General features: G+C 36.8%; 2 protein-coding genes and 1 long non-coding RNA gene across 6 annotated transcripts; 2 read left to right on the top strand and 1 right to left on the bottom strand.

The window, feature by feature from the left end:
- Positions 1–32,697: 32,697 nt before the first annotated feature.
- Positions 32,698–132,876, top strand: LOC149793136 (dymeclin-like). Of its 2 annotated transcripts, XR_016422718.1 has the most exons (18): positions 32,698–32,822; positions 41,471–41,551; positions 48,280–48,429; positions 50,795–50,941; positions 63,674–63,801; positions 67,302–67,386; positions 70,412–70,537; positions 76,496–76,629; positions 79,544–79,735; positions 88,022–88,203; positions 97,476–97,601; positions 98,402–98,515; positions 104,261–104,355; positions 111,758–111,878; positions 119,586–119,768; positions 123,041–123,154; positions 126,424–126,901; positions 126,951–132,876. XR_016422718.1 is itself a non-coding variant. In XM_089967057.1 (17 exons), exons 3-17 carry the CDS (start codon positions 48,290–48,292, stop codon positions 126,583–126,585), a joined length of 2,049 nt encoding a protein of 682 aa, XP_089823183.1. In that variant the 5' UTR covers positions 32,698–32,822; positions 41,471–41,551; positions 48,280–48,289; the 3' UTR covers positions 126,586–132,876. The 2 variants fall into 2 exon arrangements, 1 of the variants encoding a protein (XP_089823183.1); XM_089967057.1 differs by having other exon boundaries at positions 126,424–132,876.
- Positions 132,877–136,762: 3,886 nt separating this feature from the next.
- LOC149793137 (uncharacterized) lies at positions 136,763–219,018 on the bottom strand. 3 transcript variants are annotated; one of them, XM_089967058.1, is made up of 12 exons: positions 218,758–219,018; positions 189,696–189,821; positions 181,486–181,652; positions 176,923–177,025; positions 174,234–174,390; positions 171,267–171,459; positions 169,838–170,096; positions 161,749–161,896; positions 159,735–159,752; positions 153,813–153,883; positions 141,716–141,797; positions 136,763–139,826 (listed from the first exon to the last, which is right to left on the bottom strand). In XM_089967058.1, exons 2-12 carry the CDS (start codon positions 189,699–189,701, stop codon positions 139,675–139,677), a joined length of 1,356 nt encoding a protein of 451 aa, XP_089823184.1. In that variant the 5' UTR covers positions 189,702–189,821; positions 218,758–219,018; the 3' UTR covers positions 136,763–139,674. The 3 variants fall into 3 exon arrangements, with proteins under 3 accessions (XP_089823184.1, XP_089823186.1, XP_089823185.1); XM_089967060.1 differs by lacking the exon at positions 159,735–159,752; XM_089967059.1 differs by lacking the exons at positions 189,696–189,821; positions 218,758–219,018 and adding an exon at positions 186,020–186,085.
- A 3,687-nt stretch (positions 219,019–222,705) lies between these two features.
- LOC149793138 (uncharacterized) lies at positions 222,706–231,377 on the top strand. The gene is made up of 3 exons (XR_016422719.1): positions 222,706–222,846; positions 226,010–226,154; positions 231,188–231,377. It is a non-coding gene; the product is annotated as an uncharacterized LOC149793138 (long non-coding RNA).
- Positions 231,378–288,358: the final 56,981 nt, after the last annotated feature.

Below are 288,358 nucleotides of genomic sequence, written 5' to 3' on the forward strand. Positions count from 1 at the left end.
TTTCGATTTCGAATGCATGCAAGAGACTGGCATTCACATTCCTAATTTCTGCGTGGCTCATCGAGCGTGCGAGAAGTGCATTCAAGAACCTATCTTCAGTCATTGCCCTCACTGCAGCAAGATTCCCGGAGGGCGTGAAAAAATCTTTCGGGGACCAAACACGTTAGCCAATGGGTCTTAGACCCCATCGACAAGACGTGGAACCAAGAGGACATCGAACGTTACGGAGATTGTCATCGTCATGCCACGGTGATGGCTCACAATTTCTCCGGATACGATGGACAGTTTCTTTTGAGGTACTATACGGAACATGGCACCGAACGTCCTAAAGTGATTTTGAACGGAGCCAAAATCATTTTCATGCAAGTGGGACAAGTGCAGTTTAAAGATTCGATGAGTTACTTGGCCATGCCTTTGAGTCGAATGCCTAAAACGTTTGGAATGACAGAAATGGCTAAAGGGTACTTTCCACACTTTTTCAATACGGAAGCCAATCAACACGCCGTTCTACCTCATTTGCCTGAGGCTCACTATTACGACCCCGACACATGCGTACCGAACAACGAGAAGCTTTCTACGCTTGGTACCAGGCTCACGCCTCGGACCCTTTCGACTTTCAGGAAGAAATGCTAAAGTATTGTCGTTCTGACGTGGACATTTTACGGCGTTGCTGTGGAAAATTTCGAGAACTGTTCATGGAACACGGAGGGGTCGATCCTTTGAAAGAAGCTTGCACCATTGCCAAAGCGTGTTCCTTAGTGTATCGACAACGATTCATGCCTGAAAACACCGTGGCTGTCATCAGTCCTCAAACGACCCACTTTGTCAAACGTCAATACTCGGTCAAAGCCCTACGCTGGTTACATTACTTGTGCGACAAGGAAGACAAATGGATTCAGCATGCCCGCAACGGAGGAGGCGAAAAGACCATCGGAACGTATTCGGTCGATGGCTGGGACTTAGAAAACCCCAAGATCGTGTACGAGTTTAACGGTTGCTTATTTCACGGATGTCCCGTCTGTTACCCTGACCGTGACACTAAAAATCAGTTTTTACAACGGACCATGGAAGACTTGTACCAGGACACTTGTCAGCGGCGCCTAAAGTTAGAACAGCAAGGATACCAAGTGGTGGAAATGTGGGAACACGAGTACGATCACCGTATGAAAACCGATCCCGAGTTTAAACGCCTCGTGGAAAGTTACCAGTTCATGGACCCGTTGAACCCGAGGTATAGTTTGTACGGAGGAAGGACCAATGCCACCTGTTTGCTGTACCAAGCCGACGAAGAGAAAGGAGAAGAAATCAAATACTTGGACGTGTGTTCGCTGTATCCCTACGTGTGCAAATATTGTCGCTTTCCCGTAGGGCACCCGCAATTGCTGACGGAACACATCGACCTGAAAAACATTCGACAATACGAAGGCTTGATCAAGTGCAAAGTTTTGCCTCCCACGAACCTATACCATCCCGTCTTACCTCACCATTGTCAAGGCAAACTGATGTTTCCCTTGTGCCGTACTTGTGCCGAAACGTGCAACCAGGACCAACCTTGCCATCACAGCCAGGAAGAACGTGCCTTGACGGGAACCTGGGTCAGCGTGGAATTGTTCAAAGCTCTGGACATGGGATACCAACTGTTAGAAGTGTACGAAATTTGCCACTTTCCCAAGACACAACAGTACCACAAGGGTGACCCTACTCAGAAAGGCATTTTCGCCGACTACGTGGATGCCTTTTTGAAACTGAAACAAGAAGCCAGCGGCTATCCTTCCTGGTGTCACACTCCCGAAGGCCAAATACAATTCAAAGAGAAATACTACGAACAAGAAGGCATCTCTTTAGACCACATCGAAAAAACCGAAGGCAGGCGATCGTTTGCCAAAGTGATGTTAAATTGCTTGTGGGGTAAAATGGCACAACGACCGTGTTTACCCAAGACGGAATATTTGACAGAACCTTCCCGCTACGTCCAGATGATTCACGACAAAACCAAATACATGAAACACGTGGACGTCGTTCGAGAGGATTTGATCTTGGTCAATTACGAAGAAGATCTGGACTTTGTACAAGACGACCCTTTTGGAAATGTCATCATTGCGGCTTACGTGACAGCTCATGCTCGCTTAAAATTGTACGAAGCTTTAGAACTGTTAGAAGAACGCGTCCTGTACTTTGACACGGACAGTTGCATTTACATCCATCACCCGATTCAACATCACCCTGACATCGAAGGAGACCGTTTAGGTGCCTGGACAGACGAGCATCCCGACGACAAGATTCTAAGTTTCGTCAGTGGCGGCCCCAAAAATTACGGCTACGAATACCGGGACAAACAAGGAGAAGTGCACACGACGTGCAAAGTGAAAGGACTGACTCTGAATCATCGTACCAGTCGAGTGGTCAACTTTGGGGTATTGAAAGAAGCCTTGCAATCGGGAGAGGATGGAAACTTTAAAGTGACCACCTATCAACCGAACAAGATTGTACGTTTACCCACTCACCACATCGTCAGTCGACCCTTGGAAAAAGTCTATCAAATTGTATACCAGAAGCGAGTGCGACTTCCCAATCACTTTACGTTGCCGTACGGTCACGTCGGTATTGGTCTGTATATAAAAAGGAACCCTAAGCAAGATCGATAGTTCATTGTTCATTGAAGTAACTTACCATGTCGTTGACGAAGAAGAAACCAGATTGGTTTGGCTTGGACCCAAGAGGTGGCCCAGTATGCACGAGAGTTATTCAAGGAAAAAAGTTACTTTTCAACCCGTGTTAGTGACGGTGCCAGAAGAACCCGTCACCCAGGACGGGACTGTCGTGGACAGGCCTGAAAGACCCTTTCGGGAGGATACTTGTGTGACCTTACCCCCTACTATAGAACTGGTTAGAACTTTACCCAAAACATGTTGTACAGACACTTGTGTTTATTCCACGTTCATGGTTATCATGTGCCTTTTATTCTTCTACTTAAGCCTTTGGCTTTTATGTATTTTTGTCTTTCGTATTCATGTTTGAAAAAAAAAACATTCAATAAACGTGTTCTGAAAAAAAGTATATAAACTCTTGTCTTGTTTGTTTTCGTGTCACAAGTGACATTTCTCACACTATGGCTACCTCTGCTGTCTCTGCTCCCTCTTCCTCTACTGTCAAAGTCATCGACGAACACTTAGATCGTGCCAGTTCGGAGGCTTTGTATCTTCGCCATCCCTTTAACATGCTCATTGCTGGACCTAGCGGTTCAGGCAAAACCGAATTCGTCAAACGTTTGATCGAACATAAACATCATTTGATCGATCGACCCCCTCAACGAATCGTGTGGTGTTACAAAGAGTGGCAATCGGCGTACAGCCTCTTGCGAGAAAGTCAAGGCGATTCCATCGTGTTTGTGGAAGGCATTCCTAAAGAAGACGACGGTATTGTCTCTGACTCCCGTCAAACCCATTTGGTCATTTTCGACGACATGTTAGGAGAAGACGAAGAAGAAATTAAACTGTGGTTCACGCGCAAAGGGCATCACCGTAATGCCAGTGTCGTTTACATCACCCAAAATTTGTTTCAACAAAGTAAAGCCCATCGCACCATCAGTCTCAATGTGCATTACGTGGTTTTGTTTAAAAGCCCTCGAGATAAATCGCAAGTGCAAGTCTTAGCCAAACAGTTAGGAACGCCTTGGCTGACTCAGGCGTACGACGATGCCACTCAAACGCCACACGCCTATTTACTCGTCGATTTGAAACCTACGACTCCCGAGGATTTGCGATTTCGTATCCACTTGTTTCACCACTGGTGCCAAGACGGAGGGCCTGTCCTGTACACGTCTCCGTCCTCGACTTCATTTCACTCCACATAAAAAAAATCTATAAAAACCTCAGACCCTTTTTCGTCTGTCTCACTCTCAGTGCGAACATGACGTCCCTTCAGTCGCATCTTCCCGTCAAATTGATTCGTGCCTTGTATGGCATCAGTCGAGAAAAAGATCCACAAACACGAGCTCGTGTCTTAGAAGCTAGTCTCAAAGAAGTCTTACGATGGTTCACGGTGACGGCACGTCAAATACTCCAAGGAATCATTCAGATTCCTCATCAAACCAAACGCTTTTTCGATCGAAAGAAAGTCGCTTTGGTCGAACTGGCCGATCTCCGCATCGACACTCAAACCAAAAAACAAATCATTTTGAAACCTGGAGGGAGCGGTACTCTAGGAGGGGTCATCATTCGCTCACTCTTAAGATGGGATCCTAATGCCCCCAAAGTTATACCCAAGACAAAAGTCCAACGAAGCCCCAAGAAGAAAAAGACCAGGTCCCCAAGGAGAACTTCTCCAGTGGCAGGACCCTCCTCTGACCAGACACCACCACCCCGGAAAAAGAAAAGAAGCCCCCAGAAAAAGAAACAGAGAAAAAGTCCCCAGAAAAAGAAAAGTCCACAGAAAACTAGTCGCAAGAGAGGCACTTCGGCCAGGACGCAACCTTACACTCGCAAACCACGACCTGCCACGGCGGTGACTGCGTCTCCGGCAGCCTCACGTTTGTCCACTTCTCCGTTAATGACACCCAGAACTGAAGAGTACTTGGAGACGTTGATCACACCAAGAACTTCTCCGTTGATGACCCCCAAAAAAACTTCCCCAGTGGCAGGACCTTCCAATTTAGTGGCAGTGGCTGCTGCTCACAAAGTACCTTCTCCCAAAATCAAAGTTCAAGAAAGATCGGGCATGTTACAAAGTTTACTGGATTTGTCCAAGCAAGAACTGGCTCGATTTAGTCCGTTACGTACCCCTGCACGACGTGTCATGCCTGTCCTCAAACTAATACGACGTCAAGACAATCAGTGGCGACGCGTTCCAGTATAAAAAAGGCCTGTGACCAAGTCGGGTATCAGTGTTTTTTGGTGCTCCTGAAGACTCAAAGATGTCACCCTCCAGAAAACCCCAAGGAAAGAAAAGGAAAGGACTGCCACCACGTTTAGCCAAACATGGGGACATGTTATCTGTCCTGTCCAAAGCTTCTCCACCCCTACGAAAAAAACTCATTCAAACAGCCTCCAAAGAGGTCATCGATACCGTGTGCGAATGTTGTTTGAACGTTTTGAAAGGCACGATCCCTTTGTCCAAACGCCAGAAACAATGCTTAGGCAAACATCGTCACGTTCTTCGCCAAATGGTTCAAAAGAAAATTCCCATTCGTCAAAAAAAGAAGATGTTAGTGCAACGTGGAGGTATTTTACCTCTCTTGTTAGGCCCCATACTGAAAGGAGTCTTGGGAACCATGTTGGGAGGACTGGTGGGAGCAAGATAAAAAGGCCTCGGAAGTTCCAAGATCTCAGAATCGACCCCTGACAACCCCATGGAAGGACGAAAACTAGCTTTAGTGCCTTACAAACGATGGATGGAATACCATCGGTGGCAAGAACAACACACCCCGCATTTACCTCCCAATCCCCATTTGAGCGAGATGTCCCAGTTACAACACGAATTGCAGTCCTTGATGGATCGCCAAGATTTGTCCGAAACAGAACAATCGCAAAAGTACGGTCAACTCTTGCAACGACTGAAACTCTTTCACCAGAAAGCTTTAGACGAAACAGCTCTACCCACTCTGAAAGATTTTAAGACCTTGATGAAAAGTCCAGCACCATCACCAGTACCAGTACCAGTACCACCAGTACCAGTGACCAAGACAGGAAAAGGAAAAGAAGAAGAAGAAGAAGGGTTTTAAACTCCACCAGAAAAAGTACGCAAGTTAACAACACCACCTACCTCCAGAATTGGATGGATTAAAAAGATGATGGCCACCCCTTCTTCATCACAAGAGAAAAAGAAAGTGAAGACAGAAGTGAAGACAGAAGTGAAGCAAGAACCGATATCCCCCGCTCAGACATCCTCCTCCTCTTCAACACCTATTGCCGGTCGCACACGCAAAGCATTGCAATCCAAGAAAATACCCCAAGAGAAAAAGAGTAGCATCCTCCAAGAGTGGGTGCCTTATTAACACACCAACCAACAGAAAAAAATGGAAAAAGTCTTAGCCAGCATTTACTACGATCCCTCCCATCCTGCAGGTTACGCAGGAGTTCAAAAATTGTATCGTGCTGCCAAAACGCAACTGAAAAGTCTCCGTTTACCTCAAGTGCAACGATGGTTACAAGAACAAGATACCTACACTTTACACAAACCCATTCGACGCAAGTTTGCCAGAAGTCGCACCCGAGTGGAAGGCATCGATCATCAATGGCAAGCCGATTTAGCCGATGTCTCTCATTTGGCCAGCTACAATCGTGGCTACAAATATTTGTTTTGTGTCATCGACGTCTTTTCCAAATTTGCTTGGGTCGTACCCTTGACTTCCAAATCGAGCAGCGAGTTAGTGCGAGCCCTGCAACGAGTGTTGAAACAAAGCGGTCGTCACTCTCTTCGATGGCAAACGGACAAAGGTACCGAATTTCTGAACCAAGCTTTCCAAAAAGAATTAAAGAAACGTGACATTCATTTTTTTACCACCGAGAATCCCGAAACCAAAGCCAGCATCGTGGAACGTTTTCAACGCACTTTGAAAGAACGCATGTGGAAATATTTTACGCATCACCACACTCTGAAGTACATCGACATCTTACCGCACCTGGTGCAAGCGTACAACCAATCTTACCATCGAAGCATCGGACGTGCCCCGCAAGACGTGACTCCCGACAACGAAGTACTGGTGTTCGAGCGTCTGTTTGGTACGTCCCCGACGAGGGCTGTCCCCAAGAAAAGTGGAGAGTTGGCCGTAGGAGATTGGGTGCGCATTGGCAAAACCAAACGCACTTTTGACAAAGGTTACTTACCTAACTGGACGACCGAACTGTTTCGCGTCACTGGACGAGTGCATGGCCGTCATCCTGCCGTCTATAAATTGGAAGACATGAACGGAGAAGTGCTCAAAGGAACGTTTTATTTGCCCGAGTTACAACGTGTCACCAAAAAAGAAGACGACGTGTACGATATCGAAAGCATTCTCGAACGCAGAACCCGTAAAGTGGGCAAACGACGTGTCAAAGAAGTCAAAGTACGTTGGAAAGGATATCCGCCCAGTTTTGATTCTTGGATCGACGCTTCGCAAGTCATCGACTATAAAAAGAAGTGACCATCATGCCTTTTCACACAGACGCAGCTACGTCGACCACTCCTCCTTCACCCAGTTCTTCTGTGCAAGATTTACAAAAACAACCCTTGTGGGTGTGGTGTGGAGAACGTGTGCCTAAAACGCAAATCGTCTTTTTCTGCCAAATCTTCGTGGTGTATTGTGTCATCGGGGCAGCCATCGCCAATTTGAGTTTGCAACAAGGAGACAAACAATTGTGGACCATTTTATTGAGCAGTTGCATTGGTTACCTGCTTCCTAATCCCTCCCTGAAATTCACCTCGAACGGGAACCACGGGAACCTTGTGTCCAGTGCCAGTGCCAGTCACCACTCCAACCACAACCAGAACCCCATTTTGGGCGGAGACACGCCTCTGACGTCCACTAACCCCTCGGACAGCCACAGAACTCTGGAATTATGAGTCACCAAAACCAATTTTACTTAACTTTACCCAGTGACAGTTCCATGGAGGTATTTCCCAAGAACACGTTGTGCTGTTACACGGCCAAATTACCTCAAGCCATCCAGTTAGATCACGAAGCCCATTGGGAAGTGGCTTTAGTAGAAATGATTCACCCGACCCAAGTCCTCAATGTCCTTCCCAATCAAAATTTTTTTGATGTGGAAGTTCATGACGAGCAAATGCAACAGTGGATGGATAGCAACGTCAAATATGACAAGAAAACCCGTACACAAAAGTACACCACCTATCACTTGTTCATTCCCCCAGGCTATTATTTTAGTGGTCAACATTTGGTCAGCACCATAACCTCCAGGTTTAATGTCGTGTTTCTGAAAGCTTTGGAGCATGTCAACAAAAGTGTCACCATGGAGTACCACAAAACAGCTCGTCGCTTCTTGATGAAATTTGAACGCAGTAAAATCATGTCCATTTTATTTTGTCCTGAATTGTTTGACATGTTGGGCGGAGACATGGACATGAGAAAGACCATGCTCAAGAAAAACGAATTACCCATCGTTTACGACAACGAGTCTTTTAGCAAGTTATTTCGTGGCCCGGTAGAACTGAACCAAGGACTGAATTTGATGTTTGTGTACTCCGATGTGGTGGAGTATAACGTGGTGGGACACACCTCCGTACCGTTACTGCGTGTCATTCCTTTCAAAGTAGATTCTGCCACGGACGCTGACGAGGAAGGTGGAAACACTTACCACGTCCACCGCGAATTTGTACATCCTCACTATTTGCCTGTCAGTAAGTCGTATTTGGACACGGTCAACATTGCTATAAAAGGAGATCTGGGACAAAATATTCCATTCACCAAAGGAAAAGTCACGGTGAAACTCCATTTTCGAAAACGGTTCTCTCACGACTCGTAAGTAAGTCATGTATCCAGTGTACCGAGGGGTTGCTCGACAGCGAGGACACGGTTTAGGAGACATGTTAAAATCGGCCTTTCGTTCGGTGGCCCCGGTGTTGAAACCGATGGTGACACGCGGATTGCACGCCTTGAAAGATGCGGCACTGACGCAAGGCAAAGAATTTCTCCAAAATGTCATCATCGACAAACAAAACCCTAAAGAAGCCTTCATGAGGGCAGGCAAAAATGTCTTGCTGCAAACGGGTAAAAACATTTTAGGCCAACGAGAAACACCTATAAATGCCCTGCACGCTACCGAGTCAGGCATTCAGCAAGGACAAGGCAGAAAGAGACGACGAAGAGAACACCCTTTCACCAGACTTCAAGCGAGAAAGGCCAAGAAAAGAAGAACCGTTCGAGACTTAGACGTTTTCGATTATTGAGAAAAGAGACAAAAAAATGATGCACCGAGAATCTTGCGCTTGTTCCAAGACGGAACTGGATCTGTTTGCCATGCCCCCCACGATGATGACGATGCAAGAATCCCAGTGGGTGGAATTTCACCCCGTCTCCTCACTGACCGATTCCGCTCCCATCGAGTTTGAAATCAAAGGACAGCCCGAAGATTACATCGATCTGAATAGCAGTTACTTGTACCTGAAAGTCAAAATTCTAGATAAGACTGGAGGTGCTATAGACGATGAAGCAGTAGCTCCCGTCAACAATTTCATGCATTCCTTGTTCAGTGGAGTGGACTTGTACTTGAATAACAAACTGGTCAGTAGCAGCATGGATACTTACCCTTATCGTGCCTACCTGAAAAATCTCTTGACGTACGGAATAGATGCCAAGAACACTCATCTCAATGCCTGTGTGGTATGGGAAGCTGACAAACCTACCAAGTTTGAAATATTGGAAACTGATGAAAAGAAAGACAACAATGATGGATTTCTAGAACGAAGAAAGAGAATCACGGGAGCCGACACAAGTTTAGAACTGATGGATCGTTTGCATTTGGACATGTGGTTGCAAGAAAAGTATTTGCTGAACGGGGTGGATGTCCGCCTGAGACTGAATCGTAGCAGTGCCGCTTTCCATTTGATGGCTGATAGTGACGGTTACAAAACCAAAATCCTAGAAGCCAGACTCTACGTACGCCGTGTGGAAGTGTTACCTAAAGTGGGAAACGACATCAGTCAGACGTTGAGCAGAACGACTGCCAAGTATCCCATACGACGCGTGGAAGTGAAAACCTTCACCATTCCCAAGGGACAGCGATCCATGATCGAAGATCATCTGTTCCAAGGACAGTTACCCAAACGTTTGATCGTTGGTATCGTCGAGAATACAGCCTTCAACGGAGCTGCCGAAAAAAATCCTTTCTACTTTCAACACTTTGGCGTGTCCAAAATCGAAGTCAGTCGCGATGGCAAGACCTTGTGTACCCGACCTTTCGAACCTGACTTTACCAAGAAGAATTACTTGAGATCGTACTTGTCCCTGTACGAAGCCACCGGACAGTTAGGAACCAATACCAGTCACGGTATTACGTACGAGGATTATGCAGGAGGCTACGCTTTGTGGGCTTTCGATTTCACTCCAGACCAAGGCAGCGACGAGGGACATTTCCACCCTATAAAATCCGGCCAGATTCGTGTGGAAATTCAGTTTAAAGACCGAGACCCTGATGAAACGGTGAACGTCATCCTGTATGCAGAATTCGATAATACCATAGAAATCAACAGTTTGAGAGAAGTCATCCTAGATTACTAGAAACCATGGAAGACTGTTATCCCTCTTTACCTAGTGGAGAAACTTTTAGTGTTGGATTATTGTTAAAAAATGTTAGAGTTGTTGTTGTTTAGTGTTAAGTGATTTTTGAATAAAAAATGTTGTGTTTTGAAAAAATTGTTTGATGTTATATTGTTGGATTATTGTTAAAAATGTTAGAGTTGTTGTTTAGTGTTAAGTGATTTTTGAATAAAAAATGTTGTGTTTTAAAAAAATGCCTTTGTCTTTTGTTTAGCTATAAGAATGTTTGATTGATGCTCTTTCATTTCTTACTATCCCTCTCATGACACTCACTAAACGTTGCGACTCAAAAACCGTATGGGGGATGTTTTCCTTCACGTCCGCGCTTTGACTTTAAGAACCGGGTTGTTTCCAGTCTAACCATCCATTGTCGACTCATCCTCCTACGAAGATGTGCTCCAAACTAGCTAAGCTCAACGAAGCCTACGTGAATTTGCATAGGGTCAGACACAGTCTGATACCGAAGCCAGAAGAAATAGAGAATGTGAGAATGTTAAAAATCACTGAAGACCTGATAGAAGAGCTCTTCAGAGAAGAAATGAACAGGGAAAAAGAAGAATGGACAGAGAAGTACAGACTTCAGAGACAGCAGCAACAGCAGCAACAACAACAACAGCAGCAGCAACCTGAAGCTGACAGAGGCTTTGTCGATTGTCGTATCGACACCAAAGAGTTCTTCTTCTCTTTTCGAGGAAGCAGACCTATCGCCAGAAAGTCTATCCTCAGAGGACATCGCATTCTTAGAAACTAAAAAAGAATGCCATAGCAAACAAAAAACAGCCCTTTTCAGGGCTACCCAATACTCTAGAAAAGAAATAACAATCCATTTGCCAATGTGTGTAGGTAGAGTAGTGTGAAAATAAACACTAACTCTTTTTTAAAAAAATGTGAGGGTATGTGTTTGTGTGTTTGTGTTTGTAAGTGGTTAAGTAAGTTGGTATGGATAGTAGATTAAAATGATGTCTTTTTTTTTTGGTGTTTGAGGTGTAAATTTGGGGTTAGATTGGATTGCTTTGCGTATGTGGATAGTCTATTGAAGTGATTTATAAAAAATTTTAAAATAGTGATGGGTAGCATAAAAAAGTGAGTGAGTGTTTCTTTTAGGTCCGCGCGTTGTTTCGTTTGGTCATGATCTAGGTAAGATCACTTTTATGTTTCTTAGAGGATGTTTTCCTTCACGTCCGCGCTTTCACTATAAATTGAAACTCGCTGGGCAGTCTAGCTACCCTTGTTGATTGATCAACACCAAAAATGAACACGAGACTATCTAAACTGTTGGAACTTCATGTGCATCTGGAATATGCCAGGCGCCTGTTGAATGAACTGGCCGCGGAAGCCATTGTGGAAGACGGAAGGATGAGAGAGGAGGAGGAAAGAAGAAATAAAGAAGAGGAGAGAAGATATAAAGAAGAAGAGGAAAGAAGATACAAAGAGGAGGAGAGAAGATACAAAGAAGAGGAGGAGGAAAAGGAGAGAAGAAGAAAAAATTTCAGAATCCCAGAAACCGAAAATTGGGATTCTGAAGCCACATATCCTGCCTCTGCTCTCTCCCCCAAAAAGGTAAAAAGTAACTGGGGGACAAGATGTGTATGTGGCGCCAGGCCTGGAAGGTGCCACCATTAACCAGGTGTCCATGAAGTTCAAAAAAAACCAGCCCTTTTCAGGGCTACCCAATACTCTAGAAAAGAAATAACGATCGATTTGCCAATGTGTGTAGGTAGAGTAGTGTGATTATAAACACTAACTCTTTTTGAAAAAATGTGAGGGTATGTGTTTGGGTGATGGTGTTTGTAAGAACTAAGGAATGGTTGTGTGATTATGGGTTTCTTTATTGTTTATTTTGTGTGTTTGTGTTTGTGTTTGAGTTTGTAACTGCTCACGTAAGTTTGTGTAAATAGTAGATTATGGGTTTGTTTATTGTTTCTTAGCGTATGTGGAGAGTATAGTTTTGGTTTTATTATATGAAATGAGAAAGTAGGGGGATGTTTTCCTTCACGTCCGCGCGTTGTTTGGTCATGATCTAGGTAAGATCAATTTTATGTTTTTTAGGGGATGTTTTCCATCACGTCCGCGCTTTCACTATAAGAACCCACAAAGTTTGATGTTGGAACCATTCTAAGGAATAACTGAGACAAAAATGACTCAAGTATCAGTTCTATTTAATTTATTGAGAGACATCTATTTCTGGATAATGGATGTAGAATATGTTTTAGGAAGAATAGAAGAGGAATGGAGGCATGGAGATATGAAAGACTTTGTAACGAGTCAAGTTCAAGGCCTAAAGACAGCAAGAGATATCATAGCAGGGATGATTGAAGAAGAAGTCAGTAAGTCAAGAGGCTTCATTAACCCACCTTACTTCAGAGTGGGAAGTTTGAAGGAAGCACTGGATCATGTCATCCAAGTCCGGTGCTTCCTAGAAAAAATATTGTACTGGACAGAGTGGAAAAATGTAAAATGGGGATTGGAAAGGGTGAAGAAAGGGGAAGATCTGATGAGAAAAGTAATGGAGGAAGAAGTAGAGAAGATTAAAGTGAAATGGAGGGAAGAAAGAAAAGATGTGGAAAGCAAAAAGAAACAGACAGAGTTTGAGAGGATGAATGAGAATTGGATCAAAGTCCAGGAAAAGTTTAGAGCCTTGGGCCATCCAGACTGGATGCCAGAGGAGAAAAAGAAGAAGAAAGGAATAATGGAAAAAGTGAGGACTTGGTGGAAGAAGTTAAGGAGTTAGAAGAAGAAGAAGAAGAAGAAACCCAAAGGCCCTTATCAGGGCCAGCCATATTTCTCGAAAAGAGATAGCCTTTCCATTGCCTACCCCTTTTTTAAATTTAAATTTAAATTTAAAAAAATTTTTAAAAAAAATCCCATGTTCAATTCCCCTTGAGGCTAGAGTAGCCCAAGACTACTTCCCATGTTAAATTCCCCTTGAGGCTATATTTGCCCACGATTTTTCTCCATGTTAAATTTCCATTGAGGCTATATTTGCCCAGGGGTCTCTGTAACGCTAATTCCCATTGAGGCTCTAGTGCCCCACTTAACTACTCACATCATTTTATCAAGCTGATGTTATTTCTGTTCAACCAGAAATAGTAGCCCATGATAGTCTCCATCTAGGACACACGGGGTACTAACTGTATCGAAAAATGAAAACCAGTCTGGAAATAGGTGAACCTAAACTAGAGCACCTATGGGTTTTGGCTGGCCAGGATTGGTTGATAATGAAAGTTATTTTTAGGGAATAAGAAGCGTTTCATAGCTTATCCTAGTTGTAACTGACCAAAAAATAGAGACATTGTTTTATTTATGGAATTTCAGTCCTTTAAGTTTTGAACACTCAAATATAGCACCGAACTCTTTGGTGCGGAATTGAAAGCACAAGTTTCAAACACAGGAAGGATCAGAAAATGACTCGGCTCACATCCTTTTCTCAACACAGATGATGACATTCAGGTTTCATCTATGCTGATAAATATAGGTTTGATCATGAGCACTCAGAAATTTAAAGTTATTGAATTTTTATTATTATGGTATTTGCATAGGTTACTATGGGAACTGAATTTGTATCATGAGTCCTCCACTTACAATATTTGCTTGCTGTGTGGTGCTTGTTTCTAACTCCTCGACAGTGTTAAGTTGTCTGACCAAATCAGTTTTAATCTCGCTTAATGCATGAATTCCAAGAATACATCATTTCCAGTATGTAGTAGCAGTGTAGAGTATGCTGGAGGGATATTTTGGTATCTTTTTGCTTATTTATCTAACTATGAGCTATTTATATATCGAAAAGAGATTGTTGGGATAACATATGTTGATCATTCTGTTGACGCTGAACTCTACAAAATCTCTGCAATTTTAGAGTGGAATGTTGCATTATGATACTAATGTCCTTGAAATGATTTTCATTGCAAAAATAGAATTATCCTTTAGCCCACTAGTACTCGTTCTCCTTTAGAGATTGTGTGCTATTTTGGGTGTAACAGTTATTTGATGGTAACCGACGAGGGGTGGGGTAGTCAGATGTGAACTGTCTACAAGAAACATGTATAATTAGTTTCACAACTTAGTCAATATCCATTCTTGACGGTGGGCTAATTGTAAATATCAGTAGCTTTTCAGAAAATATGCACGGAGAAAGAGCAGAGATTTATATTGTATGATAAACTGGGAGGATAATTTGTTGCTTTTGTTTTAGTCGAAAATTTTAAAAGCTATACTATTCAATTATCCCAACAAGTAACACTACTTAGTAATGTAAGTTTCACTGTGCACGTGACACGCGTTGTCTTAGCATGCTTTTGGTTTTACTTCTACATTGTTAAACATTTTATCAGGTGAAAACAGTGCCGGATTACCCATTACGCATACTAAGCACGTGCTTAGGGCATCATCCCAACAGGGGCACCAGAAAAAATTAATTGTTGATAATATGAAATTGAATGAATTATATATGACCATATCAATCTGCATGCATGAGTGTTTTGATTTGAAATGACGGCAACACTGGTATTTTCCCTACCTTTTTGCTTTTAATAGTGTTTTTTGTTTGTTTCACACTTGTAACAAGGGGCGGAGGCACCATAATATTTTCAATGATTTTTGTTGTGTATATTTGATTTAATTTATATTTGATTAATTTAATTGTCTGTTTTTAAGTTTTAATTTTTATCTATTTCATTACATATTAAAGTAATGTAATTTTGTTTAATGGAATTTGATACTTTCCAGAAATTAGTCTGACCTGACCTAGTTCCTGACATTGATTCAAAATCGGTAACAGTTCGAGTAAACAAATTCTTCTTTTAAATTATTCTTAATGTGCAATTTATACGGTGGAATCGAGGATGACTGGGGCTACGTAACTTTAGACGTAAATAGCTTCTACGGTGTTCTAGAAATTCTGGTCTTACCGGAGGGTTGACCCTCATACGGGGATATATTTTGCGTCTCAAGTTAATGTATAACCTTTGTCTATAGAGAATTTAGTCAGTCGGGCTTCTGAACACCTGATATCAAGATCTTCGTTTTGTTGTGACCAGTTTGATTTGAAATTCTGTTTTATGGAATTGTTAGTCCTTTTTCCCCTAGGAAGATTTAAGTGCTTATACAGAATTCTTGGGCAAAGACATTTATTGAAATTTTATTCGGAATTCAAACACCGGAATATTATTATTAGTGGATCAACAAAGAACTGTTGAAACATCAGTACGACACTGGCTATAGCATACGTCATCACCTTCCATTTTGGGGCTTCGTCGGGACTCGAACTCAAATTAATTATAACATTTTATTACTATGACTAATAATTTATAATTCTTGAATTATTCTTGAATTATTTTTGGATTTGATTCTTAATATAGTAACTTTTTTACCTTGTTTTGTTTTCTAGGGAAATAAATTATTTGTTAAATTTTACAAAGTTTGTTGTCTTCACATTTTCTTTGTTACTGTTTATTAGAGCATAAACACGTAACAAACAAGTTGGGGGTTCGTCCGGGATATTTGAATTTTTTCTAAAAACATCTTTAAATTCTAGGGGAATTCAGATTTCAAAACACAACGTTTTTTGAAATTTGAATCTCCTTATTCTTTTTTTTAAAACTTTTAAAAATCAGACGAATTCTATTGCAAATTTGAAATCTTTAGTGAAATCAGCAAACTTTTTCTACAATGTCAAAAGTGTAAATCTTTCTTTCTAGTCCTATCCAGAAACAATTAGATCATTTTAAAAAAAAGATGAATTGATTCAACCTGCCAGAAAATATGATCTTTCTGGGGTAAAAGCTTCCTTAACGAAGCAAGAAATAAAAATATTTTGGTCCAATATTTGGTAGAAAATAATGTTTTTGGATAAAAGTGCTTTGGTTTCGATCACTAAGTCTGCATCAGACTCTGACATAAAAGTAAAGGAATTAGAATTAAAATACAAGATGGAGTTGGAGTTGAGGAAGCTGGAACTTTAGAAAAATAAAGAAGAAAAACAAATACAGTTGTAACTGGAGAAAGAGAAAGAACAAATGCAATTGGAAGAAAAAGAGAAAGAAAAACAAATGCAGTTACAAGAAAAACAGATGCAGTTACAATTTGAGAAAGAGGAGAGAGAGAGAGAGAGAGAGAGAGAGAGAGAGAGAGAGAGAGAGAGAGAGAGGAGAGAGAGAGGAAAGAAAGAAAAACAAATGCATTTACAAGCGGAAGAAAGAGAGAAAGAAGGACAAATGGTGTTATAAGAAAAACAAATACAATTCGATAAAGAAGAGAGAAAGAGAGGGAATATCAATGTAGAATAAAATAAATGGAGCTGGCAAGTGAAAAGCACATTCACGCTTCAAATACAAATTTAAGTTTTGATGTTGCAAAGAATATTAGGTTAGTGCCTCTTTTCAGAGAAAGCGAAGTAGACAAATATTTACTCGTTTTCAAAAAGTTGCTGAAAATTTGAAATGGCCAAGGGAGCATTGGACTCAATTATTACAATGTGTACTTATTGGTAAAGCTAGTGATATTTACTATTCACTGTCAGTTCACCAAAGTGGTGACTATGATGTTGTTAAGTGGGTTATGAGTTAGTCCCTGAAGCTTATCGGCAAAAATTCAGAATCTATACAAAAATGAAGCTGGACAAACTCGTGTAGAATTTGCTAGAGAACAAGAGCAGTTATTTGATCGGTGGTGCTTAGCCAAGAAAGTTGAACAAGATTATAAAAGTCTTAAACAACTTGCATTACTTGAAGAGTTCAAGAACTGCTGCTCGTGCAGCTGAGGAGTGTTCACATTTCCATGAAGTTCCTTTTGTATATAAGACTTCCACTCAACAGTCTTCTGGCAGAAAAGTATTTCAGCCTAATACAATCCGTTCTAAATCTCAAACTGGTACAACTTCTAAAAATCAAGCTTCAGATAACATTAATCAAAGATCCTCTTCTCTTCCTGTGTGTGCCTATTGGAAGAAGAATGGACACGTTATTTCGGATTGCTGCAAATTGAAAAATAGGCATCAGAATCAAGACAGACCTATTCCAAATGCTCTTATTTCTAAGAGGTCAGAGTCACGGTCATGTATTGAAAGCAATACATTTGATGGGTCTAATAAACCCCAGTCTGGTTTGATTATGGAGAATTATGAACCATTCATATTGAATGGTTCTTTATCACTCTGGGGTGATTAGTCCAATCCTATCCCTATTAAAATTTAAGGGACACAGGAGCTTGAGAGAGTCTTTGATTGTCGGGTATTTTGCCTTTTTCTGAGAAGTCTTCTTCTAATGAGAGTGTTCTTATTCAGGGAGTATAGTGCGAATTTGTTAATGTTCTTCTCCACTGTGTAAATTTGTTATCAGATGTAGTCTCAGGACCCCTGACAGTCGGCACAGTGTCTGTTGTACCCGTTGAGGGCATTCATGTATTAATAGGCAACGGCCTAGCTGGAGACAAGGTAGTGGTTAATCCACTTGTAACTGGCAAGCCTTGTTTGGATCAGAAAGTCGATCCCATTGAAATAGAATGCCCTGATTTATTCCCAGCTTGTGCAGTTACCAGAGCTATGGCAAAGAAAGCTTTTGAGAATGATGTTGGTAAGGAAAGTATTCCTTTAGCTGACACATGCATTGGCCAGGCTTTTGAGGAGGTCACTTTCACTCCTTGTTTGGATATGTCAGAAGGTATTGATCACAGTGATCATCTTTTAACTACTCATTCTCTTTATTCTAACCAGGGTGATAAACAACAATCACTTGTCGTCGAACAGGAAAAAGATCCATTAATGAAACTGAAGCCACTGAAGTTCCTGTCTGTTAATTAATTAAAAAGTGGAATTCTTATGAGAAAATGGAGACGTCCTGAGGTACCTGCTGGTGATGAGTGGTCAGTGAACTATCAAATTGAAGTTCCAAAATCTTACAGAGAAGAAATACTTAGACTTGCCCATGAAACTCCTTTGGCTCGTTTATTTAGGGATTAATAAGACTGATCACAAGATCTTGACTCACTTTTATTGGTCAAAAATCAAACGCGATGTCTGTAAATACTGTAGATCTTGTCATACTTGCAAAATGGTAGGAAAACCCAATGAGAAGATACTTAAGGCTCACCTGCAACCTATTCCTGCCTTTGACGAACCATTTAGTAGAATTATGGTAAATTATGTTGGTCCCTTACCTAAGACCAAGGTTTCCAGGGGCAATTCCTTTGAGGAATATTAAAAGTAAAACAATAGTAAAAGCTTTTATAAAGTTTATATTACTCAATTTGGCCTTCCCAAATCTGTCCAATCTGATTATAGCTCAAATTTCAGGTCTGTAATTTTCCAGGAAGTTATGTAAGAACTGGGCATCCAACAATTAAAATCTTCTGCCTATCATCCTGAGAGCCAAGGGGCGTTAGAAATATTTCATCAGACCTTTGAAAAATATGATTCGATCATATTGTTTTGATACGGGTAAAGATTGGGATGAAGGCATTCATTTACTATTGTTTGCTGTTAGGGAATCAGTTCAAAAATCTCTAGGTTTCAGTCCCTTTGAGCTGGTTTTTGGACACATTGTGCGTGGACCATTGAAGTTCATGAAAGTGAAACTTCTTTTTAATGAAGATACTGAAATTAACCTTCTCGATTATGTTTCCAATTTTTAGTATAAGTTGTCAAAGCCTTGTGAGGTTGCAAGAGCAAATCTGCACTCTACTCAATCAGACACGAAGTCAAGATATGATAAAAACTCAAAGGAAATGAGTTTTCAGCCTTGTAATAGAGTTCTAGCTCTCTTGCCCATACCACAAAACCATCTTCAGGCCAAGTAATATGGCCCCTACACAGTTGACAGGACAGTAAATGATTTAAATTACATCATAAATACTCATGGGAGGCGAAAACAAAAGAAACTTTGCCACATGCCCATGTTAAAGGAATATATTGAAAGAGATAGCCAGGTTAAACATGCAATTAATTTAGTTGTACCTGTCCCACTCAATAAAGATTTAAGTGAAGGAATATCATCGGATTCTGCTGATATTGGAGTGACAAATCTTGGGAATTCAGAATTTATGAAAGATCTGGACCAGAAACTTTCACATTTGCAAGAGCAAGAAAGAAATGAAATTAAACAGTTAGTAGTTGAATATGAGCACTTATTTCCAGATGTTTCTACAAGAACAAACACAATTTTCCATGACGTTGAAATTGTAAATTTTAAACCTGTGAAACAACACCCGTACAGGATGAACCCTCTCAAACAGGAATACTTGTTAAAAGAAATTCAGTATTTGCTGGAGATTGATTTTATTGAGCCTAGTAAAAGTGACTGGAGTTCACCATGTATACTTGTTCCAAAACCACATAAAACTTTTTGTATGTGCACTGATTATAGAAAGGTGAATAGTGTGACAAAAACAGATTCATTTCCATTACCAGGAATCGATGACTGTATTGATAAGATCGGAAATGTCGAGTATGTCACCAAATTTGAACTTCTGAAAGGATTTTGGCAAATTCCACTATTCTTGACTCCATATGGACTTTATCAATACAAAGTGATGCCATTTGGGATGAAAGGGTTACCAAGTACTTTTCAACTTCTCATGAGTATGACCACCTCTGGTCTAGACAATTGTGATGCTTAAATTGATGATGTCATCATCTACAACGATATAACGAAAAGACCATTTAGCAAAAATTCGGAAATTCTTTGACAGACTCAGAGATGCAAGTTTGACAAATAATTTTTTCCAAAAGTGAGTTCTGCCGTGCTAGTGTAACTATTCTAGGATATATCGTGGGACATGGAAAAGTTAAACCTATAGATGCTAAGGTCAAGGCTATATCTGAATTCCCTGTGCCTGTTAGTAAAAACCAACTGATGCAGTGTTTAGGTATGGCTGGGTGCTATCGGAGTTTTTTTTTCCAATTTTCTATAATTGATGAACTCCTGACAAATTTATTGAGTAAGAAAAACAAGTACCTTTGGACTGAAATGTCAGGAGGCTTTTGATATTTTAAAAGCCAGACTTAAAAGCTCCAAATTTCAGACAATCATTTAAGCTGTCTATTGATGCAAGTGATATTGGTGTTGGAGTAGTTTTGATTCAAGAACACGAAAATGGTGATGATCAACCAGTGTTCTATTTTTTCTAAGAAATGTAATAAGCACCAAGGAAATTACTTACCAATCAAGAAGATATTTTTGACTTTGATATTGGCATTACAATATTTTGACGTTTCTATTAGTTCAGTTCCATCTTTGATTATTGTGACCGCTCCGGTGGCCTTGTGGTTAGAGCGTCCGCCAAGGATGCGGGAGGTCGTGGGTTTGATCCCCGGCCGAGTCATACCAAAGACTTACAAAAATGGTACTAGGAGCTGCCTCGCGGGGCGTTCAGCATTAAGAGGTTAGTGTTAGGACCGGTCGGTCTGGTGTCAGGATAATGTGACTGGATGGGACATCGTGCTACATGTCTGCGGTATGATGCCCCAGTGCTAGACATCACTATAAACTGCCACATTGCAGACATCTTAGCGATATGACTGAAAAGTTGTTAAAGCTACGTTAAAAATCCAAATCACATCAATCACATCTTCGATTATTGTTTTTAGTGACCACATCCCCCTTACTTTCATCGGGAAGACGAAAAAGAAAGAATGAAAGACTACTAATGTGGAGTTTGTTGTTAAAGGAATATGATATTGACATCAGGCACATTAAGGGAAAGGATAATTTAGCAGCAGATAGATGCACATTCCCGTGTATAGAAATGCATTATTTTATGTACACTTTGAATAACTTATACGAGTTATTTTTAACCTCATGTATAATTAATTTATGGCAGAAAGAAATCTTTATCATGTAAAACGTTATTTTTCTGTATGGGGGAAGTGTTATATATATTTGATTAATTTATATTTGATTTAATTTAATTGTCTGTTTGTAAGTTTTTATTTTTATTTCATTAGATTTTAAAATAATTAAATTTTGTTTATTGGAATTTGATATTTTCCAGAAATTAGTTTGACCTGGCCATTTAGTCGCAAACACATAATGCTGACCTAGTTCCTGACCCTGATTGAAACGTAGTAACAGTTCCAGTAAACAACTTCTTTTTTATTATTCTTAATGTGTGATTTATTGGGTCGAATCGAGGCTGATTGGGACTACATGACTCTGGACGTAAATAGCTTCAACGGTGATCTAGAAATTCTGGTTTTACCGGAGGGTTGACCCTCATCCGGGAATATGTGTTGCGTCTCAAGTTAATGTATAACCTTTTCTATGGAGAATTTAGTCAGTCGGGCTTGTAAACACTTGATGTCAAGGTGTTCGGTTTGTTGTGACCAGTTTGATTTGAAATTCTATTTTATGGAATTATTCATTCTTTATCCCAAGGATGATTTAAGTGCTCATTCAGAAATCTTGGGCAAAGACATTTATTGAAATTTTATTCGGAATTCAAACACCGGAATATTATTGTTCGTGAATCAACAAAGAACCGTTGATACGTCAATGATACACTGGCTATAACATACGTCATCGCCTTCCATTTTGGATTTTCGTCGGAACCCGAACTAAAATCTATTAGAACATTATAATACTTTTAATACTAGGATTAATAATTTATAATTCTTGGATTATTCTTGAATTAGTTTTGGATTTGATTCTTAGAACCGTATTTTTTGTCATTTTTACCTTGTTTTTCATGAGAAATAAATTATTTGTTCAATTTTACAAAACTCGTTGTCTTCACTTTTTCTTTGTTGCTGTTTATTAGAGCTTAAACACGTAACAGTATGGCCCCTGAAGGCCTTCACTCGGCACTGGGTAAAAGTCTATGTTATCCATATCCGATTGTGAACTAAATGAAAATGGAATAATTAATTTTGCAATTTCTTCAGTATCCATACTTGATGCCATATTGATATTTTAAAAATCTTTTTTTTTTTTAAAGGATAATGTTGGAATATGTGGAAGAGATTTCAGTATTGTATGGTAAACAGAGATAATAACATTTTTTGCTTATCTCGACATTTGGATGTCGGAAAAGCTATGATATTTATTACCTACAGAGTTTAATCACTTCAGAGATTGGTTAATATGTAGACAAAGTTTTGCCATGTTGTTCTTAAGCGGTGTTGATTTTCTTCATTGCAATACTATGTTCTTGACAGGCTGTGTCATTTCATTAGCTTGTAAATAGAAGCACGTTTATGTCTTGACCGACAGAAGAGGATATCTAAAACTACTATACCACAATATACCCACCCCAAAGGAAAAACAGATTGTGCTGTTTGAATTTCTATAATTTATTACAGGAACTATGACTGCAACATATCATGATGCCGTGCATCGCATAGTCATTTTGTAGACAGTCGGCTTTGGATATTTTTGAAATTCCTGTAAACAATTAAAGTTGTTTGCCAAATTAAGTTCTGCGTGAATATCTTGGTTTTTGTAATTTGTGTCTTGTTCTCTTTTTATTTAATTGCAAGGAAAGGTTAGACCAATATAATTGCAACACTAATTCAACCTGTATAGTCATAATACATACGAGTCTTATCAGAAAGCTGCATATTTTACAGAAGCAATCTTCAGCTGCAGAGGTGTTTGAAAGACAATACTTTGTTATTTATTGTTACCTATTGTTGTGAGAGAATTGTTTATTATATTGAATGTTTCGGAATTGATTCTAAATGTGTACTAAGTCAGACCAATGTCACATAACTCAAGGCTATTGGATAAAAGATAATCTATTCCAGGTTAAACATTGTATAAGATAAAAACAATAATTCAATTATATGCTGTACGCATTAAATGACAAGGAATCTTAGAGTTTTATAAATAATCCATGACCATTATTCTTGTTAGAGACAGATTCGTGAACGAACGTGGTTGTTTGAATAATATTCTTGTACAATCTTTCTAATACGAGAATGTTGTATTTCGACAAACGTTCGTGCGCACTCATGCATACTATATTTCAGTGTATTCGCACTCAAGCGTATTTCATGTAATACACAGCTCAGTTTTTGTATTTTAGCTGCTTTTGGAAGTCGTCGAAATCTGGGGGACTGTGTAAGCCAAATACTGCTGGACGTATCGGGTGGGTGGTTCGAGGGATGATACTGGGTAAGTCATTGTGAGAGGCAAAATGATCTGGACCAACGGGTCAGCCGGATAGAAATGTTCTTGATGGAACCTTGGTAGGCATGGAGTAGAGGGAAAGACAAGGTCGTTCTACATCGATACGCTAGATAATTTCATTCACCAATCAATCTACTGATAAATACATACCTGAATCACAGCTGTTGATAAAATCCATCCATTGATCAAGTCCGTTGACAAACTGTATCAACTGTGATTGTTTGTTTCAAATTAATACTGATCATATCCACTGAGTAGCGATATCATTTGTTATATCCGTTGTTGAACTTTGTGCCCATGAGTAGCGTAGTGTTTTCCCTTCTTATAGTTTAATTTATGAGAGGTATACTTAGGCATGTGAGCTATTGTCTCAGAGATTCGTTCATTATTGTTTTGCACTTAACATCTCGTTAAGTATTAATTGCTTAGTGTCTTCGGTTTTATTCTGTCACAGTAGCCTGCCCAAAACCTAGGTATAGAATTTTATTTTTGCCCTTAATCGATCACGTTTTTTCCCCTTGATGTTTCTCCAATCATGACGTTGTGGAATGTTTACATTGCTGCATATCAAATTAAATTTTTTAATATCATTTCCACTGAGTCATCATTGCAACATTTTAAGGCGTAGCTGTTAAAGTTGTTCCGTATTTTGTAATGGAAAAATTTACTATCTTATATACAATTTTATCTTGCTCTGTTAACTTGGTTAAAATGAGATAACAAAGGTATTACGTTGAATTAAATCGCAGGACAATGATAAGGTGCTACACTAGTCCATGATTTAAATTCTGAATGTTTTAATATGAGATAGTCTTTTCTGGTGCAATCCATTGAACGTCTAATTATTGTTTGTGTTTTTTCTTCTTCACATTCACAAGAATCTCTTTGTCCATTTAAAAAATCTGCTTATTTCCTCCACTATAATACAATTTTAATCTGGTTTACTTATTCTTTATATGTCCCGCATTTTGTATTTCTTTTTCCATTCGTATATTAATTTCTCTTTCTTGCATTGCAACATTTGCATCCGAATGTGTTTTGAATATTGATTGTACCATTGATTTCTGTAGTCTGATTTCAACTACTAAAGATGCCAAATGAAAGTTATGAAAACGTGGCATCTTCAAAATTCTATAAATATACATACTGTTAAAAGGTATACCGAATTTTTACTTTATCCATGTTGTATGAGCACTCTTCAATATCAGCTGAATTTTGGCTAAGTTTGTTGTAATTCTTTGTAATTTATGATTTTAAAGATGTGTTAAAAATCTACAATGTTAGCGTTTGTCCAGGAAAATATGAAATAGTTCATGGTATGGTCGTTTATCTATTTCTATGACCTTAGAAATAAATTTAAATGTCCGCATGATTTCATCTACATTTGTATGATTTTCAGGATCCCTTATGTTCAAAATTTCACAGATTGGCTTCCGTCGTTTACATAGTATCCATCTATGGTTAAAAAAAAGGTATGGATAAGCTTCATATTTTTGGATGTTAATCTTTTCATTTTTTTATGTGACATGTTATTTCACTCAAGGACATTTCCTACACAATAATCGCCATTACCACGTTTTTGTGTAAGTTTGTAATTTACTTGTGATGTATTTGCATTTACTTACTTTTTTTCTCTCCGGTATTTCTGATGCCAGGCATATTTAATTCCTACATTTTCTACTGCCTGCGATATCCTATGCAAGTTCATTATCCTTCAAAAACTCAGTTTTCATGTTCTTTCGTACTACATTTTACGCATTGTTCGTTTGCCATTTAGTTAATGGCACATTGTTTTCAGCTGGTTTCCAACTGTAATGATACATTATATTATTTATATTTCAGACATTCATACCTTTTTTATCGTTCATCTGTTTTGTTTTAAAATCCATTACCCTTTGACACCTTGTTTGTGATACAGAAATAACTTTTGCGTGTAAAATGAGTCCTCTGTAACTTCTTCCTTTAAGTATTCGGGTTTTTAAAGGACTGAATCACTTAAAATCACATGCTTGAGTTAAAATAGTTTAACAGTAATGTTTGAAAGGTATCTTCTTGAATCATTGTGCTTTATTGGATTTTTTTTATTGTTTACCTAATTTGAATTTAGGTGTTTATATAGACCAGTAATGAGTGTTACTAAATCCCTCATTTAGTTTTGTGAAAAGATAAATCCATTTTATAGTTTCATTTTGAGTGAGAAACTTCAATGTTCTAGCCTTACGGTTATGCTAAACCGTCTAACTGTACATTTTGGTGGGCCTCTTTGGTTGTGTAAGTTCATCGTGTTTAAGGTTTCATTTTTCGAACAAATTTTGAACTTTTTTTATTGCAGATTTATTTTACCTCATGTACTGCTTCTTTCTTATCTACTTATTTGCATGTGTGACTTTTAGGAATATGTAATTGTATCTTTTATTGTCTTTTTATGTTGGCATGTCAACAATATCTGCCTGCCACTAGTCAGCCACATGAATGACATTGACTCTTTTGTAAGACAATATTTTCTCGCTTGCTTGTGTAATGATTTGTTAGATAGTTCAGTTTCCAATTTTTCGGTTCAGTGTATATTAATTTCGTTTTGAACCGTTTAATATATTTTTTACGATTGACCGACGTTTGTGGGAGCAACTGGACTTTTGGGAAAAGCTTTCATAACTACAATTCTATGTCAGTAATTTAACACTGCATACATATAATTATATGTTATGCATGATCAACTGTATTTGGATATTATCATTAAGACAACAATTACATTTATCTTCAACAGCTTTCAACGTGTGTTCAATCCTTTCAAATCTATGAATGGCTTCGTATAATATCAAACGTTACCATGGTTATCTCTGCTACTGCTTCTTTATATATCGAGTTTAAGTTTGTTGTTTTAAACCGGACATTAAGTGTGTTGTTTTAAACCGGACATTAAGTGTGTTGTTTAAAACCGGACATTAAGTGTGTTGTTTTAAACCGGACATTAAGTGTGTTGTTTTAAACCGGACATTAAGTGTGTTGTTTTAAACCGGACATTAAGTGTGTTGTTTAAAACCGGACATTAAGTGTGTTGTTTTAAACCGGACATTAAGTGTGTTGTTTAAAACCGGACATTAAGTGTGTTGTTTTAAACCGGACATTAAGTGTGTTGTTTAAAACCGGACATTAAGTGTGTTGTTTTAAACCGGACATCAAGTGTGTTGTTTTAAACCGGACATTAAGTGTGTTGTTTTAAACCGGACATCAAGTGTGTTGTTTTAAACCGGACATTAAGTGTGTTGTTTTAAACCGGACATTAAGTGTGTTGTTTAAAACCGGACATTAAGTGTGTTGTTTTAAACCGGACATTAAGTGTGTTGTTTAAAACCGGACATTAAGTGTGTTGTTTTAAACCGGACATTAAGTGTGTTGTTTTAAACCGGACATTAACTTTCAAGATGTTTTTTCTAAATTAGTACAAATGTGTGTATATACTCGCATCAAATACGTATTTTTTCTTTTCTCCGACTGCACTGTCTTAACTATCATGCTGTCATTGTTGTTGATACTTATTTCAATGTCATGATCATTAAACGTTATCTGTAAAACAGGATGTATAGTGAAGTAGAACACGATAAACATTTTTATTGTTGAAATCAATAAATCAAACATTTTAATTCTATTATACATCTGTTTGTACCACAACTGGCTAACAAATACACGTTATTTCTTGACTATTTTTTGCATGTTAAGCACATCACATCTTTAGAAACTGCTGAATTTAATAAAATTTAGCTTTGTGTCATTATTGATGATGAGTTAGAAATTTAAAATAAGTGTTTGGTAAAAAGAGATATCAATGATCTAGTAATTATTTTTTAAAAATAATTTATAAAATTCTCGCATTCCCCAATGCACAAATACAAACATAATTGGTTCAGCTTCCTGCTATATATACTACTGCAACATTTTATGCACACCATAGGTTTTGCATATTTGATTTTAAATATGGAAAATGTGACCATCTGAAACCTAGCAACGCATGCGAAACAGAACTGTAAATAACAGTGGGTTCATTTCGTTATCCACTCCACCCCCAATCGAAACTCGCCTGAGTACATATTGTCTGCCGCTTGACCTCTAATTAGCCATTAGTATTGGGAATCGGGAGAAATTTATATCTCGAGTAAAGGTTCATCATAAGCAATCAACTATCATATTTATTTTGCTTGAGGTAATGTTATATTTATTTTGCTTGAGGTAATGTTATATTTATTTTGCTTGAGGTGTTTTATATATTTATTTGGCTTAAGGTAATTTTCTGTATTTTAATATGGAAAATGCAATTTTCACATACTAGGTAATGATAAACTTGATTGTATTACGTCGAACGTTTAGTGGCACAATTTGTCGTCTGCCATGTTGTTGGCGCCTGGGAAGCTCACATGTTTATTGAATCAATTACATGTATGTCATTTAAATGTCACAACATGATAAATGCATTGAAGAAGAAAATCTACTCGTCCCATCCTCACATATCTCACATATAATGCTCATCTCTCTCTCTCTCTCTCTTTCTTATAAAAACAAAACTATTTCATTAATAACTACTTTGACATTGATGTAGAGGTAGATGCAGAGACTGACGAAACACAATGTCGTACGTTATCAATAAAATGCTACACTTAAAACTACGTGCATAAAGACAAATTTACATACTTCGGTTTCTTTTTTGTGTCAGCGTGTTAATAAGACAATATTGATGCGCCATTTTGTCGTCGAGTCTTTCTAAACATGTTAAGAAATTGCAGTAGGTAACTCGTGTTGTTAACGTGCAAGGAGTCATCTTGCTCACATATGCGATGTAAATCTCTCTTCATGTCAAAGACAGCATAATGCTTGATTTACGACCGAATTTCTTGCTGTCTTAAATAACGGTAAGCTGCCAAAATACGTTAAAAATGGTTAAACTCTACTGCGGTTTCTGGAAAATATCAGTTTTTGAGTGTAAAGGTGTGTAACGTAAACTACTTGTTTATAATGGAATTTCAGGTTAGGAAATTTAAACGTGACTATGTGGATTTTGTAAATTTAATACTGTGGGAATCAAAATATATTAATTCTGTACATATGTCCTTCAGATATCACTGTTCTTTACATGATTTTCAGACTTCTCTGTTCTGTATATTGCCTTGAGACTTTTGTTTTTTATCTGACCCTGAAACTTTTCTGTTCTGTATATAGCCTTGAGACTTCACCATGTGAATTGAACGAATATGGTCCGAGCACGATTTTGAGTTGGGGTGGGGTGAACAGAAGGGGGCTTGTGAACTTCTTTCCAACCAGGTTAAAAAATTTTTTTATCTCAACAAATATTATGTACAGAATTATTTTGTTCTACAATCAGAGCATGTGTATTTTTGTCAAGTTATTAACAACACACCCACCCACCCACCTCGCCACATATTAAATGGCTAGTTCTTACAGTCAAAAAGCTGTTTATGTATCTGTATGTTGTTTTTATTGGAAGAATGGATCTCTCTCTCTCTCTCTCTCTCTCTCTCTCTCTCTCTTATGAAATTTGACCTGTAGAGTCAACACTAAAAGGTGAAGAATAACTGCGATCCAAGGCCGCGGTTAATAGGTCAATCAAAATACCATAGGACTTCACGTTTTTGAAATAGGAGGTATATGCGATCGAACACGAGTGCTCATTTCAAATGCTATTTATAAAACCAGTTGAATATTAATCTTATTTTAACCATGTCGAGCACAATATTTTTTATTATTGGAGGTGTTTCATAAATTTCATTTCAAATGAACGCAATTGTAACACTATATTTATCACATGGTTTTTTGGAGGAACTCACAGAATAGCGAAGTGAATCGACATTTTAAATCGGATTCCTTTGGTATTGTGCCATTGCCTTGCGTGGAAAGTCTGCGGTGTCACGAGTTGTTATCAGAGATGTTATGTAGGAAAATATGATATAACTATATTAACCTAAGTAACATAGTAGTCGTGTAGTGTAATGCATTTTAAAATCTTCAGCGCAAATGATCAAGAAATCTTATCAAAGGATACAGAAAGTTAATAGATCACAAACGGTGCATACATGCTATTATAATGCGCGGTGCTCTAATCATATACTTTATTGACATCAAATTTTCCAGTCAACACATTTGTTGCTGGAGGGTGCCATTTTCAGCCTGGAAGAATATCAGAAATTAATTGTCTGGTAGTTTAAATTATCATTAAGATATATGATAATTTGTATGATATATCATATCGCAATCAGTTTATTTGTTCTTGTTTTGCGAAAATGTCAGATTATTAATTCCCAGCACAGGAATATTGCTTTGACTGATGTTCTTCCATATTTGGAGAAAACTGAGTACGTATGTACGACAAAAACAAAAAAATCTAGAAACAAAATGCTTTCATTTGGGTACTTTTTTAAATTTAATTATATCAGTTTTTGTTACTATCAAGAAAATGTTTATTACAGTAGTACGTTTTCCCTTTGGATACAAGTAAACTATTCTTTTCATCTGCATTATTTCGCCTTTATCGATGCCTCACTTTTTATAAACGGCGACAATAAACACAGGTCGTTGTCCAGCTAGTAAAACCGTTTGATTTATCACGGATTAAGAAAACAACAACAACATATCTTTTGTTATGTTGTTCCTTATTCAATCTTACAGCAATCGTAGACAGTACATGTATATCCCCAGTATACGTCTGTATGTATTATAGGTTTTCTTGTTAAAGGAGAACAAACTGTTTATGTACAAAAGATTTTCTTTGATGGTGTCTAAGATATATACTCAATATTAGATTAATCTATATGTATTTCGATAACACTGGTCAACAGTGAAATCATTACTGACTTGAAAAGGCCCTAATCTGTAGTATTTTGGTGTGCCGAACACGAATATAACCGTGAAAAATTTGTATTGGCTCTCGTTTTGAAGATATTCATATACCTCATTTTCTATGTTTCACTGTGTAAATTTCTCCAGTAGGACTGCAGAAACATCCGGAATAATGATGTAACATTGCATAATACCATCATGCTCACATCATCCACAGTTGATTGCATCATTTTCTGATGCAATGCAATACTAATGCCATGCGGCTGCTGAAGTAAGTTGACGTCAGCAGTGTACTATACATGTGTAGGCCTATTATACTAATGCCAGGCGGCTGCTGAAGCTGACGTAAGCAGTGTACTATATAAAGCCCAATCAGATAGGTTCGGCATTTAAAATATTTTAGACGTTGTGCGAGACAGTTCAAGCTACTGTTACATAAAACTTATTATTTTATCCATTTACGTACAATAAAGAACAGTAATGCCTCGAAAGTGTGTTAATACCGCGGACAATTTTTGCTATATTTGTGGGGAAGTGACATTTGCCAACCAGAAGAAAAGTATCAATTCTCAAGTGAAGAAGGCATATCATCTTTACTTCGGATGCAAGGTTGGTGACCAAGACAAGCCTTGGGCTCCGCATATATGCTGTGCTACATGTACAACACAGCTTTCACAGTGGTTGAATTGCAAAAGGTCATCAATGCCGTTTGCAGTCCCAATGGTGTGGAGAGAGCCAAGCAACCACCTAAATGACTGTTACTTCTGCTTGGTTCCTCCTCTTTCCGGCGGAATAACGAAGCGAAAGAAGTCGAGAATAGTCTACCCAAACATTCCGTCTGCATTGAGACCAGTTCCACATGGTGAGGGACTTCCTATTCCAGAACCTCCAGCAGAATATTCTCTTGATTCATCTGACGAAGACAAAGGTGAGTCGACCTGTTCTTCTCCTGGTCCATCAGCATGCAGTGATCCAGATTTTCACTGTGGTGCATCATCAACCCCACACAGAATAACACAGGAAGAACTAAATGACCTGATTCGTGATTTGGACTTATCAAAGAACAAGGCAGAATTGCTAGGATCAAGACTCCAACAATGGAATCTTCTAGAAGAAGATGTCACAATTACTGCATATCGAAAGCGCCACCAGCAATTGGAGCCTTTCTTCAGAAAGGAAAGTAATCTGATATTCTGTTCCGATATTGAGGGCCTCATGAATGCTTTAAAAATCACTCATGACCCACAAGAATGGAGACTATTTGTGGACTCTTCGAAACTGAGTCTCAAGGCTGTGCTTTTGCACAATGGAAACATTCTTCCATCTATTCCAGTAGCGTATGCTGTCCACATGAAAGAGACATACGATAACTTAAGGCAGCTACTGAATTCCATTGAGTATAACAAGTACAGCTGGCACCTCTGTGGTGATTTGAAGGTAGTTGCCCTTTTAATGGGACTGCAGCAAGGATATACAAAATACATGTGTTTCTTATGCGAGTGGGATAGCCGAACAAGGGAAATGCACTACATGAGGAAGGAATGGACTCACAGGCAGAATGTAGCCATTGGAGAGAAGAATATCCAACACCCAGCTCTGGTTGAGGCTCAGAAAATCTTGCTACCACCCCTTCACATCAAACTAGGTTTGATGAAGAACTTCGTGAAAGCCATTGACCGGACTTTGCCAGCATTCCGATACCTGCATGAAAAATTCCCTCGACTCAGCGAAGCAAAGATTAAAGAGGGAGTTTTTGTGGGTCCTCAGATTCGAGAGCTTTTCAAAGATGACCGGTTCAACAACTTGCTGGAAGGTGACGCGAAACAAGCATGGAATGCTTTTCGCCTAGTTTCTACAAACTTCCTCGGAAATGTTAGGGCAGAAAACTATAAGGAACTAGTAGAAGACATGTTGATGAAGTATAAGAAACTTGGCTGCAATATGTCTCTAAAGATTCACTTCCTTCATTCCCATTTGGATTTCTTTCCTAGCAACTGTGGTATTGTTAGTGATGAACACGGCGAACGTTTTCATCAAGATATCGCAACAATGGAACAAAGATACCAGGGAAAATGGTCCACTACAATGCTGGCTGACTACTGCTGGACACTCCTCAGAGATGCTCCCGAACAGCTGTACAAGAGACAGGCGAAGAAATCTAAGATGTAGTCAATGACTTGATTTTTTATAGGTAGGCTATTACAGTTGACCTTTTACTATTGGAATGCATTTCGTTATGTAAACATTAATTTCTTGCAGATTACAAAAAAACTAGAGCCAATTTTGCAATTTGACTGTCATATTCGTGTTCAGCACATAAAAATTGATAAGAATTGACTAATTTTATTTCAGTAACATGACTTTTGTAAAAATTTGTTGTCCAGTGTAATCAGTGGTGAACAAGCGGCTGAGCATGGTCTAAGGGAGGTAATATGAACCTGACGCGTCTAAGGGAGACAAGTATAATATTGAGTTAGACGCGAGTAACTGCGACGTGTTCAACTTGTCAAACGAAAACGTATTCGTATTTTATCCCGTTTCTTCGTAACTACACACTATAAGGATCAAAAGGAGAAGATTTTATACAATTTTCATGCGAAGAGGTAAAAATTGTGTAACGCTTTTGCATGAAAATGGAAAGAAAACGAATTTTACCTGGAAGTAATGTGGGTGGGGGTTTTTGTAAGGAGTTTGACTTCATTATCCGCCTACGAAAAAACGTTTTTTTTAATCTGAAAAAGTTCTCAGATGGAAACGGAAAAATAGGTTGACATATGCCAAAAAAAGGAAGACCAATGATGAATGTGTATTAAAGACAGAAGTGCAGCCAACGATGGTTGTAAATAATCCAACACCGGCGTGTTATTTATGACTTCGTTTTATTTAATAAATACTTTTCACAAATAAGCACAACATACCAAGCAACACCAGCTAGTATTTTTGGGAAATTAATGACTTGGATAAACTAAGCTCAGAGTTACTACGCCACCCTTGGTTTGAAGTGTACGATAAAAACTGATATATCTTATCTACGTTGGATTGGTAGTTCTAGTTGTGACAGACTGTCTTGTTCTTGAGCTCACATTTGATCGTTACAGCCCCAGCAACACTCAGAACTTTCCATCATTTCTGTGCCAGAATCCCTAAAAAGTGTGATTATGGATATAAGTTCTCGGAGAGGTCATTTTATTGGATAACAATCGGGCTAACATTATTTACCAAAAAAGTATTGCTTTTCAATAAAAATAGATAAAAGCGTGTATCAGCTTATCTTACATGAACTGTGCAAGGTTTCCATTTTCACACAAAACTATTCTATAACAGCACACAATTTAAGAATCTAATTCTAGAGTAGGGCAATATTTTGCACATAAATTTTAACATTAAAACAAAATGTATTCCAGAAGTCGAACAGTGGAATAATAAGTAAAATCTATATTTCTTCATTATATTTATAGTGGTGTATGACCATACCTGCTATTTCCCAGTATTGCAGGGGTTTCTGAGACTGAAAAAGTGTGTTTTGAGGACACAAGGGGTCAGTGCCTGTGATCCAAAAGAGGCTATGTGGTCCAATTGAGAATAGCCAATCTTTAAATATCAGCCTATTAAAAATGATTGGAAATTGAAAATCAAAATAAAAGAAAATAAATTGTCTGTTTTTTCTCTCCGAGCAATCCATACACTTACAAAGAAAGAAATAGTTGGTAGACTTAAATTGGATTCCAGGCACATTTCGCCAGTATAACTGCACTACATTTGTCACCTTGGCGACATAAATGGTATCTGCAGAGTCCCTTCTTATTGGTTCCATAGTGTAATTTACCGGTTGCCTGCCATAAATATTGCCATTGCAGTTACACCACCAATGTACACCACTAGATTTTATTAGGAACTTTATTATTCCATGGACGCTCATTTGGTTTGGACCTGAATCCACTACTAATGAACCATGACATCATGGAATCTCACTAACACTTTATTCCACAATATTTGCTCCTAGTAATTGGCTGATTATTTTGGGCAAAGGAATATCTATTGCACCGAATTCCAGTAATCAGACAAGTAATCACAAAAATCTAAGAATTCCTTAAAACAGGTCGCTATAACCAAATGTGCATACTCCAAATTTATTACAGTGCATATACTATCTTACTACCATATTATACATGTACCATCTTACTACCATATTATATATGTACCATCTTTCTACCGTATTATACATGTACTATCTTACTACCATATTATACATGTACCATCTTACTACCATATTATACATGTACCATCTTACTACCATATTATACATGTACCATCGTACCATATTATACATGTACCATCTTATTATCATATTTATGCCATCTTATTACCATATTATACATATACCATCGTATTACCATATTGTACATATACCATCTTATTACCATATTATACATATACCATCTTATTACCATATTGTACATATACCATCTTATTACCATATTATACATATACCATCTTATTACCATATTGTACATATACCATCTTATTACCATATTATTCATATACCATCTTATTACCATACTGTACATATACCATCTTATTACCATACTATACATATACCATCTTATTACTATGTTATACATATACCATCTTATTACCATATTATACATGTACTATCTTACTACCATATTATACATGTACCATCTTATTACCATATTATACATATACCATCTTATTACCATATTGTACATATACCATCTTATTACCATATTATACATATGCCATCTTATTACCATATTATAGATATACCATCTTATTACCATATTATACATATACCATCTTATTACCATATTATACATATACCATCTTATTACCATATTACACATGTACCATCTTATTACCATATTATACATATACCATCTTATTACCATATTATACATATACCATCTTATTACCATATTATATATGTACCATCTTATTACCATATTATACATATACCATCTTATTACCATATTATACATGTACCATCTTATTACCATATTGTACATGTACCATCTTATTACCATATTATACATGTACCATCTTATTACCATATTATACATGTACCATCTTATTACCATATTGTACATGTACCATCTTATTACTATATTATACATATACCATCTTGCTACCATATTATACATATACCATCTATGTACCATATTACAAATTTACTAGGAATGAAGAGACAAATTCAGTATCATCTGTTAGTACATGAATGTAGAATAGTCCTGATGTGTTTACTTGCATATCATATGAGGTAGGTAACTAATGGAGGCAGTGGTCTTTATGGTTAATGTGACCAGAAGGGTATTGGTTTGAATTGACCATCAAATCAGCATGGGATTGGTTACTGTGAAGTGTCCTTGGGCAAGATACTTTACTCCTGTTGCCTTGGCACTAAACCTACTTGTATTGCTGTACCATAAAATACCAAAGCAACCCTAACCAAATTGAGAACAACCTTCTCAGTCCTTTTTGAATTCAGTCTATGTTAAACTGTATATACTTGTGTGTTTTATGAATTCAATCTATGTTGTACTGTATATACTCATGTGTTTTATGAATTCAAGACATGTTATGCTGTATATACTATGTGTGTGTTTTATGAATTCAACACGTTATACTGTATATACTATATGTGTTTTATGAATTCAAGCCATGTTACACTGTATATACTATGTGTGTTTTATGAATTCAAGACGTTATACTCTATATACTTGTGTGTGTTTTATGTTGTTGTTGTTGTTGTTGTGGGGTTTAACGCCATTTTTCAGCACGATAGGCTGTACATGGCGGCCAGTAATAATGGTGGAGGAAGAACCCGGAAAACCCCGGAAAGAACCACCGACCCACGAGAAGCTACTGGCAGGCTTTCTCACATGCCCACATTGGCTGAATCTTAGACTCGAACCGCCGCAGACAGAGGTGAGATGGCAGTGATCCGTAACGAAGAGCGCTTTAGACCACTCGGCCACTCGGGGCCCCGTGTGTTTTATGAATTCAAGACATGTTATATTGTATATAGTATGTGTGTGTTTTAATGAATTCAAGACACGTTATGCTGTATATACTTTGTATGATTTATGAATTCAAGACATGTTATGCTGTATATACTATGTGTGTTTTATGAATTCAAGACATGTTATGCTGTATATACTATGTGTATTTTATGAATTCAAGACATGTTACACTGTATATACTATGTGTGAGTTTTATGAATTCAACAAATGTTATGCTGTATATGCTATGTGAGTTTTATGAATTCAAGACATGTTATATTGTATATAGTATGTGTGTGTTTTAATGAATTCAAGACACATTATGCTGTATATACTTTGTATGATTTATGAATTCAAGACATGTTATACTGTATATACTATGTGTGTTTTATGAATTCAACACGTTATGCTGTATATACTATATGTTTTATGAATTCAAGCCATGTTACACTGTATATACTATGTGTGTTTTATGAATTCAAGACGTTATACTCTATATACTTGTGTGTGTTTTATGAATTCAAGACATGTTGTATTGTATATAGTATGTGTGTGTTTTAATGAATTCAAGACACGTTATGCTGTATATACTTTGTATGATTTATGAATTCAAGACATGTTATACTGTATATACTATGTGTGTTTTATGAATTCAAGACATGTTATGCTGTATATACTATGTGTATTTTATGAATTCAAGACATGTTACACTGTATATACTATGTGTGAGTTTTATGAATTCAACAAATGTTATGCTGTATATGCTATGTGAGTTTTATGAATTCAAGACATGTTGTATTGTATATAGTATGTGTGTTTTAATGAATTCAAGACATGTTATACTGTATATAGTATGTGTGTGTTTTATGAATTCAAGACATGTTATACTGTATATAGTATGTGTGTGTTTTAATGAATTTAAGACATGTTACACTGTATATACTATGTGTGAGTTTTATGAATTCAACAAATGTTATGCTGTATATGCTATGTGAGTTTTATGAATTCAAGACATGTTGTATTGTATATAGTATGTGTGTGTTTTAATGAATTCAAGACATGTTATACTGTATATAGTATGTGTGTGTTTTATGAATTCAAGACACGTTATACTGTATATACTCATGTGCTTTATGAATTCAAGACATGTTATACTGTATATACTATGTGTGTGTTTTATGAATTCAAGCCATGTTATACTGTATATACTATGTGTGTGTTTTATGAATTCAAGCCATGTTATACTGTATATACTATGTGTGTGTTTTATGAATTCAAGACATGTTATACTGTATATACTCATGTGTTTTATGAATTCAAGACACGTTATGCTGTATATACTCATGTGTGTGTTTTATGAATTCAAGACATGGTATACTGTATATACTATGTGTTTTTTATGAATTCAAGACACGTTATACTGTATATACTATGTGTTTTTTATGAATTCAAGACACATTATGCTGTATATACTCATGTGTGTGTTTTATGAATTCAAGACATGTTATACTGTATATGCTATGTGTTTTTTATGAATTCAAGACACGTTATGCTGTATATACTATGTGTGTGTTTTATGAATTCAAGACATGTTATACTGTAAATACTATGTGTGTTTTATGAATTCAAGCTCTGTTATGCTGTATATACTATGTGTGTTTTATGAATTTAAGATGTGTTATGCTTTATATACTGTGTGTGTTTTATGAATTCAAGACATGTTATGCTGTATATACTATGTGGGTTTTATGAATTCAAGCCATGTTATGCTGTATATAACACTTGTGTTTTATGAATTCAAGACATGTTACGTTGTATATACTATGTGTGTTTATAAATTCAAAACATGTTATGCTACATACTATGTGTGTTTTATGAATTCAAGACATGTTATGCTGTATATATTTATGTGTTTGTCTTATGAATTCAAGCCATGTTACACTGTATATGCTCGTGTGTGTTTTATGAATTCAAGACATGTTACACTGTATATACTCTTGTGTGTTTTATGAATTCAAGCTTGATTTCAAGCCATGTTATACTGTATATACTATGTGTGTTTTATGAATTAAAGACATGCTATACTGTATATAGCAGTGGCAGATGCTTTATTTGCTCGGGAAATAGATGCACCCACCCATCTACGAGTTTCCTGCTGCCTTGCAGGTCAGCTTTGGTTAGCCAAAGGCTAAGGGAGTAAACCCTATAAAAAAATCCGGAGTGGAGACCCTAAGGCAGCTGGACAATGTGCTACATCCCCTTCTAGCAACTCCTTGGTCTGGAGAGGGATGGGCTCCACCAGACGACTTTTGACCAAGACACACTGATAATGCTGGACAAATCTGAACTTACCATACTGGATCGGTCATCGCCCAGGTAAACAAGGACTGCACCTCCCATTGTCCACCAGGATGGAGGTGACAAGTGTGCGACTGGTACTTTGCATAAAATCAGAGCAAGAGACAGCATCGCCATCGCCACCTGGAACATTAGAACTCTGGCGCAAATTGGAAAGACTCCAAGAGTTGACACATGAGCTGGAACACTACACATGGCACATTCTGGGACTCTGTGAAGTCAGATGGAAAGCCCTAGGAGAACACCAAACTGAAGATGGGCATATATTCTACTATAGTGGAGAGTTTGACAAGTCCATAAATGTAGTAGGCTTCCTTGTAAACAAAACCATCAAGGGATCTGTGCTTGAATGCCGCCCCATATCTAGCAGAATCATTTCCATTTGTCTGAAAACATTCCCCTTTAACATCACAATTATCCAAGTCTATGCTCCAACTACTGATCATGATGATGAAGACATAGAGGAGTTTTACAACAAACTCCAGGGTATTCTAAACATGGTCAGTTAAAAAGACATCCTCCCCATCCAAGGAGACTGGAATGACAAAGTTGGCAAAGATGCTCTAAAAGACTGAGAAGATCATTGAGGGCCTTCTTGCAATGAGCTTACCAATGAAAGAGGGAGACGGCTGCTCAAGTTCGCAAGCTACAACAACTTGGTACTAGCCAACACCCTGGGCCAACATAAAGCTTCACGATGCTGGACATGGCATGCACCAAATGGAACCCATCACAACCAGATCGACTACATACGGGTTCAAAACCGTTACCGATCTGGCATCAATAGAGCAAAAACAAGGATATTCCCAGGTGCTGATGTTGGGAGTGATCACGATCTCGTGATTATGAACTTCTGAGTGAGGCTGAAGAAAATTAACAAGCCAAAGAACATCTGGCTCGAATTCAACCTTGAACAACTGAAGGACCCTAACATCTGCAAGCCTTTCCAAGCCACAACTGGAGGAAAATTTGCTCCACTCTTTGTGATGGATGGTGATGTAAAAGTGATGACAAACACTTGCAACACAGTCATGACAGCAGCTGCGAAGGACATCATTGGCCTTCTTTGCCTAAAGAAAAATCCCTGGGTTACAGAAGAGATTCTGAAGTTGTGTGATGCCTGAAGAGACCTCAGAAACACCAGACACAAAACAGGGCAATGAGTACTGACAAAAAACAAGAGTATCATAAAAAACTTGAAGAAAGCAAAAGAAGATTGGATTGGACAAAAGTGCACAGAAATAGAGCAGTCTGATAAAGAATAACAGCAAAAAGGCATTCCAAATTGTGAAAGACCTCACCAGACAGAAACAACCAAGAGTGAATACCTTTCAAGACGAAAATGGAAAATGCCTTACAGAAGTGAGTGACATTGCAGAAAGATGGACAGAGTATTGCAAAGAACTCTACAACCATTAGTCCACACAAGACCCAGAGGTGTTTGAAGTTCCAAACTCCTCAGATGATGATGATTTCCTCAGTCTCAAAGAAGAGGTGGAGTCGGCAATAAGAGCACTGAAGAATGGGAAGGCATCAGGAGTAGACAACATCCCAGCTGAACTTATCAAGAATGGGGGGTGGGGGAATCAGTGAAAGAGCTACTAACAAAAATCTGCAACAAGATTTGGCAGACAGGTGAATGGCCAACACAATGGACCCAGTCACTGATTATAACACTACCCAAAAAAGGCAATCTCCAGCTGTGCCAAAATTACAGTACTATCAGTTTGATCAGCCATGCTAGTAAGGTAATGCTGAAGATCATCTTGAACAGACTGAAACCACAAGCAGAATAAATAATCACTGAAGAACAGGCTGGGTTCCGAAGTGGAAGAAGCACAACAGAACAAATATTCAATCTCGGGGTTCTGTGTGAAAATTACTCGCAACACCAACAAGACATCTATCATGTGTTCATAGATTTCAAAAAGGCCTCTGACAGAGTGTGGCATGAAGCATTGTGGGCCACAATGAAGAAGTACAACATGGGTCAGAAGTTGACCAATACCATCAATCAGCTGTACGCCAAGGCTACCAGTGCAGTAATTGCCCAAGGTTCTGTGGGGGACTGGTTCCAGACAACAGTCGTGGCTGTCTCCTGTCACCCACGCTTTTCAACTTAGAGTGCATCATGAGCGAAACCCTGGGAAAAGTGGAATTATAACATCACAGAATGGACAAGGAAAAGTTTTGTGGAGAGACAGGCATTGGCACATGATCGAGACAAGTGGAGGGAATTGGTCAAATGTTCAGCAGCACAGTGCCTCGACGACCACACTAGGTCAAGAGACTGATGATGATGATGATGATAATGTATATACTTTGTGTGTTATATGAATTCAAGCTTGATTTCAAGCCATGTTATACTGTATATATTCATGTGTTTCATGAATTTAAGACATGTTATACTGTATATACTATGTGTGCTTTATGAATTCAAGACATGGTTTACTGTATATACTTGTGTGTTTTATGAATTCAAGACGTGGTATACTGTATATACTTATGTGTGTTTTATGAATTCAAGACATGTTATACTGTATATACTATGTGTTTTTTGAATTCAAGACATGGTATACTGTATATACTCATATGTATTGGTTCAGACTATAAGCAACATAGGCCCTGATCTGCCATAGCATAATGCAACAGCAGATCTGTGTACATGTTGTTGTACTGATTACAAACATATACCAAGCTGTGCATTATGCAATGGGATATCTGGGTCCATATTGATCCAAATGGTTTATAAGTTAGATCTTCAAATGTATAGGTCTTATACATTGGAGTGTATCTAATGTCTTTTTTGCAGCAGCTGTATTGTACAGTTGTAAATTTAAATTTTACACTTATGTCAATTTATTTTACTGTAGGTTTTGATTTGGGTCTTGATCTCAGTAGTACTTGAGAAGAAATGGGTCATCACACATCAGATGTTAAGTGAATGCTAATAGGTAAGTCACTTTAGTTCAATCAGTATGTCGTACTGTTTTGGAGCGTAGTTAAGTAATAACATCACAGTGTTTCTGAATGTTGATCAGATAATATTGGTTGTTGTTGTGGGGTTTAATGCCATTTTTCAGCACACGATAGGCCATACATGGCGGCCAGTATTATTGGTGTAGGAAGAACCCGGGAAGACCCGAAAAGAACCACCGACCCACGAGAAGCTACTGGCATGCTTTCTCACTTACCCACATTGGCTGAATCCGAGACTCGAACCAGCGCAGACAGAGGTGAGATGGCAGTGATCCATAATGGAGAGCGCTTTAGACCACTTGGCCACTCGGGGCCCCGATAATATTGGTGTTTCAAAGATAGAAATAATGTTGGTGCATCAAAGATACAAATTTATTGCGTTTTAGGTTAAATTGATACACAGAACTATTGTAACAAATCAAATTTTGAAGAAATTTTTTAAATTTGATCAGTGATTAAAAATGTACTTTCAGTAAACAAGAAGCCAAAAGCATTGGGCATTTATTTTATGAGTACAGTTACTGATGGTTTTTGGAAATTCTTCATTTTATGGATTAGGAATGATATACCATATATTATGATTTCCAAAAGTGATATCTTTGTTGGAAATGACAAGTTGGATGACATAATTAATATCTTCATTCTGATTTCAAAATATATAATTTATAGGTTACACTGTATTTCAGAAAAGTCACATTTTGCAATTTACAAAACACTGTTTTATACTACCAAAAGTAATGGAAGAATATTTAGCAGAGTTGTATAATTAAACCTTAATCGTTGAGAAAAAGTAGTCCTTTATTAAAACTTTATCAGCTTGTAGACTGTATCTATTACTGACTCTGTAGTTTTGTGTACCACTTCCCGATCCAGATAACATCCTTTTTTTCTAAATGCCAGTTAAGACTTGTGCATATTCTTCATTTTTTTTTTGTGTATCGGTGTGTGAGAGGGAGATTTCATATGAGATACTAATTTTCATTTATATATTTATATTTATTAATACAGACTTTGCAAACAGAGTTAGGATTGCTAGATAATTATGCATAAATCCATCATTACACTGTCAGGTGGTATTAAAGGCAGTTTGTAAAATCGCGGCAGTTAAGTATGAATTAAGAAAATAAAAAAGAAGTACATTAAAAAACTATAAGTCGAAATGATTGATTATATGTATGTACATTAAAAAACTAAGTTGAAATGATTGATTATATGTATTTGCTGTTTCAGCACCAGTACTTTCAATATCTTTAAGTTTTCTCTGAAATGAGAAAAACCCATGGTCATTCTTGGTTTCTATACACCCCAAAAATGTATAGCTTCATACATCATAATAATTTCACCATGCATCAGTAAGCATCAATTAATTAGTAATATCTGTAAAATTAGCTCTTGATCTAGGATCATAAATCAATTAACCATTAATAATAAAGTTTGCAATGATTATTCTGAGGATGATAGTACTATCTATTGTCATTAATTCTGCCAGAAATGTTTAACAAGCCCAGTTATTCTGTTCTCATGTGTGGAGGTGTTTGGTTACAATACTGAAGGAGAAAAGTGTTTAGATTAGCAGAACTGTGTAATCTACTTGACAAAATGATAGCAAATTGTTTTATCTACAAGATGATGATGTTAACAGAACCTGAAGCCTCTGCTCTGTTTGACTTGACTGAACATAAAACAAACAGTAAGAGGTGTTGACCTGTTGTTTTTTTTGTCCAGAATTTGTATTACCTTTTAAAAAGCATATGTGGTATTGTGATGATTATTTGGCATTTGTTGTCTATTAACAATTGTTTGTTGCTATGCCTCCTGAACTACTCAGATTAAAGTCATTTAATTTTGGATAGTTTTACTCTAAGGTCTAGTTGGTCCTTAGTCAAAATAGTGCCATTCAGCATCCGCGATGGCCAGTCTTGTCACTCTTCCTGAACATATGGATGTATTGACCCTGGAATCATCACCCAAAGACTTTTTGTCACAGGTAGATGGTTGTAAATGAAACTGGTACTTATTTGATGTCCATCATTGATGGTCATACTGTTGGAATGGATGGAAATATGGATGGAATGGATGGTCATATGGGTGGAATGGATGGTCATACTGATGGAATGGATGGTCATACTGATAGAATGGATGGTCATATGGATGGAATGGATGGTCATACTGATGGAATGGATGGTCATATGGATGGAATGGATGAATGGTCATACTGATGGAATGGATGGTCATACTGATTAAATGGATGGTCATATGGATGGAATGGATGAATGGTCATACTGATGGAATGGATGGTCATACTGATGGAATGGATGGTTATACGGATGGAATGGATGAATGGTCATACTGATGGAATGGATGGTTATACGGATGGAATGGATGAATGGTCATACTGATGGAATGGATGGTCATATGGATGGAATGGATGAATGGTCATACTGATGGAATGGATGGTCATACTGATGGAATGGATGGTTATACGGATGGAATGGATGGTCATACTGACATAAGATTTTCAATGAAAGACTTTTAGTGACGTGAATGAATGAAATGATGATCTAACATTCAGTGTGGTTGCCATGGTTGTCATTTTAATATTGTTGTCAATATTCCTCCTACACACTGAGTGTTTTTGACATGTATCATTCTTTCCAAGGACACTGGTTTTTCCTGTTTTTGTTAGACTTCATATTTGTTCCAGCTTTTCCAAATTGATAGTCAACGCTCTGAAAATGATTTTAAGGTGTAGGGTCTGGACTTGGGTCTTTTATCTTTGAGCTTGGTAGCACATAATATACCTGCCAAGTTATGTGTCACATAAAAAATATGAGTTTGAATTTCTGAATCTCCAGTATGAAAAAAGAAACAAATTCCTAACAATGCATCCATAACAAAAGCAGGGAGAGTATTTGCAAACACTTAAGGAATATCCTGAATTTAGAAAGTTTTAGAGATTCAATTTGCTAGCCAAGGATTATTGATTGATTTTGTTCCACATCGACCCTTGGAAAATAAGCTATAGCAGATAAAAGAGTTATTGCCCATAACAAGCAAAATTATTTGAATAACACATTAAATTCTTAACCTGTTATGTATATCACACAGTGTCTTCCATGATGTCCACATGACTTGAATTGAGAGAACTTGTGTTTGAACATTTTAAATTTGATAAATTGAAATGTGACATGCAGTATCAATGGAGGCAGTCAAGATTATAACCAATTATCTGTGTAGGTAATACAGTGAACAGTCTCATTGGATCAGTTTATTTCAGCTTCACCCAGTCGGGTAGTAGGTAATAAAATGAACAGTCTCATTGGATCGGTATATTTCAGCTTCACTCAATCAGGTAGTAGGACATTCGATACAGTTTTGGTATGCTACATATGCCAAGGGGCATTGTGGAATGAAGTCCGTTGATGACCTTTAACAAATTATTGAAATATAATATTCTGAAGTTATTTTTGTACTAGATTTTGTAAACTGTCTTTGAAGAAACACGAAAAATGAATTATCCAAGTAAAATACATATAAAAAGTACAATGACATTGATAGAGTAATAATTACACCAAGCTTAGCCAGATTCAATAAAACTTTTTCCCTGACATTTTTGCTTTTATTGTTTTATTTGGTATTTCAGTCAGTAATTAGAATATTTATGTATTTTGATCATTATTTACCCCTTAATCAGTAATTAGAATATTTATGCATTTTGATCATTATTTGCCCCCAATCAGTAATTAGAATATTTATGTATTTTGATCGTTATTTGCTCCTTAATCAGTAATTAGAATATTTATGTATTTTGATCGTTATTTGCCCCGTAATCAATAATTAGAATATTTATGTATTTTGATCGTTATTTGCCCCTTAATCAGTAATTAGAATATTTATGTATTTTGATCGTTATTTGTCCCTTAATCAGTAATTAGAATATTTATGTATTTTGATTGTTATTTGCCCCTTAATCAGTAATTAGAATATTTATGTATTTTGATCGCTATTTGCCCCTTAATCAGTAATTAGAATATTTATGTATTGTGATCGTTATTTACCTCTTAATCAGTAATTAGAATATTTATGTATTGTGATCATTATTTGCCCCTTAATCAGTAATTAGAATATTTATGTATTGTGATCAATATTTGCCCCTTAATCAGTAATTAGAATATTAATGTATTTTGATCGTTATTTGCCCCTTAAATTTAAAATTCCTGCAAAATATGGAGCTTATGGTTCCCAACCTGTTTTTTGTTGTTTCTGTGACTCTGAGTTGGCCACAAACAAGACCTCCCAACCATCCTGCTTTTGATGTTATTTCTTTCAATGACCCCCACATGAACCTACTGAGGACCCAGCCATCTCTTCTGGGTCATGACCTGAGGTTGGGTATCACTGATACAGTGGCTAGTTGATCCAGTTAACTATATATTAACAACCACATTGTATTCAGTGTAAATTTTGATTGACTTGGGCTGCATATAATAACACCCCTACTCCACCCACCCCAGTTAAACCCCAATTCTTCATTATGAAAGTGGAAAGCATGCTACACTTATCTAAAAGGTTGGCATGTATATTAATAGATTTTTATATGATCCTCTTTCCTGATATTTGAGGAATACCTTGAATGATGCCAGTTCAGCTACTTTTTTTCTTCAGAAATATTAATTTTAAATTAAAACAAACTTAGCATCAAGGAATATCTTTACAGTATCTGAGATGAATTCAGTCCCATTTTCTGTCTTTGACAGCAGTTTAATCAAGGTCAAAGGCCATGAATAAAAATGTTTGTAATAAACTTGTGAACATGATTTTTAAATTGAACATCTAAGAAGATATTTTTATTGTGGCATTTAGTTTGTTGGAGTTACTCAGAAATATCTTAGATGATTTTATGAGATACTTAGCAATTAAAAAATATAAAAGTCAGGACGAGATGGGCATGTCATGGATTTCTACAGTTTCTTTTAGGCCAGTAGAGCATCAGTCCATTCAAGGGACTCTTGTTTACTATAGAATAACGAACATAGATGCACATACGTAATTGCCAGTTGGCATTTAATGATATAGATGAGACCTTCCTCTGCTCTTTACATCTCTTGAGAGTTTAGATGAGACCTTCCTTTACTCTTTACATCTCTTGAGAGTTTAGATGAGACCTTCCTTTACTCTTTACATCTCTTGAGAGTTTAGATGAGACCTTCCTTTACTCTTTACATCTCTTGAGAGTTTAGATGAGACCTTCCTTTACTCTTTACATCTCTTGAGAGTTTAGATGAGACCTTCCTTTACTCTTTACATCTCTTGAGAGTTTAGATGAGACCTTCCTTTACTCTTTACATCTCTTGAGAGTTTAGATGAGACCTTCCTTTACTCTTTACATCTCTTGAGAGTATAATTGAGACCTTCCTTTACTCTTTACATCTCTTGAGAGTTTAGATGAGACCTTCCTTTACTCTTTACATCTCTTGAGAGTTTAGATGAGACCTTCCTTTACTCTTTACATCTCTTGAGAGTATAAATGAGACCTTCCTTTACTCTTTACATCTCTTGAGAGTTTAGATGAGATCTTCCTTTACTCTTTACATCTCTTGAGAGTATAAATGAGACCTTCCTTTACTCTTTACATCTCTTGAGAGTATAAATGAGACCTTCCTTTACTCTTTACATCTCTTGAGAGTTTAGATGAGACCTTCCTTTACTCTTTACATCTCTTGAGAGTATAAATGAGACCTTCCTTTACTCTTTACATCTCTTGAGAGTATAAATGAGACCTTCCTTTACTCTTTACATCTCTTGAGAGTTTAGATGAGACCTTCCTTTACTCTTTACATCTCTTGAGAGTATAAATGAGACCTTCCTTTACTCTTTACATCTCTTGAGAGTATAAATGAGACCTTCCTTTACTCTTTACATCTCTTGAGAGTATAAATGAGACCTTCCTTTACTCTTTACATCTCTTGAGAGTATAAATGAGACCTTCCTCTGCTCTTTACATCTCTTGAGAGTATAAATGGGACCTTCCTCTGCTCTTCACTTGTCTTGAGCATTTCAGCCTCAGTTCTTCATTTTCATCCCTGCTCACTCAAAATTTGCTCATTTTGTTTCTTGAACATTTTTTAAAACATTGAACATGAATTAAACTTTTGCAAAGTGCATAAAATACATAATTTTGTTACGATGTATTAATATGTCTTGCATGAAGTACATATTCTTTTTTGCATATTATAGTGATAAATACATGTTACTGGTATATTATAGATAGTTTAAGAAGAAAGAAAAGCAGCACAAGGGAAATTTATGTGGACCTTTTGTGGTTTTTAATGTATTAATAATGTACATTTTTGACTCATTTCTTTGTCAGCAATAGGTAAATTGTGCTATTTATGTATTCCCATGCTCTAGCATGGTGGATATTGTGATATCCACTGTCTGTCCATCTGTTATGACATCCTAAATTGCAGGGTGAAGATTTATGAAACTTTATTGTTATATTGCCCTTGTGGTAACCATGTACAAGAAAGGTGCCATCTTTGGTTTGTATCCCTTGAGATTACTGGTAGGGGGTTAAAGGTGCAGAAAGTTTGATTTCCAATGACATATTCAAATATTTCCTGGCTAAATTTTGTTTATATATGTATATGGTTACAGCAGAAAGAGATAATTATATTTGATGAATTTGACATTATATGACCAGGGTCCACACTATGGGGGCAAACAGTAGCAGCTTCAGTGAGCTGGCGGGTAATGACTATCTACGCCGATTCTCTGGGACTGAGGCAATTTCCCCAATAGATCCCTTCTGGAACCAGTTCCTGTCGTACACTTTCCTCATCCCCATCAACAGGTAAGCTGTTTTGATTAAGTCAATTAGTATATATTTATTACCTTTAAATTTGTTAGGTCACAGAGAAAAAAATGTGTATTGTTGAATGGGCTAAAAAGTAGATGTCCATTGTGCTAGCCAGGTGCTCAGTTACTTGTCATCATACATCCCATGCAGGTACCTGTAATACATTCTTTGCCATGGAAGACACGTCCTTGTGTCTCCATCAACTGCAGTGATCCTTATTCAACTCAGGATGAAAAGACTATATCACAACTGGGAGGTCTTCAAAGGCTGATCCCATTACTGCCACCAAATGTCACAGGAAAATGCAAACTGGGTTAGGATTTGAACCTGAATCTCCCAAGTGCTAGCTGGATGTTTTACCACCAAACTGTTCAGGATGATGCTAAATATACATGGCATAAATAAAATTCATGGGGTTGGGGTGATGGGTGGATAGTTTTGTCTTTCACATGCAAAATGTCAAGAGTCAGTGGTCTATTTCTTGTTTGTTTTGTGATTAATTCATGTCATTTTTTCACATAAGAATTCAATAATTTTTTAATGTTGTGTTTATTTATAATTATTATGTTGAAATTGTATTTTATCATTATGATTGTAACATAATGTCAGATTAATTTTCTGTACAGTTATGAAAGAGGGGATGGTTGTGTCCTAGAGTTATTCATGTGACTTATTGAACTCTTGGAAAACTGTATAAACTTATTGTACAGAAGATTATGAGCTGTGGTGGCTTAGTGGATGATATGCTGGACTTATGACGAGGAGGATGCTGGATTGAACCCTGCCATTAGATCAGGAGTGGTGGCTATCATGATGTGTCTTTGGGCAAGCCACTTTGCTTTTGTTGCCTTACAACCAAATAACCTACTTGTGTTTTTGTGCGGTAAATGACCAAATCATGCAGAAGAGTAAGAATGTTTATTTTAATGAAATGAGTAAATATTTTTACAAGCTAGCATATTTTATTGTTATCAGGCTTTATAACCTGCCTTGTGTCAAGAACACAGGCTGATTTTATTCATCAATGGTTATGTAGATGGTATGTTAAATACAGTTTTTTGACTACTGTAGATTTTACCATACAAGTCAACACATATACACTTGAACACTTATTTAATCCACCGCTCCTGTGACCTAGTGGTTAGAGCATTCGCCTTGGCTGCAGGAGGTCGTGGGTTTGATCCCTGGCCGATTCATACCAAAGACTTACAAAAATAGTACTAACAGCTGCCTCGCCTGGCGCTCAGCAGCAAGAGGTTAGTGTTAGGACTGGTCAGCCTGGTGTCGGGATAATGCGACTGGGTGGGACATCATGGTCATGTCTGCGGTATGATGCCCCAGTGCTAGACATTATTATAAACTGTCACACTGCAGACATCGTAGCGATATGACTGAAAAATTGTTAAAGCTACGTTAAAAATCCAAATCACACACACACACACACATTTTTAATCCTTATGGTAAAGGTCTAATAGAGAATTTTACATTGGTGCTCATTTTATATTAATCCCAAGCAGCTCAGAGATCTAGTATAGGCCCAGTGCTCTCTCCAGTATGGTATAAGAAGTGACTGGTGGAGGCAGGTACTGCATCATGTCAGTGGTTAGGGTGCTGGGTTGCAACCCAAAGAGTGTGGGTTTGAATCCTAGCATTGGATCGGCCTAAACTGGCTACTGTGGTGTATCTTTGAGCAAGGCACTTTACTCCATTTGCCTCGGCATTAGTTGCCCTACTTGTGTTGCTATGCCACAAGGAACCAAACACAATTGTATCAGATGAAATTCACAATACAAGTTAAAATAATTTGTATCTCTTAAAAACCTTGTGGCAAGAACACAAATTTAAATAGTTGAACAGTCTTCATAAAATTAAAATGATTTTCATAAATCAGCATATTTTTAAATGCATGTATAAGAATCTACTTTTTTTAAATAAAATATTTTAGTATATGTAATAAATTATAAAATATTGTCTATTTATACTTGCTTTTAAAATCAATCCAGCTGCAGACTACAAAAACCCAGATCTGTCAGTCATTATATGCCAGCAGAGCTGGATCTGTGCAGTTTGTTTGGAGTAATTAATAGAGCAAAGAACATAAGACCCTGATCAGCTGGCACATTATGTGATGGCAGATCAGGGTTTTTGTTGTTTGCAGTTGGATTTAACTTATAAGCCAGTACGTATGGTACATTGGAATGCCCTGGTCATATGCATGCGCCTTGTTTGACATCGTGTAAAACTTGTATGACATCATGACATCGTGTAAAACTTGTGTGTCATAAAAATATGATAATTAGTTTACTAAACATCATCTGGATGATATCATTTTTTAACATATGAAATACTTGCTTTTCAGTTCCGATTCCAAGCTCCTTGAGGAATCCACAGCGACCATCTGTAAGAATTTGGCCATCAATAATTGTAAAACTGGAAACTTCGCAGCCCTGATTAAGAATTTCTTGGTGCGCTGTACGGAGTTGAAAGCCTCAGCACAGTGCGAAGAGTGAGTGTATGGAATTGTGAGATTGTGACAATATTGTGACAGCATTGTTGCCTAGTGAATAAGTAATATTACACATTGCTTTTAAATCCCCCAGTAAAAGAAAAGTTACTCTAGTGATTTTTGTCCCATTCTTTAAATAAAAAACAACAAAAGGCCATGATTATATTGTTCTGCCCATTTAGCCATCCATTTAATATAGTCTTTCCTCCCTCATCTTTGAAGATACAGACTTGGAACTTTAAGATATTATTTGGGGTAGTCTTGAGATGAGTACAGTGGTTTTAAAAGCTTGATATGAGTCAGGATTGGGGTAGTCTTGAGATGTGTATAGAGGTTTTAAAAGCTTGATATAAGCCTGGATTGGGGTAGTCTTGAGATGTGTACAGTGGTTTTAAAAGCTTGATATGAGTCTGGATTGGGGTAGTCTTGAGATGTGTATAGTGGTTTTAAAAGCTTGATATGAGTCTGGATTGGGGTAGTCTTGAGATGTGTATAGTGGTTTTAAAAGCTTGATATGAGTCTGGATTGGGGTAGTCTTGAGATGTGTACAATGGTTTTAAAAGCTTGATATGAGTCTGGTTTGGGGTAGTCTTGAGATGTGTATAGTGGTTTTAAAAGCTTGATATGAGTCTGGATTGGGGTAGTCTTGAGATGTGTACAATGGTTTTAAAAGCTTGATATGAGTCTGGATTGGGGTAGTCTTGAGATGTGTACAGTGGTTTTAAAAACTTAATATGAGTCAGGATTGGGGAGGAAGAATTTCTTAAAATTAAGTTATTTCTTAAGCGTTGTCAATAAAACCTGAAAATTGGTGTCATTTGCCAAGGCTGTGGATAATCTGTACATACTAGAAAATTGTTACGATCACCAATCTATATCCTTTTTATTTATCAGCATAAAATGATAAATTCACATGTACATACAATACCAGCCCTGGATCATGTCCCTGTGGTAGGGACTTGCCCCTGGATCATAACTATTAAGAGTCCCACCTATAACCAAGTTTACTTTTAATGAGTATGAGAACAAGGTTTCACATGTGCATCCAGGTTCTCAGTCATGTCCCCAGTGGTAAGAGTCTTTCCTTTGGGTCATTGCTTTTAAGTTTCCCAATCAATAACCATGCTTACGTTTAATGGGCACAAGAAGAGGAATTTACATGTGGTTTTAATACAGGTTCTGAGTTATGCCTCTGGGATAGAGGATGTGTCACTGGATCACAATTTGGAAACTATCAAGTAACCCATACTATAACCACATCTAGATTACAGAACATGAAGAGACAAATGTACCTATGAAATGTTGCAAGAATTAGTCCCAGGGTTGAGTCATTCACCTTGTGGCATAGCTTGGTAACATTGGATATGAGATGGCATGCCACTGACCTAATTCTAATTCCTGATTTATGCTTCTTCTTCATCATCAAATTTCTTTTAACTCTTCAATCACAGTGCTTTCTGTCAATATTTGGAAATAATTTTGTTTGAAATTTTAGGCTTTTTATTTAGATCTGGAGTGTAGTTCTATGCTTCAAAAAAGAATATGAGCTTTTAAAAAAATAAATATGAGAGTATTGATTACATAATGTGGTTTTCCCACATTGGCAAGTCCAGCTCAGCAGGGCCTCCTTTCACTGTTGATTGTTTCAAGTCTATCATTATGGCTGTGTTTTGAATTTCACTGTTGATTGTTTCAAGTCTATCATTATGGCTGTAGTTTTGAATTTCACTGTTGATTGTTTCAAGTCTATCATTATGGCTGTAGTTTTGAATTTCACTGTTGATTGTTTCAAGTCTATCATTATGGCTGTAGTTTTGAATTTCACTGTTGATTGTTTCAAGTCTATCATTATGGCTGTAGTTTTGAATTTCACTGTTGATTGTTTCAAGTCTATCATTATGGCTGTAGTTTTGAATTTCACTGTTGATTGTTTCAAGTCTGTCATTATGGCTGTAGTTTTGAATTTCACTGTTGATTGTTTCAAGTCTATCATTATGGCTGTAGTTTTGAATTTCACTGTTGATTGTTTCAAGTCTATCATTATGGCTGTAGTTTTGAATTTCACTGTTGATTGTTTCAAGTCTATCATTATGGCTGTAGTTTTGAATTTCACTGTTGATTGTTTCAAGTCTGTCATTATGGCTGTAGTTTTGAATTTCACTGTTGATTGTTTCAAGTCTATCATTATGGCTGTAGTTTTGAATTTCACTGTTGATTGTTTCAAGTCTATCATTATGGCTGTAGTTTTGAATATGTTCTATGATCACATTAACATTAGGGATATAAGCATGCTACATCCTGAATCCAGCCCTGCTCTAAAGATGAAAATTCGTCATTTATGTCTACATCATATAGACAAAGGGCAAAAAGTCTTTTCCATTGTCTCCCAGTCAGTGAGTCATCCTCCATAGACATGAAAAGCAGAGGCCATGGAGGACCCTGTTCATAGCCTCAAGCACTACTTGAAGTTCACAGAGACAAGTTGTGGCACCCGCAAATGACTCTTTCTCCCAGTTAAGTTAGGGAAGCAGGATATCAACCCATAAACTCTGTCTTCAGTGGATTCTCTGTGTACTCTGAAGTTTTAAATGATCAGAGTCACCTCTTGAGGATTTGAGCTTATAAAATTTGAGTGATCTCTACAAGTATCACTTTTTAATGTAAAAATTAAATCTGAGACATAACTGAAGCTGTTGGCGGGCATGCAGTATTTTTTATCTCAGATATTTGCCGATGCAAACTCTGAATCTGGTGGGACCAATGGCAGTGGCTCAGATGACCACTATACATTGTTAAAGCCAACACAGCCTCTAAGCTTTGCTTGATTTGCAAAGAAATTTTGTTGGTAAGAAGAATTCAGTAATCATCTTAACTGCATATAGTGGTCACAGAATATGCAACCATAGGCAATTCATCTTTCAATTTTGGGAAGCAGATTGTCATTCACATTTGGGAATTCAGCCTCTTCATCCCTAGAAGGTTACCCAAGGTACAGGTAGGATGATGGGCATTCCCTCCTCCTGTTACCTATTCTCGTAACGTTAATGTGATTGAGGAATGTATTCAAAGGAGAAAGCAAATTTTGACAGTTAATTATGTTTCTCAGAAATAATTACCTGATCACATTACTTAAAAACATTCCCAGTCACCCTGCTTTGCAAGCCTCCAAACTGTCTTTTTCACTCAGCCTTAAAACTACTGACACTTGATGGCAGCAAGGGGATGTAATGTGCAAGAGTTATTGCCCTTGTATGATACAGACGCTAAAGAATAATTTTTGTCTTTTTCATAGGGCTGGATTTGGGAGGTAGCAGGCTTATATCTATAATGTTAATATGACCGGGGAAGTATTCTTGGAGAAACATATTTACTGTAAAAATTTACTTTTAAGAGATACTGTAGTCTCATTTATTTTCATGGGTCTCAATATTTGTGGTTTTGAAGAAAAAAAAACATTTTCATGGGTACTTAAATTAGTGGTTTTCCTTATCAAAGTTTGCATAATTGTAGTATTTAATTTGTGCAGTATGTTAGATGCACCAAAATAAAAGAAAACCAAAAGAACAAGACTTAGAGGACAATGAAGGATAGTCACTTCAATGGTTAGTACTGCCACCTGTACGAGTATAAATCAAACATATGTCAAGTTAAATCACCTACACTTAACATCAAAGGGAGCCGATTAATTGGCTATTAAAGTACAATTATATGTTCTCTTCCTTTAAACACTGTCCAGAAGCTGCACCATCAGTTACTTTTTTTATGATGACCATTGTGTTAACACCGTGGCTTAAGAGTGGTAAAACTCAATACATCCCAATTAGATTGGATAATTTCATCTTTCCACATGTAAATCAGGTCAGCTTATCCTTGCTCAGTTGAGTTGGTAAGAAGTCATTTTTTGTATTCAGAGCCCATCAAAGTTTGAGGTGCTAAATAAATTGAAAAAGAATGGAATCGCTCCTTTGTTTGAGCCTGCCTGCCTTGTATACTAATCAACTTCAACCATGACACTGTTTAAAATATTGTCAGTGAAGCTGTTTGATGCAGAATAGATAAATGTGGTACTCACACAATTGTTTGAAAGATTGGACTTCATTATCTGTGGCTCTGAGAATACTGGACTTGGTTAGTTAAACACTTTCATGATTATTTACCGATATACATTTGTATGTACCTACTGACTTGATTGATGATAATAATAATAATAATAATAATAATAATAATAAAGACTTATTTAGAGAAGGTAACTCAGTTAGTTACAGAACTAATCTACCTTCAGGCCTTCTATCAGATATGTACAATATATATAGTATATACAACATGATGTGAAGAATCTGGCTTGACACTAAATAATTAAGTGATTTTAAAAATCAAAGTATCAAGCCTGGAACACATGCACATGCATATGTGAACACATAAACATATATAAAACATAAAATATCATCCTGCATTGAAAACTTCAGCTATAAAAATGATGCAAGATTACAGAAAAGATGCAATGTTAATTCATTGGTTTTCTCCAAAAATAGGTGAAGTGTGTGGTTCAGTATTATGCAATAATTAGTGTATATATCTCATGTTTCATTAGCAATTGTGCCTCAGGCAATATTATTAGCATTTTACTGTCATGTTCTTCATTGGTATTAAGCATGCATGGATAAAATGAGACATGCTTTTATGAGGATTACAATTTCTGACAACAGTTGCACTTGATTGAAGACTAAATTTGAATATATATAAAATCTATTTTCTTTTAAAACTATGATTTCTTATTCTTTCTTTCATTTTTAGGAATAACAGTGTTTGAATACCATATACTTTTTTCATTTCTCTCCATCTTTACAAAGTAATGCAGTGAATGGAAATCATGGCTGCCGGATATGTGTGAATTGAAACAATATAAAAAACTTCATATTTTTTATTTTAAAAAGGTGAAAATAAAACAAAGAGATTGTAAAAGCTTATATTATTAAGCGGATTACAGAAATAATGTTGATTTATCAAATTGCTATGTAGATCTCTAGGAATGAAACACAGGGGTGGGGTCTTCATTATCTTATGTAGATTATTTTATGTGTTTAAATTCATGGTACAGGGCAGCAATGAAATACATGAAAGTTGGTACCCAGTGAAAATTAGTGATACTACAGTAGTTGACAGGGACAGTGGGAATCTTGTTAATTACCTTTCTGATTGAATACACCAAATGATGGCCCATGAACTGATTACGTGAAAGTTGGTACCCAGTGAAAATTAGTGATACTACAGTAATTGACAGGGACAGTGGGAATCTTGTTAATTACCTTTCTGACTGAATACACCAAATGATGGCCCATGAACTGATTATTGTAATTTATTTTATCAGCTTTGCAGAGACCAATACCTTTGAATCAGGGCAGGTGTAAGTAAATTTTCATTGATTGGAATAATCACATCAGGATGTTAGCTCAGTTGGTAGCATGTCCAAAGCTGAGGGTTCATTATCCACTCATGTTAACCTGGGTTGACTGCCTCTCTCGGGTCTTGGGAAAGGCACTTAGCTCCCATTTTTTATCTATATGATATAGCCAGATGAAGCACTGAAAGTGCCATTAAAAGCCAACTAGCCAATCAACAACCCAACCAACTGATCAACCCATGAACAGTTTAAAGCTATCATGAATGAATATGTGGCTTTTCTTGAACCAAAATCAATTATGATATTTTCATACCACTAGCTTTCCATGTGTCTACATTATAGCTTTAAATATTCAGGCAACACAGAAGTTGATTTGCTGTATATTACAAATCAAAAACTAGCTTATCTAAGAATTTCTGTGTGTTAAATAGTCTAGCTTGTAAAGAAAGTGGGAGAATGATTAATAGAATCCAACAAATGTACAGGTATATTTTGGGAAAATCCAACATGAGAAGCAGAATTTGTTGACAACGAGTGGGCTTTGTCAAGTCCCATCATAAATTTTTTATCCTGAGGGTGGGATTTTCCTAGTCTATCCTGAAGCATATGATGGATTATTTTTCTCTCATTTCTGTATGGAAACACTAGTTAAAAAGATGATGGTACCGTTGTAGCCATACAAATACAGTATATTTTTAGCAAAAAATTTACACATTTGGAAAGAGAATAAAATGTTTAGTTTACCCCATCATAGTCATTGTCACCTTTTGTATAATTGAGTGCATTCATGTGGGACAGTATTGTTTCCAGTATTTCTCACATGGGCAAACTGAATGAAACATATATAGGAATGAGAGAAAACTAAATACATTTATGTCTTGTTAATGCAACCACCACTTATGTTTTTAAGATTAAATTGGAGTGATTTGTGGTTTGTAGAAAATTATATCCAAATTAACCCAAGAATTGCTGGTTTGGAGCTCAAATTTCCAAGTTGTCTGCAGATTTTGCCTTGAAGAATACTGGTACATTGGATAATCAATTGTACCAAACAAAGGGCTGTACTGAGAATCTTGTCCATTCAAAGATCTGTCTTTTTGATCAATTTAAATCATTAGACAATAATTAGTAACATTTTTCACAATTATGATCTTTCTCTTAAATCTTTCTTTTGAAACAAATAATTTTATTATTTTTTGCAAAATTATCCATGTTTCTTGGTTATTTTATTAAGAAATCTAGTACCTTAAATCCTTTATTCAACCTCAGTATTACATTGCACCAGCAGATTTATGTGACTTCAGGGTGACAATCTGCAGAGAAAAGCACAAGCCCCAAAATTTTCAACCACCAAATATGTTTTTTTTTTATTTTATTGAAATGATGTACCATTTGTAAATTTTGATTGCTGTTGGTTATTTTAGCAATCACTGGCACCAAATTAGAATTATGTTAATCCAACAACATCAAATATGTGACTCCACCAACATAGAATTCTGTTAATCAATCAGTGCAAATGGGAGCATCAGACTGAGAAAACTGGACTGTATTTTGCATGACTTTTAAGTAGTTTCAGTATATTTTATTGTCACAGTATGATACAGTGGGATTGGGCACAAGTTGTAACAACTTAAATAATTCTCGCCCTACATGATAAAAATACTGCTGTATGACCACAGTGTAGTAAAAGCTAATAATGAAAAATGATTGCAGAAAGAGAGAGGGAGGCACAGTGGCAGCAATATGTTATTTGAAAATGTTACTGAAATAGTTTGGTAGTAGTTTAATACATTGTGAAAGTGAAAAGAAGTTAATGTTATTGGCTTAAGAGAATTTCAGTTAATCCATACCTAATGGCATAGTGTCCATTCTCTTTTACCAAATATAATTTGTGTTATTATTAATAGTAACCAGCTTTGTGATCTTACTAAAATTAGTAAGACAGCATAGATTCACTGGCCTTTCTTGCCAATTTTTTGTTGAGGCAAGCAGCTCAGATTTAGGTTGAGGATTAAATCTGATAGTTATTTCCTTTGGAAATTTTTCTGCTGGTAGTAATAATTAAAATAACAGTTGAAAATGCATTTAAGACAAAATCGAGGTAATTTCTTGAATCATTTTTAAATGTTAATATAAATTCTCTTGTGGCATGTACAAAAGAGAAAATTTACAGAAAATATTTTAAAGAAATTATGTAGAGCAAGCAGTGTGTTTACAATAGTGCAAAGGACAAAGTATCTGTGGAGTTGTTTTTCATCTGGTCTTACATTATTTAATATCAGTTTGATCTTCCAATCCATCAGTGTTCTCAGTACTCTGATATCAGATTATCATTTGATTGCAAGAGACCCTTTCTCAGTAGTATAAATGTAAAATCTGTATAGCTAATGTTACATTTATTTTTAAAATCAGTGTTATCTTCTTGGCTTATTCAACTGTATTTCAGTAGGCCCTAAGTGGCCGAGCGGTCTAAAGTGTTCACCGTTACGGATCACTGCCTTCTAACCTCTATCTGCATGGGTTAGTCTTGCCAGTAGCTTCTCGTGGGTCGCTGGTTCTTTCTGGGGTTTTCCTAGGTTCTTTCACCACCATTTATACTGGCTGTCATGTGTAGCCTATCTTGTGCTGAAAAATGTTGTTAAACCCTACAACAACAACAATCAACTATTCCCTTTACTGTCCCTTGAATAACCATTACAACAACAACAACAACAATCAACTATATTCCATTTACTGTCCCTTGAAAAACCATTACAACAACAACAACAATCAACTATATTCCATTTACTGCCCCTTGAATAACTATAGAACAACAACAACAACAATCAACTATATTCCATTTACTATCCCTTGAATAACCATTACAACAACAACAACAATCAACTATATTCCATTTACTGTCCCTTGAATAACCATAGAATTTAGTTGTCTCAGATTTTAAATGTCCAGGTAGCTAGGATCCAGCATGATTTTCATTGATCTTTTTTATTATTTATAATTTTTCCAGAATTTTTATAAGGTGTTGTTTAAATTGATGTTTTGTGCTACAATAGTTAACTAGCACTTTAGAGGTTAACTAGCACTTTACAGGTGGAACTCAGTAGATTTAATGGAGAACATGTAATGGATATTGGCTTATGAGGTTATCATATAACAGTATTACCCATTTATATTGACATCCTCCGGTCTGGGGTAATGCTGTCAACATAAGTGGCTGTTGAGATAAGTGTTATAGTGGGGGTGGGTGATGAAAAAAATATAAATTTAGCCTATACATCTGTACATGTACATGAATTTAGTCAGTATGGGTAACTCTTCATTGGTGCATAAGATCTACACTGTGTGAAAATAAACAATTGAAAATTTAATTAAATGAAGGCAAAAGACAAAACCAGTTTGTAAAACACTTGTATACTGACAACTTACATTTGTGTTGCCTTTGCGCTATACTGTACAATCCACTGTCAACCAACATGTCAGCAGCACATTGTTACTTTTTTCCAACAGTAAACAAAACTTGCAGGAAACAATTAATTTGTTTCAATCATCGATAACCTTCAAAAATGCAACAATCAATAAGATTTCACTGGCTTTATACAAATTTGGTATCAATTTAATGAATGGTGTGTTGTTTTTATAAAATATTTTAGCTTGCTTGTTTTGATGAAGGGTGCAGTGTGTTTATAAAAGATTGTAGCTGGCTTGTTTTTATGATTGGTGCATGTGTTAAGTCGCTGTGAAAACAAACTTTAGAAGACCAAACATATGCCCTCTGCGATGGCAGAATTAAAGCCTGGGGGCAACATCAAATAACTGCTGTCTTGTCGAGATAAATGATACGAAAACAAAGAATTTGTTCAAGTTGGGACACTGGGCTTCTGTCGACATGTACAGTTATTTTTTATCTCGATGTCGATATAAGCATAACATATTTGGTACTAATAACAGACCACGGGACTGAAACTTTGTATTTTTTTCAACATGAGTGAGGTCGACATAAGTGGGTAGTACTGTATGACCAGAATGGGATTGTAAAGTTGTCCCTAGCCATCGCACAGAATCACTGACACAAAGCACATGGTTGCTGTTAATACACTGGGTAATTCCTGTTATCAGCTGTTATTTCCATATCTACAACCAGTTTTATTAGATGTTTATATAATGATAATGAAGACATCATTTTTAAACATTGAGTCATTATTGTCCAGTCCACATGTACAAAATCATACTTATATTTTCAAGTCAAGTAAGCTTAATTTTTGTTTATCCTGTACTTTTTCACACACAGTCTGTTTTTTGGGCAGTCAAGTTGCATTAAACATACTGTCTAAATATGCATAAAGAGGGCATATGCATAATTAGTAAATCTCAAACTGGGACACAGTTACCCATTGGCCAAGGTTGGCATCTGTCAGTCAACTATTGCCTAGCAGATTTCAGTGGACAACTAACCAATTCAGCCACCAGCATTTAATAGAATGGTGTGCACAGTGTTTGACAGTGAATGTGTGTCTTGGATTTTTTTTAATGTAGCTTTTACAATTTTTAGTCATATCGCTACAATGTCTGGGGCATCATGCCACAGACATGTAGCATGATGTCCTACCCAGTCACATTATCCTGACACCAGGCCAACCAGTGCTAACACTAACCTCTTAATGCTGAGCGCCAAGCGAGGCAGCTGTTAGTACTATTTTTGTAAGTCTTTGGTTTGAATCATCCTGGGATCGAACCCATGACCAACCGCATCCGAGGTAGATGCTCTAACCACTAGGCCACCGGAGTGGTATGACAATGGATCCCATATGGAACTAATCAGATCATGGACCTTCATTGAATAATCCAAGAAGAATTGGTATATGGAACTTGTAAACATATGTGATTGGTATATGGGCCTATTGCCAGGTATGATTAATGTATAGAACTTTGAAACAAATATGATTGAAATATGGATATATCACCAGGGATGATCAGTGTATATAATTCTTACACAGATATGAACACTGTATGGTATAGAATTCATACAGATATGAACAGTGTATGGTATAGAATTCATTCACAGATATGAACAATGTATGGTATGGACTTCATACACAAATATGAACAATGTATGGTATAGAATTCATTCGCAGATATGAACAATGTATGGTACAGAATTCATACACAGATATGAACAATGTATGGTATAGAATTCATTTGCAGATATGAAGAATGTATGGTATAGCATTCATACACAGGTATGAACAATATGGTATAGAATTCATACACAGATATGAACAATGTATGGTATAGAATTCATTTACGGATATGAACAATGTATGGTATAGAATTCATACACAGATATGAACAATGTATGGTATAGAATTCATACAAAGATATGAACAATGTAGGGTATAGAATTCATTTGCAGATATGAAGAATGTATAGTATAGAATTCATACACAGGTATGAACAATGTATGGTACAGAATTCATTTGCAGATATGAAGAATGTATGGTATAGAATTCATACACAGATATGAACAATGTATGGTATAGAATTCATACACAGATATGAACAATGTATGGTATAGAATTCATACAAAGATATGAACAATGTAGGGTATAGAATTCATTTACAGATATGAAGAATGTATGGTATAGAATTCATACACAGATATGAACAATGTATGGTATAGAATTCATTTGCAGATATGAACAATGTATGGTATAGAATTCATACACAGGTATGAACAATGTATGGTTTGTCGAGAAGTATGATGTGTGTATGATTGATTTTCACCCATAGAGTGATATTGAATTACATATATAGAAATATATTGATCCTAAAATGGAACATAGGCAGATAGATAAATATATATAACTATACCTGTCACACTGACACAGAAGGTGACTGTCATTTCTGCTGCAATAATGTAACTTCTTTTTACACCATCCACCTTCCCTGTAAGGATAAAAAGTGCCTTACTTTCAAAGCCGATATGTTGACACCTTTGAATTTGACTGACATTGTGGCAGGAGTACTGTAAGTGCAATTCAGATATGAAACACTTAAACATCAATACACATAATATTCCTTTATCTAAACAATACCTTGCTCATCAAACAAATATAATGTTTAATTTGCATGCTTGTAGTGGTCACTGCTGATAGGTTTCAGTGATCAATTAAGACAGGGTGAAAACACTGTTTGGTTAGGAAACACCTGACTGCAAAAGGCAGGTGAAATTTAAATATAGGGCATTTTAACTGTATATGAAATTTGCTTGGGGGGAAATTAGACTGGCCATTATGACCAGATGACCAATCAACATAGGTGACCGCTGGGACAGGTGTGACTATAGTTATCTCTTTACAGCATGGACATTTTTCATCCAGTTTTGATATTTTCACAGTAAAGTTATGACTTTTGTTTCCATCAATTAGCAGTTGTTGGAAACAAAGAATGCTGATTTAAAGATAAAGATTTGCTAATGTTTTGCATGGTAGTCTCAACATTTTATAATGGTTAGTTACCTTGAAACTTACAGACTACTGAAACTTGATTATGAAACCAAGCATCCTGGATCAATTTGTGTACAGAATTATTATATCACCATTTATAATATATCTATGTAACATATGTAAATGGGCAGGAAACTTGTACATGTACAACTAATCAGTAACTTTGGGGAATTAGGGTATTACTAATTATATATTCAAGTACTAACTTTTACTTTTAAACCGCATGTATTTGGTAGTTTATTTTTTTATGTGCTTTCCATAGCATATTGTGTTATAATGTTATCCACCTGTTCGTCGATCAGTCCAACTGATCTATTTCATTTCTAATCATAGCTCAAGTTCCCCAACAATCTACAGATACAAAACTTTGTGGATGGCTTGCACTTTAGGGAAGAAAGAACCTTGTCTTTAATAGTGTCAAAAGGTCAGTCCTAAAGTCACTGTGATGGAAAGAAGGAAATTATTTTCAATATGGAAATTTCAGTTATCTACATAGAGGTTTGTTAACACAGGGTAGGGGTATATCATGCCAGTCATTATTATAAAACATAAGATGAACATCTCAGAATAGACCTTTTAACCAACTTTGTCACTACAGTCATACAGGATTATTACTTCTGTCAAATTGGTCAAACAATCAAAAGTCCCATTTCAGTAAAATTGTATCACATGCAAAATGGTAGAAACAACTTAATCCTCAATTATACATCACCATGATTTAGTATGATTGAAAAAATCAATGATACTTGCCAATTCCCCCCACCCCCACCCCCCACACATGCACACACACATCAATTTTGTGACAGCCATCTCCATTACATTTTTCAGTAATATTTTCACCTGGCAGACCTACAATGCTCTGTTTGTCATTAGAAGTGTGTGTAAGTACTTGGTGGAGCATCTTAGTGAAGAACTGGTCATCCAACAATTTGATGTCCAGCAAAGTCAAGCAGAAGGTCAGTATTGTTTTACTTGCAAGGTATAGACAAGAAAAACATGCCTTTTTTTCAGGTGTCAGTGTCATTTTTTATGGCATGATTGATTTCTTTTTAAAGTTTTTTGTTTCATAGATATTACTATTTATATAGTTGAAAGACTTCATTAGTTCATTTCATCTTAAATTGCCACTCCCTAACTGTGTAGGTAGGTTATATTCATCTGTTTTTTTAAACTTGCAGTACTGGTGCTATATTTTTGGTTCATACAATGAGACAAGATGTAGAATGCTGCCAAATTATGGTATGGTGGTCAAGCCTGTCTAATTTGGCATATGCAGATACGTGTCTAATTTGGCCTATGCAGATACGTGTCTAATTTGGCCTATGCAGATACGTGTCTAATTTGGCCTTTGCAGATACGTGTCTAATTTGGCCTTTGCAGATACGTGTCTAATTTGGCCTATGCAGATACGTGTCTAATTTGGCCTTTGCAAATACCTGTCTAATTCGGCCTTTGCAAATGCCTGTCTACTTTGGCTTTGCTGATACCTGTCTTATTTGACCTTTATGAATGAATCTGGTTTTTGCAGATACCTATCTAACTTGGCCTTTTGCAGACACCTGTCTAATTTGGCATTTGTGAATGCCTGTCTAATTTGGCTTTTTGCAGATACTTGTTTAATTTGGCCTTTGTGAATACCTGTCTAATTTGGCTCATGTGAATGTTTGTCTAATTTGGCCTTTGCAGACACCAGCCTAATTTGGCCTTTGCAGACACCAGTCTTATTTGGACTTTGTGAATACCTGTCTAATTTGGCCTTTGCAGACAACTAATGTGGACATTTGTAGAGGGACCCCAAAGGATTTGGAATGTACCATGTTTATATAATGATAACCCCATGCTTGATGATCATCCCACCCAACTCCTTTACACACACACACACACCATATTTATATAATGATAACCCCATGTTTGATGATCATCCCATCCAACTCCTTTACACACACACACACACACACACACACCATATTTATGTAATGATAAGCCCATGTTCAGCACAACCCAGTGAGCCTTAATCCGCCCCTGCATGCTTACCACATTTATCTAATGATAAGCCTATGCTTAATGATAAGCCCACCCTACCCTTGCACACACACACACACACACGCACACACACACAGACAGAGTGGTTATCCTGGTCTGATAACATATCTGCTTCCTTGGCAGATTTATTAGGATTGACCCTTGTCTTATCATGGAAGAAATACAGTGTGAGTAGGCTTGGATTTTACCAACAGAACTTCAGTCTAAACTTAAGTCTTGATTCAAATAATTTTATTGCTAGGAATCTAAGTCTGGCTTAAAAGTCACAAAATAAATGTCTTAGTACAGTCTTGTATTTAGTTCAGGGAAGCCGTTTTAGCCTATTTAGTAGATCAAAGATTCATAATCTAGGGGTCACAGGTTCAGTACCAGCCCACATAGACTGCCTTTGTGTGTTCTTGGGAAAGTCATTTAGCTCCCATTCCACACTATGATACAGCAAATAATGTGTTGCAAATACATTAGAAAATGCAGCTAACCAATCAAATACAGATTTTTTCAGTTTTATCTGTGGGATCCTAAGCATGAATAAAAGGTTCCATCTGTTTCTCTTTTCATTTCAATTCTAGCTAAATATTTTAATCACAGCTTAGTTTGAATTGTATTGCAGCTGATACATAGATTACTCTACTTTAATGGGGGCATATCTTTTTGCTGAATTTTAAAGTCATCTGGTACATTACATTGACACTGTTTTTGACAGTAACCTATTTATATTAATATCTGGCCCCATTGTTTTGAATATTGCATTGTCCTTCTGATATATCAAACCATATTCATTTCTCTGTCTGTTTTTTCTTCTAAAAGTAAATCATTTTTTAAATCGCATTGTATGTCTTAAAGAGGATTATTTATACCACATACATCCCAAAAACCTGGCTTTTTAAGTGTTGGTTTAAAGCAATTTGATATACCAGTACTATTGGTTTATCAAATTGTGATCTGCCCATAGTGCAATAGTACGCATATATAAACATTCTTGCGACCATCTGCAGCTGACTCTAGATCAGTGATGAATTCCCACACATTAATCATCGGTGAAGTATGAAAATAATGATATAAAGTATTAATAATCCCTGTTTTCTAAATGAATTCAATATAGTACACATTTTCTTCACAATCTTTTCTGCTTTCTTTCCCCCCTCCCCTTGCATGCATAATGGACAACTATGCAGAAATGTGGAGTGAGAGAGAAAAGGAATCTGGGCTTGATTAAAACCTTGAAATAGAAATTACACCAAGTAACCTACAAGAATATGGTTCGTGGTAGCGATATGTGTGCACTTTCCTTGGGATTTATCAACAGTGTTAATCAATGATACAAAGTTGCAAACCATGTCAACATTATATGGTAAATTTCTTGGTTACGTGGTACATATATATACTGTGATGTATGTAATGTTTTGTTATTGTTGTTGTTTCTTATACATAATGTTATAAAAATTGATTATTATTAATTAAATATGAAAATGTCCAAAGGCCTGCCCTGCCCCCCCCCCCCCCCCCCCCCCCGCCATTGTAGCAAGATATGGGCTAAAATCTATGAAATGATGAGCATAGAGGATTTTCATTTGTGTCATTCTTTGATGTCTCTGGATGATAAAAGTTAAGTCAAACCAACCAGAGGATGAGAAATGGAGAGAGAGAGTTTTAAAGTCAAACTGACCCAAGAGAGAGAGAGAGAGGGTTTTAAAGTCAATCCGACCAGAGAGAGAGAGTTTTAAAGTCAAACTAACCAGAGAGACAGGGAGAGAGTTTTATGGTCAATGGTACTGTTACTAAAGCAGAAAAATGACTTAGATCAACTGTAAATATATTAAAATATTTTAATTGCCACTTCTTGGTTCGTCATTTCGCTTAGTTTCTATTCCACATTAATTTCCATTCACTTGTACATGATGGCTAAGCGTTAACATGAATGGCATAGCTAACCAAGTGCTTGTAGTGCTCTACTTTCATCATTAAAACCATCTTTCATATTTAAATCATAAGTGTTTATTATATTGATTTAATCAATGTGAAGAAAAATAGAAACTAAAAAAAGAAAACAATCAACTTATCAATATGCAAAGTTGATTGTGAATAGCCACTAAAGGCAAAGAAACACAGTTTGTAGCAGACAGACTTGGGTGATGTTCAAAGGGCAAATATATTTGTTTGTATGTGATAGAAATAAAATATATGTGTAGTATGTGCGCTGTTTCAGTGATATACCACTCATATAAATTTTTCATTTAAAGGAAACTTGGCAAGCCTCATTTCCTTTTAATGAAATTTTTTTACATCTTGAGGTATATCATTGAAACAGCATACATACCATACATATATTCTATATTTATCTGTGCTGTTTATTTGTAGCCATTTGGCAGAGTAAATCCTTTAGAAATTTTGTTAATTTTGTTTTGTTGGTCAGGTTTTACTGCACTGGAAGACCAGGGGTCATTAGGAGAGCAGCTGATTACGTCCCTTGTTGAACTTCTAGTGGACGTTCCTGTACTGTGAGTAAACGATAACAGGATAATTCCTGTTAAGTCCAGTATAATAGAATATTTCAGATGAAATCTTTGAATAAAGTTGAATCATGGCTACTGCCTACAAAAGGAGAAATGAAGAAATTCAAACTATTTGCTGAGTAATACATTGGCTCTAACTATAAAATCCTTCAATGTACCACTGACTTCGTAATATAACACTGGGTAACATTTCAATTGTATGGTCATGGATCAGATGGTTTTATCATTTCGACTTTATTTATTCAGGCCCCACATCAAGCTGCTGGAGTCTACAGTAATCGCATGTTTCCATCCATCTATATATACATACATTCACACTTATAATCTTCAAAACTTTGCAACCCTTTCTCATAATTGGATCCTTTTTTTATTTTTTTTGAATTATTGATGACACATTGATGTGCCTTTAAAATAAAAAAATTCAGGTCCAAATTTGATAGAGTTACTGACTTTTATCAGTCGATTTTAAATCTCCACAACAGCAGATCTTCGTAAACATCGTAGCTCAAGAACTGTTTTGATACAGTTTGTTGTTAATGTTGTCTCATAGACCTTGATGTGCCTTTTATGGGTTTGATCTCATCATTTGCATTTTAAATAGAGTTATGGCCATTGACAATGAAAACCTTGATATCTTCACATGGGATTTTGCTTGTGACAGGCATAATTCACAAATCATATATATTTTAATGCAATTTTTAGTATGAACATTTTCATATAGACCTAGATTAGTCTTGTCTTTTATGGGTTCTGCTGTGTCATTTCCATTTTGGACAGGGTTATGGCCCTTGACAATTAACTTCATATATTCATGAGGGATGTTGCTCATTAAATGGCACAGCTCAAGAACCATTCCACATATTCATTTTTAAGCTTCCTCTTATCCCATCGCAGGGGGTCCCGAGTGGCCGAGTGGTCTAAAGCGTTCACCATTCCGGATCACTGCCATCTCACCTCTGTCTGCGTGGGTTCGAGTCCAAGGCTCAGCTAGCGTGGGTACATGGGAAAGCCTGCCAGTAGCTTCTCGTGGGTTGGTGGTTCTTCCCTGGGTTTTCCAGGGTTCTTTCTCCACCAAGTTATACTGGCCGCCATGTATAGCCTATCTAGTGCTGAAAAATGGCGTTAAACCCTAGAACAACAACAAAAAAAAATCCCATCGCAGATAGAATGGTTGTGGTAGACAAACTTGCAGAAAAATGTACTGTTTGACTTCACATTGGTCCTAGTGATGTAATATGTGATGTCATAATGTAATACTGCATTGGTAAATTCAGTTTAATTAAGTCCATGGAGCCATATAACAGTGGCAGAAACAATTATGCCAATCATGCAAACATAAATACATGCTAAAATGATTCTCACGTGAAATGTGGTGCTTAAATGCACATCTACAAAGCCCTGCAGAGGACATCAGGTGAAAAATATTTCATTCTGACAAATTAATATTTCATTTCCTCAAGTTATGATTTTGTTCCTTGGAATTATTTATTTGTTCCCTCAAGTTAATATTTTCTTCCCTAAAATAATTTGTTCCTTCAAATTAATAATTTGTTCCCTTACTGTTATTTTGTTCCTTCAGATTCATAATTTGTTCCCACATGTTAATGTTTCATTCCTTGAAAATAATATTTTAGTATAAGAAATTAATAATTTGTTTCCGCAAATTAATATTTCGTTCCCACAAGTTGTTAATTTGTTCCCTCAAATAAGTATTCATTAAATAGAAACAGTGAATTCATCTGCAGCTTAATATACCAGTAGACTATCACCTGAAAAATATACTGTGCATGTGAAGTCTTTTGCCCTCTGACTCAGTGCCTCAGCTTCAAGTTGTGATACATGTAGAAGACAAAAACTATAGATCTGTATGGATCTCCAGATATTGAACTTCATACCACATTAATTGTAATGTTTGAAACTAACTACAAATTCAAAAATTTGACCTGATGGAGTAGACTGTGTGCTGAAGAAAATCATATATGTGTGAATTATTTAGTCCTGTGATTTTACATGCCATAAATCTGAGTGTTTTTAAATCCAGTAGCTGTTTTGAGAGATCATGTCTATAGTTAGAACTTGTCATTCTGTGAAATGACTATGATGTATGCAGATTCATCATAGATTTAAAGAAAATGTTGGCTACTTCAGAGAGTTGCAGGAAATGGTGGTGGGATCAAGAGCATGTCAAACAATGTGTTGTGCAATTGAAATGCCCCTTGCAGTCCAACAAGGATGCAATCTGTCATGATTGTTTTTCTTATAGTCTACAGGAGGTCACTAGGAAGACATGATTTTCCAAGTCATTAGTTTGTTAATAGACTGCGTATTTGTTGTTATTCAAGTATGTTGTTTTTATTATACAAGTTTTCAGGCTTTATGTCTGTGAGGTGAGATATAAAGTATACTTAATGATTTTGTCATTCAATACATCTTTAGGAAGTATTTTTTTTTCTCAAACAAAATACATTGATAGACTAAAACAGTGATAGAAAGTGAGAAATTATTGATGAAGTCGAAACTGTTTTAGTACTTACAGAAATACCACAAAACCAGTTTATTGGCAATGTACTGCAGCCATGTACCACTGTGATCTTTACCACAATATACCAGCTAAACCACAAATTTCTAAGATGTCTTACAGTACTGATAGTGGTTATTTAAAACAGTTAAAGCATGCCAGTTTTGAAAGTTATGCAGAGGAACCAGTTTTAAGTGGCCAGCAGGATTGATTTCATTGGATATAAAAAGAATACGACATTCCTACATTGAAAGACCTCTAAATTTTAGTATGCATCTTAGATGATGTTCACTGGTGGTAATCCCATGCTAAACAGAAAGAATAGAGATAATGTCTTTATTAAATAGTCTGAGTTTGAATTGAATTTATTAAGTTCATTTATGGCACCAGCCTTCACCATTTTAAGGCAGTAATGAAATACATGAACTCAGATATGTCTACTGGTATGTTTGGGCTTCTCATGTTCTCATGGCATGTTTACTCCATTTTCAGTAATTTTACATATGCCCTCCACCTTGAGGCACTGAACACACTGTTAGTATTGACATCCATTCAGATGTTTCAACCCAGCCCAACCAGCAAGTTTGTTATCTTTAGGTACATCATGCAGGGAAAATGGTAAGTAATCCAGAATGTGGTAATAGTTGAAAATATGTATGGAAGAAAAACCTTTAGTCTTAAAAATTTATTATCTTTCTTGTAAGGTTGGGTTTTGCAATACTTTGATGCTGCAGTATTGCCTGACACAGGCCATTGTGTTTTTATATATATATATCACAATACTTTCTGATACAGGACTATATTGTTTTACATGTTGTAGTATGTTGTGATACAGGACCATGTATTGCAATATGTTGTGAAATAGAACAGTGTATTGTGATACATATTGGAATATATTGTGATTCTGGACAGAGCATTGTGTAATATGTTGCAATATATTGTGATACAGCACAGTATATTGTAATACATATTGCAATATGTTATGATACAGGACAGTGCATTGTGATACATATTGCAATATATTATTATACAGCACAGTGTATTTTGATAATATTTGCAGTATATTGTGATACAGAACAGTGCATTGTAATACATTATGCAATATATTGTGATTTAGGTCAGTGCATTTTGATACATATTGCAGTGTATTGTGATACAGCACAGAGTACTGTAATACATATTGCAGTATATTATGATACAAGACAGTGTATTGTGATAAATATTGCAATATATTGTTATAAAGCACATTGTATTGTAATACATATTGCAATATATTGTGATACAGGACAGTGCATTGTGACACATATTGCAATATATTGTTATACAGCACAGTGTATTGTGATACCTATTGCAATATTTATAGGTTACTACATTTGTATGGGCTACATTTGTATGGGAAAATATGAACGAGTTTTTCGGATGTAAATACTGCACAACCTTGGGAATGCAGTATATCTATCCAACAAAATGAGTTCCTATTTTCCCATACAAATGCAGTAACCTTTTTATTATATGCTCATTTTCTTATTGTACCTAATGCTTAATTATATTAATACACTACAAGAAACAAAGTAACTGAATGTTATGCCATAATCCAAACTAAATACACAAGCGCAGATTCCTCATTACACAACAACAACATTATTACTGTGCACATAACTCCGCCCAGATAAATTTGAACTTAGTCACATGCTTGACATAACTTTAGAAAGAAAATGGTGTGTCTAGTTAAAATTAAAATTTGGAGTCATATTGTGAATGAATGCGCATTGCAACAACTTTTCCATTTGATCTGGAATGAATAGATTTTGGTATTTTTTTTTTTTCTTTTGCGAAATTTTGTGATTATGGACTGGATTTATGTGTGGCAATTCCACATGAAATACATCAGATTGAAGAAGTGAGGGAGAAGTGTGTTGACATCTGCAGATGTGTTTCTGTTTCTGTCATTGAATGTTTGAAATCATAATGTGGGAAAAATATGAAGTCTTTCAATTGCAATTATCAAAAAGACGCTATGGAATTAAATGCTTATTTCATTTTGAGTGCAGTAAGGAGATTGTAATTGCATTTATATTCGAAATTACAGTATAATTTTGAAATGTGTAATCAAGATTGAGAACCTGTGACATGGCTCATGTGATTTGGATTTGCAGAACTAAGAAAGTACATTTTGAAGAAATTCAGGATGTAAAAACTGTAAGTATATTTTTTGCCATTCTTATAACAAGGTAAAGAAGACCCTTTCTTGCATCTACCTGATAGCTAGCGTACGTTTGAAACATTGTATCAAAAAATTTAAAGCAGAATGTGCCAAAGCAGCTAGTATGTGGCAGTCCACAAAACATCTGCTTTACTTCATTCAGAAACAAATTTAATCAACCAAAACATAAAGCACCTACTATGCCAGTGTACATGATTTGTTTACAAATCAAAAGTTCTGGCATCTGCATCCATTGTTTGTTTATAATAGTAAGTAGTTCCTTTATGCACGTGAATGCAATATGAAGGTGCGCAATATCATAAAATACCGAACAGTTCTGATAATGTAAAGTTAACGGAGAAAAAAATGAGCATATAATAAATTGTGAGACAGCACAGTGTATTGTAATACATATTGCAATATATTGTGTTACTGGACAGTGTATTATGATACATTTTGCAATATATTGTGATGTAGGATAGTATATTTTAATACATATTGCAATATATTGTGTTACTGGACAGTGCATTTTAATACATGTTGCAATATACCCCTCTTCCTCAATAATTTGTGCACAACGTGGTCCACAAGCATAGACCGCACTATAAGTGAGGGTGCAAGTTATCGAGGGAATTCTAACAATAGAAAAAATCTGCTTATACATCAAGCAAGCAGTGGGAGGGTAGAGAACTGGGCTGTTTAATGACTTGATCCTCCTTTTACAATCACTTTGATAATAATTGTTAATAATGCACTTTTTCTAATGAAGTTGTTTGTTATTCTGTATAAATAACATTTATTTTCAAAATTGCCAACATGTAAAAGATCATTCCAACTGGTTTCAACAACCATCATGTGTACACGAAAACGTATATTACTTCACTGCTTTTTGTTCTGTTGATTAGTCTGGTTCTCAGAGTGGTGTTAAATAATATACTAGCAAGTTGGGAGTCAAAGTAGTCAGAAACTAGACCATCTGTTGATATACCACCAAACAAGATTCCTTTATTAAAAAACTACTGACATTTATTTCGTGAGACACTTGTCTGTGCCGAAACTAAATTTTTTTATTGTTCAATTAGTACAATATTGGTGTCATGATTTCATTGAAAGTAATATTGAAACTTGTTATCATCCTTGAGGATATCTCTTAGTGCCAGTTCAGAAATTCTCAGAAAATCGCTTGCCCACAATGGTCCATATCTGTAAAACAAAGCTCTTTATTTTATGAAGTATTCGTTTTGCTTGGTTATCTTGCTATCTTTGATCACAGTTATGAAAGAGTTGTTTAATTTAAGATAGTTTGTTACATACACAAAAAATTTATAAAAGTGTTTGATTGATCAACTGAAGTGAGTTCACCTGACATACGTGCATGCCTTTTAACCCTTTTATATATTACACCTCCTTTATTTGATTCAAAAGACATAATTAATTTGATAGGTCCTAATACAAAGGAGGCCAGCTGTTAATTCACTGCTTTTTTTTGTTGTTATAGTGATTAACGCCATTTTTCAGCACAAGATAGGCTATACATGGCAGCCAGTATTAATGGTAGAAAGAAACACCGACCTACAAGAAGCTACCAGCAAGCTTTCTCACATTTACACATTGGCCGAGCCCGAGACTCGAACCCACGCAGACAGAGGTGAGATGGCAGTGATCCCTGATGGAGAGTAATTTAGACCACTCAGGCACTCTGGGCAACGTTAATTCATTTGCAGCAATACAACAAATACTTTCACAAGTCAGTTATCAAAACACACTTGGCACCTAATTAGGTTCTCAGAGAAATGCTTGCAGACATAGCTCTTACAATAGATTGAAACAGTTTATGTTTAAATAAACATTGTATCTTTTAATTTCACTTAAACGTAATCATCATAAATACAATGGTCCGAATCTGTGAAATCAAGCTCTTTAGTTTACGAAATATTCAGTTTGCTTGGCTGCCTTGTTATCTTTGATCACAGTTATGAAAGAGTCAGCTAATTTAAGGTAGTTTATGTTACATACACAATAACATTTATAACAGTGTTCGTTTGATCAATTGAAGTGAGTTCACCCAACATACCACGGGGGCCGCTAGATTTTATGTTTGTAGGATTTTCGTGCCTTTTAACTTTTCTTTTATTCCACTTCCTTTATTTGATTCAAAAGATATAATTAACATGATAAGACAATAGAGGCCAGCTTTTAATTCAGTACAACAATACAACAAATACTTCTGCAAGTCAGTCATCAAAACACGGTTGGCACTTAATTAGGTTCTCAGAGAAACGCTCACAGACATAGCTGTTACAGTAGATTAATGCATTTTACGTTTAATTACAAGAGGACACATTGCAGTTATGATGACTACACTTAAAAGGAACGAAAAGATAGAACTAGAACACAAACTTCAGTTGAATATTTTTAAAAAATTAATTTGTACTGCCGCCACTTGGCGTGACATTTTCATTGATCAAAATTTACTTACATATCTTTAATTGCGGTGTACTAGGAATGCCATTTGGAAAGAAAATTAAAAAAATTGTATGGCCTATTTTTAAATTTAATATTTCATAATGTTGATTAACGTTTCCAGGTCCTATCTACTGTTTTCAACAACAACACGAGTGATATATCAGAGTTTCCGTTACCAATTTTGATCACAATTGTCTTCCTATTCATCAGATAGGGATCGATTGTTGTGGTATTTTCTGGTGTAAAAAATGGGATCCACACCTGACCCCATGTTATAAGCGGGTTTGCAAGTTATCAGGGTGCAAGTTATCGAGGGAGTTTGGTAGTGAAAAAACAATTCTGAGAGATTTCAACACAACATGTGCTTGTGATGTCTCATTGTGTACTTGCAAAACAATGTGAATTATGTCACTGCATTTTGCACAACAAAACAAGATTGATTTTGTTAAAGAAGTAGAGACACTTGTTTCATGAAAATATTATTAATGTTGAAACTCAATTTTTAAATTGTTTTATTAGTGAAAATATAAATGCAGTGATATCATTGCAAGAAATAGTGAAACTTATGCTAACCCTTGAGCAAATCATTGAGTGCCAATTTGCAGGAATTTTAATTTCACTTCAAACTTAGGAATTCACTTCTCTGTAACGAACCATATCTGTCAAACACAGCTTTGAGTATATGGGTACTACTTTCACTCCGTTTTCTTGCTGTCTTTGAGCAGTTACTAGGGTAATTTAAGCAGTGTTTCCCTTTACCTTCATTTGTGCATCAGATACCATATAATTTGTAATTTGACCCCCATTTCTGGCACAAAGGTTTGTTTTGTTCTCAATCTGACCCCTTCTTTAAACAAGGGAATTTTGACTTGCCATCTTGTTCCGATAGAAAAAAGGCTGTTAAAAGTAGTTTCATTGTTACTGACACATTACTATTTATAACAGTCTTCAAGCAATATATTGGGGTTGAGTTTACCAATTTTTTCATGATTTTCTTCACATTTAACAAATAAAGGTAAATTCATTTGCATTTTATAGAAAAAATTGGGATCTATGCCTGCCCCATGTTTTAAGCATGTTCAAAATTTATCCAAGCATGAGTTAGTGAGGGAGTGCGTTATATATAAACAGTGAGACAGAATTATCACAATTTTGTGTATGATTATTCAATCAAAAGATCTGTCTTGGCATTGTGATAATTTTAGAGTGCAAGCTTTAATGTCCAGTGCATAGCATAGGCTGTCACTTTTCAAAATGTGTGCTTTTGTTTGGTTATTGTTTCCATGGGACATGGCATTAAGCTTTTGCTTGTAGCATATATACTCATATATAAGTCATGTCCAGCTGCAAACAACATAGACCCTGATCTGCCTATGAATAATATATCAGCAGATCAGGGTCTTTTTTTTTTTTGCTGCTGATTACTCCTAACAAACTCTGTAGGCCCAGATCTGCCAGTTCATGATGCAGTGGCAGATCTGGGTCTGTGCAGTTTGCAATTGGATTTGATTTATTGGCAAGCATAAGTAGCTATGTTTGCCTGTAATTGCTGCATGTAACTTTAGAGCAAGATGGATGTCAGAGAGTTTTGTTGAGATTAAAAATATAAAAGAAACCATAAAGGCAGAACCGGAAATACCTCAGTACTTACCTTTTATCAAGGGGCAGAGTTGCCAAGTGGTCTAAAGCACTCACCATTCCAGATCACTGCCATCTCACCTCTGTCTGTGTGGGTTCGAGTCTCAGTACTTACCTTTTATCAAGCCCCATAGTAATAACTAATTATTTAAAACTTACTCTCTTCAGGTCTGAATTTAATTTTAAATATTTGTTACAAGGTATATAGTTGATGGATGATGATAAAGACGGTGTCATTGATTGATTTTTATTTAAAAACTCTTTTTCAGTTCTATTCATGCCTGCCTATTAGTAAAGACATTACTACGTAACTTTATGAATCAAGAGAAATGTCCAGCAGAGCTATATAAGAATATAACAGACAGTGTGGGTGCTATTGCCAGTGTGACTGCCTCTCTAGCTTGTAAGTTGTGCTGTAAAATATGATGAAATATTCAAGTCTGTTATAACTTGAACCAGTTAAATATGTAAGGGATAGTCTCAAAACTAATGGCAAGTTGAAATGAATACATCAGACTATGGCAGATCTGTTGTTAATTGTTCTGGTAGTGTATGTTATGTTATATAATGCACATATTTCATGTATTGGTTATCAAAGTAATTTTTAAAAACTATGGTTTATTATGTTTACATTGTTTGCCCTCATTAATGTTTATGTTAGGATTTACATTGCATTGGTCAGTTGATACCTCACTACAAATTTTAATGAATAATTTTGGATCACCATGGGCCACTGTTTTATACTCTGCTATACCAGTGTACATAATTTATTGCTGGGTCCATGTTACTATGCAAGTGAGACATAGCAGTCACTTTTCCTGCTTTTGTCATGAAGAATTTGTTTTGGTATTTGGTTTCAGTATATTTCCCAAACCCCTCTGATGGACTCTCATCATATATGGAATGAAACATTCTGAGACAAACGATTCATTCAGCAACCTTTTTATTGTATACCTAAAGCAAGCATATTAATTATTATGTTTTTTTTTTTAGGAGTAACACAATTATTACATTTTATTGAACATTTTACATGTTGTTAATTTTATGAATGAAACCTGAACATGCATTAAAACATGTCACTCTACTGCTGTGGAAGTGTGCATGCATGGTGTGATTCTCATTCAGCTATAAACAAAACTAAGATGGATGGAATGTCATTTAGCCTCACAATGAAATCATTGGGAAATTTTGATAATTGAAGATGCATTATACATTAATTGCATCTAATGTTATCATTGGGATTGTCTCAATGCTGCTGTCATGTTGGCAAGTAAATTTGAAAGTGCAGAATGCATCATGATTGTTGCCAGCATATTGTGCTCCTTTGGCCTTGGATAGTGTTGGAGATGTGTTGGTAAATTACTAGTACAGGATAAAATAGTGCTGTTCAGACTGGATAAAAGTGAAAGAGAAGTTGCTGACTGATACATTGTATAAAAGGTCTGTTTGACTCTCTCTCCCTCTCTTGTACATACAGCAGCAAGTAATGATCACAAGCCTTCCATTTTTAATATTTTTATGAATCATATTTATTTCTTTTCGCAGCTTAAGTCTTTGGATGTATTCTGATTTTATTTATTTAATTTGGATGATATATTTCATTGGATGAGAGCTGTTATCTACTGTCTCAAGAACTGGTGTCAGGTTGAAAGGGTTACAATCTTTTTCAGCCTCCGGTGGCCATCAGGTTTGTCTGCTTTAGTCAAATTTTGTCCAGTCAGCATGCATTTACATTCCCTTTCCAATCACTGAGATCCTTTTGATTTCTTTAGAAACCAACAAATTTCTGCAAAATATGTGTGCTTGATGATCCCTACAAATTTCGTTTTATGTGTAATTTGTTATATCATTGTATCATTGGTGCAGGGAGTGCTCATTGAATAAACTCTACCTCATTTTGTCTTTTTGTCCCAACCTATTTGAAACAAGTTACACTTATGTTTTGCTGATTAATGCTGTTCATGTTTTCTACGAGTGCAGTTTTCTGTTTTACTGGTCATAATTGACCAAAAGAACTGATGGGATGTCCTGTTTATCACCCAGCTATCTCTCTGTTAGCAGCATGTTAGCGCTGCTTTTAAACAACTTAGAGGATTGAAATGAAACTTTACACACACAGTAATCCCAAAGTCTTTTGATCCTAAATGAAAATGGTGCCACGCAGACATCCAGTATAACTGGCACAGTAACCATCTTGACAATCTTGTTATCGTTATTCCTCCTGACAGATGATCATGTCAACATAGGATTGTTGATAAAAGACTTCTTATGATGTCTAGTTGATCCTGAATAAAAGCCATGGTGGTTATCTTGAAAAATCTCATTATTTCGGTTCATATCAACATGCAGTTTTCACTCTTAGACTTGTCTTGATGTCATTGGTTCTGAATGAAAATGGTACTAATATGACATTCAGTATGGCTACCACAGCAGCCATCTTGAAAATCGAGTTATGCTATTTTCCTAAATGAAAAGTCATACTGACCTGAGGTTTTCAAATGAAGACTGATTATTGTGTCTAGCTGGTCATAAATGAAAGTCAAACCAGTCTGAAATCCAATATGGCCACCATTGCAGCAAACTTGAAAATCTTTTCAAGATTACTCCTTCCAAATGGATGGTCATGTCAACAAGGGGTTTTCACCAAAAGACTGCTGATGGCATGTCATTGGTTAGAAGTGAAAATGATGTTGATCATACATCCAGTATGGAGTCTATCTTGAAAAACTCAATAACACTAAGGAATATCAAAGATGGTCTCAGTACTCATAGCTTAGAAGGAAGAAATGGTCTTATCTTGGATCCCTTGAATTCTTTTTAGACAATAGAGTGTTAAACCTTTAAGGGATTGTTCTATTCTGTGCAGTAAATTATTGGTCCAAAGTCTGTTTATTATTTATTATGACCACTCCGGTGGCCTAGTGGTTAGAGCATCCACCTCAGATACGGGTGGTTGTGGTTTCGATCCCCAGTCAAGTCATACCAAAGCCTTACAAAAATGGTACTAACAGCTGCCTCGCTTGGCACTCAGCATTAAGAGGTTAGTGTTAGGACTGGTCGGCCTGGTGTCAGGATAATGTGACTGGGTGGGACATCATGCTACATGTCTGTGGCATGATGCCCCAGTGCTAGACATCACTATAAACTGTCACACTGCAGACATCATAGTGATATGACTGAAAAATTGTTAAAGCTACATTAAAATCCAAATCACACACACACACACATTATTTATTACCATTTACTAGATTTCCTTGTAAGTGTAGTGAACATTTTTAGAAATATTGTCATTCTTTACTTTTTCCCTTATTTTACAGCTAGTCTGTGGTCTGTAGTGACACTTGGAATGTCAGGAAGCAAAGAAAAGAAAAAGGAGGAGGAATTTAATGAGACGTTATTAGCCAATCAGAGCTTGTTATTCCTGCTAGTGCTAGCCAATCACTGTACAACAGCTCGGGGACTTCAGAACCCTTACCGACAAGCTCTCATTTCCTTCACAAACTCACAAGGTATGGAGGCCTTGATAAAAACTTGCCTTTAATTTAGGGCCTCTCATGTTTCCAGCATTTGAGATATATGTATGTGAAAGCTGTTATGGTCTGCTGCATTTAAGATGTAGTATACTTAACCGTACTATGGAGACTAGCCATGGAATTATGCAAGGCTGTTGCCACAACAATATGCGTAAAGTCTGACAACTACAAACCTCATATTATTTATTATATGCTCACCATCAGATTGAGTGTATTACGTTACATTGCCAGTCTATCCATCCATACATCTGTCTGTTACCATCTAACTCAAATTATTGACTATCTAGGTGGTTGGCTTGCACTTGGGGTAAGGAAAAACAGTTTTGGGGTCCAAAGTTCAAGGTCACTGTGACTGAAAGAAGAAAAATGGTTTCTGCACATTAACTCCAGTTCTTCACTATTTACAGTTAGCAAATATTGTGAATGGATTGCACTCAGGGTAAAGAACATCTTTGTCAATGTTTGGGATCCATAGGCCAAAGGTCAAGTTCACTGAATGAAAGAAGAAAATGGTTTCTAGATAATAACTCCAGTTTTCTCCATTATTTATGGTACCAAACCTTGTAAATGGCTTACACTTGTGGCAAGGATGAATCCTATTGAACTTTGGTGTCAAAAGGTCAAAGGTCAAGGTTACTGACTGAAAGAGGAAAAATAGCTTTTGAACAATAACTTAAGTTCTATATCATCTTTGGTAATTGAACTTGCTGTTGGGATAAGGAAGAAGTCAAATAATTTTTGGGTCCAAAGGTATAATACCAATGTCACTGACCAAAAAAAGAAAAATGGCTTCTTCATAGTAACTTCAGTTCCATATTGTCTGCAATTATCAGACTTTATGGCTCACTTTTTGCACTTGAGGTAAGTAAGAAGCCTTTTGATTTTGGGGTTTAAAGCTCAAAGGTCAAGGTTACTGTGAGTGAAAGATTAAAAATAGTTTCTACATTATAAAATTAGTTCTATACAGCATGGATTTGGAATTTATAGGTGGCTTGTATTGGGGTAAAGAAGAAGTCTATTGCTTTTGGGGTCAGAAAGTTGAAGGACATTGTTACTGTAACTGATAGAAAATCAAAGGTTTCTGCAGAATGTTAGTTCTGTATCACAAACCTGGACCAATATCTGTGGATGGTACACACTTAGGTGAGGAAGAAGCTGATCAGTTTTGTGGGTAAAAAGGTCACAGGTTATGGGCTGATGACTTGCAAGATAAGAATTTGTTTCTTCACAGAAATTTCATATTTGATATAGTGAACTATTTAAATAATACACAATACATAGGTTCAACATAAACTTTATTGTAAATATAAATAATCTTTGGCATAATGGGGGTAAACCCTGTCACAGCACACTGCACCAGCTGAGCTCTAAATTGTTTCTATAGGAATACCTCAGGAAGAGAAACTTAGGGGAGTTTGTTGGGTTGTGAAGAGTGTCCGACACCTGTATGTTGAGCCACAAGGGGCTGATACGAGGTATATAGGGACACTGATAACCGAAACTCAACAAGTCTGATCCTGAGGATTGCTATGATAACAAACATCAGCCGATACTCCATACATGTACCATAGGAAGCGGGTATGAAGTATATGGGCATAATAGTTGAGTACATTTAAGTACTGACACAAATTGTGGGTCAAAAGCAAAGTTGTGAATGCATGAAAGTTGGCAATGGCCCAAATGAAATGAGGGAAGCTCTGTGACTGTGGAACAGTGCGAATGTAACAAAGGCCTCAATTTAAGGAAATATAAAGATAAAGATAATATTAAACACTGGGCAAGGCATATAATGTACTTTTCACTGTGCTCTTGTAGAATAATTAATCAGCAAGTTTACATGACAGAACTTTCACTATTATACTCTCAATATTTATAATATGATTTATTTTATAGCTTTAAAGAAATGTGTAAATTTTTACAGAAGTAAGATCAATAGAAGGAATTTTTGAACTTGTTTATTTACATAAGAAGAATGTTGCCCCTTCAGTTTTATTTCACTTTCATAAGGAATATCTATCTTTACAATTTTTCTAGTATTTGAATAATTTACATGCAGCAAAGCTCCAAATTTATTGTTTATAAAATATTTTGATTGGTAAAGGCTGGATTAAATTCTTTTTATCTGTTTATCAATTTGTGATCTTCTGCAAAATATCAGTTTGAATTTCTCCAGTTTTGTTAAGTACCAGACCTCCTTAAATTCTATAAATATTTTTTTTTACAGTTAAATGGGTTTTTTTTATAACTTTTTTCTCAACATTTTTATTCAGGTTTCTTAGTCTCATCAATTTTTATTCCTAACATATGTGCCTCTGTCGGTAGAAGAGTCATAGTGGCTTATTTGGTAGAACATTAGACTTGTAATTTAAGGGTCTTAAGTTTGATACCCACCCAATATGCGCAAAGTAGTTGTCACTATACATATCACTGTATCTCATCTTTGTAATATTCAACTTTTAGTCATGTTGAAAAGGAAAGCAGAGGATTCAGAATTTTCTCCAGCAAAGAGAGGAAAACAGACCTGGAAGGACAATTATGCTGTCTTGTTTAGATTTATGAAACCATGTAGTAAAGGAAAAAACTTTGCTTTTGCAAATTGTGTAATTGTGATTTTGTTATGGAGGTGTTCAGGACTTAAAACAGCATTTAAAAGCTAATAAACATCAGCTTGCTGCTTCATCATCAACAACACAGTCTGATCTGACGTTTATAAATAATAGAGAGAACCTTGATGTAATGGGATCACAGTTGGTTTTACTAAATTTACATTTTTTTCAGACAGTAAAATCGCAATGGATTACTTATGTGCTTGAATGAAAACAGTTCAGTAAAACAATCGCACAGAATTCAGATCATCAACAAAAGATGGTACATTGGAATCAGTAGTGATTGAAGAAAAAAAATGTAGAAAAAGCTCCTGTAAACAGCCTGTGTTTGAGTTTGAGTGGATTGCACTCTTGCACCTTCTGAATGGACACTCGGATGGAACAAGGTGCCTGTTAAGGTGCAAGAGTGCAATAAATGCATCTTTGACATTAAATAACTAAGAAAGTTACTGTCCTACTTTGCTGAGTGTGTTAGATGTTGTAAGTAGTTAAATATGTATTAAAGTTTTAAAAATCAGTATTTGTTCCTGAAAATCAGTATTTTTGGTCATAAGCAGTATGTATTTTTGTACTCTGGGGTTGACAGCTATGTCAGTGTCTTAAAAAATACTAGATTCATTTTTTGTTTAATAATCAGAGTTAGTTGTAGCTTAACAGCATTTTATAGCTGATGGGTTGACCGACTAGTTCTCCATCAAGCACTTCTTAATGGAAATATTTAACATAAAGGTTTCAGAGAGTTACAGTATATTGCAGCTTTCTTGAAAGAATGAATATAAACTGAATTCTCAAAGCTGGAATCCATCAGTATGGAATAGTAAAACTACTTTGTCATTTATAAGGAATTTTTTCAATGTAAAATTTAATGAGTCTTTAAACTTTCTCATTCATATGTATTCCTTGATCACATTAATATTAGAGGATTTAAACCTGCTACCTCCCCAGTCTGTCCCTACTAAAAAGATGAAAATTCCTCTTTTCTAGCTCATCTAGACAATGGCAATAACTTTTGCTAATTACCTTCCTTTTGCTACTACCAGTTGTTGCTTGTTTTCAAGTCAATACGATTTCTCCCTCCAGAGTGATCCTGGCCGACCAAGCCATCCCAGATTAGGGATCTTATTGATATATCCATCCAGTCAGCCCTAATTACGGTTCCATCTTCATATAACTACAGCGATCTTAGTGACAGATCCATCCGCCTCACCATGCCTTCAGTGACATACCCACATTTTGACAGGGATTTAGTGAAAAATTAGTTGCGGTGACAACTGGACCACCTTCAGCATGTCCAGCTGTGCTGATCATATTCCCATCTGTTCTGGCATGATACATTTGTCCTGACTTTACAGATATTCTTGACTTATCCACACAGACTTATAAAGAGATGATGGCATTGTGCCTACTAAGCCACTGGAGACTAGTTTTCTGGATAAGCAAGCCCAATAAGAACTGGACTTTACATACAAGGCTGCCATCAAAGAAATATACAGGGTGTTGTCAGCTTCAGAATGCCCTCCACCCTCATGACAACAAGGTCAAAGCATTGGTAGATCTTGATGAGGAAGATACTCTCTCCTTCTGGCTGCTTACCCATTGGGCGGTTATAAAGGACATTAATGACTGTCTCTTTGGAAGAATCTGTCATCTGGGGAACGCAAAGGTTTTCATTTCTGAAAACCATGTACCAGTGATGTTCCCATCTCTGACATTAGGAGGCAGCAGCTCAGGAACTGCCCCTCCAACTCAGTACCCTTCCAGCAGTCTTTTTGGACCAATCCACCTTTGCCACAGCAGAGGGACTTTAGGCAGGACAGGGACAAGATACCTTTTCCATCACACATTCAGTTCAGATCCTAGCCCAATGCCAGGAATCAACAGCCTAACAGGATTAGGAGGTAGTCTTATGGGTTGTGGGTAAAGAAACCAAGTTACTTTGCCTCCAAGCCTCCTGCCAACCCCACAGCCTACAGGCAGCCTATCAGTGTGCAACAGATTCCTGCAATTCCAAGACTTACTGGATCACCTTGTTCCCTTGTAATGAATTTGTGCATTAGGTAATTTCAGAGGGATTTCATTTATCCAACCCCACTTCTCTTTCCTCCTCTTCCCCTTTTCATGGATATACCATCATTTTGGAAGAAGGATGCTTTTCAAGAAATTTGTGGTGGAGATTGTGCAAAAACCACAATCTCATGAGTTGTATACCATGCTTTTTCTTTTCTGGAAAGCAAAAGTTGAGACTGGTCATCAACCAATACATTCTGCCACAGAAATTCAAGTTGGTGAAATCTCCATCAATCCTGATCTGACTGATTCCCTGTGTCACAGAAATTTCTCTGTTCTGCATTTTGCAACATGGTTTATTAGCTTCAGGTTCCAACCTTTACTTTATACATCAGTCCCTAGGTTTTTACCAAAATCATGGACTGTGTCATCATTCTTTTCCTTGACTTTATCTACACCGATGGTCATCCTTCAGAAACGTGCAAAAAGTTCTGTTCTTCTCATTGGCAGAAACCATCTTTTCTCACTTCTAGGTTTCCTTATGAAATAGGAAAAGTCTGATCTTCATTCATCCCAGTGTTTTGTATATCTGGATAAGAGTTTCTCAGTGGTCTAAATCTGGTATAGCTCACTCACATTCATGTGGTCTGGATTGTCAAACTTGTCAAGTCCATTTCCAACAGGACTTAGATTTTGCAAGAGCATTCTAGCAACCTATTAGATTATTTAATGCATATACTAGATCCAGCTGAGCTATATTTTACTCCCTTTACAGATGACACTGCTTGTCAAGTGGTGCCCATTTTCAAGTCCTCACAATCAAAAGGTCCTGATCACACATGAGGTATGATCATTCCTGTGTCAATGGCACAACTTAGCTTGGCTCATGACAGGGATTTGGCCTCTCCACATCAGCCTTGAAAAAAAGGCTGTCATAAATGCCTTTCAATTTTGGAAGGATTGACTCACAGGTGAAATGGCCTTTACTGTGTTTTACAAATCTGTAGTGGTGACCCACCACATTGTCTGATTTCTGAGTTCTGATTTGGCATTTTCTACAATGTGGTGCAACCAACTCGATAGCAAATACAACTCAGGCACATTCACATGTCCTGGCCTACATTATCTACTCTATTCAAAAAGGGTCAAGTCATTCATATGGAATGGTCTTGCTATCAGTTGGTCTTTCATTGGATTTGCGTTATTTTGGGGCAGCCAATGAACATTCTTTTTGTGACAAGGTGGAATCAAAATGTACCCACCTTTGTCTCTTCAGTTGCAGGCCCAGAAGCTTGGGCCATGGATGTACTGTCATTTGGTTGGGAAGGGTTGTCGGCCTTCGCCTACCCACCCACGGTCTTGTTACTGATAAAAACCTGGAAATTGAGGGGTCAGAACAACAAGATGATTATAATAGCTCCTCTCAGATGGGACAATTCCTGGGTCACAATCTACTCAATCTAGCAGAAGATGTGCCCAGTAAGATTCCAGCCAGTCCCAATCTTTTAAAACAACCACAGTCACAGGTGTTCCATCCCTACATGGACCATCTTCTTCATGCCTGGCTCTTGTCCGAACAACCTTGCAAGAAAAAGATTTTAAACCTTCAATCATGGAGAGAATGTCATGAGCAAGAAGGCACTTCATTCTGAAGGCTTATGATGGAAAGCAGTGTATTTTCATGGACTGATGCTGAGTTAATAACATCATCACTTTGAGTGTCTTAGTCCCTTATTTCTCTGACCCTTTGAGGAGACTCATTTGGGTCCAATTAACCATCATAGTCTATGCTCCATGACATCAGATAGATTCTGCCATAATGGCAGACATGATATCAGTCATGATAAAGCTCTATCAAACCTCTTAGCCTTTTATGATTTGAATGAACCAAAATCCCTCACCCTCTTTCCCAAATGGAACGTGTCCTGGGTTTTAAATGGCTCAATTAAGAAAAATTTGGGCCTTTAGCCTGCACTTCGCTGAAGTTGCTACAAAAGACATTTCTTGATAGCCTTGGCTTCAGCATGCAGGGTGAGTGAGTTACATGCCCATTCCTTTGACCTGAACTACAGTTCAAATTGGGTGGTTTAATGTTCCTCTCGACACAGCCAGGTTTTGTAGCCAAAAATAGGTTATCATAAGTCGGCAATCAGAGAATCTGAGTCATCATACACTCCCTCTTGTCCATGAAGAGGAGCAGCCAGGCATGACCCTGTTCACACCCACAAGCACTACTTGAAGTGCACAGGGGCAAGTTGTGGCACATGCAAACTCTTTCTCCAGGTGAAAGTTGGGAAGTAGCATATCACCTCTCAAACCCAATCTTCGTGGCTGCAGTGGGTTATATGCTTGGTGTATGCAAAAGGTCAGAGTCACCTCATGAAAATTTCCACTCATGAAATTCTAATTCTCTACAAGCTTCACGTCTGAGCATAACATTTAGATCTGAGACTAATACAAGTGGTTGGCAGGCATGCAGAGTCAACCTTCTCCAGTTTACATCTCAAATATTTAGCTTCTTAGAGACAAACCTAGAATCTGGTGAGATTTTGAGGTGGTGATCCAAATGACCACCAGACCCAGTTAAAAGTCAGTAAAGCCTATTGGATTCATCCGTGAAATTTTGTCAGTAAGAAGATTTCATAATCATCATCTTAACCAGCTTACAGATTGCATGACCCTAGGCTTACGAAATTAGAGAATGGGTTATTGTTCACATGTGGAAACCAGCCGTTATTCCCTAGAGGGACATCGGAAGTATAGGTTGGATGCTTAGCATTTCCTTCCTTATTAGCTGTTCTCCTAACATTAATGTGACCATTGTGTGTGTGTGTGTGTGTGTGTGTGTGTGTGTGTGTGTGTGTACCAGCTCTTAGTACCATTTTTATAAGTCTTTAGTATGACTTGGCCAGGGTTCGAACCCATGACCTCCACATCCATAGTGGATGCTCTAACCACTAGGCCACTGGAGCAGTCATCAGTATGATCAATGAATGTATTTAAAGGAGAAAATCAGGAAATTATATTTCACCCAAACTACTTACCTGATCACATTGCTTAAAAACCCTCCCAACCACTCTGCCATGTGAGCATCCTCACTCGCATATCACTCACTTAAAAATAAGTTACACCTGGTGTGACAAGGGGAGTTAATGGGCAAAAGTTATTTCACTTTATCATTGGTTTCCAGCCCCCAACCCCAGGTCACATGGTCATTCTGGGGGGTCACCAGGATTTTTTTTAGAGTGGTAAATCTTTTCAAAATTGTGGAAATGGGGGTCCTGCGGCTCAGAAAAAATGTTTTATGGTCATGGCTAAAAGAGGTCAGGAACCACTGGTCTACTTGATATAGACAGAAAAGATGAATATTTGTCTTTTTAATATGGCTTTATTTGGGAGGTAGCAGGCTTATATCCCTAATGTTAATGTGATGGAGTGGGGGTCTGATTTCCTTTTTTCATTTCACCCATTCAAGAGTCAGTGTTTTCCTTTTAGGTCTTATCTTTATTTTTAAATTCTCTAAGTTAATGATGTCTTATTAGCACTGTGTATAACATTTTATGGTATGAATAAATACAATTAATATAAAAATACCCATCAAGCGCTTTCAGTTAAAAAGATTTCAGAAATACTTATTTTTCCATCTTAGACCATTCCTCTGCAAGTCCTTCTAAAGTAACAGCTACCTTCAAAATAGACTACACACAGCTGTATAAAGCCCTATGTGAGACACTAAGAGATGACCAGACCACCCTGTTATTGTACCTACTTATCCACCAAAACAGCTTGATGAAGGCTTTCATACTGTCCAGAACAAACATAGATCAGTTGGTGAGTTACTTCTTTTATTTCTTAAATCTTCAGAATCATATCTGACACATGGATCCAATTCTTACATGCGTTCCTTCATTTATCATGAATTTAGTTTGCTTTCATATTTAAAAAAGTGTGCCGAAGTCTTTAAATGTAGTCTTTTTGTAAATTTATTTTCTTTTTTTTCTAAATTTCATTCTTTTTCTTTCTTTCTTCCACCCAGCAGGCACAGGTATGTTTAATCTGCTCAAAGCACCCATCATTGTATTGGAAAAGGCAACTAATGGAGGCAACCCTTTTGGCTGAGGAAAATGTTCTAGGATGAATTTCTAGTTTAGACAGTCTTAGACTTTTTAGAAGAGTGGTTTATAAAACATTTGGACTTTGTGTATTTTAAAGCATTTCTTCTTTATGGGCTTCATCTTTGTTTTGTGTTTCATTTTGGATACCTAATGTACTCTTCACTTTTTAGCCAGAATTGTGTTGAAAAGCCCATGAATCCTATACATGCATACATACATGCATGCATGCATGCTTGCATGCATGCATACATACACACACACACACACACACATACATACATACACACACACCCACACACACCTCTCCTTCAGATACATTCCCCAATAACATTATATTAGGAATATTGGCCTGCTACCTTTCAAATCGAACCCTACTCAAAGATGAAAAATGTCTAGCTTATATAGATAAAGGGCAATAACTCTTACCTCCCCTACCACCACTATGTGTCTTTAGTTTTTAGCTTTGCTGCATTACTGATGACATCATACAGGTTACTTACAACACACCAAGACATTTTCAGATTGGACCATCCAACTTTTGTTTTGGATTTATTGTGTGGGACAATAATTTTTCTGCAGGGTGTATATATTATTTTACATTTCTGCCAAAATTGAGTGACTTTGTCACCTTTTTGGACCATGTCTATATAAGACTATGTTACATCACACTATCATTGAAATCATGTTGTCATTCATGAGTTAGCCTGATACTATTTTTGCTTGCTCCGTTAGTAACAGAGTTGGTTTTAGTTAGTTATTAACATGGTGCATTGCTAATTTGTTTTCCCTTATGTCATTTCAGTAGTAATGTCCAAAAAATACATGAAATGCATAAATTCACAGCATAGTCTATAAAACATTGAATATGACACTATTTTCAAATATACATTAGCAAATTACTAACATGATGAATTACTAATTTATGTTCTTTGTTTTTTCTTCTTTTGTCATTTCTGCAGAAATGTCAGATAAATGCTATAATTGAATCTTCAGAGTAAGGAAGACTACCATGACTCATTTTGTATATACTAAGTGTATATCATCTATGACATGCAGCATGTGTAATATATGGTTAGAGAAGGCCTTGGCTACACTATTAGCTAGTTAGTAACATGCTGAATTGCTGATTCATGCCTTATTTTCTCTTCTTGGGTAATTTTAGGAGAAATGTCTACCAAATGCATGGAATGCAAATGTCATAGCAATAGTCCATAAAGGATAAGTCAAGGAAGATAACCCAGAGTTTGTTGCTGGTGATTCTGACTCATTGGGGGAGTGGCCCCCCCTTCCATTTTAGGCAGTCTAGTGGGCAGAAGTCCCCTCCGCATGTCCGAACATGGCCTTTGGGCCAGTTAAGTCAGGACACATGGAGCTTGTATTGGATCCAACTCATTATACCACACCACCTTTGCTAGCTGTCACTGGCCATCCAGCCTTCACCTGCTGTCCAGCATGGAGAACCTTTTGAGAAATGGTCCAGCCAACTAGTTCATCGCTTGCAATTCTGACTCACTGGCAGAGTATCCCCCCGCACCAATTTTAGGCAGCACAATGGGAGTAAGTACCCCCACGCCCTGTTGGCCCCGAGTGTCCGAGTGGTCTAAAGCGCTTTCCGTTGCGGATCACTGCCATCTCACTTCTGTCTGTGTGGGTTTGAGTCTCGGATTCGGCCAATGTGGGTCTGTGAGAAAGCTTGCCAGTAGCTTCTCGTGGGTCGGTGGTTCTTTCCGGGGTTTTTCCACGGTTCTTCCCCCACCATTAATACTGGCCGCCATGCATATCCTATCGTGTGCTGAAAAATGGCGTTAAACCCTACAACAACAACAACAACCCCCCCAGCATGTCTGAGCGTGGTCTTTGGCCTGTATGTCAGGATGCATGGTCAAAAAGCCAAGTCCCATCTGCCCATATAAAACTCTACCTCCTCAATGTTAGATTTGGCCTCATTAGCATTCTTCTGACTCTGAGAAATCCAACCATAGCCAGGCTTAGGAGGCAACAGCCAGGATTATTAACTGGGCAGTTCATCATACCATGGCCATTGCCTTGACAGCTTCAGCCAACTTTGACCAGATACATGTCTGCAGTCCATGTTGCTCAGTCCTCAGCATACGCTGCTTCACATATGACCCAATTTGGGTCACTATTTCCTTTTGAAGGAAGAATTGAAGAAGTTTGGAATTAGGCAGTTCAGGAACCGCCCCTCCAACTTGCCACCCAACCCACACAGTCAGTTGGAAACATTTAGTCCCCACCAGTGTCAAGGGATGTTAAATGGACATGGCCAAGAGATCTTTTCAGCCAAATGTACAGAGCATGTCGTGGAGATTGTGCAAAGGCCACAATTGCTAGGGTTTTATTCAAGGCTGTTTTTTATTCAGAAAGCAAACATCGATTTGAGTCCCTTTAACCAATTCATTGCCCCACCGAAATTCAGGATCGAGATGGTGAGATCAATCTGCCTCTCAGTCTGAAGGGACAAGTCTTGAACTGGCCAATGCATATTTTCATGTCCCTATCAACCCCACATCATGGAAATTTCTTTGTTTTGCTTACTGTGATATGATTTATCAGCTGAAAGTCCTACCCTTTGGCCTCAGCATCAGCCTTGGATATTTAACAAAGTTATGGATTGCATATTCACCCTGTTCTGGTCAGCATCATATACAATGATGGCAGAATATCTGGACGTCATCCTCCAGAAAGATATTGTAAGTTATGTTCTACTCCTAGGCAGAAATCTAGTGAACTGGGAAAAGTCTGAATTCCGCCCATCCCAGCTTTTGTCCGTCTGGGTATGGAGTTTATCACCAGTCTGAACTGAAATGACTTCCTCATGTTAGCTTAATCAGGATCGTCAAATTCATTGGGTCTGCTTCCAACAGGATTTGGATTTCATCAAGAGAGTTCTGGCAACTCTTCGGATTATTCATTGTGGCAGCAGACTTGATTCTGCTTGGCTGTCTTTTATGTGCCCCTTACAGGTCACATTGCTAGCACAGTAGCACCCATTTGCAAGTCCCCTCAATCAAACTTCATGATCATGCATGAGATGTGATCCTGTGTCAGTGGTGTAATTGAGGTTGCCTAACCATGGGGGTCCCACTGAAGAAGCATCAAGTGGAAATAATGGCTTGTACTGATGATCGTACATATGGTTGGGGTGCCCACCTGCTGTCAGAATTCCCAAATGCCAGTGGCACATGGGAGCCAGGAAAGTGGCCTCTACACATGAATCTTCTTGAGATGAAGGCTGCCATCACCTTTCACTTCTGGAAAGAGCGACTGTGAGGCAAAATAGTCTTCATTATGTCTGACAACTCTGAGGTGGTGACCTGTGTCTCAAACGGTGAACACCAAATCACCAGACCTGAGTGTTCTGATTTGGCAGTTTCTATGTTGGTGTTACAGTCTCCATATCAATGCAGACATGCCACCCCTCCCATTTTTTTGCAGGAGACTCCCTGAATTCAACCGCACCTACCACATTATTTTTTCTCTCGGAAAAAATTTGTTTTGTCAACAAAAAAAAATTGGGAAAAATTCATTTTGTTTAACAAAAAATGATTTGCAAATTCCCCAGTGTGTAAGACTGGATAAGGACAGAAGTTCTTTGAAAAGTGCGCAGTCTTGAATCCATATGTTTGGTGATCTCTTCTACAGTATCTAAAAGAAAGGGAGATTTGGATGAAGTTGGAAAGTCAAGAAAAAATAAAACTTCTTTCTAAGCTTTTTATAGCCTGGAATTTTCATGCCTGACTCATGGAAGTGATAAACATACAGTGTTTTACAAAACGTGCAATTCATGTTTCAGTATTGCCAGTGGCGGGTGCGATGATTGTCATCGACATCTCCAGTCACAAAAGTAAGTTTTTAATCTTACTGTTTATTTTTATGGCTTGAAATGTATGCTGCAAATTGTAATTTGAATTCTAGCATTAAAATTATGATTATCTTTAGCGAAATTAAGATAAACTGATAGATCGGTTAAATCAGGTACAGTTGAATAAACAATAATTGAATCAATACATCAGCAGATAATAAAAATACTAAGACTTTATTATTATTATTTAGCCATTAGCCAGAAAATGTACTTTAACAATTTAGATTTATCAGCTCTTTCCTAAGAACTACATCTACTTGCCTAAGATACATAGTAAGGTCAGGAAGAGAAACAAATACTTAATTGTGCCTCAAGTTTTAATAAAAAGTAAGAAACATTAAGTGTGATTCATTTTTGTGAATGAATGCAATTTATATTTAGTTATCTTTTGTTTCCGAGTCAGTATTTTCTATTTCATTTACTTTATTTCACAGGCACTTAACATCTGCACAAAGAGAAACACCCAGGATGTGTCACATGTTTTCAAACTTGTGGATTCATCCCTTGAAGAAGCTGTGACCAAAGCTGAAGCACTTTTTACTGGGTTTCTCGTTAAACATAATATCCCTCTATCTGCAGCCGATCTTGCAGGTGCCCTTTTCGAGGCTATGTTCCTTCATCCATCCCATTCAGCATACTATATCATTAAAAAATATCACTGTGGACAAGCAAAAACAATATTGTTAAGGAACTGGCAGCATCTTCCACAGAAACTTTAGTTCAGACAATGAAAAGTGGGCCATTTAGCATTGCTACAGATGGTAGCATTGACAGGTGAGACAAGTTATACCCATTTGTTGTTCACTATAGTGAAATTGGAAATACAAGAACGAAACTTCTAACATTATTGGAGTGCACAGAAAAGGGAACAGTGAAAACATCGCAAAAATAAATGACAACAAATTTGAGGAAAAAGGCATCACTTGGAGGAATTGCATTGCATTCACCACATACAATGCCAGTGTTATGATAGGAATGAAGAATGGTGCCTAATGATTTGTGCTGCAAAAGCAGCCAGAGTTATATGCAACTGGTTGCATTTGTTATCGACTCAGCATGGCTTGTGAATGTGCTTGCATGGAGCTTACTGTTAATGTAGAAACGTTCTTTCATGACATTTATTACTACATGGAAAAGAGCACCAATAGGATGCATGCATTCATACATTGCCAAGAAGAAGCACTTGTTCATATCTCTAAGGTGTGCAAGCATGGCAGTACTTGGTGGCTGTCTCTTGGAAAATGACAGAATGGGTGCTCAGTCAGTGAGATCCACTTACAGCCTTCTTTAAGGCAGAGTGCAAAGAGGAGAAGTCTGTCAGTAAAGATGTCAAAACAAGACAAAGTGTGGAAGCCAGCCACTCTAGGAAGCAGAGAGTTCTGGAAAATTTAAGGTACAGGACTTTTAAGTTGCACCTCCTCTTCTTGGACATTATCATTCCCTTTTTTGATAGGGCGAATCTTGAGCTGCAGTCAGAAGAACCAATGATCCACAAACAGGCTGCTCAGATAAAAGAACTTATCAAGCAAATTATGGCCATGTTTGTGAAACCTTCTGCCGTGATCTACAAGGACACAGAATCTGTTGACTTCCAGATTGGATACAACATCAGGAATGATGAAGAAATAATGATTGATCAAGCAGCTCAGAGCTTCATACAGGAATGTAAACTTCCTAAAGAAAAGGCTGACTCGTTCTTTACCTCTATAAGAGCCTTCTTTACAACAGCATGTAACTATCTACTTAAGCATGGAAATATTTCAGAACCTCAGCTTAAAAGTGCGGTTGTAGCAGATGTCACAGGCCCTTCATCTGTTTTGCAATGCTGGATTTCTTTGTGAAGTGGTTTCCAGCAATCATGCCAGCAGGAACTCTACTGGATCAGCTGCAGATGCAGTTTTCTCTATACAAGGTTGAAGAACTACCTCCTGGAATGCTGGAGGGTAATTCAGCAGCTGCCGTGGACCAAACTTGGATGAAGATTGGTTAGATCAGAGATAGCATGGGTCATGCAAAATTTGGACTTCTTGCCAAAGTGATGAGCCACATCATTGCCATCCCTCACAGCAATGCATCCTGTGAAAGAATATTTAGTTTTGTGAGGAAGAATGGGACTGACTTCAGGAGCAGTATGAAAACTGAGACACTGGAAAATCTTCTTATTAAACAAGAAGGTATTGTTTGCTCAGAGAGACAGTTTGACAAAGTTATGCTTAAAAGATGCAAAGCAACAACCATGTCTCTCCAGGAGTAGTGTTAATTGATGTTCTTCACTGTTAAGTTTTGTTCAAGCTGTTATTTATATATTGTTATTTATTATCTAAAAATAAACCATTTTAGAATTGAATTAGTTTATGTTTATTTGAAAACCATTCACTTTTTGTAAACGTGTTCAACATGTTTCTCTCTTAATGAAATCTCCCTGAAAAATGTTCAAAATCTCCCTCAAGGACTCTCATAGGGGTTGTCAGGTCTGTCAACATTCAAATCAGGCACATTCCCAGTGAGCTCAATGTCTTGACAGACACTTTATCCAGGAAAGGTCAGGTCAGTAATGGTCTCTCCATCATTCATTCTTCATTCAGATCTGCACACTTTGGAAGTGTCTGATGATCAACCTTTTTGTGACAAGGTGGATTCAGGAGTTACCCACCTTCGTCTAATTTGGGTATCCCGAGTGGCCAAGTGGTCTAAAGTGCTCTCCATTACAGATCACTGCCATCTCACCTCTTTCTGTTTGGGTTCGAGTCTAGGATTCAGCTAATGTGGGTATGTGAGAAAGCTTGCCAGTAGCTTCTCATGGCTTGCTGGTTCTTCCTGGGGTTTTCCTGGGTTCTTCCTCCACCGTTAATACTGGCCGCCATGCATAGCCTATCGTGTGCTGAAAAATGGCGTTAAACCCCACAACAACAACAACAACATCGTCTCTCTTGTCCCAGACCCTGAAGCTTGGGCCAAGGATGCACTGTCAGACAGTTGTGAGGGGTTGTGGGCATTTTCCTACCCTCCCACAGTCCTGATACTGAAAATAATCCAGAAGTTATGGGGTCAGGAATGCAAGATGATTCTCATAGCCCCTTTCACATGGGGCAAGTCCTGGGCCTCTGATCTACTTGATCTAATGATAGATCTACCCAGAAAGATTCCCTTCGACCAGAATCTTCTCAAGCAAGCACAGTCACAGGTGTTCCATCCCTGTCATTTTCTGTCTGGCTCTTATCATGGCAGCTTTGTGAGACACGATTTAAACCTTTGATTGTGGAAAGAATCTCAAGAGGATGAAGGCCTTCCACTCTGAAGGCTTATTAGGGAAAGTGAACATGTTTTCAGGGATTGGTGCCACACCAATCACATCATCCCTTTGAGTGCCTCAATCCCTCAACTGGCCAACTTTTTTCTCAGGCTCTTCAAGGAGAAACAGTTTGCCCCAATGACTATCAAAAGCTACTGCTCCATGATATCGGGCATATTCTGGTAGACGTGATATTGGACATGATAAAGAACTTTGTATCTTTTAGCCAATTTTGTTCTCAGTTGACCAAAATCCCTCACTCTGTTTCCAAACTGTAATCTGTCATTGGTTATAACATAGCTTAATTCAAATAAATTCAAGCCTCTAGTCCACATTTTGTTAAAGTAACTATGATGCATGATGTATTTCCTGATAGCTTTAGCTTCCACATGCAGGGTAAGCATTTCCTGTTGACCCGAACTGTCTTCAGTTCAGTGGTCCTCCTCACACAACCAAGCTTTATAGCCAAAAATAGGTTACTGTCTATCAATAATCAAAGGGTCATCATTCGCTCGCTGTCTTCCATGGACAGGTCAAGAGTAGTGGCCGTGCAAAATCCTGTTTGTGCACTCAAACACAACTTGAAATGCACATGACAAATATCTCTTTCTTCTCGTGAGGTCCCACAGGATATCACCCCTCAAGCCCTTGCTTTGTGGCTGAAATGGATTATACACTTGGCATACTCTGAAGTCCCACAGGATATCACCCCTCAGGCCCTTGCTTTGTGGCTGAAATGGATTATACACTTGGCGTACTCTGAGGTCCCACAAGATCAGAGTCGCCTTATGAAGATACTGCTCATAAGATTCAAACCATCTCTGCGTGCCTTGCATTTGAACGTAACATTTTGACCCGAGATATAATGGAAGCTGTTGACTGGGATGCAGAGTCAACCTTCTCAAGTTTTATCTTAGAGATTTAGCTTTGGAGAGGCAAACCTTGAATCTGGTAGGTCTGGTGGTGGCAGCACAGATGGCCACCAGACACAGTTAATACAATCAATGCAGCCTATCAACTTTGCTGGATTTGACAGTGAAATTTTGTAATTAAGAAGATTTCAGTTTTTATCTTCTTAACTGTATGTAAGAGTCATAGATCAAGTTACCCTAGACTGTTGCTATGCTTGCATGGGGAATGCAGCCATCATAAAGATACCAGAGATAGAGGTCGGATGCTCAGCGTTCCCTCCTATAACCTATTCTTCTAATGTAATGTGATTGGGGAACATATTTGAAGGAGAAAGCAAATATTTAAATGAATTATGTTTCTCTGAGAATACATACCCAATCACATTACTAAAAAAAACTCACAACCACACTTCCATTTGAGCGTCCTTATTAGTATATTGCTCAGATAAAAGCTAGTGACACCTGGTGGTGGTGGTGGCAGGGGTAGATATTGGGCAAGAGTTATTGCCCTTTGTCTGTATGAGCTAGAAAAAGTTTTTTGTTTTTTTTGTCTTAGTAGGTTTGGATTCATGAGATAGGAGACTACTATTCCTAATGTAATGTGAGTAGGTACATATTCTCAGAGAAACATACTTTAATTACAAATTTGCTTTTACTTTCTTCTTACTTTCTTTCATTGCACTTTTAAAGCTTGAAATCTTGAAAGTTAAGAAATATGTTTTGAGTATGATTTTAATAGTTTAAAGTACATTTCTAATAATTATTTAGTTGCATTATAGTTACTGCTTTTAGTAATTTGAGATTCAGGTCATTATTGACAGACTGTGATAAAATTGATCTTTAAGCTAGTCTGTGCTGACATTTCATACATCATATTAAATTGATCTTCCCCAAATGTGCAGGTGATGCCACTGCTGAAGATACTATACCATGCTCAGGAGCGTAACTCACACCACATCTACATGGCTCTTATCATATTGCTGATCCTCAGTGAAGATGATTTATTCAGCAAGGCTATACATGATATTGTGAGTAATGAGGTCATTTTTTCCATTCTGAGACTTTTCAGACATTTGTTGTTTGAAAATTTTCCTTATCATTAGGGAGAACATTTCATTCCCATTACATGACCAATTTAATTATTCAAGTTCTAATCTGGTTTATTCATCAATGCAAGTTAGTTTGTTATCATGTGTACTCAACTTTACAGATCAGTTACAACTGCAAAAAATATTGACTCTTATTTACTGTCGGATAATGTGCCAGCAGATCAGGGTCTATGTTGTTTGTTCTATTGATTACTCCTAATAGCTGCATAGACCCAGGTCTGCTGGCACTTTATTCAAATGCTGATCATTAGGGCTGATGCAAGGGTATTTAGTACCCTAGGCAAACCCTCCACCTTGTACCCTGCCCCTGGGGCATCTCTTATTATAAACTGTTCATTAATATTAATACAGCTTGATAATTTATTAATTTCATTATTCAGTCTTCATATTTCATGATAATAAATGAATAACTCAACAGTGTACTCCATTTTTGGCTCCCACCAAATCTTGTCAAAATAGGCGGCCACCTAGTTTGCCTGTTGAGTTAAACTGACTCTCTGCAGTTTGTAGTTGGACTCAGTTTATAAGTAAGTATTGACAATAATTACAGTATGGTGAAAGGCAAGATTAAAGTGACTAAAATGAGTTACTGCTCAAAATGTGTAATCTATTAACAGTTTCACCTTAATATAATATCAGTTAAAGATTTGCCATTTATTTGAGATGTTATGACTTTTTCAATACTTCTTGCAATGCATACCAATATATATGTTTTCCAGGCAGTAACGAATGTACCATGGTTCAAGGAGAGAACAGTTTCAGAAATTTCTCTGGGAGGCCTGCTAATTGTAGTGGTCATCAGAACCATCCAATACAATATGACAAGGATGAGGGTAAGACAAAATTTCATTTGTTTGTTGAGACAGTAGAACATAGTGTACACAGGTTTATAGTCCTTCATCAATGACATTGTTCTTTCTTCACACAAGATTATAAAGTTTGTTCTATTTAAACATTCCTGGCACCCATGGAAGGCAGTTTTGTTTCTAAATATATACCAGGATACTTTGATTAGTCAAAGGGTTAATATAAAAATGATATAAAATTCTAAGTTACATGTATGGGTAAAAATGCCTTCCATGGGCTCCAAGTATCTTTTTCTGGAATGACACCGCGGTATTCAGTTGTTTCCCAGCATGTATATGATACTGTTAAATTAACTTAAAGGTAAAGATATCATACTTTTCTTAATGGCTTTAAAATGATATTTGTTTCCCCTTCAGATAAGTTGATGACATTAACATTAGGAGTATAAGCCCCACTACCTCTGGAATCCAGCCGTCCCAAAATACAGAATTTTACAAAATCTGTATCATGTAGACAAAGTGCAAGAATATTCTCCCCTTGTCACAGACAGGTGGTTCTTTTGGCTTATTCTCCCCTTGCCACAGACAGGTGTGAGCTGATAATGTGTCATTCACATTGCCTCGCAAAATCCATTGAAAATTGGTGCTAATTTCTTCCATTCATTCATTGATTGAGGATTTTCTTATTTTTGGAAATATTAAGGATTATTCAACAGGTTCTATACATTGTGTTTGGAATTTTGACTATAATTATGCGAATCTTTTTTGCCTACATAAACTTAGTTTCTGTGACCTATAACTGCATGGTTCTACATCTCAAAATTATAATAGAACATGTTGTAGTTCTTGTTTGTGCACACAGTTTATTTTGTTACGCGATGTATAATGAATGTTTTTAGCATTGTTAACATAGCTAAATATCAGCTTATTCTTTCTTTTCTTTACTTTGTTGTTTGATAATAAGCAGTGATGATAAATTGTGTTAAATGCAAGAAATTCAAAGACAGCAAGGACTCTCAATGATTCGCGTCTCACCTGAACAAGGTGTGCATCGTCAGCTACTTGCAGCATGTGCTCCAGTTGGAGAATAAATGGTTTACAGTACCATGGAAAATTGAAAACAAAAGGGTTGATGTCAAAAGTCAAAGACAGAAAATAATGTTGTTTTGAGCATTCACTCTAACACTTGGTCTTTGGCCAGCCAGATGAGGGATGCCCATCTCGAAGACATGATACACTTTACCTTCAGCTTCATTTACATCTGGAGAAACTGTGACTTCTCCTCAACCATCCATGCCATCTCTGGCATTTCAGGTGTGTTGCTTAGTGCAGCATATGATGTCAGAGTTGGCTGGTGCAGGCCAATTTTAACCTGTCCTTTGATCTTCTGCTTTTTCAGTCAAGAATTTTTGATAACTTGGGGGGAAGTATCCACTCAGTTCTCAGCAGCCCAGTAAGTGTAAGTTGTCCCACATAATATCCGAGAATGGCCTTCGGGCCTGTTAATCCAGGTGCATGGGGTTTATACATGACCTGACTGATCTGTGTCATCTAGATGCACATCAGTTTGATGCCTTACCGACTACCAACTGTACTATCCAGCCATCCAGTTCTAGATCCATACATATTGGTGGTAGTGACTTGCCTCCTCAAACAGGGCAGTACCAAATCACCCTAACTCTGCATTCAGGTCCAAACATTCTGCTGTTGGTGCACACAGTGCAACATTGTCATTCATTCCACACATATTCATATTCCTAGTGGACTCTTTGTCTTGGATTGGTACTCTGTCATGATGTGATCAGATTCTCTATTGTGAATGATCCCACCATCCGTTGGTCTTTTATCATATTGGCTTGCTCTTGACAAATTGGAATCATAAGCTGCCTACTTTCATCTGTCCAGTACCAGATCCTGAGTCTTTGCCTGTTGATGTACTTTCTATTGGTTGAGAATGTCTTTGAACCTTTGCCTATCCACCAAACAGTCTTATGTACAAGAATTATACAGAAATTGAAGGGCCATTTCTGTAGGGACATGTTCTACATCAACAATCTTATTGATCAAGCAATCTACCCAGGAAGATCATGGACAGGCTGAATCTTCTCAAACAGCCACAGACCCAAGTGTTCCATCCTTGTCCATACTGTCTTCTCCTCACCTGTCTCATGTCTGGAGAGCCTTGCAGCATAGAAAGAATTGCATAACCAAGAAAGTCTTCAACTCTGAAGGTTATGAGGAAAGTGGCAAAGTCAATAACATCATCCTTTTGAGTGCCTCTATTCCACAAGTCGCTGACTTTTTGGGGGGCTGGATGAGGAGAAATTGTTGGCCCCAGTTACTATTAAGGGATACCACTCTTTGATATGGGACACTTTCCACCATCATGCCATTGCTGAATTTGGTCATAACAAAGACCTCTCAGGCTTGTTGGCCAACTTTGACTTGCATAGGCCTAAATCACTCAGACTTTCCCAAGTGGCATCTTTTCTGGGTTCTGACTGCTTAATTCAGACAAATTTGAGCCCTTAGCCAGGACCTCTCTGAAGTTCTTTAATGCAAAACTGGCTTCCTGATAGCATTAACTTTGGCATGCAGAACCATTGAATTACATCCGCACACTGGTGACCCAGCCTATCTTCATTTTTGATCAGATGGCTAATCAGTTCTTGTGACACAACCCAGTTTTGTTACCAAGAATAGGTTACTGTCAGTGGTTTATCAGAAAGTCATTATATGACCTCTCTCCTTTGTTTACACCTCTTAAGAGGCATTCAAACAGGATCTGGTGCATGCTTTCAGACTTTATCTGAAGTGAACTGAATCAATTTGTGGAACTCAAAGGTGTCTATTTCAGTTATAATTTGGAAAGAAGATGTAAGTCCTCAAGCCCTTACATAGTGGTTTGAAGTGTTTAATGTGCATATCATAATCTGACATCTCACAAGAACAGAGTTATCTTATGAAAATCTCTGCAATCTCTATGAGCCTTTTCTTTGACTGTAATATCTCAGAGATATAACTGAGGCTATCAGCTCACATTCATTGTCAACTTTCTCAAGTTTTATCTGTAAAACTTAGCTCCACGGGACACACTCAGGATCTGGAATGATTAATCACAGAGGTGACTACCTGACTCATTTGACATCAGCACAACCTTATGATGAGCACCCTTTACAGCCTCGGCTGGATTTGCCCTTAAATTATGACATCCGGTTTTGCTGCTCACAAGTTACAATAGAGGGTTATCCTTCGTATGTGGAATCCAACCTTCTTCTGAAGAATAGGTAGGATGCTCAACATTCCCTCCTCCAATTACCTATTTTCCTAATGTTAATGTGAATGCATTTGAAGGAAGAAGCAAATATTTTAGTAGAGGCAAGTGGGGGTAATGAACAAGAGTTATTGCCCTTTGTGTGTATATGTGTGTGTGTGTGTGAATGTGTATGTATGTATATATATATATATATATATATATATATATATATATATATATATATATATATAGACACACACACACCAGTCCTTTGATAACTCGCGCCCTGAAAACTCGCGAACCCGCTTATATTGCGGTGTCAGGCGTGGATCCCATGATTTAAACCCGAAAATACCCCAAAAATGTATCCCTATTTGTTGAACTTGAAGAAAATCGCAATCAAACTTGGTAACGGAAACTTTGATGTATCGCTCGTTTTATCTTTGAAAACGGTAGATAGGACCTGGAAATTTTAATCAACACTATGAAATATCAAACTTACAAATAACTCATACAATTTTTTACATTTTCTTTCCGAATGACATTCCTAGTACACCGCAATTAACGATATGTAAGGAAATTTTGATCAATGAAAATGTCACTTACGCTGAGTGGAGGCAGTACTTTAATAAATAAATACAACTTAAGTAAATTTTTTATCAATTGAAATTTGTGTTCTAGTTCCATCTTTTAGTGCCTTTTAAGAGTAGTTGTCATAAGTGCAATGTGTCCTCTTGTAATTAAACATAAAATGCGTCAGTCTACCATAACAGCTATGTCCGCGAGCGTTTCTCTGAGAACCTAATTAAATGCCAACCATGTTTTGATAACTGAATTGTGGAAGTATTTGTTGTATTGTTGCACTGAATTAAAAGCCGGCCTCCTTTATATTATCACGTTAATTATGTCTTTTGAATATATAAAAAAAAGAAGGTGGAATAAAAGAAAAGTTAAAAGGCACAAAAGTCGGACTAACTTAAGATCTAGCAGCCTCGGTTGTATGTCGGGCAAACTCACTTCATTTGATCAATCGAACACTGTAGTAAACGTTATTGTGTATGTAACAGAAACTACCTTAAATTAACCGACTCTTTCATAGCTGATCAAAGATAACATGGCAGCAAAGCGAAAAGAATACTTCGTAAAATAAAGAACTTAATATCACAGATACGGACCATTGTGGGCGTGCGAGTTTCAGAGAATTCTTGAACTGGCATTTAGAGATATCCTCAGGGATGATAAGAAATTTTATTATTACTTCCAATGAAATCATGACATTAAATTGTACTAATTGAAGAATAAAAAATTGAGTTTCATTGTGGACGTGTCATGAAATAAATGTGGCATGTTTTTGAAAAAAAAAGGAATCTTGTTTAGTGGTGTATCAACAGTTAGTCTAGTTCCCAAATTGTGGACTACCGATTTGGCAAGATACTATTAAATACCACTATGTGAACCAGACTCATCAAGAAAACAAAAAGCAGTGATGTAATACACAGACTTTTCGTGTAAACATGATGGTTGTTCAAACCAGTTGAAACGATCTTTCATATGTTGGATATTTTGAGAAGAAAAAAAATGTTATTTAAATAGAATAATGAACAACATCATTAGAAAAAGCGCATTATTAAAAATTATTATCGACATGATTGTAAAATGAGGATTCGGTCATTAAACAGCCCAGTTCCCTAACGCCGCCCCCCGCCATGGTTTTCTCGATATCAGAGTGATTTTTTTCAATTTTTGGAGGTCCCTCAGTAACTCGCACCTCGCTTATAGTGCGGTCTATGTTTGTGGACCCCGTTGTGCGCAAGTTATCGAGGGAGAGGTGTGTGTATATATATATATATATATGTGTGTGTGTGTGTGTGTGTGTGTGTATATATATATATGTGTGTGTATATTAAACAGAAACATCTTAGACTTTTGTGAGGGCTTAATTTGAGAGGTAGTGGGGTTACCCTCATGTTTAAACTTGACCTTTGCATTGTTTCAGCAGATAATCAAAATTCCCAAGTAATATTTATCAGTTAGCAAAATGATGATTTTCCAAAATGTCTAATTTTCTTTCATAAATTTAACAGGATCAGAAGAAGGTAAGGTTATTGGCTATTGTAGTTTAAACAGTTCAGACAAGGAAAATGTTTGTCATATTTCTTGAACTTGTGCATATTCTTGTAGTTACAGGAATGTATTTGGAGTGATATGGATGTTACTAATTCAAGGTACGTGATGTAGTTGTTGATCCCACCTTGCCAGAAGCTGAACTTGGTGATCACTTTGTCATCCATGTACATGTCTGTCATGTCCTATGTCCATGTATCCATTCACACTCTAGATTAATCTCAGTGTTAAATTTTTTGTAGTGTTATATATAAATGAAAAGCTGGCTCAGCAAAAAGGGGATCTTGTGTTTCAAACTGAGTTGATTACTTAGATAAAAAATGCATTATAAAAATAAATTTCTGTAAGTTTTATTATAGCAATTCACTGATTACATTGTAATTTGATTTCAGGACAAATATCTCCACACAAATTGTCTGGCAGCACTTGCAAACATGTCAGCCCAGTTCAATAATCTCCACCCTTATGTAGCCCAGAGGATAGTTAGGTAAGCTCTTCAGATGAGCCCTTGTTTCTTACTTGGGACTCTGGATCATGAATGGACAAATTATATCAAAGTTTAATATGTTGGATTAATCAAAAAAAGTTTTGACTTTAATTGTCTTCTGTATTAGGAGACAGCAAGATATAGATCTCACTTTTAGATGGTAATGGTGTCATTGTAATGAAGATTCAGTGTCAAGATTTTGTGCTAAAGTTATTTGAACTGAGATACGCTGTATAAGGATGATAGGCCAGTCTGCAGGCAAAATGATGCTCATCACAAATTTAGAGAGTCAAGGATATTTCCTATTTTAAGGCATTTTGGATAAATGGAAACCATTGAGTTGTCTACTTTTGCAGGCTTGTGACAGAGAAACATCAAATATTGAGAAGTATTACCATACAAACTTCACAGAGATGGCTTTAGTGTTATGTAGTACTTGTGTAGTGTTACATAGTATTTGTTAGTGTTTTATGGTACTTATATAGTGTTATATAATACCTATGCCTACCAATACAGAAACAACCTTTTATGCTTGCCATAAATTTGAGTGTACAGTAGTCCCCCTCTTATAAGGCCACTCTTAATGCAGCAGGGAAGTGGCCTTATGAGAGTGGCCTTTCTAGAGGGGGATGACAAATGCGAATAGTAAATACTTATGAAGAAAGTCACAAATACATTTAATTCTAAAACATTTAATATTTTCATGAAAATATCATATGCATGTTGTGAAATAAATGTAAAACAAACTGTCATCATTTTCAAAAGAATGCTATGAATAACCATTGATATAGTTTTAAAACTGTCTTTATATTTATGTTACAAATCACATCATCTGTCACTTTGTTGCTAACAGTCTAAAACACAAACCAGTCTCATCACAACTAAAAATATCCATGCTGTCACATTCCCAGCATATATCGTTTAGTCTTTTGTTCCAGTCTTCGACAACTTCATTATTAACATCAGCTGATTCTCCACTAAGGACAGAACACTTAATATTGTGTTGTACTTGAAATATGTGCAACCATCCGTTACTTGCGGTAAAGTCATCATATCCCAATTCAGCTGACAAAATTGTTGCTTTTTCTTGTATTCAGATCAGGATACAGATGTCTCCTGGCTCAAACAATCTTCCTTTCTCTGTCTATTTCACCTTCCCACTTCTGCGGAATTGTTTTATTATCTTTCACGATATTGTTCATCTGAGTCTTTCCGACATCAGTTTTGCGACCCCCCCCCATTCAGTCAGGTGAATTTATTTCACTTTCTCTTCTAAACTGAGAATTTTTCTTTTCCTCGATGACATGTTGATCTTTATGCAGTAAGTTATTCATGTTGCCAACTACAATACTGATAAAACAATTGTGTATGCATCTAAACAAATTGCCATGTGGTTTTAAAGGAAGTGATCTTGTCACATGATTCATTAGTTGCAGTCTGGTACCCTATTGTTTTTATACATTTCTTTACACTAAGTGAGAGAAGCCAAAACAGCTACGATATGTACCAATAGCATCATGCATATTTGACCTCGCGGCTGTTAGGATTCGTAATTTTGACAATTATTGTCAGTAGTAATAACCACTAATTATCAAAGTGAACAAGCTCAACATCTTACTAAGAGAAGCCATAAAGGCTGTCAAACCATTTTCCTGCTGACTTGGGCATTGTACATCGATACTGCCACTTCTCAGCTGTTAATACTGTTCAATAATTGTAATCTTAACAATTATCAGAGTGACTAAACCGGACATCTTATGATAACACAGCAGTAAGGCTAATTGGATTACATGTACTTACCCGTTTGTATGGATTAAAATTTGAGTCTTTCTGGTTTTTTATGGAATAAATTTGGCTTCTCGTGAGGCGTAAATGATATAATATTAACCTTAGTGGTACATGTATTTTACTCAACACTTCTTTCAGTAACGAAAACCTGACGTCGGGAAACAGAAATCAGATTACTTAACACACGTTATGAATAAAATACTGGTTCTGGATACATATTCAAATAAAATGTGGCGGCTTGTGAGGGGTAAATTTTATATTATTGTACTAATATGCTGGTCGCAACACAAACTCATTGGTGCCAACGAATTCTGGCCGTAAGGAGTGGGTGGCCGCTGGTCAGGGGGGCCGTTCAAGAAGGGGACCACTGTATAATGCTGTCATATTGTCTAAACATTCAACTGTACATCTGTTAATGGGGTCACCTCCACAAAGTTGAACTGAGATATTGTACTACCCCCACCCTCAGCACCAGCATTGGTGTCTGCACAGAAAAAAAGCATATACGCATGCACACCCGCACTGAATCTCAACCATTCTCGGTTGTAAGGAACAGGTTTGAGTGAGTTTCATGGCATCACATGAGGGATGAGGTGACTACCTTTTTATATGTATGTATATTAGTGGTGTATTCCATCTTGTGCTCTACATTTAGATCAGGTTTTTGCACATTATGTAAAAATAGTGTTATATTTGAAATCATGAACTTTGTGAGGGGATGAATCTTCATGAGCACTACAGCTTCCTCACAAAGTAGGTCACTGTAACATATATTCATGATTCAATGACTTGGGTTGATTTTGTATATTAGGTGCTTTTCATGCTACAATCCTCAAATTGGATAATTATATGCATCTCAGTATTACACCCTTACCCCTTACCACAAAAGGTGGTCCCTGTAACCTACATTTCACATTTTACTGGCTAGGTTAAGTTTGGCATTCAGCTTCTGACCAAATAGTTTCTTTTGCACCATGTATATATATATATATATATATATATATATATATATATATATATATATATATATATATATATATATATATATGGTTAAACAGATTTGATAGTACACAACTCTGATCACAAAAGTAGGTGACTGTGGCACATTATTCATGTTTTACTGTTTATATTTCTGTTCATGCTTGAATCATCATGCTAGATGACAGAGAACATTTCACATTTTACTGGTTTAGGTTAACTTTTTGTTTAGCCCATTCCCTCTTTTTTGGTTTTTAGCACCCTTTACATGACGTACTGTTGTAACAAGATTCATTAAACTTTTTGAGGAGATGCATTTTGATGAATACTACACTCATCGTAAAAATAGGTCAGTTTGACCCCATATTTAATGCTCCACTAACATGAATTCAATCCCAAGCACTGTTCCTGCTAAAATCATAAAAAACTTGAAGATTGTATGGATCTCAATTAGTGTCACAGCTATAAAACAGAAGGTCATTGTGAACAATATTTCATATTGTACTGGCTTGTGTCAGATTTTTGCACTGAGTTCATATTGTGACCTATATTTTGCATTTTACTGGCATATTCAGTTTATACATTTAGCTCTTGACTACATAGGTTTATGGCATGCTATGTACATACTATCCTTTCTAGAATCATCAAAGCTGGGGATACATCTTGTGAACACTACACTCTTATATGAGTAGTACATGTACTTCATTATGTCCCATATTGTTCATCCTTTGAGTTCACAGATGACCATGCCATCACTAATTGGTTTGGTTTCTGTAAGCATGTAAGTTGCTGATGAGGCAAATTTGTGCTCTGAACTGTCTGCGGCACACTGGACAGGAGATGCCACTTGGGTTTGCATGAGCCATAGAGGACATGGCAGTATACTGCTGAGATAGGCTAACTTGTCTACTGCCAGGAGGAGTTTGGCCATTCACTGTGAGCGTAGGCTGTGCATAAGGCTTTCTTGGTGCAGGTTGTTAGATCACTTCTGCGTTCTGAATACTGATTATGAGACAAAAAATGGCACAAGCCAAAAGGAAATTGTCCACACTGTGTTGCATTTCGGAATTAGATTTGGCCTTCAGGGAACAGTCATAAGCAAATAGGATATTGTGAAAAGTCTCTTCTTGTAATTTCATCTTCACTCATTATCTCCTCATTTTGGATTTCTTGCCATAGTTTTGGTATCTGATGTTGATCCCAGTTACAGAAGGCATCATCAAAAACATGGCAGAAAACATGATACTGAAGAAGGTTGGGGCTAAATTGCAGCTTTGTTTGACTTCACTGGAAACTGGAAATTGTTCTTATGACTCACCATTGTCCAAGATATGAGCTACCATGCCATCATGAAATTGTCAAGCCATTATAATTAATTTCTCTGGGCAGCCAAATTTTGATATTATCTTTCTGAGGCCCCCATAACCGACTGTCTCATATGTTTTTGTCAGGTTGACAGATGTCATGTTCTGTTCCTTGCATTTCTTCAGGAGCTCAGCTGCAAACATCATACTTCTAGTCCAACATTCTTTCCTAAACTCACTAACACTCAGGCAGAAGCCTTTGATTGATGTGATGCACAGAGCAATTAAGTATATTTGTTACTACAACACTCTTACTACAAAAAAGGCTCATCACAGCCCATCCATATTTCATCGTTTGCTAGCTTTGGTTAAGTTTTTGCATGAGCTTTTGGCATGCTGTATGAATATTAGCCTGCCTGGAATCGTAAAACTTTGCGAGTGAATGCATCTTGAAGTATTATCTCAGTGACTTAATTTTCATGCTTCAGTGTCTTTGTTTTTGTTGTTGTTGTTGTAGGGTTTAACGCCATTTTTCAGCACATGATAGGTGATACGTGGCGGCCAGTATTAATGGTGGAGGAAGAACCCAGGAAATTCCCGGAAAGAACCACTGACCCTTGAGAAGCTGCTGGCAAGCTTTCTCACATACCCACATTGGCCGAATCTGAGACTCGATCCCACACAGACAGAGGTGAGATGGCAGTGATCCGTAATGGAGAGCACTTTAGACCACTTGGCCACTCGGCGCCTCCAATGTCTTTGTCGAAGTTCTGTGTTAAAAGTTCTGTTATTGGGTACTGTTTATATTCCAAGCTTAAAAGCTTTCTAGGTGGATGTATCTGTTATTACCATCCCCTTAAAGCCAAAGAAGGTCACTGTGAGCTACATTATATGCTTTATTTATTTGGGTTTAGTTTTTTGTGTTTATCTTTACATAAATTCATCGATGGTGGATTCAGTACAGCCTTTTGCAGATATGAATGTTCAGATTAGAATACTTTTTGGCAAATATTCAGATTAGATATTTGAGAGTAAATCAGATGTTGAGATGTCCCAGGTAGATATTTGAGAGTAAATCAGATGTTGAGATGTCCCAGTTAGATATTTGAGAGTAAATCAGATGTTGAGATGTCCCAGTTAGATATTTGAGAGTAAATCAGATGTTGAGATGTCCCAGTTAGATATTTGAGAGTAAATCAGATGTTGAGATGTCCCAGTTAGATATTTGAGAGTAAATCAGATGTTGAGATATGTTGTCACTTAGTGTCCATAGCAATTTTTTAATGCTTTTTTTTAATATTTATTTTACCATGCTGAGGTCACCACCAGTAATGTCAGATTTAAAAAAATGCAGAAACAACTTTTACTCAGCCATATGGTGTATGTAAATAAAAACATATTCACAAACTGTAGTCATACAAAGCTCGTGACCAGACAGCATCCATTGTATCATGACACACAACCCTTTCAGTTGTTCCAGTAAAGAAAAATAGCACAATGCAAACTTTGTCAGTTTCAGTTTAGAATAACATAAAGTCACCTGAATTTCATACACCTTGCTATTTTATCGGATGTGTACGATACTATAATTTATGGATTAAGTAATCACCCAGCTCAAGAGTTGTTCATCACCTTTAGTTAACAAGAAATTTACCATTGCAGTTTTATTATTTTTCTATATTTTGTCATCATATGAAGATTACTGGAAATCCTGACTTTTGATAAGTGAATGATTATTGTTCTTTGTTATTCAAGTATATTTTAGAATTTCTTTGAACACTATAGTAATTTAAAGATATTTTTCAGAGATTTATGAGTATTTTTAGTATCAATGCCAGGTCTGCTAAATCAAGACAGTAATGGTTAGATTCACCTTCTGAATTTTAAGAACAGTTCAGACTTGAAAGTCTACCACATCAGGCCCAGCTTTGACAGAACTGCAAAGTCTTGATTATAAACTTCAACAGCTGTCATGTGGAAATTAACATTACTGCGAATATCCTGATGTTGGTGGTCATGCAGTTTTATGAAGGGTTCTTCCATGCATTCCACATTTCTTTGGCTGTCACAGATTAGGAGGATATAGTAATGGTAGCTTCCATGGTAATAAATGGATCCATATTTCAGAGAATTCTGATCAAGTGTTTTCTGAAACGTCTTCTGCTCTGTTTATATCATAGAAAGGCTATGTAGTTTTGTTGTTGTTGTTGTGGGTTTAATTCCATTTTTCAGCACATGATAGGCTATTCGTGGTGGCCAGTATATCTCGTAGAGTAAGAACCTGAGAAAAGCCTGGGAAGAAGCAATGACCCACAGGAAGCCACTGGCAAGTTTTCTCATATACCCACATTGGCTGACACCTACAGTCAGATTCAGCTAGATTCTTTTAATTTTGATCACCTGATCTGCAGGGTTAAGGGTCATTGTCAGTGAAGAAAACTGGTTTCTGCACAGCAAATTTATTCTAGACCACATACCATGACTGAACCTTGTGGATGGCTTGCACATATAGCACAGATAATATTTTTGAGTTTGTTGTACATTTGTTGGTTTAATGCAGTTTTCAGCAATTGAAAGGCTATACATAGGAGCCTGTATATTTGGTGGAGGAAAACCCCTGGAAAACCCACCATCTCATGGGAGCTACTAGAAAGCTTTCTCACATGCCTATGTTTACTATGCTGAGACTTGAAAAACATGCCAACAAAGATGAGATATCAGTGATGTGCAAAGGTGAGTGCATTAGACTAATAAGCCACCTGAGGCTTTGTTTAGATTTTTTTGGAATCAAAATGTGTCTGTCTTTATGATCTCTTTCACATAGATAAAGAAATTTAAAAAAACATTTAGTTGCACAAAACATACTTGGCACCAAACCTTGAAGAGAGATGGCTTATTTGGAAAGGAAATATAATGCTGATGTTGGGTCATATAATATAAAGGTCAAGGTCACTCTTTGCAGACAATGTTGTTGTTGTTCTAGGGTTTAATGCCATTTTTCAGCACAAGATAGGCTATACATGGTGGCCAGTATAACTGGTGGAGGAAGAACCCTGGAAAACCCAGGGAAGAACCACCAACCCATGAGAAGCTACTGGCAGGCCTTTGCAGACAAGACTAGTTTTATACAGTACTCTTGTTTCTTTGGTAGTGAATATATACACTGTAATATAATCCTCGTTGGGCGAATTAGGTAACTTGGGTCAGCTAGGTTCAAGATAATCTTTGCTTAGAAACAATTGCTTTGTGGATTCTATAGAAATTTAATTTTGCTTTTCATCAAGCTTTTTTTGTTTTCACTGAAAAACTCGTATACTAATCTTTTGTTGCAGCCTATTTGCATTGTTGTGCAAGAAACACAATCGAATGATAGATCAATTACGGGAGGCAGCAGTAACCAGTGGAAACAGGAAAACAGATGAGAATTCAGGGCAAAGCACTGAACAAGATTATGTAAGTTGTACAAGAGTTAAATTTTTTGTCTTGTCTGGATAATGGATGTGGATATCATTTATTTTGTGGCAATAGTATCGCCATAGTTGTTGTCATCAACATTGTAAAATATCCTGTTTGGAGATTTTTTTGTCATATAACTTATTTATTAGCAAAATCAAAAACTTGGGTACAAGGTTAATTTATGCTTAGCATTTGTACCATAATAGTCTGGGAATCCTGTTTTGCCTGCTTAAAGACTGCTTTGTTGGCTTAAATGGTGAGAGTGTCAGGCTTGGATGTGGGATGTTGCAGGTTCGAACCCTGGTTGAATCACACCAAAGACTTATAAAAATGATAATGGCAGCTGCCTCACTTGGCGTTCAGCATTAAGAGGTTAGTGTTAGGACAGGGAGGCCTGGTGTCAAGATAATGTGACCGGGTGGGACATGATTCTACATGTCTGTGGCATGATGCCCCAGTGCTAGACATCACTATAAACTGCCAAACTTATAATATTGTAGTGATATTGCTAAAATTGTAAAAGCCACATCAAAAATGTAACACACACATACACACTCATCAGTTTAACATCTGTAACCTGATAGTTTGGGAATCCTGTCTCACTTGCAGAATTTGCTAATCCTGTCTCACCTGTTTAGTTTGGGAATCCTGTTTCACCAGCTTAACATTAATACCCTAATATTCTAAGAATCTTATCTCACCTGCTTAACATTTGTAAACTGAAAGCTGTGATGAAAAATGTTCATCTTTGAGAAGAGAAGTGAGTTAAATCACTATTCAGGGATCATTCATTATTTAAAACTTGTCTGTAAAGGCAGGCAGATTTTAATTTCATGGGTCTTGTGACCTAGCCATGCACATCTTTGAGAAGAGAAGTGAGTTAAATCACTATTCAGGGGTCATTCAGTATTTAAAACTTGTCTGTAAAGGCAGCCATAGTTTCATTTCATGGGTCTTGTGACCTAGACATGTACATCTTTGAGAAGAGAAGTGAGTTAAATCACTATTCAGGGGTCATTCAGTATTTAAAACTTGTCTGTAAAGGCAGCCAAAGTTTCATTTCATGGGTCACAAAATATCCTTATACATCTTTTGAACAGCCATTTATCATTTGCCTTTCACATAAGCCTGTTGTCCTTCAATCTCAGTGGGTTGAGCAAATGACTAATCCATATACTGTATTTGTAGCATGAACAATTTCGAAGCCAAATTTATACAAGCTGGCCAACCAGAGCCTGTTTTACTTTCACTTATAAGCTGTCAGGTAATAGTGAAATAAGTGTATGTTATGGTGCATAACACAAACTAAGATCAGTGATTATTTTAAGTGATGATTTAATTTATAGACTGGATTAAAGTGAGCAGGATCCAGTAATCTTTTATGGAACATAAACTTCAGGGAAAATAATATACATGTGTGCTTTATGATTTTGTTGAATAGTGCATATAAAACCATCTTGATAATGTAATAATAATAATAATAATAATAATAATGATGATCTTCAGTCCATGGTATTTGCTCAAAAACCAGTTTTGAAAGGTGAACCTGTGTACAGTTACCTTTTCCCATGGATGGCTGTCCAGGCACATGGGGTTTTTAACAGACGATCGGATGTTACTGTATCACCATTTGTAGCCATCCACACTTGTGATGGCCGTCCAGCCAGTCCAGCCATCTCAATCAGTCAGGGGGTCTGTCTCACCAGGCCTATAACTTCATTTTCCTTCAATTATGGAGATCTTAATGAAGGATCTGTCATTTGTTCCATGCTACGGCTATCTACAATTACAATTACAGGGCTCTTGATGATAGATCGATCAGTCTTGCAGGTTGTATGGCTATGCTACCTTATTATGATGGGGATTTTAGAAATAGATTCATCCATCCATCTTTGCCCATGGTAAATCTGCTGTTGGCACTATGTAAGGCAAGTAACAATTCTGACTATACTCTGGTTGAACCAGACATCAGTATCTGTATGACAGAATCATCCATTGGAGCTAGCTTGTCCTATTGTCACTGCTTATTCATTGGGTACTGGCTGTGAATTATATTGAGATAATGGCTTTGCATTGTTGTTACTGCAGGGAATGGTTTATTCCTGAAATGGAGACTTTGCACAGTGAGTGTGAAGATACTCCTGGGCAACAGCACTACTCTGATCCGATTAGGCAGAGGATGGAATTTAGTTTTAAGGTTGAGATCAAGGAGATATACTGGGTGCTTTCGGCTTTGGAATGCCTTCCACTCACTCTGACCACTCACAATTATAAAGCCAAAGCATAGGATGACAATGAAGAAGCCTTTAGGCTGCTTACCCAGTCAACAAAAATCAAGGAGATTAATGATAGGCTTGTCTGGACATATTTGTGACCCAAGGAATGCTAAGATTTTCTTGTCTAAGAGCTATGTACCAATGATATTTTCATTGTGCTGTGTTACGTGTTTAGGCTGTCATAAACAGTAATAAGAAAAAGGTGAAGACAACGCGCTTTGTAAAATTTAACAATTAATTTATTTCCCTAGAAAAACAAGGTAAAAATGAGGAAAAGAACTTACGGTTTTAAGAATCAAATCCAAAAATAATACAAGAATAATACAAGAATTACAAATTAGAAGTCCTAGTAATAAATTGTTCTAATGAATTTGAGTTTGAGTCCCAATGAAAATCCAAAATGTAAGGCGATGACGTATACTGTAGCCAGTATAGTATTGACATGTCAACAGTTTTTTTTGTTGATCCACAAACAATAATGTTTCGGTGTTTGAATTCCAAATAAAATTTCAGTAAATGTCTTCGTCCAAGAATTCTGTATGAACACTTAAATACTTTCCAGGGAAAAGAATTAATCTCTTAGAATCCAAATAATTTGAAGAAAAATTAAAGTATTAAACTCCAACTGCTCAGAAAAAAAACACCACCTTGATTTCTCAATACATCACTATTATATCTGACTGCTGCACAATTCTGGTATGTACATCCAGTACAGTGTTGATTCCACCCTCTAAATCCACCCCAAAAAAATAAAAAAAAGTTGTCTACTTCACCTCTCACTAATTCTGTATCAAGGTCAGGAATTAGGTCAGCACTAAGATACAAAGTTCTAATATTAGGTGTTTACGAAAAAACAGGTCAGATTAATTTCTGGAAAATGTCAAATTCCATTAAACAAAATTACATTACTATAACATGTAATGGAATAAAAAAATTAAAATTAACAAACACACAAATCAAATATAAATTAAGTCAAATATACATAACAGCTGGTACAAGACATATTCCACCACCTACCATATTGATCTCCCAGTGTTAGATAAAATTTAATGGCAGTTTGTTTGCTTCACTTTTTTAAAAAGTGGAAAAAAATGTTTTCGCATCACATTGAAGTGGGTTCAGAACATAGTTGCAATGTCATCGACATTGGATTTTGACTAATTTGTCAATTTTCCATCATGGAAAAATCAGCCAAGCAGAATGCTTGGGATTCAATGGCCCAAATTGCTCACGTCATTAACAGAGCAGCTTACTAGTCTTGACCGAATATGCCATGACATGTTTTGCATGCCAAAGCCATATAATGCTCTGACTTTTATGATGACTTCATTTGGCTTACCATTGCTTTTTGGACGGACAATTGAAGGCATTAATCTCAAGAACTACCCCTCCAACTTTCTGCTCCAGGTGTGTTCTTGTTTTAGAAACCAGTCATCCTTGCTACAATGGAGGGATGATAGGCAAGCCAAGCAAAAGGGATCTTTTACATCTGAAGTGCTGTTCAGATCTCAGCATTATGCCTGCAGACTACAGCCAAACCAGTCTAGGTGGCACCCTTACATGGAAGGTAAGAAACCAAGTTTCTCCACCCCCAATGCTCCTGTCTCATGCTGCTGACTTGACACCTGTGCTGCCTTCAGACAGTGTTCCAGGGGAGCTAGACTCCTGCAGTTCTGATCATATTAGATCAACCTGCAGAACACATGGGTGAACATTTTGGATGGGCTTTAAATTTAATTTATCCAGCTCCCTCCTCTTTCTTCATTTCAGATCAGAAGGGTGATACTCTTCAGCAGGAGATATAGTCACTTATGAACAAACGCATTGTGGATATTGTATAAAATCCACGATCTCCAGAATTCTATTCATAGCAGTTCCATACCAAAGATGCTAAATGCAAGTTGAGGCTGATCATTGACTTGAGCCACCTAAAAACAAATTTTTCTGCTGAAATTCAAGGTAGAGATGGTGATATCTAAATGACTCTCTTTCCAAGGGCAAAGTATGCCGCCATCTTGATCTCACAGATGCCTGCTTTCATGTCCCTATTCACTCAGTGTCTTGAAAGTTACTTCTATTTGTTTGCCATGACAAAGTTTGCCATTTCAAGTCCTGGGTCTATACTGAATTATGAATTTTGTCGTCACCCTGTTCCTCTATGGCATTGGTGTCGTATGTGGACATACTCCACCAAGAGAAAGAAAACATGGTAAGTTCTTTTTCTTCTCAAGGACAGAAATAATCTCATATCCCTTTAGAATCATCACATGTTTCTCTTAAATTTGAAAAAATAAAAAATTCACCTATCACAGTGTTCTGTCCACCTGGGTATGGAGTTTATAACCAATCACAATCTTGTATTTTTCCTTCATGTCTCTATCATGTACAGATCATCAAACTCAGAGTCTGTTTTCAGCAGGGCAGGGACTTCAGTAAGATAGTTCTTGTAATTCCTCTGATTATTCAGTATGGCAGTGGATTTGATCCCACTGTCACCTCCTTTATGTGCCCAGTGGATTTGATCCCACTGTCACCTTCTTTATGTGCCCAGTGGATTTGATCCCACTGTCCCTCCTTTATGTGCCCAGTACAACAGACTTTGCTGGCTCTTTGGTGCCCTTTTTTCATTTCACTTAATCTAAAGATCAGTATTAAAAATGAGATATGATCATCCCTGTGTCAGTGGCACAACCACAGTTGACTCATAACAGAAATTCCTCTGAAAAGCTCTAGCTGGATGTGACAGTATTTACATATGGTTAGTTAGCTCACTTGTCGCCAGACTTTGATATGGTCAGCAGCAGATAGGAACCAGGGGAACTATGTCAGCCTTGAAATGAAGCTATATAACAAACGCCTTTTTGTTCTAGAAGGACCAAATCTGTGATAAGTAAGTTCTTGCTATGTTGGATGACAGTATTGGTGATTTATCTCCTTAAACAAGAGTTGCACTAAATCACCCAACCTTTGGTTGCTGGTTTGGCTGTTTCTTTGTTGGTGCTGGCAACTTCAGATTAGTTTACAAATCAGATGCATTACCAATAGACTTAGTTTTATAGCCAGTGTTTTCCCCACAAAGGGGAGAGTGTTAGAATTCCTCACCCTGTTTCCAAAATGGTACCTGTCCTGGATATTAGCATGGTTCAGTGCAGAAAAATTTGAGCCATTAGCCCAGAACTTGCAAAGATGTTATCATACAATACCTGTTTCCTGATAATTTTAGCTTTGGCATGCAGGTTGAGCGAGTTACATGCCCCTTCAGTTGACCTGAACTATCTTCAGTTCAGATTTGATGGTTCACATGATACACCCAGTCAACAGATAAGTCGAGAGCATCAGCCATGTAACATCCTGTCCATGTCTTCAAGCACTACTTGAAGCATACAGAGACAAATTGTGGCAGCTATAGATGACTCTTTCTCTCCGTGAATGCAGGAAAGCAGGATATTCTCTCTCAAGCCCAATCTTCATGGCTTAAGTGGAGTATTCTGACATATCAAAAGATCAGAGTTGCCTCATAAAATTAGAGCTATGACTGCAAGCATTGGGTTCAAATCCAATGTTTTGATCAGAGACATCACATAAACTGTTGGATGATATGCAGAGTCAACCTTCTCAAGTTTTTGTCTCAGGGATTTAGCTCCAAAGAGACAAAACTGAATATGGTGGGTCCTGTGGCTCTGTTTCAGGTGACCACCAGACCCACGTAAACCTACATGGCCTCTTAAGTTCTCTGGCTTTGCAAGTGAGTTTTGATGGTAAGTAGATTTTAATAATCATCTTCTTAACCTGATAGAACGTTGTTGTTTCACTTGACCAGAAACTGTGTTGGCTTTAAGTAGGAAAGTGGGTTATCATTCACAGAGGGAATCCAATCTTTCTTCTCTAAAATGATACCCAAGGTATAGGTAAAATGCTCAGCATTCCCTTCTCCTGTGACATATTCTTTTAATGTTAAAGTGATGGAGGAATATATTGAAAGTAAACTTTTCAAGTAAATTATATTTCTAAGAATACTTGCCCAATCTTATTACTTAAAGATCCTCCCATCCACCCCACTATGCTAGTATCCTCATTGGTAGTTTCCTGAACTTAAAACTGGTGACAACATGTGATGGCAAGGAGGGGAAGAGGAGTTACAGGGGAAGAGTTATTTCCCTTTTTCTATGTGATGTAGACAGAAAAAGTAAATTTTTGTGTATTAGAAGGGCTTGATTCAGAAGGTTGCAGGGTTATATCCCTACTGTTAATGTGATCAGATAAGTATTCTCAGAGAAACTTAATTTACTAGTAACATTTGCTGTCTAAACAATAACATCAGTTTTATGTCACAGACCTGGATCAAATAGCTTGCATTTTGGGTAAATGAAAGACCTGTTGATTTTGATTCGAAGGTCATGGTCACTGTGACTGAAACAAGAAAAATGGTTTCTACACAAATTTCATTTCTCAGCTGTGTACCTTTAATGTTTGTGGCTGGCAGACATATTGGATAAGATAGAAGTCTATTGATTTGGGGGTTAAAAGGTCAAAGGTCACAATGAAAGCAGTAATATTTCCTTTTGCTTACTTTAGTTCTTGACCATGTATCTTCACAAAGCTTTTGCCGGTGGCCTAGTGGTTAGAGCACCTGCCTCGGATGTGGGAGATCATGGGTTAGACATCACTATAAACTGTCACACTGCAGACATCATAGCAATATAACTCAAAAATTGTTAAAGCTGTGTTAAAAATCCAAATCACAAACACGCACACAAAGCTTTTGGATGACTTCCACTTAAGATACAGAAAATACCTTTTAACTATAGGTCAAATGTTGAGGACGGTGGGGCTGATATGGGATTTTGCAAAATGATTTGTATTCTTGAGCATGTTCCTTGAACATGCTTTGTAGTTGACTTACGGTAATGAAGAAACCTATAGATCCTGGGGTCTAAAGGCATTTGATCCCAGTCATGGTACCATATATGCTCGCTGACAAGATTAGTCCAATTGCAAACTGCATAGACCCAGATCTGCTGTTGCAAAATGCACCAGCAGATCTGGGTCTGTGCAGTTTGCTAGGAGGATCCAGTAGAACTAACACCATAGACCCTGGTGTGAAGGCACATTATGCTATGGCAGATCAGGATCATTGTTGTTTGTGGTAAGGCTCAATTTATAAGTGAGTATATACAATAAGTCTAATTAGAAAATAAAGTTTTTTGCGTAGAAAGGTTAGTTTAAGACTGCGTACCCTGACCAAAGGCTCAGGTTATTGTGACTCTTTTGGTCAATAATCTCCATAGTCAGCCATGACCCATGTGTGTTTGCATGGAAGACTATTAAACATGGGAGAGGCTTGTAAACATGTTCAATTCATGCTACTCTTGGCTTTTTTGAAGTCATTAAATATTTCTATACTGATTATTTTTTATGTTTTCTACAGATGCAGGACTTGGCAGTATTAGAAGAAGTGATAAGAATGGTTTTGGAAATCATCAACTCCTGTCTGACAAATTCCCTGCACCACAACCCCAACCTGGTATACAGCTTATTGTACCAAAAAGACCATTTCTATATCTTTAGAACACATCCCACCTTCCAGGACATTATACAGAACATAGACACCGTAAGTTTTGTGTGTGGGGAAAACTTTGAGTTTCACAACTCCTTTAAAGACATATAATTTGTCTGCATAAATGATTATCTGGTTTGTTTTTTTTTGTATTGTTTGGTTTGGTGTTTTATGGCACAGAAACATGGCATAGCAGATGAAGTTAAGTTCCTTAACTGTGGAAAAACCACAATTGAGAACCTGGACTGGTCCAATCATAGGATTTGAACCCACACCATTTGGTCACAAGACCAGCATTATAACCACTGAGTCTCTGTGTCTGAATAATAATAATATTAATTTTAAATACAAATTGAAGGAACATTAAGACTTCCATTGCAGCCAAAATGGAAAACTTGTTTTCAACTTCCTTTCCAGAATGGCCAAGTCAATTTTGATCAGACTTGATAGGACTTGTTCTGATAAATTTTATCCAAATTCATGTTGTAGCTTCCTAAACAGTCAGGTGTAAAACATGATTTTACCTTGTCTCGAATGGCTGAGCCAGTTTTCATCAAACTTGGAGTATTTCTCAGGACCTGTTCTTTTTGTGTCTGGAGTGGCTCCCCTTGCAAAAGCATGGCTTCTATATACCAACCCAATGGAAATGTTGTTTTCAAGTTCAGCAGAAGAATGGCTGAACCAGATCTGACCTGACATAGTAGGAATGTACCTTATGACTAGCTCCCTGGCAACAGCATGGTTTTGGAAGCAAATAAATGGAAATACTATTTTTGGCTTCTTTTATAGAATGACTGAGCCAGTTTTGATCAGTCTTGGTTGGAATGTTTTATAAGACATGCACTGTCAGAATTTTCTTTTGGGAGGGCTCCTATGCAGTGAAGCAGATGTAATAGCAACCTCATGAAAAACTATTTTTTATTTCCTCTCTAGAACAGCTGCACTAGTTTTGTCCAACATTTGTTAATTGATGTTTTATTACGGATTCAGATACCTGGCATCTCTTTTAAAAAAATATATTTTATGATATTGACAAGATGTAAGCACTGGCCAATATATATGCTTTCTGAGAAGTCTGTGTCACTTATGGAATTTAAAATTCGTTTCATCCTTTACACACTAACAGTTGAAGTTATTTTGAAATCATAATTAACGGAGAGACAGGATGACAATTTTTAATATATAACCTAGACTTTTGGAATTCAAGTTCATGCTATGGATTGACCACTGGTCAGTTTAGCTGCTGTATAGGTTGATTTTTCTTTTTTTATTGTGAGAAAAGGTTTTGTTAATAAAGAATATATATATGTATATAATTGCAAAGAACATTTTTCTCCAAAACTTCCTTTAAGTTATTAAATAAGACTAAATGTGATCAGTCATTGCATGAACACCATCAGGTTTCATACAGCAATCTAGATGAAGTTACTGAAACTAGAATACTGTTAAACACGTCAAATGCTACCACCTTCTACTACCAAATAGCTGGAAATTATCACGACATAGGTTTATTTTAACCCAAGGCACCTGCAATATTGCTACATGTGTCAGGGGCCCAAGTGGCTGAGTGTCTAAGGCACTTGCCATAACTGATCACTGCTATCCCACCTCTGTCTGGTTTCAAGTCTCAGACTTGGACAATGTGGTTATGTGAGAAAGCTTGGTATTTGGTGGTTCTTCCAGGAATCTTCACAGGTTCATCCTCAACCAAGTATACTGGCAGCCATGTATAGCCTATCTAATGCTGAAAAATGGCATTAAACCCCTATAACCAACCATTCAACTAACCAAATAACTAACTACATTTTGTGGGGCCTCAAGTGGTGTAAAGCACTCACCTTTATGGATCACTGCCATCTCACCTCTGTCTACTTGGGTTCGAGTCTCGGAACCGGCCAATGTGGGTATGTGAGAAAGCCAGTAGCTTCTCATGGTTCTTTCTTGGGTTTTCCTGGGTTCTTCCTAAACCATTTATGCTGGCAACCAATTATATCCTATCTTGTGCTGAAAAAATGGTGTTAAACCCTACAACAACAACTACATTTTGTAATTTAGACTAGTGTGTGCCATGTGAGCAATATCACCTAGCTGGCTTTCCTGCTCTTTTTTCAGTCATCTGTTATCATCTCCTATCTACTCTTAACTGTCCAACCCAAGGCAATATCACTGATTCATTGATTTAGGACACTGTGTATACAATAAAAAAAAATAGAAAATTGGTTAAAGATGGTTCAGTTAAAGGAGTGGACTAGCTGGAGTCAACAATTATCAGGACTTTGTGGCAGATACACATTGTCCAGTTCAGGTAAATAATTTTCTGGCTGAATGATAGTAATATTATGAACAGCTTGTATGTCAAAAGGACATTCTAGACAATTTATGTTATGTATGTACTGGTTGGATGCAAGCAAGAACATTTTCATTGGTGATGTCGTAATGTTTACCCTTGCATCATATGCTGCACTTTAAGTAGTTTTTTTTTTAATTCAAAGTTATTCTTTTATGAGAAGATTACTCCAGGGGGAGTAAATTTTGCTGGAATAAACTTATAAGGATTTCAAATACAAAAACTAATATGCTCAAATGGCCTTAATAGTATTGTTCCATCATCTAGAATGGGATATATGCAGTCAAGTGGACATTATCTTGTGACAAGTGTGTTTAATAGGTTGGTAGATAATTGATGTTCAGCTGTGTAATGCATTGGCAAGGGATAATTTATAACACAAACAGTTTATTTAATGGAGTGTGATAATTTGTAATAAAAACAATTTTTTAGTGGAGCAGGATAATTTATAAAACAAAGTATTAAATAGAGAGGGATAATTTATTACAAACAATTTATTAAATTAAGTGGGATACATTTTTAAAAAAAAATCAATACATAGAGAGGCATACTTTAAAACAGTTTATTAAATGGAAAGGGATAATTATAACCCAAACAATTGATTAAATGAAGGTGTCTTCATATGATTACAGTTACAGCAATCTTCAATACTAAATCTATATTTCTTAGCTTTATTTAGAACACTGACATGTCCTTTGATGTGCACACATAATTGTGTCTTGTGGTACAAGTTAATTTGAAGAAATAGGGATGGAAGATACCTCCATTTTCCTACATACAATTCCTATTTTTCAAATGCATATCTGTTACAAAAAGAGTTTAGAAATTTTAAAAGATGTCACAAAGACTGCTTCTCCATGATGCTGTTACCATAACAGAATTATAATTCTTAAGTATATTTTGTTCATTGGCCCCCATCAGGCCATACCAATAAAGTATGCAGGTTGTTTCAGTTTCTTTTGTCTTTTTATCTTTACAGGTATTATCATTTTTCTCAACAAGACTAGAACAGAATGGAACCAATCTGTCACCAACTGAAGTCCTAGAAATTATTAAGCAAGGTGCCCTAACATTCAGAAGGGATAAATTAAAGGTATATCCAAATACTGTTGGCTCTATTTTAGTCTTGCTAAAAGAGGCAACCAAGTCAGATTCTGTTCTAAAGTTATATATTTATCAGGGATATATCCCCTTTTAAACAAAAATGTAGGGTTTTTCCAAATATAGTAGGATTTATTGAAGTAAAGAAAGGTAGGGTTGCAAATATTTTGAGCAATTTTTTGCACATTCAGTGTGACTTTTTACAAGTTAGCATGAAACCTGCAATCCTAAGTCCTATAATGCACCTGTAATAATGAATCCTAGAATAGATCCTGCTCAGTCAAAATCCATTTAAACTATAAATCAGAGGAAATACTTTAAATTGCATGTTAAAAACAAAGTGAGAAAATGTGAAGAACAGGGGTTGTGGCAAGGCTTATTAAGTTGTGTTGATATATCTTTGTTCAAATTTTGGTTTACACTTAATGTCTTACATTTCTTCAATTCAGTCAGTTCTAATCACTGATTATATAAGTGTTTTACTGACAGGGAAGAACATACATTATTTAAAAGTAACTTTAGTCTCACAGAAGATAATTTTCAGGTTGATGCAAGTTTTAAGGTGGTGGGGAAAATTTAGTAACAGTTGAGTATCTAAAATTAAATTTGACCAGAGTTGAGTATCTAAAGTCAAATATGACCAGAGTTGAGTATCTAAAGTCAAATATGACCAGAGTTGAATATCTAAAGTCTGATATGACCAGAATTGAGTATCTAAGTCAAATATGACCAGAGTTGAACATTTAAGGTCAAATTTGACCAGAGTTGAGTATCTAAAGTCAAATATATGACCAGAGTTGAGTATATAAAGTCAAATATGACCAGAGTTGAATATCTGAAGTCAGATATGACCAGAGTTGAGTATCTAAGTCAAATATAACTAGAAATGACTAAGGTCAGATATGACCAGAGTTGAATATCTAAAGTCAGATACAGTGTGACCCCGCTATAGCATGTTCTGTTATAACACGAATTCAGATATAACACGTTTGTGGCGTGGTTCCAAAAATGTTATATACATGTATTTTTCTCGTACATGAAAAAAAACGTTTTTTTTTTTAAAGTACGAAAAGAACATAAAATGTTTATTATCATTTTGGGGAAGAGATCGCGCATGAATAATACAAGACAATTGTAGTTTTGTTCCAGAAATTTTATATGTATTTTTCTCATACATGAAAAAAAATTGTTTTTTCTCTCTTAAAAGTACAAAAAATAACGTGTACTAATTTTATTTTTATTTTTGGCAGCAAAATATACCTTCTGGCATTTATTTTTTTGGCAACATTGTTGGCTGTTTAAACTTGTATACACAACCATTGGTTTAGAGTGGACAAATTCACATGCCCCATGAAAGGAAGCCGCAAACGTGATATAAAATACACTGAAATTTATCTATTGGTACATAAATAATTTCTTTGGCCATATCGACAAACCATCTTAATATTGCATTGTTATATCATAATCCACTTATGTTGACATCAAGCACGAGTACTGTATGTTGTGAGATATCTGCTTCTTTTGTTGTTGACATTTCTGGTAGCGGAGATCAACTGAACAAGGCATTATCTCATAATCTATCTTTCGTCGGATTTATGACCACTTGCTAGTAATTAATATATTTACATAGACTGACATTTTTATGTTATCGGTAAGTAAAATTCCTCTTCTTTTCACTCAGAATTAAATCCCTCAGAACGCTCACATTATCTGTGCTAATCCTTGTCATCAGACCAGAACACCTGCATCTCTATCATCCGTTGACCCTTTGTTAAATTTCTGAAGCATGCGTGGAAGGCAGCATCACTCTGCTACCACAAATGTAAAAACAAAACAACAAAAAAATAACGGAACAGACAACATCTTACTTGTTTGTCAGTTCATTAGGCAGAGAGGAACATTAACTACAATTGACCAGATGATGGCCAATTCCTTTTTTTAAAAATGGACCCAGATAAAATAGTTTCCTAAAATTCCAAAGAAAACAGATTACCTTTGAAGCACCGATTGTTATGAAAACGTACTAAGCAAATGGAAAAAAGTCTCAATCATGCAATACAATTATTTGATGTTGCCGCCACAATAAGAAACGGACATTTGTTTGGTTCTCTAAAGCTGTCCTTTACCTTTAGCGGTGACTTCAATAACGCATGCACCCTTCATCAACGAAAGCCGACTACAGTCTACAATAAAAATAAATAACTTCTCTTCAAAGGAAGTCAGTACCAAACTTACATAAAAGCAATGGAATCTGATGGATTTTTTCATTTTCCAACATGACTAGAACACGTTTACTGTGCCGTGAAAGTTTCCTTTTTGCAGGGAAAAGTTAAAGCTTATGAATACTACCAACAGTGGCTTAAAACGTAAACTAACCTTACTGACTTAGGACATGCTGAAAAGTAACTGTGCTTCATCATTCGTTATGTGATTGTTCTATGTTTTTCCACTGAATTCATACCTATATGACCTGTGACAAAATTATTGAATATTTTAAATCTGTGTGTATGCATATTTTCGATGGAATTACTTGTATTGTGGATTCAGTGCATGTGATGAGATTCACGAGTGAGTACACGGTGTGATACTTTATTCATGCTATACATTAGACATGTATATATAAACAGTATACACATATATGTACCAATCCATGGTTCTCTAACAGGTGTATTTCCCATTTAATATGCATCGATTTAAGATGTTAACTGTGCCAATGAAGCACGTATTTACTGCCCACATTTAATACCTACCCACACCCACCCACACCCACAAATTTTTGGGGGTACATGCATCATTTTCTTCAGCTAACTGATCTAGCTGCTTATAACATGGTTCGGTCTATAACAGTTGGGTTCTCTGGCGTTATAACAGGGGTTACACTGTATGACCAGACCTCTCAGTAGTGGAAGTGTCCTGGAGTGTAACTTATGAAAATTCGGTCAACAGTTTTCTTTAGACAGAACTCCCAGATTTGGAATAAGTATGACCATGGACTTGTATTTTCAAATACCTTCAGAGTGCTTTTATGGGACCAAACACAGGCTTATGTTCAGTACATTAACATATAAATTAACATTGAAGTTTAAAAAGTACATGTCAGGATGCTATGATAAGCTCTGTTTCATATGAAGTGATACAAAATTCTAAATTGCATTTGTGAGTGACAACTTAATTTTGAAAGTCCCAATCATGTTTTACTGTAACAGCCCTAAGAAGAAAATGTATCCCATACAAATCATTTTTTGTCTTGTATTTTTACAGAAATTCCCAGATCTGAAGTTCAAGTATGTGGAAGAGGAATCACCTGAGGAGTTTTTTATTCCTTACATCTGGTCACTTGTGTATCACTCTTCCAACATGTACTTTAATGCATCTAAAATTATACTGTTTTCCCTTGCTTCTGGACCCGAGCAAACTTCATGACATATCTGCTGTAGTGACATGGAAGGAGAACAAAGATGGTGTTAAATTGGTTGAAAAGTTTTACATATACAGATTAATAATTAGCACATGTTGGGACTTATTTGGAGATCGATGTAGCAAAATTACTGTAAAATTATTAGTTGTCAGTCTAGATGATAATTCTGTAAAACATCTTGATTTGAACCACAGATCAGAGTGGTACAAATGGACCATTTTCAGAGGCGGTCTTTTTTCAGATGAAAATTGATCTTTGCAGTGAAAGTAGGAACATAATTGCTACAAGGGAAGTGTCACTTCAGGTTGGTTAGAAGGAGAGGTTCCAGTTTGCACCATCAGAAGTAATTACGCATTTAACAGAAGGAGAGGTTCCAGTTTGCACCATCAGAAGTAATTACGCATTTAACATATCACCATATGTCAAATTCTAACACATGCTGATACTGTTGAAAGGTCACTAATGTCACTGGCAAATGTGATAGGCATTACCTGATTCCCTTGTACACTGCAAGCTTTTTTAACATTCAGGTCTTGAAGTCCGTCACCTAGTTGACCACCTCTATATGTGTATACAAAATTCAGATAAACACATAACTTGGCATCTTGTCTTTCAAGTAATTTTGAGAACATTCGAAAAGAAGTGAACACTGATTTACCTACGATAAGTTTTGCACATGATATGAGTTTTATATGCTTTGTTAATAAGAAGGCTTGGTTTTTAGTGCTCAAGCAATGGTCTGTTAAAAGAGCCAACATTTGGGTTGTAAAATAAACTAATGGTTCAGTGGGAAAAAATATATATTTTTATGACTATTTGTAAAGCAGAAATGCTATTTCAGTCACAGTAAGCTTTTGCATTTATATTTTTAAGTTATACTTATTGTTGGACTGCATGGGTTGGAACTTGTGTGAAATGCAACATTTGTTCATTTTCATTTTAATGGAATGTTAGCGTAGACATTGATGCTTATTCTTCATCATTTTAGAATTGTATCATGTTATACTGTTACAAAGTTTGTTTAGTGATGATGCATCAGCAGAACTAGTAAATAAATTGTAAAGTCTTTATATCCACCAAAACAAAACTATTTTAACACTTTTTGAGAAAGTTGAAAATTACTTTGAATGTTGTCCCCCTGGCAAATCACAACAATCTCTTTAAAATTGAGATCGCCAAAGTTCAGAAGGTCTGACATTGATATAAGGTCATACCCTGTTGACCTTTTGATTCAGCAATCAGATTACAGATTTCATATTTATGAAAGTGACAAACTACATTCAGAACAAATTGTTCCTAATGATAACTTCACCTAATAACAAATGTAATACTTATTCTGATTGGTTACAAAAATAAGTAGGTCAGGAATTCTAAAGGTGGGCAGAATGTGTAGCTATGTCTGTGCCTTTCAGATCTACTTATTAAAAGATTATAATCAGATTGCATGTCATATGGGGTCACAGTGGTACCATTCATTTTAAAAACGTGGGTTTTACTGCTTGTTTTGTTGTTTGAACAATTAAAAAAGAAACTGTTTTCCTAGATGTGTTAGAACTGCAGTTATACATGTATGATGGAACATTTAACCATTCCACCACTCCAGTGGCCTAGTAGTTAGAGCATCCGCTTCAGATGCAGGAGGTTGTGGGTTCGATCCCTGGCTGAGACATACCAAAGACTTACAAAAATGGTACTAACAGCTGCCTCGCTTGGCGCTCAGCATTAAGAGGTTAGTGTTAGGACTGGTCGGCCTGGTGTCAGGATAATGTGACGGGTGGGACATCATGCTACATGTCTGTGGCATGATGCCCCAGTGCTAGACATCACTATAAACTGCCACATTGCAGACATCGTAGCAATATGACTGAAAAATTGTTAAAGCTACGTTAAAAATCCAAATCACATCACACACACACACACACGCCATTCCAAGTTATACACCTTCAGCAGCTTCTATTGGATAATATTCACTGAAACACTTTTCAAATCTGCAGATCTAAACAGATAACACAGATATTTCAGTTGGTGGGAGAGTCTGGTCATTTTGATCTAAACAGATAACACAGATATTTTAGTTGGTGGGAGAGTCTGGTCACAAGATTACTTTATTCAGCTCACTGTAATCAGCACTACCAATTAAATCCTGACTTATAATGATCACTGATCTTGGTTTATGCATCATGACAGAACACTAATTTTGCTACTTATTGACAGTTTACATATGACTGTAAAATCTAAGAGTCACTAATCACGAATAATATTTGAGTTAGCCAACAGTTTTAGAATCTTGATCTGTTGATGAAGCTGAGTTGGTGGGAGAGTCTGGACACTTTGATCTAAACAGATAACACAGATATTTCAGTTGGTGGGAGAGTCTGGTCATTTTGATCTAAACAGATAACACAGATATTTTAGTTGGTGGGAGAGTCTGGTCACTTTGATCTAAACAGATAACACAGATATTTTAGTTGGTGGGAGAGTCTGGTCACTTTGATCTAAACAGATAACACAGATATTTTAGTTGGTGGGAGAGTCTGGTCACTTTGATCTAAACAGATAACACAGATATTTTAGTTGGTGGGAGAGTCTGGTCACTTTGATCTAAACAGATAACACATATTTTAATTGGTGGAGGTGTCTGGCCACTTTGATCTAAGCAGATAACATAGATATTTTAGTTGGTGGTAGAGTCTGGTCACTTTGATCTAAACAGATAACACAGATATTTTAGTTGGTGGGAGAGTCTGGTCACTTTGATCTAAACAGATAACACATATTTTAATTGGTGGAGGTGTCTGGCCACTTTGATCTAAGCAGATAACATAGATATTTTAGTTGGTGGTAGAGTCTGGCCACTTTGATCTATTAAGCAGATAACAGGAATATTTTAGATGGTGGGAGAATCCGGCCATTTTGATGTAAGCAGATAACAGGGATATTTTAGTTGGTGGGAGAGTCTGGCCACTTTAATCTAAGCAGATAACAGGGATTTTTTTGTTGGTGGGAGGGACAGGGCACTTTTGGATGTAAGCAGATGGCGGGGAAAACTGAGTTGCTAAGAGGGGCCGAGCACTTTAGATGTAAGCAGATTTTGGGAATAACTGAGTTGTTTGGATGGGATGGGCACTTTTGGGTGTAAGCAGATTGTGGGACAAACTGAGCTGTGGGAGGGGACTGGGCACTTTTGGATGTAAGCAGATGGGGTGGACATAATGGGTTTGACCATTTGTATATTGCATACTTGGAATGGATAAAGTCCTTTTATAGATACTGGTAGAAAGACGTGTCCACCATTTTGTTAATTAACATATAGTAGAATTATTATTGAAAGAAATAGTTACTTTTGTTGTAGTTCCATAATTTAATTAATACAGTATAATAATAATAATAATAATAATAATAAAGAGGACTTTGTATTGTGCCTAATCTTTAGAAGCTCTAAACCCTTTACAACATTATACAACACCTATAACATAAGAAAAACATATAATGACATGATTACAAAAAACAAACCCCATGAAATTAGAAAACATAAAAACATGCTGAAAATATTTAAGGTAGGAAACATTTTTAGGTCTTTAAATTTGTTCCTGTAGTCGAAAAAGGTGAGTTTTAAGAGCACTCTTGAATGGGATCAGTGTGTCTTTGTGATACATACATACGTACATATACACATGCACACACACACATATGCTTAAGAAGACTTGAAGGTTTCTGTAAATTACTAAATACATAAGTTTCTGCCTTCTGTTTTACTTAAGAAGGACCCAGACAATGGCAAATAGTAATTTCAAGATAGGTAAACATTACGTGAAATAAATCTGTTGTGAACATTAAGCTACACTGTTGTTCCTCTATACTGAATGATGATGGAGTACTTGATTAAAAGTCAGGTCCAACTGTAAACTGCTCAGATTCAGATTCTTAGGAGTAGAGCAAACAACATAGACTCTGATATGTCATGGATGAACAGTTTATTCTTAGGAGTAGAGCAAACAACATAGACCCTGATATGTCATGGATGAACAGTTTATTCTTAGGAGTAGAGCAAACAACATAGTCCCTGATATGTCATGGATGAACAGTTTATTCTTAGGAGTAGAGCAAACAACATAGACCCTGGTATATCATGGATGAACAGTTTATTTACATTTCATACAGATTGTCAATCAGCATTGTATACATTACTTGGACAATTTAGTCAGGTGTGTATCATGTAAAAAATCACAGATAATTAATAATTAAGCGTATCAGAGTATATGCTTATAGTGGGAAAAACTATCAACTTCTGCATTTAAACATATTTTTATTGTAATTTTATACATTATTTTGTGGAATCACAATTTTGGATTATATGATATGTAATTTATATCAGCTGTACATAATGTGTAAACAGTGTTAATGTTTTGTTGTTATGTTTGTTGTTCCATTTTATGTGGACCTGTCCATGCATAAACAGAACTAAATTAATCAGATGTCTCTTCAACATAATCACATGTGATTTGCATAGCTTTCCAACAATCTTTATTCGAGTGTTTATGAGAATATTTATGTTTTTAGCACCAGCATGAATACGAGGATAGCATGTAGATCAATATGACAAAGACCGGTTTTGAGGGGTCATTTTTCATAAGGTCTCCACCCAGCACTGCCTGGTGTTCAACAGACAAAACAACAAACCAATATACTTCTTAAAAAAGATGGTTACACCCTCGTCTGGATAACAAGTTTGTATTTGAGGTTTTTAATACATCCATGGCAGTTCATTGTCATCAGTTGAGTGTCACCAGTAGCATATCAGTAGAGCTTGCTGAGCAGATATTTACAACAGAAAAAACAAACTACCATGAATAGCCGTACAAATCTTCAATTACAGGAGTGTTATCCACCATTCTGACACATTGTTTTGAAATTATTTTGGAATAATTATTTCAAGTACAAGTCTCACACAATTAATTATTGGTAATACAATACTCAGAAGAACAATATCACACTGAGTCTCATGACATAATGTTGTCAAAATTTCGAGATTTATGATCGATTTCACAACAGCAAATACATGTACCAATAACTTTAAGGTATCATAAGTTGTCTCCCTTTCTGCTAATTTGTTTGGGTTATGCCCCCTAGGAAATCACATGTATCTATCACAAGTAAAGGTGGCGCACTACAGTTTCGTATTTTGCATAGGTTAGAATTTTAAAGAAAAAGAATTTCCCTGGCTTTCCTCACTGGTTATACTGGCTATTTAAAAATAACCTTGTATATCTTAGGTATAATTGGAAGAACCTTTAATTCCCATTATTTTGGTGTATGATTGATGGGTGTAATATGGGTTATAGAGTATACAGCTTGGCATTACTCCAGATGTGCACCTTTCAAAAAAGTGCTAGCTCCACTTGGTCATTTTCACTTCCTGAACTTCAGAGGTAAATTGTATAAATAAGAGCCGATAACTTTTTTTACATTTTATATATTTGGTAATTCATTCATTGCACTTTCAGAAGCTGGTATTGTCTAGTCTGGCATAATTCATTTTCCCAATTTTAATAACTGCTATGGATAGTGTACTTTAGACTAATTCAGGCTGATTTTTTAGCACAAGGGAGCAGTCATTTTAGTTAGCAGTGTGCTTTGATCATGTACAATTTCCAAAAATACAATATCCAAAGAAATATCATCCACATTACATTAATGTAGCATAGAGGTATGCCACCACTGTCTCCATTGTGCATGTTTTAAATGCAAACAACTTCACCTTACATGTCACTCTCTCAAAAGTACATAATAACTGGTGAGCGCCCCCAAAATGATTGGCTTAAATTCCCCATATACCGATCAAAGAAATAATCTCAGAAATGAGACAAAATGTCTCATTTAAGTCATTTGAAAATTTACACAAAAAACCAATATCGATATAAAATGATGATTTGGCATATATAACCATTGTTATGATAAATAGAAAGATTGAAGTGTGTCCAGAAAATTTAATTTGGATGTCTTACAGCAATTTACAACTGTGAGAAATCATTTGTTTTTAATGGTCATGGCATTTGCAGGGGAACATGTCCTATGGACACATTTTAAATTTTTGCATGTGGACATCTTGGGCTTTTTGTGTGAATATTTGTCATAATGTAGTTTAAATACACAGACATAAAACATGCATGATTTCTCATAGATCATTTTGTTACTTATCTGGTTCACTTGTGTATGTTTGCATTGTTGAATTTTTCTAGCTTAAGTGATAAATGAATTAAATGTCATATTGGTGTAATAAAGATGTTGAAATTTCATTTTCAGTTTTACTTTTCATTTCCAAAGAGTTGCTAGGGAGTCACATTGCATTTTTTTGCTTTTTTGTTGTTGTAAAGCCTAGTCTTCAATATATTAAACATATTATCATGTTGCAGAGTTATATATATATATATATATATATATATATATATATTCCCACCAATGTTTCCAGTTAATTCAAAGATTAATTTCCAAATTCCAATAAATCATGACCGCTCTGGTGTCTTAGTGGTTACAGCGTCCGCCTCGGATGCAGGAGGTTGTGGGTTTGATCACCGGCTGTGTGATCCCAAAGACTTGTAAAAATGGTACTAACAGCTGCCTCGCTTGGCACTCAGCACTAAGAAGTTAGTGTTAGGACTGGTCAGCCTGGTGTCAGGATAATGTGACTGGGTGGGACATCATGCTACATGTCTGTGGCATGATGCCCCAGTGATAGACATCACTATAAACTGCCACATTGGAGACATCGTAGCGATATGAGTGAAAAATTGTTAAAGCTATGTTAAAAATCCAATCACATCACATCACATCACCAGTAAATCATACACTGTTGACAGTTTGCTTTTTCCCTTTATCTTGTTTATGGAAAGTTCAATCTTACATCAGCATGGTGCTGTGTTTGGGAAAGGCACTTGGTTTCCATTTCCCCAGCATGATATAATAAGTAAAAGCAAAACAATCAATTAAACCTAGTAGAAATGTTCTAAAAAATTGGCAGTATGCTAAGGTTTATGTTTATTCCTAAAAAGCTTCCAGTTGATGATACAATGGCCCCTCACTGTAATGAAGCAGTCAGTTACAAACTCTTTGATATAGCCTTTTTTTTAAAATGCACCTTGTGACAGCTGATGAGAGTTGAGGCTATTGGCTTGAATACAAAAAACTGAGAACAGGACTACATTGAGCAGCAAACATTACAGTCACTCTGGTAGGGTTTTGATTTTTCATTGGTTTAACTTTTAACACATTATTGGCTATATAATGTCAAGGAAGTGGGAGTTTGGTGCCTTTTCCAAGGTCACATTAAGGCAGGCACCTTCTAGTAGGGACTACATTTATAGTCCCCTTTGTTAGGACTACAGTTATGATCCCTCTAGTAAGGACTAACATTACAATTCCTTTAGGACTACAGGCAGGTATGTCATTTAAGGGGGGATGGCGGGGGGGTCATTTGGCCCCCCCACCTGAATTTGCATGTGCTGTCAAATTGCTGTAGCCTATGTACGAAAATTAACAAGCCCATCAAGTTTTGCCCCCCCCCCCCGGAAAAAATTGAAGTGATGTCCCTGCTATTACTGTCTCTCTAATCTCTTATTCAGCATGAGCCAGTGTGTTGGTATTTGCATGAATCAAGTTTTGCCCCCATCCCCAATCAAGTTTTCCCCACCCTAATTAAGTTTTGCCCCCTCCCCCCCACCGAAAAAAGGTGAAATGACTTCAGGATGGATTGAATGGATTACAGTTCCAGTCCCTATAGTAGGGACTGCTTTTGTAGTACCTCTTGTAGGGACTACTTTATTTCTTTAAAATATGTCTAGAAGGGACATTATCTAAATTTTGTCATATAAAGACATGTTACCTTTAAAAAAAGGTTAAATACAATGAAACTTGACTATATAGGACACTTAAATTACCAAAGAACTATCCTTTATGAAGATGCGAGGTTAAATAGGTTTAACATAGGTTGATTCAATTGGTCTTTCATCATCATTTGTCGTTATTGTCAAGCCCACCTTAGCAGTAGTTCACCATAATGATTACCTTGGCATCCATGTGCAGCCATACAGTCATCCATCACTTGGTGTTGAATTTTTCTATTTTATGGCTGAAAAAAGCAAAGTCATCCAAAAAGAGAGGTCTCTTTTTTTTCATCCTTTGTCAATTCTTGGTTCTTGTAAGCTTGTATTCTGCAATTGGGCTGTTATTACATGCATCTTTTTTACATTTCAATACATTAAAAGTGATTTGGGTCCAGTAGCCTATGTACATGTACTTGCTTAGAAGTTAAGTTCAACTGTATACTGCATAGACCAAGATCTGCTATCACATAATGCTGGCAGATCTGAATCTAGATAGTTTGTTAAGAGTGAGGAGTACAATAAACAACATTGATCGTAATCTGATGCTCCTTTTTATGGCAGATCAGGGTCCATGTTGTTTGCAGTTGGACTCGACTTATAAGTGAGCATATCTGGTAGCTACACCTAATATGCAGTGTTCTGAAGGGTTATTTTCATAGAAAAAAATTCTTACTAATATTTTTTTCTTGTTGTTTGTGTAGTTTCTGTCATCAGATTGTTGTTGTTGTGGGGCTTAATGCCATTTCTCAGCACACGATAAGCGATACATGGTGGCCAGTATAATGGTGGAGGAAGAACCCGGGAAAACCCCGTAAAGAACCACCGACCCACGAGAAGTTACTGGAAAGCTTTCTCACATACCCACATTGTCTGAATCTGAGACTTGAACCGGCGCAGACAGGGGTGAGATGGCAGTGATCAGTAACGGAGAGTGCTTTAGACCACTCGGCCACTCGGGGGCCCCCTCTGTCATCAGATGTGATCTCTTCTTTTTGGAAACCACATACAAATAAACACACACTTAAAAGAGCATTAGCTTTAAAAGAAAAAGATATGCATTTTAAAATACAATTGGGATGATGTACCATGATATGTATGAATACACTTTAGAAAGGAAAGTGGCATTTTTATGAATACAAAGATATTTTCACAAGTGCTCAAAAAAGTAATAATTAAACTTCATTTTATGTTGACTACATATCGTACATTACTGTGTATTAAGCCCTCTTTGTGGCTAACTCAGATGTTGGTGTAGTGCGGTCTATTTTGGTCCAGAAAACATGAAAACATGGCTCCATTTTATGGATAATGTAAAATATCAATTGAAGTGAAATTTTGAAAATATGATGAAACCTGATCCAGGAGAAAACACTAACCATGGGTTGTTGACCACTATACCCTCACACATGCTAGAGCTGGGGAAGTGTTAGTACTCCTAGAATCTGACAATTTAAAGAGTAGATGGTAAATAATAACTACAGGTTCATGTACATGTATTTTTTAGGTGGGGTGGTAGTTATAGATATTGGGATATTTATGGGGAGGGAACAAAATATTTCGTTTAGAAAAGCAAAGAGGTTGGGTTCCAGGAAAGTTCTAATTACTTAAATTATGTTAATAAATTATTTCCCCAACGTTGTATGCATGGTGAGACAAAGGTATCAGTTTTCCTCCAGCACAGATTGCATCATCATCACCATTAAAAGTTTGTGTTCGAGTTTTCACCAAAAGATTTAGCAGGCCAGATAATGAAGATTGCATTGATTCTGGTAAGACACCATATTTCATAGTTCATTTGATGCATGCAAAACACCAGATTTCATGGAACACTTTTAGCTGGCAAGACACCAGATTTCATGGAACATGATGCTGACAAGACACTAGATTTCATGGAACACTTGATACTGGCATGACACCAGATTTCATGGAACACTTGATGCTGGTAAGACACCATATTTCACAGAGCACTTAATGCTGGCATGACACCAGTTTTCATGGAACACTTTATGCTGGCAAGACACCAGATTTCATGGAACACTTTATGCTGGCAAGACACCAGATTTCATGGAACACTTGATGCTGGCAAGACACCAGATTTCATGGAACACTTAATGCTGGTAAGACACCAGATCTCACAGAGCACTTAATACTGTTATGACACCAGGTTTCATGGAACACTTGATGCTGGCATGACACCAGGTTTCATTGAACACCTGATGCTGGCATGACACCAGGTTTCATGACACCAGGTTTCATGGAACACTTAACTATTGTTCTTTGAAATATGAGCAACTCAGAAGCATTATCTTTTGGGTTTTATTTCCCATGTCTCCAAATGTTATGACCTAAATAGTAGTTATTTTTCTTTCCAAACAGAATTCTTCAGTGCTTTTAAGTTTACTTAATTCTTTGTAAAGATGTACAAAGAGTGCATAAAAAACATGTTTTCAGTAAATTCTAATATTAATACAAATAAATAGATTACATTAAAAACATACATGAAAAGGTGGAAAGAAATAATAATTGTGAGTGACATTTACAATTGTGGAAACATAAATCTGTATTTCAAAATGGATGGATATCATTTCAGATCAAATATGCACACCCACCCACCCACCATATATATATATATATATATATATATATATATATATATATATATATATATATATATATATATATATATATATATAAACGGGTCATAATTCATTACCCACATCAGTCCGTCATGTCAAAGCATGTCTATGGAGGAGACATAAAGTGTTACCCACATCAGTCCATCATGTCATGTCAAGGCTTATTCATGGAGGGGACATACAGTGTTACCTACATCTGTCCATCATGTCATGTCAAGGCTTATCCATGGAGTGGACATACAGTGTTACCTACATCTGTCCATCATGTCATGTCACGGCTTATCCATGGAGGGGATATACAGTGTTACCTACATCTGTCCACATAGTCTTGTGACACAATATTACTTGTAACAATTTTGAAGGACCTAATTAGGAGATAAATGGACAGGAGGTAAAGGATGGATAGACAAAATGAGGGTGTCAATATTCTTGGCTAAAGCAATGGATTAACTATGAGTTTTTGGATTACTGGTGCACTGAAGATACCAGGGTACAAGAAATTATATACAATACAATATTTGACTTACATATATTTTAATCCATTTAGATCCATAAAACATTTTATTCCATTTATAAGAATCAGAACAGTTCATTACAAAATTTAAAATTTCAAAAGGAAAGGAGAAATGTATAATATATACACATGGATTAAAATGACACAAACAGAAAAAAAGTCTGTAAAGGATTCTAATGGGACCATTAATAAACTCCTTTTTAGGCAGGCAAATCTTTATATATAGAATTAATGAACAGATTTCATTCAATTGGTCTTTTATCAAGATGAGCTCCTTGTTTTGAAGTGACTGCTTGGATAGGTTTCCTGGAAAATATAGTGCATTTCCAAATCAAATCAAATTTGTCATTGAAGGTTTTTACAGCATTTTCTGTGAATACTGTGTACAGCATTCTTACTGAGGTATATATATATATATATATATATATATATATATATATATATATATATATATATATATATATATAATATATATGCAAAAGAAATTAGTGATAAATAAATGTGTGGGCCAGTTCACTTAACCAAAAACCACTTACACTTTTCAAACATTTATTTGGACATCAGTGCTTACTTAGTACATGCTGGCATGAGATTTGTATGCATTGAAACAATACATAGTATAACACAATTTTTTTGTGTATTAGTAATAAAAAATTAATCTTTTTTTTTAACTGCAAGAGAAATAAATGTTTGCAGAAACAAGTATATACCTAAATACTGACTGTAGACAAATCCATTGCTGCTTGTAGTCTTTATCCCAAGGTCGTGTAATGTGTGGAGTTATGTATCCTATAACATTATCCCAAGGACATGTAATGTGTGGAGTTATGTATCCTATAATATTATCCCAAGGACATGTACTGTGTGGAGTTATGTATCCTATAATATTATCCCAAGGACATAGAATGTGTGGAGTTATGTATCCTATAATATTATCCCAAGGACATGTAATGTGTGGAGTTATGTATCCTATAATATTGTCCTAAGGACGTGTAATGTGTGGAGTTATGTATCCTATAATATTATCTCAAGGGCATATAATGTGTGGAGTTATGTATCCTATAATTTTATCCCAAGGACATGTAATGTGTGGAGTTATGTATCCTATAATATTATCTCAAGGGCATATAATGTGTGGAGTTATGTATCCTATAATATTATCCCAAGGACATGTAATGTGTGGAGTTATGTATCCTATAATATTATCTCAAGGGCATATAATGTGTGGAGTTATGTATCCTATAATATTATCCAAAGGACATGTAATGTGTGGAGTTATGTATCCTATAATATTATCTCAAGGGCATATAATGTGTGGAGTTATGTATCCTATAATATTATCCAAAGGACATGTAATGTGTGGAGTTATGTATCCTATAATATTATCTCAAGGGCATATAATGTGTGGAGTTATGTATCCTATAATATTATCCAAAGGACATGTAATGTTTTGAGTTATGTATCCTATAATATTATCCCAAGGGCATATAATGTGTGAAGATGATACATGCCATACTATTATCTTAAGGACATAATGTGTGGATTTGATGTATCCCACATTATTATTATTATTACAAGGGCATCTAATGTGTAGACTTGACATACTACGACTCCAAGGATATGTTATGTGTGAAGTTAATGTTTCCCATAATATTATCTCAAGGGCATAAAATGTGAGGAGTTAATATGTGTTATACTATTATTCCAAGGGCATATATGTGCAGAGTTGATCTATCCCATAATATTATTCCAAGGACATGTAATGGGTACAGATAATGTTTCTCCCAAGAGGATTTAATATGTGGATAAAATATAGTGTGATTTAAATCATCCCAGTACACATTTTATCAGAAATGTACTACAGTCAAATTAAAATTATAGTCAAAGCACTGTATTTACTGCTTAACTGTCAGTCGGATTCCAACTGCAAACAACCTAGATTCTTGTCTACCAATTCCTAATGGCCATTCCCCACCCCCAATTCTTTTAAAATTCATTGTGCAGTAAATGTAAAGCTACAAGCCTATTGTACCCCTTTTGTTGGCCAAAACTAGGCAAAATCAATTAATCTTTTATCATAGTCTTTTCACGCCGCCGTCGTCGTTGCTCCAGTTTTTCCTCTAATCCTTGTTCCTGACGTGCCTTGTTAATTTCCTGTGTGTGTAATAGTTCGGACATTGCCTTCTCATGTTCTTGTTTGGTCTTATCCATTTTGCCTTGGAGAGAAAAATGTGAATAAATATGAATAAACTTTATGTATACTCCTCAGTTAAGTCTTAAAACAATGGTCTGCAAAAACTGAAAATTACAACATCACTATTCTGTTCTAGTTATCCTTCGAGTACATAGGTCCTGAATTGAAAACAAAAAAAACCACCCACACTACCCCTTTTCAGGAATGGCCTGAGGGCAATGCAGTTGCCTTGGGCTCTGCTCTCCTGTTCACCAAAAAATTAGGCATACTACAGTAACTCCACCAGCCAAGCCCTGCTGCCAGCATGGTGCCTTGGGCCTCACAAACTATAAGGCGGGGCCTACCCCCTCCTTATAGTTGGTGGAAAAACATAATTCATTTGCATAATAAATGGAGTAAAAAACCATATACATTGTTTTAAAAGAAAACTTGATTTGCCATGAGATGGGGAATGGAGACTCATTAAAATGGTAGAATATGACAATAAACCACCAGCATTGATGATTTGGTCATCTACAATGGATGTGAAGAAGGCAATGCATCATTGGCACAATGATCATCCAACTGTCCTTCAGACCTCAATTTTGTTTTTAAAACTGAAGGGGAGGGGCAATATGTCCTGCTTTAATGGATGAAATATCTTTGGGCATTCTATACTATTTTACCAGTGAAGTGAAGATAATAAAGAGAAGATATTTGCTTGAAATGAGTAAATAACAGATTCATAGTAACATAGTTCCTCTTCCTAATTTAAGGCAAAACAGTACATATTATACTTTCATCCCCATTATTTTAATTTAACTGCGTACAGCAGTTGATATCTTGCATGTTGTTTATCATATAGATGTACCACTTCTTTTTTTACAGCACCTGCATCACAACTTGTGATGCACATCAGGCCGCTCCGTCTACTGAAAATAACATTTCTCTAACATTTATTTTATGTTTCCAGATTACAAAGCCTGTGTGGATGGAACAAGGTCTGGCTGAAAATTTATAAGGTTTAATGGGATTAAGTAATCCTCAACTAGATTGGAACTGTGCAAGGTAAATACTTTATAAAGACCAGAGGTGGGGTGTCTGTGTGTGTGATTAGGATTTTTAATGTATCTCTTACAATTTTTTAGTTGTATCACTACAATGTCTGCAGTGTGGCAGTTTATAGTGATGTCTAGCACTGGGGCATCATGATGTCCCATCCAGTCACATTATTCTGACACCAGGCTGACCACTCCTAACACTAACCTCTTAATGCTGAGTGCCTAGCAAGGCAGCTGTTAGTACAATTTTTGTAAGTCTTTGGTATGACTTGGCCGGGCTTCGAACCCACAACCTCCTGCTTACGAGGCGGATGCTCTAACCACTAGGACACCGGAGCAGTCCAGAGGTGGGGTATGATTCATAATGGACCAGATGGAGTCTACCATACAAGCATATAAAAATACATCAAATTACTTGGTCATAATGTTATTGATGTGGCAGAAGAAAGTATTTATCATATTTCACTCAAGTGGATTAACTTAATTATTTCTCTTGTAAAATCCAGTAGTTCATGGCCTAGCATTAAAAATAAATATTTGTTTGAAGAAAACATTTATATAAAAAGAGTTTCAAAGGGATTGTACACCTCCAATAACTTGGCTACACAATGGCTACAGAACTAAATATATATGAATCAGTAAATCAAACTGAAGACAGGTATCAGAGTAAGGAATTTTTAAAGCACAACCATATAGTAACGTGTTTGAGGCAGGCAAGATAATACATTTACAGATTTTTGTTGTGTTCTACATTTTTTTACAAAAATAAAGTTGAAGTACAACATTCATTAAGTAATGTGGATTCAAGTTTATGTAGTGCAGTATAATCTTCTTTCTAAACATTGTTATTGTGGTGGTTGTAGTGTTTTACCAAATATATCCTCCATGGAGGGGGGTGGGGCCAGCTGACCTTTCGGGATGGGAGTTGGGGGCGGCAGATCTTTCTGTTCATGCTGGAAGAGAATTATGATTGATGAATCATTTCACGTGTTGATATTGTGAGTTAATGATTGAATGATTGGCTGATTTATTTATAGTAAATAGAAGCAGAATTTAACTGGCTGAAAAACAAATACAAAAAAAAATGAACTCAGTCTCAATTTCAACATTGGAGATACATATTTAACTCAGTCCAATTTTCTCTGTGCCATATATGTAATATTTATGAGTACAACAAATTTAAATTAAATATCAGTCCACTAGCCTATGATACATGTAAAATAGTACAATATAATGTTGGCACAGAATACACAGACAAAACCATAACATGACTATGTATGTATCAGATCACAGTACACATAATAAACTCTCTTGTGAAGGAATAGGCACAGAAGAGAAAAGTAACTAGACAGGTCAAGGTACCAAAATTAACACCAGTCAAAGATTTACAGAATTTATTCATTATTTGTTATTAAGCCATGTATTAATTACCATTCTTTTAGATTTCCACACTCATTACATACTAAAAGAAAATATTGACTAATATTACCATATCCAGATCCCTATAAATAACATATTCAGTGGGCATATCAAACATATTGACTATATGGCAAGCCAAATTACTATTCATTCCAAAACCTAGATATATCATAAAATGTAGTAACTTTATTATATATCGCATATACTTTTTACAATATATTGTATACAATTAAGATGTCATATAAAGTTTATAAGGTATGTTATAAAGTTTTTGGTAGATCATTCATAATTTACAGCGTTTCATGTAATTTTTTGTACAGGAAAAAATAATTATTAATTTCAATGTACAAAAAATTATATGTAAAATAAATAATTATCATTTTGTGGTACTGTGTACAAAAGATAAAGGGATTATACCTGAACAAGTTCTACAGAACAAATGCTACTTGACAACCTAACAATACAAACATACAAAGTAAATGTATATTTTTGCTAAATCAACAATTCATTCTAGTTTTAATTATGAAACACATTGTCATAACAACCACATGGCTATGCAGTGTTATTTACATGGTAATTAAACATGCTTAGCACTTTGGTTATTCCAGTTTAAACCAGATTGAGGGCAAGAATCGACAGAAGAGATCAAATCAGTAATACTGACAGCAGGGAAATGAGGCTGTCTTTAGAGAAATAAAACTGTCAATGTGATACTGATGTGATGTGATTTTGATTTTTTAACGTAGCTTTAACAATTTTCAGTCATATCGCTATGATGTCTGCAATGTGGCAGTTTATAGTGATGTCTAGCACTGGGGCATCATGCCACAGACATGTAGCATGATGTCCCACCCAGTCACATTATCCTGACACCAGGCCGACCAGTCCATTGTTGTAAGTCTTTGGTATGACTTGGTCGGGGATCAAGCCCATGACCTCCCGCATTTGAGGCGGACGCTCTAACCAATAGGCCACCGGAGTGGTTCAATGTGATATTGAAGCCATTGTCCATAGAGTAGAGGTTGTAAAGACAAGCAGTCATATGCATTACTTGTTATTCGAACTTGGCAATAAAGATAACAATAGAGGGGTATATCATAGAATAGATTTGCATGTATGTGTGTGTGATTTAGGCTTTGTAATGTAGCTTTAACAATTGTTCAATCATATCACTACAATGTTTGCAGTGTGGCAATTTATGTGATGTTTAGCACTGGGGCATCATGCCACAGACATGTAGCATGATGTCCCACCCAGTCACATTATCCTGACACTCAGCTGACCACTCCAAACACTAACCTCTTAATGCTGAATGCCAAGCGAAGCAGCTGTTAGTATCATTTTTATAAGTCTTTGGTATGACTTGGCCGGGGATTGAACCCACTACCTCCCACATCCAAGGCAGATGCTCTTACCACTAGACCACCAGAGTGGTCTTTAGATTTGCAATAAAATATTAATTATATCCAAGTCAAGACAGAACAAGCACTTAAAAGATAGTATATGTATATATACAAATAGATTTAACAGAGTCTGTGAACATTTAAATTTTATTATAGAAAATGACATGGTTTTTATATTTTATGTTTGTATGACTATAATGAAACAATAAGACTGGTTGACCAATGGTCTGTGGTCTTCACTATTGCATGTACTGAGATATAATTTTTGTTGGATATGAAAACATCAAAGGGCTTCCGAACTCATTTTAAAATGCATGTGGTGTTTTGTTAGGTGACAGACTTAATAAGGAGAACTAATCAACGATAATATTTAAAGGTATGTTCTATAAAGTCCTTTGTCCATTTGTTAATAAGCACCAGTAGATATTGTAATGACAATAAGACAGCTTATGCATCAATCATTGTATAATCTCACCAACAATTAATTAGTAATTTTTGTAAAAACGAAATGGCAATACAGTATTTTTGATCTTTTTTGTAAAAGCAAATCTAATTAGTAGAAATTTTATGTCCAATAATTTAATTGATTTTTTAATACATCTTATAAACAATATAAGAAGTCTCATAAATTATTAAGATGTCTTGTAAATATACAAGATATATTCTATAGTTTATAAGAAATCTCATGAAGTTTACAAAATATATTCTACAGTTTATAAGAAATCTCATAAAGTTTACAAGATATATTCTATGGTTTATAAGAAATCTCAAAGTTTACAAGATATATTCTATTGTTTATAAGATATATTCTACAGTTTATAAGAAATCTCATAAAGTTTACAAGATATATTAAGTTTACAAGATATATTCTATTGTTTATAAGAAATCTCATAAAGTTTACAAGATATATTCTATGGTTTATAAGAAATCTCATAAAGTTTACAAGATATATTCTACAGTTTATAAGAAATCTCATAAAGTTTACAAGATATATTCTACAGTTTATATAAGAAATCTCATAAAGTTTACAAGATATATTCTATTATTTATAAGAAATCTCATAAAGTTTACAAAATATATTCTATGGTTTATAAGAAATCTCATAAAGTTTACAAGATATATTCTACAGTTTATAAGAAATCTCATAAAGTTTACAAGATATATTCTATTGTTTATAAGATATATTCTACAGTTTATAAGAAATCTCATAAAGTTTACAAGATATATTAAGTTTACAAGATATATTCTATTGTTTATAAGAAATCTCATAAAGTTTACAAGATATATTCTATGGTTTATAAGAAATCTCATAAAGTTTACAAGATATATTCTATAGTTTATAAGAAATCTCATAAAGTTTACAAGATATATTCTACAGTTTATATAAGAAATCTCATAAAATTTACAAGATGTATTCTATAGTTTATAAGAAATCTCATAAAGTTTACAAGATATATTCTATGGTTTATAAGAAATCTCATAAAGTTTACAAGATATATTCTACAGTTTATAAGAAATCTCATAAAGTTTACAAGATATATTAAGTTTACAAGATATATTCTATGGTTTATAAGAAATCTCATAAAGTTTACAAGATATATTCTATGGTTTATAAGAAATCTCATAAAGTTTACAAGATATATTCTACAGTTTATAAGAAATCTCATAAAGTTTACAAGATATACATGTATTAAGTTTACAAGATATATTCTATGGTTTATAAGAAATCTCATAAAGTTTACAAGATATATTCTATGGTTTATAAGAAATCTCATAAAGTTTACAAGATATATTCTACAGCTTATATAAGAAATCTCATAAAGTTTACAAGATATATTCTACAGTTTATAAGAAATCTCATAAAGTTTACAAGATATATTCTACAGTTTATATAAGAAATCTCATAAAGTTTACAATATATATTCTACAGGTTATAAGAAATCTCATAAAGTTTACAAGATATATTCTACAGTTTATATAAGAAATCTCATAAAGTTTACAAGATATATTCTACAGTTTATAAGAAATCTCATAAAGTTTACAAGACATATTCTATAGTTTATAAGAAATCTCATAAAGTTTACAAGATATATTCTACAGTTTATATAAGAAATCTCATAAAATTTACAAGATGTATTCTATAGTTTATAAGAAATCTCATAAAGTTTACAAGATATATTCTATGGTTTATAAGAAATCTCATAAAGTTTACAAGATATATTCTACAGTTTATAAGAAATCTCATAAAGTTTACAAGATATATTAAGTTTACAAGATATATTCTATGGTTTATAAGAAATCTCATAAAGTTTACAAGATATATTCTATGGTTTATAAGAAATCTCATAAAGTTTACAAGATATATTCTACAGTTTATAAGAAATCTCATAAAGTTTACAAGATATATTCTACAGTTTATAAGAAATCTCATAAAGTTTACAAGATATATTCTACAGTTTATAAGAAATCTCATAAAGTTTACAAGATATACATGTATTAAGTTTACAAGATATATTCTATGGTTTATAAGAAATCTCATAAAGTTTACAAGATATATTCTATGGTTTATAAGAAATCTCATAAAGTTTACAAGATATATTCTACAGCTTATATAAGAAATCTCATAAAGTTTACAAGATATATTCTACAGTTTATAAGAAATCTCATAAAGTTTACAAGATATATTAAGTTTACAAGATATATTCTATGGTTTATAAGAAATCTCATAAAGTTTACAAGATATATTCTATGGTTTATAAGAAATCTCATAAAGTTTACAAGATATATTCTACAGTTTATAAGAAATCTCATAAAGTTTACAAGATATATTAAGTTTACAAGATATATTCTATGGTTTATAAGAAATCTCATAAAGTTTACAAGATATATTCTATGGTTTATAAGAAATCTCATAAAGTTTACAAGATATATTCTACAGTTTATAAGAAATCTCATAAAGTTTACAAGATATATTCTACAGTTTATAAGAAATCTCATAAAGTTTACAAGATATATTCTACAGTTTATAAGAAATCTCATAAAGTTTACAAGATATACATGTATTAAGTTTACAAGATATATTCTATGGTTTATAAGAAATCTCATAAAGTTTACAAGATATATTCTATGGTTTATAAGAAATCTCATAAAGTTTACAAGATATATTCTACAGCTTATATAAGAAATCTCATAAAGTTTACAAGATATATTCTACAGTTTATAAGAAATCTCATAAAGTTTACAAGATATATTAAGTTTACAAGATATATTCTATGGTTTATAAGAAATCTCATAAAGTTTACAAGATATATTCTATGGTTTATAAGAAATCTCATAAAGTTTACAAGATATATTCTACAGTTTATAAGAAATCTCATAAAGTTTACAAGATATACATGTATTAAGTTTACAAGATATATTCTATGGTTTATAAGAAATCTCATAAAGTTTACAAGATATATTCTATGGTTTATAAGAAATCTCATAAAGTTTACAAGATATATTCTACAGCTTATATAAGAAATCTCATAAAGTTTACAAGATATATTCTACAGTTTATAAGAAATCTCATAAAGTTTACAAGATATATTCTACAGTTTATATAAGAAATCTCATAAAGTTTACAATATATATTCTACAGGTTATAAGAAATCTCATAAAGTTTACAAGATATATTCTACAGTTTATATAAGAAATCTCATAAAGTTTACAAGATATATTCTACAGTTTATAAGAAATCTCATAAAGTTTACAAGACATATTCTATAGTTTATAAGAAATCTCATAAAGTTTACAAGATATATTCTACAGTTTATATAAGAAATCTCATAAAATTTACAAGATGTATTCTATAGTTTATAAGAAATCTCATAAAGTTTACAAGATATATTCTATGGTTTATAAGAAATCTCATAAAGTTTACAAGATATATTCTACAGTTTATAAGAAATCTCATAAAGTTTACAAGATATATTAAGTTTACAAGATATATTCTATGGTTTATAAGAAATCTCATAAAGTTTACAAGATATATTCTATGGTTTATAAGAAATCTCATAAAGTTTACAAGATATATTCTACAGTTTATAAGAAATCTCATAAAGTTTACAAGATATATTCTACAGTTTATAAGAAATCTCATAAAGTTTACAAGATATATTCTACAGTTTATAAGAAATCTCATAAAGTTTACAAGATATACATGTATTAAGTTTACAAGATATATTCTATGGTTTATAAGAAATCTCATAAAGTTTACAAGATATATTCTATGGTTTATAAGAAATCTCATAAAGTTTACAAGATATATTCTACAGCTTATATAAGAAATCTCATAAAGTTTACAAGATATATTCTACAGTTTATAAGAAATCTCATAAAGTTTACAAGATATATTCTACAGTTTATATAAGAAATCTCATAAAGTTTACAATATATATTCTACAGGTTATAAGAAATCTCATAAAGTTTACAAGATATATTCTACAGTTTATATAAGAAATCTCATAAAGTTTACAAGATATATTCTACAGTTTATAAGAAATCTCATAAAGTTTACAAGACATATTCTATAGTTTATAAGAAATCTCATAAAGTTTACAAGATATATTCTACAGTTTATATAAGAAATCTCATAAAATTTACAAGATGTATTCTATAGTTTATAAGAAATCTCATAAAGTTTACAAGATATATTCTATGGTTTATAAGAAATCTCATAAAGTTTACAAGATATATTCTACAGTTTATAAGAAATCTCATAAAGTTTACAAGATATATTAAGTTTACAAGATATATTCTATGGTTTATAAGAAATCTCATAAAGTTTACAAGATATATTCTATGGTTTATAAGAAATCTCATAAAGTTTACAAGATATATTCTACAGTTTATAAGAAATCTCATAAAGTTTACAAGATATACATGTATTAAGTTTACAAGATATATTCTATGGTTTATAAGAAATCTCATAAAGTTTACAAGATATATTCTATGGTTTATAAGAAATCTCATAAAGTTTACAAGATATATTCTACAGCTTATATAAGAAATCTCATAAAGTTTACAAGATATATTCTACAGTTTATAAGAAATCTCATAAAGTTTACAAGATATATTCTACAGTTTATATAAGAAATCTCATAAAATTTACAAGATGTATTCTATAGTTTATAAGAAATCTCATAAAGTTTACAAGATATATTCTATGGTTTATAAGAAATCTCATAAAGTTTACAAGATATATTCTACAGTTTATAAGAAATCTCATAAAGTTTACAAGATATATTAAGTTTACAAGATATATTCTATGGTTTATAAGAAATCTCATAAAGTTTACAAGATATATTCTATGGTTTATAAGAAATCTCATAAAGTTTACAAGATATATTCTACAGTTTATAAGAAATCTCATAAAGTTTACAAGATATACATGTATTAAGTTTACAAGATATATTCTATGGTTTATAAGAAATCTCATAAAGTTTACAAGATATATTCTATGGTTTATAAGAAATCTCATAAAGTTTACAAGATATATTCTACAGCTTATATAAGAAATCTCATAAAGTTTACAAGATATATTCTACAGTTTATAAGAAATCTCATAAAGTTTACAAGATATATTCTACAGTTTATATAAGAAATCTCATAAAGTTTACAAGATATATTCTACAGTTTATAAGAAATCTCATAAAGTTTACAAGATATATTCTATAGTTTATAAGAAATCTCATAAAGTTTACAAGATATATTCTATAGTTTATAAGAAATCTCATAAAGTTTACAAGATATATTCTACAGTTTATATAAGAAATCTCATATAGTTTACAAGATATATTCTACAGCTTATATAAGAAATCTCATAAAGTTTACAAGATATATTCTACAGTTTATAAGAAATCTCATAAAGTTTACAAGATATATTCTATAGTTTATAAGAAATCTCATAAAGTTTACAAGATATATTCTATAGTTTATAAGAAATCTCATAAAGTTTACAAGATATATTCTACAGTTTATATAAGAAATCTCATAAAGTTTACAAGATATATTCTACAGCTTATATAAGAAATCTCATAAAGTTTACAAGATATATTCTATAGTTTATAAGAAATCTCATAAAGTTTACAAGATATATTCTACAGTTTATATAAGAAATCTCATAAAGTTTACAAGATATATTCTATAGTTTATAAGAAATCTCATAAAGTTTACAAGATATATTCTATAGTTTATAAGAAATCTCATAAAGTTTACAAGATATATTCTACAGTTTATATAAGAAATCTCATAAAGTTTACAAGATATATTCTACAGTTTATATAAGAAATCTCATAAAGTTTACAATATATATTCTACAGGTTATAAGAAATCTCATAAAGTTTACAAGATATATTCTACAGTTTATATAAGAAATCTCATAAAGTTTACAATATATATTCTACAGTTTATAAGAAATCTCATAAAGTTTACAATATATATTCTACAGTTTATAAGAAATCTCATAAAGTTTACAATATATATTCTATAGTTTATAAGAAATCTCATAAAGTTTACAAGATATATTCTATAGTTTATAAGAAATCTCATAAAGTTTACAAGATATATTCTACAGTTTATATAAGAAATCTCATAAAGTTTACAAGATATATTCTACAGTTTATAAGAAATCTCATAAAGTTTACAAGATATATTCTACAGTTTATATAAGAAATCTCATAAAGTTTACAATATATATTCTACAGGTTATAAGAAATCTCATAAAGTTTACAAGATATATTCTATAGTTTATAAGAAATCTCATAAAGTTTACAAGATATATTCTACAGTTTATATAAGAAATCTCATAAAATTTACAAGATGTATTCTATAGTTTATAAGAAATCTCATAAAGTTTACAAGATATATTCTATGGTTTATAAGAAATCTCATAAAGTTTACAAGATATATTCTATCGTTTATAAGAAATCTCATAAAGTTTACAAGATATATTCTATGGTTTATAAGAAATCTCATAAAGTTTACAAGATATATTCTACAGTTTATAAACAATCTCATAAAGTTTACAAGATATATTCTATTGTTTATAAGAAATCTCATAAAGTTTACAAGATATATTCTACAGTTTATATAAGAAATCTCATAAAGTTTACAAGATATATTCTATAGTTTATAAGAAATCTCATAAAGTTTACAAGATATATTCTATGGTTTATAAGAAATCTCATAAAGTTTACAAGATATATTCTATCGTTTATAAGAAATCTCATAAAGTTTACAAGATATATTCTATGGTTTATAAGAAATCTCATAAAGTTTACAAGATATATTCTACAGTTTATAAACAATCTCATAAAGTTTACAAGATATATTCTATTGTTTATAAGAAATCTCATAAAGTTTACAAGATATATTCTACAGTTTATAAGAAATCTCATAAAGTTTACAAGATATATTCTATAGTTTATAAGAAATCTCATAAAGTTTACAAGATATATTCTATAGTTTATAAGAAATCTCATAAAGTTTACAAGATATATTCTACAGTTTATAAGAAATCTCATAAAGTTTACAAGATATATTCTATAGTTTATAAGAAATCTCATAAAGTTTACAAGATATATTCTACAGTTTATAAGAAATCTCATAAAGTTTACAATATATATTCTACAGTTTATAAGAAATCTCATAAAGTTTACAAAATATATTCTACAGTTTATATAAGAAATCTCATAAAGTTTACAAGATATATTCTACAGTTTATATAAGAAATCTCATAAAGTTTACAAGATATATTCTACAGTTTATAAGAAATCTCATAAAGTTTACAAGATATATTCTATTATTTATAAGAAATCTCATAAAGTTTACAAAATATATTCTACAGTTTATATAAGAAATCTCATAAAGTTTACAAGATATATTCTACAGTTTATATAAGAAATCTCATAAAGTTTACAAGATATATTCTACAGTTTATAAGAAATCTCATAAAGTTTACAAGATATATTCTATTATTTATAAGAAATCTCATAAAGTTTACAAAATATATTCTACAGTTTATATAAGAAATCTCATAAAGTTTACAAGATATATTCTACAGTTTATATAAGAAATCTCATAAAGTTTACAAAATATATTCTATTGTTTATAAGAAATCTCAAAGTTTACAAGAAATCTCATAAATATCTTACAAAGTTAAACCAGAGAACTGTACAACAGATGTCTCATAAACATTATAAAATATATTATCAATGATTCATTATATCTTATATGATTATTTTTGTCTCTAATATATCTTATAAAACAAATCAAATATCATTTTTACCTATAGTATATTTTTAGGTTTCCAGGAAATCTTATAAAGTAATAAGACATATTTTAAAAGATAGATGATTGAGCTTATAAAATATATGATACCCTGTATCTTGAAAATGTTTATATCTTGTAAAAGTTATGAAATATCATGGAGTTTATAAATATTGTATGAAGTTTATGAGATACCGTGGAGAGTTTATAAAACACTGGTGAGCAAAAGCTGGACATTATTTAACCAGTTTCATAAATTTAATATTTAATCATTTGAGATTCTTTTTATCACATAGGTTTTATTTCAGTAGAAATTATTTAGACAGAAAGAAGAATGAACAATTTCATTCATTCTGACAGATGCTGTACTTTTCATTTGTTGTGCATAAAAGATAGTCCCAAAGTTAAAATAGACAAAGTAGATTATATGTTTTTGCTAACTATAAATCAAAGAATAAGCATCCATCCAAAAAAAACAGAACATTTTATAAAAGACAAAACATTTATCAACACAAAATGTCTAACACATGTGATGTCACATTGTTTGATACAGTACACAGTACTGGTTTGAGTTGGTATACACAACACAGTGCCAGTATTTACCTTGAAATTCCACATCACGACTAAACACACACAAACTCAAATTAGCACATGATGTCCATAAACATAATCGTGTCCTTTCCATCTTTTATTTACAATAATCTAAATATTCTTTTTTATTCTTCTGTGTTGATTATTACACTTTCTAGAGGCTTATTTTCCATTTCATCTTAAGTTTCATATTTTGCATAGGGTTAAAGAAAAAGAATTTCCATTGGGTTCCTCACTAGTTATACTGGCTATTTAAAAAAGACTTCGTATATCTTAGATATTGTTCAAAGAACCTTTCATTCCCTTTATTTTGGTGTATGATATAGGATGTAATATGGGTTATAGAGTATAGAACTTGGCCTTACTCCAGATGTACATCTTTCAAATGCAAACAACTTCACCTTACATACGTCACTCTCTCAAAAGTACATAATAACTGGCGAGCACCCCCTAAACATCCATTACTTTCGGGATGCCATTTTTAAAAAACTCTATAATGAACAGTTTGATCATGCAGATGCTTTGCATGAACAAATAGGTGCAGTTTAATGCATCTAGGGTGCTGCTGTAAAGTTAATCTGGTTCTCTAATTTCACTAATTCTAATATGAAACCTGGATCCAAAAAATAAAACACAGATGAATCAATTATCTGGATTTTTCGGCACTGATCATTTTTCCATAGTTTTTGCTTGTATGTCGTTAAGTCCAGATTTTAAGGGTAATTTTTGTAAGACTTGCGGCAAATTCATAAGAGTTGGCAGGTCCACATAATGAAGAGTTTTATAAGATATTATATTTAATTTATGTGATACAAAGTTTATGCAATATCTTGTGGAGTTCATGATATACCGCCATGTCGGCCTATTCTGTGTGTTGGGTATTTCTGCGCAACCAGACGTCATTTCTGTAAACATTTGATCACGTGCTATTTTGGGTCAAAAATCTGTTTTGTATCCAGAAAGAAGAATCATACATTAATTAAGAAAAGTGATATTCATAAAGTACCTTATTTGTTCTTTTTAAATAATCACCAATTTGGCTTGCCATATGACTGGTTCTTAGTGTTTCTCTACAAACATAATGACCAACAATTTGCCCTCTCCCACCACCCTACAGAAATGTGTCAACTTCTGACTTAACTCTTGCACCACATGCGAGATATAAGACATTTTAGTCATTCCTACAAAAGCAAAGTAAGATGACCACCTTATCATCAGCAAATCCTAGCCAGCATGAAAACCAACCTGATTCTTTGTCTCTACAAGCCCTACCAGTTCTGGTTTTGATTCGTCGTTTCTTGAGTCAGTAGTGGCTCCTAAATCATATAAGATAACATCATTATTAATAATGCAGATGTACTTTATTTCATACAATGTAGAGTTAACTTAAGAGAATATAAAAACTCTTAATAGCTTTAAAACATAAATTCATAAAACTGTGTATTTTAAATAAACAATGCTCTTTGCTATTTGTTTAAATCTACATTAATGGATTAAATATTTAATATGTGATTAAAAGATTTAAATTAAATAAGCTATCAGACATTGAGAAAATATTTCCAAGTACATACCAATGTTTCTAAGCAAATGCTTCCAGAGTAATCATTGTTTACCAAATTTTTAGCAACAGTGCGAAGAACTCAGAGAAAAAAAACATCCGTTTACATGTTTATTTTCGACTACAGCAGCAGCTGCAACAACAGCAATAACAAAACAATAACAACAACAAAAATAATAATAATAATAATAATAATAATAAATAATAATAATAATAATAATAGAAATTATAATAATAATAATAATATGAATATAGTGAGGGAGACTTCAACTGATCAGACCATCACCAATAAAAATGTAGCACCTCAAATGATACCATGGATAACAATGAGGACCATGCTTGCAATTACATCTTGTTAAGCATAACAATACTTAGCAGTTGGCATGTAACTTTTAGTTTATCCTGAAAGGTTACCTGCTTCAAAAGAATTTTCAGGTCAGAAAGGAAGTCCACTGTGGGCTTTAAGTTTTATTTCCAAGGTGACATCAAGATGCAAAATGTTTGACAAAAGAGTTGACATGAAAAAGTGTAACAGGTGTCAAGGGCACTATATACTTTCACTTTGTATGTAATTTTGCACTAAAAGTAATTTGTGAGAAAATTAAATTAGTGCGACTCATTTCATCCTCTGTCAGACCTGTACCAGCAATACTGTAACCGAGTCACATGAATTTAGCAGGTCTGGAATTTAATACTTGATGTGAAACTATGACAGATGTCGAATTATTTACATTTTCATTTTGAACATGAACTATATTGCACCCTGTAACCTTCATCACTGACCTTTTCTCCCAGTCAGTACATAGGATTTCCAATGTCTCCAACCACACCTATGTCAGACTTTAATGAATAAGGTCATCAAAGGTTGAAAACTAAAAAAAGATATCTTGCAATGAAAAAAGATATATTCCCAATGAAAAATGATATCTTGCAATGAAAAAATATATCTTGCCAATGAAAAAAGATATCTTGCCAATGAAAAAAGATATTGTGGCAATTGAAAAGATATCTTCAAGAAATTCATGAGCATGGTGTATGTTATCTTTCTGAGCAAACGAGAGATGGTGGGGGGTGTTACGTCATAGTAAGGTATATGTATATTTTTTGTAAACTTAACATACTTGAGAAGGATATAAAATACATGGGTTTGTTTAGAAAATTAAATGATTTTCATATTATTTGATCACATGGAGGAAGAAATGAGAAGTGGAATTAATTATTTACGGTCTAATGTTAGCAGATCAAAACTTTAGCATATCTGGCAATAATGTTTAAAAATTCTTTCTACATTTCTACTGATACTTTAAGTAACTTCCTGAATATTTCACCTATAGCAACTTTGCCTGCATACATTACTTCTGTACATTTTGAAAGTGTTTTTCAAGAACTTTAGACAACTGAGTTTGGAGTAAATTTCTGTCATTACTCAAATTCAGTATGAGCTCCATAACCGGCTGTATTTATGCATAGAAATTCCATTATGCATAGAAATACCATTATGCATAGAAATTCCATTATGCATAGAAATACCATTATGCATAGAAATTCCATTATGCATAGAAATACCATTAGCATAGAGATACCATTAGCATAAAAATACCATCAGCATAGAAATACCATTATGTATAGAAATACTATTAGCATAGAAATACCATCAGCATAGAGATACCATTAGCATAGAAATACCATTATGCATAGAAATACCATTATGCATAGAAATACCATTAGCATAGAAATACCATTATGCATAGAAATACCATTAGCATAGAAATACCATTATGCATAGAAATACCATTATGCATAGAAATACCATTAGCATAGAGATACCATTATGCTATAGAAATACCATTATGCATAGAAATACCATTAGCATGGGAAATTCACCCAGAGAAAACCAAATGTCAGGCATGGACAAGGGCTTGTAGAATTAATCCAGACTAAAGACAGTTTGGTCAAATATTTATTGTCATATATAGATAATGGGTGCATGCATGTATCTTGATATATAGTGGTCCCTTGATATGAATCCCTCAATATATTGCCACACCTCTTATGGCATGAGTATGTTTATTAGTCCCTTAAAATTTATCAAACATTGGTTATCATTGCTATTTCATTTATTTCACTTTATTTTAGTTATTTATCTGTATTTTGTACTTGACCTTTGTTCAAAATCAAATTAATGGTGTACCTGACCAGTGACATTTATTTTGTAAACAACATAATACATAGCTAATATTTCTCTATGATTGTCGATATTCAGATGATTTTTAATTGTAAACATGTTTACCTCAATTTGAATTAAAGATACAGTCTTGATTCTGACCTTAGAAACTTTCACAACAGAAATTTATTATTTACTTCACATTTTTAGAAAATGTTAACTCTGACCTAAGTCAAGTAGAGGAGTATATATTCTTGCTTACAATGGGGTTATTCACTCTTTCCTTAACATCAATCTTGTTGTGTTCAGTTTTTAATTTGGTTGGATTTATTTATTTAATCAAATTATTATTCACTGGAAAGTGTTAAATAATATTGGACTAAAACATTAATTTTGGAATTATAGAGAATTTAGACAAGGACAAATTTGGATGACATTATTGTGACACATCAAAAGACTTAACAAATGACCATATTCAAGACAATTGGCACATTAGTACATTCAAAACTACAGGCAAAGCAACACATTCAGTATATGAATTTATCTGGAATACCACTGGAATTCAACTAGAACTTAATACATTTGGACTTGTAATAGAACTTTTAGAACTATTTGGGATTTAATTCACAATAATGAAAGTTCCATTTAAATTTAACATTGTATTCAAAGAAAATAAATTATTTGTTGAATTTTACAAAACTTCTTGGTTTTTGCTCTTTTCTTTTACATTGTTTAAGACCATAGAGTCTTAAAAAAATATAATCTGATTTCAGATAATTAAATACTTTAATTTTGTTTTAATGCATTATCAATAACACAACCCTGTTGGAACGTCCCTCATTATATGGTTCCCCCACTTATAACATGCAACACACATAGGACTCCAATAAGTAACATTATAGAGGTGGAACACTGTATGCATATTGATAAAAAGTGGAAATAATTATAATCTTTGAGGATCATTTCTTGAATATGATTTTCAATAAAGCATAGTACCAGAGTGCAGGAAATTTGTGGTATGAAGTGACTCACAGTAAGCAGTGCTATGGAAACATGTGTGCGTGTGTCATTTGGATTTTTAACATAACTTTAACAATTTTACAGTCATATCACTACAATGTCTGCAGTGTGGTAGTTTATAGCGATGTCTAGCACTGGGGCATCATGCCGCAGACACATATCATGATGTCCCACTCAGTCACATTATCCTGACACCAGGCTGACCAGTCCTGACACTAACCTCTTAATGCTGAGTGCCAAGCGAGGCAGCTGATAGTACTATTTTTGTAAGTCTTTGGTATGACTTGGCCAGGGATCGAAACCCATGACCTCCCACATCCGAGGCGGATGCTCTAACCAGTAGGCCATTGGAGCGGTTCTATGGAAAGACATGTAATTATAATTGTGGTGATGTATACATGCTTAGGAAAAAAATAAAGTACAAATTAGGAGCATAAGAAGTAAAACATACCATTACAATGTACATGTATGAAGACAGTGCAATAATAAAAGCATAACCACTTGACAGTAACCATGAACGAGAGAGAGAGAGAGAGAGAGAGAGAGGGATGTATACATTAATAAATTTGAGTGTGTATTTATTTATTTAAAGTGTCATCAGGACCTATTATCCATCAACATTTCCAATATCACATCTGGACATTTTGAGTATCCCTGTCATGAATGGATTTTATTCAAAATCCACAATATTCCATTGAGACATTTGAGTGTCCCTGTCATTAATGCCATTTTCTCACAGACCCCAATATTCCATTGAGACATTTGAGTTTTCCTGTCAGTAATGCCCTTTTCTCACAGACTTCAATATTCCATTGAGACATTTGAGTGTCTCTGTCATTAATGCTCTTTATTCACAGTCCCCAATAATACACTGAGACATTTTAGTGTCACTGTCATTAATGCCCTTTTCTCTCAGACCCCAATATTACATTGATACATTAGTGTCCCTATCAAGATGCTCTTTAGTCAGTCCTCAGTATTACATTGAGACATTTGAGTGTCCCTGTAATTAATGTCCTTTTCTCAGTCCCCAATATTACAATGACACATAAGAGTGTCCCTGTCATTAATGCCCTTTATTCACCATCCTATAATCATTGATAGTATTATTTTTAAATTTCTTTCATGCACAAAGTAGTGTCATCAGGACCTAATATCCACAAAGTAATGTCATCAGGACCTAATATCCACAAAGTAGTGTCATCAGGACCTAATATCCACAAAGTAATGTCATCAGGACCTAATATCCACAAAGTAGTGTCATCAGGACCTAATATCCACAAAGTAATGTCATCAGGACCTAATATCCACAAAGTAATGTCATCAGGACCTAATATCCACAAAGTAGTGTCATCAGGACCTAACATCCACAAAGCAGTGTCATCAGGACCTAATATCCACAAAGTAGTGTCATCAGGACCTAATATCCACAAAAGCTTTTGGACATATGGTTTAAACATATTTTATTTGTAAAATTAAGCAAAAGAGGTCTTCCCACAACCTGTTTGATGAGGCCTTCCGCATACAAATATAGTGATACAGATTAATAAAACATGACAAGCAACCCCCCTACCACCAAACCAAACAAATAAATAAAAATAAGATGGGCTGAAGGTTAAAAAAAGGAAACAAAATATCAAAGGCAAGTAAACAGTGGTGTTGCAAAACTTAAGAAGGAACAGAATATAATATAAAATTCACCTACATCTAATAATAGTAATATCAATTGGTCATTGTACTGTCTGAAAAAAATATTTCTTTTTATATTTGGACTAGTAGGAAGAGGCATTAGGTAAAACGCCTTTTTACCATCAATGAATTTTAAAGAAAAATAAGATATTGTTTTCAATTTCATTTTCAGGTGAGCCAAATAGAAGAGTGTTTTGTAGAGATAGGAACAAACATTTCATTACAACTAAGAATTAGATTTTGACTTTGAATTGTGTATCAGAAAGATATAAGAATACATGAATTAGGCTAAGATATTTGTGTTATTTCAAGTCTGGCATTTAATCTAGAATTTTCTGTCAGTTATGTAAATTGCAGGTTTGTATAACTACTCTTAAGTACAAAACTCTGGCATTTTTAAAACTAATCATATAATTTCCAATTACATTGATCAGAACTAGCTTTCCTGTACCTTTGGCTTCTTTTCATCGTTTTGAAGATGTCTTGAAATCTTGTGTATATTCAAATCAAAATGAAACAATATCGAATGATTCTTACCAACTCACAACCATAATCTTAGCTCCCAATGCCATTTTTTACCTGTTATAAGGAAAAGTGAGTGATGGAAAGCATATACTAAATAAAGTGCTGCTATTCTAGAGGTGAGTGTGCATGTATAATATTACTATAAACAACATTAGTGTGTTACTATTCAAAAACAAAAACAAAACCCAACCGATTAATTTGGATACAGTACCTGTCATCCCGGCAAACACTGGAGAGTAAAGAAAAATCACAAAATATAAAGAGGATCTCAAATGGGTAACGATTTAATACTGAATTTATTAAACGAGTTGAATAATGTCCAGCGTTTGCGAGCCAAGGCTCGCAAAAGCTGGACATTATTTAACGAGTTTCATAAATTTAATATTCAATTATTATCCATTTGAGATTCATTTTATCACATAGTGTTATTTCAGTAGAAATTATTTAGATAAAAAGAAGAACAAATAATTTTGTTCATTCTGACAGACACTGTAACTTTCATTTGTTGTGCATAAAAAATAGTCCTAAGCAAAGTTGAAATAGTAAAGTATGTTATACATTTTGATAACCATAAATCAAAGAATAAGAGTCCATCCAAAAAAAAGAACATTTTACAAAAGACAAAACATTTGTCAACACAAAATGTCCCATGCTTGTGACGTCACATTATTTGATATGGTGCACAGTACCAGTTTGAATTGGCCTATCCAACACAGTGACTGTGTTTGAAATTCCACATTACAACTAAACATAACATTGTTGTGATATTTTTGTGAAAAGAAGATTACTGAATGCAGAAATACACATATTTACTGTAATGTATTTATGACTAGCTATTTGCAGCATTTGATTTGGAACATTAGACTGTAAAGAAGATGTAAACAAATCTCTTTTTGAATCGGACTTGCATCACATATTTACCACGTAAATATGCTGAGGTTGGATAAAGTTCTGTCAGTTGGGGAGACCGGTTTATCTCTACATTCTTCTGTGAACAAAGGTGAGTTTATTTACTTCAATACGTTTACATTTGAACCAAGCTTGTACATGTATATAGTGTGGATTCCATGCTACAGATATACCGCCCATCCATCCCCACCCTTGTTATCATCTAAGCAATACCAGTAGCTGTACTTTTTGTTATTGTTCTTGTCTTGGGGTTTTGCCATTTCTCATGTTATGATATGTGATACATGATATAACAAATCCCTATGGGGGTAAATTGGCAATACTGAAACAGATAAGACCATTTTTTTCTCAATTCCCTTTCAATAGTTAAATAAAAAAATGGTGGCCAAAAATGTTCAATGAAAACCAAAATTTCCATAAGGTGGGGTTAGAAAAGTTTACTCATGATCACAGCCAATCAGTAAAGAGAATACTGCACAATAATTGCATGGGCTTATTTGGAAACAAACAGAATCACATAAAGCGATATGTTCACATGTATAACATCAAAAATATGAAACTGCACACTGTTGGCAAAGTGTACAGACTATGATGATAAAAAATTATATTTTACTTCTAAAATAGTTATTATTCCTTTACTTATAATGACCTACAACAAGTCTTTCAACTATCTTAAACTGATGATATCCCACAGGTTAGAAACCAATCAAATGTTTCAAAAAAGCCAAACTTCAATGGGCAATATCTAGTGATTCACACTAAAGCTGCTGCATCAGAAACCATCAATCAAAAAAGCAATAACTCAATAATTGAATATGGGTAACTGTTATATTTTCTGTGCATTCTACATTTTAATACTGAAACAATCCCCCCCCCTTCAAATAATTCATCTTAAATTGATTGTACATCTTGTCAGGTTACTCCTGAATGCCCGAATACTGGCATGAGCAGGTTATTGAGCAAATGACTGATATCTGGAGGGACAACCACCTGAATCATCTTGAAGTAAAAACCAGCATTAACTGTTGGATTTAGAAACAGTTCATCACCAAACAAAGAGGTAAAAGAGTTGGATATTAATCTGCCAGTTTCATACCCTAGTGCCTAAATGAAATTCTATCCAAAGATGATACTTCAAGTCAACTCAGAATTTTGACGTGATTGGCTGCCAACAAATAAATGACCAAATCAGAGATAAGATTCTGAATTAACAGTTGAAAATTATGTAACTTTACAGTTCGATCTAGGTTTTAATTTATGATTCTTAACCACAGGCCCAAAGAAACATTATCGAAAAGCGATCATCATTAACTTACGTGTGAGATCAAAGCCTGCAGTACTGCCTCCACTTTCTTCAATTTTCTGCTTAATTAGCCTGACTCGCTCTGCTCTCAGTCCTTGCTCTGTCTTTCTACACTCCTCCGTTGCTGCATTCAGATCCCTCAGTATTGTACTGTTTATTACCTGCATTTACATGTTGTGTATTTGAATAATTATGATACGACATGATGTGTTTAATATCAGATAAACTTTGCTGTGTGCGAAAGTTTCCTAGAGCATGAGGGAAATGTCAGAATCTGAGGTTTCAAAGCCTTTCCTGAGCAATTGGCAACACACACACACAGGTAACCACTTATTTTTTCTATTCTTAACTGGCAGTTGCTAAGCGCATGAATTATAAACAGATGTCTGCGAGAGGTATTTTCTTTCCTTTTTAACAATCCTGCAAATTAGCACAATATCTAGTATTTAAGAACAGTCTACTTTTCCATACAGCACATCTTTGTCACATCATATACCAAATACTGCAGCATCAGTATTTGATCTCAAATGGTATTTTCCCTTAGTAGTTCCTCCGTATCAAGGGATCATTTACTCTCTGAAGTCGTGAAGCATGTATGTCTGATTTCTTGATCGCTCAGTGAAAGAAATGGTAAAGTATTGTGTTTGTAAAGTGCAGTGTCCAGTTTGTAAGCATTATATTATTTGCTTCATGCATAAGTTTATAAAAATAAAAAAAATGGAGTGGTATTGAATGAGACAATATGAGGCAGGTAAAGTGCAATAAAATGTCACTTAATTTTCACCATTTAAATAGACTACCCAATGGTACTACCATATGGTTTCGGCAAACTCTGTGCTTTTAATAGGGAATGTGCCCTCATCTCAGACCTCAACCTAACTATTTGATCAAATTTATACTATATATTGGCCTAGGGAAAATATTCCTAATTCAATAGTAATTCACCTGTCGCTATTGCGCAGACATAGTTTTTCATGCCAAAATACCACTGTCCATTTGTTGTGAATACATCCACCCACAGAATAGAGAAGTGTTAGTATGATGCAATCCGGTCATGCACCTCACATGGTATATGTGCAGAATAGTCATCATTTTCAAGGAAGCAATGCTGTATGGGCATTATGCCTCAAACATTGCCAGAGAAAATTTGCTTGTAGCAAGTGTTTACCGCCTTAGTGGTGTCCCTTCTAAAGTTAATTAGAATCTAAGATTTTATACTAAATGTTCCATAATTTAATTTCTATGCCAGCAACGTTTTATTCTGTAATGGACCTACAAAGTTATCTCATATATCCCATCCTTAGGGGTTTGGGTACACTCTTCCAGTTTTCATTATATGGGAGAGAAAGTCCTTGTATTATAGGAGTATCAGCAGAACCTGCCTAACATAGATGCCAGTGTATTCCTCAGTCTATCTAAAAATTAGGTTGACATAAAGAGATGTGATTTTTTTTTTTGGGGGGTGGTCCTGGAGCACATATATTAAAAATGTCAGTGCTCTTGCCTAACATTGTTATTGCATCATGTGTCTGTATTTTTCCTCTTGCCTAACAATGTTATTGCATTATGTGTCTTTATTTTTCCTCTAGCCTAACAATGTTATTGCATTACATGTCTGTATTTTTCCTCTTGCCTAACAATGTTATTGCATGATGTGTCTGTATTTTTCCTCTGGCCTAACAATGTTATTGCATGATGTGTCTGTATTTTTCCTCTTGCCTAACAATGCCATTGCATTATGTGTCTGTATTGCATAACAATGTTATTGCATTATGTGTCTGTATTTTTTCTCTTGCATAACAATGTTATTGTATAATGTGTTTGTATTTTTCCTCTTGCCTAACAATGTTATTGCATTATGTGTCTGTATTTTTCCTCTTGCCTAACAATGTTATTGCATCATGTGTCTATTTTTCCTCTTGCATAACAATGATATTGCATCATGTGTCTATTTTTCCTCTTGCATAACAATGTTATTGCATCATGTGTCTGTATTTTTCCTCTCACCTTACAATGTTATTGCATCATGTGTCTGTATTTTTCCACTTGCCTAACAATGTTATTGCATTACCTGTCTGTATTTTTCCTCTCACCTAACAATGTTATTGCATTATGTGTCTGTATTTTTCCTCTTGCCTAACAATGTTATTGCATTATGTGTCTGTATTTTTCCTCTTGCATAACAATGTTATTGTATCATGTGTCTGTATTTTTCCTCTTGCCTAACAATGTTATTGCATTATGTGTCTGTATTTTTCCTCTTGCCTAACAATGTTATTGCATCATGTGTCTATTTTTCCTCTTGCATAACAATGTTATTGCATCATGTGTCTGTATTTTTCCTCTTGCCTAACAATGTTATTGCATTACCTGTCTGTATTTTTCCTCTCGCCTAACAATGTTATTGCATTATGTGTCTGTATTTTTCCTCTTGCCTAACAATGCTATTGCATTATGTGTCTGTTTTGCATAACAATGTTATTGCATTATGTGTCTGTATTTTTCCTCTTGCCTAACAATGTTATTGCATCATGTGTCTATTTTTCCTCTTGCATAACAATGTTATTGCATCATGTGTCTGTATTTTTCTCTCACCTAACAATGTTATTGCATCATGTGTCTGTATTTTTCCTCTAGCCTAACAATGTTATTGCATTATGTGTCTTTATTTTTCCTCTTGCCTAACAATGTTATTGCATTACATGTCTGTATTTTCCTCTTGCCTAACAATGTTATTGCATGATGTGTCTGTTTTGCATAACAATGTTATTGCATTATGTGTCTGTATTTTTCCTCTTGCATAACAATGTTATTGTATCATGTGTCTGTATTTTTCCTCTTGCCTAACAATGTTATTGCATTATGTGTCTGTATTTTTCCTCTTGCCTAACAATGTTATTGCATTATGTGTCTGTATTTTTCCTCTTGCCTAACAATGTTATTGTATCATGTGTCTATTTTTCCTCTTGCATAACAATGTTATTGCATCATGTGTCTGTATTTTTCTCTCACCTAACAATGTTATTGCATCATGTGTCTGTATTTTTCCTCTTGCCTAACAATGTTATTGCATTATGTGTCTGTATTTTTCCTCTTGCCTAACAATGTTATTGCATCATGTGTCTATTTTTCCTCTTGCATAACAATGTTATTGCATCATGTGTCTGTTTTTTTCTCTCACCTAACAATGTTATTGCATCATGTGTCTGTATTTTTCCTCTAGCCTAACAATGTTATTGCATTATGTGTCTTTATTTTTCCTCTTGCCTAACAATGTTATTGCATTACATGTCTGTATTTTTCCTCTTGCCTAACAATGTTATTGCATGATGTGTCTGTTTTGCATAACAATTTTATTGCATTATGTGTCTGTATTTTTCCTCTTGCATAACAATGTTATTGTATCATGTGTCTGTATTTTTCCTCTTGCCTAACAATGTTATTGCATTATGTGTCTGTATTTTTCCTCTTGCCTAACAATGTTATTGCATCATGTGTCTATTTTTCCTCTTGCCTAACAATGTTATTGCATGATGTGTCTGTATTTTTCCTCTTGCCTAACAATGCTATTGCATTATGTGTCTATATTGCATAACAATGTTATTGCATTATGTGTCTGTATTTTTCCTCTTGCATAACAATGTTATTGCATCATGTGCCTGTTGCCTAACAATTTTACTGCATCATGTGTCTGTATTTTTCCTCTTGCATAACAATGTTATTGCATCATGTGTCTGTATTTTTCCTCTTGCATAGCAATGTTATTGCATCATGTGTCTGTATTTTTCCTTTTGCCTAACAATGTTATTGCATCATTTGTCTATTTTTCTTCTTGCATAACAATGTTATTGCCTCATGTGTTTATTTTTCCTCTTGCATGACAATGTTATTGCATCATGTGTCTGTATTTTTCCTCTTGCCTAACAATATTATTGCATTATGTGTCTGTACTTTTCCTCTTGCCTAACAATGTTATTGCATCATTTGTCTATTTTTCTTCTTGCATAACAATGTTATTGCATCATGTGTCTATTTTTCCTCTTGCATGACAATGTTATTGCATCATGTGTCTGTATTTTTCCTCTCACCTAACAATGTTATTGCATCATGTGTCTGTATTATTCTTCTTGCCTAACAATGTTATTGCATCATTTGTCTATTTTTCTTCGTGCATGACAATGTTATCGCATCATGTGTCTATTTTTCCTCTTGCATAACAATGTTATTGCATTATGTGTCTGTATTTTTCCTCTCACCTAACAATGTTACTGCATCATGTGTCTGCATTTTTCCTCTTACATAACAATGTTATTGCATCATTTGTCTATTTTTCCTCTTGCATGACAATGTTATTGCATCATGTGTCTGTATTTTTCCTCTCACCTAACAATGTTATTGCATCATGTGTCTGTATTTTTCCTCTTGCCTAACAATGTTATTGCATTATGTGTCTGTACTTTTCCTCTTGCCTAACAATGTTATTGCATCATTTGTCTATTTTTCTTCTTGCATAACAATGTTATTGCATCATGTGTCTATATTTCCTCTTGCATAACAATGTTATTGCATCATGTGTCTATGTTTCCTCTTGCATGACAATGTTATTGCATCATGTGTCTGTATTTTTCCTCTCACCTAACAATGTTATTGCATCATGTGTCTGTATTTTTCCTCTCACCTAACAATGTTATTACATCATGTGTCTGTATTTTTCCTCTTGCCTAACAATGTTATTGCATCATTTGTCTATTTTTCTTCTTGCATAACAATGTTATTGCATCATGTGTCTATTTTTCCTCTTGCATAACAATGTTATTGCATCATGTGTCTGTATTTTTCCTCTCACTTAACAATGTTACTGCATCATGTGTCTGTATTTTTCCTCTTGCATAACAATGTTCTTGCATTGCCTAACACTGTTATTGCATCATGTGTCTGTATTTTTCCTCTTGCATAACAATGTTCTTGCATTGCCTAACACTGTTATTGCATCATGTGTCTATTTTTCCTCAACAGAAAGTTCAACAGTGAGATACATCTACTTTACTAAAGGAAATAAACAGGTAAATCCTAGCAGGTCATTCAACTGTATTCCATCGCAGGTCTTTGCTTACATGGAGATAAACTTCATCATGATTCAGAACTTAGTCTGGGTTTCACTGGATCAGATATATTGAGTTTAGTCACTGTTAGTGGTGCTATGAGCAAAACAAATTGTCATCTGCTTCCCTCTATGGTCACTTTTTGTATCAACATTTATGCTGATGGACGAATAAGGACAGATTCCTGACTTGGGTCTTCATGCATGCACCTGACAACTATCTGTTCAATAAGACCAGAATTCTCCAGGGTCCTTGAACTTTAGCCAAATTGTCCCTCCACATCAACAACCTAGAAATGAAAGTAGCATATCTAACGTTGCAAGGGTATATCGACAGAATGAAGGTCAGTGTGTTATGGTCTCATCAGACACCAAAAGTAGCGAATATATGGCATCAGGGAGGCACATATACCCCTTTTCTTTGTGTGGAGGTTTGTAACCTCCTCCAATGGGCCACCTCTGAGAGCATCACCCTCTGAGTTTGCCATATTCTGGGAAAGAAGAATGCATTATCAGACAGACTGTTCAGGAATGGCAGATCTGTCCTCATGAAATTGTCCCTTCCCCCATTCCTTATATAGTTCCATTTCACCCTGTGAGGAAGACCTCTAGTGGACCAGGCTCAACAGTAGATATTCCTACAACATTTCTCCTGTCATTGACCAAGTATCATAGGCAATGGACAACTTCATCCTCCAGTGGGATTGGTTTTTCACATGTGCCTATCTGATTGCTATGTCAAGTTCTGCCAAAAACATAAGAACATCCACTGCTCAGAACATTCTCATCATAACAACATGGCCCCAGGAATTCTGGTTCAGCGATTGTCCAGGCCTGTTTATTGATTGATTCTGGTCTCTACCTCACAGGATGGATCTTCTGTCACATTATCGGGAATCCCTCTTCCATAACAGCCCATACTCACCTCTTTGGGAGGATGTATTCAAATGAAATGGAAGGCGCTTTTTCAGCATGAAAAAGTAAAATTGCACAGCAGCAATGGGTAAATATTACATGATTGACCTTAGTTTACCCTTCCCCATGCTGCCTGCCAAAGACGCTACATATAAGGGGATGTTCTTTGTCAGATTTTTGTCATGGAGCCACAGAGGAAACTGAACAGCGTACTGGAAACCATCAACCTTGTCTGTCACCCTAGTTGTTATTAAGGACTAACCTCTTTTTCACTAAACATCTAAAATTTTCTTCCTCAAATTTAGTATTTGAGATACATTATTTACTACTATTTTGGCAATAATGAATTTTCATAGGATATTCAATAGGTAACTAAAGACTGAATATAACTATATAACAATAGGTAACTAAAGATCACATGCACAATTGTGCACACGCCACTATAATTAAACTCAACAACAACTAAAGATTAAAAATAGGTCAAAATACTTAATATTGTACCCAAATGAGTCTTGCTTTATCTTAGAATTAAGGAATTACACAATTTTTCATGGATAAAAAAATTTCTAGGTGTAGAAAATTAAAACCAAAGAGCTATTGTTAGTCAGTTCTACAACTCTACATCTGAATCAAATATCAATAGTGGCAACTGTCTCACAAGCAAAATAATGCAAAATCACAAGATGAGAATTTCTGTGAGATCAACATTAGGTGCCATTTTTAAAATAACCTCCATACAGAAACATAATCTTTCCTTGCACAATAATTATGTATCAAATTATATAATTGTATCTGGTTACATCAGAGATTGGAAACCCATGAAAATATGTGATTCCAAACATGTGAATTTATGGGAAGAAAAATGAATGTACAGGAATAATGGGTAATGTCAATAAACCCAAAGACACATTTCAAAGACGGGAACATATACAATCTGGAACAAATGTGGAAGGACTTATATATTTCTTTTCCTTCTTTTCGTCTTGAAAATGTATTGTTGATGTTTGCTATGGCAAGAAATGCCCAAAGTATTGTTGATGTTCGCTATGGCGAGAAATGCCCAAAGATATTATCATCCTGAACAGTACAGAAAGAATGAACATGACAATTAAGTCTCTCTCAGAGCACAAAAGTGGCTTGAGGATTTCCTGATGAATCCAAGAGTGTTACATGCAATTAAGTCTCTCTCAGAGCACAAAAAGTGGCTTGAGGATTTTCTGATGAATCCAAGAGTGTTACAGGCTAAATGATGCCAAAGGTTAGTTCTGATTGAATTGCATTGAGGAAACCTCTCAAGGCTCTTTACTCCCACTGCCCTGACACTTAATAGCTTTCAATGTACTGAAGTGCCGTTAAATACCAATCACAGAAACCGATCTTTTAGGTACAAAATCCCTCACATCCAGTTTATTTGAACATTAAATAATGCAGCTATGTAATTGACATCATTTCTACCTTTGAATTTAACTAATAAACTTATTTTCAAAACAGAATTTTAGTTGGTCACATGGCAAGAATTGGTCATGTACTGGATGAATGGTTCCCAACCTTTTCGAGTATGAGGACCCAATCTTAACTTCCAAATATTTCATGGACCCCCATGTGCTAATAGTTGTACTTTTTAGGCTTCTTTTATTGAGAAAATATATACTACTTGGAATAACCCAGCCCATTTGGAATAACTCAGTGGGCCACTGGTTGGGAACCACTTTTTTAGATGATACGGTGAATGGTCACATTTACTCAAAATTCTATGTAATCATTACTTCAAAGAAACTGGACATTATTTTTATGGTTTATCATGAGAGGGGTTACACAAATTATATGTGGCTTCCATCGTGTTATATTTGACTCTAAGGTTGGGAAAGACTACAAATTTTATGTGGCTCCCATCGTGTTATATTTGACTCTAAGGTTGGGAAAGACTACAAATTATATGTGGCTTCCATTGTGTTATATTTGACTCTAAGGTTGGGAAAGACTACAAATTTTATGTGGCTTCCATCGTGTTATATTTGACTTTAAGGTTGGGAAAGACTACAAATTTTGAAGGAATTCATTCAACTTTATCAGAGAATGCACTTACACTATCAAACCACTGTAATAGCGCATATGCCCGCCTATATGTCACATAGTAACAGTCGTATGCATGCTTGTGTCGTGCATCATCCTTGACATCAACATAAATGTTGTTGGCTGCTTTGTTCAGTGTGTCAATTTCTGGGGGTTTGCAGTATGGAAATTCAATGTTGCTAAGATAGCGCTGACAGTTTGCCAAGTTCTGACCAGCTGCAACCAGATTATTCCGGACTTCAGTAGCAATGTTATACTTCTGTTGGCCATCTCTGGAATTGTCAAAAACCTTTATGTAAAACAAAATATATCACTAAAACAAGATTGGCAATGAAGGTGCTAGTGAATGATTAGTCATGATGTCACCAGACGTCATATTTATGAATTAATCATATTTATGCAAGAGTAAGTGCCTCTCTGACAAAACTATACAAGACTTGTAAGCACAGTCTATCATATTTATGCAAGAGTAAGTGCCTCTCTTACAAAACTATACAAGACTTGTAAGGACAGTCTATTAAGTTTCATTAAAACTGGCTCAACCATTTTGAGAAGCGAGATGTAGATTTTCGCTTTGTTGCTACTAGGGAAAAGAATCATATTATGCAAACTCTGTAAAAGCTGGTACCTCATCAAGTTTTCTACTGGTGTATTTGTTGCTTGAGAAGGGTTGTGTATCACTGACTGCATTTGATGACCAAGGTCAAAAATATACGTGCAGTTCAAGATTTTTAAAATTTTTTTGCTTTGCTGATTACTCCTAAAAAATGCATATATCCAGGTCTTCCAGCGCATTATGCAATGACAGGTCTGCGCAGTTTACAGGATTCTGCTTACAACCGAGCATATACAATATTCAATCTATACCTAGGTAGCCTGTCATTTTATGACTGAATTCAAAAAGGCATATCTACAACTAGATTCTGCAGTCAGAACTGAGATTTCAAACAACCATTTGATTCACTTGGTCCATGCCTTCTCTTCGAATTGTCAGTTCCAAGATGTTACCAAGGTAACAAATCTGCCTAACAAGTTCAAAAACCAAGCCATATGACTTTGATGAAAAAGTGGTCCCTCAGACTGATGTGACTAGTTTTGGTATCAGCTTTAATAGTGATATTAATGGCTCAAATAAATACAACCAGTACATTTCAAAGTGATGATGTGGTATGTATGTTATTTAAAAGCAAGCATCATTATGTACTCTTCCAAACATTAGAGAGATAATAAATCAAACAATGAATAAGAAGTATTTTTAGAACAATTTTCTTTTGTCAATTGCTAAACATAACAAGGTTAAATGTCATTGTACAAAAGAAGCAAATAGTTGATTTTAGTCCCAAGTCCAAAAGTTTCAAAGTGTTTTTTCTTTATTTTCTTTGTACAGAGAGAGAGAGATGAAATGAATGTTATTAGAATAGCCTTAACTATAATATATTTACTTCTCTTTGAGAGCATCAAGCCAGCGTTGGACAGCAAAGGCAAGCTGGTTACATGCACATTCCAGGAGAACACGACCATTTGACCACTTGAAATGTGCCAAGCTGATCCTTTGTTTCCTTTCTAGATGAAAGTCAAACTCTGACTCAAGCTTGTTCTCAAGGTCGCTTCCATAACTTCCCTTAAAAATACCGGCTAATTTACCAGCAATAAAAACAAACAAAACACATGAATAAAAAGTGATTTAAATCATAGACTACACTACATTTTCATGAAACAAATTACCCTATTAGTAATGAAATTAATCTTATAAATGTCTGACCTAAATTATTTCTAGGTAGTATTGTAGTAATAAAAAGAGTGTTCATTTTAACACTAACTTCTGAACAAAAGGTGATCACTGCAGTGTCAAATCTATTCTTTAGCAAATGGAGTTATTTTGACATCTAACACATGGAAATTACTGCAGTGCCAAATTTTTAAGTGGAGTTATTTTGACATCTAAAAACGGATGACTACTGCAATGTCAAATATATGCATTGGTAAGTGGATTTTTTTATACATTTAACAAAGAGCGATTACTGCATTGTCAAAACTATGCTTTGGTAAGTGAAGTAATTTTGATATCCAATAAAGTCATAATGAAAAAAATAAATATTTCTGGGTGGGACATTCGTTATCACTTCTATTTTTAGAAATGACTTGGAATATTTAATTCTTAATTAATATAACGCCTGTATTTAAAATGAATTGCCCAATTATCATTGGCTAAATCTTCTGTATTCAATTGGAGCATTTAATACAGATTTTATATCACCGCTATATTTAAAATGAATTGCCCAACTATCATTGGCTAAATCTTCTGTATTCAATTGGAGCATTTAATACAGATTTTATATCACCGCTATATTTAAAATGAATTGCCCAATTATCATTGGCTAAATCTTCTGTATTCACTTGGAGCATTTAATACAGATTTTATATCACCGCTATATTTAAAATGAATTGCCCAATTATCATTGGCTAAATCTTCTGTATTCACTTGGAGTATTTAATACAGATTTTATATCACCGCTATATTTAAAATGAATTGCCCAATTATCATTGGCTAAATCTTCTGTATTCACTTGGAGTATTTAATACAGATTTTATATCACCGCTATATTTAAAATGAATTGCCCAATTATCATTGGCTAAATCTTCTGTATTCACTTGGAGTATTTAATACAGATTTTATATCACTGCTATATTTAAAATGAATTGCCCAATTATCATTGGCTAAATCTTCTGTATTCACTTGGAGTATTTAATACAGATTTTATATCACCGCTATATTTAAAACGAATTGCCCAATTATCATCGGCTAAATCTTCTGTATTCAATTGGAGTATTTAATACAGATTTTATATCATCGCTATATTTAAAATGAATTGCCCAATTATCATTGGCTAAATCTTCTGTATTCAATTGGAGCATTTAATACAGATTTTATATCACCGCTATATTTAAAACGAATTGCCCAATTATCATTGGCTAAATCTTCTGTATACACTTGGAGTATTTAATACAGATTTTATATCACTGCTATATTTAAAATGAATTACCCAAGTATCATTGGGTTAAACATCTGTATTGACTTGGAGTATTTAATACTTGTTTGATATCGCTTCTGTATTTGAAATGAATTCCCTTAGTATCACTGGTCAATTTGTCTGTCTGGTCTTGGAGTATTTAAGACTTATTTGATATCACTGCTATATTTAAAATGAATTACCCAAGTATGATTTTGTCAGTCTTGTCTTGGAGTATTTAACACTTTTTTGATAAATGCATGAAGGGTTTCATGTTCCATTAACAAATCATGAATAAATCCACCTTAACAATACCTACTCAAATATCCTTTAACAAAAAATATCACAAGGTGGACCATTCAGCATTTGAAATAATGTTGATTGCAAATGTTTTTGTCATAATGCATTACTGCTGAATAACAAAATCTTCAATTCATCCACACAGACACATATTCGTCCCTGAAAGTTGCTTCAAATAAATATATTCAATTTCTGCACAGTGATTCATCCTAAACTGTTATTGTGTTTTTAAGGCTCAAACAGGTACGTATAAGGCATCATTGAGAAACTATACTGACATGTATAGAGTAATTACCTACATTCAGGAGAGTGGCAGTCGCTCAGTGGTTATTGCGCAAAAGAGTGCGGTTTGAATTGTACCACCAGACCAGCCTGGATAAACCATGGTCTGTCTTTTGGTGAAGCACTTTACTCCAATTTTCTTCAAAACTAAATAACCTACTTGTATTGCTGTACTGAAAAGCACCAAAACCAAACATACCTTCAGCTAATTCTACCTGGAATACTTTTCTTTAAGTCTAGTGTCTCTTTAAGTAGATGAATACATACAGTGTGGTGAACCTTACAGACAATGCAGCAGAAGTAACACTCACAACTTGTTTACAGTCTCATAAACCTGAGAGAGTTTATTATATCTACTGGAACAGACAAGTCCTTAAATGTATCTTATACCTACTGGACAGGGTGAACGCTCAAAAATATCTTATATCAACTGCAATGGATGACTCGTCAAAGGTATCATATATCTACTGGACAGGATGACTCCTCAAAGGTATCATATATCGACAGGACAGTGTGAATCATCAAGGTTATATCTACTAGAATGAGTAAATTCTCAAAGGAATCTTATATCCACTTGACAGGGTGACTCCTCATAGGTAAGTTATATCAACTAGAATGAGCAAATCCTCATGACTCCTGATAGGTAATATATATCTTCTGAACAGGGCGAATCTTCAAAAATTGAAATGGTAAAGAAGACGAACAATTATTTTCTATGAAAGTTTGAAAGTCAGATTCATAACCATGTTGGAAATACAGATAAGTAACATATACACACTCTCTCTCTCTCTCTCTCATACTGACAAATGCACGTACACAAAATGTCTTCCCTCTCATTGTAGAGGTCCTTCTGCTTCTCCGCCTCCTTCTTACTGGGTTCAATCTGTTTCTTTAGTTCCTCCTCTTGCTGTTTAACACCGTCAAGCTGCTTCTTAACATTTTCCTGTTTACTCACTGCTTCCAAGTACTCCTCCTGTAACATTTAAAAGTAAATAATGGATAGATGCTGAGTTTTTTTTAATTATCTATCTATGCACCTACTCTCTCTCTCTCTCTTTATATATATATATATATATATATATATATATATATATATATATGCAATAAACTGACAACGAACAGTGTGAAAGTAGTATCTAGCTACCCTGAATGCTTTCGACTCTTTAATGAATCTTTTTCAAAGGCAAATACAAAACATAGACAAGACGAACAAATAAAACAGAGAAACAGTTATGTTTGAGAAACTTTACATGGCTGTTTCTACAGGAATTCAACCGTTGAACTTTATTATGTTTCAACTAGTCTATTTCAGCTTGTTGCTGATACTGGAAAATATTTGTATTGACCTAAAATTGATGAGCCATAACGACATCTGTTATTTTATGTAAATTTATGTAAGTGTAACTTATATCCCAGATATTTCATTGTTATAGTAGTCATAGGCTATTAAGCAAATTTAGAGAATTATTTTTTAAAAAATGTGTTGGTTGCAAAAGATAATTTTATTTGTGCATGGTTATCTTTTTCTACTTTTCTTGGTTTAAACCACTTGGTTTCAATGTTTTAAGGTGGTGTATCCAGTAAGATTCCTTTTCTTTCCTAGTTTGGATACTCCAGTTGGGGTTGTGAGCAATTGCAATTAGTGTTATATCAATGAAAGTGTGGCCAGGGGAGCAGAAGTGTTCTGGGACCGGACTTCTGTACAGCTTTTTATTACCAAACTCAAAATTTCTCTCCACTATAGTTCTGTCAAAACCAGAACTTCACTTCTAACTTGAATTACTGAATGCCAAATTCAAGCAATATAACCCATGGATTGATTTGGGAAGGCCAAATTGAGTAAAAGACTTTATCAAAGCTTTTACTATTGTTTTAAATTTTATATTCCTAAAGGGAATTGCCTCTGGAAACCTTGTTGACACACACATAATGGTCAACAGGTAGTGATTACCTGACTTGATCTTAGGTAAGGGACCAACACAATCTTCCATAATTCTACTGAATGGTTCATCAAAGGCAGGAATAGATTGTAGATGAGCCTTAGGAATTTTCTGATTTGCTTTATCTACCATTTGACAAGTATGACAAGATCTACAGTATTTACCAACATCACTTTTGATTTTTGGCCGATAGAAGTGAGTCAAGATCTTGTGATAAGTGTTATTAATCCCTAAATGACCAGCCAAAGAAGTTTCATGGGCCAGACTAATTATTTCCTGTCTGTAAGGTTTTAAAACTACAATTTGATAGTTCACTGACCATTCATCATCAGAAGGTACCTCGGGAGGTCTCCATTTTCTCATAAGAATTCCATTTGTAATGAAATAACAGACAGGAACTTCAGTAGCTTCAGTTTCACTAATGGTCGTCTGAAACAAACAGGAGATCTCATGATCTTTTTCCTGTTCAACAACAAGTGATTGTCCTTTATCACCATGATTAGAATAAAGAGAATGCATAGTTAAAAGAGAATCACGGTGATCAATACCTTCTGATTGATCCAAACAAGGAGTGGAAATGACGTCATCGAAAGCCTGACCAATACATGTGTCAGCTAAAGGAATACTTTCCTTATCAACATCATTTTCAAGAGCTTTCTTTGCCATATCTCTGGTAACTGCACAAGCTGGGTATAAAACAGGGAATTCTTTTTCAATTGGATCTACTTTCTGGTCCAAACAAGGCTTGTCAGTTACAGGTGGATTAACTACAACCTTGTCTCCAGCTAGGTCATTGCCTAGTAAAAAATGAATGCCATCAACAGGTAAAACGGAGACTGTTCCGACTGTCACGGGTCCTGAGACTAAGCCTGATGACAAATTTACATAATAGAGAGAACATTAACAAAGCCGCATGCTACTCCCTGAATAAGAACACTCTCATTAGAAGAAGACTTCTCAGAGAAAGGCAAAGTACCTGACAGTAAAAGACTCTGAGAAGCTCATGTGTCCCTTAAACGTTTAATAGGGATAGGATTGGCAAAATCACCCAAGAGTGATATAGAACACTTCAATATGAATGGTTCATAATTCTCCATAATAAAAATCAGACTGGGGTTTATTAGACCCAACAAATGTATTTCTTTCAATACATGACCATGACCTTGACCTCTTAGAAATAAGAGCATTTGGAAAAGGTCTCTGTTGATTCTGATGCATATTTTTCAATTTGTAGCAATCAAAATCACGTGTCCATTTTTCTTGCAATAGGTACCCGTAGAAAGAGACAAGGATCTTGAATCAAGCTTCTCTGAAGTTTGATTTTTAAATACTTTTCTGCCAAACGACTGTTGAGTAGAAGTCGTATTTACAAAAAAAACTTTATGTGCTGAAGCATAATTGTCAAATAATTTTTTTTATAAAAGAACTGACAAACAATTAAATTTAAATAAATATATATTAAATCAGATATAATTAAATCAAATATATATAACAATATATATATATATATATATATATATATATATATATATATATATATATATATATATATAGTTCATACTTACCTGTTCTTGAGTGAACTGTTTCTGAAAAGCTGCTTCGTCCTTGAATAAATCTTTAATGTTCTGCTTTTCTTTCAAATTATCCACGTCCTTCTTCTCTTTTGCACTGGAATACAATTGTTTCATTTAAATTACTCCTGCACCTAATAATAATAAAAATACAGTGCAGAAGAAGAAAAATAAAGAAAGAACAACAGAAAAGAAGAAAATGGGTATTTATTTTATAATGGTAACATCTGCAGCTTTAAAGGAGCAAACAAAAGAAAATGCAGACATAAACTTATAACTCTATTTCCAGCTTTGTTTCTTTCTATCTTTCTTTGTTGTGTAAACATATAAATGATATTTGTTCTAGATATCTGCACGAGTAACATTTGTTTTCTCCACACTGAAAATCATATTATATGACTACATTAGCATGCAAAGTACGCAGTAGACATGCTGTGTATACGCTATATACCGTTCCTTGGTATCAGGTAAAGGCTTTATGATCAGTGTTGAATCTTCCAAATGTCTAATCTGACCATGGGTGACTGCTGGGTTACTTTCCTGGTGGTGGTGAGATATATGATACCGGTATGTCAATTTACCACGGTTCCCCTTAAGCCAGTGTTTATTATTACGTCATAATAACTTCATTGACGTAACAAAGTCTCGATGCCGTTTCGTTACTAGTAGCAACGTAAGCAGTAGTGTATTAATTGGCTTTGGGCCCTCCCCAACTAGGGTTCAAGCCTTCTATTCGCCATGACTTTGACCTCGTCACTCACACCCATGTTTGCATGAGATTTTGCCCCGTGCTCACAAGTATGGGATCCATAAGCGTACGTAAACAGGTCAACGTTGGTCCCCGCTGTCTGAAAAGGCCTACTTGTTGGTCTAATCCTGGATACGGTACCGTCTGTCCTTAAAGCAGTCTCCTTTGAGAGAACCGAAGCCACCAGCAATGATGGGATTGCCGTAAGGGATGGAAATATTCCACCACTCTTGTGCATCTGTGCCACCTCTGACTTTGATAATTTTAATGATAATGAGATATCCTTTCATTTGGTCGTCATGCGCTGATCAACTTGCATTTGGTTTAGCCACATGGGGACATTTCCAGTAAGGCATATCGGAGAGAGATTCACTATTACCTCTTATTGTATTCTGTATTTTCGCAAGATTGTCTTCGCTACGATCGGCCTTAACTTCATGGTATGACATTTTTTGTGTGTGTTATTTTTCAATTACGAGTTTTCCATGTGCGCATTACTGACTCACTTTCGGCGACCGGTGCCCTCCAGCTACACAGACTTTTCCAAGAGAATCACAGCATTGCATCTGTGTCTGGTGATCGGAATAGTAGTAAAATGTGCTTTAAAATACCGATTAACCCTGGATAGCTTAACCAAGTCTAGATACTAAAGAGAAAAGTAATATTTTGCAATGTAAATTCTTTTTCCAAAATCAGCAGACCGGTGTCAACATTTTCATGCCGGTACAGGTAGAACCATAGCTTGAGACATGCACATGTGGTATGATTGCTTTCTGAGTCAAGCAAAATTGTTTTGAGGTTTCATGATGACCGTTAATCGCAAAGAATCTTCAGACGCTACTAGCTTGTCAAATATCATCACACTACAGGCCTACCTTGTACGCATCTAAGCTATGTTTTGAAATGCCACGAACACTTGTGCTGGTGCGCTGACACCTTCTTGAGTAAGTATTTGTCATCAAACTGCAGAACGCTGCTATCTGTCGAGTATGTGGTGATCGCGAGAAATGTAAATGTTGACATGTCTTCATAATCCAAAAACGAAAACAAACGCGTATCTGTGGTCAGAAAAGTAGTTACTACACTGCGCTAGACCAGGCTCGCAAGAACATTTTGCGCGATCGTGAATCTCGGAATTATCTTCGATTATAAAAGTAATATTTAATATCAGGCTATGAAGCCAATTTCAGTATGGAATGTTATTTGAAACGGAAAGCTTCTAGTAAAGCTATACTGTATATGGGCGTCTCAAAACAGTGAAAACCCATGATACTCTTGTACGCTGCAGGAAGGAATATACAAAGTGTTCAAACGCCATTTTAAAGAGCAACAAAATCAATTACTGACTTAGAAGTCTTCGTATCAATGACCCAAAAGTATACTGGTGTCTTCTGAATAGATGTGACTGTATCATACTGGTGTCATCTGAATAAATGTGACTAGCATACCGTTGTCTTCTGACTAAATGTTATTGTAGCAAACTGCTGTCTTCTGAACAGATGTGACTGTACTCTGTAGCATACTTATGTCTTCAGAATATATGTAACTGTGTTATTGTCTTCTGAATAGATTCGACTGTAGCATACTAGTGACTTCTGAATAGATGTGACTGTAACATACGCTATTTTTTTAATAGATGTGACTGTAGCATACTACTATTTTCTGAATAGATGCGACTGTAACATACTGCTATATTCTGAATAGATGTGACTGTAACACACAGCTATTTTCTGAATAGATGTGACTGTAGCATACTGCTATATTCTGAATAGATGTGACTGTAGCATACTGCTATATTCTGAATAGATGTGACTGTAACACACAACTATTTTCTGAATAGATGTGACTGTAACACACAGCTATTTTCTGAATAGATGTGACTGTAGCATACTGCTATATTCTGAATAGATGTGACTGTAGCATACTGCTATATTCTGAATAGATGTGACTGTAGCATACTGCAATTTTCTGAATAGACGTGACTGTAGCTGCAATATTTTTAATGTGCATAAGATGACGATGGAAATGATTTATGTTCATTATAAAAAATATGAACACCGCAATTAATGAAGCTGATATAGCACAACTGCCTAGCAATATTTCTGAATTTAGAAGCGAACTAAACCTATCAGTTATTGAAAGTGACATTTTAAAAGCCGTTAAGACCATCAGAAACAACAATGCACGTGGTAGTAATCAAGAAATAAATGAATTCATAAATCATTCTGTTAATGAATCCATGTGTGAGTTTAAAACAAAAATTTGAAAACAGTATTTGACAGCGGTATTATTCCAAATAGTTTGTACGTAGTCTTTATTCGTCCGGCTTATAAATCTGGTTGTTTTATTATTAATAATCACAGGGAATAACTTTGACAAACGTTAATACTCCGTTTTAATAAAAAGATTAAGTCTTTGTAATGGTTGGCCCTGAAAGTTTTATTTATATGATCGACCTCCAACACCAGATCTTCCTCAAGACTGACTGAACTGAGAGGCTCTGTAAACATTGTATTCATGGTGAAAGTTTCATCCCCATAATAACGAAACCACACATATGGAGAATGGGCTGCAGTGGAAATGGATTGAGTTCAAAATCTTCCATATACAAATTTGCCACAATAGAAAACACTGGTGAGCCCATTGCCTCCCCGAACGTGTGCTGATAAAATTCTCCATGATAGACAAAATAAGTAGTAATCAAGTTCCATTTCAACAGAGTGATTATTGGTTCTAACACTAAAGTAGTGCGTTTGTTCCACTGCGTTTGTCGAGAGTCTATTTTGGATGACTGACAAGGATTTATCAATAGATTTGCTGCTAAAAGGGCAAGCACATCATATATACTAATTTGTTCCCAGGAGTGACTTCCAAATCTGTAATTTTCTGGACAAAATCTGCACTGTTTTTTATATGAGATATAACGTGACAACTGAAGGACCCAACACTTCTGCCAGGTACTTCGATACTGGAATAGATAACAGAACCCACCCCTGAACAAAAGGACATAAGGGGTGTTCGTCTTATGTCTCTTATGGAGTCCATGAAACTCTGGTACCTCCTCACTAGTGGGTTAAATACGGTTGTACAGATCTTTATTGATCTTTTTATCATTCTTCCATGTCCTTAGAGTGTGAATGAACTTACTTTTATATTTGCTAGTGGGATCTTTTTTGCAGCTTCATATATGTTTTCTCATCCTTCAAAAATGTCATTGTTTAGTCGTAGTCCCTCCCGTTCATAACCACGGTCGCTCTTTCTTTGTTAGCTGGGAGTATCAGGATTGATTCATCTCTTTTTAGACTCATGGGTTCATCCCTTTCTTGATAGCTGATATTCTAATTTTTTCTTTGGTTTCTCTGAGATCAGGGCTTTGACTGCTTCACTTTTAAGGCTCTGAACTTCTTCAGGATTGGACATATGGTAGCCTGCCAATTACGTGGGCGTCAAAAGTTCCGTCAACAGATCATACTCCGATGTAGGGTTCTGTCACGTGATCAGTATTTAGTAGATCAAGTGACTCAGTCCAAAAGTCATTCCTCTAATGAGGGCTTTTTGATAAGGTCAAAAGTTAAGGGGTCAAAACCTATTATGCTACAGAAAGGTATATATTCTTAGTTTCGCTGACTGCAAATGGTTGTAGCAGGTAACAATATTCATTCCAGAATTAATACTAAGTATTCAAGCCTCCCAAGGAAATGGTCCTTAGGGATGAAAACAACTTAAGTCCAAGGAAAGGGTACTTATGGGTTTTGCGCTTGATTTAAAGTTTAAGCTATAGATTTCGAGAATATGGGGATGGAGCTTACACGTCATCGCAACACTTTTTGTAGGCCGCATCCAACGACTTGACTGTCTCGCTGACGTCATCAAGCTGTTTCTTCTTGGCTTCGTATGTCTTGACCACGTTTTTCTTCTCCAGTTCCTGAATCTCTTTCTCCAGGCTCATGTACCGCATCAGAACATCTATGCTGACCTGTATTAGCAATAATGGTAGTAGTGAGAATGATATGATATAAAACGATATGATAAAAAGACTAGTAGAAAATCAATTCATGGTTGTGGGTGTTCTGGAGGAAGATTTTCAGAACTCTAGTCAGGGTGAATCGGTGATTAGTTTGTTTTCATGTACACACAAAAAAACCCAACCCTGAATCCCCATGATTTTATTTTTAAAAAATGAACATGACTGCCCCATCTGCCATTTTTAACATTACACTTAATAAGACGGTTACTTCCCACAAACATTCTGGATTAAACCTGGATGAAGATTTTAAAATGGCAGCCCCATATCAAAGAAAAGACTTCAAAAACAAGGAACAGGATATATTATTTTACGCATCCTTAAGTTCAAACCAATAAAATAACAACGAACGTTTTTATTTAAAGTGTATTAGACCCCTTTAGAATGCATGAATATTATCTGAGATAATTATAACGTGTATATCAATGCAGTTATGTTGATGCATTTACTCAAATGAAATTAACTATTGTTTTCCTAAATGTTTTAGCACCAATATAGTTTAACCAAAGTGTATTCAATCTTGACTGTTGAATGCTAAGCATCTTAACCGTCGCAAATGCCTTCTGTGGCGCACGTGACGTAAATCCAATCAATCAAAGCACCTTGAATATCATCAAAATGGGTCCAGATCAAAACCGTTGATCACTAAGGAGCTTTAGAATAGTGACCAGACATTGCACTCGGTTATGCATAGATGAGGTCGGGTCTATCGTAACAAATAACACAGTATAGTATGAATGCTTTTAAACACGCGCAGCTTTCATTGTGATATCACAGTGCGCGACAGTCTATCCGGTTTGTTCTTGGTCTCACCTTTATGTTCACATGGTCCAATATGACCACGTAATTTGACATTCGATTTTGCCATGTGTATTTCTCAAAGAGTGTAATTGGCATAATAAAAACAACACAAACACCGAAAATTATGTGCAACTAGTTTCGCATTTATGCTTCTTCAGGCACGAAATGTTTTGAAAGAAACGGATGACGTCTTTTATTTTAAAACGTCGTAAATGATATGCATCGTCATAAAAATTGTGTGTGTATATATATATATATATATATATATATATATATATATATATATATATATATATATATATATATAGAGTTAAAATATTATATAATTTTGTGGGGCCCCGAGTGGCCGAGTGGTCTAAAGCGCTCTTCGTTACGGATCACTGCCATCTCACCTCTGTCTGCGGCGGTTCGAGTCTAAGATTCAGCCAATGTGGGTATGTGAGAAAGCCAGTAGCTTCTCGTGGGTCGGTGGTTCTTTCCGGGGTTTTCTCTGGTTCTTCCTCCACCATTAATACTGGCCGCCATGTATAGCCTATCATGTGCTGCAAAATGGCGTTAAACCCCACAACAACAACATATAATTTTGTATAATGCATTGGCATTGAGTATCTAACTTATGATGAATCAAGTCCGTTTCTTTTATGAGTCTGTTCATGTCATCATGCACAATATCTATTGGCATGAAAAAACAAATAGAGTAGAGAACTAAACAGACAGAAAATAAAAAAGACAATTTTCGACATCTAAATGTAACAGGCACCGGTGTTCTCAATGCGCAAACATAAGAGAAAGTACTTCTTTCAGTAGCGCTAATACAAAACAGGTATTTTCTCTACGTGATAACACTAACTGCAAATCCACTGATGTGATTATTTGATAACCTGTAGAAAATGTAGCACGCAATATGTTGGACAAAAACTTCGACAAGTTTCTAAGAGAATGAATAATCATTGCTTTCATATAATAATTACAGAGATCCTCATTTTTCCTCAAATATTACAACACACTTCAACACCAATAATCACTCTTTAATTTTCTTTCATGGCAATAGATATTGTGCATGGTGACATGAATAGACTTATAAAAGAAACTTATTGGATTCATCAGTTAGATACGTTGTTTCCTAATGGCCTTAATACCAATGCACTATATAAAATTGTATTTTTATATTAAAAAAATTATATATCGTATACCCTTTATAACATTATAATTTTATATGTATATGACTGTTTGTCTATTTTATTTTAGTATTTTACTCAAAGAGTGTAAATAATGGCCGTAAAAAAGAATATGGGTGCACGAGGATCCAAATAAAGTGAATAATCGCCATTTAAATCTATGAATAATAAAATTCTTACAAAATTACACCCATCTAGCAAATCTACACCACTTCCAACTACCTCCTCTCCAGTTGACCTTCCAGACATGTTTGCAAATTTCTTCCGTGACAAGGTACAAACCATTAGAGATAAGCTTGACACCACAATTTCAATTGACTCGTCGTCACCATACAGTTGGGATACAGAATTTGAGCGGCAACCATTATCAGCATTTGAACCTCTCTCTATGGATTTCGTACGTACAATCCTGATGAAGAGTGCACCAAAGTCATGTGAACTTGATCCAATTCCAACATCACTACTGCTTCACTGCTTAGATCCAGTATTGCCTTCACTAACTGATGTTATTAATAGCTCTCTTTCATCCGGGGAATTCTCATCATTTTTCAAAACTGCCACTATAAAGCCTCTGCTGAAGAAACCAACACTAGACCATAACGATTTAAAGAACTACCGCCCAGTTTCTCATCTCCCATTCATATCAAAAATCTTAGAAAAGGCTGTTCTATCCCAGCTTGTAGCTCATCTAAATTCAAACAGTCTTTTTAGCAATGTACAATCTGCATATCGCCCTTGCCACAGTACTGAAACTACTCTTCTAAAAGTAGTTAATGACATTCTCTCTGCGTTGGATAGCGGAAAGATTACAGTCCTCACCCTCCTTGATTTGTCTGCAGCATTTGACACACTAGATCATGATATATTACTTCACCGTCTCCAGCATGTATTTGGCATTCATGATACAGCCTTACTGTGGTTCAAGTCCTACTTGGTCAACAGGACACAAATTGTGTCTGCAAATGGAATACACTCCAGCCCAGTTGATCTATGTTGTGGTGTTCCGCTGGGGTCTGTTCTTGGACTTGTTCTCTTCATTCTATACACTCAGCCGCTCTCAAGTGTCATAGATCATCATCCAGTGTCTCACCAATTGTACGCTGATGACACCCAAATATACAAATCTAGCCACTCAGCTGAAGTTGATGCTACCATCCAAGGTGTAGAGAGGTGCATTTCTGATGTGAAATCATGGATGACATGTAACAAGCTGCAGATGAATGATGATAAAACTGAGGCCATTCTGATCACAACACAAAGACTTTCTCATTCACATCCTTTACCTCAAACAATAAATATCAGCAACACCAACGTTAAATTCACACAATCAGTCCGAAACCTAGGTGTTACTCTGGACAGTACTCTCACATTGCACCAACATGTCATGAACATATGCAAGGCTGCATATCTTGAGCTGAGACGCATCAGCTCAATTCGCAAATATCTTTCAGCTGATGCCACTAAAACACTTGTGTATTCATTAGTACTTTCAAGACTAGATTATTGTAACTCAATTCTGTCTGTTTCATCTCAATATCAGCTCCAGAAACTTCAAAAAGTTCAAAACACAGCTGCTCGGATCATGCTTAGAGTACCACGATCAGAACACACCTCCCCGCTGCTCTGTACCCTACACTGGCTATCCATTCTATCCAGAATCAAACACAACATTTGTTTTCTGTGCTACGTTTCACTGTCGGACTCTAGTCCAACATACCTATCCGACCTCACCCATGTGTACACACCAGCAAGATACTTACGCTCCTCTTCTGGCAATCGTATACTCATTATTCCCACTATGAAAACAAAGTCATATGGACATCGTTCTTTTGCCCACCACGGCCCAGCAACGTGGAATGAATTGCCCACTGAACTTTGTCACAAAGACACAGTGATCACATTCAAGAGGGCTCTCAAAACTCACTTAGTTTCACTGCAAGAACAAACTTAAAGACCTAATAATGTTTACTACCTTAAATATTCTCAGCATGTTTTTTATGTTTTCTAATTTCATGGTGTTTGTTTTTGTAATCATATCATTATATGTTTTTTATCTTATAGGTGTTGTCTAATGTTGTAAAGCGCTTAGAGCTTCTAAAAATTAGGCGCTATACAAAGTCCTCATTATTATTATTATTACTGAAAGAGTCGGTTTTGAACACTCGCATGTCCTGTGTGACCTTGATTTTAGGTAAATTGAAAACAGATAAAACTAAAAAAAAAATACAAGCTGTGGTGCAACTAAGTCTACATTCAAAAGACAGATTTTGGATGAACTAAAATAGTAAAATACTTCGTGCAGCCTTTGTAAACATATTGGTAATACTTTTTACAACATACCATTTTATGGCTCCTAGTTACCGGCAGGTCTAAGCAGCATAGACGTCGTCATTCACAGTAATGTTTATCTAATGACGTCATAAAGGTATTACCATAAAGCCCAATTTGCATGACACTGTACTTGCGCACATGCGTTGCAATTTTAAAAATAAAAATGTACTTCTTCCATAAGCATATACGTTTATGTTGTACAACAATACATCAAGCATTAAATGTAAACGGAATTGAACCACTATCCAGTAGATTGTCAATATTTACTTTGGTTCAAAACAGAATATATTTGCACACATAATCATCGAAAGCACATAAAATACGTCCAGAGACACAAAGGAGGCTGACCAAGAATAGAGTTCATGCTCTCGTTTTTATTAATAATATTTACATAAGATGATTTGACGGATGTTTTTAACGAAAGACAGTACATGAATAAACGCAGAATTTGATTCAAACGTCGAAATATTCAAATAAAATTGTACTTGTGATATTGCAATAGTGTCAGATAATCATTAACAATTATTGATAACTTAAACATGTTGCTAAGTGACCTTTACTTAAACTCAGATTATATATATGGTTCGAAACTAAGTAACAGAAAAAGAGCCAAAGCCAACAAGTGTAGTAAAATTCAACAAATAATTTGTTTCTCTAAAATACAAAGTGAAAATTTAAAAAGAACTATTATTGTGAACAAAATCCCAAATAGTCCTAAAAATTCTCTCACAAATCCCAAAGTACAGAGTTTTTCGAATGAATTCCAGTGGTGTTCCGAATGAATTAAAATCTTGACAGTGCTGATATAGCAATAACCTGGAATAGTTCGATGCACTAACAATCTAGATGTATCACAATGACAAATCCAGAATGTCCTTGAATTAATTCATAATAGTCGTAAAATAGGGAAGTATCAATAAGCACTTTGCAATTCTAATGAATAATTTAAATTACAAATTATTATTGAACACAAATAAAAGACTGATTCTACTACATATCCTAAGATAGGAATAAATAATTATGTTGTAAGCAAACTTAATATAGAAAAGAAAGACACAATAAAGTGACCAGGATGTGGGTCAAAAGCTCGTTTCCAGAGCATTCTAAGATGTCGACAAGGTCAGGTTTTTTACTTAAATTTTAATAAAGATCATGACAAACATAAGGCAGACCAGGAATTTCGAAGAAAACGTAAATGTCCTGCACTTAGATCCAAGTAAACGTGTTTGCCAACAAGTGATAATTACATGTACCTTAAAATATAATCTACAATCATAGACAATAATTATTTATGTAATATGTTATTTACAAAATGACCTTTACAATCTAAAATCATGGACAAAAGAAAAAAAACACAAATATCTATTTATGTGTTTTATTTACAAGAAAACTTGTTAAAGCCACGTTAAAAATCAACATCACACAAAACTCACATACTTTTGGCCATGAATATAGATTGTAAGTGTATATTCATGTGTGTACGTGTGTGAATTTGTGACCTCGCTAAACATATCCTCGTTTGCTTCAAGCAAGTGCAATGTGTTGCCCATTAATAACGAAGCGAGGTTTATATTGGGACAATATATCTATTGTACGGTTCTTATTAGCAATGGGGTTTGGTACAATGTTAAAACAAATGTGTCGCAGTTATTCTTTCACACACGAACAATCGTTGCTTAAGGAATACCTGACAGAAGTAGACTGTTAAGTTTTTCAAATTTTCCACTGAGAGAGGAGAATCCGGGCATTAATATATTTTGGTAAAAATTAAGTTTTAGATAAGTTAGTACTAATAAAAGGCGTTTAGAAGTTATATCTATTCACATTGTTACTATCCAGACTCTTGGTTCAAGTGCACATTTTTCTGGCACTCCAATCATGTTGCCACGTTTCAGATCTGAAGTACAACCTTCTATAACACATTCTTAGTCAAATTAGAAAGATCTGTTTTTTTCAACCGTTCCAGTAATTTACCATCAATTCCAGTATTTCTTGGTTTATTAATCATACCTTTATGCCAGATACATCTATATCATAATATACTGTCATTGACTGCCTTGTCAATGGTATTATAAACATCACACAGCAGTACAAGCGATGAATCCTTTGCGGAGAAACGAAATAGCAAATGACTAATTAAGACGTTACCTATAAGATAGGTATACAAAAGTTTCAAGACATATCTTTCGAATACTTTACCCATATCTTTATCAAGTAATTTATGATTGTAATTGGTATTTATTTATCATTAAGTAAACTCTCTCTCTCACATAGACACAAACACACACATACAAACACACAATAAATGAATCCATCCAATGGTTATACGCATTAATGCAAGATATGAGAGAGAGAGTTAAAGGTAAACACAACGCCTGATAAATGGGATGTTGATTGGATCTATCTTTGCTTGCTGCGTTCATAATTTAACAAAGTGGTAGGATCCGATAAATATGAGAACATTCAAAGTACTGTTTTTCATTCGAATTTATATCCAAAAGAGATATACCCGAATTCTGCCCACAACAAAGAAATTCACTCTCATATCGTGCGGACTTATTCAGTATTAGATATAAGCCCATGCAGGTAGAACTTGCCAAGGTACGCGATGGCGATGATTTGTGTGACTTTCATTGCTTAATTGTACAGCATGAACAGAACTTAAACATTACATTGCGTATAGGATGATATAATTATTTTTTTTAAAGCAAGTGATATAAATGTGTGTGTGTGTGTGTGTGTGTGTGTTGGACTTTTAAGTTAGCTTTAACAATTTTTCAGTCTCATTGCTACGATGTCTGCAGAGTGGCAGTTTATAGTGATGTTTAGCACTGGGGCATCATGCCGCAGACATCTAGCATCATTATCCTGACACCAGGTAGACCCGTTCTAAAACTAACCTCTTAATGCTGAGCGCCAAGCGAGGCAGCTACTAGTACCATTTTTATAAGTCTTTGGCATTACTTTGCCGGGATTCGAAACCGCGACCTCCCGCATCCGAGGCGGACTCTCTAACCAATCGGAGCGGTCCGGTGAAATAAATTACTAAATAAATATCCCAATGTAAAGTCATTAAAGTGGTGACATACTTGTTAGGATATAGCGTTAAAAATGTTAATAGTAACAAACAATTTTATGATAACTTTTAACGAATTATGCGAATTATGCGCCAGGAGCAAAACCAGTCTTTTAAATCTGACAGTTTTACTCATGCGCATACAATATAACAAGAACAACATTGAGCCGATTGAACTTAATATAGACAAAGGTTAAAATGCTTTAAAGACCCCCCGCCCAAAAAAAACAAAAAAAAAAAAAAGACAACAACACTAAACAAGAAAATTATACTGCCTATAAAGTTCGGGTCATATTGGTAACGTAAAGGAAAAGTTTAAACGGTTTTTAATTTTAAAAAAAAATCAGTAATTTAAAGAAAAATATGTCACAAAAGAGTTCAGTTATAAACATAACTAATTTTGCTATACGCAGGTCAGCATGGCCAAGACCACTCATCATTATCTTTTCTCAAAGTTAACTTAACTATCGTTGTGAGGAAATTCTCCATATTTGAAAATTTTTCGGTATAATATATATATAAGACAAAGTTTGGGCTGAACCATCTTTATATAAGATATCCCTTTTGATAAGAGGTAACTTTATTTTTATGACGTGTATATTCACTTACCTCCATGTTTTCCTTTTAGTCAAGGCTGTATATAAACGTTTGTTCGCACTTTGCAGGTTAAAAATGAATAAACATATCGATGATGAAAATATGTATAGGTGTCGCATGTGCAGATTGTCAAGGAAACTGTAAAGAAAAGAAATTAAATTAATAATCTTTAGAAAGATGTTTTTCTTCTTTCAATGGGCACTATCTTTCTTTGTTTTATTCACATGATATAAACTTTTCTTTTCTTGCAAAGGACAAACAACATAATTCAAACACACATGCACAAGTCTGCTCAACTATCGTCAGTTGACGACAATTTAGATTTTTAAAATAAGAATAGTTCAGTATGAGAGAAATAAATATTACCGTTTTGTAAAGGTGCGTAACAAGATACTTTGCTCCCCGGCCCTGCAGTACTTCAGAATGCTTCCATCTCACCCCTATCCCCATAAGAAAAACTTGGCGTCTATTTTTAAATAGTCACCCCCTTGCAGCTGGTGAAGCGATGATTAGGCATCTACGTTTTTAAGGTCTTTCCTCAACTGGACGATACAACACCTATGTTTGTTTGCCGTTTGTGGCTAGCCTTTGTTTTATTCCTATTTCACCAATTTCATTTCTGATCAATATAAACTGTTTACATTAGTAACGATTAACAGAGCAAGCGGACCTCTTTTAATACCTATGACATCTTAGTTCATTCGTTGGCATAAAGCCATGTAGACATAATCAAAGGCATGTGAACAAGTACAGAGACTGACCGAGATAGCACCGGCTGATCCGGGATGGGGACAGGAATGGGCAATAGTCGCTCCCTAACCACCATCAATGAACAAAAAGTAAGCACAAAACTGTTTTATTTGTAAGTTATAGTTGTAAGCGATTAATGGTCATTTTACAGCGTGTGTGATTTGGATTTTTAACTTAGCTTTAACAATGTTTCAGTCATATCTTTACGATATCTGCAGTGTGTCAGTTTATAAAGATGCCTAGCACTGGGGCAGTTCATTGGTTCATATATATATATATATATATATATATATATATATATATATATATATATATATATATATATATATATATATATATATATATATATATATATATGCATGTATATTATGTACGCTGCATTAATGATATACCAGGAAATGTATACATTTTTCATTACAAAGAAAACTGTATACAAAGAGTGGTATATCATTGATACAGAGTACATACTATATATATATATATATATATATATATATATATATATATATATATATATATATATATATATATATATATATATATATATCACATACAAATACACATATTCGCACTTTGAATGGAATTACGATATGCTCCGGGCAACTGTGTATTGTTCGAGTGAATGAACTCCTCACATGATAATAATAATAATGAGGACTTTGTATAGCGCCGAATCTTTATAAGCTCTTAGCGCTTTACAACATTAGACAACACCTATAAGATAAAAAACATCTATAATGATATGACTACAAACACAAACACCATGAAGTTAGAAAACATTAAAAAACATGCTGAGAATATTTAAGGTAGGAAACATTTTTAGGTCTTTAAGTTTGTTCTTGCAGTCAAAATAAGTGACTTTTGAGAGCACTCTTGAATGTGATCACTGTGTCTTTGTGTCTAAGTTCAGCGGGCAATTCATTCCACGTTGCTGGGCCCTGGTATGCAAAAGAACGCTGTCTATATGACTTTGTTTTCATAGTGGGAATAATGAGTATACGATTGTCAGAAGAGGAGCGTAAGTATCTTGCTGGTGTATACGCATGGGTGAGGTCGGATAGGTATGTTGGACTAGAGTCCATCAGTGAAACGTAGCACAGAGAACAAATTTTGTGTTTGATTCTGGATAGAATGGATAGCCAGTGTAGGGTACAGAGCAGCGGGAGGTGAGCTCTAATAGTGGTACTCTAAGTATGGTCAGAGCAATTGTGTTTTGAACTTTTTGGAGCAGATATTGAGATGAAACAGACAGAATTGAGTTACAATAGTCCAGTCTTGAAAGTACTAATGAACACACAAGTGTTTTAGTGGCATCAACTGAAAGATATTTGCGAATGGAGCTGATGCGTCTCAGCTCAAGATAAGCAGCCTTGCATATGTTCATGACATGTTGGTGCAATGTGAGAGTACTGTCCAGAGTAACACCTAGGTTTCGTACTGATTGTGTGAATTTAACGTTGGTGTTGCTGATATTTATTGTTTGAGGTAAAGGATGTGAATGAGAAAGTCTTTGTGTTGTAATCAGAATGGCCTCAGTTTTATCATTATTCATCTGCAGCTTGTTACATGTCGTCCATGATTTCACATCAGAAATGCACCTCTCTACACCTTGGATGGTAGCATCAACTTCAGTTGAGTGGCTAGATTTGTATATTTGGGTGTCATCAGCGTACAATTGGTGAGACACTGGATGATGATCTATGACACTTGAGAGCGGCTGAGTGTATAGAATGAAGAGAACAGGTCCAAGAACAGACCCCTGTGGAACACCACAACATAGATCAACTGGGCTGGAGTGTATTCCATTTGCAGACACAATTTGTGTCCTGTTGACCAAGTAGGACTTGAACCACAGTAAGGCTGTATCATGAATGCCAAATACATGCTGGAGACGGTGAAGTAATATATCATGATCTAGTGTGTCAAATGCTGCAGACAAATCAAGGAGGGTGAGGACTGTAATCTTTCCGCTATCCAACGCAGAGAGAATGTCATTAACTACTTTTAGAAGAGTAGTTTCAGTACTGTGGCAAGGGCGATATGCAGATTGTACATTGCTAAAAAGACTGTTTGAATTTAGATAAGCTACAAGCTGGGATAGAACAACCTTTTCTAAGACTTTTGATATGAATGGGAGATGAGAAACTGGGCGGTAGTTCTTTAAATCGTTATGGTCTAGTGTTGGTTTCTTCAGCAGAGGCTTTACAGTGGCTGTTTTGAAAAATGATGGGAATTCCACGGATGAGAGAGAGCTATTAATAACATCAGTTAGTGAAGGCAATACTGAATCTAAGCACTGAAGCAGCAGTGATGTTGGAATTGGATCAAGTTCACATGACTTTGGTGCACTCTTCATCAGGATTGTACGTACGAAATCCATAGAGACAGGATCAAGATTCAGCCAATGTGGGTATGTGAGAAAGCTTGCCAGTAGCTTCTCGTGGGTCGGTGGTTCTTTCCGGGTTTTCCCGGGTTCTTCCTCCACCATTAATACTGGCCGCCATATATAACCTATCGTGTGCTGAAAAATGGCGTCAAACCCCACACAACAACAACAACAACAACAAGAGACAGGTTCAAATGCTGCTAATGGTTGCCGCTCAAATTCTGTATCCCAACTGTATGGTGACGACGAGTCAGTTGAAATTGTGGTGTCAAGCTTATCTCTAATGGTTTGTATTTTGTCACGGAAGAAATATGCAAACATGTCCGGAAGGTCGACTGGAGAGAAGGTAGTTGGAAGTGGTGTAGATTTGTTCCTTGACATTAGCTTGTTAGTAATCTCGAAGAGCTCTTTGCAGCTTGAACATTCCATGATCTTAGTAGTGTAGTGGGCTGATTTCGCTGCATGGACTATATTTGTGACATTCTTCTTAGCAGCTTCATAGATTTGCTTATGAATAGTGAGTCTGGTGGAAAGCCAGAGCCTTTCAGCTTTACGGCGGTCTTTTTTAGCAGTAGGAAGCTGGTCCCTAACACTGCTATGTCATGGAGAACACTTTTGAACTGATACTCTGCACTTGGTAGCTGGGGCATGTTTGTTGAGTAATGAACGCATGCAGTTATCGAGGTGTTCTGCTGTTGGAGGTAAGGAAGTTGTTAGGTTTTCTTGGATGTCATGCATTAGTTTGGTTCTATTTATCATACGGAGGTTTCTTTTAGTAGCAGATAAAGGTGGAGGGTTAGGGACTGATACGTCAAGATGGCATGTAATGCAGAGGTGATCTGATGCAAGTTCATGGGATACCAGTGGGGACCGTAGAATGTTATCTTCAGGTCTATGAAGAATCCAGTCTAAAACGTGACCATGTTTATGGGTGGGTTGGTTAACTGACTGTTTGAGGTTGAAAACATTAATGGAATCTATGAGTTTTTATGTGTTTGGGTTTCCGGGACAGTCAAAGTGAAAGTTGATATCTCCAAGAATAATCAGGTTGCCACCTATCGAATTTCCATACTCCAGGAGATCCGGAAACTGTTCCAAAAGAGAGATTCAGTCAGCTTGTTTTTTCTACTAGGAGGAGGCCAGTATGAGGCAGAAAAAATGGACTGACCTTTGCTCCAGTGTGAGTGGGGTTTGGACTAGTTCAAACGATGTGTGGTCGAAACTGAATAGTAGTGAAGTGGGGCACTATAGGGTCTATGGGAATTAGCATTAAAAACACCCCTGGGTCGATATAGGGTCTATGTAAATTTAACATGGAGAAAAATCGTGGGTCGATATAGGGTCTATGGGAATTAGCATTACAGACTTAACCTGGGTCTGTATAGGGTCTATGTAAATTTAACATTAATCACCCTGGGTCTGTATAGGGTCTATGTAAATTTAACATGGACAAAAAAAACCCTGGGTCTGTATCGGGTCTATGTAAAATTGAAACAGGGAGGGTCTCTATTTTTTTTAAAAAAAAACTAAATAAAAAAAGGGTAGGCAATGGAAAGGCTATCTCTTTTCGAGAAATATGACTGTCCCTGAAAAGGGCCTTTGGCTTTCTTCTTCTTCTATTTCCTCCATCTTCTCATCCAGCCCCTAATCTTTCCCCAAATTCCTTTTTTCTTCTTCTTTTCATTTTCCGGTATCCAGTCCGGGTGACCCATGGCTCGGAACTTCTGTTGGATTTTTATCCAGTTATTATTCAGTCTCTCATATTCTTCTTTTTTCTTTCTATTCTCTTGTTCTTTTCTATCTTTTGCCCACCTGTCCTTAATTTTCTGCACTTCTTCCTCTATTATCTTTTTCATCTTTTCTTCCGCTTTCTTTAGTTGTTCAATGCCCCTTTTCACGAACTTCCACTCTGACCATTTCTCTAGTTCTTCTAAATAGCATCTCACTGTTTTTACTTTGTCCATAGACTCTTTTATAGTCCCCACTCTTACATACTCTGGTTTAATCAATCCTCTCAATCTCTTAACTTCTTCCTCTATCATCTCCTCTATCATCTTCCTCGCTAATTGTAGTTCATTGACATAGTCAAGACTTTTTCTCAACCTCCATTCTCTTTCTATCCTTTCAATAGTGTACTCTCCATCCATCATCCAAAAGTAAACATTTCTTAAGTCATTGAACAACGCCGACACTTCCATCTTGTATCTGTTATTCCGTAGAATGGTTTGAACAACGAACACTGTGGGTTCTTATAGTGAAAGCGCGGACGTGAAGGAAAACATCCCCCTAATAACATAAATTGGATCTTACCTAGATCATGACTAACATTGCGCGTACGTGAAGGAAAACATCCCCTTACTTTCTCATTTCATATAATATAAACCTCAACTATACTCTCTACATACGCTAAGAATCAATAAATAAACCCATAATCTACTATTCACACAAACTTACTTCAACATTTACAATCACAAACACACAAACTTACTTCAACATTTACAAACACAAACACATAATCACATACACTTCCACTATTAATAAAGAGTTAGCGTTTATATTCACACTACTCTACCTACACACATTGGCAAATCGATCGTTATTTCTTTTCTAGAGTATTGGGTAGCCCTGAAAAGGGCTGTTTTTTGAACTCCTGATGCACCTATCTAATGGTTGCACCGTCCTGGCCTGGCGCCACACACGCATCTTCTTCCCCAGTCTTCTTTCACCTTTCTTCTGGGGAGCGCAGAGGGAGTATGATTCGCTTCAACACCCCAATCCTCTGTTTCGGGAATATTGAACGACATCCTCTCTTCTCTTTTCTTTTCCTCTTCTTCCCTCTCTCTTCTCTCCTCCTCTTCCTTCTTTACTCTTGCTTCTTCTACTATAGCCTCCGCTGATAGTTCGTTTACTATGCGCCTGGCATATTCCAGGTGCATCTGGAGTTCTAACAGTTTCACTATTCTGCTATTCATTCTCGTGTTGATCAATCAACAAGGGTAGCTTGACTGCCCAGCGAGTTTCAATTTATACTGAAAGCGCGGACGTGATGGAAAACATCCCCTAAAAAACATAAAATTCATCTTACCTAGATCATGACCAAAAAAAAACAACAACAACGCGCGGACCTAAAAGAAACACTCACTCACTTTTTTATGCTACCCATCACTATTATAAATTTTTTTATAAATCACTTCAATAGACTATCCACATACTCAAAGCAATCCAATCTAACCCAAAATATACACCTCTAACAGCCAAAAAAAACAAACATCATTTTAATCTACTATCCATACCAACTTACTTAAGCACTTACTAACACAAACACACAAATACATACACTTCCACTATTAATAAAGAGTCAGTGTTTATTTTCACACTACTCTACCTACACACATTGGCAAATGGATCGTTATTTCTTTTCTAGAGTATTGGGTAGCCCTGAAAAGGGCTGTTTTTTTTGTTTGCTATGGCATTCTTTTTTAGTTTCTAAGAATGCGATGTCCTCTGAGGATAGACTTTCTGGCGATAGGTCTGCTTCTTCGGAAAGAGAAGAAGAACTCTTTAGTGTCGATACGACAATCGACAAAGCCTCTGTCAGCTTCAGGTTGCTGCTGCTGCTGTTGTTGCTGCTGCTGTTGCTGCTGTTTTTGAAGTCTGTACTTCTCTGTCCATTCTTCTTTTTCCCTGTTCATTTCTTCTCTGAAGAGCTCTTCTATCAGGTCTTCAGTGATTTTTATCATTCTCACATTCTCTATTTCTTCTGGCTTCGGTATCAGACTGTGTCTGACCCTATGCAAATTCACGTAGGCTTCGTTGAGTTTAGCTAGTTTGGAGCACATCTTCTTAAGAGGATGAGTCGACAATGGATGGTTAGACTGGGAACAAACCGGTTCTTAAAGTCAAAGCGCGGACGTGAAGGAAAACATCCCCCACACGGTTTTCGAGTCGCAACGTTTAGTGAGTGTCATGAGAGGGATAGTAAGAAATGAAAGAGCATCAATCCAACATTCTTATAGCTAAACAAAAGACAAAAGCATTTTTTCAAAACACAACATTTTTTATTCAAAAATCACTTAACACTAAACAACAACTCTAACATTTTTAACAATAATCCAACACTATAACACCAAACAATTTTTTCAAATCACAAACATTTTTTTCTCAATAGACAATCTACTTTAAACAGGGCTGACAACGTTGTGAATGAAATTGTGATTTCCACTGTTGGAAATCATTAGGCCATTGATGGACACTACGTTTCCTAGCTTGAGACAAAAGATAAGCATAATGGTCACAAAACCATCGATCTACTTTCACATCGTTTCTAGCAGAAGAACGAGGATCGAAATGAGTCACTAAATGTTCTAAGGAATAGCCCAGGCTGCGATGATGCAGAAAATACACACAATATTGTCCACACACCAAGGAATCTGTGCCTTGTAATTTCACATTATTGAATCGGGTGGTTTGAGCATTTCTTCTCATAAAGTCAATGATATCGTCTTCCAAAGGGGGCAATCCGTACGAATCGAAATATTCCACACATCCTTCTTGAGGAAAGTAGACGGCTACCCAGTGGGTTCCTGGGAGATGACTGTCGTCCGTGTTGATCACGTAAGCTTGATGGTCTTGAGGTTTGCGATGAGGGAGTTCATCTTTAGCACAGACGACAGGATTCCAAGAAGCTGTATACGAACTGTGGTTCAAAAGGTAATAAAGTTCCCAGGTATCCATTGTTTTCTGTGTTGTTTTTTTTCTTCTTCTTCACAGGTAATAATAAGTTGTCAATTCGATCCTGACTTTTTGCTTGAAAATGTCTGACGAATAAACGGTTATTCGTTCTGTTTCCTCACTCTGATTTAGGAGAGCTTCGATACGATGGATCTCTTGAGTGGTTAATGGTGGACAAGAATGTTCACGCAAGTCTTTATACCACTGGTGCAACACGTCTTTGTTTGAGATGAGACTCCAAGCTTCGTCCAGATACTCGTCCAATTTTTCTTCTTGACTCAACATCAGGCATTTATCGTGTTGAATTTGACTGGGATGATCGTTTTGACATCCATAGCAATTTTTCTTGATCAATTCCGTCATTTTGTCGACCAAGTGTTTGGCAAAACAGGAGACTTCTGGCCATCTCGACTTCATCATGATCACTTCTTCTTTTTCCACACATTCCATCTCCAAAGTTTCTCCACTAGGTAAAGAGGGAGAACAGTCTTCCATGGCTTTCTGGTAATCTAGAATGACTTCTCTCAAACTATTGATTTCTATGGTATTATCAAATTCGGCATACAGGATGACGTTCACCGTTACATCAGGGTCTCGGTTTGCAAACTGAAGTTCCACACGAATTTGACCAGATTTTATAGGGTGGAAATGTCCCTCGTCGCTGCCTTGGTCTGGAGTGAAATCGAAAGCCCACAAAGCATAACCTCCTGCGTAATCCTCGTACGTAATGCCGTGACTGGTGTTGGTTCCTAACTGGCCGGTGGCTTCGTACAGGGACAAGTACGATCTCAAGTAATTCTTCTTCTCAAAGTCAGGTTCGAAAGGTCGGGTACACAAGGTCTTGCCATCGCGACTGACTTCGATCTTTGACACACCAAAGTGTTGAAAGTAGAAAGGATTTTTTTCGACAGCTCCGTTGAAGGCTGTATTCTCGACGATACCAACGATTAAACGTTTGGGTAGCTGTCCTTGGAACAGATGATCTTCGATCATGGATCGCTGTCCCTTGGGAATGGTGAACGTTTTCACTTCCACGCGTCGTATGGGATACTTGGCGGTCGTTCTGCTCAACGTCTGACTGATGTCGTTACCCACTTTAGGTAACACTTCCACACGGCGTACGTAGAGCCTGGCTTCCTCGATGACAGTTTTGCAAACAGTAGTACCTATCAAATGGAAAGCGGCACTGCTACGATTCAGTCTCAGGCGAACATTCACCCCGTTTAGCAAATATTTCTCTTGCAACCACATGTCCAGATGTAAACGATCCATCAGTTCTAAACTTTGTCCGTTTTTGATTTTGTCTCTTCGTTCTACAAATCCGTCATTGTTTGGTGTTTTGCTTGCATCAGTTTCGAATCTTTCAAACTGGCCTGCTTCGTCAGCTTCCCATAGCACACAGGCATTGAGATGAGTGTTCTTGGCATCTATTCCGTACGTCAAGAGATTTTCCAGGTACGCTCGATAAGGGTAAGTATCCATGCTGCTGCTGACCAGTTTGTTGTTCAAGTACAAGTCCACTCCGCTAAACAAGGAATGCATGAAATTGTTGACGGGAGCTATTACCTCATCGCCATCTAGGGTCGAATTGTCCTCATCGACAACTTTGACTTTCAAGTACAAGTAACTGCTATTCAGATCGATGTAATCTTCGGGCTGTCCTTTGATTTCAAACTCGATGGGAGCTGAGGCTGTCAATGAGGAGACGGGGTGAAATTCCACCCACTGGGATTCTTGCATGGTCATCATGGTGGGGGGCATGGCAAACAGATCCATTTCCGTCTTGGAACAGGCGCAAGACTCTCGGTGCATCATTTTTTCTATGTTTCAATAATCGAAAACGTCTAAGTCTCGAACGGTTCTTCTTTTCTTGGCCTTTCTCGCTTGAAGTCTGGTGAAAGGGTGTTTTCTGCGTCGTCTCTTTCTGCCTTGTCCTTGCTGAATGCCTGACTCGGTAGCGTGCAGGGCATTTATAGGTGTGTCTCGTCGGCCCAAAATGTCTTTACCCGTTTGCAGCAAGACATTTTTGCCTGCCCTCATGAAGGCTTCTTTAGGGTTTTGTTTGTCGATGATGATATTTTGGAGAAATTCTTTGCCTTGCGTCAGTGCCGCATCTTTCAAAGCGTGCAATCCGCGTGTCACCATCGGTTTCAACACTGGGGCCACCGAACGAAAGGCCGATTTTAACATGTCTCCTAAACCGTGTCCTCGCTGTCGAGCAACCCCTCGGTACACTGGATACATGACTTACTTACGAGTCGTGAGAAAACCGTTTTCGAAAATGGAGTTTCACCGTGACGTTTCCTTTGGTGAATGGAATATTTTGTCCCAAATCTCCTTTTATAGTAATGTTGACTGTGTCCAAATACGACTTGCTGACAGGTAAATAGTGAGGATGGACAAATTCACGGTGGACGTGGTAAGTGTTTCCACCTTCCTCGTCAGCGTTTGCGGCAGAATCCACTTTGAAAGGAATGACACGCAGTAACGGTACGGAGGTGTGTCCCACCACGTTGTACTCCACCACATCGTAGTACACGAACATCAAATTCAGTCCTTGGTTCAGTTCTACCGGGGTACGAAAATACTTGGCAAAAGAATCGTTGTCAGAAATGACTGGTAATTCACCTTTTTCTTTTTCTACTTTCTTCCTTAGCTCCATGTCACCGCCCAACATGTCAAACAATTCATGACAAAATAAGAAAGACATCATTTTGGGCCCCTCAGGAAATTTCATCAGGAAGCGACGAGCTGTTTTGTGGTACTCCAGAGTGACACTTTTTTTGACACTTTCCAAAGCTTTCAGAAACACACCATTAAACCTGGTGGCTATGGTGTTGACCAAATGTTGACCACTAAAATAATAGCCTGGGGGAATGAACAAGTGATAGGTGGTCCACTTTAGATTTGGTGTACGGGTTTTCTTGTCATATTTGCTATGGGTATCCATCCACTGTTGCATTCGCTCGTCATGAACTTCCACATCAAATTTATTTTCATTGGGAAGGACATTGAGGACTTGGGTCGGGTGAATCATTTCTACTAAAGCCACTTCCCAATGGGCTTCGTGATCTAAGGGGATGGCCTGAGGTAATTTGGCCGTGTAACAGCACAACGTGTTGTGGGGAAACACCTCCATGGAACTGTCACTGGGTAAGGTTAAGTAAAATTGGTTTTGGTGACTCATAATTCTAGAGTTCTGTGGCTGTCCGAGGGGTTAGTGGATGTCAGAGGCGTGTCTCCGCCCAAAATGGGGTTCTGATTGTGGTTGGAGTGGTGACTGGCACTGGCACTGGACACAACGTTCCCGTTCGAGGAGAATTTCAGGGAGGGATTGGGAAGCAGGTAACCGATGCAACTGCTCAATAAAATGGTCCACAATTGTTTGTCTCCTTGTTGCAAACTCAAATTGGCAATGGCTGCCCCGATGACACAATACACCACGAAGATTTGGCAGAAAAAGACGATTTGCGTTTTAGGCACACGTTCTCCACACCACACCCACAAGGGTTGTTTTTGTAAATCTTGCACAGAAGAACTAGGGGAAGAAGGAGTGGTCGACGTAGCTGCGTCTGCTGTGTGAAAGGGCATGATGGTCACCTCTTCTTTTTATAGTCGATGACTTGCGAAGCGTCGATCCAAGAATCGAAACTGGGTGGATATCCTTTCCAACGTACTTTGACTTCTTTGACACGTCGTTTGCCCACTTTACGGGTTCTGCGTTCGAGAATGCTTTCGATGTCGTACACGTCGTCTTCTTTTTTGGTGACACGTTGTAACTCGGGCAAATAAAACGTTCCTTTGAGCACTTCTCCGTTCATGTCTTCCAATTTATAGACGGCAGGATGACGGCCATGCACTCGTCCAGTGACGCGAAACAATTCGGTCGTCCAGTTAGGTAAGTAACCTTTGTCGAAAGTGCGTTTGGTTTTGCCAATGCGCACCCAATCTCCTACGGTCAACTCTCCACTTTTCTCGGGGACAGCCCTCGTCGGGGACGTACCAAACAGGCGCTCAAACACCAGCACTTCGTTGTCGGGAGTCACGTCTTGCGGGGCACGTCCGATGCTTCGATGGTAAGATTGGTTGTACGCTTGCACCAGGTGCGGTAAGATGTCAATGTACTTCAGAGTGTGGTGATGCGTAAAATATTTCCACATGCGTTCTTTCAAAGTACGTTGAAAACGTTCCACGATGCTGGCTTTGGTTTCGGGATTCTCGGTGGTAAAAAAATGAATGTCACGTTTCTTTAATTCTTTTTGGAAAGCTTGGTTCAGAAATTCGGTGCCTTTGTCCGTTTGCCATCGAAGAGGGTGACGACCGCTTTGTTTCAACACCCGTTGCAGGGCTCGCACTAACTCGCTGCTCGATTTGGAAGTCAAGGGCACGACCCAGGCAAATTTGGAAAAGACGTCGATGACACAAAACAAATATTTGTAGCCACGATTGTAGCTGGCCAAATGAGGGACATCGGCTAAATCGGCTTGCCATTGATGATCGATGCCTTCCACTCGGGTGCGACTTCTGGCAAACTTGCGTCGAATGGGTTTGTGTAAAGTGTAGGTAGCTTGTTCTTGTAACCATCGTTGCACTTGAGGTAAACGGAGACTTTTCAGTCGAGTTTTGGCAGCACGATACAATTTTTGAACTCCTGCGTAACCTGCAGGATGCGAGGGATCGTAGTAAATGCTGGCTAAGACTTTTTCCATTTTTTTTGTGTTGGTTGGTGTGTTAATAAGGCACCCACTCTTGGAAGAGGCTACTCTTTTTCTCTTGGGGTATTTTCTTGGATTGCAAGGCTTTGCGTGTGCGACCGGCAATAGGTGTCGAAGAGGAGGATGTCTGAGCAGGGGATATCGGTTCTTGTTTCACTTCTGTCTTCACTTTCTTTTTCTCTTGTGAGGAAGAAGGGGTGGCCATCATCTTTTTAATCCATCCAATTCTGGAGGTAGGTGGTGTTGTTAACTTGCGTACTTTTTCTGGTGGAGTTTGAAACCCTTCTTCTTCTTCTTCTTTTCCTTTTTCTTTCTTGACCACTGGTACTGGTACTGGTACTGGTGATGGTGCTGGACTTTTCATCAAGGTCTTAAAATCTTTTAGAGTGGGTAAAGCTGTTTCGTCTAAAGCTTTCTGGTGAAAGAGTTGCAGTCGTTGCAAGAGTTGACCGTACTTTTGCGATTTTTCTGTTTCGGACAAATCTTGGCGATCCATCAAGGACTGCAATTCGTGTTGTAACTGGGACATCTCGCTCAAATGGGGATTGGGAGGTAAATGCGGGGTGCGTTGTTCTTGCCACCGATGGTATTCCATCCATCGTTTGTAAGGCACTAAAGCTAGTTTTCGTCCTTCCATGGGGTTGTCAGGGGTCAATTCTGAGATCTTGGGACTTTCGAGGGCCTTTTTATCTTGCTCCCACCAGTCCTCCCAACATGGTTCCCAAGACTCCTTTCAGTATGGGGCCTAACAAGAGAGGCAAAATGCCTCCACGTTGAACCAACATCTTCTTTTTTTGACGAATGGGAATTTTCTTTCGAACCATTTGGCGAAGAACGTGACGATGTTTGCCTAAGCATTGTTTCTGGTGTTTGGACAAAGGGATCGTGCCTTTCAAAACGTTCAAACAACATTCGCACACGGTATCGATGACCTCTTTGGAGGCCGTTTGAATGAGTTTTTTTCGTAGGGGTGGAGAAGCTTTGGACAGGACAGATAACAGGTCCCCATGTTTGGCTAAACGTGGTGGCAGTCCTTTCCTTTTCTTTCCTTGGGGTTTTCTGGAGGGTGACATCTTTGAGTCTTTAGGAGCACCAAAAGAACACTGATACCCTACTTGGTCACAGGACTTTTTTATACTGGAACGCGTCGCCACTGATTGTCTTTGCGGCGTATCAACTTCATGACAGGCATGACACGTCGTGCAGGGGTACGTAACGGACTAAATCGAGTCAGTTCTTGCTTGGACAAATCCAGTAAACTTTGTAACATGCCCGATCTTTCATGGACTTTGATTTTGGGAGAAGGTACTTTTTGAGCAGCAGCCACTGCCACTAAATTGGAGGGTCCTGCCACTGGGGAAGTTCTTTTGGGGGTCATCAACGGAGAAGTTCTTGGTGTGATTAACGTCTCCAAGTACTCTTCAGTTCCTGGTGACATCAACGGAGAAGTGGATAAACGTGAGGCTGTCGGAGACGCAGTCACCGCTGTGGCAGGTCGTGGTTTGCGAGTGTAAGGTTGCGTCCTGGCCGAAGTGCCTCTCTTGCGACTAGTTTTCTTCTTCTGTGGACTTTTCTTTTTCTGGGGACTTTTTCTCTGTTTCTTTTTTTGGGGGCTTCTTTCCTTTTTCCGGGGTGGTGTCTGGTAAGAGGAGGGTCCCGCCACTGGAGAAGTTCTTCTCTTTGGGGACCTGGTCTTTTTCTTTTTCTTCTTGGGGCTTCGTTGGACTTTTGTCTTAGGGATAACTTTGGGGGCATTAGGATCCCATCTTAAGAGTGAGCGAATGATGACCCCTCCTAGAGTACCGCTCCCTCCAGGTTTCAAAATGATTTGTTTTTTGGTTTGAGTGTCGATGCGGGGATCGGCCAGTTGGAACAAAGCGACTTTGTTTCGATCGAAAAAGCGTTGGGTTTGATGAGGAATCTGAATGATTCCTTGGAGTAATTGACGTGCCGTCACCGTGAACCATCGTAAGACTTCTTTGAGACTAGCTTCTAAGACACGAGCTCGTGTTTGTGGATCTTTTTCTCGACTGATGCCATACAAGGCACGAATCAATTTGACGGGAAGATGCGACTGAAGGGACGTCATGTTCACGCTGTGTGAGACAGACGAAAAAGGGTCTGAGGTTTTTATAGATTTTTTCATGGGGAGTGAAATGAAGTCGAGGACGGAGACGTGTACAGGACAGGCCCTCCGTCTTGGCACCAGTGGTGAAACAAGTGGGTACGAAATCGCAAATCCTCGGGAGTGGTAGGTTTCAAATCGACGAGTAAATAGGCGTGTGGAGTTTGAGTGGCATCGTCGTACGCCTGAGTCAGCCAAGGCGTTCCTAACTGTTTGGCTAAGACTTGCACTTGCGATTTATCTCGAGGGCTTTTAAACAAGACCACGTAATGTGCATTGAGACTGATGGTGCGATGGGCTTTACTTTGTTGAAACAAATTTTGGGTGATGTAAACGACACTGGCATTACGGTGATGCCCTTTGCGCGTGAACCACAATTTAATTTCTTCTTCGTCTTCTCCTAACATGTCGTCGAAAATGACCAAATGGGTTTGACGGGAGTCAGAGACGATGCCGTCGTCTTCTTTAGGAATGCCTTCCACAAACACGATGGAATCGCCTTGACTTTCTCGCAAGAGGCTGTACGCCGATTGCCACTCTTTGTAACACCACACGATCCGTTGAGGGGGTGGATCGATCAAATGATGTTTATGTTCGATCAAACGTTTGACGAATTCGGTTTTGCCAGAACCGCTAGGTCCAGCAATGAGCATGTTAAAGGGATGGCGAAGATACAAAGCCTCCCAACTGGCACGATCTAAGTGTTCGTCGATGACTTTGACAGTAGAGGAAGAGGGAGCAGAGACAGTAGAGGTAGCCATGGTGTCAGAAATGTCACTTGTGACACGAAAACAAACAAGACAAGAGTTTATATACTTTTTTCAGAACACGTTTATTGAATGTTTCAAATATGAACACGAAAGACAAAAATACATACAACCCAAATAGTGATGTACAGGAATATAAAACACAGCAAAGCGATCAAAGTGGAATATAAACAAGTGTCTGTACAACATGTTTTGGGTAACCAAGATGTCCTAGGGACAGTGTGTAATGTTCTTACAGTCTCTACATGAGGTATTGTCACACAAGTGTCCTCCCGGAATGACCTTTCAGGAATGTCCATGACAGTCCTGTCCTGAAGCGAGTGGTTGTTCTCGGTGACGGGTTCTTCTGGCACCGTCACTAACACAGGTTGAAAAGTAACTTTTTTCCTTGAACAACTCTTGTGCATACTGGGCCACTTCTTGGGTCCAAGCCTCAAAACCCCCCTTTTTCCAGTCACGAACATCTGTCCAATGAGGGTGTAAGTCACAAGCTACACACACATCGTCATACACGTCTTGGGTAGCTAAAAGTTGACGAATCTTTTTTTCCTGTTGAGGTCGAGAAGTATCCAGATGAAACCGCAAGGCTTTGAGCAAAAGGAGTTTTTCGTGACCATTTAAGGCCATGGAGGTGGTAAGTACTGATCGTAAAGAGTCCACAAAGAATCGGCTGGTAAACGAAATCCCAGAAAACAAGTCACTAAGACACACACCACTTGTCGTCCCAAATTGAATGGATAAAGTTCTTGTAATAATCGATGGTAATGATCCACGGTTTGAATATGGTCATTGAGTTCCTTCCACGGAATCTGTTGGATTACATACGACATAAGTCGTGGCATAGCTACCTGTTTTTATAGTCTCTTTGTTTCGAAAAGAATACACGTACTTTCTAGCCAGTGATGTTCGTTTTCCAGTGGGGAATGTAAATCTTGCATACTGTAACCGAAACGTCAGAGTTCGATTAGAAGTTTCCTCTTCCGCTAAGTAGATTCCACGTAAAATATGTTGGTAATCCTTTACCTCGTCTTCCTCAATGGGTTGCTCTAGGTGAATCTCGAAGTAACCAAAATGATCAACACGTGAATCATCGGGGGCCTGGAAGTATTGAACAAGGTCTGACCACTGAAACAATTTCTGACGAATCAGTTCTCTTATACCCTTCAGGTACCAGTGGTTAAAGATCTGGTGACGTAACGGATGCAATTGTTCTTTACGTTTCACTTGTATTTTGACCAGCTCTCGGTAAATGCGTTCTCTCAACTCCACAGGCAAAGCACGAATGTTCTCTTGTAAAGTATCCATGAATAGGTCATACTAAATCCTCTTTGGTCTGACACAAGAAATGTACTCTTTGCACAAACATGGTTTCACTTCAGTGTCGAATTTAAATCGTTGAGTCACTAATCTACACATTACAATTCGTTCAGAAGTTTCCTCTTTCACTAAGTTGACATTGTGTTCAAGATGTTGGTAATTCGTTAACTCTTCCTCTGGAATTCGATGCAGTACGTTTACAATGATGTAACTACAATCGTCCATACCAAAGCAATCCTTTTTAAAACTAGAGGATCGTTGATCAATGTCTGTCCGATGGAACACTTTCAATTGAATCAATCCTTGTATAGCTTTCAGGTACCAGTGGTTCAAACACCGGTGACGTAACGGATGCAATTGTTCTTTACGTTTCACTTGTATTTTGACCAGTTCTCGATAAATGCGTTCTCTCAACTCCACAGGCAAAGCACAAATGTTCTCTTGTAAAGTATCCATGAACAGATTATTATGGTAAGAAGTTACTTCAATGTCTCGGTCCCACTAAGGGTAAGTAATGACAATTCGGTGACCATCGAGCATGTTCTACGTAGGCCGAATCTTGCGGTTCCCAGTGGTGAAGTGACACACCGCAACTGAAGCACTTGACTTTATCTCCTTCGCCCAAGTAGAAAAATCCGGCTCTGGCTAATTCTTCGGGGGTCGGTCCTCCCAGATACTTAGGCCATTTTCCTTTGAACGATTGAAGACGATTTTCAAAGTCGCAGTATTCCGACAAACGCACAGGGAACGAATATTCGTCTTTCACAGGTTCGTTTCGATGAGGGTTGAGTGACATGGGTAGGAGTTTGCTCAGGGCTGGATGACATCCGTAGGGGGGTAGACGTGAAGGTGAACATTCCCCTTTAAAACGAAACCCAGTAAAATGTCCAAGAGGACGAGCAGCATCGCTTTCGCATCCCACAGGTTTGGCACGCACAGCATCACTTTCCATGATAGGGGTAGGGGCACTAAAGTTCCCATGATGCTTTACGGCATCGCTCAGGTCACAAGGTACAGCATCGTATCCATCGCAAGGCTCACAATCGCACTCGTCTGCAAACTCCGTTACGCAATTACAATGGTAACCACATGGACAATCGCAGTTTCCTTCCGGACATTTTCCGTCACAATGCATGGGTCTTATCCATCCAATATTAGTCACACTAGAGGAAGATACAACTTTTTTACACTCCCCAAACTGGAACGATGCCTCTTTCAAAGTATTCATCTTGTTCGCTCGGTCTTGGTAGTCACAATGAACTATCGATCTTGCCTAGGGTTCCTTTTTTATATACAGACCAATACCGACGTGTCCATACGGTAAGGTGAAATGATTGGGAAGTCGCACTCGCTTCTGGTATACAATTTGATAGACTTTTTCCAAGGGTCGACTGACGATGTGGTGAGTGGGTAAACGTACAATCTTGTTCGGTTGATAGGTGGTCACTTTAAAGTTTCCATCCTCTCCCGATTGCAAGGCTTCTTTCAATACCCCAAAATTGACCACTCGGCTGGTACGATAATTCAGAGTCAGTCCTTTCACTTTGCACGTCGTGTGCACTTCTCCTTGTTTGTCCCGGTATTGGTAGCCGTAATTTTTGGGACCGCCACTGACGAAACTTAGAATCTTGTCGTCGGGATGCTCGTCTGTCCAGGCTCCTAAACGGTCTCCTTCGATGTTAGGGTGATGTTGAATCGGGTGATGGATGTAAATGCAACTGTCCGTGTCAAAGTACAGGACGCGTTCCCCTAACAGTTCTAAAGCTTCGTACAATTTTAAGCGAGCATGGGCTGTCAGGTAAGCCGCAATGATGACGTTTCCAAAAGGGTCGTCTTGTACAAAGTCCAGATCTTCTTCGTAATTGACCAAGATCAAATTCTCTCGAACGACGTCCACGTGTTTCATGTATTTGGTTTTGTCGTGAATCATCTGGAAGTAGCGGGAAGGTTCTGTCAAATATTCCGTCTTGGGTAAACACGGTCGTTGTGCCATTTTACCCCACAAGCAATTTAACATCACTTTGGCAAACGATCGCCTGCCTTCGTTTTTCTCGATGTGGTCTAAACGGATGCCTTCTTGTTCGTAGTATTTCTCTTTGAATTGTATTTGGTCTTCGGGAGTGTGACACCAGGAAGGATAGCCGCTGGCTTCTTGCTTCAGTTTCAAAAAGGCATCCACGTAGTCTGCGAAAATGCCTTTCTGAGTAGGGTCACCCTTGTGGTATTGTTGTGTCTTGGGAAAGTGGCAAATTTCGTACACTTCTAACAGTTGGTATCCCATGTCCAGAGCTTTGAACAATTCTACGCTGACCCAGGTTCCCGTCAAGGCACGTTCTTCCTGGCTGTGATGACAAGGCTGGTCTTGGTTGCACGTTTCGGCACAAGTACGGCACAAGGGAAACATCAGTTTGCCTTGACAATGGTGAGGTAAGACGGGATGGTATAGGTTCGTGGGAGGCAAAACTTTGCACTTGATCAAGCCTTCGTATTGTCGAATGTTTTTCAGGTCGATGTGTTCCGTCAGCAATTGCGGGTGCCCTACAGGAAAGCGACAATATTTGCACACGTAGGGATACAGCGAACACACGTCCAAGTATTTGATTTCTTCTCCTTTCTCTTCGTCGGCTTGGTACAGCAAACAGGTGGCATTGGTCCTTCCTCCGTACAAACTATCCCTCGGGTTCAGCGGGTCCATGAACTGGTAACTTTCCACGAGGCGTTTAAACTCGGGATCGGTTTTCATACGGTGATCGTACTCGTGTTCCCACATTTCCACCACTTGGTATCCTTGCTGTTCTAACTTTAGGCGTCGCTGACAAGTGTCCTGGTACAAGTCTTCCATGGTTCGTTGTAAAAACTGATTTTTAGTGCCACGGTCAGGGTAACAAACAGGACATCCGTGAAATAAGCAACCGTTAAACTCGTACACGATCTTGGGGTTTTCTAAGTCCCAGCCATCGACCGAATACGTTTCGATGGTCTTTTCGCCCCCTCCGTTGCGGGCATGCTGAATCCATTTGTCTTCCTTGTCGCACAAGTAATGTAACCAACGTAGGGCTTTGACCGAGTATTGACGTTTGACAAAGTGGGTCGTTTGAGGGCTGATGACAGCCACGGTGTTTTCAGGCATGAATCGTTGTCGATACACTAGGGAACACGCTTTGGCAATGGTGCAAGCTTCTTTCAAAGGATCGACCCCTCCGTGTTCCATGAACAGTTCTCGAAATTTTTCACAGCAACGTCGTAAAATGTCCACGTCGGAACGACAATACTTTAGCATTTCTTCCTGAAAGTCGAAAGGGTCCGAGGCGTGAATCTGGTACCAAGCGTAGAAAGCTTCTCGTTGTTCGGTACGCATGTTGTCGGGGTCGTAATAGTGAGCCTCAGGCAAATGGGGTAGAACGGCGTGTTGATTGGCTTCCGTATTGAAAAAGTGTGGAAAGTACCCTTTAGCCATTTCTGTCAATCCAAACGTTTTAGGCATTCGACTCAAAGGCATGGCCAAATAGCTCATCGAATCTTTAAACTGTACTTGTCCCACTTGCATGAAAATGATTTTGGCCCCGTTCAAAGTCACTTTAGGACGCTCGGTGCCTTGTTCCGTATAGTATCTGAGAAGAAACTGTCCATCGTATCCGGAGAAATTGTGAGCCATCACTGTGGCATGGCGATGACAATCTCCGTAACGTTCGATGTCCTCTTGGCTCCACGTCTTGTCGATGGGGTCTAAAACCCATTGGGCAAAATCGGCTAACGTGTTTGGTCCCCGAAAGATTTTTTCACGCCCTCCGGGAATCTTGCTGCAGTGAGGGCAATGACTGAAGATAGGTTCTTGAATGCACTTCTCGCACGCTCGATGAGCCACGCAGAAATTAGGGATGTGAATGCCAGTCTCTTGCATGCATTCGAAATCAAAAAAGATGAAATTGCCTTTCTTCTTGTGACCGTCCTCTTTCTCTGGTGGGGGATGGTATTTTTGCACGTAGCATTCGTGTTCCAAGTCCACGATGTGGTGACAAATGTGACATTTTTTCTTTCCTCGACATACGTGTGCCTTGGCATTGTTGGTACGTATGCCTTGTCCACACGCGGGGCACAATCTCAGCAGTTGACAAGCGCATTTCTTCTGTGAACCTTGCGTCTTCAAATGTTGTTGGTAACAGGTAGGGCTGACAAACGTGCGCAGACAAGTTGAACAAGGCACTGGTTCTTCGCTCAGACAGGGTGGAGAGGCCAAACATCCTGGGCATTTCCATCCACAATGTTTGTGCTGCTCTCGATTATTATAACCATAGTCACATTTCTCACAATAATAAACATATCCCAGGAATCCAGTGATACTGGTAATGGTATCGAAATGGTCATCGTGATGATAAACGTGAATGTATTTTCCGTCCTTAAAATCTTGCCCCCGAAACAACAGAGACCCGCGCACTTCTTGAGGGTGCACTTTCAAAGTGTATCGTGGAGCTAGGGCATCTTGCAATTTTTGCATCTCAGGAATGCCACAGGGTGTGTCTTTGGACATGCCAGCTTGTCGTAACAGGAGTTCTGCTTCACTTCGTTGTTTGGCTCGGTCCGATTGTCGAATGTTCTCCCAGTCTCTTTTCCATTCTGCCGTGTCGTTCTTGTTGACATAGGTTCGTCCCACCACGATGGCACGGGCTAAACACATCTGGTCATGAGGATTGTGAATTTGGACAAGGCTACGCTTAATGCTGCGAAGGTCCTTCACCAATAACATCTTTTTGCGTCCGGTCCCTTGAGGAGGAGAGACGTGGGTCATGTCCAATGTGGCTTTTCCATCGGTGATGTCAAACTGGTCATTAGATTGTTGCACGTGTTGAATCTTGTCCATGACTTTGGAAGCGGTCAATTCTGCAGGGGTGCTAAACTCGATCCAAACAGGGGATTTCAAACCGTCGTGTTGTATGGAAAGTCTCAAGCGATCGTCTTCTTTGGGTTGACATTGTCGCTTGAGTGCAGTGAGCAGAGAATCCCACACTCCGGTGATGAACCCTTCTGCTTTCTCTAACGGTACTTCGGACTTGAAATCTTTAAACTTCACCGTGTATTTGTAAGCCGTGGTTCTAAATTTTCTAGAGGAACGCTTTTCCGTCTCTCGAATGGAATAGTATTTTTCAGGGTTGACTAAGGGTGGTGAACTTGGTTTAGAGGTTTCAAATTCTGGTTCACTCATGTCCTCTTCAAAATCACTGGCATGAATTTGTGCCAAGATTTCAGCCCTGGTTCGAGGCGATAGATCACGTTTCTGCCTCTTACTTTCTTCTTCTTTCTTCTCGAATGAATTAGATCGTTTCATCTTGAAAGCAAAAAGTCAAATGACTCAAGTTCAAACACCATGAGCTTCTTTATAGTCATAGCAGACCAGCGTATATAAAAGGGTGTGTGTCTTGTCCTTTCACTATTCATTTCACTCTCAAGCCGAGCACAACGATGGAAGAGACTAACCAGATGGAACGTTTCGTCAGAGCTTTGCGAGGGGTCATTAGAAAATTCTCTTCAGACCAGCCTACGGACTACTCTCCTTCCTTTAGAGATAAAAGTCAAGATACTTGCTATATCTGTCAGAAGAAAGGGCATTGGTCTTCAGAGTGTCCAGACCGTCAAAAAAGAACAAAAACAGGGACTAAAAAAGACAAAAGTCAAGATACCTGTTATTATTGTAAAGAAAAAGGACATTGGTCTCCAGATTGCCCAAAAAAGAAACAAGAGGAGTCAGAAGAAAAGAGGGATTCTTCAGAAGAAGAGAGGGATTCTTCGAAAGAAGAGAGGGATTCTTTAGAGGAAGAAGAGGAAGAAAAAAGACAATTCTATTTACAAGAGGCAAAGAAACAGGAGAAGAAGAAAAGAAGAAGGGAAGAAAATGAGGAAAAGACGGCGAAGAAATTCAAAAAACAGAGAGACTAAACAAGGAGAAAGAAGAAGTCAATGAACTTTTTATTAAAGTGATGTGTTGTGAATTGTGAATTGGATTGTAAAAAAATGGAGAAAAGAATAAATGAATGATATAAGGTAAGTGTCTTTGAGTTGTGATTTTAAAATAAGAACGTACACTCACGCACTCATACACAGACACGTACTATAAGGGTAAAATGGGCGGGGTTTATTTTTTTTTGAGTTATTGGCAAATTGAAATTGTATTTCTTTTCGAGAAATGTGGGTGGCCCTGAAAAGGGCCTTTTTTCTTCATGGTGAAAGGGTAAGTTTAAGCAGTCAACTTTAACTGCCTTATGCCTTTGCCACGGCCAAGGCCTACTTCTGGACTGCGTAATGTTGATGATGATGATAATGATTGAGTTGAAATCACTAAGGGTGGTACGGTAGGCTTAGTCACAGGGTTGACGTGTTTAGCTCGGGAAGGTCGTATTCTCTTCGGTCGTGATAAAGAAGTCTGATACATTTGTTTCAGACTTCTTAACTCCGCTAAAATGTCCAACAGTACCGTGACCGTTTGATTTTCACCCTCTTGTTTCTTTGCTGCTACTTCTTCTTGCTGTTGCTGCTGTTGTTTTTTTCTTACCTCTTCTTGTTGCTGTTGCTGTTGCTGTAGGAGAAAAGCCTGTTCCGCTTCCTTTTGTCGTTGTATAAATTTCTCCAATTCTTCTTTCTGTCTCTGTCTAAAATTTTCCACTTGCGGTAATGAAGAAGGTAACGAAGGTTCCGGAACAAATTCTTGCGAGGAGAGAAAATCCACAAAATCCCAATTCACCTCTTCTGAAAGTAAGTCCGGGTTCCCTTGGGCGGTCTCCCCTGTTGGTGCACCCCATTGGATCGTTTTCTGAGTTTCCGTCATGTTGAATCACTGTCGCATAGATTGACTGCACACAAGCGCTAGCGAATCTATATAGACTACGTGACGTCACAGACTGCTCTCTTCGGATTGGATGCGGGCTGACTGAATTCTGTAACGCGTGTTCGGATTGGTGAATGAACTCAATCCGTTTCAATCCTTTCTGTCCCTATAAATAAGCGCAGTTCACTGCATTGATTCACCTATTGTCGGAGCCTCAACATGTGTACAGACGTTGAATCTTCAACCCTTGTGTCAACAATGATGTTCAGGACGGACATGCTCATGTATGTCCGATCCAAGTGGACCGTTGTCCACAGGACCAGCAGCAGCCTGTGGATAAGAAGAGTCTATATAGAGAGACAAGGTTGCCTCAAGAGAACTCTGATGTATGGCCCTGCTGTAAGACGAAGTTTGAGGACAAGAAGATGTCGCAAATGCCCTTTATGTTAAGGGCATATTAACATAAACCAAAGGCCCTTTTCAGGGCCAGCCATATATCTCGAAAAGAGATAGCCTTTCCATTGCCTACCCTTTTTTATTTAGTTTTTTTTAAAAAAAAATAGAGACCCTCCCTGTTTCAATTTTACATAGACCCGATACAGACCCAGGGTTTTTTTTGTCCATGTTAAATTTACATAGACCCTATACAGACCCAGGGTGATTAATGTTAAATTTACATAGACCCTATACAGACCCAGGTTAAGTCTGTAATGCTAATTCCCATAGACCCTATATCGACCCACGATTTTTCTCCATGTTAAATTTACATAGACCCTATATCGACCCAGGGGTGTTTTTAATGCTAATTCCCATAGACCCTATAGTGCCCCACTTCACTACTCTGAATGTTGTGGTGTGGTTAAGACGTTTGATCATGGGGTTCTTTGTGATGACAGAAATTCCACCTCCGCGAGAGTTACGGGGGAACGACTTGATGGAGTAACCAGTGGGTGTTAGATCCGCACACTTGGGCTCATCGCCTGATGTTTTAGCCATGTTTCTGTCAGGTAAAATACGTCAATATTCTGGTCGTTGATAAAAGTAACTATTTCTGTGCGCTTTCCGGTGGTCCTACTAATTGGGCATTGAATAATGCAATACGCAGAGGTATCTCTTGGATAGCTGACACGAAGGTTGACGAATTAATAGGGATTTGAATTAAGTTATCTAAATTAACGGTCGAATTTTTAAATTGCCGAGCCGGAAAGGGCATAAGGGAGATAACTGGAATTCTTCTTCCTGTTCTTCGCCGGCCAGCATTGAAACAACGTTTCTTTTTTCGCTTCTGTTTACATTTAGGGGCTGCTCACCAGTTATTATGTACTTCTGAGAGAGTGACGTATGTAAGGTGAAGTTGTTTACATTTAAAACATGCACAATGGAGAGAATGTTGGCATATCTCTATGCTACATTAATGTAATGTGGATGATTATTCTTTGGATATTGTACTTTTGGAAATTTTACATGATTTAAGCACACGGCTAACTAAAATGACTGTTCCCTTGTGTTGAAAATTCAGTCTGAATTAGTCTAAAGCACACTATACATAGCATCTATTAAAATAGGGAAAATGAATTTTGCCAGACTAGAGAATATCAGCTTCTGAAAGTGCAATGAATGAATTACCAAATATATAAAATGTAAAAAAAGTTATCGGCTCTATTTTTATATAATTTACTTCTGAAGTTCAGGAAGTGAAAATGACCAAGTGGAGCTAGCACTTTTTTGAAAAGTGCACATCTAGAGTAAGGCCAAGCTGTATACTCTGTAACCCATATTTCACCCATCAATCATACACCAAACTAAAGGGAATTAAAGTTTCTTTGAATTATACCTAAGATATACAAGGTCTTTTTTTAAATAGCCAGTGTAACCAGTGAGGAAAGCCGGGGAAATTGTTTTTCTTTGAAATTCTAAGCCTTTACAAAATACGAAACTGTAGAGCGCCACCTTAGGTAATGATGAATGTAGTCCCAGTTCATTTAGTCAAGAGCACAGTGTAGTGTGGAGAGCCAAGGAGTGGTCATTTAAAGCAATTAATGAGGGTCCATCATAGCATAAATGGGTTGACTGGCGAGTATCACGTGATGGCGGTTTGTTCAAATGGAAGTTGTAGCAGTGGAGCAAGACAGCTGAGAAAAAGTCTAATTGTTCTCGTTTCCAAAACAAGGAGACGAAGAAACACATACGAACTGAACAACCAATACATAATGAACACAATAACGTAGACGAAGACAGGCAACAAGCACAAATATCATGAAAACTGCTCAATAAACGGAACAGCTGCATCAAGCCGGTTAAGCGATAGCGGCCATCTTGTAACCCAATACAAAATGTAGTCTACGATTTTCCATTTTATTCACAATCACATATGCAAATTGATAAGCTGATTGTTTTCTTTTTGAGTTTCTATTTTTATTCACATTTATTAAATCATTGTAACACACAGTCATGATTTAAACATGAAATATGGTTTTTATAAAGAAAGAAGTGCATTGCAAACAAGGTTAGCTTCATGTTCACTGAACCTCAGCTGTCAGACATTCACATACTGGCGTATGGAAATTAGCGTGGAATATAAACTAAGCGAAATGATGAACCAACAAGAGGTAATTAAAATACTTTAATATTAATATATTGAAAATTCGTCTAAGTAATTATTCTGCTTTAATTAACGTTTCTAAAGACTATAAAATTCCCCCACCCCCTTGGACGGTTTGACTAAACTTTACCATCATTCATAGGTCCAGAGACACCATCGTATGACACAAGCAAAAATCCCCAACGCTCGTATTTTAACGGATTTTCGCCCGTATCTAGCTATGATAATCCAGAGAGAGAGAGAGAGAGAGAGAGAGAGAGAGAGAGAGAGAGAGAGAGAATGGGGCGACCATTTAGACAATTTAATGTTTAATAATTAATATTCGATTTTTAGAATATTATAATAGGTTTAAGAAACAACAACAAAGCATTAAATACGCTACAGCATGTGTGCCTCCTAAACGACAAAATTTAACATTAGGCCTAGTGTCGACTGGCTATTGCAACTATGTATCATTGATATTATGGGCACTGTGGATAAATCCAAAGGAACGCGCAAACATACCATTACGACGAACCACATTACTGTAGGTTACTTGGTACAAGTTCAGTTTTACTGTTTTCGTCCAGCGCAATGTTTTTCTCCCTCACTCCAGATTTTTGCTCATTTTGTCTCTTAAGCACGTGAGGGGAGAGAAAATGGAAAAAGAAAGGATTCCGATGAAATTGTGTACCATTTTAATTTTATTTAGAAAATAGGGACTGTTAATACTTTTTATGTTTCTTTTTCTTATGTTATTTATGATTAACGAATGAGTAGAAATTCATCATTGATCTATAGGTCTGCAGTTGAAAAAATGTTTATAGCTTCGTATTATTGCGCCATGGGCGGATCACAACTTGATATACCAGTAGTACTGGTATATCAATTTGCTTTATACCAACACTTTAAATGCCATGTTATTTTTTAATGTATGTCGTATATATATATATATATATATATATATATATATAGAGAGAGAGAGAGAGAGAGAGAGAGAGAGAGAGAGAGAGAGAGAGAGTTATCGTAACATGTTGTATATATTGAAAAATACTTGTTTTGGTTATAACGCCATTTTTTCAAAACATGATAGGTTATGCATGGTGGCATGTATATTTTGTGGAGGCAGAACCCAGGAAAACCCGAGGAAGAACCACCGACCTACGGGAAGCTACTGGCAATCATTCTCACATACACACGTTGGCCAAGCCCTAGAAGACACGCGGTCAGAGATGATAAGGCAGTAATCGGTAAAGACTATCGCCTTACATCACTCGGACACCCGGGGTCCGTGTACTCATTGTAACTGTTTGTATACACTGATTGATTTACAGATGCTTATCGTAACTTCTTGTATACATCTGGGGCTCGTGAAAACCGTTCGTCCATATAAGCATCGACATGTTATATCGCAGTTGGCAAAATTCAGGCATGCAGGGCCGTCATAAGGGTCGGGTGATACCGGAGCCAAGCCATGGGCTATGTGAGTGAGGTTGGCGGGCGTGATTTCTCGGAATTTGCGCTATTTTTCCGAGTTGGTGAGAGGGGGCGTCGTTTTGTCGAGCACACACGTGCGATGACATTGTTCCCATGTACACAGCAAATATTTGTTTTAAATTGATTAATATATTGAAAGCCTATGGTGTACAAAGATTTTACTTAATTTCCCAAAACTGAACGAGTAGCCGGGTGGTCTAAGGCTTACGTCTTTGCAGAACACTAAAATCAAAACTCTATCCGTGTGGGTTCGACTCTCGGGCTTGGCCAACATGGTTAGGGGTCATCCATTTAGTATGTACGCAAACATCTGGCAAAACTTGTCCCCTCTCTTCCTCCCTGTACGCATGCACACTTTTGTACACCCCCACCTGCGTACGTACGCTTGACGACCCCCATTCTATAGAACGGCCTATATTTAATCCACGCAGAAACCATAAAGGATTAATAATATTAACGTCTTTAATAAAACAGAGCCCACCGACATTGAATGTCTGGCTGCATCAAAGAAATAAGCTGCATAACTTTAAACAGTTTGTCTAGTGTCCGCTAAAATTCAAACGCCGACTGAACCCAGTCGAACAGATTACGTATTAGACAAATTATTATCCAGTTTTCACACACCCCCGTTTCCTATGCGTACGTACATTATCAATAGCCCCCCACCCCCCATACGCAAGCGTATGCATTTTTGGGTTACCCCCTCCCCCTCAATGCGTACGTACTAAATGGACGGCCCCTTATGTAAGGAAGCTTGCCAGTAGCTTCCCTCGGTTGGGTATTCTCCGCATTCTTCCTCCAGATATAGAGGTTACCATGTATCACCAACCCATCATGTGCTGACGTTAAACTCTTAACAACCAAAACTGAACAACACTTGGGTTTTCGACTGGTTTGTTGTGGGTGTGGGCGGAGGTTGAGGTGGGGTACAGATTACAAACAAAAGCGAATGAAAGTACAATACATGCAAGAGGTTAACACTTCGTTCGTTTGAAATCTATTACATTTGAGAACCACCATATGACAAATTAAATATTATCGCATTTTCTATTGTCGCCCACACGTTGAAGATTGTAGGCAAAAATATATTGCGACTGCAAATATAGCATTTCAGGTTAATCGGTTTTAAGTATAAACGTAGATTCAGTTAGTCAAGATACCTCTCGATTTTTTATTTCAAGTGACTAAGTTAAACTGAAAACGCATCAAGTATTTTAGCACTGCTATTTGGAAGCAAACAGCAAATACCGCCCCCCTCCCCGTTTCTTTATCTCCGCGTTATTGTTTGTAGAATGTATAGTCGGCATTTTAATGTCCTGGTATGAAATACATGTTCCAAGTTTACACATGTTTAAACACATATTACACCGTAACTAGGGACGCCATACCTGTATCAGTCACACACGCTCGTCCTAGTCTTGTTAGTGAGGTAGTCCGCTCGTCCTGTGGTAATATGTCGATTACACCGGTAACAGTTTCAGTACTGACCCTAGTCAAATATCAGCGTACAAGATATGCCTTCTAGTATTATTGGATTTCTGAATACGTCAATGCCAAAGTTGTTTAGTAGGCCTATGGTAACTGGTTAACGTATCGCAACAAGCATCAATACACTAAGCATTTTGTATGTAAACAGAAAGCACATGACCCCCCCCCCCCACGAAATGAAAGCAGAAAAAGAGGGTATGTACGAGTGCGTATGTGGATGATATAAATTTATTTAATAAGAGGATATCGAGGGGGGAAATAGTTTTAACGGATTACATGATCTACAGTTTGAGAGCTACTGCAATATATTACCTGGCTGTGATAAGCGTATTGATTGACGACCAAAAATCGTAATCGCACGCCCTTCCGTTTGTTTGTTTGTACCCATATCTCGATTTTAAAAACAAAAGGCATAAGGGATATAACAAATTGCACAATACTTGGCCATTCATCAACACGGTCGCCATATTTGCGTGGGCGAGTCTATGTTTTCAAGCAACAAAGGAGATATAGTTTACTGTTATTGATAACTTCAGCAATTCCGTATATTATGGAATTAAATATCTTCAATCACACGTATGCAAGATCATTTTGTTTTAGAAATAATAAAACTAGACATTGCAAGTATTGGACGCAGACGACACGGTTTCTACTCAAGTGGACTGTTTTAGAAACCCGAAGCTAAAGCATAAGCATGTTTGCGAGATGTCCATGGGATGGAACGCACAGCTGGGGACTCCTGTAGCATGTATTTTAAGCGTTTTCATGACCCTTCCTACCCTTTGGCTGATCCGCCCTGCTGCTACAACGTCAATTACTACTAAATCATATGGTATCACATACCCACCTTAACGAAGAGAAGTATTAACCACTAGCACCAAAAACAAAATCATAGCATTGGTACAGTTAAATTGGAACAAACTGTCGTTGCTGCTTTCTCAGAAATGGCAGAAAACACATGTGGTCACAAATTATATTGCTAGAGGACCGTCCTTATTTCCACTCCTAACGATCGTTGCGCATCAACCATTATATAACCATACCTTGTCTAGATTTTTAAAATATTTTATATGGAATTAAACATAAGTTTAGAATCCAGCGATATGGCTGGCTGACATTTAGCAATGACTGAAAATTAACCTATCAAAGTCAAGGCTTAAGTTCAAGACTGATGTTGATTATATTGGGACGTGGTGTAATATTTATTTTAACCGTCTTTGGTTGTGCAATTTACTTGTCATTAGGCAAAATGTTTTGTTTTTTACTTACTTAAATATTCAAATTCTAACTATGATTTTTAATATATTTCATTATGTATTTGTTACATTTTGACTCTCAAACACAAAGTGTTAGTGTTATTATTTCAAAAGTAATTTTAATTTTAAAAAACATGCTAATCTTTTTAGTAAGTCTGGTTATCTCCGTCCGGTCGACGTGGATTACATAATATAATTACACTGATGTTTTCAAATAATTTGTATTATTATCAAGAATAGTTGTTATTGAGACAATATTCATGCAGTCTACGTCCCAGGACAATTTCGATATCACGTGACTATATGACCTCTGATATGCTTGACATGTTGGTTGCGAAACTTGTATAGTCATGTGACTCGGGATGCAAACGGCCATATGCAGGTCAAATTTCAGCAACGCCGTACTTTCGTCTCGTCTGTTAGCGGAATAAAGACATGACGAATGGTATTCTCACGATTTTTCAGAAAACAAATCATATTCCTATCGATTTCATGCAGGTATAGCTCATGAAAAACCATTCAAGTTTGCTGTGCTGGCTAGTAAGCGGCTACCCCATTCCGACACCAAATGGTGTCGGCGAATTCCAGCTTTTCGATAGGGGATGGACTCTGACTCTACACCCCAAAATAAATATCCAAATATCAAAAAATGGGGTGACAAGGGTCAGAGGAAACTCGGACTAATTGAATAGTTTCGCATTTTGACACCTCTTAATTTTGAAGGAAGAAGGCATGAACCTAATTATCATAAGTCTAGCATTTATAAATTCGCACATAAGCTAAATCTGTCATTTGGTTTAGATTTACTTTGAGTTAGACTTGAAAATGAGTTGGCTTGTTGGTGATTGTCCGTCACGGTTAGACTAGCACTGGAGATCAAATGCGTAACTTAGGCTGTAAATGAACATCCGACTTGGATTACGTATGTCTGCTACAGAGGTAAATATCTAAAAATCTAGATGGTTGAGGGGTCATGAAAAGTATGCTAATTTGTACTAGTGAACTTTATTCATGCATAAGGCACATACTGATTCTTTTGGCTGTCTTGTTACAGGGAAATATTCAAAATAGCTCTTTGCTGTCAAAAATTAATGTAAAATTGAGGGGTTGGTGGCTCTGTTGGTTCAGTGTAAAAGCCACCATTTGTATCTAGATTTAACCTTATTGCCATAGTCAAAATCTCACATGCATGCTCTCTACAAAAATCATTAGTTTGTTTTTATTTGTATCTTCAATGTAAAATTCTCATTTTTTTGCAATAGGTCATTGTTAGATGAAAGTTCACAGGACACACGGTACTAATGATATGGAAAAATGGGAACCAGCCTGCAAATGGATGAACCTAAAGATATTACGGTCCAGGTGGGCGGGGCTTAAGGTGTAGGAACATTGCATTCAGAAATAAAGAACAACACTATCTGTGATCCGTGCATTATGTAAGAGTTCTACTTTCTGTTACGCTTAAAAAAGTTGTGTCTCTTGGCAACATGTGAGATTATGTTAATTCATATCTAGATCATATTTTGTATTTTTTTTATGATTTAAAAAAAGGTGGTACACATGACTAAAACTGTGTCTGTTTTGACTAGATAACTCTTACCCCTGTCTAGTTCCAGCAGAGTTATCTCTCTTAAATGCAATGGGTACCTGGTTTTGTCCTTATCAAATTGACAATCTAGCATTGTTCTCTATGACAGTGTGTGATATGCATGCTGAGGTATGATAAAAAGTATATTTATTTCACAAAACATTAGCATTGAGGTATATGGAAAAAAACAATTGGTACCGTGATACCTGAAACAGAGTATGTATGGGTTTGCCTGACCAGGACTGGTTAATATGGTTTGACTGACCGGGCTTGGTTAATAATGTAAGTTATGTTTTAGGAAAAAGAATCTTTTGAGAGCTTATCCTAGTTGTAAGCGAGAAGAAAAAATAAATAGAGACATTTTTTTATTGATGGAATTTCAGTCCTTTAACAGTCTTGAGTTGGAAGACTCATTACTAAAATGAGCACCAGACTCTTTAGTTGCGGAATTGAAAGCACCTGTTCCAAACACATGCAGGTCCAGAAAATGCCGCGGCTCATATTCTTTCCTCTACACAGAAGTTGACATCCAGGTTTCATCTATACTGATAAATATAGGTTTGATCATGAGTACTCTGAAATTTTAAGTTATTGAATTTTTAACATCATGGTATTTGCATAGGTTTTCTATGGGATCTTAATTAGCTGAGTCCACCAGATAAACCATCCAGTAAGACCTTAACATAGCCCCTGAAAGTAGATTAAGTGATGACAACGCCCCCTATCTAAGCGAAGTAAGTAACTTGTTGAAAAGGCCTAAAGCATACTATAAAAATCAAAGTCACATATACAATTGTGAATATTTTTAATATTTGTTGTGTTTGGAGTTGTGTTTTTCCTTCTTTAAAAAAAATTAAACTAAGGTCTTTTTCTGAAATACAAACAGCAAATAATTGTTACGACCATAAACAGAAAATGACAATTCATTTATTGCTCCACTTTTAGTTATAACCACATGTGTAAATTCAATTTTGATTGGTCCATTCGGTTATCTCTTCCAATCAATTTACAGGTTGTATGAATAGTATGACCTTTAGCAGTTGCACGTTACACAACGCAAGATGTTGGGCCGAATTATTGCTCGTAGATTTTCCACCACGGTCGCTAGAAAGAGTGAGATCCATCAGCATGGACTCCCTGGCGCAGTAAGGCACATTTATAGTTTTAAAACATGTGTTTATTTTTATTGTTTTATGCCTCAGACAGGACAAATGTGTGTTCCAAACGGGACCTCTACCACTAAAGTTTCAAGGTGAAACGAAGACAGACAAATTTTATTTCGACTCGGGATTTCATTACATGATAAAATACATTAGTTTGTTAGAGCTATTGTACCGACTATATCAATAATATAACAATTTTCTTCAGCAGTGAGACATTTTTGGGGGGTTCTTATAAAATTATGCTTTTTTGCTTAAACTGCAAACGCTTCTCCCATTTATAATTTTTTGCTCAGGACATAATAATCTACGTACCTCAGTTAGACTTTAATGTATGTAACTGTCAACATGGGCTGCGAAGTGTGCGTGATATTCTTGAAAATTTGGTCTCGGGTTCCCCTGTTGGTCAACCAGGGAACAAGGTGCACAGCACCATTTGTGCTGGAAGTAAGACCTATCATATCAATAGCAGGGTCAGTCTCACATTTTTCTTATTAACGCATATGTTAATGTTAGGACTGGTCAGCCTGGTATCAGGATAATGTGACTGGGTGGGACATGATACTACATGTTGGCAGGTTGATGCCTCAGTGCTAGATATCACTATAAACTGTCATATTGCAGACATCATAGCAATATGTGTGGGTTTTGAGTCTTGTGTGGGTTGTGAGTTTGCCAGCTAAAATTTAAAGAGCTTGTCCAAAATTATTATGATGCATGTTGCCAATTTTAAGGTGAGTAGGTGTTAATTGTTTGTATTATAACTTGTGGGATTTCTTTAAAGCAATGTGTTTGGAAATAGGAAAAGGCACTCTTTTCTAATGAATGTCAGATTTTGTTCCAGCATGATAAATCTACAGAACATGTTGCACCCACAAGCGGTATGTATGAACGTTTGTTTGCATGATAACCACAGGAGACCGATACATACTTAATGCTAAGTAAATTGCTGATAAAAATAAGTGTTTTCAGTCTCCAAGTCGGCTTGTCAAACATGACGCATGACTCTGATTTCAAGGTGACTAGATAATCATTTTAAGCCTATTAAGTAAGTGCTTACCAATCCTTCATTTGTAAGTATAAATATATCATTACACGGAATCGTAACTTTTATTATTGTTGATGTAGTTGATGAGATAGGTCTTCTAATTTTCCAAGAACAGGTTCAGTTTTATAATTTGTCAGTATGTTTGTTTTTAAGTAGCAATCCACATGGATTTTGCCCATTTGTGACAAGAGCTTTAACCATTTGAGGGTCCAGGTTAGTAGCAAAACTAAATGTACATTTTTCATGTAGTTTATTCTAATTATGGTTTGTAAGATATAGATATTTTTATATTCAGATTACACTTTTTTGGTCATTTAGCAGTGCTCCAAAAATCTGATAGCCGGATGCCTGGGGTCCCTCTAATTTTAAATCGGACCTGTCCTGTATTCTAAGTGAGATGTCCATCAGGTTTTTTAAAAATAAAATCTAATTAGACTGAGGAAACTTTGAACGCACTGATGAAATGTATAGATGTATTTTAAAGATGTTGAGATATCTGCCATAATATGGTGCAGTCTAAATCAGATCACCACTGTCCTATATGAAAATGAGGTCTGATTTTAATCAAACTGAAGCATGTAGTCATGCTAAAAATATGATTTTGTACCTCCAAACCCTCTGACATCTTTGTGTTTCAGTAAAACACAATTTTCAGTAATCTTGTTCTGAAGAAGAAAAAAAACTAATAAAACCACACCACTTTTAGTATATGCCCATTATTTGTATCATGTATAAACAGTAAACAATCATGACTGGAGCGAATGTAAAGCTATCCCTTGTGCAGTTTAAATAGTGGCATTTAAAGGTAAAGAGGTCAGATATAAACCACCATTTCACCTATTAATTGGCTGACAGTAGCTAACGAGATTTGTTTGAAGGCTGCAGTGGGTGAGCCCATTGTGCTAATATGCATAGGTAAGATCAGGAAGTGGAACAAACCATTATAGGTAAATCAAAGAGATGCTAGATGTGTGTACAAGAACAAAATTTGTTACATGTTATTGCCTTGAATGAGAATATTTAAGCCATATTTATTTTTAACAAGTTTGCAAACAGCGGCAATATTTCTTTGAAGTCTGATTCTACTGCATACAAAACTTCAGTTGTCGTAATAGTGTTCAAGTGTAATTCATTTTTAAAGCTGATTTAGGAAGCAATTAAAGCCTAACAAAATAAATTTCTGAACTCTTGGTTGACAGTTTTACTTTGTGAAGCATACTGGCATGAAATAAAGATTGGTGGGGGGCTATTAATTTTTTGCACATGCTGCAGCAAACAGCACATTGACTTACATTAACTCAGTTCTGACCAGGATTCACTCATAGAATTGAGCAGAGAAGTTGGAACACCAGGATCATCCAGTCACCTATGAGTGTAGTGATGAACACTAATGACACTTGCATTACCTTCAAACCCTTTTGAATCCAATTGAATTTATATTCTGATTGTAGCTATTGCAATGTTGTGTGACAATATTCAAAAAGGGGACATGTGGAAATTGGAGTCCAGGCTTGAGGAATTTCAGTCAGGGCTTGTGAGTTTATTTATGTTACCAGCCCTGAACTTGAGGAATTTGAGTCAGGGCTTATGAGTTTATTTATGTTACCAGCCCAGGGCTTGAGGAATTTCAGTCAGGGCTTATGAGTTTAATTATGTTACGAGCCCTGGGCTTGTAGAATTTGAGTCAGGGCTTGTGAGTTTATGTTACCAGCCCTGGGCTTGAGGAATTTGAGTCAGGGCTTGTGAGTTTATTTATGTTACCAGCCCAGGGCTTGAGGAATTTGAGTCAGGGCTTGTGAGTTTATTTATGTTACCAGCCCTGGGCTTGTGGAATTTGAGTCAGGGATTGTGAGTTTATTTATGTTACCAGCCCTGGGCTTGTGGAATTTGAGTCAGGGCTTGTGAGTTTATTTATGTTACCAGCCCTGGGCTTGAGGAATTTTTCAGGGCTTGTGAGTTCATTTATGTTACCATCCCTGGGCTTGTGCCTGAAAAACTTTTTCTTTGATTAGATCATGCTTATGAATTTGTCACCAGGTAGGCAGGTGTGAATATTCTGTTTCGAAATAACTGACATAGTTTTGATCTTTTGTTTTTCAGAACCTTCCCTTTGACATCCACAACAGATACAAGCTGACTGCTTTGTTCACCATCTTCTTCACGAGTGCTTTTTCTTTACCATTCATTGTGGTACGACATCAAATCCTGAAGAAGTAATAAAACACCAAAACCATATATTTATTAGGTACGTTGTCCAGTTTAATTATTGGATATGTTATCTTGTGATATCTCATTTTCTCCTTCACTGCTTTTTGTTTGTAAACTAAGTTAAAGTACAAGCAGTTCAATAGGAAGTGCAATGTGAACTTATGGTTATGTGTAAGGTCCAGCATCATACATTGTTGGCCTTGCATGGTTATGTGTAAGGTTCAGCATCGTACATTGTTGGCCTTGCATGGTTGTGTGTAAGGTCTAGCATCGTACATTGTTGGCCTTGCATGGTTGTGTGTAAGGTCCAGCATCATACATTGTTGGCCTTGCATGGTTATGTGTAAGGTCCAGCATCGTACATTGTTGGCCTTGCATGGTTGTGTGTAAGGTCCAGCATTGTACATTGTTGGCCTTGCATGGTTGTGTGTAAGGTCCAGCATTGTACATTGTTGGCCTTGCATGGTTGTGTGTAAGGTCCAGCATCGTACATTGTTGGCCTTGCATGGTTGTGTGTAAGGTCTAGCATCGTACATTGTCGGCCTTGCATGGTCATGTGTAAGGTCCAGCATTGTACATTGTTGGCCTTGCATGGTTGTGTGTAAGGTCCAGCATCGTACATTGTTGGCCTTGCATGGTTGTGTGTAAGGTCCAGCATCGTACATTGTTGGCCTTGCATGGTTGTGTGTAAGGTCCAGCATCGTACATTGTTGGCCTTGCATGGTTGTGTGTAAGGTCTAGCATTGTACATTGTCGGCCTTGCATGGTCGTGTGTAAGGTCCAGCATTGTACATTGTTGGCCTTGCATGGTTGTGTGTAAGGTCCAGCATCGTACATTGTTGGCCTTGCATGGTTGTGTGTAAGGTCCAGCATTGTACATTGTTGGCCTTGCATGGTCGTGTGTAAGGTCCAGCATTGTACATTGTTGGCCTTGCATCAGAATTTCTGTTTACCTCCTCTTGATAACCACATGACTGATTTAAACCTCATTTCAACCAATTTCATCCATTAGACTGATTCCAACCACATGAGTGATTTCAACCAATTTGAAGGGAGCATCATGACATGGAATCTTTCAAACAGATATGGCAGTCCTTGCTAAAAATAGAAAAACCAGTAATCAGGTTTCCCCCCCCCCCCCCCCCGAGTCTGCTGAACAGAATTTAGCAAAAATCTTTTAAGCAAGGAGGCGGTTCATGTTTGTATAAAAATGATGCTGATCCCTTTAATCAAATATGGCTGACATGTAACATTCATTTGGAAAAATCTAAACTTATGAAAAACTGCAGAACAGAATTTGACATAGGGCTTGAACTTATTTCGGGCATACATGCAAAATGCCTGTTAATTTTGGAAAATGCAGTTGATATTTTAAGCTTCTGCATGTTTTGTTGAGTGCTAAATTTTCCAGTGATAGCCAACATCTTAGTAAAACTCTTTAAAATTAATTTAGCAAAGTTCACATGCACAATTGCAAAAAGTAAAACTGCTTTCTTTAGCAAATAGCCCTTAACATAGCTGCCAAGTGTCCCATTTTCCCCATATTTTGGACCTGAATATGGGTGTGCATTTTTCATGTACGTTTTTTAAATAAATAAATTTGATCAAAATTTCCTTGCAATTATCTGTTTAGAACGGGCGCTCGGTTCCATTCTGATAAATAGGTATGGCATGTATATAGGAATAGAGTACTAAAGTATGATTGTTCATTCGAAATGAGGCTGCCATGCCTGTCCTTAACTGCCTATTGGATTGCACAAACAGTTGCCATTATCACTGTATCTCATCTTCTTAAAATTCAACCTCTAATCATGTCAAAAAGGAAAGCAGAAGATTCAGAATTTTCTTGAGGAAAGACAAGAAAACAGAATTGGAAGGACAATTGTGCCATTTTATTTAGATTTGTGAAACCATCTAGTAAAGGAGAAAACTTCACATTTTGCAAATTGTATAATGTGATTTTGCTACTGGGCATGGAGGCACCCATGACATAAAACAGCATGAATAACCTAATAAACATCAACTTCTTGTTTCATCATCAACAACTCAGCCTGAACTTATGAAATATATAAATACCAGAGAGAACCTTGATGTAATTCAATCAAAATTTGGTTTACTAATTTTCTTTTAGAAATGAACCTTTTTTTCAGTTACTAGTGTTGCAATTTATTTTGTATGCATTTTCCAGATAGTAAAATTGCAAAGGAATACTCATGGCTAGAATGAAAATGGTTCATAAAGAAAATCACACAAGATTCAGATCATCAGTGAAAGATGGTACACTGGAATCGATAATCATTGAAGAAGAAAAAAACAAGTTGTGGAAAAGGCTCATATAAACAGCCTGTGTCTATGTGTTGTGCTTTTGCACCTTCTACATGGGACCCAAATGGAACAGGGTTCCCCATTCAGAAGATGCAAGATTGCAACACATGAAACTTTGACATTAAATAATTAAGTAAGGTACTGTCCTACTTTACTGATGGTTGTAAATTTTGTAAATAGTTACATATGTATTAAAGTTTTAAAAATCAGTATTTGTTCCTGAAAATCAGTATTTTTGTACTGGGGTGTGTGTGGCAACTTTGCGCTAATGATGAGGTAAGCCATCTTGCAAGTAGCACAATACTATGGACAAAGATGAATCTGCAGATAATATATAGTGAACTAGTGCACAGCCATTATAATTTTTAGGGGAAGTAAAATATCCCTTACATGCCCAACCATTTGTTTGGGCAAATACAGAAATAGTCATTGAATATTCATTAAGTTGAATCTGTTACTGCATTTCTTGTTTACTTGCTTTGCTGGTACATTTTGAAGATTGCTAATTGCTGATATTTCTGTCACATATTATCCAGACTATCCTCAAAACTGAAATGGTTGCCCCATAATATGTTCATGTTTAATCTGGTGAGGTTGATTGTCTATGAAACTGACATGCTCCAAAAGTACTTGTATTTTGTAATTTTGATTTTTAAGGCTGCAACATTTACAAAACTGATAATCATGTGAATCAGGGGTCTCAAATTCAAACCACCCTGAGGGCCACATGAGAGCATTTGTGATGGCCCAAAGGCTACACCACCTTTGTCATCTCTCATGACGCCTTTTGATGCCAATCATTTTGCGGGCCACATGATATGGTTTGGTGGGCTGCATGTGGGTCACAGGTTGCATGTTTGAGACCTTCTGATGTAAATGAACATGCATATCATTGATGCATTTTTGATAAAATTATATGTTTTCACATGTCTGCTTAGGAGGTAGGATCTTTCTATAAATTCTTTTGTTGAAGTGTGGATCATTTTTGCATAATAAATGGCATCACTAGGGAACAGCTGAAGTGGAATGTACCACATATTACACAACATTACACCGGTTGATTTACTGAATTTGTTGACAAAAAAATTCTTTCTACCTATATTATTTACTCTTGAAAAACAAAGAACCATCAATAAGAAGCATTTTATTTTAAGGGAACACCGATTTCAAATTTTGGAGGCACTGCATGGTTTCTTAATCATTGCATAGCCTATATAAAGGCATCCTATGTATATGTGCAGGCAGTATGTCCCATTGCATTATAAATTAAAATTTTCATCTTGTACCTATATGTTACAGTATGAAACATTATCACAATGATCCATTTGATCTAAATTGTTGGATATATTCATTCAACAAAGGGGCCCCGAGTGGCCAAGTGGTCTAAAGCGCTCTCCGTTACGGATCACTGCCATCTCACCTCTGCCTGCGTGGGTTCGAGTCTCGGATTCAGCCAATGTCGGTATGTGAGAAAGCTTGCCAGTAGCTTCTCGTGGGTCGGTGGTTCTTTCCGGGTTTTCCCGGGTTCTTCCTCCACCATTAATACTGGCCGCCATGTATAGCCTATCGTGTGCTGAAAAATGGCATTAAACACTACAACAACATTCAACAAAGATATGTCTTACAAACTGAATCTTGTCATAATAGGAGGTAAATGACATAGCAAATGCAGCGTTCACAGGTTGATTGAGGTGCATCATGCAAAATGACAGTGGTTTACATACAAAAAGCTGTAAAATGAAAGTTGGGGATCAGGTTGAGTTACAAAATGGTTTGATTAAATGGCATTATTTTGGTTGCTGTATATTGTGTACATATTTAGAAATTTTGATAAAATGGTTATTGCAGAGAAACATGAATTTGTAATAAACCATTGAAGCAGTGGGTATCTTTTAGGGTATATTCTTCCTAATTTCCACTAGTTCTCTTGAATTTTCATCAAATTATATGGCATGTATTTGCAGTGTTTTTTTTCTTTCTTCAAACCTCTTTAAAAAGTTGGTAATATGTTTTGAAGTCTACATTCGATTATGGGCTTCCAAGATAACTTACGGGTATTCAGTATTGAGGTCATACTTCCATTTGAGCACATATAATTGAATGAAGATTTTTGACTGTTCACTTTTAATTTTTTCAAGACTATCCCATAATATTTAGTGTAGGTCTCCAGCTATACAGTACATCCTCAAATACTTGGGTGTAGGAGGTCTCAAACTATACAGAACATCCTGTAATACATGGGTGTAGGTGGTCACAAACTGTACAGTATATCCCTTAATGCTTGGCTGTGGGGGGTCTCAGACTACAAGTTCTGCAGTAATATTAGGAGTGTAGGACTCAAACTTTACAGTACATCATGTAATACTTGGATGTGGGGGTCCTGAACTGTAAGAAGTTTGTCCTGTAATACTTGGGAGTGCAGGTCTCAAATTGTACTCTACAATCTGTAATATTTAAAATTGGGGGATCCAAACCATACAAGTGCATCCTGTAAAATACTTAGGAATGTAGGTATCAAACTGTACAAGTTGTACCTGTAATACTTATAAGTACAGGTCTCAGACTGGTCAGACATATTCTATAATACATTAACAGAACCTGGGTAAGCTTATTCTTTCATGTATTGTTGGCAAGATGGCAAGTTGGTCTTAGTAGACATAAAGTTCTTATCATAAAAACAGTATTTGTTTTGTTGTGTTGTTTTTCCTTTCATTCCTTAATGTATATCTATATCTTCTGTTTCAGGCCTTTGACATCTAGTCTGTTGAAGAATATGTATGATATCTCCACAAATAGACCAGTTACCTCCGTTTCAGTTTGGTGGTGTTGAACAAATGTATTAATTCATAAACTGATTATTGAAGACCTAATTTCATTAAATGCTGAATTCTGTTTGTTCCTTGAGATAATAAAGATTTGAAGATATATATATATATATATATATATATATATATATATATATATATATTTATAGTCTTTTTTCCCGCAGGTCTTTTGAGAAGCATTTTAATTATTTCTTTTGGGTTTAAATATACTTTGTATGTCACATTACAAATTTTGTTATAACACAATAATTTGAAAAAAATTCGTTGATTGAAACTAAATTTGAAGTTGTGTTTAATATTGAAAAGATTTCGACTTGTTTGATGTTTTTACATTTTCTCTATTAAACTTTTGCTGAGTTGTCACCCCTATTCTGCAGCAGAGTTATCCTGGCAGCACGAATTAGATTTCTACTCAACAACATCATGATGAATTGGTGAATTGAAGTAAGATTTGGTCAGATATACCCATATAAGAATGAATTTTAACCTGTATCTGTCAAATATTTCACTGAATAATGGACCCTGTTTTACTTGGAAGTTTTACTTAGCACCATGAATTGCTTCAACTCTGGATAATTAAGACTTGGTGACTTGGAGGATAAATTGAAAACTTAACGACTCAGATTTGTTTTGAGACTTCATATCAGGAGAACTTGAAGACTTGATGAATCAGTCAAGTTTGTTTTGATACTTAATATTGGGAAGACGTGAATCAATTTTGTTTTCGTCTTTCTCTATTAAGATTTTGACTATATGAGTACCCCATCTTATATAATTATGTTTTTATGTGGAGCCTATTAGGCTTTGATCCTACTGGTTAACTCATCGTTTTTTTAAACATGTACCTTTTCCAGACTTTATGGATAGCATGCACTTGACTATGGAGGAAAGGTGAAAGGTCACTGACTACAAGAATAAATGTTTTTTTGTACATTAACATTAGTATTACATCATGTACATGTTAAAATACAAATGGAAGAATCTGTTTATCGCACGACAAAAGTCACTGATTTTATTCAGTAGAACCACACTGTCCTACATGAAGATCTGACAGTGACCGATTAGGGGTCCTGTTCTGGTGACCTTTGAATTAGCCAACGGAAATGCAGTTTTGAAAAATTTGAAAGTGAATCAAATCACTCAGTACACATTCATGCTCTTCATCCACACTTCTTCAAATGCTAAGATATAAGACTTCATCTGATTGGCTGATGAAATTTGCGATTATGCTTATAACATAGGTTTCCAGAATATGACCCCTAAGCAGTTACTGTCAGATCTTCATGAACAACAGTTGAGATCTGATTTTAATCAGATTAAAAATAAAATACTTCCCTTAGACATTATGTTGTTGTTACCATAAACATTATACAGGGTTCCCATGCTACTGGGAAATGGGGGGGGGGGGGCAGGAGAAATAATTTTTTTCCGAACCATGAAAAGTGAAAAACCCAGGAATTTTCCACGACCACTTGATGCACAAAACAATTGTGTAGCTGAGTCATAACTGAGCTGATCGGGAGTTAAATTTATTGAGTTCTGACCAGAATATTCGGAGGTTGCAGTATGGATCATTTCGGTGCTAGCCATAAACATATTTGTTGAGTCATCCAGACGCTCAGTTAATTGGATTTACCTAGTATACTTTTTTTTCACAGACAGCTCAATATCAATATCTTTCCTTACATGAAAGGTATGAAAACCAGTCTAGCATCACAAGAGACCACCATGGTGGCAGCAAAGCATAGCTACTTACCAGATGGCCTAGCAGACTTAAACATTGTTAAATTGAGTCGTACCTGCATGAAATCGATATGAAAATTGTTTTTTTCTTCATAGAATTTGTGAGTATTAAAATCGTTATGTCTTTAATCTGCTAAAAGACATAAAACTAAGGTGTTGATGTAATTTAATCTAGTACTCTTGATTTGCGTTGCTACTTGCACGAGTACACAAATCTCGCAATCGACATTTTTAAATGTAGCAGAAGGAGGGGGTGGACTGATCCCAAAAAAATGGCAGCCAACAAATTTTTGACCCATTCATTAAATCCTCCATTGTGGAATCGGACAAGAAACTGAAAAATAATTCTTGTGAATGACCCAATATTATACTAGACTCGGAGCCACCAATGCTTTAATTCTGACCGTAAGAAAAGGCAAAAAGGAAGTGCCCGTGAACAAACCAGAAAGATTCCCAAAGATCTTCCAGCTGAAATGGCTGCTGCTCATCCACAATTACAACAAGCAATAGAGGGTATAGAACAAGCCCGTGCTGTGATTGGTGTCATAAGGGATCTTATTAAACCAAAACCTGTTGGAAAACTATATGCTGAATTTACAGAAGAATGTTGTAAAATACTTCAAAGATACCCTGCAGGTTGCTGCGGTAGGACATCAAATCGTAGTACACTATTAAGATCAGGAACCGCTGATGTTCCCAACAACAACTGGACTCATTTTTTTAAAAAGAAGATTCTATGATACCTTTAAAATTGTTGGTGAATTTAAGCCTTTATTTGAAGAATCTGAGGAAAATGTCAAAGAAGATTGAGGAATGATATCACCTGAAGATATATTATCAAGTTGTACACTGCCTCTTGTTGGAAGAAGAATCTGAAGAAGCAACCGGAAGTGGCCTTGCAACTCTGGATTGACGTCATCAGTCGTGTGAAATGCGGCAGTAATATGATAGCTGAATCGCCACTGATTCAGGATAAACTTTGTTCCAATAACATCCTCGCTGATGTTGATTGACTAGAAATTCTGATTTGTGGAAGACGAGCCAGCAACAATTCCCAAGATCATTTGATGATAAAATAAAGTTTATATAAGTTGGACCTGAAAACTCTAAAAACATAACAAGATTTTTAGGGGAGACAACTCAACATGCCATTCTTGTTTGTTATCCACCCATTGTCCCATTTAGAATTCATTTACATTACAAAATCACCATAAATTGGTCATACAGAGGAAAAAATTCAGACAGCTGAAATAATTGGGCGAATTTTTCAAGAAATGTCAATATATGCAGTGTGTGGAAATTACCAATGCAATTTGAGGATTCTAGATTTTCAGTGTTTGAGTTAACAATCCTGGAATAAATGAAAAATAAGTGGGCTGCTGTGGTTTGCCTTTCTGAAAGGTACTTAGCTCCTATACTTCATTATAACATTAAAAACAACAAAAATAAAAAAATAGTATTCTGCAAGGATCTTGATGAGATTCATTGAACTTGGATAAGCTGGTTTGATATGTTTCTGAGATGGTTGACATTTTGGAACAAATTATTTCATTAAAGTCTTGATCAAACAAACAATAAATCAAAGAAGAGAAAAACTTCATTAAAAACTAACCAAAATATGTATTAATTATTTTTTTAACTATTGGGCTGAAGATACGATAATCAAAATTGGAGATAAACATGCAGGAAGATCATAACAAATCTTGTTTGAAAAGCAAAGAAAGATCTCTGCAACAATATCCATATGAATGGATCTATACTGCAAAGTATTTTTGGAATGATTTCCCACATATTGTACTGAATTCATCAGTAAAAGGCCCCACCATTTTGACTGCAAATCAGTAGGAAATTACAGGCAACAAAGAAATGTGAAATCTCTATAATAAATATTTTGCTTTACTGGCCATACACCAGAAGAGCTTATGGGATGGTCGTTTCATTTATCTATCTATTATCGCAAGTTTTATACTGCTACTCCTTTTACTGTTCAAAACTACTTGGAGGATTGCTATCTACTTTGCACACACATTCATCCCATGGTCTAGTTGGTCATAAATGATAATGGTGCAATTCAGACATTCAATATGGCCACCTAAGCAGCCATCTAAAAAACATTATCACTGCTCCTTTTCTGAATAGCAGGTTATGTCAACATGTGGTTTTCATGAAAAGATTTCTTGTAGTCACAAGTTAGTCCTAAATAAATACTGGGTCAATCTGGTTTCTAATATGTGGCTGCCATCTTGAAAATCTTGTTACCAATGCTCCTCCTAAATCAACACATGCTAACATGAGGATTTACTTAAAGACTACCTCTGATGTCTAGTTGGTTCTAAATGAAAATGCTTCCAATATGGCCACCATGACAGCCATCTTGAAAGCACTTAGGTAGCACTCTACAGTTTCGTATTTGGCATAGGTTAGGATTTTAAAGAAAAAGTATTTCCCAGGCTTTCCTCACTGGTTGTACTGGCAATTTAAAAAAGACCTTGTATATCTTAGGTATAATTCAAAGAACCTTTAATTCCCTTTATTTTGGTGTATGATTGATGGGTTTACTCTGTGTTATAGAGTATACAGCTTGGCCTTACTTCAGATGTGCACCTTTCAAAAAAGTGCTAGCTCTACTTGGTCATTTTCACTTCCTGAGCTTCAGAGGTAAATTGTATAAAAAAAGAGCTGATACCTTTTTTTACATTTTATATATTTGGTAATTCATTCATTGCACTTTCAGAAGCTGGTATTCTCTAGTCTGGCAAAATTCATTTTCCCTATTTTAATAGCTGCTATGTATAGTGTACTTTAGACTAATTCAGGCTGATTTTTTTAACACAAAGGAGCAGTCATTTTAGTTAGCAGTGTGCTTAAATCATGTAAAATTTCCAAAAGTACAATATCCAAAGAAATATCATCCACATTACATTAATGTAGCATAGAGGTATGCCAACATTCTCTCCATTGTGCATGTTTTAAATGCGAACTACTTCACCTTACATACGTCACTCTTTCAAAAGTACATATTAACTGGTGAGCGCCTCCTTAATAGCTGCACCTGAATGGAGAGTCACACTCGTGTGGTTTAAACAGGAGACATCTTGTAATGTCACGTTGCTCTTAAATGAAAATAGTGCCACTATGATGTCTAATAAGAGGCCATCTTGAAATATTTTTTATTGCTTACTCCTGGACAAAAGATAATATTGTCATGGAGTTTTGACCAGAAGACTTGGGTCCAGTTGGCCCTAAATGAAAAGGGTGCCACTTGCACATCCAACATGGTCACCACTGCGGTCCCTACAGAGCAATCGTGGTCATACTTTCCGACAAAGCAATGTTACTTGAAGGTGGTAGTGGTCGAATGAGAATAGTTGATGCACCAGTGGAAAACATGTAGACAATTAGATCAATCGTGAAGTTATAAGAAATGTCATACAGTCACGTTAATGTCACTCTGACTCCTGGTCAGGCCAGGAAATTACAATCGAAGAACGCGAGCACATGTGGGACAAAAATAACACTAAAACATGATCAAATCGCTAATGGTGGCCCAAACAAACTGACATTAACTAAAACACAACTTAATCATTTCAATAAAGCGAAGCAAGCGAAAACTGGGACTCGGCTTGATTTCTCTCATGCAGCTGTAAGAAATATGGTTAAAACTGGCAGTATATTTCCTCTTCTCGCGGCAATACAAGCGTTGATAGCCGCTGCTGCCCCAGCTGTTGCTAAAGCCGCTGCGCTAGGAGCTGTTGGAACTGCTGCTGGAATGACACTAAAGAAAGCCACAGGGAAAGGATACCAAAAAAAATGGACGCGGGCTAAGTTTTCCAGGATCTCCACCATCATGGTACCCAAACCGGTTTTGAAAACCACACCGATGTCCAATTTTGATTTGCTCGATGCTGTTAAACAATTAAATATAAAAAATTTCAGAGGCATCTTTATGAGAGATCAACTACCACGACAACCGAATAATCCAGAAACTGGAATTATTAATCTTGATAACAGCGATGGTCCAGGAACTCACTTGGTTGCTTACGCGATCGATCCACGTGGAATCATCTATTTTGATTCGTATGGGTTAGCACCGCCAGTTGAATTTCTCCAATATACAAAAGACGTCCCCGCGTCAGGGTCAAAAGTTTGGTACTCAACGCTGCCAACACAATCACTGACCGATCCTCTGATATGTGGCCGTGAAGTATTGAATGTTCTTGATGCAATATCAGCGTCAACCAAACCACCTTACAAAGTCGTGCACGAGTATACCACGGGTCGATTTAAACAGTTTCCTATCAAATAATGGTTGATATTTACGGAAGATCTCTTCTCAACAGAAAAGTGAAGTGTGCTGATATAGATTTATCAAAATATGCGACCAAAGATGAAATCGATAATCTTTTAAGTCTGACCGGGATAGACCCAGATGAGGTTGTTATTTTTCAGGACCGACACGGAAAACTAAAAACCAGCGATATCAAATGGCATGAAATAATTCGTAGGGTTATTGGAGCTACTCCGGGTAACATCCCTGTGTTCACTGATAGCGGAAAAATCAGAGATTCGCTGATATCAATCGCGCCGCTTCGAGATGATATGCAGAAAGTTGCAGTAAAGAAGACCGGTGATACAATGACAGGTGAACTCAGCATGAACGGTAACAAAATAACTGTGTTAAGAGATCCAACATCCCCGGAAGATTCCGCAAACAAACAATATGTTGACGCCATTGACGGAATACTATTCACGTTGCGGGGCGCGTATGACAAACACATAGAAGCGTTTACAAAACTTCGAAAAAACTTTCAAAAAACCGATGATGCCATGGATAAGTTCTTTGGAACTCCTCCCATCATCGACATGAAGCTTTCTGATATCAAGACCAACATTGACACGATCAAACAAACACAGCAGGATATCGTAGCGGGGATTCCTGATATCGTTAACAAAACCAGTTTGATTAAAGTCCCCACTGGAGTTACTCCCGGGCATATTGCCAACGTAGTATACACGATATCATCTGGATTTGCAACATGGTCTAAACAAAATAATACTATCAAATATACAGCAACAGTTACTGGAGTGTATAGACTGTCTGTGTTCAGTGCCGCTAAATTTGAAATCTTCACAACGTATCCCTGGAGATGTTCCACTGACAAGTATTCCGGGGTTGTGACTATCATATTAAACTGGGGAGCCGAAGAAACATTTATACTGGAATCCGCCGACAATAAATTAACCGCAACATCTTACTGGTGGTGTTTGGAATTTGTGGCTGAAACGCCTCAATTGGTTACTGCGTAAAATAATAAAATGGCATCGGATGCGCAACAATACAGATATGATCAAGTACGCGAATGACAATCATAGTTAAAAAATACCATCAACGAATACACAGCAAAGGTAAAAAAATACAAACGGCGTGTAACCATGTTAGACACAAGAGTGTATTCAGTGTCAGCGTTAGTTGCATCTACGGGAGTATTATTATCAGCGTTAACACCAGTGACAACTGCAATCGCGGTCACAATTACAGTTTCAACATCAACGACAATTGCAGGAGTTGCTAATATTATCTCGAAAAAAATATCCTCATGCGCGCTAACAAAATTGCACGAGTATGAAAAGTTAAACAGCGCGGCCACAAGCACGTACTCGAAATTGTCGTCGTTGATATCATCCAGTCTTGACGATACAACAATATCAGATTCCGAATTCGCGCAAATGGCAAAGATGTATGAAGACTACACCTAAAGTACAAAGTACTTCGATTTGAAACAACAAAAGATAAATAATGACGGAATTACTTCAACAGATAGTCGCAAATACAAGCCCAGCGCGAACTTCTTTAATAACAGTAACCTCAACTAAACCAGAATTCAGTTTTAATTTTCCAACTGCGATTCCAGTAAGCGAGATCGCGTTAGCACAATTACGAGTATATCACAGTTGGCCCAATATTAGGTCAAAATCGTTTGGTGGATTACCAGCGAATAATTCGTTTGTGTTTGCATATAAAAATAAAACCGATGGCACGCCAGACTGGGACGTCATTGGGTTACCAACCGGGTCTTATCAAATCGAAGAAATCAATGAAGAATTACAACGTCGAATAAAAAATATCACAACAAAGGAATCCAAAATAGCAATAACTGTTCATGAGCCAACGCTGTCTTCTGCCCTCGAAATAAGCACCCCAGACTACGCCGTGGATATATACAATAGTTCAAACAGAACAGTGTTAGGATGGCCTGAAAATCCACCACCGACGCCACCAATACCACCAGAACCTAAAAAGTCTGACTATGTCACTGACAAACAATCATATCACGATCAGTCTCTTATGCAACGCCTGATTCTTGATATTGCTGACATAAAGTGGGATACACGTTACATACCCATTGTCAATGCAGTGCTTGATAGAATTAATCAAGGTTATAAACAACAACTTGAGCAATTACGGCGGCACTTCCAAGAACATCTTTCTGATATAACAAGTTCACGCAGCGAAATCATCAAGCACGTAGAAATATTAAATCAACTTACAGCCGACATGGAATATATTAATATACGATTTATTCAAGATGTATTAGGCGCCACAGAGGGCTCTGTTAGAACTGAGTTTGCAGATAACTATAAAATACGCGTAGAAGATATTCCAACATTTAAATTTCCCAGATATATTTCTTCAGCTGAAAATAAAAAATTCGTCAATGATATCATCAACGAATACTTCGACGACATACTTGCACAACACAGGTGAACACTGCCAACGCCAACTATCCTCAGACACAATAACAGTCAAATCAGCGATGGCTGGCATGTATCTCCGGGCATGGTAAATATAACCGAAGTGGTCGCGGTCAATCTTGTGTGTGATGTCATTGATGGCAGTTACAGCACGGACACAACAGTATCAAATCAAGCTCAGCAAGGATTTATTCTTTCTTCATTTACTCCGAAAGACGTACCACCTGGATTTCTGATTGTGCAAGAGCCGATCAATCCAGTCTATCTACGATGTCATAATCTGTGGCTGACCAGAATAAATTTCGCGCTGACAGACCAGCGTGGTCATCTTCTTGATTTTCGAGGTGAAACACTTTATATTAGTCTGTTAGTGAAATTCTAGGGATTTTTCAGTGAAAAATTAATTTTATTTTATATTTTCTGCAACGTTGACAAATTCACTGAAATTTATAGAGTAATTACTAGTAAAAATCACAGAAATCGACCAATTTCTCAATTTGGAAAGGTAATTTACTAGTAAAAATCACAGAAATCGACCAATTTCTCAATTTTGATAAGGTGTTTACTAGTAAAAATCATGCGAATTTAGTAAAAGGCAAAAACAAAATATTTTTTTAACTGAAAAATCGTTTACGATTTCACAATCAATCAAGTAAGTATTATATAATGTACCACCGCGTGAAATGTTTCATATATAACAAAGAACTTCTTGATGAAGCTGTCAGCAGGGGAAAAGTTACCCCGGAAAAAATAATTGTTGATGAATACGGCAATGACGATTTTATACTGACTGATACGCAACTACAGCGACTAAAAAAAGATCATATTGTGATCGCGTACTGCTGTATACATCAAATTTTAGAATATATACGCGTATTTAGATCTTAGATTAGATTTATATGTACCACCACATAAATGTTTTCGTGTATGACAAACAAGCGCTCGAGCAAGCAGTTAGGGCTGCATTTACACAAGAAGAAATTAACGTTAAATTTATTATTGATGAATACGGAGACGAAGACTTCTTACTAACACAGCAACAGTTAGATAGTCTCAGACGCGAGCATATTATTTCAATTGTATGCGACAGAGATCAAATTCTCAATTATGCACACTCCTGCAATAAACCCCACAGACTAAGGGAAATATTATCTAACTCGGACTGATGCAAGTAAAAAAATTGATATATTTTTTTACTTTCAATTTCATTTCCAAGTACTTGACTCCATCAAGGTGACTTCCAAGTAAATCAAGGTGAGGTATTTACTTCCTTGACTTCATCATCCTTGATTTCAGCGGACATACAATTCTTTAATCAACTCACACAAGTATTTATTATCTTTTATGTTTCATACTCTTGAGCTAATTCCAACCTAATTTTTTCAATTGCACGAGACAATGAAACAAATTCATTTATTTGTGCTTCTTCTACTGTAGCCAGCGATTTATACAAATTGGCATGGATCGTCTTTATAAATCGGTACTAAGCAGGAAGAATATAACGCCCTGCGCATTTAGCTTCATGTAGTGATTCAAAATCAGACTTAATTGTTTCAGGATTTAGTGATATATTAAATCCACGCTCTTCTAATTTTTTATTAGCAACAATCACATCATTGATATTTTCGTAATTCATATATATAATATTATATATTTCAAAGAAGAAAAAATGCACACCACATCTCCTTCAGTCTCTAGCTTATCAAATGATAGGCTACCAAACTCAGGAGCGGAAACACGACCCCCATGTGAGCCCCTAACCTGTCAAATAACAGTCTAGAAAGCCCAGAGGATGTATTTACGAAAGACGAGACATTCCGCCTGTTCGGCCTCTAGCTTACCCAAATGATATCCTAGTAGGTTCATATAGGGACAATACAACATATAATATTTACATTTGTAAAGCTTCTAAAGTGCCACCGCATCTTAGCAAGCTTACAGTAGGACAGTACAACATATAGTATTTACATGTATTTACATTTGTAAACTCCTAAAGTGCCACCACTTTTTAGCAAGTTTACGATAGGACATAGTATTTACAGTAGGATATATATAGTAACTAAGGAAGGCACAGACAGATACGGGGTTATATTCTACGATCAACAAAATTGCACACCCTCCCCCAAAATCAATCCCGTGGAGTGCAAAATGTCACCCCGTCAGGGTGATAACGCGGAAAGTTGTGTAACTTTGTTGGGTTTCGAAACCCCGTACATAATTCGGACGCTATAGTATGTAAACCGACTGATACTTGGAAGTTCGAAAATAGCTCACTCGGTTTTTCGTACTGGTTGTCTTAAATATAATCGCAGAAAAAATACAGATGAACCATAAAACCGAACAAATGTAATAAAATAAGGATTTTATCTGTGAAAAAAATATTATTTATTATACACCCGCCCGTGTTGACAGTTTTTGATAAAGTCACCTTGACGAAGTCAAAGGGGAAGTAATTGGAGACCGTGTTACCTGTACACGGAGAACTGTTTACCCGTTTGTAGTATATATCGTTAACAAATTCTAAATTTTAACACGGTTTATGAAAAATAACACTTACCTGTACTGACAAACGCGGAAGTGTAGACTGTAAAAAAAATAATATACCGTTCTGCCGCGCTGGATAAATTGACATCTCAAGGAGTGTTGCGCAACACTTCCTGATAAAATCACCTTGACAAGGGGAAATAATTGTATCATTGACTTTTACACAGTCGCTGTAGAGTTATCTGCATCTACATAAGAAAATATGATCCAGCTATCAAGCTTGTATGAAAATGATGATTTGATTATATTTTCTGCAACACGCTGAACCGAACGCGGGTTAATACCGAATTATTTGGCAGCTGAGTTCATCGATTGCAATATTTTCTCTTCACGGGTACTTATGTTAAAAGATCTGACAGCTTTTCTTGCAGCGCTCTTAAATTTACCGGTACTACCTCGTGCAGAATTCTCACTCTGCGTGATGGCTTGTAGATTAGATAATCTATTATTAAGTTTTTGTCCATCAATGTGATCAATTAAAAGACCGTCCTCGATCTTCCCCAAGAAACACTCGAGCACGAACCTGTTATTATAATAGTTTTTATTCCCAGTGCTGAATCTGAAGATAACCAGAAGTATTAACAACACCAACTGGTTTTTTCAACCTGAAATGCCTAACTATTCTCTCACGATTCGCTTCGTAGTTATTAATGATAGGATGTGGGACAAATTCTTGGCTCATTTATATATATAATATATTTGTCTAATTTATAATTTGTCTGAAAACTTAGTTATATAATTGCGCTCACATTTCAGCGCGACATCGTTATTTTTTTGTTATAATATCGCTTAAGTTCATGGTATCTCTTTCCTCCGCAACTTGCACATAACTGTGTTTTACTCCTGACCCCAACACCACATCGCAGACACGATATTGGTCCTAAACTTCCCTTTCGGACGCTTTGGGAATGGTTCCCGCAGAATTCTTTTCTGCAGGATTTTTTACAAGGAATTACGGATCCAACTTGAAGCCGCTTGCATTCGTTCATTATATATAATATTTCTTATTTAAATGTTTGTCTTAAATATAATATGGAGGAGTTTGAAAGATTATCTGCCATTGGCACCGGGAAAGCTTCCAGATTCGATCTTGACAGACTAACCCCTGACTCGCGGAGACGGGCCCTGACTGATCTGTTTGATATTATCAGGAATGCCAAAAAAGAATTTCGTAACGACGGTGCATCTCACGTATGGTCCACATTAAAAATTAACGCGACACCGACGAAGTCAAGGACGCTACAATGAATGATGCACGAGCGAAAACAATTTTTGATTACCTTAATCAGAAATATTTTTTTCAGAATAAAATTTATTGTGCAAGCAGATTCCGATACGTGGATTATCCGTGACAAAAATGACCCTGTCCTTGCTAATGGAAGAAACATTCTGTTAAATAAAGATTCTAAACCAGGAATGCTGACTGGGATTGATAAACCATATTACGCTCGAGCATATCCTGTGACCGCTGTCATTTATGGAATCTATCCGATAAAAAAACCAAAAATCAATAAACTCACCCCAATGAGATTGTCAAGGCTGAATTGTGTAGCCAAGCGAGTAATGGAACATTTTAAAAATGCGATGCGCGGAAACGGTCTAACTGAACTAAAACGTTCCAAGATAGCAGCGTGGGCTGAGCGAGTCAAGGACACATGAGCATCAATAAACGATGTTGCAGAGGTAGAAAAAGCATTAAGATTTCCCATAACCGTAACAACGATAAAAGAGGAAGTATTATACAAATCGAAATATAATCGATACGGAGCTCCAATAAATATCATTGATCATAACGCTCACGCTTGGACTAACGCAGTTACGATATTTCCGCGGGATCGTGTTGTGAAATATTATTCGGGAAATATATTTGATTTTATTTATCAAATAAGTAAAAATGACCCTGTGTCGATGTGGCTGTTTAAAAGTTCCGAAGATGGCGAGTATGATCAATTTGTAAGACCCAGCGGTGAATTATACCGGACGGAATATCTGCAACAACAAATGAAAAAACTCGCAGAGAAATATGTGAAAATCGAAGATTTTAAAAACACTGAACAGTTATTAACTAATTGTTTTATAGTTCCAAGTGTTGCCGCTCACACAGCCAGAGAAAGAAATTCGTGGAGACCAACCCGAAGTGAGTTTCTCGAAGACATACAATTGAGTTGTGTCGAGTATGGACACGGCGGTTTGTGGAATACCAAGTATGACCACAGCGAGATGATTTCCGTGGATATGATTGCGTGTTAACCGGGAAGCTTTCTCGGAATGGGCGAGTGTAACGAATACTTTAAAAGATTTGGACATCCCACGAACTCGATGACACGAGTTGCTATAATCGGTCCTTAACCAGATTTATCCCTGACAGGATTTGCTCGTGTAACATCGTTTGAATTTGCTAAAGAGCTTCATCCGTGCTGTTATGTTTGGTTTGGCAGACACTTTAGTGAAAAGCGTTGGTCACCAATAGTGCTATTGCGATATATGCTTGACAACCGAATACTGGTATCGTTGACTGTCAGTGAAGCAATTATATCATATCGACCGCAAACTTTAGTTTGGTTACCAACACCGGAGCGTATCAGTCTCGATGAAGTTATTGAAGAATATGTACGAGAGAGCCCAAATACTCCCATGGATGTCATTGTCGGTGAGGCTCCTAAAGTTCTTAAGATTAAACTCAGCAATAGTGAAGAAAACAGCCAAGGATCTCGGTAGAAGCATAATTGGTAAATTTACTCAAGGTGGCGCATATGATCATAAACTACATCACTCACGATTGATTATCGATGAAGCTGAATTAAATTTTATAATCGCTGATGCCGCTGCGAGAAATATTTTTTGTAATCGGGAGGACGCGCTCTTGTCCGACGGGAAAAAGTTAGGCACAATTGTAAGTTATATTAATGGAGAATCGCCTCAATACACACATTTAAGATCTTCTATGCTGGCCTATGTTTCTATAAATTTGCTATCAATGATAAATCGATTTCCCAACACTGCAGTTAGAGTTGCAACGGATTCATTTTATATCAATAAAAGACATTCAGAATCACTGGCTCGTTTTACAAGCACTGATGAATCATGGAGTTCTTGGAGAATAAAAAAGGAAATGTTACATGGATATTGTGAAATTAAGGATGATTATTGCAAATCAGAATTATCAGAAATGTCGAATGCAACATCTGTGTTTGATCCAATCACCAGACACAAAACCGTTTATTTGAACGGACCGGGTAGTTCTGGTAAGACAACTGGAGCGATTGAATTATTTCGAAATTCAGATATGATTGTGCTAACACCTACACACAGACTCGACAGGGAGATGAAACAACAAGGAGTTAATTCTTGCACTTATCACAATTTTTTCAAATACAGCGGCGGTGTATCGACTCCAGATCGAATGGGAACAAAATATATTCCTGGTAAAACAATTTGGGATGAGATATGCACAGTGTCGTTAGATATATTAAAATTGTTCCTGGATTGGCTGCTAACAATCGTTTATGATCGAATCGAATGGTCAAACTTAGTTTACTTATCTGTGTCCAGAGTCAGAAGAATATCACAAATGCGATGAATTGTCTTGGAAGAGTCAATGGCTGATAATAATGAAAACAACAGTGATATAATAAGATTAAAATTAGCCGGTTACAAACAGAGTGACAAAAAAAATAATCGCGATTTCGACCTTGATGTTGAATTTATTAACGCGCTAAAACAACAACAGAATAATCACTGTGCGAGCTGTAATTGTATAATGTTGTGGCAGTATTCGAGTAAACACCCAAAACAATTTACTGTAGACAGAAAAGATAATCATCTTGGTCATACACGCGATAATGTGATGCTGACCTGTCTTAAGTGTAATCGAAGTCGTGGTGCTAGTTAAGTGATCTGGGTGGTAATTGTGTGTCCTCGGGAATTACTTGTAATTGTTCACGTGTGAATCCACGTTGAGGAGCAGTTGAATCCAGCCTGTAGATTGCTGGTCTACCAGTGGATCTTGTTACGGTGGATATATTGTGTGCGGTAATACTCCAGATAAGATAAGTCGCTCTTTTTTTACCACCTTCAAGTTCACCTGGTTCATATAAATATCTCACAGTGACACTACCCAGTATTGGTCGTGCTGAAAACCCACGTCGTTGTACAGGTATATTTTTTTTTAGTGACCGCGATGGCAGGTTTCATGTTGGTTGTTCGAGTAATTTCATTATTTAACGCAGCTATCACGCTTGGTAATCTTGCAACCCATTCGCGTGATCTCGTATCCTGAATGAATTCCTTCGCGTATTGATATCCAAATAACCGCTCAGCAAGTGTTCGATTAAATCGTTCAACAATTGCCTGATCACGATGAATTGCAGTATGTCCTCACCTGATGGTGATGCTATGTTGTTTCATCAACGATGATACTGCACCCTGAAATTCTTTACCTGGATCAACTTGTAATAGATTTGGCCATCGCAGAGGTCCTCATTGATAAATTCGTTCAAACGCAGAAGCAACCTCGGATGCTGTTTTAGTCGCTAACGGTTCCGCATCTTTTTATCTACTTGCAACATCAACTACAGTTAACGCGTACTTGTATGTGCTACGACGAATGGTATCATGTGGCAGAAATAATATATCAGCCTGATGAACTTCATTTGGCACACTAACACTGACATGTGCAAAGTGAATTTGTTTAGGCGGTGGTTGGTAAATTTGCCATAACCAATCCGCTGCAGTATCACGTGTGACTTTTGCTGCGTTGGCAAGCTTGCCGATTGCTGCGCTATCTCTCCAGTATCCTCTTGGGGAATCATAAATTGACTCCATGATAATTAATTACCAGCGCCTAATACAAGCTTAGATTTCTTTGCAGATTTTATTAACCAGCTAGCTAACTTTTCTTTGAAAGATTTATCAGTGATGGCATTTAACGCATGAATTAATTTCACATCCGCGAGATGCCTATCTTGTAGATCCTTACTTCGGTAAGCTACATCATGAACATGACATGCTTTATCGATAACATTTATCGGATACTCACCTGGATTGAGTTGATTCTGGTCACCAAGTCTGATATCAAGTCGGGTTCCAGGACCACAGTAATTATATCCTGGGAGATATTTTTCTCCTGGGTATTTAGCCCACGGAGCTCCTGGTAACTTTCCTAACTTGGCTGCAATATCACCTCCTTTTTTTTTTTACTTGACTTTGATTTTGGCGCTGACTTTGGTTTCGACTGTGGTTTCGGCGCTGACTTTGGTTTCTGCGCTCGACGTGACGGAATAAATTTAAACTTTTTTGTGCCGCATCGTTCACACTTGCCTGTAAGCGCTTGTCGATTATTTTTTGTTGTAGTGGTTGTTACGTCTGCAGTTGGGGTACGTGCTCTACATTTCACACAATATAAATCCATATTCTTTTATAATATATCTAATGGAGATCACTGACTTTTCTGCTACAAAACGACGAGGGCCAGTTAAGCATAACTCGGTGCTACCAAATTCAATTCGAATGATAATTATAGGTCCATCTGGGAGTGGTAAGACGCAGTTGTTACTTAATTTAATAATGAAGTGGATGAAGTGGGATAAGTTGTATTTGGCAGCTCCATCTCTGGACGATCAGCGATACTACAGCGTGTTAAAAGATTTTAATGAGCGTGCAAAGTCGCTAAACGACGATGATGATGTTGTTGAATTTATTGCTAGTATTGATGAATCACCAAGTATCGATGATACTGATGGGAAAATTAACAATTTAGTCGTGTACGACGATGTGATGTTGGACAAACAATCAAATCCTGCCAGGATATTCTCACGCGGCAGACATAAAAACGTAGATGTGATTTATGTAACTCAACGATATACACAAATCCCGAAAGTGACCAGGGACAACTGTAACATTCTTGCGCTGTTCAACGGCGTTGACACACACACGTTGCGAAATATACATCAAACTTAGTGCAGCGGCGATATGGATTATAAACTTTTTAAACATTTCTTTAGTCGTGCTCAGGCAAAACAACATGGGTTTGTAACGATAAATTTACATGATCCTCGAACACGGTATCGAATCGGATTAGATACGACTTTCAGATAGAGAGCAGCAGAGGGGGCGACGACAACAGCAAGCAGCAACAACGGCGACAATTATGTTTACAACAAAGCGCCCTCGCGGTTTTATTTCGGCGTTTGGAGGCTTCTAAAAAGTTGTAGGCGGCGCCCCTTCTGACGACGACGACAACAAAAACGGAACAACAACGGCGACAATTACGTTTACAAGCGTCGTCGCGGGTTTATAAAGGGTTTATTTCGGCGTTTGGAGGCTTCTAAAAGTTGTGGGATTCGCCCCCTCTGCTGCTGGCCATGTTGAAAATCTTGTTATCGCTGCTTCTTCCTGAATGGCCTTATCAAATAGGATTTTTACTAAATGACACTGATGTCTATTTGATCCTAACTGAAAATGGTGCTGCTCAGACATCCAATATGGTAACCACAGTCCTCCTGTTATCACTGCTCCTAAATGAATTGTTAGGTAAGGTTTTCACTGAATGACTTCCAATGAAGTCTAGTTGCTCCTAAATGAATTGTTAGGTAAGGTTTTCACTGAATGACTTCCAATGAAGTCTAGTTACTCCTAAATGAATTGTTAGGTCAGATTTTCACTGAATGACTTCCAAGGAATTCTAGTTGCTTCTAAATGAATTGTTAGGTCAGGTTTTCACTGAATGACTTCGAAGGAATTCTAGTTGCTCCTAAATGAATTGTTAGGTCAGGTTTTCACTGAATGACGTCCAATGAAGTCTAGTTGGTCATAAATGGAAAGGGTGCTGATTAGGCATCCAGTATCAGTGTCACAATGACCATCATCAAAAGTTTGTTTAGCTACATCTCCTAGATGGCTTGTCATTTTAACGTCATGCTTTCACCAAACCACATAATGTTTAGTTGTCCCTAAATAGAAATGGTACTAATCTGATGACCAATATGGACATCATGGACGTTGTCTCGAAAATCTTGTTGCTATTTCTCCTAAATCGATGGTCATTGACATTAGATTTTTTTAACTGAGATTTCTCATGATGTCTCTTGGACCAAAATGAAAATGGTGCCCATCTGACATGCACAGGAGTCAATTTAAAAAACTTGCTATTGCTGAAGAATATCAGAGATTAAAAAGAGATCTGGCCATATCTTGATTTCAAGGAAGTGCTTTATGTTCTGTAGAGCGACAGTCCCATTCTTGTTTTTAACAGACTGGTACTAGGTAACGTATGTAAAAATCCTTTATTCAGCTATTACCAAAAAACCTCAGATTTTGTATATCAGACTGCCAGAGGGAACCAAGTTTTGAAATAACACCAGTTTACAATTCAGATATTATTAAGTTTTTGAAAACTATTGATCAAAAAATAATCTACTTGCTGAGATGGGATCGGTGTATTGTTTAAAATAAATGGCGTTAACCATTTATCCCTGTACACATTGCCTACATTATAAACTAAGCTTTCAAAATTGGTTCTTTTCCTGACAAGTCGAATTCAGCTAAAGTCGTGAACATGTGCTTCTTCCAGGAAGGAGCTAGATATGATACATTAGGGCCAAATTGTGCTCTTCACAAATTGTAAAAACTACTTGATTTAGATATCTGTACTCGTGTTTTAATAGCATTTTATGTCGTCCATTCTATGTTAAAATTGGAATTCCACAAGGGACAATTTTATTTCTATTCTCTAACCTGGCACCAGATTATCTTAGTACATTACCTTTAATCCATTCTGACGCGTTTTCTACTTAAGTTAGCAAAGCATTCTGAGAGTCTAAAACACGACTGAAAAGTTCACACGTTTTACATACAGTAGTATTTTTTTTTATAATGGACTATGCTACCTAATGTTATTAAATTATGTGCAACCCTTTTAACTTTTAAAGAAAAGAGTCAAACATTTGGCCAAAAGAGAATTGTATAGTTTTTTATGTTTTTTTTTTATGAAACTGCTGTATTTTATTGCCTCGTATCTGTGATAATACTTATCTTGTGTTTCTTGAATTTCATTGTACATAATGTGAATATAGGATATTTTCTGCACTTGAAGGTTGAGTTGGACTGCTTCTTCCTCTGAGATCGCTTTTCATCGGCTATCAAGTGTAGCTTGTCCATGCTGGCTTTGAGACCAGTGATCAGAGCATGTCGCCAGCTGGACCTGTCTAAAACAAGCTCTTCCCAGGTGTTGACATCGATGTCAAGGACTTTCATGTCGCGCTTGCAGACATACTTGAAGCGGAGATGTGGCTGTCCGATTGATCTTTTGCCTTAGGCAAGCTTTAAATAAAGAAGGTCTTCGGGAATCTAGCCATCATCCATCCGACGCACATGGACCAGCTATCTGGTGTGACGTCGGCAGTGAAGTGTGACCATGCTGGGAATCTTGGCATGTTCAAGCACCTCGTTGTTTGTCACTCGATCTCTCCAGTTGAATTCATGTATGCATCGGAGGCATTGCATGTGAAAGGTGCTCAGTCTTTTCTCTTGTGAGGTGTACAGGGTCCAGGTTTCAATGGCGTATAGGATCGTGCTTAGCACACAGACACGGTACATGAAGATCTTAGTGATCAGGGTCAACATGCTGTTGTTCCACACTCTCTGCGACAACGTGGAGAGAGTTGTTGATGCCTTTCCAATTCGCTTGTTTGTTAAGCTCATCATCAAGCAAGAGGTTGATGGTGATGGTAGAGCCAAGGTACATGAACTAACTAACTACCTCACGTTCGTAGTTGTTGATGATGATGCTTGGTGGATCCACGTCCTGAGCCACCACATTGGTTTTCTTTACGCTGATGGTCAACCCAAACTCATCGCATGCTTTATCAATACGGTCCACCAGGCGCTGTAGCTCAGCTACTGTGTGGGTGGCTAGAACAACATCGTCTGCGAAGAGCATGTCACTGATGGTTAACGTCTCGCACTTTTCTCTTTGCCTTCTCCATTGCCAGGTTGAACAGTCTGTCTTCAGATCACATGTGCAGGTAGATCCCTTTTGTGGACGTCACAAAGGCGTACTTGAACAGGACAGCGAAGAAGATGACGAAGAGTGGGGTGAGGGGAAGGACGCAGCCTTGTTTCACTCCACTGCGGATGTCGAAGGGGTCGGACCTTGAGCCATCGCACTGCACTGTGCCTTTCATGTGGTCGTGGAAGAACTGGATCATGCTTAGCAGCTTTGGAGGACATCCTATCTTCGCCAGGATTGTGAAGAGTCTGTCTCTGCTGACCAGACCGAATGCATTGGCGATGTCTATAAAGGCCAGGAAGAGGGGACTGTGTTGTTCTCTGCACTTCTCCTGCAGTTGCCTGATGTGGAGGATATGTCGATTGTGGACCTCTCTGCAAATCCGGATACACTCTGTCGGCAACCATCTGCAGTCTGTTCAGTATGACATAATTTACACACAATGCCCCTGTAGTTGTTGCAGTCACTTCTGTCGCCCTTGTTCTTGTACAAGGGTTATGATGTTGCACTGCACCTTCATCCCAGCACTGGCAGAGGCAGTTGTACAGATGTGTGAGCGGCACGTTGCAGCCACACTTGATGACTTCTGCTAGGATGCCATCCTTCCCTGGGGCTTTACCTAAGGTTAGTTTTTCTAAGGCCTTCTTTAGTTCTGCCACAGTAGGTTTCTTGTCCAGTTTGGCCATAAGAGGGAGGTTTTCAATTGAGGGCATCGTTGATCACGTGGTTTTCTCTGGAGAACAGTTCAGAGTACTACAAACACTCAGTGCTCCATCTGTGTGCCATTGTCATGGATTGTATCGCATGTGGCAGACTTCAGCGGTGTTGTCACTTTCTTCGTGTGACCCATTGCTTTCTTAATGCCATCGTACATGCGTCTGATGTTTCCGATATCTGCTGATGACTGGATACTCTGACAACTGAAGCCAATATTCACTGGCGCACTGCCTTGCTAACCTCTGCACTTTGCTTCTGGTAGACCTGTTCGTCTCTAGTGTCCTCTGGCAGGGGAATCGCTTATATTCCATGTGGATACTGCGACGCTCTTCTATGGCTGGCATGAGTGTGACAGAGTTGGCCTCGAATCAGTCATTGTTCTTTGACTGCTTCTTACCAAAGATCCACGTGTATCTGATGTGATTACATCACTTTCTGAATCGAATGCCTTGGAGGGTGCATAAGTGTATTCCTCAGCCTTGTCTGGGTATGACGTCTAGCTCACATCAAAGCGTGGTTTACCATCTGGCCTGGAGAGGTGGATCTTCTTCGGCTGAAGCTTCATTTCTTAGCAACTCAGTGAGCGATCGGTATCTGTCAGTACTGTGGAAGGTATGGGTAAGAAGCACGCCCTTCATGTCAGACCGTTTCTTAATGATCAAGTCCCGCTGGTGCCAGTGTTTAGACCGGGGATGCCCCCAAGACACATTGTGCTGTGGTTTTGTCTGAAACAATGAACTGTTGATGCTGAAGTCATGGTACGAGCACATCTCTTGGAGTCGATACCCCTTTTCATTCATCTTCCCAATGCCCAAGACAGGAAGGCAAAGAGTCATGGTCGGCACCCACCCTAGCCTTGAAGTCGCCCAGTAATATCAAGTTCTCTTCCTTGGCAATTTTGTAGATGAGCGAGTCTAACTCTACGTACAACTCGTCCTTGATATCTGCGGTGGCGCTTAGTGTGGGAGCGTAAACGCTGATCAGGTTGACAGGCCCGGTTGTGGTGTGCATGGGGACGGATAGCAGTCTTCCGTTTCTTTGTTTGTTGGGTTCATCCCCAGCAGAGTTCATAACGGCGAATCCAATACCAAACTCTCTAGCTACGTCGGTATTCTTTCTTTGCCAGAATAACGTGTAGTTCTTATCTCTGAGAGACCCGAAATATGGAAGCTGTGTCTCCTGTAGTGAGCCGATGTCGACCTAGAGTCTTGCAAGTTTGTCGTCGATGAATGAAGTCTTTCGAACACCGCTGATTGCCTGGAGGTCATCTGAGAGCCCAGTAAGCATTGTCCGGACATTCCATGTACGTAGCTTGAGGACTGGAGGCTTCCTTATTGGTTTTTATTGTTACTTGGCGCAGTAGTTGCAGTCCGCTTGTCATGTATTCGCGTACCTTAAGCCCTACGCACTCAGCAAGGCAGGCATACTGTGGCAGGATGGCGCATTATTGACTACGTTACCACGACGATATTGGATCCAGCAAGATCAGCTGGTCCGTCAATGATGTTTGCCAAAGATACTTCTGATCACCCTATCAGTATACAGTATTTATAGGTTACTGCATTTGTGTGAGAAATATGAAATAGTTTTTTGGATGGAATACTGCACGACCGTGGGAGTGAAGTATATCCATCCGACAAAACGAGTTCATATTTTCCCATACAAATGCAGTAAACTTTTTATTATATGCTCATTTTTTATTCTACCTAAGGCATAATTATATAAACAAAATACACTACAAGAAACAACGTAAATTAATATATGCCGTATTCCAAACTAAATACACAAGCGCATATTTATCATTACACAACAACATCATTATTACTGCACACATAACTCCGCCCAGATAAATTTGAAATTAGTCGCGCGCTCAACATAACTTTCGAAAGAAAATGGCATATTTAGTTAAAATTGAAATTTGGAGTGATATTGTGAATGAATGTGCATTGCAACAACTTTTCCATTTGTTCTGGAATGAATAGAATTTTTTTTTCGATTCTACGAAATTTCGTGATTATGGACTGGATCTGTATGTTACAATTCCACATAAAATACTTGGGATTGAAGAAGCTACGGAGAAGCGTGTTGGCATCTGCAAATGTGTTTCTGTTTTTGTCATTGAATGTTTGAAATCATAATGTGGGGAAAATATGAAGTCTTTCAATTGCAATTATCAAAAAGACGCTATGGAATTTAATGCTTACTTCATTTTGACTGCAGTAAGGAGGATGTAATTGCACTTATCATCGAAATCACAGTACAATGTCGAAATGTGTAATCAAGATTGAGAACATATGACATGGCTCATGTAATTCGGATTTACAGAACTAAGAAAGTACATTTTGAGGAAATTCAGGATGTAAAACTGTAAGTATATTTTTTTTGCCATTCTTATCACCAGCTAAAGAAGACAGTATATGACTTGTCACTTGTATGTTATTTGTAAGGACCTTTTCTTGCGTCTGTCGTATACTGTAGCTAGCCTGAATCCGAAACATTGTATTACCGCGGAATGTGTCAAAGCATCTGATATGTGGCAGTCCACGAAACAACCACAACGTAAAGCGCCTCTTACGCGAGTGTACATGATTTGTTTACAAATCAAAAGTCCTGGCGATAGCGTCCATTATTTGTTTACAATAGAAAGTAGTTCCTTTATGCACATGAATGCTATATGTGTATTGGCGCGCGGGTTCAGTATCGGGTATACTGCACGATTCTGACAATGTAAAGTTAACGGGGAAAAAATTAGCTTATAATAAAATAAAAGACGACCAAGAAAGCATACCGAGAATGCTGACGCTGATGTGTGGCCGGTGGTTCATGGTGCTAATCAAGAATAAACACGTCTTTCAATGTTAGGTGGTGGAAGCAGAAGATGTTCATGTGCAATTCAGCTATCTCATATCTTTGGATTTTGTAGAAATGTTAGAAAAATCATCTTTGGAGCCAAACTTACAATTGTACTTGTACGAAAAGCTACCAATGATGATGCAATTTGGCGACCTCTTGGTGATACTGGTAAAGTAACATTAACAAAACTTTCATTATGGATGCCAGTAATTATACCATCACTCGCTGAAGAACAAAAATTACTTTCTTTTATGAAGTCAGGTGGTAAATAAGCATTGTCATGGTTGACATTGACCACAGATAGTGTTCAAAGTAAAACTGATGGTTTATTCACATGGCATATATCATCATAGCAAGGTATTTTTGCACCAAGACATATATTAATAGCTCTTCAAAATGTTCAGCGAATAAACTTACAATTGCGCAGTTTAATGTTATTTGACAAACTTGGAGTTAATGAAGTTGCTTTAAGAATAAATCGACATCAAGAACCATCTGAAGATATATTATTGAATCTTGATCAAAATCATTTTTCGCGCGCATATCATTGTTTAATGACATTCATGGGACGTGATCGAAATGTTGAGTCTGGTCTACAGATATCACAACTAGATTTTACAACACTGTATCCAATTTATTACTTTTCGCTGGAACACTAGATCTTAAGACAAGATGGCCGCTATCGCTTAACCGGCTTGAAGCAGCTGTTCCACTTTTTAGTGCCGTTTCATGACATTTGTGCTTGTTGCCTGTTTTCATCTTCGTTATTGTGTTCATTATGTATTGGCTGTTAAATTCGTATGTGTTTCTTCATCTCCTTGTTTTGGAAACGAGAACAATTAGACTTTTTCTCAGCTGTCTTGCTCCACTGTTTTTGAACAAACCGCCATCACGTGATACTCGCCAGTCAACCTGTTTATGCTACGATGGACCCCATTAATTGCTTTAGATGATCACTCCTTGGCTCTCCACACTACGTTGTGCTCTAGACTAAACGAACTGGGACTACATTCATCATTACCTAAATGTAAACAGAAGCGAGAAAAGAAACTTTAAAGCTGGCCGGCGAAGAACAGGAAGAAGAATCCCAGTTATCTCCCTTATTTCGGCACAACCATTTAAAAAAAAAATCGATCGTTAATTTAGATAACCTAATTCAAATCCCTATTAATTCGTCAACCTTTGTGTCAACTATCCAAGAAATACCTCTACGCATTGCATTATTCAATGCCCAGTCAGTAGGATCACCGGAAAAGCGCACAGAAATAGTTACTTTTATCAACGACCAGAATATTGACATATTTTTCCTGACAGAAACAAGGCTAAAAACATCAGGCGATGAGCCCAAGTGTGCGGATCTAACACCCACTGGTTACTCCATTAAGTCGTCCCCTCGTAATTCTCGCGGAGGTGGAATTGCTGTCATCACAAAAAACTCCATGATAAAACGTCTTAACTAAACCACAACATTCAGTTTCGACCACACATCGTTTGAACTAGTCCAAACCACACTCACACTGGAGCAAAGGTCAGTCCATTTTTTCTGCCTATACAACCCTCCTCCTAGTAGAAAAAACAAGCTGGCTGACTCTCTCTTTTTGGAGCAGTTTCCCAATCTCCTGGACTATGGAAATTCGATAGGTGGCAACCTGATTATTCTTGGAGATTTAAACTTTCACTTTGACCGTCCCGGAAACTCAAATACATCAAAACTCATAGATTCCATTAATGTTTTCAACCTCAAACAGTCAGTTAACCAACCCACCCATAAACATGGCCACATTTTAGACTGGATTCTTCATAGACCTGATGATAACATTTTATGGTCCTCCCTGGTATCCCATGAACTTGCATCAGATCACCTCTGCATTACATGCCATCTTGACGTATCAGTCCCTAACCCTCCACCTTTATCTGCTACTAAGAGAAACCTCCGTATGATAAATAGAACCAAACTAATGCACGACATCCAAACTAACCTAGCAACTTGCTTACCTGCTACCGCAGAACAACTCGATAACTGTATCAATTCAAAAGTGTTCTCCATTGTATAGCAGTGTTAGAGACCAGCTTCGCACTGCTAAAGGAGACCTCCGTAAAGCTGAGAGGCTCTGGCTTTCCACCAGACTCACTATTCATAAGCAAATCTATGAAGAAGCAGAAGAAGAATGTCACAAATATAGTCCATGCAGTGAAATCAGCCCACTACACTACTATGATCATGGAAAGTTCCAGCTGCAAAGAGCTCTTTGAGATTACTAACAAGCTAATGTCAAGGAACAAATCAACACCACTTCCAACTATCTTCTCTCCAGTCGACCTTCCGGACATGTTTGCAAATTTCTTCCGTGACAAAGTACAAACCATTAGAGATAAGCTTGACACCACAATTTCAATTGATTCGTCGTCACCATACAGTTGGGATACAGAATTTGAGCGGCAACCATTAGCAGCATTTGAACCTGTCTCTGTGGATTTCGTACGTACAATCCTGATGAAGAGTGCACCAAAGTCATGTGAACTTGATCCAATTCCAACATCACTGCTGCTTGAGTGCTTAGATCCAGTATTGCCTTCACTAACTGATGTTATTAATACCTCTCTCTCATCCGGGGAATTCCCATCATTTTTCAAAACTGCCACTATAAAGCCTCTGCTGAAGAAACCAACACTAGACCATATCGATTTAAAGAACTACCGCCCAGTTTCTCATCTCCCATTCATATAAAAAATCTTAGAAAAGGTTGTTCTATCCCAGCTTGTATCTCGTTTAAATTCAAACAGTCTTTTTAGCAATGTACAATCTGCATATCGCCCTTGCCACAGTACTGAAACTACTCTTCTAAAATTAGTTAATGACATTCTCTCTACGTTGGATAGCGGAAAGATTACAGTCCTCACCCTCCTTGATTTGTCTGCAGCATTTGACAAGATAGACCATGATATATTACTTCACCGTCTCCAGCATGTATTTGGCATTCATGATACAGCCTTACTGTGGTTCAAGTCCTACCTGGTCAACAGGACACAAATTGTATCTGCAAATGGAATACACTCCAGCCCAGTTGATCTATGTTGTGGTGTTCCACAGGGGTCTGTTCTTGGACCTGTTCTCTTCATTCTGTACCCTCAGTCGCTCTCAAGTGTCATAGATCATCATCCAGTGTCTCACCAATTGTATGCTGATGACACCCAAAGATACAAATCTAGCCACCCAACTGAAGTTGATGCTACCATCCAAGGTGTAGAGAGGTGCATTTCTGATGTGAAATCATGAATGACATGTAACAAGCTGCAGTTGAATGATGATAAAACTGAGGCCATTCTGATCACAACACAAAGACTTTCTCATTCACATCCATTACCTCAAACAATAAATATCAGCAACACCAACATTAAATTCACACAATCAGTACGAAACCTAGGTGTTACTCTGGACAGTACTCTCACATTGCACCAACAGGTCATGAACATTTGCAAGGTTGCATGTATTGAGCTGAGACGCATCAGCTCAATTCGCAAATATCTTTCAGTTGATGCCACTAAAACACTTGTGTGTTCATTAGTACTTTCAAGACTAGACTATTGTAACTCAATTCTGTCTGGTTCATCTCAATATCTGCTCCAGAAACTTCAAAAAGTTCAAAACACAGCTGCTCGGATCATACTTAGAGTAGCAAGATCAGAGCACATCTTCCCGCTGCTCTGTACTATCCATTCGATCCAGAATCAAACACAAGGTTTGTTCTTTGTGCTACGTTTCACTGTCGGACTCTAGTCCAACATATCTATCCGATCTCACCCATGTGTAAACACCAGCAAGATACTTACGCTCCTATTCTGACAATCGTATACTCATTATTCCCACTATGAAAACAAAGTCATATGGACATCGTTCTTTTGCATACCAAGGCCCAGCAACGTGGAATGAATTGCCCACTGAACGAACAAACTTAAATACCTAATAATGTTTCCTACATGAAATATTCTCAGCATGTTTTTTTATTTTTTAATGTTTTTCTAATTTCATGATGTTTGATTTTGTAATAATATTATTATATGTGTTTTATCTTATAGGTGTTGTCTAATGTTGTAAAGCACTTAGAGCTTCTTAAGATTAGGCGCTATACAAAGTCCTCATTATTATTATTATTATTATTATTATTTAGACAATTTGATGTTGATATACATTTTCGAGTTCGTGTGACAAGAAAAGCTATAGCTAATTCTCAGCGATCAAACAATGCTACTTGAAGGTGTTGGTGGACGAATGAATTATGGATGCCCCAGTAGAAAACATGTAATTAACTCCATCATAACATTTATAATGCCATATCATCATGTTAGTGTTAGTCTGGTCAGATAAAAAAAGATACAATTAGCATCAAAAAGGAATACTGGAACAAAAATGTCAGTACAGTCAGAACGAACCTCAAGTGGTCCGAATAAACTATCAGAACCTCAACTTAGGCTCTTTAATAAAGCCAAACAACCACAAACCGGCGTCAAACTCAAACTTTCCGCGGGCGCTATTAAAGATATTTTTAAAATAGGTGGTATATTTCCACTTCTTCCAGCTATTTCAGCATTAATTGCTGCAGCCACACGTGCCGTTACAAATGCAGCTACACTTGGTGCTGTTGGAACCGCCGGTGAAATGGCACTAAAGAAAGCAACAGGTAAAGGAATAAAAAAAGGGACGAGGCCTCAGATTACCTCAATGGTACGGACGCGGCCTGAGATTACCAGGAACAATTCGTTATTTTTCCCGTCTCCAATTTTGATTTAATTAATGCCGCTACTAAACTAAACATCGAGAATTTTAGAGGTGTTTTTATGCGTGACAAATTACCAAAACAACCAAATAATATTGAAACAGGAATTATTACTCTTGATGAAAGTTTATGCACTCATTAAATGCAAACGCAATATTGATCAACGAGGAAATGTTTTTATTTTTATTTTTTATTCATATGGATTAGCGCCACCAAAAGAATTCTTAAATAACACATAAACAATAAACACTCCCGTTTGGTATTCAACATTACCAACACAAACAATAACAGATCCGCCAATATGTGGCCGTGAAGTAATTGCCGTACTTGATGCTGTGTCAAAATCTTCTGATGCATCTCATAAAGTTGTACATAAATATATAAGTTCTGTTTTAAACAGGTCTTAAAGTAATAATGGTTTATATTTAAGGAAGATCTTTTATCACAAAAAAAGAAAAAATAACAATCTAACTTATGAAGATGTAAATAAACAGATTAGTGATGAAATATCTGAATTATTTAATCTTGCAAATGTAGATTCACATAAAGTGGTTGTATTTCAGGATAAAGAAGGAAAACTAAAAACGAATAATCTTTCATTGCAAGATATTATCGTTAGAATTAGTGAAGTAACTGTAAGTAGCATAGCTGTGTTTGATAATAATGGAAAAATTCAACCTGACATTACTATATCAACAATAACAGGTAATATTCATAATCGAGTACAAAAATCGGGTGATACAATTACGGGCAATCTCAATATGTCAAGTAATATAATTACTGATCTTGCAGAACCAGAATCAGATAATAATGCAACAACAATAAAATACACCAATAGTAAAACCTTTCCATTGTTAAATTCGTTAATTTCGATCAATAATGAAGTAACTACATTTAATGAATCAATAGCATTTAGATCTCATTACAATACTCATGTAAATACATATTTAACTTTTCGCAAACGAATCAATGATGTTGTTGATGACTCTTTGTGTGGAAAGCCAATGGCCGTTGATATGAAACTTGCTGACATAAAACAAATTAAAGACAATTGTGTCAGTACAGTAGCATCTAGATCAGCATTATGGACACCGCTTAATAAATCCATCAAACATCGCGTTGAGATTACCGGAATATACAGGTTTTTCAGTAATCGACATTTACGATATCTACCACAATTTCACGGCGTTACTTGTCAGGTGGATATATATCATTGATGTTGGATCAAAAAGACGAGGAAACATTTGTTGTGGAACCTAAAGAACAAAGTTAAGATTTGCCTGATCTGTTTGACTCATTTACTTACTTCAGTGTAGTTTGCCTTCAATTGTAAGAATTGTTTGGCACATGGTGAGTAATAAATGTCAGTGTCACAACTGAGTAGTGAGAAAAAATTAGTCCAAACAAGATTATCTACAAGTATGAGTGGAAAGAAAGATCAAGGCAAGCAACAAATAAAAACCAGATTACAGAGTGGCACCCTAATGGAGACATCTGACACAAGTATGAGTGAATCAACCTTGAGTACAATTCAGCTGGACTTGGATGAAATAAAGCAAAGTCTCAGAGGGAGCATTTCAAAAGCAGATTTTACATCTGCTATTGCTGACTTGGTGAAAAAGGATGACCTAGCAGAAATTGTTACAACTATTGTGAGGAAACTGTTAGAGAATGTGAAGGAAGATCTGAGAAAGGAGATAGTAGCAGAAAGTGAGAGGGTAATAAAGGAGAGGACAGGAGAGTTGATGGACAGGGTGGATTCACTGGAATTTGAAAACCACCAACTGTTAGAAAAATTACAAGAAGTAAAGAAGGAAAATGATAAAATGAGGATTGATATGAAAGATTATGAGAGGAGATCAAAGCAAGCAAGTGCAGCTTCAAACCAGTTCGAACAATATTCAAGGAAGCTGAACATAAAAGTTTTAGGGCTGGAGGAGGAGGAAAATGAAAATCTGAGAGAAAGAATTCCGAAGTTGGTGAAGGAAGTTACAAAAATTAATTTAGATAACAGGGACATGGTGGCTGTGCATAGGATTCCAGGTCGACAGGGACAACCAAGGCCAGTGATTGTCAAATTCTGGAGTCTGGATTGTAAACTTCCAATTATCAAGAAGCGGAAGGAGTTTCTGCAGTACAAAGGAATTAGACTGGTAGAGGATGTAACCAGGCTGAATACTGAACTTATAAATAAATTATCTAGGCATCAAGAAATTGACAGGGCATGGTACTTTAATGGATCTGTGTATGGTAAAACCAAATCAGGAAAAAGGATAAAATTTGACATCTATGATGAAATTGATGAGAAAATTAGATTATAAGTGTAATAAGCAATTCTGTGAACTTATGAAATTGACCGAATAGGTATGTGAACTTTCGTTTTTATACTCCTTTTTCTACTTTAGTTTGTTTTAATATTTTGTTTATAAGACACTTCTTTCCCTCACCAATTTTATCCATAATTTATATGTCTGATGATTCACTGGTCCACTGTTATATCTCTCCCTAATAAATTCTCTCACTAGTTTATAAATCATCTTTCACTCTTATACTCTCATATACACATTTACTAAGTTGTTTACTCACTTTTCTCAACATTACTCTTCCATGATAAATCTCTCAGTCTCACATTTTTTGCTCATACATTCAATCACCCACCACTTCCTTGTATGCGCTCTTTCACTCTTTCTTTTTCTTCCCTTTTACCCCTTTTTTTCATTCATTAAGTTGTAATTTATATCCTTTTTAATCTGTGCCGTTTGGTTTACAAAACTATCTCTAGCTCCAGAAAGGTCTGTCAGAGGTGCATAAGAGTTATCACAAATGGAGTTGTTTCACTTGTTGTCCATAGTATACTGTATCAATGTCAAATGCAGCCAAAGCTACAGCCTTTACTGTAACACCATGGATGATTTTATTATGGATGTTTGTATTCTGTGTGAGTGTGAGTGTGAAAGCCATGCATATGATAAACTCAAGGTGATAATTACTTCATACATTCCTGTACAAGAATATGTATGTGTAAAATTTCTGCTGTTTTCATGGATAATAAAATAAAAATTATATCTATTAATGTTAGAGGCCTGCAAGGTTCAGTCTTAAAACGAAGGGATATTTTTCACTGGGTAAAACAAAAGAATGTATCTATAATATGCTTGCAAGAAACTCATAGTACAAAGAACGATGAAATATATTGGGCAGCTGAATGGGGATACAAATGTATATTTAGCCACTGCTCTAGTAAGAGTGCTGGGGTTGCAATATTTTTTAGAAATACTTTTGAATTTATAATTCATAGAGAAAGATGTGACAGTCAAGGGAGATTTATTATTTTAGATATTACAATTAATGGCAACAGAATAACCCTCGTGAATTTGTATGGTTATAATGATGATAATCCTAGCTTTTTTAGAAAGTTAAAGGAGGAGACTTTATGTTTTGAGAACTCATCAATTATAATGTGCGGAGACTGGAATACTGTTCAAGACTTAGATTTGGATACTTATAATATTTTACATGACAAACACCAACAGTCTAGGGCAGCGATTCAAGACCTGAAAAACGAATTGGAATTAATTGATCCCTGGCGAAATTCCAACCAAGACTTAAAGATGTATACCTGGAGGCAAAAATCTCCCTTGAAACAAAGTAGACTAGATTACTTTCTTGTATCAGATGACATTCATATGAATACAGCAGATGCATGTATCTTACCAGGGTACAAGACTGATCATTCAGCTATTGTTTTGAGTGTGGCGTTTTCAACGTTTCCAAGGGGAAAAGGATATTGGAAATTTAATAACCAACTGTTGAGGAACATTGAGTATACTGATTTGGTCAAAAAGTGTATAACTGACACTGTAAATGAATATTATGTAGGGGGAAATAAAGATGACTCTCTCCATGTTTCTCTTTCCTGTAACGACCAAATGTTCTTTGAAATTTTGAAAATGAAAATAAGATCTGAAACTATAGGTTATTCTATTAGGAAATCAAAAGAGAAACGGGAAAAATTAAAGAAAATTGAGCAGGAAATAATAGAAATTCAGGGGGGACTGTCGAATAACATAAATGGGGAAATTCTGGAAAATTTAGAGAGAAAAAAAACAGAATTAGAGGAATCTAGGAAAAAATACATAGAAGGTGTTATATTAAGATCTAAAGCTAGATGGTATGAATTTGGGGAAAAAAGCACAAAGTACTTTTTAAATCTTGAAAAAAGAAACTATGTTAATAAGACAATAAAGGAAATTATTTTAGATGATGGGACAAATATATCTGACCAAATAGATATTTTAGAAGCACAAAAACAGTTTTATATGGAATTGTTCAAAAGTAGAATTGCTCAGCTTGATGATGAGGCTATTCATGAAACTCGAAATAGATTTTTTAATCACAATATTAAACTTAGTCGAGAGGAAAGAGAATCATGCGAGGGTCTCTTTACAATTAATGAATTTGGTATGTCTCTAAAACGGATGGAAAATGGAAAAAGTCCTGGCTCGGATGGATTCACTGTAGAGTTCTATAAATTCTTTTGGAAGTCTCTGGGGGGATTTATATGTAGATCAATAAATTACGGATATACTGTAGGAAAACTTTCAGATTTTCAGACTCAAGGAGTCATCACCTGTCTACCAAAGGAGGAAAAAGACAGAAGATATTTTAAAAACTGGAGACCTATATCACTTTTAAATACTGATTATAAGATTGCTTCGGGAGCAATTGCAGCTAGGATTAAAAAGGTTCTTCCATCAATAATCAGCGATACTCAGAAAGGATATATGAAGGGTAGATTCATTGGAGAAAACACCAGACTATTATATGATATCATGGATCAACTTGAGAATGAAAACAGATATGGTTTATTATTGTTAATAGATTTCGAAAAAGCCTTTGACTCAATTAACTGGATCTTTGTAGAAGAAGCTCTACAATCTTTTAATTTTGGTGATTCCATTTGTAAGTGGTTTAAACTGTTTTGTAATGACTCTAATAGTTGTGTTATAAATAATGGACATATGTCATCTTTTTTCAGACTTGAAAGAGGATGTCGTCAAGGAGATCCCCTTGCACCTTATTTGTTTATCATTGGAGTTGAGATTTTAGCTATAACTTTAAAGCAAAACGTGGATGTACGGGGAGTAATCTTTGACGCCAGTGAATATAAATTGGGTCAGTATGCCGATGACGCTTTTATTCTTCTTGATGGATCTAGTTTTTCTCTTGAAGCAACTATGAATATCTTGCAAGGTTTTTCTCTATTATCGGGACTTAAATGTAACATAACAAAAACAAAAGCTATTTGGATAGGAAACAGGAAATTTTCTAATGAAAGAATATGTCCCGAAATGGGCCTAATTTGGTCCTCTTCTAACTTTACACTCCTTGGCATAGAATTTTCTCCAGATTTACAACAGATGGTGGAAATCAATTATATGAAGAAACTAACAAAGGCAAAACGAATACTGGCAAGCTGGAGTCAAAGACATCTATCAATAGTTGGTAAAGTAATTGTTGTAAAGACTCTTGTTCTGCCCATATTCATACATCTTTTTTCAGCACTTCCTAACCCATCAGCAAAAGTTGAAGCAGAACTAAATCGCATGTTATTTAAATTTGTATGGGGTGGAAAAGTAGAGAGAATAAAACGTGATATACTAGTTTCCCCAGAAAACGAGGGAGGACTAAATATGATACACATATTTTCATTCATTAGGTATATTAAGATAAGATGGGTTAAAAGATTGCTGGAAAAGGAAAATGGAACGTGGCAGAACTTAGTCAATACAACTATACTCAGAAATAAAAAGGATATTTGGAATTTAGGGAGAAGGAAATTAGAAGAATTTTGTAAGTTCATTAAAAACAGTTTTTGGAGAGATGTAATTTCGGCAGTATCTAAATGGAAAGAAGAACCGCAAAATCCTAACGAGTATCTATCCATGAGTATTTTAAATTTTGTCCCCCCTAAAATGATCTATCAATACAAATCCTGGACAGAAGCTGGTTTTGAAATTCTGAACGATCTAGTAGATGTTCACGGTAATTTAATACCTTTTGAGATAATAAAACAAAAAACTGGAAGCGATGATTTCTTGAAATACTTCTCCTTAATATCCAGAATTCCTAAAGCATGGAAAGATGCCATAAAAAACCACCTAGTACATAATAATTTTGATAAGCAGGAGGATAAAATAACGAACTTGCGAAAACAAGATTCACTCAAGTTTATTTACAAAGATCTTTTACAGGAAGCTAAAAGGCAACACACTGCGAAGCAAGAAACTTGGATGCAAGTATTAAATAAAAATATAAGTAGTGAGGAGTGGTCTGATATATATAGCCGGGCAAAATGCTGTACCAAGGATACCAAGTTGATCTCTTTTAACTTTAAATTAATCCATAGAATAATCGCTACTAATGATTTTCTTAAAAGAATTAACATATTTGATGACAACAAATGTACTTTCTGTAAGAGTGAAACTGAAAGTATTGAGCATCTCTTTTATGACTGCAGTATTACTTCACAGTTTTGGTACCGTTTTATTGAAGTTTTTGCACCTTTTTGCCCAAATATTGTACATCTGTCCAAAAAAGAAACATTTTTAGGAAGTGAACAACTGGACAGTTTGGGTAATTTTCTGCTTATTTTGGCAAAATATTATATTTATACTTGCAGTTTCAATATGAAAAATCCTTCTATTTTTGCTTTTAAGCAAATAGTTGCAATGCATAAGAACATTGAAAATTACACTGCCAAGGTAAATAAAAAAGAGGACCAATTTCTTCAAAAATGGACCTCAACAATGAACATTTAACTTGTCTCTGACTTGAGGGTAAACAGGAACAAAATACTGTAATATCACAAAAGCCATGTCACCTAGATTTTGTGCCATATGCATGTGTATATGCGTGTGTGTGTGTGTGTGTGTGTGTGTTTCTTTTTTACTTTCTCTGTAGATTATATTTATTATCCCTAGATTATCTGATAACCAGAAATGTTTGATTGTAAGGTGATCCTGGGATGGTTCCCCGACCCAGTGGTCAACCTATTACGGGGTTAATAAAAAAAAAAAAAAAAAATAAAAAAAAAAAAAAAATAAAAAATAAAGAACAAAGTTAAGATTTGTTGTGCTATTGGTGTCTTGAATTAGTAGCTAAATTACAACCTACTTAAATAATGAATATTCCGATCAATATCCAGCGTGACGATGTAGCGCATCATTACAAATATAATAAGTATGGTTGTGGCAAGCAAATTAAAAATATCATTGATAAATATACAATAAAAGTATTTTAAAAATACAGTAGACGCATAATTGCTATTTGTATAATTGTTTATTCTGCATCTGCTTTTATTGCTGGAATTGGTGTATTATCATTGACAATAACAATGACATCACCAGTAATTATAACGATTTGTGTTCCGTCGCAACAACAATTGCTGGAATTCTCACTATTATTGCAATGAAAACATCTACATTCACAAATACAAAATTACACGAATATATAATAAAGCTACATACAGCAACATTAGCATATTCTTTACTGTCTTTATTGATATCTTCAGGCCTTCGCGATGAAATAATTTCAGACACTGAGTTTGCAGAAATGATAAAAATTTACCATGAAGTCATAAATAAATCAAAAATCTCTGATTTAGAAAATAATATATCTTGCGGTGATAAAAATGTAACTTTTGACATAATAAATATTTTTTAGGTTATGAAATACTAACTTGGCAAAGAAAAACTGATCAATATTTAAATTTCATTAGGTCAAACCTCACGCGATTCTCTAAAACATTTATAGATAAATTGATAATTTAACCAATTCTATTCATCAGTAGATTTCTCTTTGAATTTGCAGAGTATGGTAGAACTTGATTATTCCACGAGATTGAAAGAATTTAAGAAGCTGCACGGCTGGTGGAGCAGAAGAAATGTATCGCTTATTGGAACAACTATTGTGATATCTTTGATTTTGCCCAAGCCAGGCCATAGGGCAAGGCGAACCGCCTTGGGCACTGCACTTTAAGCAAATCAATTTTGCCAATAAGTTTTCATCTTCTGTGCCAAAATTTTCCTATCTTTTTGCAGCTCTACCAAGTCCTTAAGCAGCGGGGGGGGGGGGGGGGGGGGGGCGAATCGGACATTTTGTCCAATCGTCATTTGGTTTAATTAATACCTTCTGCACTCAGCGGATCCGGCGTCGTCGGCGCCTGGTAAAAAAAACGACGTCGTCGTCGGGGGGATTGTCCGGAACGTCATTTAGTTTAATATACTTTCTGCACTCAGCGATCCCAGTGTTGTCAGCGTCGGGTAAAAAGCGCGACGACCGCGTCGATGTCATCGCCCCCCCTGCTGCTAAGGGGCTATTTACAATGATCTTACAAACAGAGTGATCACTAACTCCTCCTCTTGTAGATCAATTAGGTTATTTGACTGATCGGTAAGTCTGAAATTAATTCTCGTTAAAAACCGATTATGGCATCGCATATAGACCGGATTAATCGGGCTCTCAACGATTAAGAATCCGGGAGGGGCTGTTGGTGAAAATGAATAAAGGATATACCCCTGTTGAGCTTGATTTGATTGCTTGGTATCTACCTGGTAACTCCCTTCGATAACATCACACACTAGATTGATTGCTATCACCGATGCGATATTTACGTTGTATGGAGCAATATGCCTACCACCATCTCCGTTATCGTGTCTGAGGATAATTGATGGACCGAGAAAATCATTAAGAGACTTTCTTAGTTCTGGCGCGTTGTATCCTGTAAACTTAAAATCAGGTAAATCGGCTTCTGTGATATTATACTCGGTTAGGAATTTTTGTTTATTATCATCGCTGTTAGCGGATATTGTTTTAACGATTCGCTCATTAATATATTCCATGTCTGATATGAGTTGATTTAACACCTCAACGTGTTTTCGTGCTTTTGTTTTCCGTAGTTGTTCTAGTTGCAATTGGTAATTACGATTAATCTCGATAAAAGCACTAGCGATATCATTTAAATTAACTGTGACCACGGCGGACGATTCAGGAGTTTCCTTATACGGAAAATACCATTGCATGGTATTCCTGTTTTGAAATATAAACCTGCTGGGTAATAACGTGTTTTTTATAATAGACAAATCATCTCGATAACTGGGATTAATTTCATGATACGATTGCGCATTCGTGTGCAAGTCCGCGGGGATTTCATGAGGTGGATTCTTGGGCCAACCTAGTATGGTTCTTATTGAACTGTTATAAATATCAACCATATACCCCGGTGTGCTTATTTCAATCGTCGACGATAACGTCGGTTCATGAACCGTAATAGCGATTTTTGATTCTTTTCCTGTGATCGATTTTATCCTGCGTTGAAATTCTTTATTGATTTGTTCTACTTGGTATGACCCAGTTGGTATTGTAACCTCCTTCCATTCTGGGGTCCCATCGGGTTTATTTGTCCATGCAAAAACCAGCGAGTTATTAGGTTGTTGTCCGTTAAATGCTTCCGCTCGGATATTAGGCCAACTGTGATATACTCGCAATTTTGCCAGCGCGATCTCGTGAACAGGAATCGGAGAAGGGAAGTTTACACTGAATTCTGGCTTCGTTGATGTTATCGATATCATACTTGTTTGTACCGGAGTGGTGTTCTCCGCGATCCGTTGAAGTAATTGAAACCCTTCGGGGTTCAGCGACATTATTATTATTCGCTGTTTCTAGTGTTCAATTTCAACACCGAATATTAACAACCTGCTTGTTTTCAGGAGAATGTTTTAAGCCCATTGAAGTGGTTTTCAGCGACGTGGTTTCCAGCTTCCAGTTGAAAATCCTCGATTTTTGACATCGCGGAGTCATACAACTGGACCATCGTGGAGAATTCAACATCGGATATAAACGAATTATCTATCGCCAACGAGATCAACCCGGATAATTTCGAGTACGCGTCGGATACTATTTGATGTTTTACTGTATACTCGTTGAGTTTTTTCTGAGAACACGATGATATCTTTCTAGTGATTGCGTTGGCGACTCCAGCAATTGTTGTCGCCGCGGAGATAGCGATTGGAACAGCGATCGGGTCCATCATGGTCACCGTGGATAAAATGACACCGGTACCAGCTACTATACCTGACACCGAGTACACGGCCGCGTCGATGGCGGTTATTTTTCGGCGGTATTTTTTTATTTTTACACGGTATTGTTCGGAAAGCGTTTTCAAGTTCGAGGAGAATTCTTTTACGGTATCGAATCGATATTGATGTGACGTCGGTGATACCTCTGATTCAATTACCCTGGTGGTCATTTTATTTTAAAAGAACTAGTGTTTTCAATTACTTACTTAAATTATCGCCACGAATTCCACATACCATGTAATGTTTGTCCTAAATAGACCGCTATCAACGGCTCTAATTATAAACCGTTCAGTTGCATCCTTGTCAATGATTGTTGATATTGTATTGTTAAACCCGGATGAACTCGACGATGATATATTAAACTGCATCGTTGAAATCAATGTCAATCGATAAATGCCCTTGACGGTTGCGGTAATATTTACTATATTCTGTGTAGGAGTCCAAGTGAATGATCCGTGTTGAACCGTGTATACGCTATTGCCGATGCTTCCATGAGGTGTTTTCATTTTTTCGAGTTGCTCTGTCATTTTCGGTAGTCTGTCTTTAATCGCTGTAATATCAGTTTTGACTGCTCTTATTTCCCGTTCATGCACGTCTATATTAGTCCTGATCGCTGTAATATCAGTTTTGACTGCTTTTATTTCCTGTCCATTCGCGCCTACATTATTTATGATCGATGCAACACTAACGCCGATTGTTTCTATTCTCCGTCCATGCGCGTCTACATTATTTATGATCGATGCAACACTAACGCCGATTGTTTCTATTCTCCGTCCATGCGCGTCTACATTATTTATGATCGTTGCAACACTAGCGTCGATTGTTTCTATTCTCCGTCCATGCGCGTCTACATTATTCTTGTTCGATGCAACATCAGTTTTGATTGTTTCTATTATCCGTCCATTCGCGTCTATACTAGTCCTGATCGCTGTAATATCAGTTTTGACTGCTCTTATTTCCCGTTCATGCACGTCTACATTATTCTTGTTCGATGCAACACTAACGCCGATTGTTTCTATTCTCCGTCCATGCGCGTCTACATTATTTATGATCGTTGCAACACTAGCGCCGATTGTTTCTATTTTCTGTTCATGCGCGTCTACATTATTCTTGTTCGATGCAACATCAGTTTTGATTGTTTCTATTTCCTGCCCATACGCAGTGATATCATTTATAGTTGTTGTAATTTCATCCGGCTTGGCATTTTTTCTACCAAGGAATTTATCAACGGTGTCATCGATCCTGTTAACATTTTTTCGTAACGTGTAAAATTGGCCCGACAGCGTTGTAAACTCCGAAATAGTATTTTTTATCCCTGCAAGATTTGGTTCGGTCACCGTCCGGGTCCCAAAAAAACTAGCGGTAGTGAGTTGTATATCGGTGACAGACTTTTGTATCCCCTCGAACTGATTTGCTTGCGCGTTAAATCTATCATAGAAATTTTTTAACGAATTCGACATGGATATATAATTGTCGCCCAGTGTATTTATTTTTCCATTTATCGTCAAGATGGATTCACCTGATTTAAGTCGTCCGTCGCTGGTATACAGCGCGATAGTGTTCTCGGCGGCATCACGCTGTCGTGTTAAAACGTCATCCAGCGACACATTACTGGATTTCAATTTACCCTGGCGGTCTTGAAATACAACTATTTCACCTGGGTCAACACTGGTTAGGTTCAACGTCTCAGCGATTTCATCCTCAATTAGTTTTTTTATGTCATCGGTGGCGGACGTTATGGGTTCTTTCAGCGCCGAAACCGGTCGTCCCCAGATATCAATCATTATTATTGTAAAAGAAAACAGTGTTTTTAATTAACCCGCCGGGCCTCTACGACCCCACTAGTGTATTCGTTTACAACCACATGAGGTGGTTTCCGCGATGATGAAATCGCCGCGAGTACGTTCAATACCTCACGGCCGCATTTCGGTGGGTCACTTAATTGCTGTGTTGGCAGCGTGGAATAAAAAACCGGGGCTGAACTCGCCCGGATATACCGCATGAACTCGTTTGGCGGGGCTAACCCGTATGAATCAAAATAGACGATCGCACGCGGATCAATCGCGTATGCAACCCAATGAGTTCCCGCTCCGGAGGATTTATCGAGGTTAATTATACCGGTTTCAATATTCCTTGGTTTTGTCGGTAATTGATCCCTCATAAAAACACCTCTGAAGTTTTTTATCGCTAACGCGTCGGCGGCATCTATTAAATCAAAATTGGATAACGGAACCATAGACTCTTGCGTTAATAAACGGTTCCCGGTAGTCTTAGACCCTTCCCCGAGTACCATGAATACGGGGTTCCCGGTAGTCTTAGACCCTTTCCGGCTACGGGTCGTCCTCGTTTCTTTTTTTTATAGCCTTTCCCGGTTGCCTTCTTCAATGCCATTCCCGCCGCGGTACCAACGGCCCCCAACGCCGCCGCCTTCGCCACTGCTGGGGCCGCCGCGGCAATCAACGCTGGAATCGCAGCTAACAACGGAAATATCCCACCGGTCTTTTCCATGTTTTTAATCGCTGCGGCCGAAAAATCTATTTGAACACCCTTTTTATTCCTCATCGCATCATTGAAATGTTTTATTTGACGCGCCGTCAACGATATCTTATGATTACCACCTGCCATCTGTGACGGCTTTAACGTTATTGTGGTTCCACATTGTTTAGCCGACTTTGATCGTAATTTCTTGACTTGACCATCGGTCAACTCTACACCGACAACACTATACGACATTTTTATTGTAAACGCGTTTATGTTTTCAATTACATGTTTTCCACTGGTGCATCAACGATTCTCATTCGTCCACCAACACCTTCCAACAGCATTGATTTATCGCTGAGAATGACAGCAACCGCTCTATAATCAACACCACCCGGGGCTATACGAGCTCGGAAGTGTATATCAACGACGGACTGTCTCGTTAAATCAAGATGTTCCAGCGAAAAGTAATAAATCGGATACAGGTTTTTAAAATCAAGTTGTGATATTTGCAAACCGGTGTCAACGTTTTGATCACGACCCATATATGACAGCAATCGATGGTACACACGTGCGACATGGTTGTTGTCGTAATTAAGCTGTATATCCTCGGATGGTTCCTGTTTTCCGTTTATTCTCAGCGAAACCTCCCTGACTCCTAATCGATCAAATATCATATGGCTGCGTTCTTGATTACCCAATCGATCCCTATTCTGTAGCGCTATAAATATATGACGCGGGGCTGAAACGCCTTGTTTTGATGCCAGGTGCCATGTAAATGTATCAGCGACATTATCCTCTTTAGCATCAGTTGTTACCGCTAGCCAACTCAACAACGATTTCCCTCCCTGTTCCATAAATGATAACAATCGTGCTTCCGTGGTAACTGATGGAGTCAACACCGGCATCCACAATGCTATTTTAGTTAAAACGACTTTACCGTTAGTGACGCCAGCAGCCCGCCATATTGCATTGTTATCATCACCCCTTCGCGTTAGCGCGATTGTATGCTTAGCCCCATAGATAACTTTTCTGACATTTCTACAAAATCCGAATATGTGATGGAGTGGAATCGCGCATGAAAACTGTCGGCGTTGTCCTTGCAATGTTGCTACTCGTGTTGCAAACCCTAGATTAAAATTATCGTTAGTACTTTTTATAATAGTAAAATCAGCGCCTGGTCTTGGTCTGCGGTCTGGATTAGCTGCTTCAGCCTGTGGGTCAACTGCGTTATCTCTTTCCGTCAGCACGTTAATGTACTGAATATGATCAGCGTTATTAGTGGTATCCTTTGCGAACATCACAGATGGGCCCGCCGATCTTGTATAATCATCTGAGTATCTTGCTAGCCCAATTATCGTCGTTGCAACATCAACCTCGCGTTCTATTGATTCAATTTCTCGCCCGTCAATAAGATATCTGGCACTCTCAAATAACGCCATGATACCATTGTTGACAAAACCAACTCGAACACGACCGTCATTTGCGTATGGTGCATTATCGGCAGCATTTGTTACAAGTTCTCCCTCAATTTCGATAAACGCTTCACACGGCAAAAAGTATTTACTGGTATCTTGGACTTGAAGTTCAATTCGCGATCGTAGGTCGGCTTGTGGTGGTTGATAGGAATAAAATTGATAATCACGGACAGAATCATCCCTGCGCACTGGGGCGTCCATATCAAACGCGGGATCAGCGGTTCGCGCAAACATTTTATTATTATCATGTGAGTGTTTTCAATTGAAATTCATCAACGTCGTTTTCGTCGTAAATTCTTTGAATTTTGTTTAAGACCACTTCCCGCTATCGCGTTCATGAGCGCGTTGGTTGTTGCATCAGTGGACGGCGAAGCCAATGGCGAAGCCATCGACGCTAGTTTTTTGTCCACCGCGTTATTTATTACCCTGCTGACATTTGCAGGCATCACTGTTGTAGAACGCAGCGGCGTTTGTTTTTTTCTTCTCACCAACGACATTAGTTTGTCCTTTGCTGCAGAAAACGCCTTTCCGGCAACATCTCCAATAGCGCTGATTCCCTTATCACGAATAACATCAATGGCCTTCATAGATAATTGTTTAGCTAACGGCGCCACTTTTGGAGCCATTCTTGTAAATAACCCCGCAATGGTGCTACCGAGACCGTCTCCGTACCACACGCGGTATACAGGCAATCGTGAGTTTACCACGTAGACGCTGACTGGTTTATCATGGTTGTAGTGTATAATCATCTTTATTATAAAAACACCAGTTTTCCAATTAATCATCCACGAGTTCGTCTATGAGCGTTCGATATACATTAATGTCCATGATACCGCCTGCAAATAACCGCCTGCAAATATCAGCGGCCTCATTGATTATTTCCGGAGAGTTATTTCCGGCTCGTTTTCCTCCGATTAGTACTTCCAGCCGTGATATATCACTGAGAACACTACCAGGACAAGCGTTTTCAACCACACCGCTGTATCCTTTTCCTTTTTTTGGTTTTTTACTTTTAACCTTATCGAGGAATGGGTCATAAATGGGATCACCACGACGTGATAATTCGTCTTTATATCTACTTGCTAAATACACGATTCTTGCCCAATTATCCGTCGACCTTACATACTTTTCGTAACCTTTGTTGATATACTCCTTTTGAACGTCCTTATCAAAATTTGTAACAATAAAATTAATCAATTCTTCATCGCCGTCGATGGCTCTAATTTTATCCATTGCGGACTTTGTAAGTACATTACGGGGTATATTCCCCTCCCTTATCTTTTCTTGTTTCGGTATTTCTTCCGGTATTTCTTCCGGTATTTCTTCTTCTGGTTCTCTTGCAGTAGCACCTAGTTCTTCTTCGTCGGCCATTGTAACATAAGGTTCTTGTGGGTCCATTATAGCGAGTGGTGGTGGTCTTCGCCGCTGGTGTGTTGTAGCAACCGCTATTTCCGCAGGAAGTGTTTCTAAAGACCTTTTTGTTTGTTCGGTCTGAGCCGCTATCTTTTCAAGTACGCTAAGCAGTGGCGCCTTTTTCTTTCTTTCTTCGTCGGGAATATCCCCGTATATCGCTGTTTTCACATCCTTGGTTGCACTCGTTATCGGAGCAAAGAGTTGTTCACTTCCAACAGTAAAATCAGTTTGTAGTTGCTGCCGCGTTTGAAGTTGTTTTCGGACCCTGTCTCGTAACGGTATGAACTTTTTAAGCGCTGCTAGCCGCTCTCTGGCTAGCCGAGTAGTAAGTGATTCGCCTACCATTATTGCAAATTGCTCCGCAATTTCTAATTTCCCTGTGGCAGGAATATACCCGAACACCTGTTGCGTCAGATGCAATCGTCTTACTATTTTAGTATCGTTACCACGACCTATCGGGGGGAAAAAAAATGTATACAACGATGCGCCACTTCCGTTACGCTGGGGGCTCCACGGAGTTTTCGTCTATAATCCTTCTAATGTTTTTGATCTTACTAGAAATCTCCCGGCGTCGTTCATAAACACGTCCGAGTTTTTTTCGTACTGTCTCAACGGCAGTGAATAGTCCAATGAATGCATTTACGTCATTGTGGTACAGGTTTTCATTAATCGTATGTTGTAATCGTTTTATAAAAGCGTACTCGCGGGCCAGGGTAAAACGCCCCCGTTTCGATTGTTCGTTAATAATTTCATAATCGGATAATATTCTTTCGCTGTTGAGACCATCAGATAATTCAATTCCTTGATTTTTTAATTTTGAAATCTCGGTTAATATATTATTGATGTCTTCGATATTCATATTCTTATAAAACATCTTATTTTTAAATAAAAAAAAATTATTTTACAAAATGAACCCTGCGTATCAATCCCGAGGTGTGTTATCTATTACTATTGATAGTATCAAGTATTACAGTTGGTTGAAACAGAAAATTCGTCATGGCGACCTTGTCACGGTGACCTTGTCACTCGCTGATATAATCGGAGGATTTATTTATATACGAAAATCGAATTCTGTGTCCATTTTTACCTGATAAAGCTGTTTGATATACTCGTTCTGCAACAAATCGTACTGAGGCCCTACAAATGTCGAAATATTTTCCTGCCTCATTCATTGACCGAAATATTTTTTCTTCGTGTGTTGATGTATCAAACGATTTGACACCCCTTGCTTGCTTTGAGCATTTACCAGTTTGGCCTTTTTTACTATTTTCACTCTGAGAGATAGCTTGCAGGTTTATAAGAGAATTATTTTGAGGACAACCATCAATATGATCAATAACGAAACCATCCTCGATTAGCCCCTTAAACGCTTCATATACCACCCTGTGAACAAGATAAATTTCCCCCCGGCACCAAACACCAAATACCCGTGATTATTTACGGTACCAACTGGTTTTTTTAGTCTACGATGTCTAACAACGCCGTCACGAGATGCTTCATAATTAACGAGCACAGGGTGAGGTCTGAACTCTTGGTTCATTTGTATAATAATACTACTTGTCTAATTCATTATTTGGTTTAATTATAAACCTTTCAATGTAGTCCTGAGGAGTTTTGATGATTTTGTCCTTGACGGAGTCAGCGGTGGGGTCAATGACGGCGTTTTTTATTCGCTTGTCGTAATAACGTTTTAACTCTCTGTATCGCTTTCCGCCACAATTGATACACAACTGTGATTTTCCTCTTAAACCAACGTGGCAAACCAAGCACGGTAGGGGGCCAAGAGAACCATTACGAACGCTTTGTAAATGATGCCCGCAGAATTCACCTGTACATGATTTATTGCACGGGGTTGTCGACCCAATCATCAACCATTTGCAGTGATTCATTATATTGTATTCTTTTATTTAAATATTTGTTTTAATTATATGGAGGAGTTCGAGATTAGCAGCAATTAAGCCATGAAAAAAAATTTTTGGTTTAATCTCGATAGAGTCCTCAAGGACGCACCAAAAGCGTTAATAAACGATAGAACCCTGTTAAATAAAATCCGTGATTGTATCAATGAATTCAAGCGTGATGGTGCATCTCATAGTTGGTCAACATTTCGAATTGATGGTGTTGTTGATGCTACCATGAACGACAACCGCGCAGCAACGATAATATCACACCTTGACGGTAAAAAGTATTTTTTCAGAGTAAAATTCATTGTCTGGGTGGAATCAGGTAATTGGATCATACGTGATAAATTTGAACCGGTTCTCAGCGACAAGAAATCAGTCATTGTTAGCCGCGACTCCAAGCCAGGGCTGTTAACCGGAATTGACAGACCATACTATGAACGAGCGTATCCTGAAACAGCAGTTGTCTATGGAATATACCCGTTAAATAAGAAACCTGATATCGGAAAACTAGCGCCGATGAAACAGTCAACGGGGATAAATTGTGTAGCAGAACGAGTAATAGAGCATTTTACAAATGCGTGTCGAGGAAATAAACTGACCGATTTACGACGTAGCAAAATAAACCAATGGGAGGAGACAGTGCGCGAGCGAGGAGCAACCATCAGCGACATAGCGAGATTAGAAACGTCGTTGAGATTTCCAATAACCGTTACAACGATAACCGGTGAAGTATTATACGAATTAAAGTATAGATCAAAGGGAGCCCCAATCAAAATTATTGATCATAACGAACACGCGTGGACGCCCGCGGTCACAATATTTCCACGGGATAGAACAGTAAAGTATATCCCGGGGGAATTCCTGGGAGAACAATTCTCCAAGGATGGTTTTCTCGCGGAGAGGAAACTATTTGATGCTATTGCGCATTTAAGTAAAAACGACCCAGTGTCGGTGTGGTTACTTCGCAGCGCTGAAAACGATGCGGATACCTTTGATCAGTTTGTAAGACCAAACGGTGAATTATATCGCACTGAAGCGTTTCACAACAAGATGAAAAAAACCGCCATGGAATTTGGAGAGCATGATGAACAACTGCTAACAAATTGTTTTACGATTCCATCGGTTGCGGCTCATGTTGCAGCAAGGAAAAATGCGTGGAGACCAACGCGCAAGGAATTTCTACCGGATGTACAATCCAGTTGTTTGGAATACTATCACGGTGGGCTATGGAACACTGAATACAAACGCGACGCTATGATTTCCGTTGATATGGTTGCCTGTTATCCAGCGAGTTTTCTCGGGTATGGATCCGCCGCTGAGTACTTTAAACGATTTGGACACCCCAGACATGAAATGACTCGTGTTGCTATTAATGGACCACTGCCTGATTTTGATTTAACCGGATTCGCTCGCATAGTATCATTTGAATTCGCGGCAGGACTTCATCGCTGTTGCTATATTTGGATTGGTAGACACATGACTGAAAAGAAGTGGCTGCCAATAGCGCTGCTACGGTATATGATTGATTGTAAAATGCTAGTTTCGTTGATTGTCAGTGACGCGATTATATCATACCGGGCGCAGACTGAAGTCTGGTTACCAGAACCAGAGCGTCTAGATAGCATAATTGACGAATCCAGAAAACACATTGATGCCGACGAGGAATATATCATCGAATGGTCCAAAAAGATATTCAACCAACGAAACCGCGAGGCAAAAGATCTCGGTAGAAGAATAATTGGTAAGTTCACACAAGGTGGAAAAAACTGCGACTACAAACGATATTGCTCACGGCTGATTATAGATGACGCAGAATATGATTTCGTAATCAAGGACGCAGTGGCAAAAAATAGATACGTGAACTGCAAAACAGCTTTCTTGTCCAATGGAACAAAGTTGGGTACAGTTGTTACCTACAGCGATGGAGACAGCCCGGCATATCCACATTTGAGGGCGTCTATGCTGGGTTACGCCGCTATCAATTTATTCTCGATGATAAATAGATTTCCCGACACCGCGGTTAGAGTTGCGATTGATTCATTTTACATAGACGTAAAGTATAAGGGAAACATAGCCGAGTTTACTAGTCCGGACGAGAGTTGGGGTACATGGAGAATTAAAAATGAAATACGACGCGATTATTCCCCGTCAGCAGATGTCACCGTTGAAAATAATTACTTACGCGGTGATAGTCTATCAGAATGGTCTAATGCACCACCGTGTTCTGATCCAATTTGTAGATATAAAACAGTTTATTTAAGCGGCTGTGGCGGGTCAGGAAAGACGACTCGGGCAATTGAATTATTTCGAACGCGGGCAAGTATAATCGTGCTTACACCGACCTATAGACTAGCGCGAGAGATAAAACAACGAAATGTTGACGCCGTTACTTATCACAGCTTTTTTCGATACAGCGGCGGTGAGTGGACTCCTGATCGAATGGGGGAAAAATTTATTCCTGAGGTTATCATCTGGGATGAGATATGTACTGTTTCGTTAGATGTTTTACAAATGTTTCTTGAGTGGTTGCTGCGCGCGAATACAGCGGTGATAATGTGCGGAGATCATGGCCAACCACCACCATTTGTCGGCGAGGGTCCACATGATTGGTTAAAGGGTTTTGTGGACTATTATGAAGAAACCGATACTGATTACCGAGCACTTGATGAACAACTGCGCGAGGTTAAAAAATTAATCAGATTACAGCCGGATAGAGTTCAATGTGAAATAATCCGCGAGGTGATTCCGGAAACGCCGTTAAATGAATTCTGGGAAACATGGAGACCAAACGATTTGATTGTAGCGAGTAGAAAGATAGTCAGAGACACACTTCAGCAAAAGTTGTTTACGTTGCATAAGGAAAAGTTTCCAACGCGCCCAGTGCCGTTATGTTATAGACTCGCGGACACACGGCGGCAGAACATTGAAGTTGAAATCCCGGGCCCGACAGCGTCAGGGACAAAAAAACAAATTCTTGTGCTGAATGATATTGTGCTCGTTGATATCAGCGTCGTCGAGGACGCGCTACGTGCTGATAAATCCCTGTGGACGCTAGGATACGCAACGACAATACATTCATCGCAGGGACTGACTATCACGGATACAATTGTTTGGATGGTTGATAATCGCATCGAATGGTCAAATCTAGTCTATCTTGCAGTGTCCCGAGTACGGAGGATAAATCAGCTTCGAAGAATTGTTATTGACGAAGTCACCGACAAAGTCACCGACAACGACATCATCGATGCAAGCGTCATTGATAGAAAACTCTCGGGTTACCGCCAACAGGATAAAAAAAAAAACAGCGGCGTTTTGATATTGATGCGGAATTAATAATTGCGTTACGACAACAACAGAATAATCACTGCGCGAGTTGCAATTGTGTAATGCGCTGGCGTTATTCGGATAAAGACGCTCGCCAATTTACCGTGGACAGGATCGATAACAGTCTCGGTCATGTCAAAAACAATGTGAGGTTGACCTGTCTTGAGTGCAATAGACGCAACGGCGCTAGTTAAGACCACGCGGGGGCAATTGAGTATCGTCAGGTATCACTTGTAGTTGCTCGCGTGTAAACCCCCGCTGTGGGGCAGTTGAATCCAGTCTATAGATCGGTGGTCTACCAGTTGATCGTGTTATCGTTGATATGTTATGTGTGGTAACACTCCAAATAGGATCAGTAGCTCTTTTTTTACCGCCTTCAAGCTCTCCTGGTTCATACAGATATCTAACAGTGACATCTCCGAGAATCGGCTTGGAAACGCTATCTATTTTTGATCTTCCGGGTATATACTTTTTTTTTAATCGCGTCGCTGGGCTTCATGTTGATTGCTCGGGTAATCTCGTTATTTAACGCTGAAATTACGCCTGGCAACCTTTTGATCCATTCACGAGATCGTTTTTCTTGGATGAATTCCTTCGCGTATTGATACCCAAATAACCGTTCAGCAAGAGTCCGATTGAATCGTTCAACAATTGCCTGATCACGATGTAGCGCAGTATGACCTCGTCGTATCGCGAAGCTATGATGTTTCAGCGTTGATAAAACAGCGCCGCGAAATTCACTACCAGGATCAACTTGTAATAGATTTGGCCAGCGCAGAGGACCCCTTCGGTAAATCCGCTCAAACGCATCGGCTACTTCAGTTGCTGACTTTGTTTTTAACGGCTCCGCTTGTTTGTATCGACTCGCAACATCAACTACGGTTAGCGCGTATTTGTAACCGTTGTCATGCGGCAGAAATAGTATATCAGCCTGATGAACTTCATTAGGTACGCTGACATCAAAGCGCGAAAAGTTGATTTGTTTAGGTGGTGGTAGATAAATTTGCCATATAGCCTGTTTGGATAACCAATTAGCCGCAACGGCCTTTGTTACCTTTGCAGCGCTTGCGAGTTTACCAATTGCGGCCTTCCCCTTCCAGTATCCTCTCGGAGAATAATAGATGGATTCCATGTTGTTATTATAAACGCTAGCGTTTTCAATTACTAGCGCGAGAAGCTCCGCTTCCAATCATTAATTTACCTTTCATAGCCGATTTTACCAACCATGAAGCCAACTTTTCTTTGAGGGATTTATCAGGAATGGTATTTAACGCGTGAATTAATTTTACATCCGCGATATGACGCTGTTGCAGATCGCTACTTTTGTAGTAAGCAACATCATGAGCATGACACGCCTTATCGATAGCGTTTATTGGATACTCACCGGGTTTGGGCTGATTTTGATCATCGAGTCTGATATCTAATCGTGTTCCGGGGCCACAGTAGCTATATCCTGGGAGGTGCTTTTCTCCTGGATACTTTGCCCACGGTGTTCCGGGGAGTTTTGATAACTTGGCTGCAATATCACCTCCTCGCTTTTTTTTAAAACATCCCCGGGTCTAATAGAAATAAATCTAAATTTCTTTGTACCGCATTGTACACACTTACCAGTAAGTGCCGATCTGTTATTTCTTGTTGTAACGGTTGTCATGTCATTTGTGCCAGTACGCACTCTACACTTCACACAATATAGATCCATAATTTATGTATAGAGATATGAATATAATTGATTTTTCGGCGACTAAAACGAGAGAACCAGTTAAGCATGTTGCAGCGTTACCAAACTCGATCCGGATGATTATCATCGGACCATCTGGATCCGGCAAGACGCAATTGTTACTTAATTTAATAATGAGATGGATGAAGTGGGATAAGTTGTATTTAATCGCCCCTAGCGTAGATGATCAACGATGCTACGAGGTGTTGAAAGATTTTAACGAGAATGCATCAGCGATCGCTGAAAAAAATGTTATTGAGTTTATTACAGATATCAATGATGCACCAGGTATTGATGATATTGATGGCGACCTTAACAATCTAGTCGTGTACGATGATGTTATGTTAGACAATCAAAAAAACCCAGCTAGGATATTTTCCAGAGGCAGGCATAAAAACACCGACGTGATATATGTCACTCAACGATACACTCAGATTCCAAAAGTAATCAGAGACAACTGTAATATTCTTGCTGTATTCAACGGCGTTGATACACACACGCTACGAAATATTTGGCAGACATGGTGCGGCGGTGACATGGACTTTAATGTTTTTCGAAACTTTTTTAGTCATGCTCAGTCGACCACACATGGATTTGTAACGATAAATTTACATGATCCTCGGACACGATATCGTATCGGACTTGACCAAATATTCGGTTAAATTGTAAATAGCCCCTTAGCAGCGGGGGGGGGGGGGGGGGCGATGACATCGACGCGGTCGTCGCGCTTTTTACCCGACGCTGACAACACTGGGATCGCTGAGTGCAGAAAGTATATTAAACTAAATGACGTTCCGGACAATCCCCCCGACGACGACGTCGTTTTTTTTACCAGGCGCCGACGACGCCGGATCCGCTGAGTGCAGAAGGTATTAATTAAACCAAATGACGATTGGACAAAATGTCCGATTCGCCCCCCCCCCCCCCCCCGCTGCTCCTTAACCTCATATAGAGAATGAGCAAAATACATTAGTTTTCAGGTTCATTTGGGATGGAAAAACGAAGAGGGTTTAAAGAGACACTCTTATAGCTTCCTTTAAGGAAGGGGGATTGAATATGATTAACGTGCACTCATTTGAGTGCTATATAACACATTCAAAGATTCGGCGTCTTTAATAAAAGAAGATGGTTTGTGAAGATAACTGGTTTCTGAACAAATGTTTGGAGAATTTAGAGGCACACTGTTGCTAAAATTAGAATAAACTAAACTGAAGAAATTTCTAAATCAATTAAATGTATTTTGGGCCGTGATGTTATATATGCGTTACCACAATGGAAATATGAACCAGCGACTGCTCAGGAATACTCTTATATAAAAAATATCAGTGTTGTAGACTAAAAGTTTTTATGCTAATGGAAGTAGTTTTCATGTAGCTTTAGACAAAACTTCGCTCCTTAGGATAAGAGCAAAGAATACATTCTTTTATAAAGACCTGATAAGAACTAAAGAAAGGAAAGCCAAACGTAGAACCTGGTACAGAAAGCTAGAGTCTGCAATTGGTGCAAATGAATGGGCCAAAACTTTCGTCTGGGGAGATCTTTTAATTAAAAATCCCACATGATCAGCTTTAATTTTAGATTTCTATATGGAAATATTGGCACAAACCAATTTTTAAAAAGCTTAAGTAATGTTATAATGATAAATGTGCCTGCAGTAATGAAGAGATAGAACAAATTGAGCGCTTACTCTATGTTCATTTGCTGAAAACTTTAAGAAATTATTTGTGGATTGGATCCAAACTTACAATCCAAATTTTAGAATTAGAGCGAAAGATTTCTTTATGGATAATGGTAAATGCAATGTTCGTATAACTTCCTAATGCTGCTTCAAAACTGTGTCATATACAGATCACCTTGTGTACCAAAACATCCAAAATCTCATTCGTTATAAAAATTGTGTTTTATCATGTGAAAGGCTGGAAAAATATGTCGCCAAAGTGAAAATAAAGGAAGATGAATTTAAGAAAAACTGAACCTTATTAACAACTTTTGGTATATATTTTATTAAATTTTTTTTACTCTAACATCAACAAACATGCAATTTAAACACCTTGAGGTTTGTATGAGAGTGGATCTTTGTGTACAATATTTGTGAGTGACTGTGGCTGTATGTGCATGCGTGTGTGTTGTGCCTAAGTGAGGAAACATATGTAAAGATCATACAGCAAAGTAACGTAAAGTATATGCTCAATACACCAGGTCAGGTATTGATGCAGGGGAACATGTAAATCCCTGCCAACTTATTTTTATAAAAATTCGGACAGTGCAATGACCAGTTAATATTTGATATAGCTGTATTACATATTAAATTCGATTCTTCCCTAGTTTGATAATACCATTGATTACTTTCCTTCGATATCTTTTTCCTTTTTCGAACCGCATCTTTTAATAATTTTTTTCCTACGGCCTCTTGCAATGTTTGATTACTTTGTATCAGTATATTTGTATTAGAAAGGTTTATTTGACGTTGCACCTGACCCCTTTTGCATAATTTACCAAATAAAATAAAAACTTCTTAACGCCGTTCACTAGCAAGACACTGCGTCCAACAAAACCCATATATTCCAATTTCTTTGCATTGGCAGTTGAAAGAAATATTACCAGACAAAATAATCATATACGTCTACCTTTTTTGGTATGACTAACAGTGTCCAATACAATTAGCCCCCAAACCTGTTCTGATACTAATATGCGATTAAGGGCTGAGGGACAAAACCGTGTGTGTGTGTGTGTGTGTGTGTGATATTTATCTGGCTGTGACTGACATAGCTATAGCAAGGTAGGTACAGAAATATAATTTAAAACATAAACTGTGTGCAGATCTGGATTTGATTTAAAACTGTCAAACATAAAGAAGAGTAGCGCCATTTTATTTTAATTTTAATTTAATTTGTGAAATACGCTTGATACGAATCACTTAGAGTGAATCTTTATGTTCCGTGTCATTGACTCCAGTGGTGCATGCTGTGACCTTCCAGTACACTGATGTCGCAGTTTCTCCTATTGAACATTTAAGGAATATTTGAAAAGTAAGAATACTACAAGACAACATTTATATTTAGCAATACAGGCCAAACCTACCGACACGACATCTGCACTTTGTTTTCGTTTACTGTTTGCAACCGGTAGCATAATTGACTGAATCAATATAACTATGGCGGAAATGTATGCTTTAACTGCTGTGCTAGTCAAGATATGTCGCAAGCCAAATGTTTAATGGGATTTTCCACTGAAATAATTCTTTTACACACTGCAATCAGTACGTATTTGGCAACCAAAGGATAATTACTGTAGATAGTTCTTTACAATAAAATTGTATAATAAACGTTTATCTATTATTATATGGTAATATATCAATGATGCAAACTGCTTAATTAGAAATGCTTTGGCAAAAAGGCAGTCACATTTAAATAACTGGAAAGAACCTTGTATGATATTTCATGAACTGGAATGAATAGCCCGCGGTTTACAAATGTGTTTTGATATCAAGAGAACGTGTAAGTGTATGGGTATCTATTGATACTGCTTTATGACAATACGCGTGCTAACAGCAGAAAGGCTTCCAGCACATCGGACAAAAGTCTTGAATGAGATGATGTCTGTCTTCCTTGAATCATACGGTCAATATCCAGCAGAAGCACTAGTCAAAGATGTAAAGTACCCAACTTGCCAGAATTTCGCTGAAGAAGTTAACCACAAAGAAGATTTCGGATACTACTGGATGTAAACGGGGAGATATCAGCGAGATTGATTTTTTAAGTGGCCACTTATAAAGGATAATTTTTTTACGCGCAGCATATCAGTTTTATCGTTTTCTTCTTTGATAGATCACTCATAAGATGTCAACTTTATTTGCATATCTTACCACACACGTTTAGCAATTTGGCCAATTTTTTAACGTTCGGTAAATGCGAATTGAATTAACTGTCTGCCATAAAAGAACACTCACTCCTGACTCATTCATGCATCCTGAATGTGTACCTCAACAAGTGTGCATACCTTATCATTGTCCACTGATAGTGGATTACACTTTCGTTGAGTGTGTCGATTTTCACAATGTCGTCTCAATTAAGAAACATTATGGTGATGTAACTTCTGAGCAAATCAGGGAATGTTTATGCGGAAATGCGGATTTTATGACAAATTGTGTCCCTATATTTTAAGATTTGTTTTTACATTTATATTTTACTTTAAATATTTTAAAGGCTTTTAAGATTTTTATACTTTAGTGATATTTTCATTCCACAGTTCTTTGCTGAATTTGATTGAAGCATTTTAATCTGACCAGGAGTCAGAGTAACGCTAACATGATGAGATGACATTATAATATCATGAGCGATTTAATTACATGTTCAGAAAATAATACATATTTCCCACTGGAGCGTCAATAACTATCATTCTTCCACCGGCACCTTCAAGTAACATCGAATTATCACTGAGTATAACAGCGATTGCTCTGTAATTAACACCAGCACCTGGATTTACGTGAGCTTGAAAATGGAAATCAACAACAGACTGTCTACATAAATCAAGATGTTCCAAAGAGAAGTAATAGATCGGATACCGATTTACGAATTCTGTGATATTTGCAAACCAGTATATATATTTTGGTCACGTTCAATAAATGTCATCAAACGATGACATGCACGTGCTACATGATTATTTTCAAAATTCTATAATATATATTCAGATGGTTCTTGATGTCCGTTTATTTTTAATAAAACCTCACTAACTCCAGGATAGTCAAATATCATATGACTATGATTCTGTGAGTTTAATCGCCCAGAATTCTGAAAAGCAGTAAAGATATGTCTTGGTGCAGAAACACCTTGCTGGGATGCTATATGCCATGTACATAAATTATTAATGTTGCTCTCACCACAATCCGTGGTTACTGTTAACCATTAAAACAATGATTTACCACCTGAATCCATAAAAGAAAGTAATCTGTGTTCTTCAGCAATTGATGGAGTTATTATTGGCATCAACAATGAAAGTTTTGTCAGCATTACTTTACCAGCATCAGCTCCTGGAGCTCGCCAGATAGCATCATCATCGCCCTTTCTGACAAGCACAACCGTGTGTTTAGCCCAGAAGATAACGTTTCTAACGTTTGTACAAAATCCAAAGATGTGGGATAGTGGGATTGCGCATGAAAATCTTCTACGACCACCCTTCAAGGCAAATAGAAGTTTTGCAAATCCTGCATTAAAATCCGGGTTAGGAGAAATAATCATAGTTTCTAAATCAACAGGTGCGTTTCCAGCAAAGTTTTTTTTGGTCGTGCTATTATAAATTGATTATGATCGGGGTCGTAAAAATCATCTTTGGCGAACATCATTGTCGGACCAGCTAATCTTGTATAATCATCAGAGGATCTTGCTAAACCTATTATTGTTGTAGCAACATCAGCGTCTTCCTGAATCGTTTCAATATTTTTCCCATCAATCATATAAGTAGCACTGTCAAACAGCGCCATAATACCATTATTGACAAAACCGATGCTATAATTAGCATCGTATAAAGTATCATCTGTTTTTATAATTTCAACTTCTACCTCAATAAAAGCCTCAGCGGATAGAAAGTATCCACTTGTATCATAAAATTGTAATTCAATTCGTCCTCGCTGATTTGGTTGTCGTACTCATAAGAATAAAGTTGATAATCACGTACCGATTCATCTTTAAGGACTGGTGCGTCCATATCAAACGCTGGATCAGATACACGCTTAAACATCTTATTATATTTATCATCGTCTAAAACGAGGCGACCTCCAGAAATAAAACTTTTACTTTTTCTCTTTCTTTGGTATGGGTATTCGTGCTTAACCAGTCATCTCTGCTAGTTTTTGATTTGCAGCTTAATTTATTATTTTACTAACATTCTCAGGCATAACTTCAGTCCTGGGTAATTTTACTGGTTGTGGTTTTCGTCGTATTAATCGTGCTAGTCTTTCTTTGATTGCCGATAACGCTTTACCGGCAACATCACCAAATCGCGCCAGGAATTTTTCACGAACAAGATCAATATTTTTCGTTCCTAGATGTTTCGCAATCGGTATTGCTTTTTCTTGCTATCCTTCAGAATAAACTTTGAACAACATCGCCGAGCATATCAACGTAATTCGCTTTATAAATAGGTAATCGCGAATGTATCACCCTGGCCATTACAGGTCCACGTTGAGCATTATGTACGATCATCTTATTAATTATTTTTTTATCTAATCACTGTGATAAGAAAGCTTGC

The sequence above is a fragment of the Sinohyriopsis cumingii genome, chromosome 8, assembly GCF_028554795.1.
Source record: "Sinohyriopsis cumingii isolate HCF-2022 chromosome 8, ASM2855479v2, whole genome shotgun sequence".
Classification (NCBI taxonomy): Eukaryota; Metazoa; Mollusca; class Bivalvia; order Unionida; family Unionidae; genus Sinohyriopsis; species Sinohyriopsis cumingii.

What these genes read in the sequence shown, in the direction of transcription:
- LOC149793137 (XM_089967058.1), bottom strand. An exon ending in AAAAAGTGTTGCGATGACGT is followed by an intron (nt 177,026 to 181,485) that starts GTAAGCTCCATC and finishes ATTGTATTCCAG; the next exon opens with TGCAAAAGAGAAGAAGGACG. An exon ending in AACAGTTCACTCAAGAACAG is followed by an intron (nt 174,391 to 176,922) that starts GTAAGTATGAAC and finishes TAAATGTTACAG; the next exon opens with GAGGAGTACTTGGAAGCAGT.
- LOC149793136 (XM_089967057.1), top strand. Translation starts at nt 48,290, where the DNA reads ATGGGGGCAAACAGTAGCAGCTTCAGTGAGCTGGCGGGTAATGACTAT. An exon ending in TGTGACTGCCTCTCTAGCTT is followed by an intron (nt 76,630 to 79,543) that starts GTAAGTTGTGCT and finishes CTTATTTTACAG; the next exon opens with CTAGTCTGTGGTCTGTAGTG. An exon ending in ACAATATGACAAGGATGAGG is followed by an intron (nt 98,516 to 104,260) that starts GTAAGACAAAAT and finishes ATTTGATTTCAG; the next exon opens with GACAAATATCTCCACACAAA.